The sequence below is a fragment of the Amphiura filiformis genome, unplaced genomic scaffold (genome assembly GCF_039555335.1).
Source record: "Amphiura filiformis unplaced genomic scaffold, Afil_fr2py scaffold_48, whole genome shotgun sequence".
Classification (NCBI taxonomy): domain Eukaryota; kingdom Metazoa; phylum Echinodermata; class Ophiuroidea; order Amphilepidida; family Amphiuridae; genus Amphiura; species Amphiura filiformis.
The window spans coordinates 465,310-736,070 of record NW_027305512.1 but is presented as its reverse complement, the minus strand read 5'-3'; the positions used below and the strand labels follow the sequence as shown (position 1 = coordinate 736,070).

Here is a 270,761-nt window from a genome sequence, read left to right as displayed (position 1 = left end):
AGCGGGAGGGGACGTGAAACATGTTTTATTTTTTATTTGGCCTTACATGATGATGTTGGTAAAACCATGGACGTCCATGGTAAAACCGAACTCATTTTATTTGATTCGCCGATCTGATTTCCACATCTCATATACAATGGTCATACAAATAATAATCCTGTCCCGTCCATAAAATACCTTGGTGTCACACTAGACCAACATCTATCTGATGAAGTTATGGTTGATTCTCTATTGGCAGGCTCAGTGGCGGGACGTTCGGAAATTTTACCCCCCGGCCGGGGCTCATAATTCATTTGCACGGGGCCCTTATGAGTGTAGGCCCCTGGGGTCACTCCCATTGTGGCCTGTACACCATCCGCGATAATGAAAACGCGTAAAAAGGGTAGTTTTTCGTGGGTAAGCACGATACGCGCGTAACACGTTGGTATCAAAAACATGACATATTGAAAAAAAGGGTAGCAAAATTGCAATTGCTAATACGCGTACGCGGAAATGAAATTTGATGCAAGGAATAAAATCCCTGTTTAGGGTGTGAAAACACCCGTTTAGGGTATTGTTTTAGCCAAGGGTTAAATCCTTTGTAGCTCTTTGTTTAGGGTGCTTTTCAAAAGTTGATTATCGCGGATGGTGTACAGGCCACAATGGGAGTGCCCCCCCCCCCCCCGGTGTAAGCCTAGGCCTATTAACATGCTGAAGGGTGAGTTAATAAATTATATTTCACCTACCCCTTATTTTTTGTCCTATTTTCTTGATTTTACGCCATTATTAATCAACACTTATATGGCGCTTTAAAGAATATACAGGCAAAAATGAAGCAAGAAATAAATACAACCAACATTAATACAAATGTGTTTTAAGCAAACGCTTGAAAGCAGGCACAGACACCGCCTCCCTCAACTGGATAGGCAACTCATTCCAGAGCCGTGGAGAGGCAACAGCAAACGAATGATCACCAGCTCTCTTATTTGATCGTGGAACCAAGAGCCTTGTTGTATCTGAAGAGGAGCGGAGTCTGAGTCTGGGCCTATTTTCGTGCGTTACCGTGTCGCTGAGCAAGGTAAGCAGGTCACATAAATATGGTGGAGCGACATTCATCAAACACTTAGACATACAACAACTGGTTCCATTCATCTTGAGGTGCTCGAGCTCAAGTGGGCAAGTGATTGAGTTATCAGTTGAGGAAGTTATTGATCCCTCCACTTGAGAGTGTATCCAGTCAGGGATCGATACAAAGGGATGGGCATCCTAGTATTACGTAACAAACCGGAAGATGTAGTTTAAGTCTAGAAAATAGGCGGATTAGCGGCATTTTGTCTTCGACATGATTTTATTCACGTGTCCTTATACTTTAGTACACAAATATATAAGTTAACATGTTTACAATATTAAAATTATATTTTGAATAATCAATTATATTCTGTAGTAAATCGATCAAATGACGGGGATTGTTTAGGTAATTATTATATGCTTGATAAAATTAAACTGTCTGACCAGCTAGTATTCTCCTCCGCCGTCAGTGTGATTCCAGACATTCCACGTACCATGTTGAGAAGGTGGAGGAGACTAAAGCTGTATTAACGAACACGCATGCGTTAAAAATGATGTAGTTTAAGTCGAACAATAGAGTGACGTATAGTTTCCGGCATTGTTCCTATGCACTTTCACCCTCCTGATCCAGCTACAAAAAATCCTTTTAAAAGTCAGTCAGGTTTGTCACTACCCTTAGCTCTAGTAGTTTGTAGAAATTCATGAAGATCTGGCAACAAATATCCATTTAAACACAACAAATTGAGAGAGACATTTAGCAGTGGCAGCAGCTCAAGACAGCGCCCAATTAAATATGTTTAAATTTTTGACATTGCACATGTTTAAATTTTTGACATTGAAGGAGCGTCACACACCGACATCGCCTGGCTAATAATTACTTCAAGTGGTAGGCCTACATGTACACCAGAGATACTAAAATCAATACCCGGGATCGATACACGGGAATGTGCTATGCACGATTGTGATATTCAGACGAAAATCTTTGGATACCGGGATAGGAAATGATGAATATCTCCCGTAAATGATTTCGTCTAAAGAAACCAGATGTGGTTCCTTGCACTTGAATATATGTGTTGAACAGATATGATAGTCGTTAGCTTGCGTCTTGAGAAAGAAGCTTGCATCTTGAACTCAAAAACTGACAATAATTCTGATTTTATATGTGCCGAATTATATAGGGCAGTGTATAGGCCAATCGTGGGTAGTCTAAAAACAGTGACCTATGGCGTACCATGCTCGGCACACAGCGAGGTCAGTCACCGGGTAATTGTCACTAGCCCGTTAGTCAGATGTCCTTTAATTGGCCCATTATGCGTCTCAGAACTATTAAACACGGTCGGGGCTTGCAAAATGGCCATGCGTGGCGGTGGATTCAACCTACCAGGGCGATTTCTGCTATGAAGATAATATTAATTAATTAATAAAAATATATATAATGAATAAAAATCCCTTTAAAAAGGGATGCGTCTGGTCCAGAGAGAAGATTGGGTGCGTTGTGGGCATGGAAACAGACTTGAAGAATCAGGAATCAAATACTAGTATAATTATGTACTCTCATGGCGTTTTATTAGTCGACATATAAAAATAAATGTAGTTGGTGGTAATTAAATATAAAAATGATAAGAAAGTTTTGACATCTTGACAATTATAGTGGTATTAGAGATATAAGATGCACTTGAGTTATGGGCAGGCTGAACAATTATGAAATGTGCAAATTGTATTGTCTAACTGATATACTGTTTGAATAGTAATATGCTAGTGGAGCAGCGACAGGTGTTTTCTCTAATTTGATTGATACTTTTTGACACCATTGACCCCATATGACCTTTGACCAAGAATGACATCTGATTGATGACCTCTGACCTTGGATTACAATTAATTCATTCAGTCATTCGTTAATTGATTAATTAATTAATTAATTAATTAATTAATTAATTAATTAATTAATTAATTAATTAATTAATTAATTAATTAATTAATTAATTAATTAATTAATTAAATTTCTTTGAAAGACTAGGCCTAGTCTTAAATTGATTATCTAACATGTCTAACAAGTATCCAGAAGTCAAAATTGACAAAATGTCCCCTAATTGAAGAAGCATCATTATTTAATATTTGAGGGGACTTTTAAAAACTGAAGCTTAAAAAAAAAAGAAATCGGCCGACCGACACAACTTTCCCATTTTTCCCACTTGAGGGCAACTGACACAATAATATATTTTCCAATCAAACACATTTCTCTTGCATTTGATCATCTTCTGATCTTCTTCTCTTCCCTAGCAAAATCATTATAATACCAAATCTACACACCATGGAATTCACCATATCGCGTTACTCCAAGCTCACATTGGGTGCCCCATTCCTTTCATATCACCTGTCATATATGCATGTGGATGGACATGGGATGGAGAAAGTTCACTGACATCGACCTAGGGCAGGTACGATGCTGCAAACTCATCTCTGCCGTCTCTGTCTCAGTATGTCAATGATCACTCTATGTATATCTTCAGCTGAGTTATAACAGATAACTTCTAGAATGTGTCACTGGAACTCACTGGGGATTTAATTCCAACACTATATTCCCCTCTCAGAAGTGAGAGGGACATACACAAGCGCACGATACTTACCTCCCACGACCTGATCTATGCACAAAACGAAGTTTGGGACCACAAGAAACCCCTGTACCACAGAAAAGGTTTTGGCACCCCGGAAGAACGGGGATGACAACGCCCAGGTGTTGGTGTCGCCCAACACTAACGAGATATCGCCCTCACCCACACACGTTTCTTGCGACCCTCTACGTGTGAGAACGTATGACTTTCTTGGGGGTGGAACGCATAAAACGCGGGAAGGGCTCAGGTCGTGGGAGGTAAGTATCATGCGCTTGTGTATGTCCCTCTCACTTCTGAGAGGGAATACACTGCGCACCCTCTACTTACCTCCCACGACCTGATCTATGCACAGAATACCACTGAGAGCAAGGAGGTGGAAGAAAGTCGTGAGAGGTAAGGAGGGCACACAGGGCAAACTCCGCTCAACCACAACAAAAACCACCCAACCCAAGACTCACCTAACGTCCTCGATCCGATCCCTGGCGGCCTGCAAGCAGTGCTGAAGTACCTACAGCTGAATGACTTGCGAGGACGTCCTTGAGGTAGGTCGACTGGAAGGTGGTGGGGCTCTTCCAGCCTGCTGCGTCGAGCACCTCCCTCAGGGACACCCCAGAGTGGAAAGCCCAAGATGCTACTTGGGATCGAATGTCGTGACACCTGACCTGTGACTGTGACTGTGTCTGAGGACCCGTCATCCGTTCGTGATGTTTTTGGTGGGCGCAACGGATGACGGAGGCAACCCAGTGGCTGATAGTGCTCCTAGCGGCCGGCCTAAATGGCCTGGCCGATGTAATGAAAAGCTGCCTGATGTCCCCCCTGATCTGCTCGGTACGCTTTAAGTACGATCTAAGGGCCCTAACGGGACATGACGGTTTCTCCGCCTGTCCTGCGACCAGGACCAGATCAGGGAGGAGCACCGGGGAAGGAGTAAATGACATGGTCTGGTTCTTGGCCAAGAAACCGGTCCTAGGCAGGATGGAGACACCCCGGTTGGTAAAGCGTAGATGGTGCTCGTCGATCGACAGAGCATGAATATCAGAACAACGCCGACCGCAGGCCACTGCCACTAAGAACACTGTCTTTAGTGTCAGGTCCTGCAGCGAGAGGTCCTCCATGGGCTCGAAGGATTCGGCTAGATATCGCAACACCAACGGGAGGTCCCACTCCGGAACCAGGGAACGGACTGGGGCCTCTCCGAGAACATGCCCTTAATGAGGGCGGAGAGGGCTGGACTAGAGGAGACAGTCATGCTCCCCCAAAGCCATGATGGACCGCTGCTATGGCCGTCCTGTACGCTTGGGCGGTCCGAGGCATACAGCCGCCGTGGAAAACTTCTGTAAGGAAGTCCGCGACTTCGCCTACAGGGGCAAAATGGGGGTCGATTTCTCGACCGGCACACCACCTGTAGAACCGGCGAAGTCGCGAATCGTAAGTCTGTCGAGTCGACTGTCGCCTTGCCTTTGCAGCGAGTGCGGCAGCCGACTCAGAAAGTCCCGCCGCCTGGTAGGACTGGCGGAAATACGCCAAACAGTCAGATGGAGGTTGTTGATCACTCCCATCTGAACCTGCTGGCGTGACGGAACGGACAGAAGATCCCCACGGCGAGGAAGGCTGACTGGCTCCCCACTAGGAGGTCCAGGAGGCGGGGAACCACCACTGCTTGGGCCAGAGAGGAGCGACTAGAAGGAGAATACAGCCTGGAGAGCGGGCTACCTTCTCCAGCACCCGAGGGATCAGAGCAATGGGAGGAAGGCGTAACCGAATACGCCCTCCCAGCTCTCCCGCATGGCGTCTCTGCCTATCGCCTGGGGGTCTAGGCCCCAGGAGAAGTAGGTCGGAAGTTGGTGGTTCCGATGAGACGCGAACAGGTCGACATGCGGGCGATCTAACCTCTGGAAGATGGAACGGCAGACTGCTGGATGAAGATGCCACTCCACTGACGCTCCCCTCTGGGCCAGGCGCGTGGATGACTGAAGCCCCCCTCGGGACAGTGAATCGGCCAGGGTGTTGTCTACCCCGGCCAGATGCTCCGCACGGAGGGAAATATCCCTCCGTAGACACCACAGGAGGAGGGACACCGTCTCCTTGCAAAGGCTGGGACTTCTGGTGCCCCCTCCCTGTTGATGTAGGACACAACTGTCATGCTGTCGCATCTGACCAGGATGAACAGGTCGTGAATCCAGAGACCCAACTGGCGGAGGGCGAGGAAAATGGCCCATAGCTCGAGGAGATTGATGTGTCTCCGAGCTTGAGTCCTCGACCAACGCCCGGAGAGCCTGACGCCCTGAAAGTGGGCTCCCCACCCTGACTTGGATGCATCCGTGGTAAGGACGTGGGAAGGGCGGGGTTTCGGGAATGGAACGCCTATCTGAACACTCGGCTGACCTATCCACCAGGAGAGGCAGGGAGGAGATGCCGAGGACCGGAATCCTGAGGCTCAAAGGATGGCGCCACGCCGATACCGTCCGAGGAAGTACAACTGTATCTTCCTCGTGCGTAGCCGGCAGCCTGGAACCAGATCTATGAGGCTGGCCATCAGCCCTAGAAGGCGAAGCCACGACCGAGCCTGGACCGATGCTGCCTGCCTGATCTGCAGAGCGCAGAGCCGAACGTCGGCGATCCTCGAGTCTATAGGAGAAACCCGGCCCCTGGCGAAGTCTATAGTCGCCCCTAGGAACTGAGGCGACTGAGATGGGGAGAGAAAAGACTTCTGGTGGTTTATGATAAACCCCAGGGACTCTACCAGCCTGCACACCCCCTGAACATCCTGGCGCAGACACTGCGGAGAGGGGGCTACCAACAACCAGTCGTCTAGGTAGACGAAGATCGTGATCCCTTCCTCCGGAGAAACTCTGCCACCGACTTGACTAGTCGAGTGAATGTCCGGGGGGCCGTGGAGAGGCCAAACGACCCGGAACTGAAAGGCGGTACCGTCGAACACGAAGCGAAGCCATTTCTGGTCTGACTCGCAGATTGGTACGTGGAGGTATGCATCTTTCAGATCTAGGGTGACTCCCCACCAGCCTGGCTGAAGGACAGATAACACCGCCCGCAGCGTCTCCATCCGGAAACGTGGGGCCTTGATGTAGGCATTCAGGGGCTTCAAGTTGAGGATTGGGCGCCACTCCCCGGATTTCTTTGTGGTAAGGAAGAACGTGGAGTAATGGCCTGTACGGAAGGCCCTGGGGAGAGGTGTGATGGCTCTCTTTGTTAGGAGAGCTTCGATCTCCCCACCAAGGCCTCCCTCTGTAAGGGATCCAGCGGTGACGGGGTGACTCGAACCCCGGAACCGAGGAGGACGGGAGGTGAACTCGATCTGGTAGCCTAGAGACACTGTCTCTAGGACCCATCGGTCTGAGGTCACCCCCCCGCCAAGCCCTGGCAAATGCCAGGAGACGACCACCCACTGGGAGCGGGCGGTCGGGTCCCGGAAGGGAGTCAGAACGGCGTCCCCTCGACCGCGTCCGCCATAGGCGGACGGGTCGTACGACCGCACCGTCACTCTTGCCTCGCCCTCCCTTGCGACTGCGATTGCGGTTGTGATTCCGCCTGCCGCCTCTTGCACCTCGCACGGGGCCAGAGGGGGCATGGGTGGCTGGCGGAAATAACGGTTGCCAGAGGGAAGGATACTGCTGCTGCTGCTGCTGAAATTGCTGAGCAACCAGCTGCTGCTGCTGGGGCACCTGGATATAGGTCGGGTTGGCTGTCTGACCTTTGGACCGAAACCGCTTGGGCGCTGATGTGGCCGGTGCCTTTGGTTGGCTGGCCTCCTTAGCCGCCTTCCGTCTGGTACGTTCATCTTCGGTCAGCCTGGGAAAGGCCCCGCCGAATAGATCAGTACCAAACGGAGCAGACCTCAACTCTCTTTTGTCCGAGAAGTTGAGCGCCTGGGCGACCAAGGCTCGGCGCGCCAGGACAGACCGAGTTGAAATCCGAGCGAAATGCTCCGCTGAGAGATGATTGAGGTCAGCCAGCACATGTACCGCCCTCAGTGTCGCCTCAGGAGACAAGGACCTTTCCTTGTCCAGCAAGCTCCGTGCTAGGTGAGCGCTGACGAGCTGTTGGACATTGGAAATGCGGAGCCCGTCTCTGGCGAGAGACTCCAGGGACCGTAGCTCCTCATCCCGGGCTTTATCCCAGGGAGGCACCTTGTGGGGCGCCTTTGGTCCAGCCTGCCTGGGGCTCCTCAACTCCTGAGGGAGGGAGCTCTCCAGGCGACACTTGGTCCCCTTATCCCGCTCCATCTGGCGATAGGCCGCCTCCGGACAGCGGGGGGTTTCTAAGAACGCCACATCCTCTGTAACGTGGGGGAACGCCCGTGCCAGCCACGGGAGGCGGTCTACCTCACCCTTATCCTGTACGGCCGTGGTGAGTGCCTTGATGTCACGCGATAAGGGGATGAAGGGCATTGACTTGGGGGGCTTAGCTGGCTTTGCCGCATATCCTAAGTCGGAAGCCAGTTGCGGAGGTGTCTCGAACTCCAGTCGCATCTTAGCGTCCGATAGGACGGCTGCGAAAAAAGGGAGCCGAGACCTTAGGAGTAAGGAGCCTCTCCCGCAACTGGTCCTCCTCGGAGCCTTAAGTCGGTGCTGGGAATGAATAAGGGTCCCCCCAGCCTCGACACTGATCATAACTCCACTGGTATCGTCCAGGTGGAGCCGGGTCGGGCTGAGGAACCCCTCCCCACCGAGATCGCTCCTGATTGGGGCCACGCTCTGGACCGAGGCGGCCCGACCGCTCTGCGGTCGAATGTAAGGAGAAACCTTGAGTTTCTGCAGCGAACGTCGAGCCAGCTAAGCTCGGGGGAAGGTGTGGAATCTGAGCCTGTGAGCCTGACGGAAGGAAGGACTGGGTCATACTCACTGGCGGAGGAAACGACGATGGGCCTGGGACCAAACGCGAGAGAGAGTAGGATCGACCCTGTTGGTCGGCCACGGTGAACGTGTCTGGCCAAAGTGCTTGGCTCTGCAAGGGAATACCGACCGAAGAGGGTTGTTGGGAAGCTCCGAGGGAGACCGAGAAAGGCGCTGAATGACTGACGGGTCGCGATGAACCCCAAGCGGGGATATCAGAGCCCTCTCTGTCAGCCCTGGGGAGTCGAAAAATCCGAAAAGACTCTACCTCCGTCTGACTCTGAGAGCCATCTGAAAGCTCATCATAGCTAGCCTCTATGCTAATCGCATCGGACTGCGGATCCGGACCTGTTGAAGGCAAACCTGGACCCACTGGTCGGGTTACCGCCGAGGGCACCTGACCGGGATCTTTGCCTAACAAACCAATGAGTTGGTTCATGCGGTCCCTAACGCCGACGGGTCCGAAAGTGATGAGGTGAGCGTTGACAGTGCCTCAGCCTGAGATGCCGAGCATTGACTGCTCTGGGATCTCGGATGCTCAACCATCGAGGGAGCAGCTAGGGCAGAGGAGGGATCCCGAAACACGCTCTGGCCAGGGGCCGAGCGGAAGGGATCCGAGCGGTTGACCGGTGGACCATGGCTGCCGCCGGGGGTCGCTCTACCGTCCTGGACGGACGGGAGGCCTTCCGACGGTCGAGCCGTGGAACCATTGAGGTCGACCGCACACGGGGAGGACGCCTGAGCAGCGCCTACGCCCGGGGCACTCAACCCGACCGCAACTGGTGCCGTCGAGGAGTGGCCGCTCGGGCGCGAGCCAGCCCATTGCTCAGAGGATGCCGGGGCCGCATACCCACCTACGGCACTCGACCCGGACGCCGTAGCGCTCAGGGAGCCGCCGTGAGGGTACGAGCCTCCTAGCATAAGGGCAGGCGGAGCCAAAAGGCTTAGGGACTGCCCGATCGAGGGACAGATAGAGAGATTGACTCTCTCATACCTGGTCTCCTGGAGCTAGAGGACCCAGGGGACGGAGGACAAACTCCCTGGCTGGCGGGGGCTAGGGACACTTTCTTCGCCGAGCCAGACGACTCTTGCGAAGAAGAACGGCGTTTGCGGTTCCTGTCCCTAAGCCCCTCCACCTTACGTTGGTGAGACTTCTGTAGTTTCACCTTATGGGCCAGGGACCTAGCCCAGGCCTCCTTGGACCAGTCACGGTCAATGGTGCACGGTTGGTCCGGTGAGCACGACCTACAAAGCAGGCATGCCTCATGCGCATCGTCTTTCCCAAGGAATGCCTTGCACGCAACACACTGCCGAGGTTTGCTTCTGGTCCCCAACGCCTTGGAGGAGTACTCTCTTTAGACATTTTGATAACTACCTGTAATGGCGAACGGGTAAGAAAACATGTAAACTCCCTCTCGTCTCCGAAGGGACTGGAGGAGGGACCCCGGCGTAAGAGGAGGGGGATAAGCAAGAGTGACAACCTGTAAGGGGTCACAGACTCCCCCAAGGGGAGAACCCCCTCCTCTACCGCCAGAGAACCCAAAACATGAAAAGGCGCACGGGATCCAAAAAAGTGAACACGAGATCCCCTACTACTGAGAGGTGCGCATGGGAACAGTTTTGACATAGGCCCCCGCACTATTAAGCGAAAAACCGCGAATTTTAAGCTTACCACATGTGCGAGGGAAAAATGAATCAAAACACCGACTACGAAAGCCAAAGTAGCCGGGACAGAAGGGGAGATCGCCAAGAAAAAATCCCGGCGACCTCCCAGTGGAATTACCAGGGGGGAGCCGAGTGAAAACCTATGAATATTTTAATTGGGCGGTCTCACTTCGACCACAGAGACTACGAGAAACTAGCAAGAAAAAAACATCACAAATGGAAAAAAAAATCTTGCTAAAGTTACAGAAAATATCACCGAAGTGATTACTGATACTTGTGTAACCGTTACTCGGAAATAAGCCTCACGCTGTACGATATTTCTCAACAGAAATTGGAGCTCTTCAGTAAACACGTCCTTGTTGGTCGCAAGAAACGAATTGGTGAGGGCGATATCTCGTTAGTGTTGGGCGACACCAACACCTGGGCGTTGTCATCCCCGTTCTTCCGGGGTGCAAAACCTTTTCTGTGGTACAGGGGTTTCTTGTGGTCCCAAACTTCGTTTTGTGCATAGATCAGGTCGTGGGAGGTAAGTAGAGGGTGCGCAGTGTATCAGTGTCAGGTCCCGTGGCCCGGGGGGGCACTCAACTTTAGAAGTGAGCGGGTATGTGCGGTTCGCGAAGTAAGGGCCTACTCGGTACAAAGCGTTATTTTAAAAGGGGGGTCATTGGGTACAAGCAAAATAAAAAAGGGGTCATTGGGTATAATATTTTTGAAAAAAGGGGTCATTGAGTATAAGATTTCAAAAAAAGGGTCATCGGATAGACAATATTGAAAAAATGGAGCAAAATTTAGAAAGTTTCGGCATAATTTTGAAAAAATTGATGAAAATTTGAAAGTTTGCGGCAATGACCCCCTTTTTTTGGTTTTGATGATGCTTTTTTTCTAGAAAATCTCTAAAGAGCATCATCAAATGCAAAAAAAACCGAAAGGGGTCAAATTGGGTAGCTCCAACTAAAAAAAGGTTGGTCATCAATTATGACATTTTTTCCAAAATTTTCATCGATGACAGTCGACTTTGAAATCTTATACAGGCAATGACCGTTTTTTCAAAGTATTATACCCAATGACCCCTTTTTTATTGGGACCAGACCCAATGACCTCAATTTTAAAATAACGCTTTGTTACCGATAGGCCCCTTTACTTGTGACACCGGTAGGCACATACCCGTCACTTCTAAAAGTCCCCCCGGGGACCAGACGCGAAAAAGTGCTCAGGTGAAAGTATAGGGGAGTGAAAGTTGGTGGGGGTAAAAGTGTCCTGGGGGACACGTCGAATGAACTTATACTCCATCGCGCGCTGAGCGACGAGCGATTTCCTAGCCAATGAGGTTACTCACTTTGTTTTGCGTTGGGAAAAGCGTGCAACCTCATTGGTCAAATATCAATCACTCAGAGCGCGCGATGGAGTATGATTTCAACTTTACATGCAACGATCCAACGAACGATACAGAAGTTCGGGAGCTGAGAAAACTAATCAAAATGTTTATCATTTGTCGCACTTGTATACCATTTAGGGCTGTTAGACAATTAAGCAGGTAAGGCAATTGTATGTCAGGTAAAGCTCATGCCCATGCCCACATGCTAAATGATGTGAAATGTAGGAAATCAAAATCGTTTTACCCCCGGGGTTTTACCCGTACATGCATGCATGCGTATAACCGGCATGACCGGTGCCGAATTCAACAGTCATGACAATGACATCCAATCAGCCGTCTACACTTCGCATGTACTGTCATGCTTCGTAGTGAGGACTGATTTATCTTACAGCCCAAATCATGACGGACTTCTGAAAACTATTCAATGCGACTTTGGTTATGCGCCGTAGCGCGACTGACTAGCAGGGACGGATTTAAGCAGTGGCCCGGTGGCCCGGGGCCAGTGGATTTTAAGCGTCGGGCCAGTAAACTTCAACAATGCTGGCCGGCGGAATACTAGATTTTTGAGCCTGATATAACACTTACGAGACAAGATATCAGTGATGGTCATATTTACACAGTTTTCTGCTCTGCCTGTCACTTGAAATTTCGTCGGTCGCAACACATAGTGGCGTACGTGAAGGACAAAATACGTCTCCGAGCAAAACGTTTTTGAAGGATATGCTACTAGTAACAGAGTCGATACTCCTCCACTGCTATCTCTCAGTGGCCCGATTCCATTAAAAATTAAAGTTTAAGGTTCAAACTATTAAACTGTATCTTTAATAGTTAACAAGAAATAACTATTATAGGATATTAGCTAGCTCAAAACCTATACGCCACTATGTGAAACGGAAAATTTGGAAAATGGCTATACGCCACTATGTGTTGCGACCGACGATTTATATCTTTATTCAATGCGGATTTTTTTTGTATAATATTTATATTCTTATTCTTGCGTTGCTAGCAAGTTGGAAATATACGGCCGCTTTTTACGATGATAGTAGGCCTATGTACTACTTAGCTCTTCCATGCGCTACATAATTATATCTGATGATGATAGTGATACCACAAATACCACCTAGTTTGAAACTTTTGGAACTAAAAAAGGCAGGACTTCTGACTGAACTTGTGTTAGTGACTACACTCTCTACATTGAGTAGGCCTACATTCAGTACAAAACAAATTAAAATGTTAAGGTTTGCTTGACTTTAAGGTTTCGGATAGTGATGTTTCCACATATTTTTTTGTGGGACCTGAGAGCACATCAGACATATCGAATTGCATTTTGAAAACGAGGAATATCAAATAATTTAGATTTTTTGATATTTGCGATATGATACACATTGTATGATGACAAATGATTAAAAATTGATATAGATTTTTCCCCAAAAGCACCGACAAAAAAATTGGGGTTTTTTTTGCAGTAGAACATATTGAAAAAGCTGGGCCAGTAAATTTATTGCAGGGCCACTAGATTTGTTATTTCACTGGCCGGAGGGCCAGTAGAAAACTGAAACCTAAGTCTGTCCCTGCTGACTAGCGGCGCCCGTGTACCGCGTCGCTGTACCGCGCCGCTGTGACAAGATTGCGCTCTGAACTTCTAAAACAACAAACTCGGTCAAAAGGTCAATTTGGACACAACTGCGCACGCTCTATGCCACAGGAATCCTGTTGCAAAATCCGTCACTTTTTTTCCACATAGTTTTCTCAGTCGTCAATCCAGACGGTTGATGACTGAGGGCAGCAGTCTAGTCCACATACATGTACATGTAGTAGGTATGACAGGGAAACCTCAGTTAACACATAAATTTGCTAGTCAGCCAAAATGGCCTAAACCGGCAATACAAATTTACATTGAAATTTAAAAGAACCGCTTGCTCAAGGAAACCTTGTTGTCTATACTTCACTTGACCCAAATATATATGATTTTTTTTGGTGATGATTGAGAGACTCGCACATGGAATTTCAGAGAGAGAGGGATTTTGATAGCAGTTCCATTAAAAAAAGCTGCTATCGTCATGAGACTAAGATCTAGAAATCTAGAAATCTAGAAATTTTGCTAGGAGAATCTTTTTGATGTATTGAGTCAATCTTTGACTAGTAGATGTAACTTTGCTACGGAAAGTGCTATGACAAAAAGGTTTTCAGTGTTGGCTTTCTTTACTCAAGGGCTTTAATTTGATATATAAAATGATGCAGTTTGATGGCAAATTTTAATTCACCTGGCATACCTACACATATAGACATGAATAGACAGAGCAGAGAGTCCGGGAGGCAATTATTCATTGAGGCAATTTCATAATCAAACACCGAATAAAGCAAAACTCACTGAAAAAAATAATGTTTTCTGAAAAATCAACTGATTTTTATCATTTTACACGACACGTGTCGTACTATGATTATCGTATGTGTTACAAATCATATGATGTACGAAAAAAATAATTGCGCCCGGGAGACAGAGGCTATTTATCTTCTTGTTCTTGTTCTTGTTGAATACTGCTCAATCCTCCTTTTAGGGAAGCTGACGAGCAGGGATAAGTGTGCATGCATGTGAAGATAAATTCCCAAATCCTTTAAAGTCTGGAAATGGGTGTGTAGCGCTTGCTTGAATTGATCTGGTTCAATAATTGATGTTATGTCCGATGGCAGATCGTTCCAATCTTTGATTGTTCTTGGAACGTAGCCTGAGTACTTGAAATTGTCTGTGCGAGCTTGTGGCTGAATGAAGGTGTCTTGTCTAGATCGACGAGTGCGTCTTTGAGTCGGTTGCACTTACAAAATGTACAGATTTGACCGACCGGTTTTGTTTTATTTTTACTGTAACTTTGTAACCCAACAAGGTATTGAGATGGATTAGGTACATGTACCATTGTTTTGGCATTGATGTCTAGTTTACAATGTGACCAGTTTTACTCCAAGCTAGGTTGATTTGTTGCAAGTGTGCTGCAATCTATGTCATGGGTTCTAGGTTTTTCCTATACGTTACTGTACTATTAGTATGCATTTATGCTCCGAAATGTTCTGAACGTCATATTTCTCAAAGTAGTTGCCCTACTTCGATAAATGTTAACATTTTTTTGAAGGAAATTTGATGAGGAATTCAGATTTGCCATTGGTTTTTGGGTGTAGGGCATGAAGGAAAAAAGTTTTGACTGATTATGTCATAAAAATCATACAAATTTGTACGACTTTTGAACACTCTGGCAACATAACTCATCATTACAAGTTTGCTTTTTATGAAAGATTACAATGTTATTAGCACATCTAAAAAGGTTTTAGCAGAACAGGTTTTTTTCTAGTAAATAAGAGAGGAACAAAAATTTATACTCTTTGGACCAAAATATAACTTCTCTTAATTACAATGATATAAAATTTATAAACAAAGTACAAAAAAAAAAAAAAAAAAATTCAATGAAAATGCAATAACATGCCTTTAATTTCTTAATATGTTATTTTGAATTACAAAATCTGGCCTTGTTACACTCCGGAAAATAATTTTTTTAATTTAATAATTCATTTTGAGATCAAAATCTGAACTTTAAATCACTTTTTTAGTTTTTGCCGGCAAAAACTGGCAAAAAACTGTTTTTGCCAAGCGGTTAAAACTGTGGTTAAAACCGCGTTTTTTTTCCACCTGCGGCAAAAACCTGCGAACCCTGTCAGGCTGTCGCAACCATTTCCATTAATCAGGGACTTTTAAATTAATTAACAGCAGTCACTTAATTACTCCTAATTAGTCGGAGAATGGAAGAAGCTATGTTTTTGCATTTCTTTTACATTGTACATTGTATAGAGTATGTTTGAAAGTATTAAGAATTCCAATAAGCCTACTTGCTCCAGGACTACATAGTATTACAGAAAAGTGCTGAATCTTAAAAGATTTATTGCAAAATCATTTATTTACTACTAATTACTACAATTTTTGCTAATTTCTAATTTTGTTTTGATTAAGGGGGTACTACACCCCTGTCCAATTTTGTGCCTATGTTTGCATTTTTCTCAAAAATTATAGCACATTGGTGACAAGTAAGATATGTGTATTATAGGGCAAGGACTACAACTACTGTACTGAAAATTCAGCAACTCAAAGCAAGTAGTTATTGATTTATTGATCAAAATTGGTTTTCCTCATTTTTGACTGTAACTCCACAACTGTTGTCTGTGCTGAAATAAAATTTCCAGTGCAGTAGTTGTAGTCCTTGCCCTTTAAGAGGGTACTACACCCATTGATTTTTTTTTTTTTGCACTTTTTTGCATTTTGTGAAGAAATTACAAAAAAATTGGACAAAGTGGTATGCAAAATGAAGGGCAAATCTTCTCGTTTTATTGGTGGCATCGGTATCAACGTAGCTTACATGCTTTTAAAAGTAGAAGCCAAAAGGTGGTACATCACTGATGATTTAAATTCACTTCATTTTGGAAAGCTTACTATCAACGGATTTCGTTAAAATTTTGGATATGTGTTGCTAACACGTTAGGGAAATAAAGTTGATATGTAAAATGGGAATAAGTGGTTCCTGATTTCTTTTATGACTTCATGAACTTGGTGCTCCACAACTATCAAAAAGGAACTGGTTAAAATGCTTCTATTTTCAATGTTGAGCTATATTTTGTATTTTTAACTAGTGACATTATTTCACTGAAACTTAATTAAGCCACAGGTAACATACTAACAGGTTACCACAACCATACTACAGCAATGTTGAAAAAAATTGTATTTCTTGTCACCCATACCACCATATTGGGTAGTTTTCCGTAAGCTTAACTTTTGTGATTTTGGTAACTATTTTATATTTATTGTTGAAATCCATCTCAACTAGGCATTCTAAATTGTACTCACCATTTACATCCCAAGGTATATTAGTATATCGACCTTGCACTTCTCGATATATCCAGTTAAAGACAGAATATCAAAATTATTCCTCATTATGATATCACAGACTCTTACATGTGTATTCAATTTGATGCTTAAATTTGACCTGAACCAATTGACCTATAACCTGACATACGGTGACCTAATAGCCTTTTCTTCTCCTAACAACACATTATAGTATTAAATTGACTAATGACTATACATCCATTGTGTAATTTAATTTATTCAGTGTTATATATTTTGCATGTACCACTAGATTTTCTAGAGTATAACAAAGGATTTAATGTATTCTAGTCATGTACCCTACTTGAACATGTTGAAAAGAATAAATTATGGTTTGTTATGAAACATGCATCTAGATTACAGTAAACAAAAAATATATAGGGCTAAAAGGACTTGCTATACAATGGTTTAAAAGCACCTTTTTTACATTTTTTTATATTTTTTTTACTTCACATGATCCGTGCATATATCGCCTAGCTATAAATGAAAAAATATTTTTTAGACCAATCAAACCAATATATGGGTGTAGTACGTCCTTAATATACATATCTTAGTACTTGTCCCCAATGCGCTATAATTTTTGAGAAAAATGCAAAAATGGGCACAGAATTGGGCAGGGGTGTAGTACCCCTTAATAATGAGGAATGTGCTCAAGTTGCTGATTGTTTGCTTTTACAGATTTGTAGCATTGTTATTTAGATGCTGAAAATGATTCAACAATTGAATATGTAGTACCGTATGTACATCATGTATTCATTCTTGATTGTCTTCTTGTCTGTAGGTAAAGTGTACCTGCTTGAATATCAACATGCTTTTTACATGTAGGCCCTATCATGCATGCTATATTATCTATAATAAATTACTGAGTTTGGCGAATTGGTAAGGCTAAAAACTTCTACGTTTTACATTATTTCGGAAAACGGATTTTTTCGTTGCGTAGAGTAAAGTTGTCCGCACCCCAATAAAGCGTCCAATTTTGTTTTTGTTTACGTTAAGGGTGTCAAATTATGTTAATTAGTTTCAAAGGCAGGGCAAAGGCAGTGGCAGCGCACCTGCATGCTACAACTTTTCACACCAACACAATACATGTTGACATAGCCTGAATTAGGCCTTCTATCCTGTCATCGGTGTGAGGATATTATGCCTGTAGTCTCAACTATTACATGACACAGTAGAAGCAACTAATCACTATTACATGACACAGTAGAAACTCAATTAACATCTATTGTTTATTCAACTAATTGATCAACATTAGCATGTATTCTGTGTTTTTATGGAGAACCTATAGTTAAAAGTAAAACTTTTGAAGGACAAATTAATCAGGGTTGCCAAACCACACCATGAATAGGCCTACTCTGCTTTGTGGTAGTGCTATGTTTAATGTTATCAGCATAATGTATGATCAGGTATGATCATAACTATATGAAATAGAGTGTAAGGAAATGTGAATAAAATTGTTTCAGCTGCACAGTGGTGTAGCCAGGACTTTTTCAGAAGAGAGAGGGGGGGGGGGCTGAGGCAAATTTCATGGGGGGGGGGGATTGTCACAAATGGGCTAAAGAGTACGACAAATTTACCGTATCCAAAATGGGCTAATAAAAAGTACAACAAATGCATAGAAATCTAAAATATCAGATCAGCCAGCAGGCCACAGGGGCCAAGAGGGATGTGAATAAAATTGTGTTCATCTGCTCAGTGATGTAGCCAGGACTTTTGCAGGAGGCGGGGGCAGCAAGGTACATTTCAAGGTGGGGGACAAACTTGGATGAAATTGATAAAAAAATGAGCTAAAAGGTACAACAAATTTGTCCAAAATGGGCTAAAAAGTACTGTAGAAACAAATGCATAAAAATCTTAAATATCAGAGCGACCAGCATCCCACAGGGCAAGACATGATCTAATTGCAATTTCAAGCCATTGATTTATATGGAAAAGATACTAAATATTATACTTCTAAAGTTCTAAATGATCATCTCCTCTCATACCATTAATCACATTAAATAAAACATTTACATGTACACAAAATGTACAAAATTTACCAACTGCGAAAGACCCTGACCGCGAAAGTCGGGTGACCGTTAGTAGTCAGTAAATGTATAATTTGGACACACCCTATAATGTTCTATTCATTTGTAATACACATGAAATCTGTGGAATTGAAAACGCAATGCAATCAGCCCTCGAATTAACCCACGGCACCCATGGCATTTTGCCGTGGGTGCCCATCCCCACTGCCGTACCCCGTAATGCCCTCAAAATATGTCCTTTACCCAAGTATTAAAAGTAAACATACTTATGAGACCATTTTTGCACCATAGTGTACATTGTACATAAGGACCAGTGATTGCACTGACAAAATTTGTATTACCGCGATGCGCTAAATATGAAAACCTTTATATGGGCTGGATTTTTTATTAATTTTTTGATTTCTGCAAGACGATATTTTTAAAAATCAGATATTTTAAAATGAATCAAGAATAAGGAATGTCACAAACAAGTATTTAATTTGTTATTCGATCATGTTTATTCAGTCCATACTCCATGACATGAATGGTATAATATGGTAGCAGCAAGCATTTGCGCATGGAATTGATCCCAGCGCGAAATTCAAACTCAATTACCCAATTATACCCATCCAGTTATGACTGATTTTGTCAAAAATTTACGGAAAATGTATGCGTTGACAATAATTCTATTATTTCTAATATATAGAAGGAACCAGCAACTTGAAGATTCCTCTAATTTCAAGCTTTATTATGAAAATCAGACTTGTCGGGCAGCTTGCAAAGTACAGGAAGCAAGTCTTGTTTACATGTTTCCGAGTAGGATCACATGACTGCGAACCCTGAGCTTACGTCACGAGCATTCACAAGGTCATAGACGATTGATTTGGGTGCTTTTTGGGTGCCTTAAAAAAGACCAAAAATTCATTTTATTTTTTTATTTTTCAGCTTTATTGGCCATCAAAAAAATCGGGAAAAATAATTTTTAGTATCCTGACATCATAAGCTTTTCCATTGATATATATAACTTTATTTTCAATGAGGTTCACCTTCAAGCACTACGATGACTCAATGTTTTATTGATAATTGGTCTGAATTTAAAGATCCTCTGTTTGCTCCTGATGAGTTTCCTTCTGATGTCAACAGAGTATCATTCTTTTTAGAGGAAATCTTGAAGGGTATGTGCTTATCCATTGCTTGGAAGATAGTCCCAGAAGATAGTATCACTTTTGTTTTTGTCTTCATGTTTTATTAAACTTTTCAATGTAAACAACAAAAAAACAGGACAAAGGAAAACATACAAAGAGAACAAAGATCAAACAAACAATCTACTCCCTATTCCAGAAAAATACAGACCTAATTTTTGGAATTAAAAAAAATATGATCTTGTTTTGCCAAATGAAACATAAAAATCCTAATTAATCCTTTAGTAAGTCCTAACTGGAGACAAAAGAAAAAGTTGACTATTTTACCAATTTCTTGTAAAAAGAGCCCAAAACATGCATTTTTGGCATGTTTTTTGACAATAGAGTCACAATATTCAAAGACTTGGAACAAGTCTAAGCATTCAAAATCTTGAGTATATGCTGAAATTTTGCTCTAATTTTCACTTTTTTGTGTTACTTAAAATTAAATGGTTGGTTATAAAAATGAAACATGTCTTTTCCAAAAATTTGAAAGCATAAATTGAAATTAGTCTTAGTACAAGTCTTTGGTCTTGATTGTCACAGCATACGAAAAACACCTTAAAAACGCATGTTTTTGGCTCTTATTTCCAAAAATTGGCCAAATATTGCTAGTTAGGACTAACTTATTTGAACCAGAGACCCCTCGTATGCCAAGCACTAGGTTGGCGACACTTAGCCACACGTCTTTCACTGGCCAGGCCAATGAAAGCTTATCCATAATATATCACTTGTGACATTTGTGACATCATGTCAGATGCATGCAGGCGCAGTGCATATAATGTAATTTTTTGTAGTACTCGGGCATGATAGGGTTAATGAAGCCTATATTGAGTTTTGATAGTGGTTAATTAACCCTAACACCCGAGGGGCTCTTTGGCGACTGGAAGGGAAAGAAGGACGGAATAAAGAGAGAAACCAAACAAAGATGTTACTTGCTCCTCCCCTTCTACGTGCCAACGACCTATGGTCAAGACTGTTTTGATCAGCCAATCAGTGTGATTGTTTATCACTTCTGCATTTATGCTTGTGTATGCTCGGTGCACAGCACAGGCCACAGAAGTTACAAAAAATTAATTGTAACAGGCAATCCCATGGCAGTGCCAAATGTTTGTTTGTAGATGGTTTGCAGAAGGTGAAGTACCAATTTCATTAAAACCATGATGTCTTCCACCTTCAAGAGTGTATGGTTTTTCAAATCCTGATTCTGTTTGGTCAGCTTCTGTGGTTGCAGCTGGTTTAATTTCTCTAGACAATATTATACTAAGAACACATGAGATGATAATATACTGAATGTTTTGCTTTATAATCTTTGTGTAGATGTTGCATCTATCAGCAGTCTCTATCTCACACAAGACAACAAATGCCAGTTATCTCATCAGTAAGACATTGTAGTGTAGCTAGTGAAGCATTATCACCACCAGGCAGAGATGGAGAAGAAAAGCAATACCCACAGAAAATTCAGCAAGTAGTTGATCAAATTTCAGGGCTGACATTACTAGAAGTGGCAGATCTTAATGAATTATTAAAGGTAAGCTACATGTACATGTAAGCCAATCAGGAAATGTGTATATCCAATTGTATAACAAAAGTTGGACATATCTGCACCAAGCTTCATTCAATGGTGGTGTTCAAGATCATATATTGTTAAGCACAATATTTTTGTATTGTTCATTAACACTATGTGTTTCTGTAAGGGATTTTATGCTCATTGTGTTTAGGGCTCATTGAAATACCCTACCACGCTTTCACACAGAAAGAAGGCAGGATTCCCCTCACTAAGCGCGCGCCTCAGGAAAGCTCGGTCATAAAACGGATGGATTGTATGCATCAGTGATACACCCTGCCTTTTGAAGTGGTGACAAGGATTATAATAAAAGTTTATCAAAGACTGGCAATTTTATTGATTGTTAAACTAATTGAACTAATCGGCTCATCGCACAACCCAGGAAAGCGCGCTCCTAATTTAAGTGGCTAATTGCAGTGTTATAATCAAACAGGATTTTAACAAAAGAAGGCTAGCACAGGAAAGCTGCAGGATGGCGGACACCTTCCTGTGTAAGGGAATTTCAATATGAGCCCTTAAAATGTGAAGAAATGGCTTGATCTGGCAATTAAATATAATACATGTACCTCTTTGTGCAAGCGGCCACTTTGCCAAGCCAGTTACTTTTGGAGCAATTAAAAAAAAAGGCAAACACAAAGCAAATTATTTCAGGTAATATCATATTGTAGACCTGAAGGGAACCAGTTGTAACAAGTGGAATTTGAGTGACAACTTGCATTCACAAAACTGGAAGTATTTCATCCAATTGGCAATGTTGAAATGTACTGATGTAGGTGGCCTATGAAATGTTTGAGAGGACAATATACGTATACCCACTATTTTACAACATTAAGATATGTGATGCGATCAAGCAAAATCAGTCGGAACTCGGAAATATTGATTTTGAGATATAGCCAAACAAAGGAGATATTTCCTTTTGTTTCCTCTTGTTTTGGAAACTCTTTAATTGCTCATATCTTTAGAACTGGTTGTTCAATTTCAGTGGGGTTTTCTGCAAAATCCAGCTTTGTAAATGCTTTTTACAATCCCACAGGAAACTGAAAATGTATTATTGCCGAGTTCCGACTGATTTTGCTTGATCGCATCACATATAAAGAATTTTAAAATCAACTTTATTTCCATGAAAGTAGGTTCGCGGTTATCTCAAAACCATGACTACATGTATGCCCCTGGGCGAATTATAGGCCCAAGGTGGTCTCAAAACCATCACAGCGGGCCTATAATTTTAACCATGTCCCGAATATAAAGCACTAAATATTTGTTTTATATACTGAATCAAATAGATTCTTGTCATGTGATTGGTTCAAGGCCAGGCTGCATGCTTTCACCTTGGCTTCAGGCCCATTTTGTCAGAGAGTGATGACTAGGCCCCACATAGACCAAGACAAGGCCTATGATGTCGAACTATAATCACTGTGTTGATTGGTGAATTTAGTGGAAGCATTTGTTTTTCCTTACCAACTCTTTTCATCCAGATGATCGTGTTAAATAATCCTCATATTTGCAATATTATCAATATCATAGGCATGCTTTCTGCAAAGACCATGTTGATGATTTTGAAGTTTAATAGCCCTAAGCTACGCCTAGTTTTGGGGTCAACTGAGTCATCTGGGGTCAAATCGCCATAGACTGCTGCAGGTTCATGAAATTTGGTGGGAACAGCCACCTTAGTGAGACAAAGAATGTGAAGGTAATTTTGGGGTCAAGTGAAATTGCACCGGTTAGAACCGCGCAGGTCGAGAACCGCGAAATTCTAGTTTCTTATTAGCTTGCTTGTTTTGTCATAACAGGCTAGGTAGGCCTACAGTGTCGACTTGATCGGTGTGTGTTGACGTTGCCTAAACAAAATCAGTCTCTTCCACAATCGTACTGTCACACTTGGCCATGACACATTGTAAACAGAAATTATTCAATTGAAAAGAAGAGATATTTGGACCTGCAGCACCTGCCTATCTTCAATGACACTACATGTTTATACTAAACACATGCATCATTCCTATATTTTATTCTTTAATTACATGTTAGCAGATGAACCTATTTCAACCCAAGTTTCCTTATTTATTTTCATCAACAGAAAACATTGAATATTCAAGATGCTCCTGTAATGGCTGCAGGGATGGCAATGGCACCAGCACAAGCAAAACAGGCAAGTCAGTCATTAAGACTATGAGTGTATAATTAAATAATACAAATTCACAGTGTTATGATCCAATGTCCATGCCGCCTATAACTATTTTGGAAAATATTGGTAACATTTGAGCAATCAATTTGATAGTCACGTGCACTGGTTGTTATGGGGCCAAACCTGCCAAAACCTTTTTAGCCAGACAGACACCCTTTTTGAGGAATTGACCCCCATGGCCAGACAGACACCCTTTTTATGAGGAATTGAACCCCATGCACCCTTTTTAGCCAGACAGACACCCTTTTTATGAGGAATTGACCTTTTTATGCACCCATTTTTAGCCAGACAGACACCCTTTTATGAGGAATTGACCCCCCATGCACCCTTTTTAGCCAGACAGACACCCTTTTTATGAGGAATTGAACCCCCATGCACCCTTTTTAGCCAGACAGACACCCTTTTTATGAGGAATTGAACCCCATGCACCCTTTTTAGCCAGACAGACACCCTTTTTATGAGGAATTGAACCCCCATGCACCCTTTTTAGCCAGACAGACACCCTTTTTATGAGGAATTGACCCCAATGCACCCTTTTTAGCCAGACAGACACCCTTTTTATGAGGAATTGACCCCCATGCACCCTTTTTAGCCAGACAGACACCCTTTTTATGAGGAATTGACCCCCATGCACCCTTTTTAGCCAGACAGACACCCTTTTTATGAGGAATTGACCCCCATGCACCCTTTTTAGCCAGACAGACACCCTTTTATGAGGAATTGACCCCCATGCACCCTTTTTAGCCAGACAGACACCCTTTTTATGAGGAATTGACCCCCATGCACCCTTTTTAGCCAGACAGACACCCTTTTTATGAGGAATTGACCCCCATGCACCATTTTTAGCCAGACAGACACCCTTTTTATGAGGAATTGAACCCCATGCACCCTTTTTAGCCAGACAGACACCCTTTTTATGAGGAATTGACCCCCATGCACCCTTTTTAGCCAGACAGACACCCTTTTTATGAGGAATTGACCCCCATGCACCCTTTTTACCCAGACAGACACCCTTTTTATGAGGAATTGAACTCCCATGCACCCTTTTTAGCCAGACAGACACCCTTTTTATGAGGAATTGACCCCCATGCACCCTTTTTAGCCAGACAGACACCCTTTTTATGAGGAATTGAACTCCCATGCACCCTTTTTAGCCAGACAGACACCCTTTTTATGAGGAATTGACCCCATGCACCCTTTTTAGCCAGACAGACACCCTTTTTATGAGGAATTGACCCCATGCACCCTTTTTAGCCAGACAGACACCCTTTTTATGAGGAATTGACCCCCATGCACCATTTTTAGCCAGACAGACACCCTTTTATGAGGAATTGAACCCCATGCACCCTTTTTAGCCAGACAGACACCCTTTTTATGAGGAATTGACCCCCATGCACCCTTTTTTTGAGGAATTGACCCCATGACAGACACACCCTTTTTATGAGGAATTGACCCCATGCACCCTTTTTAGCCAGACAGACACCCTTTTTATGAGGAATTGAACCCCCATGCACCCTTTTTAGCCAGACAGACACCCTTTTTATGAGGAATTGACCCCCATGCACCCTTTTTAGCCAGACAGACACCCTTTTATGAGGAATTGACCCCATGCACCCTTTTTAGCCAGACAGACACCCTTTTTATGAGGAATTGACCCCATGCACCCTTTTTAGCCAGACAGACACCCTTTTTATGAGGAATTGACCCCATGCACCCTTTTTAGCCAGACAGACACCCTTTTTATGAGGAATTGACCCCATGCACCCTTTTTAGCCAGACAGACACCCTTTTTATGAGGAATTGACCCCATGCACCCTTTTTAGCCAGACAGACACCCTTTTTATGAGAATTGACCCCCATGCACCCTTTTTAGCCAGACACACCCTTTTTGAGCCAGACAGACACCCTTTTTATGAGGAATTGACCCCCATGCACCCTTTTTAGCCAGACAGACACCCTTTTTATGAGGAATTGACCCCCATGCACCCTTTTTAGCCAGACAGACACCCTTTTTATGAGGAATTGACCCCCCATGCACCCTTTTTAGCCAGACAGACACCCTTTTTATGAGGAATTGACCCCATGCACCCTTTTTAGCCAGACAGACACCCCTTTTTATGAGGAATTGACCCCCATGCACCCTTTTTAGCCAGACAGACACCCTTTTTATGAGGAATTGACCCCATGCACCCTTTTTAGCCAGACAGACACCCTTTTTTATGAGGAATTGACCCCCATGCACCCTTTTTTAGCCAGACAGACACCCTTTTTATGAGGAATTGACCCCATGCACCCTTTTTAGCCAGACAGACACCCCTTTTTTAGCCAGACAGACACCCTTTTTATGAGGAATTGACCCCCATGCAACCTTTTTAGCCAGACAGACACCCTTTTTATGAGGAATTGACCCCCATGCACCCTTTTTAGCCAGACAGACACCCTTTTATGAGGAATTGACCCCATGCACCCTTTTTAGCCAGACGCTCCATGCACCCTTTTTAGCCAGACAGACACCCTTTTTATGAGGAATTGACCCCCATGCACCCTTTTTAGCCAGACAGACACCCTTTTTTATGAGGAATTGACCCCATGCACCCTTTTTAGCCAGACAGACACCCTTTTTATGAGGAATTGACACCCCATGCACCCTTTTTAGCCAGACAGACACCCTTTTTTATGAGGAATTGACCCCCCATGCACCCTTTTTAGCCAGACAGACACCCTTTTTATGAGGAATTGACCCCCATGCACCCTTTTGTGCCAAAGATTCTTAGTTGTTGAATTCCAAAGACTGAACATAGTCGCTAATGCAAATGTCATGGTATATTATTACTATCTCTACCATCATTGTCCATTTCAGAGTCTGAATTGATGCAGAAATTATCCTCATCTGACAAACACTCATGATTTTATTCTTCATCTGAATCATTTGCAATGTTATTGGCACAATTACTTGCCCAACCCTGGTCCCTGTCAACGAACTCATGTGCATCGCCAATTCAGCAAATGGGCCATTTCCATCATTTTGCGGACAACAACACACTGATTCACATTCAGAATCGATTGCGATACATGCAATGTTTATGGAATCATTGATTCTATTTTAAATAGGCAACTTTGAACGAAACTTCGAATGGATTGCAAACCTCATCAAATTTATTTCTCAAGTTTTCATTGGAAATTTTTCATGAAAATATTTTAAACGTTTTTGAAAAAATCATCAAATTGCTTTATTTACACATGGAAAAAAATGAATGCTCAACTCCAAGCGGTTTAGGCGATATGGCTTGTCCAAATTTTACCCAGACCCCCACTTTTTGCTCTCTCGAGTCGCACCGTTGAATTAGTCACGTTTTGGGACACTCATATTTTGACTTTGCAAAAAAAAAATCAAGCTGAAAAGTACTACCTAGGGTGACTTTCACCCAGAGAAGCAGAATCTTGCCTCAGAAACAGATTTTGTTTTAGTATGAAACTCAAATTTTCAGGATTTTACTTCCTCATCAATATCTACCACCACACAGAAAAATAAAAATTGAAGAGTTGCTGCGGTGCACATCCCTGGAGTTGACATGGATTGGCTCTATATTCTTCTGACAATTTGTTGGAAGTCTGGGTTACAAAAATCAGGAATGTAAATCTTCAGGAAATTTCCTGATTTCAGGAAAATTTGCTTGGATCTTCCCTGTACAAAGTATATATTAATTATTATACATTTTCAGGAAATGTTACAGCAGTTTCAGGAAATTATATCAGTGCATGTTTTGATCCCTGAAAAAAACACATCTGTCAATGTACATTTTAGTGGAAACAGAGTAGATAAAGGCCTGGTACCTAAAAAAAGTGAGTTTAGATACAGTCTAGCTAAAGAGTTTAGGTTACAGCTCCATAAACTTGTTGAAGAGCAAATAACCCATCTACAGTAGTGAATGTTGAATTTGAGGTGAGGCTGTGTGACTTGCGAGTATTAATTAATTGATATTATGTTGTATTTGACTACAGGAAGATGAGGATGCTGAGGAAGATGAATCAGCTGCAAAACAAGTCCAGACCTCATTTACTATCAAACTCCTCAAATTTGATGAGAAAAACAAAGTGAAATTAATCAAGGAAATTAAAGCTTTATCAGCGAATATGAATCTTGTACAGGTAGGTAGATCTTCTTAGATTAGTTCAGAGTCTGATCCCAATAATGAGAGAAATACATTGGTATTGTTTTTACCCAGATATGTATTCAAATTATGATGGGGGTAGGCTTGGGGAAACATTCCCCCCCCCCCCCCGGTGAAAATTTTGAAGTATATTTTAATGTCTGCCTGTGATATTGATAATATGCAAATGAAATCCATAGTGATGAATAACTTTGGCAATCTTTTACATATATGTGAGAGATGTACGATCATATGGAAACATTTATACAGTTTTGTCTCATAATCTAAAAAGCCTCATCATCATAATATACATTGCAAAGTTCTATGTACACATTTCACACAAAAAGTTAAAACCTGACTCAGTGGGATTATAATTCCTGGATGACGTGAGCATATGTGATGCGATCAAGCAAAATCAGTTGAAATCAAGCGAAATACTGATTTTGAGATAAAGCCAAACAAAGGAACTATTTCCTTTTGTTTCCTGTTGTTTTGGAAACTCATTAAGGGATTTAAAATGAGCGTTTATTGCGTTTTGACAGTATTTTTTGTGGGACATGAGAGCACCTCAGACCTATCGAATTGCATTCTGAATCTGAAGCATGTCTTTCTGATATCAAATAATTTTCATTTTTGAAAATCACAATATAATACAAATTTTATGACAAATTATAAAAATTTGATATTTTTCAAATTTTTGATATATAACAGTCCTCAAGTAAATTATATAAATCTAATGATATATTCTTAAAGTGTATGTAGCAGGGAGGAAAAGCTGACGGTCAATTGAAAATTGTGACCTTTCATATTGAAGATATGGATTTTTTCCCAAAAAGACCTAATTTTTTTTTTGTGTTTTGGGGAAAAATCCATATCTTCAATACTGAAAAGGTCAAAATTTTCAATTGATCGTCGGCTTTTCATCGCACCTACATACACTTTAAGTATAAATCATCAGATTTATAAAGTTTACTTCAAGTACTGTTAAATATCAAAAATATCAATTTTAATGATTTGCCATAAAATGTGTATTAAATTGCGAATTTCAAAAATCAAAATTATTTGATATCAGAATGACATTCTTCGTATGCAGAATGCAATTCGATATGTCTGTGCTCTAATGTCCCAAAATAAATACTGTCCAAACGTTCATACCCCAGCCCTTAATTGCTCATACATGTATTTTGATTGATTGTTCAATTTCAATGGGGTTTTCTGCAAAATTCAGCTTTGTAATTTATGCTTTTTACTATCCTATAAGAAACTGAAAATGTAATATTTCGGAGTTCTGACTGATTTTGCTTGCTCACATCACATACGTTGATACATTGTAACCACTTGACCTGCTTTTAATAATAGCTAGCAATTAATCGTCTCTGTCAATATCATGTTCATTATAAATAGGCACTAAATAATAATAATATTTAAAGAAATAAATATATATTTAGTGTTGGGCAACATGCACTTTTCTGGAGTCGACTAGTCAAGAAGCCTGAAAGTTGCGACTTCAACTGAGTCTGCGACTTTGGCAGACCATAAATTTTGCTGGAAATGCAGATGAAAACGATGCCTATGTAACCTACATGTAGCAGTGACCCAACTTATTTAAAAATAATGGTTAAGCTTATGCATCAAGTTCTATTGTAGTTTGATGATTCTGTCTATTTTTATTTGTTATTTTTCAAGGCAGTGGAGATTTTTACGGCATTAAATAGGCATTTTATTATAAGCTGGTGAAGAGTCGACTTTAGTCGACCGACGCCCAACACTAATTGATACAGAGATAAATAAGAAAGAAATGAAAGACTATATTACAAAGAGTAAATATCTTATATGAGTGGATATTCATACATAGTGGTAGTGGAAGATAAAATGATTAAAGAGTTTACCTTCAACACTACACTATTGTTCGCTCACATGGAATGTTTTCACTAGTTCCACTACCGTCTTCAGCAGATGGTGATGCTGTCATAAATCAGTAAATATCTTTTTGTGACAAAATAAAAATATGAAACCTATTAGCTCGTAATCGGCAGGAATTGTTAGGCTTTTGCCACTACGCCAAAAGGTAGACCCATGTTATTAAGAGTGATAGTTGACCTGTCTGGTCTATTGTGTATGTTAAAGAAAGTAGACAAAGTATAGGATTTGAATTCATAAATTGTGATGCTTCTGGCAAGATGTAATAAAATATGTGACCTGCTCTGACAAAACCAGGAACAAGTTGCATTTCATGATTTGAATAAAAATGTAACCACTAGACAATAAACTTTAAAATGATACCAAAATTATATAAATATCATCAATACGTTTCAAAATATGGAAAACTTTGTAAATGATACCTTGATATTTTTGCCAAATTGCTATTCTGAGTATTGGGCCAATTAGTTTCCTGCATTACACAGGATTGAATAGGGATTACCATAGTTCAACTGTTATTTATTAAATAAACCTGTTAGGAAAAGGTATTTTTAAGGATTTGAAAGTCCAATTATGAAATTAAGAATTCCAAAATTTTCATCTTTAAAGGCCTATAACTCAAAAACATGTCTGGCGACTTGTTCCGGGTTTTGTTGGAGCTGGTCACATATATTGACTTTAATCCGCGAAGTTACAAGGCCCGCCCTTTACTATAATGTTAATGTCTTTTTTTTTTAGAGCAAATGGGCATTAATGTCATGACTGAAGCAGTGGCGTAACTAGGGTTGGTAGCGCCCAGGGTTAGAAACAAAATTGGCACCCCTACCCCCCACCCGAGAATATCTTAGACGCGGGCAGGGGCGTAGCTAGGGCTAAGGATACATAATGTCCTCCTCCCCTAATTCTTGAAACAATTGCGTGTTCTTAATATGTTCTTTCAATTGATTTTGTGCTGAAATGCACGCAAAAATTTTCACTTTCATCAATTGGAGGGGCGCAGAATCGATGCTGAATTGGTCAATTTGACGCCCCCCCTAAGGGTGGCGCCCGGGGCATGTTGCCCCCCCCCCTCCCCCTAGTTACACCACTGGACTGAAGAGGTTCATTAGGTCTGTTGATTAAACAGCTATTTAAAGTTCTTTGTTGAGAACAAACCACTGAGAACATACTACAGAAACTAGAGCGATAACCGCACCATAGCTGAACCATGTGGCTTTGGCAGTATATTGTGGTAGGCCTATACCACTGTCACCCGGAGTCTGTAATGGACATTCTCGAAATGTTACAAAGGTATGACCACTCCAGTGGTGTTAATGAAAGAGGAAAAGTAAAGAATATAAAATAAACTGGAGCAACTGTGCCCTTTGCAAGGGCACAAGGTAAGTTAGGCGGATGACTGTGACGATCTGATCAAGCAGCAATACTGTGCAGGATAGTATTAATTTTAATAAGACTTTTTCATTAATTGCCGTTTATACCTTGATCGTGAGAAGCTGTCATTTTGAAAACTTGACTTTTGACCTCTGTATGACCCCCTTAATGACCTTAAATGAATTTTAAAATATTTTCAACATGTTTAGAATGTCATAAGGATCATTGCGTCTAAATTTCAGCTCAATCGGAGCATTTGGGAAAACTTGACCTTGACCCCTTTATAACCCCTAATGACCTTAAATGAATCTTAAAATATTTTTTAAATGTTTAGAATGTCATAAGGATCATTGCATTTAAATTTCAGCTCAATCGGAGCATTTTCAGTTAAAATGACCTTTTTTTGACCCCTGTGACCCCTGGATGACCTCCGACGTTTGGAAATATTTTTATTATATTCTTTATGTTTTCCTCTTTCATATGACACCACTCATGGGGTCATACCTTTGTGGCATTTAGAGATATGTCCATTTCAGACCAAATGGTTAGTTAGTAAGCTAGTAAGTAAGATAGTAAGTAAGCTAGTAAGTAAGCTAGTAACATTCACTCTTATAGGCTGATACCATTTCATGGTTCAGCAAAAATTTGGGTAAAAGAAACCTCATTATTTTTTTATTTTCGCCAAAACTGAGCATTTTTTTGCCTACATATTAACTCGCAGATGAATTTGTCAAGTCTTTGCCATTCTAAATATGTATAGGTTTATATACTTTAGACTACCAATTTAGCAGTTACGAGGCCAAAAGTTTCCATAATTCCATGATTCAGATCACCTATGCATTGAAAGCAACCATCTAAGTGGTTCAGATGTGACTTAATGATAAAGAGGAATCGAAGAGTTCAGATGCAAAAGGCAGTGTACACCATTTTCATCAGGCCACCAACATATGCCATTTTAATGCTAGCTTCTGACACCCTACTTTAAAAATCCAATGAATATTTTTGAAACTACACTGTACATGTATATGATCAAAAACAACACATTATATTTTCATATGTTCTTTATATTTGATGAGTTATATTTGCCTATAGATATCTATAACTGAGGAAAATATCGCTTTTTGCATGAGAACTCTTCAATTTTGCTTGATCTATGTTCCCAGCAAACACAAAAATGTTCTTGAAAGGTTTATTCAAAACATTTTAATAACATTTAAATGGCGGGTTATATAAAGGTCAAGAATACGTTTGTAAAACATTGTTGTAAAATATTTTTGACAAATATTTTGTCAACAGTTCAATAACTGTCTTTTAAAATTGAGGTCCTGGGTTTGATTCCTGGGCAGGATCACTTATTCTGCTTGTCTGTTTAGAATGTTTTGCATCATGTTTTCAATTATGTTTTATGAATGTTATTAAAATGTGCTTATAGTATACCCTTTATATAACCCAACATTCGAACGTCTAGTATTAAATGTTGTGTGTTTACCATTAGGGTTGTTGTCTCCAATGTAAAAAGAAACCTCTGAAGCTTACTCAGTTTATTTATTTATTTTTTTTTACAGGCAAAAAAATTTGTAGAGTCCATCCCTGCAGTGGTCAAAGCAGACATTGGTAAAGATGAAGCTGAGAAGATTAAAGAACAAGTGGAGAAAGCAGGAGGAGAATGTGTCATTGAATAAGCAGCCAAACTTATCATCAAACTGTATTTCAGAGGTTTATAGTGCCTGGCCTTGGATGAGACAAGCACCATGAGGAAATCATCTTCTGCCCCTCAATGATGGGCTTGCCCCCTTCTCACCCAAAATTAGACATTTCAAAAATTAAAATTTTAGGTCATAAGTGATGAATTTTAGGCGAAGTTTTTTGCTCCCTCTAAATTTTTTAAACCCAGGTGCTTCCACTGGACATTGCAATTTCTGTACTTTCTGTGTGTGGATTTTGTCAGTGGAGAAAAACTTCCAACATTATTTTAGACAGCATGTTAGTTTTCACTTATGAACACACTGATTGTCAATTAAAGCGAGTCAGACGGCAAGGGCTATATATTTTGTCTAGTTTTAGACTAATAATGTGTACTTCATCAATCTTTATTAATATGGGAAGTGAGTTGAAGAAGCCATGAATTGCATTTATATTTCCATAGGCCATGCATGCAGTTCATGATTTAAAGCCAATAATATATCAAAACAAAAGTATTGGCCATTATTTTTCCCCCTTCAAAGAAGGATCATGCACATGGGGCGGAAATGACTATCGCTAATAGCTACGACTACGACTATTTTCAGCTTAAACTATGATCAGCTCGTAATAGGTGAGAATTCGGTTTTTGTTACTGCGCGAGTCAATAAAGTTGCGACTTGCGCCCACGTAAATTCACAAAAGCGTGTGTCAGTCAGGCAACACACAATGCGCATTTCGCGTAGGGTCTGCGCCAAGCTGTGTACACTATTCTATATCAATGCACGGTGTTACGAGTCCCATCTAGTATGAGCTGATCAGAGTATATTTGTGCAACTCTATTGTATATACAATAGGGATACAAGTCATGTATGAACTGAGAAACACTTTGCAATGATTTAACCTGATTATGGTAAATAAATCTAGAGACTATTAATTATTCCACACCTGTGACGTTTCTGAAAAATAAATGTTACTTTTCTAAGAGTCTACTTGGTTTAGTTAGATTTAGTCACATTTTAGTCCAGCACTAAACTTAATCTGTGTGTGGGGGGCTGGTGGTGTCTTAAGTGCCAGGGTGTGATTTTGTAACACCATGCCCACTTTTAGATGGTAAGAATATGAAGCGTGTGTCGCTATCTACGTTTGCCAGCAGGTTTACATGTGGAGATTTGTTTGTTTTCACCATACCGTGGAAACATGGCATGTTGCCTCAGGGGATCGACGCTAAGTCAGGTACCGCGTGAGCAAACTCAAAAATAGCGCAAACAGCGCGAGTGCACACAAAAGAAACTGCGCGCGATGTCGCCAGGTCTGTACGCTGTACCGGCGTCAGCTGAATTCGAGTACGCTTAGAGGGCACAGGCATGGAAAATTCCAATCTGTGTATTAATAATCTAAGGTTTTCACCGACAAACTATGACATTTTATTCATAAAGTGCGGACCCAGAGTAACTATGGATGTCGATGCTCGTAAGAGAACAGCACACTCCTTATGGGTATAGGTTCCCCATCGGTGAAAAGGTGTAGCGGGTTTGCGTATGTTTGTGTAGGATAAACTGTTGAAGTTGATCCGTGGTAAAATGAATGTTTTAAACAGTTCTCTCAACATAATAGTGACTTTTATATTTCATCACCACATCCGTGTGACTTAAGACAGGAGCATTTTGACAAATACCAAAACACATTTATAACACTTTGCTGGGACCAGGGAGAGTATCAAGGGTGAAAATAAGAGAGCTTGAACCAGAGGCCACTTTGGCAAAAAAAAAAAAAATAGTGGCCCCTTGTTCACCAAGATTTGGAGTGAACCAGGGGCCACTTTGGATGAACCAGGGATCACAGACCTTGGGTGAAAATAAAGAGTGATGGATCAGGGGCTACACTTACATACAAATGGCCCCTTCATCGAATTTAACTAGGAATTGGGGGCCATTTCCAATCAAGGGGCCAATAAAAATACAGATGTGCTGGTGAGTTAAATAAGCACTAGTTGCTTCGAATTTGGTATTTTTGGATGACTATCCAGGGTGCAAGTTTGTGAGAAAAGTGTCCCCTGGTCAACTAAGATGGAACCAGGGGCCATTTCGGAGTTTCTGGGGGCCAAACGGCTCCTGTCTTCCATTTATGTTCACCCTTTGAAAGTATACATAACCTTGACAGTTCAGACTCTGTAGATAAAGCAAACTCGCGAAACTATATTTCTTTGTTCGGATAATTTGAGAATTGGAACATGGCTACATACTATCATCAAACTTGAAGACATCATGAGAACAGCTTTAGAGGGGTTTGAAAGTGGAGTGAAGCTTATTTGTAAGGGTTTGAAGGTGGAGAGAAGTTTGATGGTACAACAATCACTAACTCCACTTCATGTTTGCTGTCTTATTTGTAGCAGCCGAGGCAGCTGATTGATCTTTTGAAGCATGTCAAAGAGGCCAGTGAAGATATTAGGTAAATGTCTCATTTAAGATGGACCATAAGACGCTTACATCTACATGCAATCATGTTTGCCATTGCCAGTTATGGATGTGAGTGTTCAGTCTTATGACATGCTTCTGAGATGTGGTGCTACACAAGAGGCTTCTGCCAGTGACATGGAAAGACAGGAAAACAAATATCTAGATCTTAGACAAAATAGGTACATATTAACCATCAGAAATGGCATTTAATATGGAGAGAAAGCTAAAATACTTCAGCCATATTGTCAGGAAACATGGAGTAGAAAAACAGAATTGTTTCACATACTAACTATAACTTAAGTTTAATACCATGTTACTCAAAAGACTGACATGTAAATTTCACCAAAATTAAGTGTCTTCTTCATAAAAAATACCCCCTGTTGAGGAAATTTAATTTAGCAATATCTTTGGAGTAAACATTGTTTAACTTGAAAGTTGAACTTTCATACCTATGTGACTGTGTATTTATTATAAATATGCAGTTCTTATGCCTTCCCGATAGGAATGCGATTAACGTCATTCGAACTAATGCCTATAGATTAATATCTCCCGCTCTTTTCCAGCGTGTGTCGTGCTAGTATTACGAAGGTCACCGGTTCGATTCTGGCCAGATGCCTGTTGGTTTTTTTAAACGTTTATGTGCACATGGCTACTCTGGGGAAAGATTAAAAAAATTTCATTGTTTAACATGGTATTGAACTTGTTCCTCTGTCTTGCATTAAAAAGATCAGTTCAATTTGCCCGAGGTTCTTGGCTTACAGAGGATTCGGAATTTATATACATAAGATCCCTGGTTGTTACTAAAAAGTTTTTTAAAAATTACATTAAGTTCCCAACTTCCTTTGACTAGTGTTTCCAGATTTATACGAGTACATGTAGTACAGCACAAAATTAGTGAATCAATTGATCATGAGGTGGTACAAGTAACATAAATGGCATTATACAACCCGTGTGTGTCACTTTTTAGGGAAAAATATGTTGCCCATTTGTGTAATCCCAGAATTCCAAGGTCAAAGATGCTCAAATTTTGTTACAACTAATTCCAAAATTTTCCTCTGGTCATAAGCAACCAGAAAATGTATAGTTTGACCAGCTTAAAACTGGTGCTGGACTAGAAATATTTGACTTGACTCAAGAGTATAGTGTCTGCACAATGGTTTTTTTTTGTTTTCTGTATCTCGAAGACCTACCGATTCCAAATCTTTTACAAATTTTTGACACAAAGATATAGGGATGATAATGCTGTGCACCATTGGGTATTTGATCCTATTTTATTTTTACTTATTTTCACTTCATAAAGTTTCCTTGTGTGAATATATGAAACTAATTTATGCTGTTGTTTTTAGTGCAAAGAAACAATTCATTGCAAAGCGATATGGAGAAAACCCAGCGTTATTATATTACAATAGATACAATAGAGTCCCTGATCATCACTGATTTCTGCCTTTGGTGAATAATAGCCTATTATTAGAATGTTTGAATCTCGCGCGTATAGGCATAGGTCTATACAACAGGAAATGAGAAGAAATTGAAATTTAGCAAAACAAATGTTCTAGCCCCTGACACACGGCCACAACACGTTCCGAGAATTCTATAAATATACTCAGGTCAAGGAGTTTATGTAGATCGATGTTTAGAGAACGCAACTGTTATAAAATATTCAAAAAGTTAAAAAATCGAAAAATAAAAATAAAACTGATTATTACTGAAAACAAAATACTCTTTAATTTCATAATCATATTCAAAATTTTCAAAAGTACTCAAATTGCTTTTTTCAAAATCTGAAAAAAATGTAGGCCTAATAATTTATGTAATAATTGCATAATCGCCCCCCCCCCTGATCCGAATAGGAAAAAAAGAAAAAAGTTGACGGTATTCTCCAATTAAATATACAAACCAAAAAAAAAGGAACATTTTTTGTATGAATTTGACCAGTTCTATATGATTCAAAAACACAAGCTGGGAAAATGTAAAAAAGAAGAAGAAAAAAAAAAATCATTTGATGAGAAGGCTTGGGTGGGGTTCGAACCCGGGATATACGCGTGATATGAAAAAAATACGTTAATGCGCGCTAACCGATTGCGCCATGCAGCCAAAGATAAATAATTGAGGTAAAACGACAAACTTAATGAAACTTTTTAGGGGGGGGTACGGAAAAACATGCCGCCGCGAGGCGTTCAGAAATACATTTGTTATTGAAACAATGCGCCAAGTTTATGCACGCTATATCATGTCCGACTGCCTTAGAATATTTCAACTTTTATATATATTTTCCTAAAATGATGTAATACAAATATTTGTGTGGAAATACACGAATATTATGCTCATATTTAAGCTTTTTAAGGAACTATAATGATGTTGCACTTCCGGGACGTTGCACTTCCGGTCCGTTGGAAGTGATTTGCCTCCATGTGATTTGAAACGATATCAGAGGGTGTCTGACTTGATTTAAATTAATTTGTCTGGTGTGATTTTCTATTTTTTAAAAGCAAGTTTCTTGGGGGGTGAATGACTTTAACTCAAGAGACAATTTAGTTAGTGTCTATTTTCTGTGATTCTTCAAAATTTATTAAATCATCACAGCAACATACGGAGGGAATTTAACTTCAATAGGCCTATATCAACAAGGGAACAAAGGCCTATATCAACAAAATGACTATTGGACCCCTATCTACATGTGGGTCGCTCATTATAGAGATAAATAACACTTGGCTTTTTCCAATATGATTTTCTAATGTTTAAAATAACAACAGCAACAGATAAACATGATAACCAGAGTCTAGGGTTTCTAGATAATAGTAAAACTTGTAGTGAACATATGCTTGCTGTGAAAATTATATACTGATATAATAATTTGCTTAAAAAGTTACCTTTTTCAGAGTCATCATTGAGCAGCGACGTAGCTTGCGACACCATCACGGCGTCTTCATTCAGCGTAGTGATGTATTGTTTACAATCCTCCGGTCACATGACCACCCGATGGGTGGTCAAGTGTCAGCAGATCATTGTAGATGGCTGGCAGGTCGTATCCGGCATCCCTGTTGAGCGTGGGCTTTTGTGTCTTTATCTCTATGGCTTCCCTGATCTACCTAAAAAAAAAATGGTCTTCCCTGCCGATAACTTCCACATCTTCCATACTGATATCATGTTTATGATCAGCTTTGTGGTCACCGACTGCTGTTCGGGGTGGTGGTTCTAGTATGTTCTTTGAAACGGGTGCCAAGAGATCTACTTGTCTCACCAACATAAGTGTTCTCACAATCGGGGGCAACTGATTTTGTAGATTACACCACATTTGTTTGGTTTTGGGGTTTTGTCCTTCGGATGTACTAGGAAAGATCTGATGGTATTGACCGGTTTGTGGTAAGCGTTGACCCCGTGGTCACGGAAAACATAGATATAATAATGTTTTCACTGCAGGAGAAATGTACCCGAGGTCATAAATTCTAGCTGTCAACCTTTGCATTAGGTACATGAAATGTTTGGGCCTAGATAAATAATTTGATGTACTTTGAACTGATCATATTGAATACTTCCAATTTTTGGCCCCAGCATAATCCTTCAGGTTAATTTATTTAAAAATGCCCAAGGGTGCCACAGTCCACGGTGGCACCCGCTCATTCTTTCATTTCAAAATGGTGGAAAATATAAGATATGAGATGAATTACCAAAAATCATCAAATTTAGGGGCTGTGTGCAATAATTATCAGCTAGGATCCTAATTTGCAAACCTCAGAGAGATAGATATTGCGAATTCAGCAAGCAGGAAAACTTGCATATATGGGGGGAACATTGCAATGGAAAGTTAAATTTGACACTTTTCTCAAAAACTCATTTCCTTTATGAAAATGTTTAATTTTATGTACTTATCTAACACAAAACAATGTCGAAAATTTCCCACTTTGAGTCAAAGTGGGAAATTTTGAGTGATCCTGTGTGCCTGCTTTAACATTTCCTTACTGTTTTCCTAAGCCTTCTTAGAGTGTTTTATTTAAGGGTAGACGAGGTATTGTTGGTCGAAGCAACCTAAAAATCAATTTTCATTATCTAGATCAATATGTGACTCCTCGCCACAACTGAGCCCGGTGTCGCCAATCATCATTTTTGAGATATTCAACCAAAATATTCTGCTTGAAATTAGCTTTAAAATGATGTATATCATGTCTATAGTACTTGACATTTAAGTAGTGAAAATCAATAAAACAGTCAATAAATCCTTTCTTTCCTATTGTTTATTGTTAAGTTCGATGGAGCATATCTCAATAGTGGCACTGGCGACATCCGGGCTCAGTTGTGGCGAGGAGTCACATATATTATTGAAAAATAACACCTTGATGTTTTGCAAAAGTTCATTCTACAAATCGTATACTTCGCAAACTTGCTTAATTTATTGTTGTTAACAAGTTATGTACGTTTTACAAAAGTGTTGTTGTTTCAACCCTCTTTACAACGTAACTCAAGAACCGCAGCACCTATAAAAGTATATCTGTGATATTTTAATTCTTCTACACGCTCGCTATGAATTGAGCAATGCAGTGTTTGCCAAAGCTCACTACCATTTGTAAGATGCTGTGAACTACCAAATCACAACAGTTTAAAATAGTTAATAACCTTAAAAGGTGCCCCATGAATGTGTGCCAAAAATTGCTGCCCCTTTCAGCTGGCCAAAAATCCTTGCCCCCCCAATTTTACCTTTCCTTGGACACATAATTATTGCACAGCCCCTTAGATGTTATCTAGAAAATCGCTATAATAATTGGGATATCATCTAAAATATCCAATATATCTCACAAGTTAATTTCATTCAAATCTGATACATGTACATTATATATCAGTTATTTTAGTTCTCTGATAAATTTGAGTCCGAATTATCCAAATATCAAATAATTTAGATCACCTAACTTTTTTTATCTGAATTGTGCAAAATATAAGGAAAATGATCCAAATTAACACAATAGATATCCTAAATATCCCGATATTATAGATGAGTCAAATTCTAAATATTTCTGATATCTAAATTTAATAATGCGATATTTATCCAAATTCAGATCATTTAGAATTCAGATATCCAAATAAATTATATTTAGGATAATTTTGGTATTATCTAAATTATAACTGTTTTACTTTGAAAATGGTGAAAATATTGGATATTCCAAATTATTTAAAATATGATGAATTAAATAGCGTAAACGTTCGCTTCATGGGCTCCTTTGCCTTTGGGTAAATTTCATGTACAAATAGAGATCTTCCTCCTCTAAAAATCCGAACAAGAATTGAGAGTACATTGTATGTGCCCTTATTTGCGGGTGGGATTTTTATGGGAGGGCCATTATAGGTGAACGTTTACGGTATGTAATTATCTAAAATATTAGATCCATTAGATTATTTCTGAAAAGGGCAAAATCGTGAGGGAACATTCCTGGGAACATTTAATAACTTTTTGGGAAAACAGACAGACAGTTCTAGACAACAGGTAGGTTCATTTCTTTCTTGTTTAAGCATGTTTATTCTTTCATTTCTTAATTAATGGTCACTCTTTCATAACTATAGTTGAAAATTTGGAAAATCATCTTTTGTGTAAATCATGTTTATCAATAGTTTATGGCATTTAAACAAAAAGCAACGAACCCGTTTTATGTACTTACGAGCACGCGTCCCACACGTGCAGTTATAATGAGCTACAATAGTATACATGTAACTTGCACAAAGAGTACAATGTATTTACCCACATTACATTTGGAAACTGAAATAGCAAAAAGACATCCTGAAATAGCAAAAAGACATCCAATTTTATTCTGCAAATTTGAATGCGTTGTTTATCTTGGACTCAAAATCATGCATCAGGAAGTGGCAGTGACAAGCGCAGAAACTTCCACTGATAGTAAAGACTTGCTTTTGATGTGGGTTCAACTTAGATGAGCCCAGGGGGCTATAGTCTGTCCACATAGAAGTACAAAGTAAATAGACCTCGGAAACTGGAGGTATGAGAATAATTATTTCAGCACAATGCTTCTTTGGCGCGCCAACTGCTGCGCGATTTGTACACTACGCTCTTTACGCGTCGCGTCGCGCTGGCGTGTGACGCAAACCATCGACCCCAGATGCCACAGATTTGGTTTGTACTTCTAAGTGGACAGACTATAGTAAAGTCCAGGGATGCAAGTTTTTCTGCTTTTGCAGGAATTCCTGCTTTCCTGAAGTCCAAATTCTCACACTTTTCTTTATTTTCAGCCCGTTTGGGAGGCTTTTGGCCCAGATTCACAGACTTTTCGGGTTTTTCCCTTCAGGTCAGCTTGCATCCCTGAAAGCCCCGACTAATCCTATTTCTCTAATATGTTAACAATGCATATCCAAACAAAATCTGTTAATAGTAAGCTTTCCAAAATGAATTGAGTTTGTCACAAAAGAGCGATGTGATAGCCAAGGTTTCCTTTGGCTCAGAATAAAACTCACTAAAATAAGACTCCTTTAAAGACCTTTATACCTCCTACATGCATTGTGAATTTTCTGCAGAATTGTCAGAAAAAGGTGGGTGCATCATATTTGATCCTGTGGCCTTAACAGTGTTTTTCATTTATAGATTCCATGTTATATTGGACCATTGGGAAAAGGATCTCAATCAAATGAAAAAAAAACCCTTGAAATATTGCTCATAAATTTTTACGTGAATTGTGTCTGTAATTGAAATTCTTGGTCAGAGATCTCCTTTGACTTCTTACCGACAAACAATTTTACTCAGCTTGTTACCCTGGTTTATAGCCAAGATCATTGGAGACATTAAAAGGATAGCCATTTGCTTTAGGTTAGTCCCACCAATAGGACCTTATTTTTCTTAGCAGACTATAGCAACATGCAAGACTATGATCACTATATCTCACATGGCGCACGAAAGACAAATTGTGAAAGCCAAGTGACTGCCACCGAGACAACCTTATTTTTGTTAATTACCAGAATATACTCGGTCAAGACTCCCGGTCAAGACTATGATCACTATCTCACATGGCGCAACAAAGACGTACCGTAAGATGAATGGTAAAAGTCCAGTGACCGCACTGCACAATTTTGGGCATGGTTATTAGTGGACTTTGGCCATAGGCGTAGATTCCACTTTTGCACCATATTTCATCATTTTAGCTTCAATATGGCAAAAATTTTCGCACGCATTTGTACCATAAACATATTTGGTCGCCAAAAGGTGCTGGATTCACTATACTTAAAGAAGTTTTTTCCAACCCCATCCCCCCTAATATCAAAAAGAAATCTATGTCACTGACTCTCGAAAAAGCCATATTGTAACATTTGCTGAGGTAGACTAAACGCCCTCAATATTTTTCAAAATACTTCTTCACACGATTGTACTTTATTAAACTAACATACCCTGCAAAAATCAAGACTTCTTGAGATTTTGAAAAAAGTGCAGGAACCATCGTTTAATTATTACAATAGAAATATTAGTTGAATTTGTACGCGATATTCATAACACAGTACGTACATGGGTGCAGGATGGTCATACACACACCAAAGGACCATACCGTAGCATGACCGACAGAGTGACATGAATTGGGGACTGGTAATAAAGTTACATTTTCTTTGCTTTACCCGAGTTGTTCCGCTCAAAATTAAAAGGAGACATATCTGACAGTAAAAGGTAACATTTTTTGGAAAAGAAATACTAATCTATTTGTATTGAAGTGTTACAATATGGCTTTAATCTCAGCAATCCGAGTATTGTTTGGTAACTAAGACAAAAACAGGTCCTACTCACCACACTACTTTAAAAGGGCATTTCGTGATCCACAGCCTCATCCCCCACTTTTCTCAAAAAAAGTTGAGATTTTTATATCACTGGAAACCTCTGGCTACATGTTTATGTACAAAATATTTCTTGCAGATTAATTCGTTTAGCAAAGATATCGTGAAATTAGAATTTCGTTCTGATGCACCAGAACGAAATTACAACGCATTGTCTATGGAGCAGTGTAATACACATAATCATGCATAACTCGCGAACACAAAATCGGAATCAACTGAAATTTTGGGAATAGGTTTTTTTCGTGGATATCTAATGAAAAATGACATACATAGAGGATGCTAGGATCACGAAATACTCCTTAAAGTGGCATAACGAAAGCAAGCCTAATTTGGAGCACATGTTATTTATCTAGCTCCACATTTCCCCAACAGTAGGTAGTTTTTAGTATACCATCTTGCATGTTCCTTCCATCTGTGCCGGGTGACTGACCTGCGGTAACCTGCTGCATGCAATTCCTGTTGTGAACTGGAGCTTACCTGCTTGGTCACTTGCTTTATAGACGAATCCAACGAGCCAAGTCATGGTCAGGATTTGGTCGGCCATCTTTGGTTTCCCGCTAGCACCAACCTGGGGTTTTGAGCGCCCGATTGTGCAAATAAAAGCCACCTAACACCTGGAAAGACGAGGAGGGTTAATAGAATAATATATACAATAGAGGTAATCCTGTCGCATCTATGCATACATAGTCCTTTTGTTCATCCATTAATTTTGTACATCTATGAATAGATGCGACGGGATTACCTGCGGAATTATCTCTATTGTATTATTCTATTAACCCTCCTCGACCTTCTCTAGGTGTAAGGCGGCTTTTATTTGCACAACTGTTGGAACTGTATTGTGTTGTAAACATTCTTTTGTCTACCTGTGTTTTCGCGGAAGGTGTAAAACGGGTGATGGGATGCAGTTTAAAATTTCCGCCAAGGCCGAATCATTACACATTTTGGATGCATTGTAGCCGGCGGGGACCCAACTAAAGGCTGCTAGTCAGGTGTAGGAAGGCGTGAATTTGGATTCCTCTATAGTCTATTAGTTTTTATCTGCTAATTGTGACTCTTTTACATGTACATTTTGTAGTTGTACAGTACAATGTACTACTACATGTATTTGTTTCAATTTTAATTAGCTTGATGCTCCTCAAAAAGGACGGATTTCAAAAGGATGACAAACCAAATCAAACCATCATCAGCCTCAGGTGATTTTGCTTTTATGTGGTAAGTGCATATCCCATAGCAACACAAGAACACCTGAAATCGTAGCTGCAAACGTCACAATGGAGATTATCACTGTGTGATTTTGCTGACCTACAGGAACTTGGAACTGAAGTTGCTTCCCATTATTCTGAAAAAATAAAAATAAAACAAAAGTATATAATTAGTTATTAGAGAGCTTGCGAAATGACGTTACGTTAACTTTAACTTCTAGAGGATTATAGAGGATTATGTATTCAAAACCAAGATGGGTTTGAATACATAATCCTCTATAATCCTCTAGAAGTTAAAGTTAAAGTTAACGTAACGTCATTTCGCAAGCTCTCTATTACCTCCTAGGCCGATTCACAATTAATGAACTCAAGTCTGAAGAATTGTACATTGGGACAATTTGTTTTTTAAACTGACCATCGGGGGGGGCACTTCAATATGACACTTTCACAGTAAGGGGCATTCGGTGAGAGCAAAATGTAAACAAATATGGGGCCATTGGGCGAGAGCATGATTTTTGGCATTCGGTGAGAGCAAAATGTAAAAAATATGGGGTCACCGGGTGAGAGCATGATTTTTGGTATTCGGTGAGAGCAAAATGTAAAAAATATGGGGTCATTGGGTGAGAACATGACCTTTCTTTAAATGGAACCTTTGGGTGAGAGCCGAAATAGTGCCACAGAAACCTCGAACATTGAATTTCTAGTTCTAAATGGCTTCGAATTTAACAAAGTATCGAAGTAATCCGTGATAAATGAAAGTTGCTGTTCAAATTAAAAAATAAGGGTCTTTAGCTGATAGATCAAATGGAAATATAAGGGGTCTTTGGTGACAGTGTATATGTTTGTAAACAAATATGGGGTCTTTGGGTGACAGCGATGCTGAAAAGGGGGGGTCTAAACAGCCTCCAAAGTGGGAGTAACCCTCCCCCCTCCCCCGGCCGGGCTGACCATATCTCGTGAAGTAGAGCACTGTAAATCCAAGGGTCGGGGGTTCGAATCCGAGGTCCGCCTGAGCTCGGCTGGCTCTTTGTGTCCTTGAGCAAGACACTTCACTCTACTTGCTTAGTGCTTCGGAGGGCACTTTAAGCTGTCGGTCCCGTGTACATGTATTTCTGACATTAATGCAGTGTGCATGTTAAAGAACATCACAGGCTATTCAAAAAGAGCAGGGGATCATCCTGGTACTGTTGACTGTACTTCAAAAATACACTCATCTACTCTAGGTTCTAGGTTTACTAGGAGTAAAAAATAAGCTGTACGCAAAAGTGCGATAATACTCATAAGTAGCAGCTAAATACATGAAATAAATGGTAGTTTGAAGCCAAGTTACTGTAATATCAGATTTTAACATAAAGTAAATAGCAGTTTGCATGGTGGGAATATTTTTGTTCTTTGTTACTTCTCTTTAAACAATCTGTACATCATACACTGTACACAGACATTGGAGCTTGTTTGGTAGCGACAATAAAGTTAAATAAGCTACTGTATTCATTCCAGTAACCGGCGCCGCCCATGCCCCTATTAGTGCCTACCCAGCGACTTGACAACAAGCAAAATATGATATTATTAACCGCCCATCTAATACTGTCAAAACACTTCCTTTCAGCTTACCTATTGGGTGACTATACAAGCATGCATGTGGGAAATTGATATTGAAAATAAGTAAAAGTAAATTATGACGCAATTTCATAGTGGGCAGATGTATAGATACAGTGGAAACTCATTATAACGAAGTTGACAGGGACAGAGAAATTGGTTCTTTATATCCAAATGACGTTATAGGGTTGTAAAAACAATAAATAACAAAAGAATTTTGTATCTTGGTTCTGGAAAAATACTTCTTTATAACAGGGTTTTTCTTATATCTGATTTCGTTATAATGAGGTTTTACTGTATTAAAAATATGTATCAATAACCACCTGCAAATGCCTTAAAAATGCCAAGTTTGATGTAATTCTGACATCAAAATCGTATTTTATTTGCATGCGGTCACAATTTGATGCCATTAAAAGTAAACAAACCTGGACATTAATTTCTGGACACCATTTTTTGAGGGCACACTAACTGTGAGTAACTAGATACTATCAGATGGTGATTGATGATTATTTAACAATGTAAAAAATAAGCGCCCACCCAAAATGACTTTCTTAAGCACCCTGGGTGGTTAATGGAACAAATACAGTACACTAATTTGACTTTATTATTCAAAGTTGGCTAGACCACATTTGAAATACGGTTCACTAACTAGTCCAAATAAAAACTATCAACAAGAGCATGTGAATAGTATGGTCTAGCACCCCCTAATCATTTGACATGCAATTGTTAGCATTTCAAAATTGCTTCCCAAGCATTGTAGCATACAACTCTAGCTCATGATGTAGGCCTATACCAAATATACATTAGAGATGACCAAGTCATATTACCCCCTCCCTCGATGCTCTATATATCTTTCCTTCTTCTAGGACCAAAAACACCTAAGGTCATTAACCAGTGTTAATCGATCAATTATAAAATTTCCTGAGCATTAGGAAACTTAAAAAAAGTGTGCCATGCACTGATCCTGGGCAGGCAGGCAGGCAGGCAGGCACACAAGTCTGGTAGCTATGGATACTAACCATGCGATATTTGAGATCTTGCCATGCACACATGCTTGTATTGAGGCTATCACATGGAGCCTGGTACAGATCCTTTAGATCAAATTCATTTCCTGATGCTGAGCCTGAAAATGAAATAACAAAATCACTGCAATAGTAAATTTTGGTAGAATCTTGCAAAACATATTTTTTCCATTTAGTACATCATAAAATGTGACCGTTCACGGCGAATGAGCCGTAAATTCCTCCCCGGTCAATTTTGTTTTATTTCGTGTTTAAAAATAAACATCATAAACTTAAAAATGGTATATCATTTGACTTCAAAGCGATATCCAGAAGCGGGGTTATGGTTTGTTAAACTTTGCTCCTTCAACAAAATTACAGCTTTTTACGTTTTACATGTGTCTCTTTTTCCACATTGCTGGCAATAAATATCAAACAGTCATAATTGGCGGTCATTTCAAATCATCCCCAAGTCAACGAGGTTTATGATAGTTCTGTCATTGTTAATTGTTGGTTATGCATACCTGTACTAAATACAATGCCTGGTAACCCACCACTTGAACAGGATTTAGCAAAAGCAAACAAAGACCAGAGCTATTAAGTTCTATAGCCATCTAAGGTAGAAGCTTATTATCCACTTCAACAATAGGATTATTGATTAGTTTTTGACTATCAAAATGAGACAGATGTCGGACCAGCTTAAGTTACCGATGAATACGACCTTCGTACACATTTTACACCGTAACTCAGAATACAATTTAGGGAATTTACGGCTCATTTGTGCTGCCGGGTCACAAATTATAAATATCTTGGTAGATGGCAGCCATCTTGAAATCATGCATGGGTAAAAATTTAAAATTTCTGCACTCTTGTTAAATGATATACCAAATTATTTGTCTGATCACAAGGATTTCAAAACTGTATGTAGTTTGTGCTACCTACAACCATCGAGATCATTTTTTATCTCGATGCTACAACCTATTGTTATAGTTATGTAACTAGCTGTAACTATGTGTATAGTTATTCTACAATAAACAGATCAGATCAGAAACAACTTTTGACACAGTATACAAAATGTATTTAAATCTAATTTCCACAAATAAATTCACTGATTGACACTCTACCAGAAACTAATTACCTTGGCATCTAATCATGACATTAGGATGCTGTAGCTCTACCAATGCTGATGTTACATCTGTGTCCCTGGACGGCCTATGATATCTGAGGTGTATTGGCATATCAACATGGATAGTACCATAGTGTTTAGAGTCTGTCATTAAGTGGGGACTGTAGACAAGGATTGTGTGCTCTGGTGATAGATAGGCAGGCTGTTCAACATCAATTTCTTCGTAAGATAATACCTATAATGGAAAGAGCATTCATTAAGTTCAGCCAATGCAGTAGCGCAGCCACAATTTGTTTTTTTCAAAAGGGCGCCAGGGTGCCTTTGAGGCATGGGTGGGGGTGGAATTGTCAAACATTTTTGCAACCAAATTATTGCTCCTCTGAAGATGGTTTCTAACCAAGAAATGCAAGGTGCAAAGCACTTGGCATCAGATCAAATGAGATGGTCATCAGTGGCAAGGAACAGAGAAATAGATGGAAAATACTGGAGGAGTTAGGACCAGTGTGTGAAACAGCCTGATGAGTGCATGACTGAGAAAAAAGAAAATGTGGTTCAAGATAACCCCACCCTAGTATCCACGGAAAGATTTGTAGTACTCAATACTCATGTCATCATTACTTAAGCATCACATGTAAGAAATGTAAAGTGTGTGTAAATGTACTGTTATCTTGTTACTTTTGTAACCAAGATATTTAAATATAAACTATATTTTTAATTATCAAGAAGCAGTAGCGTAGCCAACGGGGTGGCAAGGGGGGCAGAGTGCCCCCCCTGACAAAAAATGAAAGAAAAAAGTGCCCCTCTGACAAAAATTGAAAGAGAAAATTTGGAGGGCAAAGGAAAAGAAAATGGGCAAGGAGCCCCTTTGCCACCCAAATCCCCCCGATCATGGGCCAAAATAGTGTAAAATAAAATATTTTTTGCGCGCTGTGCACTATAAAGCCCCTTTTATCCCGATCATGGGCAAAAATAGTGTAAAATACAATTTTTTGAGCGCTACGCGCGCACATCGTCACAGTAAAACCTAATTTGGAAGCTCGAACACATGTACAAAACAAAACTGGTATTATATGTATTGTATGATGCAACTGCAATTTTTTTCGTCTGTGCCCCTACAAATTTATTTTGCCCCCTCTGACCAAGAAAGCTGGCTACGCCCCTGTCAAGAAGTACAGTTAACCAACAAATGAAATTAAAAAGTAGTGGGCCAAAGTAACCCCTAGAATTACAGTGTATATTCAATACCTTTGGAGCTCCAAATGATTCAACTGCTTTGATTTGATCTAAATCAACATACATGCCACGGGGGACAGCTTCAACCAGCATAAACCAACATGTGTTGCATGGTGTATGGTCTTCAAATGTGATCTCAATAACACTCACCAAATCCCTGCAAAAAAACAAAACAAAATTAATTGCTTGCTAGTGATTTGAAGGAGGGTGGTCCAATTCCATGCAGTGAATGAATTTGACCCCATCTCCAGTTGCAGCAATATAACCACCCTTTTCATTTTGCATATGATTTAAACCTATCTAAAACTGAGGACACACAAACCCGATTTCAATCGACACACTGACAACTTCCTATCCAACCGTGACCTATCCTGACCCCCCCCAATTAAAGATGGACCGCTTTTTAAATGCATTTTTATGTTATTTGTGTTGTCCTGCTTTTATTAGTATATCCACGGTTGCAGGTGTACATCAATGGTTGCAGGCTTGTCCACGGTTGCAATGTGTGTCATCCTACTGTAGGTCCATGTTTGCAGGTAATTACAAATGCACCCACCCCCACACACACCGACACACCCAGACGGTGCAGTGTCGTCAACCTATATGATAAATATCTTTTCCCTGAAATGAATCACATCTTAATACTCCGTTAGTGAGCGACGGGCGATTGGTATTTCACCGAACGCAAGAAAAGGAGTCCTCTCTGATTGGCTAGAAACCGATCGCTAGATCGCTCAGTGATGAAGTACATTTTTTATGTACAAACTAAGAGATGTATTCAATTACATTTAAATCAATATTCTATTATTGACGCAGATAAAGAAAGTTGTATAGTTGTTCAATGTGCAGTATTATATTATAGACTTGTGATTTAATATTCTAACCCAGTGTAATAGCACCGTGGTCTGGGCTATGCTTGTTGTTTCCATAATAATAATAATTCTCAAACAGTTGAATATACAGGCCTGATTGTGGTCCTAAAAGAAAATCTGTTTTTGTTTAAGTTGGCGAACGGAGGTAGCGGAGCGACTGTAGTATCGCCCCTCACGGCGGGGGTTCCAGTGGCAGTGTTATAGTGGGACCCTCACATTTTTTCTCCCTATTTTGGGTCAAAATCACCCTATTTGGGGCTAAAATCGCCCAACTGTAGGAAAATTTGTCCAACTTTTGCTCCCTCCCACGACCCACATGTCACTCCCCACCCCAAAAAAAATTCCTGGTGCCACCACTGGTTGCTCATCAGTAGAGGTTCCTGGTGCCACCACTGGTTTCTCATCAGTAGAGGTTCCTGGTGCCACCACTGTACTGGTTGCTCATCAGTAGAGGTTCCTGGTGCCACCACTGGTTGCTCATCAGTAGAGGTTCCTGGTGCCACCACTGGTTGCTCATCAGTAGAGGTAAGAGAATTTTAAATACTGTATCCATTTACCTTTGAAAACCCTGATTTGTAATATTCCTTGTCAAAATCACATCTTTTAAATTTAGGTTGCAGAACTGGCTATTACTTCCTTTGTCAGCTTCTGAAAAATAATTTCAATACATAGTATTTAAAAACTCGATATATCTGTGTTTGTGAGTTCTTGACTTTAAGTCAAGAAGTAAGGAACTTAAGCGTGGCGCGAGTTCGTGAGTTCCCGACTTTAAGTCACAAAAATAGGATCTTGATATAACAAAAGTGGATGGGCTTACAATTAAAATACTGATGCTGTGAAAATTGAACAGATTTCATGAGTTCTTGACATCCTGAGATGTCTTAACTATTTCTTTATTTTTATATCTTTACTATTTCTTTATTTCAAACTAGCTAAGTCAGGAACACAAGAAGTCAGGATTTGTGATCACAAGATCCTGTCTTCTTGAGAACCACATGGCCCTTAGTTACTTCTGTATTGGGTCAATTTGGCTGACTAGCAAATGTGTTAACCAAAGTAGATTTGTTAGTACTTCTGCATTGATTGACAAATCTATCTACTATTCACGAGCCTCAGCCCTCATGGCCCGAGTTGATACACTGATATCCCTAGGGGCACTCTACATGTGGATAGTGATAGAGCATGGAACTATATAACTACTTCAGTCACTCAATCATTGCCAAGTTTCAAACGCATTAAGCAATTGAATACCTGAGTGGAAGAAGGGCCCAACTCCATTTTTTTACAAAAATGAGTTGGACCCGGTATTTTATTGCCAGCAGACTGTTCTTCCTTGTGTCTGAAAGATGAGCCAAAATCCACTCTCTAAATAGTCTTTCACGTACACTTTATCACGGTCTTCATGGAAGAAAGGCCCAACTCCATGGAGTTGGGCCCTTCTTCCACAAATATAGGATTAAAGAGGAATTTTGTTCATCCATGAAATCTGCTTTTCACAACAATAAATTTTCTTGCTAACATATTTCATGAGTTCTACTTGTGCAATTAATGGTGATTACCTAATTTCTGTAGCTATTTATAACACAGAACTGGCACTTGCAGTATATTAGTGGAAGAAGGGCCCAACTCCAGCTCGTATTAAGACCTGTACCGTTGCCATAGAAACACCATAAATAATTTCGAATGTATGTACTATTGTATGTTCATGTATTAAAGGTCTCCTGAAGATAAAAACGTTCTGTCTATAAAACTTTTCCAAATATTAAGTTTTTTCTTAATATCTCAAAAACAGTTTTGATGGAGTTGGGCCCTTCTTCCACTCAGGTATTCAATTCTTTGTGAAGTTTAATGTTACCAAATTTTATTTTGATAACTTATCTTCAGAGCAAAGTTTGCAAATTTGTAAGAAATTATAATCATGCTAACAATTCGCCGATGTCTCATTTGAGCAACTTTTTCAGGTGCTATACCCCTCGAGATTGGCGTTGTTTACTTCTGAATTTTTATTGCTTTATATGGTGTCATACTTCACTGATTCTGACATGATTTGAGATAGCTCCAAGTTCAATCCTCACATCCATCACAGGTTATCAGTGGCCTGGATGAAGATAAACTTCTTGATCAACTTCCGGGGTCCGAGTACACGCTGGTGGTCAGTGATTGCATAGAAATGGCAAAGTCTACTCCCCTTCTACGTGCTAATGACCAATGGGTCAACAACTGCCTTATTTTCAAGACTGTTGACCTAATGTGCACAGGGTTTGACTCTTCCTGTACATGGGACCAATGGCTTTACATGACTCCCAAACCATGAGACATTGCACACACACTACATGTACAGTCTATATCTGCATGTGCTAAGCAGTGTATAGGGGTGAGAAGAAATTCTACAATTTTATTCTATAATGTAACTGAATACAATTGTAGGATTTCGTTCGGCAGGCAGCGCAAGGCCTTAACCACTCAGCCATCTCACCCTCCTGATACATCCAGCCGCTGTTCATAAGATACATGGGGAGTGGAAAACACCAAATTGGTATTTTATGACCGCTGACATTCTTTTGACACAAGTGACAAGTCTTTCAATACGTGCAAGTGTCCTTGAGTATGCTTCAGTGGTTGTGAAAGGATTCAAAAGATAACCTCTGCCCCAATAATCCCAAGCTATTGTCTGAAACTGCTCCCTGGAGGATGTATCATGAAAACTCAGTCTTCAAATGATAGATAACTTGACCAAAACAATGTGAGCGATACAGGTATCATTGTGACCGAGTTCCATGAGTCTATGATACAAGGGTCATTCAAAAAGTTCTACCTCCATCATCACATCTCTATTATCATACATGCCAGGATATTGAAATTACCCATGTTTATACTCGTAAATCTATATCTAGGCAAAAAAATAAAAGTTATTTGATGAAAATGTGATTTCCGGTTGTTCACAATGTAGATATGTTCGTTAAAGCAAATACCAGGGGTGTGATTCATAGCTTGTGAAATATCCTGAAAGTAGTAGAAAATCCTCAAAAACAGTGTGAAATTCTGCTAAAATACCCCCAAAAAAAAAAAAAAGGGCTGAAAATCAATCAAATTTATTATGAAAAAGTGATAGCCTCATCCCCAATTGTGTTACACCATACATACCATTCTATGGACCATTGTGAAACATTTTATTTCTACATGTAATATCAAAACGGCTAGTGCAATTTACAACAAATTATTCATGACTATGCGTGAGATTTTACTCATTTTTAATCCTTTTGCGTGAGATTTACTACCTAGGCCTTACTACCTTGGCGTGAGACCGTGAGAAAGTGACCCAATGCGTGAGACTCACGGCCAATGCGTGAGAGTTGACAGCCCTGGTCATGATAGTTACCTGAGACTAGTATATTACTGTGTGCATAAGATAGAGTTAGAACTTTTCGAACAATGAACAACGGCCATGCATGCCCATGACTCATGGCATACATACCGTATTTCGTCAAATAAACGCCCCCGGGGGCGTTACATTTTCCCAAGGGGGGAGGGGGCGTTTACTAGGTCATTTTTAGCACGATAATTCCCGTTAAAATCATTAGGTAAGCTTAAAAGTCACGCTAAAATGACGAACTATGAACTTTTGACACTTGGTTCACTTCCGGGTTGCCGATCACCCGATGCTAGGCTAGCTCACATCATACACTATAGGTGGCGCTATTCGTCCATAGGGAAGTGGAATGTGCATGTACGGTCCAAAAATGGCTTTACTGTGGGGCTCAATTAGACGTTCGCCTTTCGTATCTCTTTCCTTGTTGGAAAGGTATAACGTTGAGGAGATAGGAACATGTACCGTCATCCGGGACCTACTCTGCCATGTTTGGCTGAGTAACGGTACATGAACACGGTCTTTTGTGCCTATGTAAATTAGTCATTGTGTAAAGCTGTGTTTATACCCATGGGTTGCTCCAGACAGGGTCTAATTCTGCATAAAACCGGGCAATGTTATTTCTATAGATCTGCTGCGCATTCAAATTGCATTGTATTGCATCGTAATTTCATTTGTGTCTATGCTAATTATGTTTACACAACATGAACTCACGTGTTTTCAAGCAAATTCGCCGATAATAGGTGATCAAAAGCGATCGGAATGTTACAAAAGTACAGATCGCATTCAGCTTACTTCATATGAGATGATCTTTGGAAAAATACGGCATAATTTGTCTTGATGTTTGCGGAATGCCATGCAGTAAAATATTAATACGTTGCGGCAATTCATGATTGACAACTAACAATCGGCGTGTCCTTCGTATCCTCCACTGCCAATTTCTTATCCACTCACTAATCCTCACAAAAGCTTTGTGTTGATTACGTAATGTGTGGAGGCAAATTGCAATAACTACAATGAAATAATGAGTAGGGCGGGCTCCGAGGCGGGTTTCTTCTTCATCTTACGTAACAGTATTGTTCTCCAAAAAAACCGGAAGCTTGTCGTTTGGAGCTCTAGCTGAAATACAGCAAGATAATGTAAGATAGTAAATGTAAACCTGTATTTTAGCTAGAGTATCTCGAGCTAGGTTGCTCATCATCAGACTGAATCCTTGACCGACAGAGGGTGTCAATATAGGCCTACGTGTCGCTTTTGAAAAACAGCGATTCATGCGCATGCTCAGCAGGCAAACACGACGGCGATTTAGTACACTGATCATGCGTGCGATTCAGATTTCTGCAAAAGCGATTGAGTATAAATGAGTCTTTAGAAATGACTGGCGATTGTTTGTTCTCAAGTGGGTTTTATCATGTTAATTAGTGACCTGACAGACATTTGTATTGATTCGATTAAGCATTGATTTTTTGTACTGGATCGTTCAAGCATCTCCAACAAATTTTTCAATGTAAGTGCCTCTGGCCCTAGTGGAAGTAAAAACGGATACTATGGCCAGAGTTCTAGGGCTAGGCTCAATGGAGAAAATCACTAAAAATTAATTTTGACAACCAAAACCTAAGTGATGTTGACTTAAATGTTGGTACTGGCATGATATTGGATTCATAAACTATCACATAGTGCAATCCATGTTCCACCAAGTCGACACTCGATTTAGCTCAAAAGCAATTTGTGTGTAAATCAAGACCATCCAAAACAGCTTTCTTACAGTAAAGAATAGGAGGTCATCTGGGGTCACATACAGAAGTGTGCATTGTACATGTGCCTGCTGTCACAATTTCACACACAAAATTTTGGGCAATTTGATGACACTATTTTTGTCTGTAACTTCAAAAGTATATGCACTAGAAACATGATTGACCCCTTATTGTTTAGGTAATTTAATTATCTTTCAATTGAAAGAACTTTCAGCTAAAAATATTGAACTTCAAAATTTTATGAACATCCCTACCGATGCAGATTTTCGCCAATTTATTGCTGCTATAGTATGATAATTATCAACCATGTGAGCAACTTGGTAAGCTTGCTACACAAGATAGCATGGAAATATCGGAATTTTGAAACATCTTGGTTGAAAAAAAAGTGGTGGGGGGGCGTTTATTTGAGGGGGCGACTATTTGACGAAATACGGTACATATTACATGTGAGTGACGGCTGGGTCTGGCTCTGGGTCGGAGCCAGGCACAGTTTAAACATAAGCTTACCTATATATTCACCTAGGAAAAGAAAAATAGTACAGAGTAAGTTTCGTTGCATTATTATATGCGGTTTGTTATTGACACTACATGTATTTCCAAGCCGAATCGAGTAGTCGGGTAAAAAAAACAGGTTTTCAAGCATCAAAATCAGTCCCGACTCTTTTTTTTTCTGCGATTATCTGCTACTTGCAGCTCGTGACCATTTAATTGTTATGGGCGAACACCACTAAAAGCATGCAAGAAAACACTCCCATTGAAATGCACGTAAAAAGCCGGGGGGGTCCACAAAGGCGCACACTACCAAGAAGTAAACACTTCTGTGGGGGGGGGTTCAGGGCAAAAATTGGCACTTTTCAAAAATGTGTATATTAATTATGAGCCCCCGGGGGGTAAAATTTGCAAATGGCTCACCAAAATCTCTTGCCCCCCCCTGGGCCGCCAAAAATCGCCTCCCCCCCTCTCGGTCCGCCAAAAATTCTTTGCCCAACTCATGAGCGAAAAATCGGAATCAACTGAAATTTTGGGGATAGGTTTTTTTCGTGGATATATAATGAAAAATGACATAAATAGAGGATGCTAGGATCACGAAATACTCCTTTAAGCGTTTCCGTACCTATTCATAAGCCTTTTTAGCATGTTTTATTTGAAAGGGGCCCCATGAATGTGTGCCAAAAATCGCTTGCCCCCCCTCTCGGCTTGCCAAAATTGCTTGCCCCCCCTCTTAGCTTGCCAAAAATGTCTTGCCCCCCCCCCATTTTACCCTCAGGGCTCATAATTATTGCACAGCCCCTAAAGCCCTGAAGCCATTATAATATTTGCTGAGGAGAACGCCCTCAATATTTTTTTAAATTCTGTTTTTTTACATAATTTGGCCTATATTGTACTTGATTAAACTAACATACCCTGCAAAAATCAAGACTATTATGTGCTGTTTGTCAAAATCCGAGATTTTGAATTAAACGCAGGAACCATTGTGTTATTATAGCTTATTATTACAATGGAAAGGTTAGTCAAACGCGTACACGATGTTCATGAACACAGTATGTAGGGAGAGATCGTTATTTTTTCGGACTGGGGGATGGGCATTTTGAGGGGAACCCTTTTTGGGGGGGGGGGGGTCTTGGGGGGTAACGCGAATTTTTTTGTTGAACTAGGAAAGGGGTTTTAAATGGAGAAATTCGGGAAAACAAGGGGGAATCCGAAAATTTTAAGCGGACGCGAGGGGGGAACACAAATTTTGTTTGTTGATATTTTTTCCAAAACGCCCATTCCCCCCTGCCGTAAATAACGATCGGTCCCTAAATTCCAATTTCCAATACCTCGATCAGTTGTTTGGCTCAAAATTAAAAGGGGACATATCTGATAATAAAAGCTATAAATATATTATCTATTTTGTGTCATGGAAATGTTATAATATGGCTAAGAGAGTGCCCAGCTTTGGGCTGTGCAATAATTATGAGCCCTGGGGAGGGTAAAATTGGGGGAGGAGAAATTTTGGCCAGCCAAGAGGGGGGTAGAAGCAATTTTGGCGCTGGCACACATTCATGGGGCACCTTTTAAACGAATCGCTCTTGCGCTTGCAATATATATCTACAACCATTTTAGGTTTCAAAAAGGGGGGGAGCAATTTTTGGCAAGCCGGGGGCAATTTTTGGCACACATTCATGGGACACCTTTTTAATTAAACGCTCTAAAAGGCTTGAGAAAACAGTACAGAAACGCTTTAATATGCAAAAATATCTAGATATCTATTTTTTGCAATTTTGGCTTAGTAAACGACCCAAAAGTTCGATGAAATCCTATAAGCGAATTAACGAAAGTCCTTTAGTTAGAGAGGAGGGGGTCAAAAAAGTCCGATTACGTTTGTAAAAAGTAGTTAAAAGTAGGTCAAAGACTCAAAGTTAGGGATTTAATATATCATTTTCAAATTTTAGTATTTTCCGAAGTACGATATTGACATTTTACAGTGGTTGCTTCAAAATGATTTCAAATCAATGTAGTGCAGTATTCACAACCTGCAACTTGTAAGTTCATTTTTAAATTAAAAGCAGCTTTACCACACTTTTTTATTTGAAAATCCAGCAAGGCCAAAAAAGGTATGAAGAAAAAATATTTTAAAATAAAATACAATATTTGTTTCTTCCATAAGGCGCGTGAGTCGATTCCGAGTTTATCGTCCCCCGCCAGCGTCACTTTTGGAAACCAAAAACACCGCGTCAAATTTTCAAAAATGCCAAAGTAATTCATTATTTTCAAAGTATCGGTGTTTTCACCAGTTTAAGCAATTGCAAACATATATTTTTGTTTGTAAAACATATCATAACTTGGAATCAAAACCAGGCTCTTTTCTAACTTTTCTAGTCCCTACCCATATAAAAACCTGTTTATAAATAACATGTATGAGTGTGGCTTAAATCAACACGCATTTTAGGTCAATACCGGGGGTCACTCCCATTGTGGCCTGCACACCATCCGCGATAATCAACTTTTGAAAAGCACCCTAAACCAGGATTTAACCCTTGGCTAAAACGACACCCTAAACAGGGATTTCATTCCTGACATCAAATTTCATACACTAAATTTCATTTCCGCGTATTTAGAAATTGCAATTTTGCTACCCTTTTTCCATGTTTTTGACACCCTAACGCATGTCTGGCAGTATCGTGCCTACCCAACGACCCTTTTACGCGTTTTCATTATCGCGGATGGTGTACAGGCCACAATGGGAGTGACCCCGGAGATGGAACCATAACTGTGGGACATTCTAGGGCAAGGGTTCCTCAGATGTAGGCTTCAGATTTTGGGTCAAAGGTTATCTAGGAGTTATTTGGAGGTCATTGTAAAATGTTGGTCATGGCTCTAAATTGGGTTTCATTTCCAAAGTTTAAGGCCTCTTGTCAAAAACTACATTCCATGTACCAACAGGCAAAGGTCCAGGGGTAGGAGTGGGCATAAATTGAAGTATCTTTGTTGCAGAATGTGATCATAAATTTACTAGTAGTATACAACAAAAGAATAATTTTGCCATTTTGAAAATAATCCAATCAGCTTTTACTTGGTTTGCAGTTTTAAAATCTATTGCAAATAATCATAAATCATTTTTGCATTTTTGTACAAACAAGCCTTGGCCTATAGCCGGCTAAAGCAACCTAATAATATAATATTTCACATTTTAGCTAACTTTGGCAGTTTTTGTCCACACACACACTCCCAACAACAAACAAACAATGCAATTGTCGCTTCACATTTTTTCTGTATTGCTGTCAGTTTTATTCCCCGGGTTTTATTCCTTTCCATGGATGTCTTGGTTGTCAATAACTAGGGTAGCAAGAAAGATTAATACAGAGCCTTTAATCAATATCTGTGCTTTAATAGATCAACCTGTTGACAGCAGTTATGTGATAAAATTGGGATAAACCATGACAACCAAGATGGCTATATTTACATCAGAGGTAGTTGACAGGACATACAGAGATCAGAATAAAAATTAATTGAGAAGCAAAGAAGAAAAAAACAAAGAAAAGAAAAGAAAAAAAGAGAAGTAAAGGAAAAGAAAAAGAAATGAAAGAAACAAGGATTTTTTTAAATTGTTAATTTCTAGGATGCTTTATAAGGCAGGCATTAATTGTGGCACAAATCTATACACCCATAAACAACCCAATGTTTGTCACTCTGGGTGTGAGGTGGAGGGAACCCATTCAAGTTCAAATCATGTGATATTACAGGATTTGCCCCATCAATAAGCCCAGGCATTCCTCCAACATTAAGCTTTCCCCAGCCTGAACCCAAAATCATAAAAAAACCCACACTTTTTGAAAAAATTCCCCCTTCAGATTTCATAATATGTGTCCCCCCCCCCAAATCTGGTGTTGCCACAATTCAATATTAGAAGTTACAAGATTTCCAACAAATGAATGCAGTTCAATATTTTGCTGTATCCCAATCATTTACAGTAGCTTACAGTTGATGACAGCTGCTTAGCTTTCTATAATAGTTGATAGTTGTGTGTGACTATTTCTTGGAAACTCTGTTTTGTGACTGTCCATATGGACATATCTGTCTGTTGATACATTCAGAGCATTTGGGTCCAACAGGAAGGCAGGTCTGCTGTCCAAATCCAACTAATAGAACATTAACTTCACTCCATAGGTCTCTGTAATAAAGATATTTTAAAAATCTGATTAATATAAAATATTGCTGAAGATTCCCTCAGTATTTTTCAAAATTCTGTTTTTACATGATTGTAAGGTACTTTTTAAAACTAACATACCCTGCTAAAATCAAGACTTTAGGTGTTGTAGTTTTGTCAAAATCCGAGATTTTGAATAAAGTGCAGGAACAGTTGTTTAATTATTAAAATGGAAAGTTTTATGGAAATGTTACAATATGGCTTTAAGAAGCTTTGTGATGATATTTCCTGACCACAGATGGTGGTTGGCAACACGTTCCACTGCAGTTGAAAATGCACAATAATCGCGAGCTTGTGTTTTGTAAGTTTTGTGGGTTCCAGGTTAAAATGAGTATGAATGAGAGTATGGAAGGCTTTGAACAGGGGCAGATTTAGGGGGGGGGGGGGCACCAAGCTGCTGTGGCAGTGGTTCAGCCCCCCCCCCATTGAAAATTCCTGGATCCGCCCTTGTTGAATATCTGCACAAGGTTACATATTGGTGTGTGTGTGTCTGCAGTTGTTGTATGATAATAACTCAACAGGGCGGATTGATGTCCTCGGTTGTCTGAGGTTACATATTGGTGTGTGTGTGTCTGCAGTTGTATGGTAATAACTCAACAGGGCGGATTGATGTCCTCGGTTGTCTAAGGTTACATATTGGTGTGTGTGTGTCTGCAGTTGTATGGTAATAACTCAACAGGGTGGATTGATGTCCTCGGTTGTCTAAGGTTACATATTGGTGTGTGTGTGTCTGCAGTTGTATGGTAATAACTCAACAGGGTGGGTTGATGTCCTCGGTTGTCTGAGGTTACATAGTGGTGTGTGTGTGTCTGCAGTTGTATGGTAATAACTCAACAGGGCAGATTGATGTCCTCGGTTGTCTGAGGTTTATTGGTGTGTGTGTGTCTGCAGTTGTATGGTAATAACTCAACAGGGTTGGTTGAAGTCCTCTGTTGTCAGAGGTTACATATTGGTGTGTGTGTGTCTGCAGTTGTATGGTAATAACTCAACAGGGTGGATTGATGTCCTCGGTTGTCTGAGGTTACATATTGGTGTGTGTGTGTCTGCAGTTGTATGGTAATAACTCAACAGGGCGGGTTGATGTCCTCGGTTGTCAGAGGATACATAGTGGTGTGTGTGTGTGTCTGCAGTTGTATGGTAATAACTCAACAGGGTTGGTTGATGTCCTCGGTTGTCTGAGGTTACATAGTGGTGTGTGTGTGTCTGTAGTTGTATGGTAATAACTCAACAGAGTGGGTTGATGTCCTCGGTTGTCTGAGGTTACATAGTGGTGTGTGTGTGTCTGCAGTTGTATGGTAATAACTCAACAGGGTTGGTTGATGTCCTCGGTTGTCTAAGGTTACATATTGGTGTGTGTGTGTCTGCAGTTGTATGATAATAACTCAACAGGGTGGGTTGATGTCCTCGGTTGTCTAAGGTTACATATTGGTGTGTGTGTGTCTGCAGTTGTATGATAATAACTCAACAGGGTGGGTTGATGTCCTCTGTTGTCAGAGGTTACATAGTGGTGTGTGTGTGTGTCTGCAGTTGTATGGTAATAACTCAACAGGGCGGATTGATGTCCTCGGTTGTCTGAGGTTACATATTGGTGTGTGTGTGTCTGCAGTTGTATGGTAATAACTCAACAGGGCGGATTGATGTCCTCGGTTGTCTGAGGTTACATATTGGTGTGTGTGTGTCTGCAGTTGTATGATAATAACTCAACAGGGTGGATTGATGTCCTCGGTTGTCTAAGGTTACATATTGGTGTGTGTGTGTCTGCAGTTGTATGGTAATAACTCAACAGGGCGGATTGATGTCCTCGGTTGTCTAAGGTTACATATTGGTGTGTGTGTCTGCAGTTGTATGGTAATAATTCAACAGGGTGGATTGATGTCCTCGGTTGTCTAAGGTTACATATTGGTGTGTGTGTGTCTGCAGTTGTATGATAATAACTCAACAGGGCGGATTGATGTCCTCGGTTGTCTGAGGTTACATATTGGTGTGTGTGTGTCTGCAGTTGTATGGTAATAACTCAACAGGGCGGATTGATGTCCTCGGTTGTCTAAGGTTACATATTGGTGTGTGTGTGTCTGCAGTTGTATGATAATAACTCAACAGGGTGGATTGATGTCCTCGGTTGTCTAAGGTTACATGTTGGTGTGTGTGTGTGTCGACTGCAATTGTATGGTAATAATTCAACAGGGTGGGTTGATGTCCTCGGTTGTCTGAGGTTACATATGGGATGTGTGTGTCTGCAGTTGTATGGTAATATTAACTCAACAGGGTTGGTTGATGTCCTCGGTTGTCTGAGGTTACATATGGGATGTGTGTGTGTGTCTGCAGTTGTATGGTAATAACTCAACAGGGTTGGTTGATGTCCTCGGTTGTCTGAGGTTACATAGTGGTGTGTGTGTGTCTGCAGTTGTATGGTAATAACTCAACAGGGTTGGTTGATGTCCTCGGTTGTCTGAGGTTACATATTGGTGTGGGGGTGTCTCTGCAGTTGTATGGTAATAATTCAACAGGGTTGGTTGATATCCTCAGTTGTCAGTGTTTACATTGGTGTGTGGGTCTGCATTTGGATGGTAATAACTCAACAGGGGCTAACAGTGTGGGTCAATGTCCTTGCATTGGTATATTTATGTTTACATTGGTATGTGGGGGTGTGTCTGCACTTGTTTACACATATGGGGTGTGTTTGGGAGCATATATTCCATTACCTTGGTAACCAAGATTCTAAAGCTACTCTTGTATCTTCTGGATTGGTAGTTGTTTTCTTCACCCATTTCAGTCGGTTGGATATGCGATGTACATGTGTATCCACACCAATGCCTGCATAAATTATTACAATAAAACAGTTATAGACAAAATGACAATATACAGTAAGCCAAAGAATTAAGGTACCAGTTACGTTCACCCCCTGTATATCCTAAACAAAAGCAGATATGTCATAATTGGAACCAACAACCAATAGCTGCATTTTTTAGCGTGAATTTAAGACCTCATTCATTGAAATTGTTTAAGAAATAAAGACACAACGATTCAAAAACCCAAGGAAGATGCTAATTTAAAAGTTGCTGTTTGCCTCATTGCATGCCCTATTGATTTGTACACAAAGCGTTCGCGAACAAGAGAACTAGCACCGTGCTTTCATTGATTGGCACGAAAAACTAGCGTCGTGCTGTAATTGATTAGAACACAGAAGTGCAACTTTTTATTTCGTACCTTCATTACATTTTAGATCACTGTTTCTTTCATTTTCAACCAATTTCAACAAATAATGTCTTAAATTAGAGCTAAAGAGTGCATGCATTGGTTGCTTGCTTTAACTTGACACATTCGTCTTTATTTAGGATATAGGGGTGCACACAGTTGGTACCTTAATTATTTGGCTTACTGTATAGCACATCAGGCTACCATCAGGGGCGTAGCCAGCTTTTTTGGTCAGGGGGGGCAAACTAAAATTTTGGGGGCACAGACGAAAAAAATTACAGTTGCATCATACAATACCGTAAACACAAAAGGCTTTATTGGGACGATGTATTTTTTTTTTACACTATTTTCGCCCATTATCAGGATGGAAAGGGCTTAATCCTTGCAATATGCGCGCGTAGCGTGGAAAAATTGTGTATTTTCGGGCTGAATTTCGGTGAAAAGGGCTCCTTGCCCTTTTCTTTTCCTTTGCCCTCGTAATTTTCCTTTTATTTTTTGTCAGAGGGCACTTTTTCTTTCATTTTTGTGCCCCCCGCTGGCTCGCTACTGGCTACCATATACTAGCACCCTACCAAGTTTGAAGTTGATCGATTATTGCGTTGAAGCTGCAGAGTGGATTAATGGTTTTGCTTCTACCCAGACAGATGGACACTATTCTTGTTAAACAGTATATAATAACACAGTAGCGATTTTAACCAGACAATGCCCAAGCAAAGCCTAAATACCAAAGATTGTTAATTTCATTATGAAGTTGATGACAGGTGATACAGCATGCAGATATGCAATGGCGGCACCAGGAATTTTTTCAGGGGGGGCATTGAGGGGGCAAGTGAATTTCAGGGGGAAAATCAACAAGTTTTTGCCAAAAAGCCATAAAAAGCAGAAATGTTTGTAATTTGGGGTTTTTACTGGGGAAAAGCGAGGGGGGGGCAAGAGAAGAGAAGTCAGAAGACTGGGGGTCCTTCCCCCCTGTGGCATAATTAAGTAGGCCTAATAAAGAAAAAAAAAATTAAAACAAAGGTGTGCTTGTGTTGTGCAGTATTTTAATGGTTAGCCACTCTTGTCACCTCTGTCATCTTGCGCTCACAAGTTAAGTTGATTTTAAGATACAGAGTTGAAACTTAGCAGACAATATCCCAAGAAGGAAATATTATCTGAAAAAAATGACATTGTTTTGTTGTACCATTACAAACTGTGGTTCATTTTCTACATGTAACCTTTTTATGGGACACCTTGTATGAACTCTCTGCAAGACTGGAAACTGCTGAATTGATATACGACATTCTCATTATTATGGCAAGTCATTACTTTGCTACATAACATAACTTCAGAAGTTTTGGAACTCAAAATATTATATTTATTTATTTATTTTATTATTAGAACAAACGCTTTTATATCAGCGGCACACGTCTACCCGGCGGTGCGTTCACAAGATTACAAAATAATACAAGAACACACAATAAATCAACAAAAATAAAACATGACAAAATCTTAATGAGTACAATATTATTGATCCACTAGGCACAATTCCATTTACATGATCACGAGCAGGAAGAGATAGTGGTGCAATGGCTAAAGCGGGAACCTACATCGTAGGTGGAGGGCGCACATTTGACAAACACACCAGAGCACGAGCATTCAAATATGGCTGAAGAATAAAGTGTGATTGTGACTTGTGGAACAACAAATTTACTCCAATACAAAACAGAATTTACACAGCAATTACGCAAAATGTATAATGTATATACATATAAAAAATTAAATTACTTGCATGGCTATCTTAAAAACTTAATTTGTGAGTTCATTACGAAGTTGCCACGCCTTTTTTAGGAATGATTTACAAACAAAGTCAAAAATATTCAGAGCACAATCAATATCAATACCACCTATGTCAAGAAAAAAGGTGTTAGATAAGCCTAATAAGAAGCATGTCTTAACATTTAAATCACCGTTTTAAACAAGTACCATAAAGCATCTAAACGATTAATTTTCAAATCATTTTCAAGACTTTGATATTCGGCGGCTCTAATACTTTGAAGTGATTTACAAACAAACAAGAAGTGCTTCAGATCCTTAGTCCCATTCTTACAGAGTGGACAAATACTGTTACCATCTTTGTTCCATAAATAAGTGCGACCATTTAGAGGCAAATTATTTGACCTTGCCTTGAATTTAAGAGATGCCGCGTAAAAATCTACATTAGAAAGGAGATATTCTTCAAGGTGTGGCGTGTCTTTTAACAACGCATATCTTAACAGAGACGATTTAGATCTGACACCGTTTCTCCATTTATAATTATTTACATCCATTGCAATATTGTTAAATAATTATATACCGGGTATCCCAAAAAAAGGTTACATGTAGATTTTTGAAGTTAATGTTAACAAATATAAATATCCTTTTCATAACATAATCTATGTACCCTCTACTAGTACTCCTGTGAATGTCAAGTTCACACCCTACGTACTTAGCCCGCATTCCAGGCATTCCTGACTAAGCTGTTTACGTGACATAATGCAACATGAGGTTCATATACCACCGTCACAGCCACCGTGCATTTGGCGGGGCACTTGAGTATAAAGCCCAGCCATAGCATGGCAGATGCAGAACTTTATTCTGATAAACAAAGAATAAAACTTGTCCAGTTTTATTTCAAGAGTTCAGTCAGAAATGTAAAACAAATAGCAGCGATTTCAAGTGAACAAAACCCAAGCATGGCCTAAATGCAAAATATTGTTAATATTCAGAACTGCTTTCACCAAAAACGTGTTCTTCGTTAAAGACCATCTTCCTTTATTTGTTACCACCTTGGACTGATTTATTTTCAGTGCAGTGTACAATATTTATTTTTTTTCAATATGTTTCTTTTGTGCAATAAGTTCAACCATGAAAATAAGAGAAACATAAAAGTAATAAAGAAAAATCTGAAAACAAAGTTGTGCTTGTGTTCAACTTTAGTTATGCGATATTTTGATGGTTAGCCACTCTCGACACCCCTGTCATCTTAGCTCGTAAGTTAAGTTGCTTTTAAGATAAGGATTTGAAACTTAGTAAACAGTTACAAGAAGGATGAATAAATAATATCTGAAAAAATTACATTGTTTTGTTGTACCGTCACAAAATGCGGTTCATTTTCTACATGTAACCTTTTTATGGGACACCTTGTATATGTCCTTTATGTTACTGAATTAGCTTTATTTTTAAACCTGTTGTCGTCTACAGGTGAGGCACAGTCCATTTAGAGGTTCCACTCTGGAGATACTCAATTTGGTTTGGATGTGCCTTATTTTTATTTCCATACGTACTTGCAAAAAAATGGGACCCATTTCTAGACCTGAGGCACAGATTTGTGTTCAAATTAACAAAAAAATTTTGGACTCAAGATTAATGCAAAACTAAAACTTTGAAAAAAAGACCCATCTATATACCAATTTTTACACACAAAAAAGGGACATTAATTCCCATAGTGCAGCTTATCTCAAGCAAAGTATTCTAGCCATGGCTAGAATACTTTGTCTCAAGTTTGGTTGCAAATGGATGTGAACTGTCGTTTGTCACTTTCAGGTCACTTTCAAGTCACATGAAAGCGCCTACACTTGCGAGAGGTACCCTTTGTTCCCATACATCACAAGGGTGTAATTGAGTAGCCGTATAAGCACAAAAGGCACACATTAGCTGTGGGTGTACAGTTCGTTATCAGCCACTAACTTTAGGTGCTTCATTTAAATCGATTGCACATCAGAATTAAGGCTGCCAAGTCCACATGTATTTAGTACATGATAAATTGGTAATACTAGCTACGTGTAACATATAATATGTACTGGTGTAGGCCTATATAAAAGTTGTTTCTCAAATTGACATTTCATTTTATTTTAAGAAGGAGATTGGCATACCCAGTGGCGTACCGAAGGGGAGGGGGACAGCTCTTCTGTGAGAGGTCTTGGGAGGGGATGAGGGAGGAAGAGGTGGAGGAGGGATATGGAGAATGAGAGGGAACTGGAGGAGAGAGAAGAGGAAGAAATGAAGAAAAAAATAAATAGAAGTAAATAAAATAATAGAAAGATAAGGAAAATGATAGGAATGAGAGGGGACAAAAAGCAAGAGGGGATGGAGAAGGGAAGGGAGAAAAGGAGAGGAGGTGATACTATAGCAAGGAAAGAAAAAGTACAGAGAAAGGAAAAGAAAGGGATAAATAAATGTAGGCCTAATAATAAATATTATAGCCCCCCCCCATATAGGCCTATCACTAACAGCACAACAGGCAGCCATTCGATGATGTCAATGCTATTATGTGTTACGTAATTAAAATGCCCAGTCAGATGTACTTCACACCTACCAAGCACAAGTCACCCAATTTCGAAAATTGGACGTTGAATGTACACTCTCATGAATATTGATTGGCAACATGTTCCAATATGTCAGCGCTCAAATCGGACACACCTAGAACAATATACCTTTCAGTGCGTTGCCTACAAGCTATATCCGGAAATGTGATTATATATAGTTCTCTTCTAATGGCCTTGTCTCGCCTGAAAGAAGAGAACTATATAATCACATTTCCGGATATAGCTATGTATGTATGGCTGGAGGAGTGTGTGTGTGTATGTATGTAGGGGGGGGGGGGGGGGGTGTGTGTATGTATGTGAGAGTTCATAGGAGCAATGCCAGGTCAGTGGGTTACAACAATGCTGGACCTAGGCTACATCATTTTTAACACATGCGTGTTCGTCAATACAGCTTAGTCTCCTCCGCATTCGCAACATGGTATGGGGAATGACTGGAATCACACTGATGGTGGAGGAGAATACTAGCTGGTCAGATCGATGGTTTAATTCCATCAAGCATATAATACCTGAACAATCACAGTCATTTGATCAATTTACTACAGAATATATTTTAATATATTTAAGTACTTAAAAGTACTTAAAAGGGCATTTTGTGATCCACAGCCTCATCCCCCCACTTTTCTCAAAAAAAGTTGAGATTTTTACATCACTGGAAACCTCTGGCTACATAATGTTTATGTACAAAATATTTCTTGCAGAATTCGTTTAGCAAAGATATCGTGAAATTTGAATTTCGTTCTGGTGCACCAGAAATTACAACGCATTGTCTATGGAGCAGTGTATACACATAATCATGCATAACTCGCAAACGCAAAATCGGAATCAACTGAAATTTTGGGAATAGGTTTTTTTCGTGGATATCTAATGAAAAATGACATAAATAGAGGATGCTAGGATCACGAAATACTCCTTTAAGTATAACAACACATGAATAACATCATGTAGGAAACAAAATGGCCGCTAATGGCCGCCTATTGTCTAGACCTAGGGTACATCATTTGGATTGTGACATAATTTCAGTCGCCTATCCCATCGTCCATTATTCCTGATAAGACCCATTTTAGCAACATGACATGTGTCATGTGTCATATTGCCATTTGTACTGATACAATAATGTACTTATAAATACTTTAAATCAATAAAATATGAAAAGCCCGTGCACCAACTACATGCAAAAGTGATATCATGGCTACGTTTAGTTAAAGGTCATCTGGGAAAGTGATACAAAAGGTGTTTAATATAAGGCAGCTATTACATTGCACGGTACTTATGATGGTCTCTACCCACATACCTGTAACTTGTTTCCATGCGACATCCATTATAATGTGTGCCATCTTAGGTCCAATACCAGGAAGCTTTATAAGCTCCTTCAATGTTGGTGGTATATCACTGTCATACTTATCCTTCAGAATCCGAGTTGTTTTCTTGATGTATTCTGCTTTCCTCTGAAATATCAAATAGTATGGCAATTATGAAAAACATGTGCGACCGAGGGGGTATGAAGGGACTGTGCCCACCCCCTCATAAGTTGGAAAAGTTTTCAAAAATGAAGGCCCAATTTTTGCAATATTAAAATCCACACTACCCCTGTGAAGATTTTGGTAATATGTTTGACAGGGGAGCATGAATTTCAAATGGAATGAACACATTAGGCACCTCCATTTGAATTCCATACACCCTCTGAGAAAGGCACAACCCCACCCGCACCCTGCAAAGAAACAAATCCCTGCACCTTGCAAAAACCCACCCAGCATCCTGCAATTTAGCTCCTTTTGTTCCATGAACGATCACATGACTGTTACAAAATCCCTTCTGTGAGCTAGCTTCTGTGGATTCTAAGGCTGGCATTTTCGGGCGGGCTAATGGGTACCCGCCCGAGATTACATTACCCGGGTAGGAATTTTTTTTATTTTTTCTGTTTTGTAGTGTCCCTGGACCTAGACCTAAATGCTAGGATCATTCATGGTTGACCTAAAAAAAAACAAGAAAAAAAAAAAAATTTCAAGATGTTTTGTATTTTTAATATGAAAATTGATAACTTGTATTCATGTCATAGTCTATTAATGATTTCACAATGCATTTGAAATGAAATTTTTTTTTTTTGCAATTTTGGGTACCCGGTTACCCGCCCGAAAAATGCGCCGGGTACCCGGGTACAAAATTACCCGAAAATGCCAGGCCTAGTGGATTCTTACCTTGAAAAATCCAACTGGATAGATGAGTTGCTCAATCTTGTTCTGTGGTGTCTTCAAGATATTATCAACTGTACATCCATGTGCTTTGAGCTTGGTCATAGCGGCTGACGTCACTTGGTCTTTGGTTTGACTAGATAGAAGTAGGGAAAGAAGTACTTGGTATCGGAATATCTGCAACGAGCAAAGAAACCATATATTCATAAGATCCAAGTGTACACTGTAGTTACATTTTCTCTTTTCTTCCAACTAAGAGTTACATAGTACTTGAGGTAAATGGTATGCACATAATTATTCTCTCCCTTGAATAGGGTGAGGTATTAGGGGTTCATTCATATGATGGAGGGCATGATCGCTGTTTATGCCCGAGGCGTGAGCCGAGGGCATAAATCAACGATCATGCCCAAAATCTATGAATGAACCCGTTCCTCATACCAACATTCTGAACATTGTTTGCAATTCAATACAAGTGAAAATAATAAGGGTTTACACGTTTAAATACTGAACATTTCCATACTGTTTTCCTTCAAAAATTGGGAGAAAATGAGTAGGCCTACTTGCAGTTCATCTTTTGTTCATGACATGCGCGTGTACGCACACTAGCAAATCGTTGATCACGTTAATTGGGTTCCAACACTGCGTGACGCAGCTTGTTTATGCCCTGCGTACTGGTCATAAACGGAATTTACGACCAGCAAAAAAGGGCCCAAATCCAATCAGAAACTTTGTTATATCGTGAGTATGTATGAAGAAAAATTCATCCTTTATCAAGATTTGAACCAAACACCTGGGTATAGACAATCACTTTTACTAACTGAGCTATATACCTCAACTTCCATCCATGTCATTGCCAAAATGTGACCCACTCCAACAAAATCCAGAACAAGTTGCCAGACATGTTTTAGTTATAGGTTTCTAAAAGGTGATATACCATAAAGAAATTCAAATTTTGAAATTCAAATGGAGTTTCAAAATCCTTGACAGTACTTATTAATAAAAATTCCTTTAAAAAAGGAATGGGGCGCCCAATGGAGCTTTCATGTAATGTGCTGCAATGTAACCGTTTGGATACTTTTTTTCTTTAAAACAATAATGTAATATTAGCACAGAAAGCAAAGAAAGATTTGGAAATGTAAAGCTATTTATTGCAGTGGGAGAGGTGTAAAATCGTTTGCATGGGATGTAAGAGGATTGGTTTCAAATAAAAAGGAATAAAGCTCAGGTTACCATTTCGGTTACTATTGTTAGGAAATGGTAAATCATGTGGGGGAGTGATTGTTGGAGGAAAATTATTTTATTCAGAATATAGGTTTACATATTTTATCCTTATGGATTGTTGTAAAACAGCTTTTATTTCTTATGATTGACTGCATCAGGATATCATTTGTTAGGAAATGGTTTAATTGTAATTGTTGGAGCAGAATTATTTTATTCAGAATATAGGTTTGCATATTTAATTCGTATGGCTTGTTTTCCAAACAGGGGTTATAAATATAAATTTCTTATGATTGACTGCATCAGTAAAGAAGACAAGGACAAACAATCTGAAGAAGTGTTATTTAGTAATTTAAACAAACAAATCAATACGGAAAGATATATAAATATTAACATTTAGATAACAATGCTTTAGGCCTGTACAAGACATACTAGTCCTAGATAGATAATAAGAACTATAAGTTGTTACTAAGGTGATTTATAAACATTTAATTTATTTTTCACAAAATATTTAATACTAAATACAAAATAACCCTTCGTGATAGTATATATGCATACATAAATAATAATCATTGCTATTAAGCCAGCCATGTTCAGGGCCTACGTGATAGTATGTACATGCATACATAAATAATAATCATTGCTATTAAGCCAGAATTTATTTTTGAATAAAGCCAATTCATATCTCAATATGTGCTTAACAACACTGAGAACTAAATGCCAAAACTAGGCATACAATATCGATTTTGTTCAAGCTTCTCCCTCTCTAGCTCTGCAGGGCTTCCATCACCTTTAGTCAGGTAGTTTGACAAATTATCTTTTGTCTCAACACCGATAATATTACATTTCCCCATGTGGAAATACACCTAAAAATATTTTTATATGACAAAATATGTGTCATACGAGTGAGCGGTTTTGCCGTGTCGCACATTACCTGGAACATACTCTGTGTTAGTATAGCGCCATCTCTTGAAATCTCTTTGCTAAGATCTTAGCAGCAATGAAGAGATTTCAAGAGATGGCGCTAAGAGATTGTAAACTGGTTTAAGGCATACAAAGGTCGCGGTTTATTTGGTGTTTTTATAAGTCCAGTAATTTTGTATTTTAAACAAAGAATATACGCACAACATTTTATCAGTGCATATCAGAAAACAATAATAAAATAAAATCCAAGCAAATTGTGGTTTTGTGTCTAAGCTGGGCATACTTTTAGCATTTGAAACAATCGCAAAGTAAATCTAGCAAGAGTGAAATTAGAAGCTTTTCACAAAGTCATGCCAATAAGGTGCCCCCACTGCTGCGGGCGCCCCAAAAAGAAGATTATTTAAAATCAATAATGAACAGTTGAACTAGGATTAGGGGTGGTGCAATAATTATGTGTACCCCTGGGGTGGTGAATTATAGGGGGTGGTGCAATAATTGTGTGTACCCCCGGGGTGGTGAATTCTCAAAATGGTCTGCCAAAAAAACACCCCCCCCCTTTGGCCGTGCCAAAAATCTTTATCCCCCTTTCGACGTGCCAAAAGACCTTTGCCCTCACTTTTGATGTGCCAAAAAATCTTTGCCCCCCCTTACACATGCAAGATTTTGGGGAACCCGAATTTAAAACCTTAAATTGTCTTATCATATAATGCGAGCGCAGCGAGCAGGAAATTTTGCATATTTGAACGTGTTCCTAACGTTTTCCTACGCCTTCCTACGTAATATAAAATGGTACCCAAAATATCGGTGCCAAAATTGCTTGCCCCCTCCCTTTCGACCTGCCAAAAATCGCTTGACCCCCCCTTTTGAACTGCCAAAAAATGCTTGCCCCCCTTTTGTTGATTCCAAAATGTTTTTAATGTCACCAATGCACAGTGTCATCGCCCCGATATCTCCATGGTAGAAATCTCCATGGTAGGGTGAATCCACAGCCACGAAGGTCATTTTATTCCGACTTTATGAGACGCATATAATTAGCCAAGTGACCTGACTAAGGCTACTGACAATAGCCGGGGTAATTGATTTCTCGCTGTGTGAGTAAGCTTGTATACGACATTGCGGTTAATGGTCATACTGCTATTAGCCTGCGCGCTGAGTCCATACAGGACCAACGCAATATAAAATTAGCAATTTTGGTCAGATTTTGAGTTCAAGACTCACGTCCGTTTCTCAAAGCGCAAACTAACGACTATCATATGTTCAACACATATTTTCAAGTGTATGAGACCAAATCTGGTTTCTTGAGACGAAATCATTTACGGGAGATATTCATCATTTTCTAACCCGGTATCCGAAGATTTTCGTCTGTTATCATACACCGTCTATACACCGACATCACCATTTTTCCCTTCTCTGCTCTCAAAATCCGTTCCTGGCCATTTTTCAATCCATGAGGCCTGCTTTATCGATATCTAAAAATTGTGTTTTGCAACTTTTTGGGCGATCCAATTTCATATAGGTCTCAATTTTTTATTTAAGCTATAACGTGCTTCTCTTTTTCCTTACAAATCCACAGAAAGGCCCAAAATACCTCTAATAAGATTTCAATTTTATTGGAACTCATCCACATTACATCACGTGCAAAGTGATTTGGTAGTGTGCACCTTTAAGACCGCATTTTTCACTATCATTGTCACCCAGAAAGACCACATATTTTCTGTCAACCACATGCTCTGTCACCAAAGACCCCTTATTTTTCCTTTCAATCTGTCACCTAAAGACCCTTACTTTTCAATTTGAACAGCAAGTTTCATTTATTACTTCTTTTGAAATAACAAAGCCATTTGAAGCCATTTGGAACTAGATATTCAATTTTCGAGGCTTCTTTTGGCTCTCACCCAAAGACCCCATTAAAAAGAAAAGTCATACTCTCACCCAATGCTCCCTAAATTTAGATTCAAATGGTCCGTCTCTCACCCAGTGACCCCATGTTTTGTCAATTTTGCTCTCACCGAATGCCAAAAATCAGCTCTCACCCATATTGACCCCGTATTTTTTTGTGGAAGTGCCAGCCCTACACCTATATCCATTTCATATGAATTGTCCCCCGGATTTATTTAAAACGTGCACCAAAAATTGTTTGGGAAAAGATAAACCAATATGATGGGAGATTTAAGCTGTAAGCATTATGCATGGGGTTGTACTCTGTGGGTCTAATTTGTCACATACTACCTTTGGTGGTGCCTCCTCATCACAGATCTTCTCGGCTCCCATGCTATCAACTGGTGCATCGTTATGTTTTCTCATCTCCCTGATGTTATCAAGCATCTCATGCCATTGACAAGGCTCCCAACCATCTCCAGATGAATGAGATGATGATGACATAGTTTTCTTGTCTATCACATCAGTAAATCCTTTCTTATTTTTCTCTCCTTTTGCTACTCTTGGTATCACTTTATCATATTGTTTCTTATCTGTTTCATCAATCTCATATTGAATAGAAACATGTTGCCTCTTTCTAATTCTTTTCTTTGAAGTAAGTGTGGATGGTCCTTTCACAGCATTACTGTCACCTGATGATGAGGTGGATGCTTTGTTGTGGGATCGTGTTAGCCGTCCTCCAAAGTAGGGAGATGTTGTCGCAGCCATTCTACTCATGCCATAGGCTATGTTCCCAGGATAGATTAGCCGCATCAATATTTCTAGTAAGCAAATAAAAATATGAGATTTATATATCCACTGCATATAGACCTGTTACTAATATTGAATTTAAGTTACTGACAATGACAGACTACCACAATATTCTATGTTATACTTTGTATTAAAACAATAATGATAAATACTATTTTTTTTTAAGTTGGAGAATCATAATATGGTTTGGTTTTAGCATTTTTAAAAGTGTGAATGAAAATAGATAAATATCAAAATTAAACATTGTTGACATTACACTCATTCCTCTCATTGTGCCACATCAGATTGTGCCCTATCTGTGGAATTTCATGATTAATTTTAAAATTGTCTTTTAAAAAACAAGGAGATGAGATGGTTATGTGGTGAGTAAAATATGCCCCCCCCCTGGAATCAGGGGCTGCATGTGCAATAATTATGTGTAGGCCTATGATGTGTATCCGTGGGAGGGGGTAGTGGGAGGGAATTAAGGTGGATTCTAAAAATTGTCGGGCAAAATCACTAGATCCCCCCGTTTCAACATGCCAAAAAGAACTTTACCCCCTCCCCCGATTTAAAAATGATGCCGTAAGTTGAGGTGTATTTTTTTAAATTTATCATGTAACTCTCATTCTACCATCTGTCATTTTTTTCAGTTGCATGAATTGAAAATTTGAACTGAAACAAAATTTAACCTTTGATCTGTTTTATCTCTATAAACCAACAAGATCCAACAAATTTTTGCATTTGTTTTACTTTTAGGTCAGATTGTGTTGCAAAAAATGTCATGCTGATCTACATGTAGCAAAAAACCATACCTTCGGACTCAAGCCTTGAATGTGTAGTTATATATCATCTGCAAATTTGAAGCTAGAGTTAGCTCAAGTATAAACTAGAGTTTGCTAAGCTCTTTCGCACTGCTGCTGACTGATTGCATGTAGTGGAGTAGCATCATAGGGGCACGGGGGAGGGGGGCACATGCACCCCAATCAATCTGAAATTTTTAAAAATTCCCCCAATGTGATGTCCCACGCTACGCCACTGATTGATCAATAAATCAATAACTACTTGCTGAATTTTCAGTACAGTAGTTGTAGTCCTTGCCCCTATAGGGAGGTTTCATGTTGGAGCACATGAAAATGAAATATCACCTACAGAGTGCTAATATTCCTTACAAAGCATGGGTTTGAATAACGCGCCAAAGATTCACAGAGGATGATAATAGTTTAAATTGTTTGTCCTCCACCCCTGATAACACACAAGCGTAGGCCCAAAGTCGGATATTGGCAGGGACAGACGGCAACACAATGGGGTTGAGTCGGAGTAGTTTTTTGTTCCTCGGCCAGACATAGACTTATTTACATTGGCATCAAGACGTCCAAAACACTTCCAAGTGACGTCGGACAAATAACTAAAGTATGGGTCTATTTGCGACTTCAAACCACCGTCGATTCGGAGCAGGCCTCGAAATAAGCCAGAATTTCTGAGAGCCATTTGGGCCCTTGATCTTGATCTTGACGGACGATCTTTGACAAGCCAGAAGTAGAAAACGCAAGTGAATTAGAATTTTTCCTTTCGGACTTATCTTAGTTAAACTTGAATGCACCTTTATACCAAATTTGAGCAAAATCTAAGAGGTATGGTGTCAAAATTATTGAACTGGGCTGGAATGACTCATAATTGCTTCGGAATCTGAGCACTATTTGCGTCACGTAGGCCTATTGAGCTCTACTGGTGGAAGTTGGGGGGGGGGGGGAGGCAAGAGTTCCACCCCCCACACACACACACCCTGGCCGCTACTGATCACATGGAATTAAGAAGATGAACATATGGCCCGGGAACATTTATGGCATATTCAAAAATAAATATTATTAATAGTATTATATTCTCGATCTCAGAGTTATAGCCCTAATGATGACCCAGCCATTACCATTACAAGTAGCTAGTATACCACGGTGTTTGGTATCGCGCGGGAGATGAGACTGCGAAAAACCGTTCAAGTATGAACTGTTGACCGCACGGAATGTGGCCAATGGCCTTGTTGACGATGCATTGGCCCCAGTGCACGGTACACAGAAAATAATGTATAGTACATTTTGTACATGTTGCGGGCACTGACTGCATTCGTTATTCAAATGACAAGTACTACGTAACAGAATGCAGCGTTAATATTTTTGTGGATAATATACTAGCATTCTGAGATTTTGTGCAGATGCACAATAGGCCTACATCTACAATTTTGAGTTTGTCCTTCAGCATTGAGCGATCTAGGCTAGCCATGGTCACATTTTAACATGTGAGGGCGGGCTTCATTAAGCTTCATGTGCACCAAGATCCTGCCTTAACTGTGTATTATCCAATAGGAAAATGAAGAAAATTTGGATTTTGACCCTCAAAACTCCAACCTAGCATGATTTTTAGAAAAAATGCATCTGTGGAATACTACTTACTATCAAGTAGTGAAAGCCACATTTCATGAAACATTAGCAAATTTTTGTAAAATGGCCCTGCGTGCTCAAAAATTTGGCCCTAAAATACATACACACATGTTAAGAGATAGGAAGCCATTGATAATGCTGGGACACACAATTTGGGAATTTCAGGCGAGCTACTTTTCCTCATAACATTGCCAATTGTAGGCCTACATACATGATTGACCCCTCATTTTTTAAGTTAAATGATTCTCTTTTTAATGAAAGCAATTTTAGATGAATTTATTAAATTTCAAAATTTTATGAACATGCCTATCTAGGCCAGGGATCGATTCCTACTAGCCAATCGGATATTACTAGTCTAGGAGTAGGACTCCTTTTTTCTTGCGTTCGGTGTAATACCAATCGCCCGTCGCTCACCAATGGAGTATTAATTGCAGGGAAAAATCACAGTATTTATGTCACATACACCCTAAACCAGGACATTTTAATATGACAAAATAATAATGAAAAATGCAACGCCAACTCACCGAACTCACCTCATATCAGGGAATAAATTTCATTTGTATGGTGACGGGCTGACAATAGCAGGTCATGACCTCCAAAAGTTTCTAAAAAATTATAGGCGCATGATATAAATTTAAAAGTGGCCCATTGAAATACACATAAAAATACGGGTTCTTCTTTTCCATCACTGTTATGAACTTCAAAAATGTGCACTAAAGCGATATTTTAGCATCCTCTTTTAGTGGTATGGATATAAATATCCATAAAAAAGCAAATATCCTAGAAAAAATATTCATCGGACTTATTTCAAATTATGACATCACTTCATGCATATTAATTACGTGCTCTTTTTGGCAGTGTATTGTTAACAGAGAGCACGCAATCACAGATTTCCGAGAATTGGATGCAAAGTTGATAAAAAATTCCACTTCCAGGCGTCAAAAGACCGGCGAATAACGCCGCCTTCGACATGAATAAGAAGAATGCTATGGCACGAGGGGGGTTGTTGGTATTTTCCGGCAACTCCCACCCAGAATTAGCCAATCTTGTTACGTCGTAAGTAAAAAATCAAAACAACACATGAACAAAAAAAATATCGAGACCACTCATAGTCGGGCTCTCATTCACGCGCGGATGGGAAATAGTGTTCACTTTATGTTTGATACGGTTCCTAGACAAGCGGCTAGGGGACGCAGGGGTAACCTTGTCAATCAAATACTTTATCTATTGTGTCCAATACTTAATCTGATAAGTGATCAATGTGAATACTGCAAACTGGACACTTCATCCCCTGGACACTTCATCCCCTGGACATTTCATCCCCTGGACATTTCATCCCCTCGTGTTAAAACGCTATTGTAGCGTTCTTTGAGCGTGACAGTGAATCAAGAATGCATATGAATAATAATTGTTTTAGAATCTTGAACTTAGAAGGAACTAATATAAGGAAATTAATAATCTTATTTATCCAATGTATGCACCGTGTTCTGTATGAGCTAGACTCGATCACATACATCGCCGCTGTTGGCGCTGTATCGATATCGCCCACGAGTGACCCTGGCGAGTGCAAGGTCGTGCAGCCGGCATCTCAAACCCTACCGCGGGAATATGCATTGCAAAGACGCCGCAGTAAAATCAAGGTAAATCACTCTCTTTATTATTATTTTCATACCACATGCTTATATTTTATTGATAAAAGAATAACGGAACTAAGAATATAAACGTTGCTTGTAATTTTCAAGTCGATCGTGTAGAATTTGGTCTCAAACTTGCATGTCGATAGCGTGTCAACACTAGTTTAAAATCAATGTCATACGGCATTTTAAACATATGCAAACTTACCTATTTGGTGTCTATAATTCTCATTTGACATTTTGCAAAAATTCTATGATGTCTAAATATCCTTAGAATCGAAATAGTTTAGCTCTAAATGTCTGCGATTATGAATGAAATGATCCGCCGTGAACGTACTCTGATAGAAAATACGGCTAATTCATGTTTGGGTGCATGTACAAATGTCAATGGGCTTGCTTGCATAGCGTCTTCTGGCAACCCCGGTTGGAGGTTGGGCTTTTTTATTAGCCACCAGGGGGTGACCGACGCGTCTTTTACATTGGGGAAAAATCTTTTCTTTTCAGTTTAGGTAATTATTATTATTGTTAGGCCTAATTATGATTAACATTGTCTTTTATAATTATTATCATTATTATTATTAACATTATCAATGTTTTTGAATATTTTTTGATTAATTAATTTTTATTGATTTTTGGGGGGTGTGATTTATTTTTTGGGGGGAGGGGGATTTTCCCTGGGCTTTTTATTTGCCAGGGAGGTCAGAGAGTGGGAAAGTGTTTGTTTGTTTTTTATTTATTTATTTATTTATTTATTTATTTTATTTATTTATTATTATTATTTTTTTTTCCTTGGGGGGAGGGGATTTTCTCCGGGCTATTTATTTGCCAGGGAGGTCAGAGAGTGGAAAAGTGTTTGTTTGTTTTTATTTTTTCATTTTTTTTTTTTTTTGGGGGATTTTCATCGGGCTATTTTTTTTGCCAGGGAGGTCAGAGAGTGGGAAAGTGTTTGTTTGTTTATTTATTTATTTATTTTAATTTTATTTTTGATGGGGGGGGGGAGGGGGATTTTCCCTGGGCTTTTTATTTGTCAGGGAGGTCAGAGAGTGGGAAAGTGTTTATTTATTTATTTATTTATTTATTTATTTATTTATTTATTTATTTATTTATTTATTTATTTATTTATTTATTTATTTATTTATTTTCTTATTTTTTATTTTTTGTAAATTTTTTTTTTTTGGGGGAGGGGATTTTCCCAGGCTATTTATTTGCCAGGGAGGTCAGAGAGTGGAAAAGTGTTTGTTTGTTTTTCATTTTTTTATTTTTTATTTTTTTTTGGGGGAGGGGGATTTTCCCCGGGCTATTTTTTTGCCAGGGAGGTCAGAGAGTGGGAAAGTGTTTGTTTGTTTATTTATTTATTTATATTTTTTTTTGGGGTGGGGAGGGGGATTTTCCCCTAGCTATTTATTTGCCAGGGAGGTCAGAGAGTGGAAAAGTGTTTGTTTATTTGGGGAATTTTCCCCTGGATATTTATTTGCCAGGGAGGTCAAAAAGGTAAAAATTGGGTTCATGCTTCTAATTACAAATTTATGAAGTCATTGAAGTTGAGAAATTACTACGGTGAATTAGCCATGGTTGGTCACTAATAATCCTCCATGTACTATTAGTGATCTGTAGCCCAAGAAATTAATAAATTTAGATTAAAAAATATGCTGCACAGGCCCTTCTTTTGAAATAAAATTCAAATTACATGTACAATGTGTTTACTTATTATATTTATCATTTTCTTTTTAGAGATTTTTAAACCTTTTTTATGCTTCTGGGCCACTGGAAGTGATTTCCACTTGAGATGAAAGTACCATCCACTTTTGTCAGTGCTTGAGCTACTCTTAATCTACCACTCTACCACCAATAAGTAAGTCAGATTATTTATTTCTTGTTCTTGATGTTGCTTCTTTGCAGACTAGAATACTGCTTGCTGTGAGTTTTTAGACCTGGTTTTAGACTAGAAGTAGAAGTAGAAGCTAGTAGTAGATAGTTGTAGGCTTGTAGTTGTAGACTTGTAGTTGTAGTTTTAATAGTGTTTACTATTTACAAAGTGACAGGGAAAACAAAACCATGGCGGAGAGTGGAGAAAACATCCAGAAAGGTGTAATAGGACCAGAAGCAAACAAGGTAGGCATGGATACTGGGAACTTCATTGAAAGACTCATGGAATTAGAAACCACCCAAATAACAAACGGGCTCATGTTGGAAATATATGCATATGTGATGAAGAAAAAGGCCAAAAGTGACAAAAACAAATACTTCAAAGCATTTCATGACGCTATATGCACCAAGTTTGAAGATGATGGCCTATTGGATGCAACTCTGAGGAGATCAATACAAGTGTTAGCTGAAAGTGTAAGAAAATTAAAGAAAAACACAAAGACAGAAGAACAAAGAAGGAAGCCCGGACTTTTGTTAAACAGCCCATATAAACTGCCAAAATCATCAGGCACAAAACGAAGACAGGAAAGCTTTATAGATCATCATGGACTCAAACTGAGGAAAGTAGACTTACCAGAAAGTCCCACAAAAGAACAATTGAAGGTTGAAAATGACTTGTTGCATAAAGAAAACACACGGTTAAAAAACCAAAACCAAAACCTAAAAATCAAACTGCAGAACAGTAACAAAAAACTGAGGGAGATGTATGGCTCCATTAGGAGGGGTCAGCAGCCTAAGAGATTCTTTCAAGCATACAAAAGGAAATCTTCTGCTGCTGAGCGATGGAGGAAGAAGTGCGCTAAAGAGCAAGCAGAAAGGAAAAAAATACAGAGGATGAAGGAAAAACAACCCATTACTGTAGAGAGAGTGCAGTGCGGTGTCAGCACACGGGTGCATCAAATTACATCTGAAGCCCTCACAAGTACAATAACAATGCTAAAACAAAAAGATGAAGAAAACAAACATCTGGAAAACAGGGTTGAAGAACTTAAAGAGAGACTAACTGAGCAACCAGAAATAGACACAAAAATGGATGGCAAAAGATGTAATCCTAAAATAATACAAGCGTCAATGGAATTAATAAGTGCCGGTTTGGCAGAACATAAAATCTCGCATGCAATAAAGGTTAGTGTAGAGGCGGTGACAGGGCAGTCCTTCAAAGGAAATTTGCCTTCAAGGTCAACCCAATCAAGACTTCCTTCAGCAATGAAAGCCCTTGCTATGCGCAAGGTGGCTGAAGTGACAAAAGATACAACCGACTTGACGCTGAAGTACGACGGAACGACGGACAAAGACGGCAGACACGTGACGGAAATCGAAGTGGCGACACCAGAGCACACCTACTTGGTTGGACTTAGACACCAAGTAGGTGGAACTGCTGACTCTTATGTAAATACCATCAAGGACGCACTTCATGACGTTGATGATGCTGCTGAAAGGGTAGAGGGCAATCTCCTACAGAACGTTACTAATACAATGACTGACCGCCATGTGGTAAATAGTGCCATTGATGTACAGTTAGAAGACGCCAAGGGGGGAGAGATCAACAAGTTTCGTTGTTTCATGCACCCACTAGACTCTTTCCAAAAAGAATGCGATAAAGCATTGTTGAAATCAGAGGACCAAAATCTGCAAAAGAAGTATACCCATGTACCCTATCCACACAGAGGAGAGTCTATGACTCAAGCATTAATCCGATGCATTGACAAATTGTTTCATGACCAATCCATTGCCATCGGGCGCAGACCTCAGAAACTTCATCAGGAGCTGTGGGCAGGAATGTACTTTTCTTCGTTGGGTGGGAAACAAATTTAATATATTATTTAATAATGCATATTCATCATTTTTGTATAAAGAACACATTATCACATTCCTGACCAAGGTCAACCAATCCCAGAATAGGGCATCACTGGCAGTTGTTAATATGCTCAGAGGGCAGGAGTGCGATGCAGAACTACGGTGCCTAGGAATTCTAAGTAAATACCTCACCGGTCCTTGGCAAGCTGCAGCCATGAAGGATTGTAATATTTTGGATACTAACCAACTTATACAGCATGCAGACATTAAACTGAAAGAATGGATTGAAGATCCAACACCCCTACTCACAGGATGTGCAACTAACTGCTTCGGCGAAGAAGTCAACGAATGCAAGATCTGCCTCAAAGAGGGTGAAGTTGACGAACGCATCACAGAAATAATGCGGACGCTTTTAGATTCCATATCGGCAGTGATCCAGCGGCAACTGTCTGACCACTTGCTGGGAGGGAAATTTGCAGAACCATCTGATGTGCTGATCAAAGAGGCGAAATCATGCAGTAGCACCAATATTTCTGGGGAAAGGCAGTTCGCAAAAATGAAGAGAGTACAATCAAATGCCCCATCAACAATGATGACTAAAATCGAGAGCAAATCGATGTATGCAGCTAACAGGGTAGGACAGGATATGGCAAGGATGACAGAAGAGGAGAGGGAAAGGAATATCATATGGGCGGTGAAACAGGGAGCGAAGATACGAGTGACAGATCGGGAGAAGAATAGACAATACCAGGAAAAGATGCGTGAGAGGCTGAGAGAAAGGAGGATGGAGCAGGTGCAGAAGGAAGAAAAGGGAAGAGAACAGCTGGAAGGAGTGGTAGAAGGAGTTTATAGATACGGAGGATTATGGTTAACAGAGGAGGACATGTATCATCAGGTATCATCATTAAGCGAAACTCGTAAAAAGGAAGCGATCAAATCTCAAATTAAATTTAGGACTCAAGTACTTCATTGTGATGCTGTCAAAATAGCACTTTCTAAATTATCTTCACTACAACTCCAGGACCAATTCACACAGATTTTAAGATCACCCATTCCACAGGACAGTCAAATAATTCAGGATATATTTGAACAACCAGAAAAACTTATTGAGCGCAAGATTCGTCAGAAATTTGAGGATCAAAATACAGCCTTTGAGACGCTCTACACTGGAACGATTGTAGCTATAGAAGAAAATCAACATGCACAAAAAGAATTCAAAATTGTATACGATGAAAATCCAGAAGCTCCCTGTTACCAAACTATACAGGAAGTTGTGGTGGACATTGCAGCAGGAGACATCATTGTTTAAATTGTTCAGTGGTAAAGTACAATTTAAACTCAAAATGTATTCAACAATTTAATCTCAAAATGTATTCAACAATTTGTTTAAACTCAAAATGTATTCAACAATTTAAACTCAAAATGTATTCAACAATTTAATCTCAAAATGTATTCAACAATTTGTTTAAACTCAAAATGTATTCAACAATTTAAACTCAAAATGTATTCAACAATTTAAACTCAAAATGTATTCAATTCTATTGAAATCAATATTCTATTGTTGACACAGATAAAGAAAGTTTAAGTCCAGAGTCCTTTTTATGGACTCCTTATTCAACTTGTGACTTTTTATAATTAAAGCCTATGGGACTCAAAGCCAGCTCGATTTTGACATGCCAATTATGTCATGCCTATTTTGTCAACCAACTTATGACTTTACTTCCAAATTTTGTCCTGAGTCTATGGAACTCTTTTGCCAATCTGTGTCTTCTATTGCCAATGGGACTCTGCGCTAGCCTGATTTTGACTCGCCAATCATGTCTCGCCAACTTGACTCGCCAATTATGACTCGCCAATTATGACTCGCCAATTATGACTCGCCAATTTTGTCTTCACAACTATGTCATTTCAAACTTGCCTGTGCTGCCCTTATGGACGATACTATTACTATTGTTTTTAAAATTGTTTATTTAGTTTGCTGTACAATATATGCACCTTCACACAGCTGTGACAGGGAACTTGAAGGGGTGTGCTTGTTTATAATAGGCGGGATATCCTTGATGATTCTGATTCTGATTACATATGCATTGTGATATAGATGTGTGATTGAATTTTCTATACAAGCACCTGGATCTTAGGTGAATGGGCTAAATGTGTTCCTTTATAATTGTAATTCTCAAAATTAAATATATCACAAATTCAACTTACGATTTAAAAATCGTTACGCATAAAATGCAGTAAAAATATATCCAGAGCAAACAGCAATGGCCGCTAATTAGTGTATTGAAAACGAGAGGAATCGCCGTACTATCACAGCTATTTTTGACACGAAGATATAGGGATGATGACGCTGTGCACTAGTCCAGCCTGCTGCCTTACATCACCCCGGGTCGACCGTTGCAACGGTGTGGCACTTGCTAGTGTAACAAGCTGATTTTGTTCGTTTGTTATACCAATGAATTACTTCTCTGCTTAGTACATGGAATGGATTATAAACTTTGATGAACTGTAGAATTGGCCAAATGTTTTCTTGACCTGTCACTTGTAAAGTAAATACAAACAATATTAGCTAGCTAATAAAATTGCTAACTTGCAAGTCTACACTATGTGCAAGGTATAATCATGGTACAACAGATCATCCTGTACATCCATTCCATCATCCTGCACTTCATTTCATCTCATATACATCCACCATCCTGCAGTTCATTTTGGCACCAAATACCAGTCTCATCAGTCACCATCACCATATCATCCTGTACACCAATCATGCTGCATTCCATTTCATACTCACCTGAACCATGCAATCTCCATGTCAAATATGTATACATGTAAGTTTTAGCTTTGCTTTGGTTGAATGTTATAAATAAATAAATAAATAAATAAGTAAGTAAACTGTGTGCTGTACCCTCTTTACATCCTAATCATGCAAAAGCTTTCTCTTTCTTTCTTCTTTTTTCCAGAAACAGAATATAAAAAAAGAAGTCCTTAAAGAGTTTACTAACATTTCTCCTTTTTTCAGAATCTTTCTTATGCAGCTGAGTACTTGTGAAAGAGAAGTCCTAAAATTCAATTGCTGGTACATCATGACTAACATTTTCACCTCTTTTTTTTCCTTCTTTTTTCCAGAAACAGAATTTAGTAAAAGAGAAGTCCTTAAAGATTTGACTAACATTTCTCTTTTTTTCAGAATCTTTCTTTCGCAGCTGAGTATTTGTGAAAGAGTAATACTAAAATTTAATTGTTGCAATATCATGACTAACATTTTTTTTTTTTTTTTTTTTTTTTTCAGAAAATTGTTAATTGAAGGAGCACAGTTCTATGGAACTACTTTGACCTGATTGACACATTAATTGTGATAGTATGAAGAGACTTTTTGCTGGAAAGATAATTAAAAAGGTTTGTATAGTGTAAAAAAAGAATAATTCAAAAACACATTTTCATATTTTTAAATGAGACATTAGCCATTGTACTTTAGACTTATTATAAACACACATTACACTCTATATTTAAATTTTGCAGGAGCTAAGTTCTCTGAAATATCTGAAGAACCTCTGAAGGAGCACAGTTCTATGGAGCTACTTTGACCTGATTGACACATTTATTGTGATAGTATGAAGAGACCTTTACCTGGAAAGATAATTAAAAGGTTTGTATAGTATAAAAAAAAAAGAATAATTAAAAAAACACATTTTCATATTTTTAAACGAGACATTAGTCATTGTACTTTGACTTATTATAAACAAACATTACACTCTATATTTTAATTTTGCAGGAGCTAAGTTCTCTGAAATATCTGAAGAACCTCTGAAGGAGCACAGTTCTATGGAGCTACTTTGACCTGATTGACACATTAATTGTGATAGTATGAAGAGACTTTTAGCTGGAAAGATAATTAAAAAGGTTTGTATAGTATAAAAAAAGAATTATTAAAAAAACACATTTTCATATTTTTAAATGAAACATTCGTCATTGTACTTTGACTCATTATAAACAAACATTACACTCTATAATTATTTTAATTTTGCAGGAGCTAAGTTCTCTGAAGTATCTGAATAACCTCTGAGGCTGAAATGAAAGATAAAAAAAGGTTAGTTAATAGTTAGTACCCACATTTGTAAAAGTGATTAGTTTGACCAGCTTACAAATACATTGAAATTGTTGATACTTCATGACATAACTGCGAATAAATTACTGCTCAATATTAATTTTTTTTCTCCTTTTTTTCTCAGGAATTGTGGAACACCCAAACAGATGTAGCATCAATACTAAATAGTGCTAGAAAGAGTGCAACAATAAATACTACATGAATGGTGGATGTTGATAAATCTCTACCTGTGAATGACAGACAACATTCAAGTTTTAAAGAGGTCAAAATTTAGAATCGAAATGATTTTGCATGAAAATCAAGGTAAACCAATGCATAAATCAGCATTCTGTGTTTAACAGCAAGTGAGACATGGCAACATGGAAATAGTTGGGCATGATGTAGGCTATATTGCAGCTAAAATAGAGAGAAAAACACTGATTTGCTTGTTATCCAACTTGACATGCAAAATTCTTCATAATTTTCTTTTAAATCATGAAAACCCGAATTTGAGCTCATTTTATAACAATTTGTAAGATTGGGCGGAATTTCATACAAATTTGGGTGTTTTTGGGTGCTAAATGTACTTATTTGGCAAAGTAACACATTTTTAACCATTTTTGGCATATTAGGTGGCAAATTTTTACATGTTTTTCTTTGTTTTTACTTTCTTTCAGTTAGTTGGGTACATTCTATATAATACCATTATTGAAAAGTGAGGTAAACTTAATTTTTATGGCCCATTTCGTATGTTTTGGGCGGAAAATGGTCCAATTTTGGGTGCTAAATTAGTATTTCTGACAAAATACGCCATTTTGATGCCCAGAAAGTATAATATTGTATTAAAAGTCAATTAAAATCCATGACATACTTATTTTACTTGAATTGGTGTACATTTTCCTTATTTATAAGTACTGAACTTGGTTCAAAATGGATTTTATCACCCCAAATACCACAAAACCACCAATTCTCAACTTATCGGACCAAAAAGGGGCGTGGCTTACATGGGTGTGGTAAGCATGCGGTCATGGTATAGCTCTCCATTAACTTGTTGATAGTGGTATTGATCAAATAAAATCTGTTTCAATTCATTTTATATCATTTTAAGTGTAAAATTAATACAATTTTAGCTAGTACAAACAGTGTTTTTTCCATGAATTCCATGAATTTCTCATACTATGGGGATTTATGGACACACTTTTCAGTACCAAGCCTGTATTGTAGAATAGGGCCATTTCACGGCACTTAAATTGCCATATCTCCATTATTCCTGACCCCAGTGAGCTGGTTGACCCCTCATTTTAAAGGGAATTTTAAGACCTTTCCAGCTGAATCATTTTTGTCCTGATTTGAATAGTTTGAAATTTTTGTGAACATGCCTATATGAGCTATCACCAGCTGATCACACGTATAATAATCGATCAATGTTGAATGGCAGCAGGGCCTATAGACTAATAGTTAATAATAGTTTATACATTCAATGAATTTACCTAAATTGAATAGTGCATACGCATATCTTTTGTTATTACTGTGAGTATTGTTATCATTATATTATTACTATTCTTGTTAATATTATTAGGCATATTATTATTATTATTATCATTATTATTATTATTATTATTATTAAAAAAACTGTGGGGTTTTTTGTTCATAGCTCAGACTATTTATTATTGTTATGTTAAGTGTATTCTCTTTTTTCCTGCTATTTATGTATTTATTATGTAAATTCATTCATAATTAAAAGAAAAAACGGGCCCATGGTCAGAACCTGAATCCAGTCCAAAATCAAAACCACAAAAGGGTATAAATATAAAAGAAAATATCCGAAATATGTCTCACCTTGTGAAACTTATAAAAACCTGAGAAAGCGAAACATTTTATGATACATATATTATATATATCAAAACACTACTTTCTTCAACGTGTCTAAGGAAACTATACGTGTTTCCCAAAATATACTACTCTTTTCTTCTGAATTAGAATAGTAGTATAGCTTTATATGGTCATGTTGAAGAAATCTAATACTACTCATATCTCTCAAACTTAGTAGTATTACTTCAGACATGCATATAAAATTGTCTTTATTTAAATAAACCATCTAAATATCACAGGCTTTAAAGCCTATTTTGTTTCAAATCCTTCAAAACATTCAAATTCTTTCCAAATTTCCAAAACAATCTTCTACTCAACCAATTGAACACTTCGCTGTCTTTTAGTAAAAATGTCTGCGTCAGCAGAACTAAAATTGTAAATTAACACTAAAAACAACAAGGTCACTTGAGGGTCGGCAGGCCGAGGCAGCGACTCCATACGACAACTAAACACTCCAAGTGAGTTTGTTTTATATAGGCCCCTTCAGAGGGCTAGAAAGATCGGTAAACCGCTAAAGCCCTAATGCAATCTCTAGCCTCTAGAGCTGTTACAAAGTTCCCACTCATAACGGTAATCAACTTGATTTGATCCAATTTAGGACATTCTGAAAACCGTTGCTAGAAAGCATACAGCTAGCAAGACGTGTTTTGCCAGCTGTATGCAGGCTGTTAAGCAATAACACGTTTCTGGAATCTTTTCCTTCGTCAGTTGCCTGTATATGTAGGTCTAGATTTTTCTTATGACCCATGCTTAGAATTCAACATAAATAAATTCGACATGTCGAATCTATGTACCTTTTCTGTACATTAATAAAAGACCAAGTATAGCAGTACAAATATCCATCTCGGATCTCTCGTAGGTGCGAAAGCTATTGTAAGCTCATATATACGACTACCATCTCTGGTTTTTCGTACCATATTACTAAAAAGCCTACATGCATAAAACTTGGCCTATAAACACTTTAGTTTGATTCCGTGAAATCAAACCGCACGAATATCCTCTCGGATCTCTCATGCAAGTGTGCATACATTAATATACAACATAGAATCGAACTCGGATCCATGTCTCGTTATCCAAATTAAGAAAACCGGTGGGCTCTTATTGAGTACAAAAACCATTTCTGGACTTTTGTATGATTTTAATGGATAACAACATCCAATCTTGTTGAATTCATTTTATCTGAAGCTCGAATTAAAGCTTTCTTTATATTTTAAAAAATCACATTCCAACTGAAACTAAAATCAAGCCCATGTTACTTCAATGAAGTCAGAATGTGATGTGCAACTCTCTCTTGTGTAGTGCGACCATGGCCTATGTGTAAACACTTCAGCCAATCCAAATATCGACCACACCATGCACGCACAAGTCACGTGCAAAGCACAAATATCCATTACGGATCTCTCATGCTATTCAGACTATTGTATTGTTACTATACAATAGTATAATAAATGGAAATAAACAACCACCATCTTAATTAGGCATATTGTCTGGCGTTTTTTATGACTTGATAGAAAGACAGTCACCGCCTTAAATATCGTGGGAATGATAAACTTTTTGAGAAAATTCAAAATTTGGCTTTCCATTTAACTTAATGGTGCCATTTAAAAATTTAAATTTCTTAGCATAGACTCAAAATTCGTGCCTATACCTCGGTCAGCTAACTTGCCTCCCGGTAATATAGTTATAAAGCCCAGGTGCACTAAAAGTGCTCTCTGTGCCTCGACTATACCTTAAAATAGGCCAGTCGGGTTTAACATGCACTTCCAAGTTCAAAAAGGATGTGATGACTTCATGACTGTCAAGTTCACAAAGTATATTTTTGTTCTACGAAACTATGTGTTTGGTTGGAAAAAGAACCGCATTGAATAGACGGCAGAAGATCTAAAGAAACTACCAATCATTTATTTCAATGCTAAGTACCCACGCTATCGTGGTCGGCAGAAATAGTCAATCTCTTATCGATTGGACTTTTCAATGGCGACTTAATATGCAAATTAGGTACGCCTTCTTACAAAGGATGGTTCATAAAGACACAATTCGTTTTTTAGAAATATTTTTTTCAAATTTAAAAGTTGTTAAATTAAATATTAATACAAATTGGTACATAATAGGACATGTAAAGGCCTCGTATGAACCTTCAAATCACAAAATATCCAAAATAACTAAACACAACCCTTTATGGAATATCATTTGAAACTTTCAACGAGGATAGACTATCCACAGACCTGAAAAAGGTCCGTGTGCCCATACTATCTGTCCCTCCCGTTGACCCTCAAGTATGGCTGCGTACCACAGAGAGATACCGCTACAAACCGGGGTAAAATATACAAAATTAAAAGAAAAAACGGGCCCATGGTCAGAACCTGAATCCAGTCCAAAATCAATTAACCCAGAGCCATGGAACGACATGTAGTTATGTTATTTTTAATAAACCCAAGCAAACCTACATGAAAAGAGAAACTTGGCCCCCCGCTTGGCACTTTTGTCGTCTTAAGCAACTTGTGAGAATTGATATGGGAATATTCTAAGGATAATCCTGGGGATTAAGCCCTTATATCAGTTATCTTCCTGCGCGTGTATCGACTTTAATTTGTTTCCCATTGTCATACCTGGATGCACACTGACCACAGAATGTTCAGTTTCTTTTTATTTGAATTCGTTGTTTGGAGGTTTTGTTTTGAAGGACCATTGACTATGAGAATATCCAATTTAACAATTTTGAAGTCAACTTTTCAAAAATCGCCCAATATTTAATGGATTTCACGGGTGAGATTTTCAAAGTAGCCATAATGTCGCGAAATCGCGGGAGCACTTTTTTTGTCGCGGGACGGAAGTCAAAAGTCGCCCAATTGGACGACTAAAACTGGCTATAAAGTTATATGTATATAGATTCCACTGATTGAAAGAGTTCAACTTCCTGTAACCATTCGCCTAACGGCTATTGTTCCTACTGTATAACATGACATTGCACTAAATCTAATTACCTCATCAAGTGGACAATACAAAAATATTGCCATGATCCTTCCCTAGTGCCTATATGCAGACATATTTGATGCTATTATCTTTTATCTCTATCTTATAAATAATATAACATACTATCCACATAACAGATACATGGTTCCCATAAAAATGTACTAATTTTGTTAGATGAACAACTAAGTAAATAATAATAAATAAATAAACAAACAAAATAAATAATAAATACATAAATTATAATAATTATAAATAAATAAACAGCCTATAGATACATAAACAATACACAATAAATACAATAACAGGAAGAAAGAGAAGAAATACACTTTAGCTTAATGGTCCAGGCTAATATCAACAACAACAAAAAACAAAGTAAACTCCTCAACAAAAGTTTGGAAAGTTTTTTCAAGTACCTGTATCTCCAATTATTGGTGACATATTCATATCTTGTTGCATATCAATGGATAGCTACAATACTCCCCTTTACAATGACAACCCATTTGAAATATTGCCATGATCCTTCCCTAGTGCCTATATGCAGACATATTTGATGCTATTATCTTTTATGTCTATCTTATAAATAATATAACATACTATCCACATAACAGATACATGGTTCCCATAAAAATGTACTAATTTTGTTAGATGAACAACTAAGTAAACAAAATAAATAATAAATACATAAATTATAATAATTATAAATAAATAAACAGCCTATAGATACATAAACAATACACAATAAATACAATAACAGGAAGAAAGAGAAGAAATACACTTTAGCTTAATAGTCCAGGCTAATATCAACAACAACAAAAAACAAAGTATAATAATATAAATAATAATAATAAAAATATTAATAATAATATAATGATAACGATAGGGCTACCCCGGTAAAATAACAAAATAATAATACTTTTAATAATAATACCAGGCGTAATACTGATTACTGAATTAGAATCATCCGTGTAGGGGGCCTACACGCACTGTTCAATCATCAATAGGTAAATTCATTGCACTATTGCCATTCAACATCGATCGATTTTTATACGCGTGATCAGCTGGTGATACTGATACATGTAGCTCATACAGAACACGGTGCATACATTGGATAAATAAGACTAATTTTAAATAAAGATTAATTTCCTTATATTATTTCCTTCTAAAGATCCTAAACAATTATTATATTCATATGCAATCTTTTTACTGTCACGCTCAAAGAACGCTACAATAGCGTTTTAACATTAGGGGATGAAATGTCAGGGGATGAAAATGCGAGGGGATGAAATGTCCAGGGGATGAAAATGCGAGGGGATGAAATGTCCAGTTACCATCAATGTATATCGATAAAAATAGGATCAAGATCGTGGATGAGCTATGGCGGCACCCTTTAATACTTTACGATTCAGCCAGGTTCCTGGATTCAGCAGCAGGATCTCATGTCTCTCGAAATAATAATAATAATAATAATAATAAAATGATGATAATATTATATACTATAATAATACAGGACTTTTTTTAATTAAAGAAATTATAAACATTTTAAAAATATACATTTATATATATTTCGTAACATATATAGGCCTAGTAATATCCCGCACAAACAGCATGAATATTATAAACTTGTCATACAACTTGAAAACCTGCATGAGACGAACATCTCAGTTGAAAACGTTTATGTGGTTAAAAAAAAAAGCAGGATATTAAATCTTAAGTGTTTTCAAATTTATAGAAATAGTAAGATTTCTTCTTAATTTAGTAATACGTATTTTATTTATTTTCATATATTTAGTGTAGCAATATTATTATTGTTATTACTTTATATATGGTCGCATGTCATAAGTTGGGTATGCAAAAAGGGTGGAGGGATTACACTTTTCTGAAAATTGTGATACAAAATTGATTGGCTTTCCGTAACCCCATATCCTACAGCAGTGGTTGATACCTCATTTTAAGCCTAATTTTATACTCTTTCAGTCTACTGAAGCATATAATTATACATCATTCAGTAAAAAAATCACATCAGTTGAAATGAAAAATGCCAGGGGTGGAGGAGCAGGCGGATGTGGAGCAGGCGGATGCGGGAGTGTGTGCATAGGGCCTATGTGAAAATTCACATGTCAGCATGTCAAAACTACTGGTTACTTTTTTTATTTTTTTGGGAATGATGTATTGACATCTTTGAATGTTGAATTTATACAACTAAAACAATTATCGACTACTTATAGGAGCACTACACCCCATGATATATTTTAAGACTAATTTTGCATTTTCTCAAAAATAACTACACACTGGTAAAAAAAGTTATGTATATTATAGGGGCCAGGAATCCAATTACCTCACTGAAATTTCAGTGATTCAAGACAAGTGATTGATCTAAATATGTTAAGAAATGAGGTACATTTTATCGGTACCTCTTTTCTTATCATAAATAACATACTGCTTGTATTGAGTCACTGAAATTCCAGTGCAGTAACTGGATTCCTTGCCCCTATAATATACATAACTTTTGTTACCAGTGTGCTGGTATTTTTTGAGAAAAATGCAAAAATAGACACAAATTTATCAAGGGGTGTAGTACCACCTTAAAGGGTATTATGTTCCATTTTTTTCATTTTTATTTTCATTTTTAATGAAATCCTAGTTGAATTTCAGTATTTTAGCAACATGATAATGTACGTTTCTCTTCTTGATATTCATTTCCTCAATAATTGAATAACCGTCTCGCTATTTACTCGTAAAAAGGTCATTGACCTTCACAATGTAATTAACAAACGTACAATTATTTCAAATAGTTCATTTGAAGCATTGATGTATTGAGAACATATCCTCCAAATCTGATGACATTCTTGTATAAAATAAAAATTTTAGAGTCATTTTTATAATTGAGGTCCGATGTGTGAAAAATGCATTTGAAAATTGAGATTTACATAGACACCTGTGTATTAATTAATTAGTAATTAAGCATTATCTCAAAAATTAAGTATGTGTTAAGGTTAAAAATTGTGTTAATTATTAGAGGTTGTCAATATATACAACATATCAAAAAATAAATTTTTTGTCATTTTTGACCATGTAATGGAAATTGTACCCAACTTATGACATGCGACCATATTGTTTTATTCCATTTTGAATTATGTTCAGCTATATGGTCTTTCACATTAAAATATAGATTATGTGGTCTATACTAATTACTATAGGCTATAAATAAATGGCCAACTTTATAACATAAAGTTTGTAAGACAAGTTATATAAAAGTTAAGTATATATTTTATATTATTGATGATGATGATGATGATGATGCTTGTAGCCAATATTATTTATTTTTTATTTATGTAGGTCTATATTTTGTGGTAGGCCTAATGAAATAAAACATGAATGAATTGTTTTAACATTGTGATAACTTTTTATTGTTATAATTATTAATTTTTATTTCATTTCAAATTGTAATATTTTTATATTTTAATATTTAACTTTTATTCCATGCAAGTTTATGCGCACGAGTTAAACTTGGTCAATTTCGCACAGTGGTGCTCTGCCATGCTGATCGATTTGCCGTTGGTGGGATAATTGCATATCGATTGGATTGATCATGGATAAACGTATTGGTGATGTCACTGGCTTTAAACTTTGGCGGACAATAGAATAACCATTGATTGACAAGGTTACCCCTGCGTCCCCTAGCCGCTTGTGTTCCTAGACTGAAATTTTGCGTAGAACACGCTCCCGTAGTCCACTTTAATTAAAAATGTGCCCAAAGTGCTCTTTCCGGGGGGTGCTCCTACAGTGGGGGTCAAAATTACTAAAAATGTATTCTAAGGCCAATGGTGGTGATTTTGGTGTCTAAATATATGTTTATGGACATGAGAAAGTCATTTAGACAGTTTACGAAATCCAAAATGGCTTCCTTATGTTCCAAAATTCAAAATGGCGGCCAAAATGGTGAATTTTTGCCAAACTTATTTGAACGGCTTTATCAGACCGATGGTGGTGATTTGAGTGTCTATGAATATGTCTGTGGACATGAAAAAGTTATTTACATAGTTTTTCAAAATTCAAAATGGCTGCCTTATACAAAAAATTCAAAATGGCCGCCAAAATGCCGAAAACTTATTTGAACGCCGCTCTCGGCCCGATGGTCGTGATTTGGGTGTAGGTATATGTTTGCAGACATGAAACAGTCATTTATATTGCTTATAAAAATCCAAAATGGCTGCCCTATGCCCAAAAATTCAAAATGGCGGTCAAAATGTCGAATATTAGTCTATATCATTTGAACGGCATTTTCAGGCCGCTGGTGGTGATTTTGGTGTCCAGTTATATGGTTGGGGACATGACAAAGTCATTCAGCTAGTTTACAAAATCCAAAAATGTTGCCCTATGGTTCAAAATTCAAAATGGCGGCTAAAATAGTGAATTTTAGTAAAAATGACTTGAAAGATATTCTTAGGCTGATGGTAGCGATATTGGTGTCTAGGTATGTTTCTGACATATGGGCTATAGTGTACATGACCAAGTCATTTAGATAGTTGATGAAATCTAGAATGGCTGTCCTATGCTAAAAATCAAATGGTGGCCAAAATTGCAAATTTTATATTGATTTTATCTAATTATCATATAGACACCCCAGCTCTTGGGTTTAAATTTTTGTTTTAAATCTAAAGTCGCCGTGTTACAATATAATCACTTATAAATGGAACATAGATGCCCAAAATATTCAAAATGGCGTCATTAAACCAATTGTTAATACTAATACTAACTAACACTATAAGGATCACATTTGATGTCCATTGATCTATTATGATTTAAAAAGGTAGTCCAAAGACGATTGAAAATGTTGTATATCCCGTAAAATGTAAACTAGTTCTATCTCTAAACCTGGGCACTTGAAGACCTTGGCGGTCATAATATGAAACATCATATTATGGAAATCATTATAACTCAATAAGTAAAGTGATAAGCCCTAGAACTAAGCAGGGAGTTGTACCACCCCAAAGGTTTTTCATCCACCATAAAAAAATTTTTTTTAAATAACCACACACGCGTATTTACGTCCAAACGACTTCAGCTAATCGTAGATCCATCAATTGCGCTCATTTTACTGATAAAATGTTTGCCCAAGCATCTTACCCGGGGGGTAGGACCGACCATCAAAGATGGCCATGGGGTGGTGAGGAGGTGAGGCCCATCATGATTTTCATTTCACTCTTGTAAAATTATTCCAAGATATATTGACTTTTTACTTGTTAATTAGGTTGAAATATTCATTTCCTTTTATATTTATGAGAAAATTCGGTGAAAATCGCACTTTAGATTTCAAATCGTAGATTTTTTTGGCCGAATCTATTTTGCCTATACTTTTGTAGATAGCCAAAATTTCCCAATTTTACAAGGGTGTGCTCACATTATGACGTCATAGCGATATTATGACTGAGGAATGTAGACTTGTTTTGGAATTACTGGAGAGAGTAGACCTATAGCTATACTTTGGTACCAAATATAACGGCATATAACGTTTGTAATTGAAAGTCCGTGTTACAAAATATGGCTCAGTAGTTCTAGGGTTAAACTTACACACGTTTCCACTTTTGATCTGTTATGAGTGAAATTAATGTGCTAAAAGTGGTAACTATTGTTTATCATCTATCCTTGCTCAATGGATACTCACCTTTATCAGAAGGATATCAGGTCTTGGTCAATATTATTACCAAACAAGCGAATGTGATGGCTTTCTTACAGCTTCTAACAAACGGCGGCCTTCGCAGCTTCATACTAACTCCAAGGAACAGTCGCTATATACCATCATGGTGATAGCGGCATGAGGAAGAAACGCCTAAAAGTTCACTCCCTAGCAAAGGCTCCTTGACCATGCAGAAAATCCACGAAATGTCATATCCTGCGAGTAATATTCGTCGCAAATGGCATTGTTAACTGCTTTTATGATTTGTATAAACAGATATATCCCCTCAACTACGGCTGGTTGCTTGAAAACGGCATCCCTGGACTCATTTTAACTCATAACAAATCAAAAGTGGAAACATGTGTACGTTTTACACTAGAACTGGGAACCTGGGAGCCAAGGGAGAACAGTGCCAGTGCATTGATTGGTCACCCCAGGTTAAATATATGCCCCTAATTTTAAATTGTATTGGGTACCAATGTATAGCTATGGGTCTCGTCTATCCAGTGATACCAAAAGAAGTACAAACATTCCCCACATAATATCGCTATGACGTCATAATGTGAGCACATCCTTGCAAAATTGAATATATGAATGCATAATGCTTATACATAGGCCTATCATATGTATAAAAGTTGAACCCAAATCAACCCTCTACGTGGGTCTATTAGCATGTGATATCCAAAATGGCCTATACCCGGCATATATGATATACATTTGTTTTTTAGTTTTCTCAAAATCACTTTCGATGGACTTGGGTGGGTTTTGTATTCATGTATTCAATTCTGGTTATTTACAAAAGTATAGGCAAAATTGATCTTAGGTTACCACTATCGAAACTCAGTATAGGCTTCCTTAACCCTAACCCTCCTGAATACTACAAAATACTACTTGATATATGCGCTGTTCGTGCATGCATCCCACGTGATGCGATGACGCAATCGCCCTAAGTGATAAATAGGCACGGTTTCGCTGGCCAGCGAAGCCCAAGACCCGTGGCAAAGTGTCGCCGACCGAGTGCTTGGCATACGAGGGGTCTCGGTTCGAATCCCACCCAGAGCAAACAACTTCTTTCCTTCTTTTCTCTCTTTATTCTTTCCTTCTTTCCCTTCCGTCGCCAAATAGCCCTTAGAGCGCACATGATGGATCTACGATTAGTTTAAGTCGTTTGGGCGTAAAGACGCGTGTTTTTTTTTATTGTGGCGGATGGAAAACCTTAGGGGTGGTACAACTTCCTACGTAGTTCTAGGGTTAATCACTTTCCTATTGCGTTATAATGATTATTATGTTTCTTATTATGGCCGATCTTCAAATACCCCAGTTTAAAGATAGAAATCGCTTACCTTTTACGGGATATACAATAGTTAGCCACCTTTTTAAATCATAATAGATCAATGGACATCAAATGTTATTATTTGGTTAATGGCGCCATTTTGAATAATTTGGACATCTATGTACCAATTACAAGTGATTATATTGTGACACGACGATCTTAGATTTAAAACAAAAATTAAGCCCAAGAGCTGGGGTGTCTATATGATAATTATGTGAAATCAATATAAAATTTGCAATTTTGACCACCACTTGAATTTTTTAGCATAGGGCAGCCATTTAAGATTTCATCAACTAAATGACTTGGTCATTTACACTATAGGGGCCTATAATATCAGAAACATATACCTAGACACCAATATCGCTACCATCGGCCTAAGAATATCTTTCAAGCAATTTTGACTAAAATTCACTATTTTAGCCGCCATTCTGAATTCTGGACCATAGGGCAACTTTTTTGGATTTTGTAAACTAGCTGAATGACTTTGTAATGTCCCCTAACATATAACTGGACACCAAAATCACCACCATCGGCCTGAGAATGCCGTTCAAATGATATAGACTAATATTCGACATTTTGACCGCCATTTTGAATTTTTGGACATATGGCAGCCATTTTGGATTTTAATAAGCAATATAAATGACTGTTTCATGTCCGCAAACATATACCTACACCCAAATCACGACCATCGGGCCGAGAGCGCCGTTCAAATAAGTTAGAATAATTTTCGGCATTTTGGCGGCCATTTTGAATTTTTTTGTATAAGGCAGCCATTTTGGATTTTGATAAACTATGTAAATAACTTCTTCATGTCCACAGACATATTCATAGACACTCAAATTACCACCATCGGCCTGATAAAGCCGTTCAAATAAGTTTGGCTAAAATTCACAATTTGGCCGCCATTTTGAATTTTGGAACATAAGGAAGCCATTTTGGATTTCGAAAACTGTCTAAATGACTTTCTCATGTCCATAAACATATATTTAGACACCAAAATCACCACCATTGGTCAGTCTAGAAACCGTATCAAACATAAAGTGAACACTATTTCCCATCCGCGCGTGAATGAGAGCCCGACTATCATGTCATGGCATGCTGCTAGTACAAGGAACTTATACGATGTCCTCATTCACAAACTGAGAATGGTCCGAATTTTGAGCCATACAAGTTTACGTGGTGAACTAGCATGCTGCCATGCACTTATAGTGGGAATTCCAATTGAATGAACGCAGCTTTCAATACTAGCGTGACGAATTTTTGCGTACACTGCGCGATGTACGCCAGCGTGTATACGTCGAACAACTGAATACATGCACAACGTACGGACCAATATATTTTTGTAAACATTTTAGGCCTATAACAAAATGTATATTTTCGTACAATTGTACGACTATCGTTTCTACCATAGGCTATGACCTATAAAAGTTACCTGTTATCAAAGAGTCCGCAAAAAAACTGGTCATCGCAAGTATCTTTGATGCTGAAAAGTCACGATATTCACGCAGGGACAGGCCGAAAACCTTACCTCGATCGTAAAATCCAGCCCATGCATGTCATAAATAATTCATTATTGTATTGTGTAAATGTCACTGCACTGATTGTGTCGACGTATTGTTAGGGAGCGATCGTTATTTATGGCAGGGGGGAATGGGTAAATTTAGGGGGAACACGACATTTTTTGTGGTCTTGAGGGGGAACCTGAAATTTTAGTTGAACCTGGAGGGGGGATTGTTAAATTTTAAATGAAGCAAATTGGGAAAACAAGGGGGAACGCGAAAATTTTGAGCGGACGCGAGGGGGAACGCGAAATTTTTGTCGATATTTTTGCCAAAACCCCCATTCCCCCCCCCCTGCCGTAAATAACGATCGGTCCCTTATTGCACCTGTTACAGCAGAAGTCATGCTGAATTTATACTCGATCGCTGGATCACCATGTGAATTCGCTAAATTAAAAAAAAAAAAACCTCTACGACCAGGTTGTTAAGCATCGAGCACGCTGACTGGCTTAGCAAATATCCAATTATTTTTGTAAACCAATCAGGTTAGACGTACTATACTGGCGGGTCACATTAATTCATACCGTAAAAGGCCGTCGCTTTCATTGATTGGCTAACGATTGCGATGAATGGTGTTTGCAACCAATCACAAAACGGGTTACAAATAAATAAGGCGCCCATCGGAAATTTTGTGTGACGTCATGCCACAAGGTAGCCGGAGGCTTCGCTTTTCTGCTAGCTTTAAAAGCGAGCGAGTGGTATAAAGTCAGTTTCACAGCTGTGATTTATGGAGCATATCATAAAATCTCTGAGCACATACACAGCGGATTTGACAGATAAGGCCGTGTAAAATTAATATTTTGGTTCTCGTCCCCTCCCGCCTCAATTTCTGGGATTTGTCAGATTTTTTTTTTTTTTTAGATTTTTCAATTTTTTAAGACTTTGGAATGATTTATGAAATCTTCATACATATAAATAAGTTTATTAGAGAACAAGCATCACTTCCAAGTCTTTTTGTTTTACTCTAGGGGGATAATCCCTCAGAATCTCACATTTGAAAAAAAAAAAAAAAAAGGGCCTCATCGTTTCCTCGAGCAGTCGAGCACTGTTGGAGAAGACCGAAAACTAACAATGCTAATTTTAATTGAAAAAAAAAAAAAAAAAAATAACACCTCCCTCCCTCATCAATTCATGAAAATCCTCTGGACGAGAACCAAAACATTAATTTTATACGGCCTAAAAATGACATTTGCAATTCTGAGCAACAGGATTCCATGAAATTGAAGATTATGTAAGTTATTCTACAGGATCGGTAATAATTAACAGCTGGTCTGCAGTATTTGAAGTGCATATTGAAGTTTGTAAGTTTGTGACTTCGTACGTATGTGCAATAGATATTACAGGAAGCTTAAATTGGCACGCTTTCCTGCAATTTGTCTGTCGCTTACGAAAGTTATTGGGAGTTCAGGGCACGTCACACCGAGTGTGACGTGACCTCGCTGGGCATAGCCAGCGTGTGCGACTGTGCGTGAGTTACGCGGAAGTGAATCCAACCATGCCAACGCACTCGTGATTGGATAGCATGCCATTGTTAGGGACAGGCACATTTGAGCGAGGGCGCTATTTATTTTACTTGATAATAAAGCCCTATGTAAATCTGCCATTTTGTGCCACTGAAAACACCATTTTTGGAGAAAATGATGAATAAAACCAAAATGAATCGTTTTCAGATGCTCTAGTTTGCATTGACAACAGTTGAACAGATTCAATGCTTTAGGAAGTATAATGCAACATTGACTTTGACACTTTTGAATATTTTTTTCTGTGAGATATGCTTTGGTGAAAATCACCGTTTTGGTCAAAAAAGGGGCATTTTTGGGAAAAAATGATATTTTGATCCAAAATTCATCTTCTGACAAAACATGTATGTACGTCATCCACCAGTGGAGCTCCTGCGCCCCTCCGCAGAACTTCCGGTAGTGGATGTTCTGCGCTCGGGGGCGCAGAGAATCCACTGTCGGAGTTGCTGCGCCCGGCGCAGTCCCTTATATGTAACGGTGGATCATTGTTGCGCTCGGCGCAGAACATCCACTGTCGGAGTTGCTGCGCCGGAAGCAAAATAATTGATTTTCTTATTATAATAACGGTGGATAATTTCTGTGCTCGGGCGCAGAACATCCACTGTCGGAGTTGATGCGCTCGGAAGCAAAATAATACACATTCTTATTAGGCCTATATTAATAAAATACTAGCGGGAGACCCGCGCTTCGCGCGGGTCCCCGCTAGTTGAGCAAACGGGAGCGGTTAGTAAACGGGAGTGGTTGGTAAACATGGTAAACGGTGATGATAATCATGGTGTCTTGGTGTAGATTATTCATCCAGTAAAGACATGATCATGTTAGCTTGATAAATATAATTATCCAGACCTGTGATAATGTTGTTAGGCCTACTCACTCAATCCCTCAGATTACTTTTGAAACAGCTCGTGACAGAATGATTGATTTTAACTTTATCCCAACAAACATAAAACATTAAGGTTAGAAGAGGTTGCTAGAAAACGTTTCAATTCCGGGTTATAATAGTATAAAATATGTAAGAAACATGTTTAAAAGTTGCAGCAAAACATTTCCGTATTTTTGGACTTTCAGCCACCCCCTAACATTTAACCTTTCGAGCTAATACTGAACAGTTAACGACTTATTCGGTCCCTGTTGGCTACATTTTAACATTCCCTCTGAAAAGTGGACTTTTTTGCAAATCTGTCACCCAATGACCCCCTTTTTCATCAGCTTCCTTACACCCAATGATCCCCCCGAAATGGCTTCAAGGCCTTTACTTTGACCAAGTTTCCAATTCTGAGTATAAAACATGTAAGAAACATGTTTAAAAGTTGTAGCAAAACATTATTTTGTGGACTTTCACCCAAACCCTAACATTTAACCTTTTCGAGCTAATACGGAACAGTTAACGACTAATTCGGTCCCTTTGGCTACATTTTAACATTCCCTCTGAAAAGTGGACTTTTTTGCAAATCTGTCACCCAATGACCCCCTTTTTCATCAGCTTACACCCAATGATCCCCCCGAAATGGCTTCAAGGCCTTTACTTTGACCAAGTTTCTAATTCTGAGGGGACACAACCCCCTGCACGGCGCGCGACACAATGGGGCTTCGTGGCCATAGAAGGTGGCGGCAAAAACTTCCGAGTGTGCCCCCCCCTTCCCAAATTTCTGGATCCGCCACTCACAGAAGAAGTCAGTCACATATCGCGCGTACACATAGTTAAGCCTCTACGCGGTAAGCCAACATTAAGTGCGTCCATACCATGCGCGGTAAAGCGCGTGAAACCATGGTGCCGCAGTGCGGCGCAGGTGCGTGACTCGCCACTTGACGCGCTTTGCTGTCATGACCTGACACATAAGGTTATTGACCTCAACGGCCTAGCAACAGACCATTTTTTTTTGTTATTTCCATAGTGATTGAATAGTTTTGCAAAAATGAACGTCAGATGGTTTAATGGCAATATGTACCCGATCAATGTACGAATAAATCAGAGCTGAAAGTCAAATCATCTCGGAGCCTGCTTCTGGACAAGATTTAGCGACTTCCTTTTATTTATATAGATACATGCGTATAATAACTAGTATTAGGCCTATTAAAATAGGCATGCATATAATAACTATAAATGGATCATTACTGCGCTCGGTCGCAGAACATCCACTGTCGGAGTTGCTGCGCTCGGAAACAAAATAATAGATTTTCTTATTATAATACTGGTGGATCATTTCTGCGCTCGAGCGCAGAGAATCCACTGTCGGAGTTGATGCGCTCGGAAGCTAAATAAATTATTTTCTTATTATATTAATACTATATTTTTTATTGTAATAGCTCTACGGGCCCCGACAGTGGATTTTCTGCGCCCGAGTGCAGAAATGATCCACCGTTATTATAATAAGAAAATCTATTATTTTACTTCCGAGCGTTAGTTACTCCAACAGTGGATGTTCTGCGCCGAGCGCAGCAATGATCCACCGTTACATATAAGGGACTGCGCCCGGGCGCATCAACTCCGACAATGGATTCTCTGCGCCCGGGCGCAGCAATGATCCACCGTTACATATAAGGGACTCGTCAACTCCGACAGTGGATGTTCTGCGCCCGAGCGCAGAAATGATCCACCGTTATTATAATAAGAAAATCTATTATTTTACTTCCGAGCGCAGTTACTCCAAAAGTGGATGTTCTGCGCCCGAGCGCAGCAATGATCCACCGTTACATATAAGGGACTGCGCCCGGGCGCATCAACTCCGACAGTGGATTCTCTGCGCCCGAGCGCAGAAATGATCCACCGTTATTATAATAAGAAAACATATTATTTTGCTTCCGAGCGCAGCAACTCCGACAGTGGATTCTCTGCGCCCCCGAGCGCAGAACATCCACTACTGGAAGTTCTGCGGAGGGGCGCAGGAGCTCCACTGGTGGATGACGTACATAACTCGACAAAAGGGAAACATGGTTTGACAAAAACTTTCATCCTTTTCACATAACAATTCCAGTTTACTTATTTGCTGGGAGTAAGCACTTTTTTGTTTTCGCTTGGGAAAAATCACTGTTTTTGCCTAAAATGGCCGAAAAATGGCAAAATTTGACCAAATTTAGCACAAAAATCACATTTTTACCACCTTAAAAATTTTCATACAAAATTTCACAGATGTGTTGGAAATGATAACATACATAATATTCAACAAAAATTTGATAAAATTACAATGAAAACAAAAAAGTGACAGGGGGGCACAAAAATTATCAAGTCCCCCCATGCACTCCTATGGTAAGTCTTATCAGAGAAATGGCCCAATGTTCCGACAGTAATTTCGTCATAACTTCACTTTGCAATACAGTAGAAGATTGGTTTTGGTGTCAAATTGTTTCTGAGAAGTTCTCTCTTCCAATAAACAACAATTCATGTTTAGAATTAATTTGAAATTTTTATGCCTGTCCCTAGCATTGTATCCAACTTCCAAGGTCGTGCGTTCGCGTTGTAGTTTGAAATACGCAATATACGATCGCGGTTGGATAGTGCAGCTGTTAAAAGCTGCGTTCATTCAATTGGAATTCTTACTATAGTATCCCAGGCAAACCTTAGTTAAAGCCATATTATAACATTTCTTTAAAAATAGATTAGTATTAATTTTCAATAAAATATTATCATTTACTGTCAGATATGTCCCCTTTTAATTTTTGAGCCGAACAAGTGAGGTAAAGCAAAGAAAATCGGAATTTACAACTAGCGCCAATGCATGTCACGCCGGCGGTTGTAATATGGTACTACCCTCTGGCATGTGTGTGTGTCCCGCACGCCGTGTACGTAGTACTGTGTTGACATCGCATGCGCGTTCGACTAATATTTCTATCGTAATAATAAAACGCTGATTCAGGCGGTTTATTCAAAATCTCTGATTTTGACAAAACTACAGTACAGCACCTAAAGTCTTGATTTTTGCAGAGAATCTTTGTTTACTAAAGTACATTACAATCGTGTAAAAACCTGAATTTAAAATTTTTTTGAGGGCGTTCTCCTCAGCAAATGTTATAATATGGCTTTAACACATTTGCTAGTCAGCGAAATTCGCTGAAACCGGGGCTCAAACACAATGCATATTTACATAGAATAGGTCGGTGAAGGAAACCTACATAAATAAATATTAGTGCCGTACTATTACGCTGACTTTCGTATTCGGCGAGGAGGAGGATTTCGACCTCCTGGTTTGTTTTAAAACAACAGAGAAGTAGACAAAAAACCGTTTCGCTTGTCCAAACACTCAAGTATCAGAAGGATGGTCCACAATAGCGTGATTCACGTACCGTAACATGAATAGGGATTAAAAAGCTGTCACGTAGAACCATGTGCTTCTATTGTCCAATTTGCCATCAAGATTTCATATGGAAACAGTTCAGACCCAGAACAGGATCATGTCAGAAATTAATACTTTGTTCTGGGTCTGATTATTCGGACTACATAAATATGTTTTCTATACTTCACTTGACCCAAATATATGATTTTTTATGGTGATAATCAAGTCGCACATCAATTTTAGAGGATTTTGATAGCAGTTCCATAAAAAAAAGCTGCTATCGCCATGAGACTAAGATCTAGAAACACCCCTAAATGCCGTTTTGGGGAATTTTGCTAGCAGAATCTTTTTGATGATAGCCAATCTTTGACAAGATGTAACTTTGTTACGGAAAATGCTACATGACTAAAATGTTTTCAGTTTTGGCTTTCTTTACTAAAGGGCTTTAATTTGATATGTAAAATGATGCAGTTTGATGGCAAATTTGAATTCACCTAGCATACCTACTTAGTCCGAATGATCAGACCCAGAACAAAATATTAATTTCTGACATGATCCTGTTCTGGGTCTGAACTGTTTGAGTGTTTCCATATGAAATCTTGATGGCAAATTGGACAATAGAAGCACATGGTTCTACGTGACAGCTTTTTAATCCCTATTCATGTTACGTGAATCACGTTCGAAAATTTCTAACTTTCGTAAGAACAACCAATAGCTTGTGATTCCACATTCTACAGGATTTTATGGGTAGACAACCTATACTGTACAGTTGTATCGCGCCCATCTTGTCCTCTTGAACCTAGAGGGTTGAGTGCAGATATCAGAACCGGGGATGATCCCCCTTTTCTTTTCGAATATAGCTCTGACACTTTAACGTGCACAGGGATGAATCCTCCTGAACTCTGGACCAACGGCTTATACGTGACTTCCGAATCACGGACGTCGCACATACACTACCTATATCTGCACGTGCTAAGCAGTGTATGGGGGCGAGAAGAAATTCTTCAATTAAATTCTGAAATTAAATTACTGAACTCAATTGAAGGATTCCCGACCATATAGGAACCTTTTGGGAGGGAAGAGAATTTTCACCCAGGCTAAGGCAAGCCCAAGGCTCGAACCCTCGTCGATCGTATCTCCCGGCTGGCAGCGCAACGCCTTAACCGCTTGGCCATCTCGCCCTTTCGTGATACGAAAGTTAGAACGTGGAAGGATTTGCTCTCATGTAACATACCTTGTTTGGTACATACACGGTTGGCATGCAGGTCCCAATATCATGCATATGAATAAAAACTTCTTCCTCAAGTTAATTATTGTCTCAAAAGCACTTGACTTTTGAGCAATGAAAATGCATGCCTTCTTAATATGTTACTTATAATTACAAAATCAGGCCTTGTGACACTCAGGAAATGATTTTTGTAACTTTGCTGGCAAAAACTGGCAAAAATTGTTTTTGCCAAGCTGTTAAAACCGTGGTTAAAACCGCGTTTTTTTCCACCTGCGGCAAAAACCTGTGAACCCTGCTCAATAATATCAACAACATAAAAATCAATTTTACTCGCATATATCTTCTACATTTGTACATTCATCCATGATAACGATATTCATCCCTTGTTTTTTTTTCATTCATTGCTGGCATTGAAAAGACTTTTTCCTTGGGACCCCAGAAGAACGATGTGACCATCCACCGCGATGTGGTAGTAAAGTCGGCGCTAGATCTTTTTCTGTTTATTGCAGATTTTGAAAGAATGCACTTTCGGCTTCAAAATGACACCTCAACCAGCTTCATCGGACATCTGGAAGTGAAATTATGTAGTTCAACAAAGGTCAAATTCCTAATTACTTTACATAGAAATCCATACTGTTTTTGATTGTATCTCAAAATGGAAAATCACGACTTTACGACCAGTTTGTGGTGGATTGGCACATACATTGTATCATCACATGACCTAGGGCAACAATTTTAGTCCTTTTTCACTGATTTTGCGATACATTTTTTTCATTATCGGCAACTCATTATCGGCAACTTAGATATATTGATATCTTTTTATATATTTATAGGTCAATGTAGATAGTTGAAAATGAACATAGTAATAATCCCATTATCACAGTTACAGTTAAAAGTGGTCATATTTTACACTTCAATTGAAGCTCACAGTCTTGTTTTTCTCCTCAAATCCAGAGCTCCTTGAGAATTTTGATCAATAACTTGATATTAAAATTGGATGAATTTGGAAGAAAAAAAAAACATTTTGTAAGCTAAAGCCACTTCAATGCAATCATGTGGGTTGTGCAGAGTTTCTTTACCCAACTTTGTGTTTGAAGTTTGATATATTTACACATTTTTTTCAATTCTCCCCTACAGGCGTCTAGGTGTGGACCTTGGCAAAGTAGAGGTGCATTTACAGGATAACAAAGGCAAGTGTTCTTTTCCATTTTAAAACTAATGAAGTAAAACTCACTTACTATCTTAGCCGCTTAAAGCCATAATGTACGATCTGATAATATGAAATTAGTTCATTTTTTGGCATTTTTGTTTATGTTTACACATATATATGTCCCAACTTATACCTCAGTGGAATCGGCCAAATTTGTTGTGTTTGTAGCTCAACAGAGCAGTTTTGATAAAGTATATTTGACATTATTATGTCTGCCATAGAACTCCATGTTTATGACCAAAATTATGGCTTTTAATGCATGGAGAGAGTCTCCTGTGAAAGGGTTTGAATTGAAGAATTATTGACAATATGGGCTGAAAGGTAAGCCAGGCATGAGAGTTCCTTGTTTGCGTGATTTTCCGCGTATTTAATGTACGGAATTGGTGTTTCAACAACTCTTCCTATACCTTTGTACAGGAGCCAACCGTTGTTAATCCGTGATGAATCCACACTTTTACTGTAGCGTACGCGAGAACAAGTTCAGTATTTTTCATGTAATGGCTAAACATTGCCGTTTTATTCTGTAGTTTTATTGCTGATATCAACAGAGAAATCATCGAAGTTTTTGTAAGGCTGAGTGGCAATGATTAACTGACATTCCTCGTAAAATAATCGTGAATTATACGATCTTAAGCCTCTTTTGGATACAAACTTTTTTTTTTTTTTTTGGTGACTTTTTTTTCAAATTTTTTTAAACAACCATGAATGATCCTAGCAATTGGCTATACATCCAGGGACTCTCCAAATGTGAGGTTGCAACCCAAATGTGCGATTTGGACCCTGAAAAGCGCAATTGCGGTTTTTGCCGGACCATAGCAATTATGTAACATTTTCAGTGTTCTTAACTTGTTACTTTACAATGTTATGCATTTTTTATGTCAAAAATTGCCTCTTTTGGGGTGCTAAATCTGCTAAAATCGACTGGGCTTCGAGGGGCGCTGCCCCTCAACATCCACGGGAGCCCCCTCGACCCCCATGGATATATTTTGAGAGTTTTTTTTATCAAAATCCCCTCTCATGCCTGGTAAGCACATGTTGACTGCTCAGTGCCAGAAATGGGTAAGTGCAATAGCTGCCATCTGTAGTTGCCATGCATAGATGAGTACGATGTGCTGTGGGTAAATTGCCAAATGTTCACAGAGCAGCTATTGTACTTTTTAAGTAAAATTCAAATTATTAAAATACCCATTTACACTACGCCACTGAATGCTATATCAATTGATATATCCGATGGACGGTCTATTAATTTGTCACCATTAGGTTTTTTCATTTAAATCTAAGAATCAAGTTGGTGTTTAATGTATTGGGTTCACAAGAATCAAAATTGTACATGTGATATATGGAAGCATACAATATGTTGGAAAATAACCTCCGACTGTCTGGGCTCGATAATTTGTCTAGTGATTCAGTGCAGGATTCAATCACACTGGATGTGAACCTTTGTAATATATTTTCATTTATGTGTAATTTGTTTTTAGAGACCAAAGTACAAGTAGGTGAATCTGTGCGAGGCAAGGATGTGTTTATCATTCAGACTGGGACAAAGTAAGTCTTAATTATATTTGCAGAGGTGCAATGCATGCCACTAGCGAACAATGACAATAATGCACACTGTATTGTCTGTAATAAATGCCCCATTTTTCCAAAAGGGGGGTGTTTATTAGAAGTGAATTTTCAGTGAAAAAACTTTCTTAATTTCTCGATGGTGCTCTTGTAGAAAGGAGGGATTTACGACTGTACTAACAGAATCGTGTGGAAAATGACATTTTCATGGTAAATATAACAAAAGTACACCTGTAAGTGCATCATCAAGCAAGAATCTGATGAAATTAGTGAAATTCTACCATAATTAGGCAATGAAATGGATTTAACAGTGAATGGATGTAACAGATGTTATTTAATCTAGTCCCATTCTATTTCCAGTAATGTTAAAGTTGTAACGAATGTTTGATGACGAAAAATCGATAATATATTTCTACCAGATATTATACGTAACATATTATCGATTTTACATCATCAAACATTTGTTAGAACTTAAACATTACTGGAAATAGAATGGGACTAGATTAAATAACGAGATATGTTACATCAAATATACATTGAATACTCAGAGTCTGCAGCGGCCCTAATAGTAGGGTAGTGTGGGTTAAATTGTGCAGAGAAGAAAGTGGTTCAGATAGTGCTACATTTAGAATGTTTTTAATTCAACCGAATGATCAGTGTTGGACGTTTTTTTTGTTTTTTAAAATTTTGATGGACTTCACCAAAAATATTTGAAATTTGTGCGAAAGTCGGTCTTTTTTATGATTGTTTTGCAAAATTGAGCATTTTCAACCATTTTTGGTGAAATTTCTCAAAGTTTGGTCAAAATTCAAAAATATAAAAAAAGTTTTTAAAAACTGATATTTGTTTTTACTCAAGAAATTTTTTTTTACATTGTCTGAAAACATTTGGGGGAAAAAAAAGAGGTTTGGGGGATTTTCTCCCAAACTGAGCATTTTTGCCCAAAATTTTTCCTCACAGATGGGTTCATCAAGTCTTTGCCATTCTAAATATGTATACTTTTCTATACTTTAAACCAACAAGATATATGTGAGTGGACGCGGCGAAACAGCCGTAAACTCGGCAAATTGTATTCTGAGTTAGTGTAAAATGTATGTGAAGGTCATATTCATAGGTGTATCAATTCGTTGCGACAAGTATTGTATCAAACGCTGTTTAAATCAATCAATAATACTACTGCTGAAGAGGATAATAAGCTTCTACCTATTTCTATAGAATAGTTCTTGTCTTTGTTTGCTTTGGCTAAATCAGAATCAGAATCATGAAGGATATCCCGCCTATTATATTCAGGCGCACCCCTTCAAGTTCGCTGTCACAGCTGTGTTGAAGGGTCCGTTGAGCGAAGCTTTATTTTTCCTTAAAATCTTTAGTCCATCGAGGTCTGTATAATGACGAATCCAATACAAATGGCGAAGAAAGCTCATTAAAAACACATCAAAATCCACAACAAAAACTAAATGCTCACAGGGTCTACTCTAATCTAAGCTCTACTATAAAGTGTAAGTTCGTGCAAAGTAAAAAAATGTACATGCAGAGAGTTCATCGAGGCATAATACTGAGTATCGATGACAGATGTGTTAGATAGCCCATGTAATACAGCTTTGTTAGTGAGAGCATATACGCAATATATAATGTAATGTAATCATGCAAAAGGTTTAACCATGCCATGTGTGAGTTCATGTAATAGGAGTTAAGATGCAATTATTCAAAAGCACAGATCTACACAGTATCATGGTTGATGCATATTAAGGTGCATATATTGTACAGCAATCTAAATAAACAATTATAAGAGCAATAGTAATAGTATGCGTCCATAAGGGCAGTTTTCCCAACTTGTTGGAAGAGCAAGAATCTTCTGAATTTTCTCATGAGAACAGTCCATAATGAACTGCACCAGCAGTTCGTCATCTGCAGTGACTTTTGCAACCTCTGTTTTATCACAATACTGAAGGAGGGCCCTTTCAAGTGAAGCACGATGGTAATTGCATTGAACTGCAAGAGCAGGGCACTTAACCAGAAAGTGTGTGATGTCTTCAGTTGATGTCTTACAGAGGATGCATGTAGGGTCATTATCATGCTGGTTGTACTTGGCGTGATTATATTGCAGAATATACGTGCCAGTGATCAGTCTTGCCTTAATTGCAGCTTTCTCCACTTCTCGACAATCAGGCGGCAATGTACTCCAGATATGATGTGGAGCTCCGATCTTACATGCTTTGATGTTGAGATGCTTTAAGCTGGTTTTCTCAGAATAATCATCGTGCCAATTTGTCTGCCAGTAGGTGTTAACAGCTGATGCTATTAGGCTCTTCCAGGCAGCTTTAGTGGGTGGGCTCATGAGTAGTTCATATGGAGATGGCAGGCCATACTTTATCAGGAGCTCCTTCACATTGATAAACCAGCTTTTGCTGTGGTTGTTCTTTACAGCAAACTGCCTTTGGGCAATTTGGTGTTCAATGCTGCTTGGCTGTCTTGCAATATTGCCAAAGAGAGTGAGTCTTGCAGTATCCAAATGAGCTTCGAGAGGCTTTGCCCCGATCAGAGCATAGATTGCAGTATTTGCTGGGGGTGGCTTGTTTGGAAGGAACTGGATTTGCCGAAGTAGTTTACGGTAAAATCGCTCAAGCTCGGCTATATTTGTTGCTGTAATATTAAGAACTTCGGCTCCATATAGCATCCTTGGTAGCACATAAATTGTAATGAGGTGGTGAGCAATACCAGGTGACATTCCATCTTTTCCATGAAGACCTGCTCCCATCATAGCATAGGATACTCTCCTTCCCATCTTCATCATGCCATCAATGCTTGGCTTGTTGGTACTAGTTCTTTCAATACCAAGATGTGTAGCATTTTGTACTGTTGGAATGGACTCTCCGTTGCTATTATAGCTAAAGTTATCCTTGGCTTGGTACTTGACTGTAGCACTTTTAGAAGGGTTGATGGTGTACCGATGCGAGCTGCTGTATTGATGCACTTGATTAAGAAGTATTTGGCCTTCAAGTGGGTCATTGGTAATAATTGCTATATCATCAGCGCATGTGGGTGCTGGAATCTGTGTAGTACCAATGGCACATCCAATCATTTGCGACTGGAGCTGGTCGAGAAGATTGTTGGTATAGATCTTATATCCTGGTGCGGAGGTAACACTTCCCTGTCTCACACCTTGTTTCACTGAAAAATCTGAAGAGAGGGTGCCTTTCCATTTCACAGATGATGTTGTATTGTGGTACATGGATTGAAAGGTTAACCATAACTTCCCTTTCACACCAACATGATAGAGTTCATTGAGGAGTATGTCATGGTCCACCACATCAAAGGCTTTTGATGCATCCAGAAGAGTAACATGAACTGGAGTCTTATTATCATGTGCTTCATTCAGGGCTTCTGATACAAGCAGAGCAGCATTAATAGATGAGGAAGACTGGGTAAATCCACGTTGCATAGGGTTTTGCTGTTTCTTCAGGGTAGGAGCAACTCGAAGCAGCCATGCTTTCTCAATCACTTTCATGATGATGGAGGTAACTGTGATTCCTCGATAGTTGGAGGTATTTGTTGGGTCCTTCCCTTTCTTCAGAACTGGAGTCAGGATCCCAGCCTTGACGAGGTCAGGTATGCAACCCGTCTTGAAGATGTAGTTTACTATGTTAGCAAGATATTCAGCAACCACTGGGCCTCTATGCTTTAGATGTTCTGCTGTCAACTCATGGGTATCAGCAGCCTTTCCACTGGAGAGTGAATTGATGATGTCATACATCTCTTTATACGTGATACACTCAATGTTGTCCTCGTCAACTGAGCAGATGTCATCAATCAGCACTCTGTAAAACATTGCATCGTTCTTATAGCTTTGTAGAAAACCAGGACTGTAAGTAGGATTGGCTAAGTTTTGGAAGTGTTCTCTGAAGGCTTCAGAGATCTGCTGAGGAGAGCTAAGCATCTTATCTTCAACAAGTAGTTCTTCAGTAACTTCTTGAGACTTTCCACGCTGTTGGTTGATAAGCTTGAAGAATAATTTTGAGTCATCAGATTTGGCAGCCGCAATTTTATTATACTGCTCAACCCGTTGGTTCCTGGTGTGGGATCTTATAGTTGAGCGAAGATTGGCTTTTGCAGACTTGCGCTTAATTGATGATATGTCATGTGGGTCACGTGAGGAGCCAGCTTGTTTCCACTCCCAGTGTGCCTTTTTGCATTCAGCAACGGCTTTGCTAATTTCAGGAGTCCAAGTTTTAAGCCCATCTTTAGATGCCTTTCCCTTCCGACTTCCTTTGGAATAGGGTTCAGAGGCTTTCTTCAGGGAATGAATAAGCTCTTGAATGCTAGAATGTAGGGCTTCCTCAGAGGTTATGTCACAGGTTGGTTTGATGATGTCATAAACTGCGTTTCTGTAATCATCTTTGTTGACTTTCTCCCACTTCACTTTAGCAGGACAGGTGGCCATCAGATTGCGATTTGTTGACTTGTGGGTATTGTTCAGTTTCAATGAGGCTACCACTGGAATATGGTCAGAAGTATTACTAGCCAAATCATCGTAGGAGATCACATCATATGAAGTAAGAAGCCTTTGGTCACAATCTCTCAACAGGATGTAGTCAATTTGACTGCAGTCAACTCCATTTACATGATGGAAGGTTGGATCACTCTTGATATCTGTGTTGATTTCATGTTTACTACAGAAGTTGATAAGGTGATTGTCACGGGATGTTGGAGACTCACGATTGAGGGAGGCATTTAGATCACCCATAATGACTAGACGGTGGGTCATGCCGTACTTCTGAATAATCTCAGAGACCTCATCGAGGGCTTCAATATAATCAGCTTCAATGCCACTGCCTCTGCATGGTAGATAACAGTTAATGATACATAATAAACCGTCGCACGTTTTAACTTCAATGCAGATGATCCGGAGTCCTCCGTCAGGTAGCTTCCTGATGCAGTGATTCAAGGTTTTCTTCCACATGATTGCCACACCAGAGAAAATGGAGAAATTGGGTTGTCATCATCAACCGATTTAATGTGGACATTGAAGCTAGGGTTCAGTGGTAGATAACAAAGCATTGTATTTTGTCTAGGTATGTATAATCAACAATGAACAATGAGAGGATATTTCTGAACCTCGTTGACTTGGGGATGATTTGAAATGACCGCCAATTATGACTGTTGGATATTTATTACCAGAAATGTAGAAAAAGAGACACATGTAGAACCGATAAAAAATACAATTTTGTCAAAGGAACAGAGTTTAACAAATCATAACCCCGCTTTTGGATATCGTTTGAAGTCAAATGATATACCATTTTAAAGCTTATGGTATATATTTTCTAAACACGAAATAAAACAAAATTGACCGGGGCCGATTTTTACGGCTGATTCAAGCAGCGCCCAGTCACATATGAGGTCCAAAAGTTTCCATAATTCCAGGGTTAAGGCCAGAGTAATGGAAGACACATTCGTCCACGACCGAATTTGAGATTTTTTGATATTTATCAACACTAAGATGTATTCTATCACTTGAAACTGATAAAATACAACTTGCTAATATTTATACGTATTTTTGCTTGATTTATTTCACTCTTTTTAACTCTAAAAAGTCACATGGCTCAAGACAGCTTAGTAAATTGGCAGGAAAAAGCGAAGTCAGAAATGCGCTGAATGCGAAATATTTTGATTTAAGCGATTCGCGTCTCGTGACCGGCGCAACTCTCTGCGCGTATGTCCAACGCAGTCGAGACGCATTCGGTATGTTGTTAACGCCAGCAAATGTGGTGTAAACAAAACAAAAATTTGCAGTCAAAATGCCACTTAGATTTTTTAATTATTTTTGGCGCACTGAAAGCAGACATTATAGATTCATTGGTGCAAAAAGATGCATATTAAGACCATGCACCAGATACAGCTTTTACAAGTGTGAAAGTCTTACCGTGTTAAAATTTAAGGACTTTTTTTGCATAATTTTGACATTTTTTTACTAAAACGTCGATTTCTCAGAGTTCACTTTTGACAATATTGCGCGATTTTTGTGACAAGATAACTCGAAAAATATGCAAGCAAATGGTAAACTTTTTGCACTATCCTTTAGAGTACATCAAAGTCTAGGGAAGGTTTTTTTCATTTTTTCAAAATATTTGTTTTAAACAAAAATATACACCATTATGTGCAATTTTTAGCTTAATAGAGAGACAAAATGGTTTTTTTCACATGTTTTTTTTCAATATTTCAAAAAAAGAGACGAATTTCAAAAAAATAAAAAAACCTTCCCTAAGTTCATGTCTCTTCTTCATGAAAAGCTAACTGAATTTTTTTTACTCTGAACGGATTTTTTTCTAAGTTGTCACAAAAAAATTGGGGTAAAAAAGTAATTTTTTGTGATTTTTTCAAAAACTTGATATTTTTGAACAAATCTGACGTCTCCATGGGATTCCTTGACTCATTTCCTTTCCAAAAATGTATAGTTTTATATACTTTGGACATACAACTCAGAAATAATGAACCTCAAAAAGGTCCATGTTCTCTCCCATTACTCTGCCCTTAAGATCACCCTTAATTAGTATGCATGGTGCCTGTTACTTTTTTTTCTTTGTTCCCTCTTTTCTCTCCTACTCAGAGATGTAAATAATGCTATCATGGAGTTGTTGATCATGTCATATGCTTGCAAAACATCATCAGCGAGGTCAATAGTTGGTGTTATTCCATACTTGCCATATTGCAAACAAAGTCAGATGAGGAAAAGAGGGTCTATTGTGGCTAAATTATTTGCAACTATGCTTTGCAAAGCAGGTAAGCCAATCTTTCTTCTCATCTTGTCTGGATTGACATAGGTATGCATCTCAGCAAACACAAAAGATTGTATAGAAAATGTTTGAATGTCAGCCTATATAAAGATTAAGATCTGCAGACACTACACGCTTCATCATGCGGAGAATTCACAACCAGACACTCAAGTCAGCAGCTGACAAGGCTTTCTCTACAGTGCTCCGAAACTCTGGAATGGTTTACTGTTTCAAAAATGCCATTTGAAATCTACACCCACTGTGTGGGAGATTATGATCATGTCTCCCCTAGGGGTTGTTTGAATTTCATTCTGTGCAAGATATCTTCCCTTCGTAGTACTTGTACCCTTGATGTTTTTCTCAACATAATTATTGACTTTATCTTGCACCTATTTTGCACACATACAGGTATAGACCATGTCATCACAATGGATCTACATCACAAAGAAATCCAAGGATTCTTTGATGTTCCTGTAGATAACCTTAGAGCATCACCATTTCTCCTCCAGTATATTCAAGAAAATGTAAGTAGGTGACATAACTCAATGTTTTTGCTTAAAAGCCCATGACCCGATCGACAGCTTCACCCCCCCATTGACCTCATTGTTGGTTTTGGTATCACATAATAGATCATATTTTTCTCATTACCGTCCTGAAAAGTGACATTCCAAATTGATGTAGTTCTGAAGAAATTATGAAAAAACTGTTGATTTGTGGTTGCCACGATAGCAAAATTTCACACACCCCTGGGAATTGTGGGTAGCGGCACAGCACAAAATTTCACACACCCCTGGGAATTGTGGGTAGCGGCAGAGCACAAATTTCACACACCCCTGGGAATTGTGGGTAGCGGCACAGCACAAAATTTCACACGCCCCTGGGAATTGTGGGTAGCGGCACAGCACAAAATTTCACACGCCCCTGGGAATTGTGGGTAGCGGCACAGCACAAAATTTCACACACCCCTGGGAATTGTGGGTAGCGGCACAGCACAAAATTTCACACACCCCTGGGAATTGTGGGTAGCGGCACAGCACAAAATTTCACACACCCCTGGGAATTGTGGGTAGCGGCAGAGCACAAATTTCACACACCCCTGGGAATTGTGGGGTAGCGGCACAGCACAAAATTTCACACGCCCCTGGGAATTGTGGGTAGTGCACAGCACAAAATTTCACACGCCCCTGGGAATTGTGGGTAGCGGCACAGCACAAAATTTCACACACCCCTGGGAATTGTGGGTAGCGGCACAGCACAAAATTTCACACACCCCTGGGAATTGTGGGTAGCGGCACAGCACAAAATTTCACACACCCCTGGGAATTGTGGGTAGGGTCACAGCACAAAATTTCACACACCCCTGGGAATTGGGGGTAGCGGCACAGCACAAAATTTCACACACCCCTGGGAATTGTGGGTAGTGGCACAGCACAAAATTTCACACACCCCTTGGAATTGTGGGTAGCGGCACAGCACAAAAAAAGCTTCCTAACAGCTTCAACTTCAAACTTGGTATTATATGGTGGACTGGACTAGCTTGCTTTCTGGTGTGTATTGAAGTTCAAAGTCATAGTCATACACAGTGTTTGATTTACCTGGATTTAGCATAGCAAAATGCTACTCACAATTTTGGAATTGCTACTCAAATCTGAAAGTGAGTAGCAGTTTTTGGTACACAAAAAATATACAAAAATCAATCACAGGCCACTGGATTTGTCTACAAACTTGCAAGGGAGAAAAAAGACGATAGATACAGTTATGGCCGGAATTCCCCTGAAAGTAGGAATGTTTTGGCAATGGTAAAAGGTGTACAAAATATGGTGAAAGTATTGTAAGTGATAGTAAGGCTGCACCTAGACATGTTGCTGATGCGTCAACTTGCAAAGTTACAACTATCTTAGTAGCGAAGAACAGGATGATCTGTCATGGCTTTCTTGATCCAGTTTACAGCCTTGGTGTGGTGATCTATCCACATCTATAATATATTCTACACAATGAGTTTTCTTAAGGGTACTTGGTCATCAATTTAATTGATGGACATTGTTTGAAATAAACTTGTATGACTCACATGGCATTAGCTAGGATTCTGGAAGAGTGCCGCCAATGGCCGAAATGAACATATGCAAACAATAGTTTTCAAGAGATGGCGCTATTACCAAACCCAGCAGTAAAGAAGCTTAAACAAAATGGCGCCCTTCCCCTTCGAAGTTTGTACTTGGCGAAAACGCATCATAAAGTGCCTTTTTATAGACATTTAGAAGCTCCTAACAGTGGGTTGTAACCTTTTTATAGACATTTAGAGGCTCCTAACAGTGGTGTGTAACCTTTTTATAGACATTTAGAGGCTCCTAACAAGGGTTGTAACATCGCAAAAGGCTTTTTTTTTTTTTTTTGGCTTTGCGGACGCCTTCAGCATTTTTAGGGCGTCCATTTTCGTGACAGGGTGTCCAAATAACAGCCGGATGCCTCTCTAGCTAAAGCCTTGATGACTCATATGATTCATACTAAATACCTTTTCAAATAATCAAAATCTGGATAGTGAAAGGGACCTACCATATTTCAATGACGTGTCAATAATATCTCAAGTCAGACAACACAATACACAAGAATGGTCTGAATAGCGTGTCCTGGTAGTAACATGCTTAGTAGCTCTTAGCGGCTCACAGAGATCTCTCAGGTGTGACAGGAACTTATAGATGAGATAGTTAACAAATCCCAGTACCCTAGTAAAAATTTGTCCGAAATACCGGCGTATCATGCGCAAGAAACTTAATTTTGCTTGCAAATGCTTGTATTCACATGCAAGTACTGTTTTTATGTTGCATGTTTCTTGCAAGTTTCTTTTCAAATCAAATGCAAGTACAGTCAAGTGATTAAAAGTTAATGAGTGTTTGTATAAATAGTTTTGCTCCACCCACAAAACAGTGTTGTTCCGCCCACTTTTTTGCAGTACATTGTAACTATTCTAAAAAGGTTTGGGTCAAAACATCTAAGTGAAGTTTTGCTCCACCCACAAAACAGTGTTGTTCCACCCACTTATTTGCAGTAACTATTCTAAAAGGTTTTGGCCAAAACTCTAAATTACATGTACTCACTAAGTGATAATTGCCTATCCTGATCAGATTCACAACTTGAGTAATCTCTAGCACATTGTTACAATAAATCAAAATGTTCTGCAGCCTTGTATGTCAAATAGGAAATGTTATTTGGCAATAGCCTTATATGGGGTGCTTGAGGATTTGTGGTCACGGCATGCACAACAGGATTTTCACCATTAAGTCAAAGCCTACACATTGTATCTCTTGTTATGCTATAGGACAGGGCTATGTGTGTACACACAGATTCAGATTGTTTAATTTTCACATAGATTCAAAACTTCACATACAAAAATATTTATATTAATTTTACAATGGTAGCATCTTACTATAAATAGTAAAATGTTGTGGATGTGTATATTTGTGAACGAACCAGCTCCGTCAGTTTTGATCCAAATGTCGCCAAATTCACATGGGAAATCGAGGAATAGGCGACAATGTGTTTAAAGTTTATTTGGTTGAAAACGGTCAAGTATTGGCCTCAAAATCAGTGAAAATGTGGTCCGTTGCTATCCTAGATAAACAAAAAATTTTGAATAAAAAAGCTATTAAACTGAGGTCAGAATTAAATAAATAACATAAAAACGGGAAATGACAAGCTAAGCAGCAAAATAAAAAAAAGCTAAAAGGGAAAAAAAAAGAAAGGACAGATTTAGAAAATAACGGGAACGGGATTGAATAAATAAAAAAAAAATTGAAACGGAAATTTGCAAGCTTTTTTTTTTAAATGGAACAAAATTGGCCCATGTAGAAGAAACTAAAAAGAAAGAAAGAAGCTAAAATAGAAACGTAGGCCTAAGGAGGGTCCGACCCGACTCGGATAAATAAAATTTACCTTTTCGGTAATTCTTCCTGTTTTAGTGAACGCTCCCATTTACTCATCTTGCGGGGACCCGCGTGAAGCCGGGTGTCCCGCTAGTATATATAAATAATACAATTGATGCACAAATCACCATAATAATATCAATGACAATGGTTACACTTGTTATTAGTTAGAATAACTGTTAGCAGTCTTATGCAAATAAAAGCCATTGACACTGCAGCTATAGGGAGAGGCAGTGACATAAAAATTACAGGATAAAATTGCTTTCATGCTCAACTATACAATGTACTTGATTCCAGATAACCACGGGCTATTAAACTATTCAATTGAGGGACAGGTGAATAATAATTCACTCCGTGGAAGCTCTTAATTCTCAGCAATTATCAATGTTACTGGAATCTGCTTTTTATAGACCAGATTATGCTGTTTGCTATTATACCACATGATTTTATTATCAAGCGCCCCCTATTGTATAAAGCTGTTTTCTCTGATAGTGCTACATGCAGTGTGTTGTATACTGATAGCAGGGTCAGAAGCTCCATTTTTGTTAAAAGGGCCACAGATTCTAACATCTTTTTAACACTGTGACATGATTCTGCAGAGACTCATACAAAAAGTGTGTGCGAGAAATTTTCTGAGCTTGCATTTGAAAGTTATGAGTTATTATAAGCAATTGGCATGCACTTGACAATTTTCAGCAAATGCTCTATAAATATGGACGGACTGATCGATGATGTCAAAACCTTGACAATGCTCTCATCATGCACTGCTCTGTTTCTGGAATAGTCATGAATTGTGCTTATAATTTTAAATGTGATGTGATCAAGCTAAATCAGGCATTTGTCGGCAATATTGATTTTGAGATATAAGCCATCAAATGTAATAACTCCTTTTGTTTTTCAAAACCTTCATTTGCTCATATCTCTGGAACTAAATGTCCAATTTTGATTTGGTTTTCAGCAAAATGTAGCTTATTTGATTAAGATCACTGATATAGGAAGATAAAATTGAATGTCACCAACTTAAGAATGATTTTGCTTTATCATATCACAAATGTGCCCCGAATAAAAAGCAGTCAATATACCAAATGATATAGATTCTTCTCATCTGATTGGTTAAAAGATTTCCTGAACTGACAAAGTTTGACAAAAACATGGCTGAAGGTGAAAACTTGTTACAACTGAAGCTAGGAGGTTTGGGGATTGTTGACTTTAATGACTTAGCCTAATTAACTTTGTTTGTATCAAACAAAATTATCAGCCAGCAAAACTTTTGTTTGACTATAGGAGTAGCCTACGTATAACACGTTGGAATAACAAGCTCAGTACAGTGCATGCTTCCCTGACTAGTAATTTTACACAATGTCCAGATAGAGTTGTGTATCTGAGGCAATTGGATAAGAAGAAGAGTTTTAACAAGCACTTTAATGGATCATTTGGAGCACTTTTAAGTTCCCTAGTCTGCATTGTCTCAAGATGCATGGCATGTGGAAATGAAACTCATGGATCAATTGCTTTGTCATCTGCAGTAGATTATGTGTGCTACAGTTTCAAGGTATTTTGGGACCCATTTTAGATATGTGCTAGATAGATCCCTGTAAATTGCTTGAAATGAAAAACATGGATCAAAAATACTCGTGTCATCTGCATTAAAATTTTCATGTTAGTAAACCGATTCAAATGCGCAAGTGTAGGCCTATGCTTGCATTTGCTGAAAATTGTCAAGTGCACCTTGCCAGAAACTGGCATGTCATGCAAGTTTCTTACATGTTACTCGCAGTGTGTTGGCATTTTCTTGCAAGCATTGTATTCTAATGCAAGTACATGTCGTAACAGTGTGTAGTCACTAAGCGGATACCTACTTCCCTGTCCAATATTCGAAAAGGAACATATGGATCACAGTCAAAGGCTTGCATGTGCTATCTTAAGTAGATAGCAATACTGGAATGATCATTATTTTGATGATGTCATTACAACACAACCCATACAGGTGTCACTGCTGGTCATCTCTTGCATCTGCACGATCATTCTTACAAAATAAATCACAACAATATCATATCGAAAGCAGGACTTTAGAGTTGCAGAATTTTCATGGAGTTGCAGATTTCAGCATAACCTTTTCTCCTAAATTTAGGTATTGCCGGTATCACAAAACTGAAGATATATCACAGGCTTGCTATAACTGGATATGGGACAAGAAGATATGTGCTAGATAGATCCCTGTAAATCACTTGACTTGAAACCCATGGATCAAATGCATATGTCATCTGCAGTAAAATTTCATGTTTGTAAACAGATTTAAATGTGCAAGTGTAGGCCTATGCTTGCATTTGCTGAAAATTGTCAAGTGCTCCTTGCCAGAAACTGGTATGTCATGCACGTTTCTTGCATGTTACTTGCAGTGTGCTGGCATTTGCTCGTAAGCATTGGTATTCTAATGCAAGTACATGTCGAATAGTGTCTATAGTCACTGAGCAGATACCTACTTCCCTGTCCAATATTCGAAATGGAACAAAGGGATCACAGTCAAAGGCTTGCATCTTCAGTAGATAGCAATACCGGAATGATCATTATTTTGGTGATGTCATAACCCATACAGGTGTCACTGCTGGTCATCTCTTGCATCTGCACGATCATTCTTACAAAATAAATCACAACAATATCATATCGAAAGCAGGATTTTAGAGTTGCAGAATTTTCACGGAGTTGCAGATTTCAGCATAACCTTTTCTCCTAAATTCAGGTATTACCAGTATCATAAAACTGAAGATATCACAGGCTTGCTATAACTGTTATTTGATCAAAATGTCACAGGTCACCATTGAGTCAATGGTCAATAACCTTTGTTTTCTCCTATCTCAGCAACTTGACATTGTAGATAGTGCAAACTATTATTTTTCTGAATCTCCTCTGGCAGATGAACAATTTGCTGCCATTTTCAAGAAAATCGAGCATCTTTATTTTTTTCACCCCTGTACAAATAGAATAGTTACCTCTGACCTTTTAAGCCACTTAAAGTGAGAATCATAGGTCGGATTGAAAAAGCAAATATATTTTTGAAATCCATGAGCCAAAACGAATAATTTGGTATATTTTGAAGTGAAATGTGAGCACTTTTAATTTTAGCCCCCCCTCCTCCCCCCCCAGCAATTTTGGGGTCATTTATCTCAAAATGCTCATGATGCCAAAGTGGTATCAGCCGGATTCCTTGTCAGGGGATGCCAAAGAAACAAAATCAGCAAAGAAAAAGGCATATGTACCATTTTTCAAGGTTACTGTATTGGTCCATTGTTTATCATTTGGACTAACATGTCTGTGTTCTTCTGAAATAGCGTAGAGGCAATAATAGAAAGCATAACTATGTGTTGACTTGAGTGTGTTATTATGTCACAAGTCTACATGTACTATCTTCAGTGGATAGTAGTGCCGGAAAGCATCCTCAGGGTCCGGGATTACCTGCATCCACCCTATAGCTCGAGAGGATGTAAGTTTAGCTACGATTTGGCTATCTTGTGTAGAGGCAACGGATAGCCAAACCAGAGTTTACGCTGCAATGCTATATCTTCAGTAGATAGCAATACCAGAGTGCACAATGCTCTCTATTTTAATAAAGAGCTACTGCTACTGTCTACTGCTGCTATACACACTTAAAAGTGTGTATAGCAGCAGTAGACAGTAATACCTGAGTGTATGTTAGAATTACGTAGGCCTATTATACACACACTTAAAAGTGTGTAGAGCAGCAGTAGACAGTAATACCTAAGTGTATGTTAGAATTACGTAGGCCTATTATCAGTAGAGAGTAATTATAACAGAGTGTCTGCTATTGTGTGTGCTATCGTCAGTATGATACAGATATGAATAATTAAATTCAGTATTCAGTGCTGGTAGACAATTCAACTATGCATAGTCAATGATTGTCAAGTATCCTTGCTAAATACTTGCGTCTTATGCAAGTTTCTTTACTATTACCGGCAGCGTGCTTGCAAAGTACTTGCAAGTAAGTGTGTTGTCATTTTTAAGCGTCCACCGCGAGGCATACTGTTTTTGCAATGTCCGAGCTTCCGTGCTTCCGAGCTTCCGAGCTTCTGTGCTTCCGTCCGTCCGGATGCTGTATCTCGGGCATGGATGGGCAGATTTACTTCAGATTTTCAGGATAGGTGGGTCATGGTCAAAAACTCTGGATACTTTTTTTTGGGTGAGGTTCAAGGTCATATACTGAGGTCAAAGGTCATTTGAGGTCAAATTACTAAAAACTGTCGTATGGGCATGAAACTTGGTGGATACAGTCAACATTTAGAGCCAAATTTTTGGAAGGTCATTTCGGGGTCATCCGGGGTCACCCTAGGGTCATATAAGGTCAAATTACTAAATATTGTCTTATGCGCATGAAACTTGGTGGGTACAGTCAACATTTAGAGTCAATTTTTTGGAAGGTCATTTTGGGGTTACCCAGGGGTCATCTAAGGTCAAATTGATAAAATTGGTCGTATGGGCATGAAACTTGGTAGGTACAGTCAACATTTAGAGCCAAAGTTTTGGAAGGTCATTTCGGGGTCATCTGAGGTCACCCAGGGGTCATCTACGGTCAAATAAATAAAATTGATCGTATGGGCATGAAACTTGGTGGGTACAGTCAACATTTGGAGCCAAATTTTTGGAAGGTCATTTCAGGGTCATCCAAGGTCACCCAGGGGTCATCTGACTTCAAATTACTAAAAATTGTCATATGGGCATGAAACTTGATAGGTACAGTCAACATTTAGAGCCAAATTTTTGGATGGTCATTTCGGGGTCACCCAGGGGTCATCTAAGGTCAAATTAATAAAATTGGTCGTATGGGCATGAAACTTGGTGGGTACAGTCAACATTTAGAGCCAAATTTTTGGCATGTCATTTTGGGGTCATCCAGGGTCACCCAAGGGTCATCTGAGGTCAAATTACTAAAATGGATTTGTACACATGGGCATGAAACTTGGTAGGTACAGTCAACATTTAGAGCCAAATTTTGGAAGGTCATTCGGGGTCATCTGAGGTCACCCAGGGGCATCTACGGTCAAATAAATAAAATTGATCGTATGGGCATGAAACTTGGTGGGTACAGTCAACATTTGGAGCCAAATTTTTGGAAGGTCATTTCAGGGTCATCCAAGGTCACCCAGGGGTCATCTGAGTTCAAATTACTAAAAATTGTCATATGGGCATGAAACTTGATAGGTACAGTCAACATTTAGAGCCAAATTTTTGGATGGTCATTTTGGGGTCACCCAGGGGTCATCTAAGGTCAAATTAATAAAATTGGTCGTATGGGCATGAAACTTGGTGGGTACAGTCAACATTTAGAGCCAATTTTTTGGCATGTCATTTTGGGGTCATCCAGGGTCACCCAAGGGTCATCTGAGGTCAAATTACTAAAAATGGATTTGTACACATTTAAATCGCCCCATGGTGGAGGCATCCCATTCGACGCCTTGCGTCGAAAACCGTGTGGAGGGGTCACAGTATTTTTTTAAAACAAAGAATGGGGGGGTATAGATTTTCTACACCAAAAATAGGGGGTCATAAAATTATTGAGGGTCTTGTGAGTATTACCAGCAACATTTTTCCAATAAGCTACTACGGTAACAAATACTCAAAAATTTCATTTGCTTACCCAAGCGGTCATAGGTCTACATGTACTATCTTCAGTGGATAGTAGTGACAGAAAGCATCCTCAGGGGTCCGGGTTTACCTGCATCCACCCTATAGCTCAAGGATGTAAGTTTAGCTACGATTTGGCTACCTTCAGTAGAGGCAACGGATAGCCAAACCAGAGTTTACGCTGCAATGCTATCTTCAGTAGATAGCAATACCAGAGTGTACAATGCTCTCTATTAAGTGTGTATAGCAGCAGTAGACAGTAATACCTGAGTGTATGTTAGAATTACGTAGGCCTATTATCAGTAGATAGTAATTTTAACAGAGTGTCTGCTAATGTGTGTGCTATCGTCAGTAGATAGCAATACAGATATGAATAATTAAATTCAGTATTCAGTGCTGGTAGACAATTCAACTATGCGTAGTCAATGATTGTCAAGTATCCCTTGCTAAATACTTGCGTCTTATGCAAGTTTCTTTACTGTTACCGACAGCGTGCTTATGCGTGTGCTTGCAAAGTACTTGCAAGTAACTGTGTTTTCATTTTTTGAAGTGGTGGGTGTCATAAAAATACTGGAGGGTCACAGTATTTTTAAACAAAGAATAAGGGGGGTGTTATAGATTTTCTACACCAAAAAGAGTGGGGTCATAAAATTATTTAGTTCACATGTTATTTGATCAAAATGTCACAGGTCACCATTAAGTCCATGGATAATAACCTTTGTTTTCTTGTATATCTGCAACTTGACATTGATTGTAGATAGAGCAAACTATTATTTATTTGAATCTCCTCTAGCATATGAATAATTTCCTGCCATTTTCAAGAAAATCGGAGCATCTTTATTTTTTACCCCTGTGCAAATAGAATAGTTACCTCTGACCTTTTAAGCCACTTAACGTGAGAATCATAGGTCGGATTGAAAAAGCAAATATATTTTTGAAAACCGTAAGCCAAAACGAATAATTTGGTATATTTTGAAGCAAAATTTGAGCACTTTTAATTTTAGCCCCCTCCCCCAGCAATTTTGGGGTCATTTACCTCCAAATGCTCAATGATGCCAATTTAAAGTGGTATCAGCCGGATTCCTTGTCAGGGGATGCCAAAGAAACGAAATCAGCAAAGAAAATGGCATATGTACCATTTTTCAAGGTTACTGTATTGGTCTATTGTTTATCATTTGGACTAACATGTCTTCTGTGTTCTACTGAAATAGAAATAGAGGCAATAATAGAAAGCATAACTATGTATTGACTTGAGTGTGTTATTATGTCATAGGTCTACATGTACTATCTTCAGTGGATAGTAGTGACTCATCCTCAGGGGTCCGGGATTACCTGCATCCACCCTATAGCTCAAGGATGTAAGTTTAGCTACGATTTGGCTATCTTCAGTAGAGGCAACGGATAGCCAAACCAGAGTTTACGCTGCAATGCTATCTTCAGTAGATAGCAATACCAGAGTGTACAATGCTCTCTATTAAGTGTGTATAGCAGCAGTAGACAGTAATACCTGAGTGTGTGTTAGAATTACATAGGCCTATTATCAGTAGTTAGTAATTATAACAGAGTGTCTGCTAATGTGTGTGCTATCGTCAGTAGATAGCAATACAGATATGAATAATTAAATTCAGTATTCAGTGCTGGTACACAATTCAACTATGCATTGTCAATGATTGTCAAGTATCCCTTGCTAAATACTTGCGTCTTATGCAAGTTTCTTTACTGTTACCGGCAGCGTGCTTGCCTGTGCTTGAAAAGTACTTGCAAGTAACTGTGTTTTTTTTTTATTGAAGTGGGGTGGGTGCCATGAAAATACTGGAAGGGTCACAGTATTTTTTAAACAAAGAATAACGGGGGTGTTATAGATTTTCTACACCAAAAAGAGTGGGGTCATACAATTATTTAGTTCACATGTACAGTTATTTGATCAAAATGTCACAGGTCACCATTGAGTCCATGGTTAATAACCTTTGTTTTCTCGTATCTCTGCAACTTGACATTGATTGTAGATAGAGCAAACTATTATTTATTTGAATCTCCTCTAGCAGATGAATAATTTCCTGCCATTTTCAAGAAAATCGGAGCATCTTTATTTTTTTACCCCTGTACAAATAGAATAGTTACCTCTGACCTTTTAAGCCACTTAACGTGAGAACCATAGGTCGGATTGAAAAAGCAAATATATTTTTGAAATCCGTAAGCCAAAACGAATAATTTGGTATATTTTGAAGCGAAATTTGAGCACTTTTAATTTTAGCCCCCCAGCAATTTTGGGGTCATTTATCTCAAAATGCTCAATGATGCCAAAGTGGTATAAGCTGGATTCCTTGTCAGGGGGTGCCAAAGAAACAAAATCAGCAAAGAAAATGGCATATGTACCATTTTTCAAGGTTACTGTATTGGTCTATTGTTTATCATTTGGACTAACATGTCTTCTGTGTTCTACTGAAATAGAAATAGAGGCAATAATAGAAAGCATAACTATGTGTTGACTTGAGTGTGTTATTATGTCATAGGTCTACATGTACTATCTTCAGTGGATAGTAGTGACTCATCCTCAGGGGTCCGGGATTACCTGCATCCACCCTATAGCTCAAGGATGTAAGTTTAGCTACGATTTGGCTATCTTCAGTAGAGGCAACGGATAGCCAAACCAGAGTTTACGCTGCAATGCTATCTTCAGTAGATAGCAATACCAGAGTGTACAATGCTCTCTATTTTAATAAAGAGCTACTGCTACTGTCTACTGCTGCTATACACACTTAAAAGTGTGTATAGCAGCAGTAGACAGTAATACCTGAGTGTGTGTTAGAATTACGTAGGCCTATTATCAGTAGATAGTAATTATAACAGAGTGTCTGTTAATGTGTGTGCTATCGTCAGTAGATAGCAATACAGATATGAATAATTAAATTCAGTATTCAGTGCTGGTACACAATTCAACTATGCATTGTCAATGATTGTCAAGTATCCCTTGCTAAATACTTGCGTCTTATGCAAGTTTCTTTACTGTTACCCGCAGCGTGCTTGCCTGTGCTTGCAAAGTACTTGCAAGTAACTGTGTTTTTTTTTATTGAAGTGGGGTGGGTGTCATGAAAATACTGGAAGGGTCACAGTATTTTTTTAAACAAAGAATAACGGGGGGGGGTTATAGATTTTCTACACCAAAAAGAGTGGGGTCATACAATTATTTAGTTCACATGTACAGTTATTTGATCAAAATGTCACAGGTCACCATTGAGTCCATGGTTAATAACCTTTGTTTTTCTCGTATCTCTGCAACTTGACATTGATTGTAGATAGAGCAAACTATTATTTATTTGAATCTCCTCTAGCAGATGAATAATTTCCTGCCATTTTCAAGAAAATCGGAGCATCTTTATTTTTTACCCTGTACAAATAGAATAGTTACCTCTGACCTTTTAAGCCACTTAACGTGAGAACCATAGGTCGGATTGAAAAAGCAAATATATTTTTGAAATCCGTAAGCCAAAACGAATAATTTGGTATATTTTGAAGCGTTTAAATTTGAGCACTTTTAATTTTAGCCCCCCCCCCCCCAGCAATTTTGGGGTCATTTATCTCAAAATGCTCAATGATGCCAAAGTGGTATAAGCTGGATTCCTTGTCAGGGGGTGCCAAAGAAACAAAATCAGCAAAGAAAATGGCATATGTACCATTTTTCAAGGTTACTGTATTGGTCTATTGTTTATCATTTGGACTAACATGTCTTCTGTGTTCTACTGAAATAGAAATAGAGGCAATAATAGAAAGCATAACTATGTGTTGACTTGAGTGTGTTATTATGTCATAGGTCTACATGTACTATCTTCAGTGGATAGTAGTGACTCATCCTCAGGGGTCCGGGATTACCTGCATCCACCCTATAGCTCAAGGATGTAAGTTTAGCTACGATTTGGCTATCTTCAGTAGAGGCAACGGAGAGCCAAACCAGAGTTTACGCTGCAATGCTATCTTCAGTAGATAGCAATACCAGAGTGTACAATGCTCTCTATTTTAATAAAGAGCTACTGCTACTGTCTACTGCTGCTATACACACTTAAAAGTGTGTATAGCAGCAGTAGACAGTAATACCTGAGTGTGTGTTAGAATTACGTAGGCCTATTATCAGTAGATAGTAATTATAACAGAGTGTCTGCTAATGTGTGTGCTATCGTCAGTAGATAACAATACAGATATGAATAATTAAATTCAGTATTCAGTGCTGGTACACAATTCAACTATGCATAGTCAATGATTGTCAAGTATCCTTGCTAAATACTTTGCGTCTTATGCAAGTTTCTTTACTGTTACCGGCAGCGTGCTTGCGTGTGCTTGCAAAGTACTTGCAAGTAACTGTGTTTTTCTTTTTTTGAAGTGGGGTGGGTGTCATGAAAATACTGGAAGGGTCACAGTATTTTTCTAAACAAAGAATAACGGGGTTATAGATTTTCTACATAGGTTAATAACCTATGAATAATTAAATTCATTATTCAGTGCTGGTAGACAATTCAACTATGCGTAGTCAATGATTGTCAAGTATCCCTTGCTAAATACTTGCGTCTTATGCAAGTTTCTTTACTGTTACCGGCAGCGTGCTTGCGTGTGCTTGCAAAGTACTTGCAAGTAACTGTGTTTTCATTTTATTGAAGTGGGGTGGGTGTCATAAAAATACTGAAGGGGTCACAGTATTTTTTTAAACAAAGAATAAGGGGGGGGGTGTTATAGATTTTCTACACCAAAAAGAGTGGGGTCATAAAATTATTTAGTTCACATGTTATTTGATCAAAATGTCACAGGTCACCATTAAGTCCATGGTTAATAACCTTTGTTTTCTCGTATCTCTGCAACTTGACATTGATTGTAGATAGAGCAAACTATTATTTATTTGAATCTCCTCTAGCAGATGAATAATTTCCTGCCATTTTCAAGAAAATCGGAGCATCTTTATTTTTTACCCCTGTACAAATAGAATAGTTACCTCTGACCTTTTAAGCCACTTAACGTGAGAACCATAGGTCGGATTGAAAAAGCAAATATATTTTTGAAACCGTAAGCCAAAACGAATAATTTGGTATATTTTGAAGCGAAATTTGAGCACTTTTAATTTTAGCCCCCCCAGCAATTTTGGGGTCATTTATCTCAAAATGCTCAATGATGCCAAAGTGGTATAAGCTGGATTCCTTGTCAGGGGTGCCAAAGAAACAAAATCAGCAAAGAAAATGGCATATGTACCATTTTTCAAGGTTACTGTATTGGTCTATTGTTTATCATTTGGACTAACATGTCTTCTGTGTTCTACTGAAATAGAAATAGAGGCAATAATAGAAAGCATAACTATGTGTTGACTTGAGTGTGTTATTATGTCATAGGTCTACATGTACTATCTTCAGTGGATAGTAGTGACTCATCCTCAGGGGTCCGGGATTACCTGCATCCACCCTATAGCTCAAGGATGTAAGTTTAGCTACGATTTGGCTATCTTCAGTAGAGGCAACGGATAGCCAAACCAGAGTTTACGCTGCAATGCTATCTTCAGTAGATAGCAATACCAGAGTGTACAATGCTCTCTATTTTAATAAAGAGCTACTGCTACTGTCTACTGCTGCTATACACACTTAAAAGTGTGTATAGCAGCAGTAGACAGTAATACCTGAGTGTGTGTTAGAATTACGTAGGCCTATTATCAGTAGATAGTAATTATAACAGAGTGTCTGCTAATGTGTGTGCTATCGTCAGTAGATAGCAATACAGATATGAATAATTAAATTCAGTATTCAGTGCTGGTACACAATTCAACTATGCATTGTCAATGATTGTCAAGTATCCCTTGCTAAATACTTGCGTCTTATGCAAGTTTCTTTACTGTTACCGGCAGCGTGCTTGCCTGTGCTTGCAAAGTACTTGCAAGTAACTGTGTTTTTTTTTATTGAAGTGGGGTGGGTGTCATGAAAATACTGGAAGGGTCACAGTATTTTTTAAACAAAGAATAAGGGTGTTATAGATTTTCTACACCAAAAAGAGTGGGGTCATACAATTATTTAGTTCACATGTACAGTTATTTGATCAAAATGTCACAGGTCACCATTGAGTCCATGGTTAATAACCTTTGTTTTCAAGTATCTCTGCAACTTGACATTGATTGTAGATAGAGCAAACTATTATTTATTTGAATCTCCTCTAGCAGATGAATAATTTCCTGCCATTTTCAAGAAAATCGGAGCATCTTTATTTTTTTACCCCTGTACAAATAGAATAGTTACCTCTGACCTTTTAAGCCACTTAACGTGAGAACCATAGGTCGGATTGAAAAAGCAAATATATTTTTGTAATCCATATGCCCAAACGAATAATTTGGTATATTTTGAAGCGAAATTTGAGCACTTTTAATTTTAGCCCCCCCCCCCCCAGCAATTTTGGGGTCATTTATCTCAAAATGCTCAATGATGCCAAAGTGGTATAAGCTGGATTCCTTGTCAGGGGGTGCCAAAGAAACAAAATCAGCAAAGAAAATGGCATATGTACCATTTTTCAAGGTTACTGTATTGGTCTATTGTTTATCATTTGGACTAACATGTCTTCTGTGTTCTACTGAAATAGAAATAGAGGCAATAATAGAAAGCATAACTATGTGTTGACTTGAGTGTGTTATTATGTCATAGGTCTACATGTACTATCTTCAGTGGATAGTAGTGACTCATCCTCAGGGGTCCGGGATTACCTGCATCCACCCTATAGCTCAAGGATGTAAGTTTAGCTACGATTTGGCTATCTTCAGTAGAGGCAACGGAGAGCCAAACCAGAGTTTACGCTGCAATGCTATCTTCAGTAGATAGCAATACCAGAGTGTACAATGCTCTCTATTTTAATAAAGAGCTACTGCTACTGTCTACTGCTGCTATACACACTTAAAAGTGTGTATAGCAGCAGTAGACAGTAATACCTGAGTGTGTGTTAGAATTACGTAGGCCTATTATCAGTAGATAGTAATTATAACAGAGTGTCTGCTAATGTGTGTGCTATCGTCAGTAGATAACAATACAGATATGAATAATTAAATTCAGTATTCAGTGCTGGTACACAATTCAACTATGCATAGTCAATGATTGTCAAGTATCCCTTGCTAAATACTTGCGTCTTATGCAAGTTTCTTTACTGTTACCGCCAGCGTGCTTGCGTGTGCTTGCAAAAGTACTTGCAAGTAACTGTGTTTTTTTTTTTTTTGAAGTGGGTGGGTGTCATGAAAATACTGGAGGGGTCACAGTATTTTTTTTTTTTTTGTTTAAGGGGGGGGGGGGGTTATAGATTTTCTACATAGGTTAATGTGCTGGTACACAATTCAACTATGCATAGTCAATGATTGTCAAGTATCCCTTGCTAAATACTTGCGTCTTATGCAAGTTTCTTTACTGTTACCGCAGCGTGCTTATGCGTGTGCTTGCAAAGTACTTGCAAGTAACTGTGTTTTCATTTTATTGAAGTGGGGTGGGTGTCATAAAAATACTGAAGGGGTCACAGTATTTTTTAAACAAAGAATAAGGGGGGTGTTATAGATTTTCTACACCAAAAGAGTGGGGTCATAAAATTATTTAGTTCACATGTTATTTGATCAAAATGTCACAGGTCACCATTAAGTCCATGGTTAATAACCTTTGTTTTCTCGTATCTCTGCAACTTGACATTGATTGTAGATAAAGCAAACTATTATTTATTTGAATCTCTTCTGGCAGATGAATAATTTCCTGCCATTTTCAAGAAAATCAGAGCATCTTTATTTTTTTCTTTTTTACAAATAGAATAGTTACCTCTGACCTTTTAAGCCACGTAACGTGAGAACCATAGGTCGGATTGAAAAAGCAAATATATTTTTGAAATCCGTAAGCCAAAACGAATAATTTGGTATATTTTGAAGCGAAATTTGAGCACTTTTAATTTTAGCCCCCCCAGCAATTTTGGGGTCATTTATCTCAAAATGCTCAATGATGCCAAAGTGGTATAAGCTGGATTCCTTGTCAGGGGTGCCAAAGAAACAAAATCAGCAAAGAAAATGGCATATGTACCATTTTTCAAGGTTACTGTATTGGTCTATTGTTTATCATTTGGACTAACATGTCTTCTGTGTTCTACTGAAATAGAAATAGAGGCAATAATAGAAAGCATAACTATGTGTTGACTTGAGTGTGTTATTATGTCATAGGTCTACATGTACTATCTTCAGTGGATAGTAGTGACTCATCCTCAGGGGTCCGGGATTACCTGCATCCACCCTATAGCTCAAGGATGTAAGTTTAGCTACGATTTGGCTATCTTCAGTAGAGGCAACGGAGAGCCAAACCAGAGTTTACGCTGCAATGCTATCTTCAGTAGATAGCAATACCAGAGTGTACAATGCTCTCTATTTTAATAAAGAGCTACTGCTACTGTCTACTGCTGCTATACACACTTAAAAGTGTGTATAGCAGCAGTACTACCTGAGTGTGTGTTAGAATTACGTAGGCCTATTATCAGTAGATAGTAATTATAACAGAGTGTCTGCTAATGTGTGTGCTATCGTCAGTAGATAACAATACAGATATGAATAATTAAATTCAGTATTCAGTGCTGGTACACAATTCAACTATGCATAGTCAATGATTGTCAAGTATCCCTTGCTAAATACTTGCGTCTTATGCAAGTTTCTTTACTGTTACCGCAGCGTGCGTTATGCGTGTGCTTGCAAAGTACTTGCAAGTAACTGTGTTTTTCTTCTTTTGAAGTGGGGTGGGTGTCATGAAAATACTGGAAGGGTCACAGTATTTTTCTAAACAAAGAATAACGGGGGGTTATAGATTTTCTACATAGGTTAATAACCTATGAATAATTAAATTCATTATTCAGTGCTGGTAGACAATTCAACTATGCGTAGTCAATGATTGTCAAGTATCCCTTGCTAAATACTTGCGTCTTATGCAAGTTTCTTTACTGTTACCGGCAGCGTGCTTGCGTGTGCTTGCAAAGTACTTGCAAGTAACTGTGTTTTCATTTTTTTGAAGTGGGGTGGGTGTCATAAAAATACTGGAGGGGTCACAGTATTTTTTAAACAAAGAATAAGGGGGGTGTTATAGATTTTCTACACCAAAAGAGTGGGGTCATAAAATTATTTAGTTCACATGTTATTTGATCAAAATGTCACAGGTCACCATTAAGTCCATGGTTAATAACCTTTGTTTTCTCGTATCTCTGCAACTTGACATTGATTGTAGATAAAGCAAACTATTATTTATTTGAATCTCTTCTGGCAGATGCATAATTTCCTGCCAGTTTCAAGAAAATCAGAGCATCTTTATTTTTTACCCTGTACAAATAGAATAGTTACCTCTGACCTTTTAAGCCACGTGAACGTGAGAACCATAGGTCGGATTGAAAAAGCAAATATATTTTTGAAACCGTAAGCCAAAACGAATAATTTGGTATATTTTGAAGCGAAATTTGAGCACTTTTGTTTATCATTTGGACTAACATGTCTACTGTGTTCTACTGAAATAGCGTAGAGGCAATAATAGAAAGCATAACTATGTGTTGACTTGAGTATCTTATTATGTCATAGGTCTACATGTACTATCTTCAGTGGATAGTAGTGACTCATCCTCAGGGGTCCGGGATTACCTGCATCCACCCTATAGCTCAAGGATGTAAGTTTAGCTACGATTTGGCTATCTTCAGTAGAGACAACGGATAGCCAAACCAGAGTTTACGCTGCAATGCTATCTTCAGTAGATAGCAATACCAGAGTGTACAATGCTCTCTATTAAGTGTGTATAGCAGCAGTAGACAGTAATACCTGAGTGTATGTTAGAATTACGTAGGCCTATTATCAGTAGATAGTACCGTAATTATAACAGAGTGTCTGCTAATGTGTGTGCTATCGTCAGCAGATAGCAATACAGATATGAATAATTAAATTCAGTATTCAGTGCTGGTACACAATTCAACTATGCGTAGTCAATGATTGTCAAGTATCCCTTGCTAAATACTTGCGTCTTATGCAAGTTTCTTTACTGTTACCGGCCGCGTGCTTGCGTGTGCTTGCAAAGTACTTGCAAGTAAGTGTGTTGTCATTTTTTTTAAGGGGGGAGGGTGTCATGAAAATACTGGAGGGGTCACAGTATTTTTTTTAACAAAGAATAAGGGGGGGGGTTATAGATTTTTTACACAAAAAATAGTGGGGTCATAAAATTATTGAGGGTCTTGTGAGTATTACCAGGAACATTATTCCAATAAGCTACTACGGTAATAAATATATAGGGCACATTTTGTTTGCCTACCCAAGCAGACAAAGAAAAAGACTACTTTGCACTACCTCTGATGTTTCGTTCATGTGTCATTTGATCAAAATGTCACAGGTCACCATTGAGTCAATGGTTAATAACCTTTGCTTTCTCCTATCTCTGCAACTTGACATTGTAGATAGTGCAAACTATTATTTTCTGAATCTCCTCTGGCAGATGAACAATTTGCTGCCATTTTCAAGAAAATCAGAGCAATTTTATTTTTTTTACCCTTGTACAAATAGAATAGTTTCCTCTGACCTTATAAGCCACTTAACGTGAAAACCATAGGTCGGATTGAAAAAGCAAATACATTTTTAGAATCCATGAGCCAAAACGAATAATTTGGTATATTTTGAAGTGAAATGTGAGCACTCTTAATTTTTCTGAATCTCCTCTGGCAGATGAACAATTTGCTGCCATTTTCAAAAAAATTGGAGCAACTTTTTTTTACCCCTGTACAAATGTGGTTTTTACCCCTTATAATAAATGGCCCTATAGGGGCAATTTTGGGGTCTTTGATCTCAAAATGCTCAATAATTCCAAAGTGGTATCAGCGGATTCCTTGTCATGGGATGCCAGAGAAACAAAATCAGCAAAAAATCGCATATGTACCCTTTTTCAAGGTTACTGTGTTGATCTATTGGGCTGTTCCAGATAAAACATGCACCCCCTATAGAGGGCAAATAAAATTTATTCTAAAATGTCTGGAATTCCAAAGCGTACTTGAGAAAGAAACCTGGATTTCCGACACCCTTTTGTGCATAAAAAAATCTGGAATTCCATGGAGGGGTATAGAGGGTTTTCCCAATTATCCACAACAAAGTTGGACTTTTCAATTGACTAACCAAAAAAATCTGGAAATCCAGAGAGGGGTATAAAGGGTTTTAAAAAATACCCTAATAAAAAGTTGGAATTTTTCAATGACTAACAAAAAAAAGTCTGGAATTTCATGGAGGGGTATAGAGGGTTTCTAAAATTACACCAATAAAAAGATGGAATTTTTTAATTGACTACCGAAAAAGTCTGGAATTCCATGGAGGGTATAGAAGGTTTCTAAAATTACAAATAAAAGTTGGAATTTTTCAGTTCACTACCAAAAGAATCTGGAATTCCATGTTAGGGTATATAGAGTTATTTTATTTTCTCAGGTCTTTTCTGCTTCTATTTTGGAGATTGATAATAAAAGACATAGGCCTAATGTATTATTTTGGTACAATTTTAATTTTGTTCTTTTTTTTTCAGAGATGTCACAAGCTGACCCAAAAAATCCTGAACTTGCGAAAGCGTGAAGCAGCAGTGAGCAGCTCTCGCAAGAAGACGGCCGGGGCCTGGGGTCGAGGGGTGAAGCCCCCAAAGCCAGATGGTTTCTGCACATTTAGCACCACAGTAAAGGCCATTTCAGAGGGTAAAAGAACAGTTCAAAGCTCCTGGCTTGTTCTACACTTTTAATATAAAGTGCTTCCTTCTTCCAGAAAACATGCTTTAAAGTTTTCAGTTTCCTATACTTTTATGTACAAGAGAAGAGACACTCTTAAAAAAAGTTTTTTGGCTTTATTACATGAACAATATGGCTGATGTTGATATATGTGAAGCAGAAAGATAAGACAATAGTGCCACTCCAAAAGCGAAACAAAAAAAAGTCGCTAAAAACTTTGGAAAAAAAAAGAAAAAATGGATTTAAAAAAAAAAATTTTACCTTTGTATTGTGCATCATATCAGAATACGTCTAGTGGTTCTCCAAAGTCAACAAAAACTTTGACTTTTTTTTTTTAATGGATTTTTTTTTCTGAATTTAAAACTTTGTATTGTGCATCATATGTCCTATCAGTCATGTAGGCCTTGTTATAAAGCCAAAAAATCGCTTCAATGAATGTTCCTTATATACAAAAGTATAGGAAACTACATTTTTGCTGAACCATGAAATGGTATCAGCCTATAGGAGTGAATGTTACTTACTAGCTTACTTACTAGCTTACTAACTGACTAACCATTTGGTCTGAAATGGACATATCTCTAATTGCCACGAAGGTATGATCCCATGAGGGGTGTCATATGAAAGAGAAAAACATAAAGAATATAATAAAAATATTTCCAAACGTCGAAGGTCATCCAGGGGTCACGGGGGTCAAAAAAGGTCTTACTAACTGACTAACCATTTGGTCTGAAATGGACATATCTCTAAATGCCACGAAGGTATGACCCCATGAGTGGTGTCATATGAAAGAGGAAAACATAAAGAATATAATAAAAATATTTCCAAACGTCGAAGGTCATCCAGGGGTCACGGGGTCAAAAAGGTCATTTTAACCGAAAATGGTCCGATTGAGCTTAAATTTAAATGCAATGATCCTTATGACATTCTAAACATTTAAAAAATATTTTAAAATTCATTTAAGGTCATTAAAGGGTCATAAAGGGGTCAAAGGTCAAGTTTTTCAAAATGCTCCAATTGAGCTGAAATTTATATGCAATGATCCTTATGATATTCTAAACATTTTAAAAACATTTTAAGATTCATTAAGGGGTCATAAAGGGGTCAAAGTTCAAGTTTTCCAAAATCCTCCGATTGAGCTGAAATTGAAACACAATGATCCTTGTGACATTCTCAACATGTTGAAAATATTTTAAAATTCATTGAAGGTCATTAAGGGGCAATAAAGGGGTCAAAGGTCAAGTTTTCAAAATGCTTCAATTCAGCTGAAATTTAAATGCAATGATCCTTAAATGACATTCTTAACATGTTTTAAATATTTTAAAATTCCTTTAAGGTCATTAAGGGGTCATACAGAGGTCAAAAGTCAAGTTTTCAAAATGCCAGCTTCTCACGATCAAGGTATATTAAAACGGCAAATAATGAAACAGTCTTATTAAAATTAATACTATCCTGCACAGTATTGCTGCTTGATCAGATCGTCACAGTCATCCGCCTAACTTACCTCGTGCCCTTGCAAAGGGCACAGTTGCTCTAGTTTATTTTATATTCTTTACTTTTCCTCTTTCATTAACACCACTCGGGCGTTCATACCTTCGTAGCATTTCGAGATTATGTCCATTACAGACTCAGGGTGACAGTGGTATAGGCCTACCACAATATACTGCCGAAGCCACATGGTTCAGCTATGGTGCGGTTATCGCTCTAGTTAAAAGCACATCCTCAAAGTGTATAAAAGCCTAGGGCTTCATTTTCACCTTGTTATGTATTTTTGTTTTTCTATAAAATGTGTCTTCTGTGAAGGTGCTTATTAGGGCTGGGAGCCTTTGCACTCTCAACCCCCACCAGTGCTTGACCCCTTGTACCCCTACTGTCAGGGGCGATACTACGGGCGCTTTGTGCCCTACGTTCGCCATGGACTCTGTTTTCTAGGTTTTCAATGTTGGCAGGTATGCTCGTTTTGAGGTCTTGTTGGTGGACCGCGAAGGGAACACCTTAATAATATTAGTGTATGTTATAGTTTGCTTACTTTACCAGCTTAACTGACTACCCATTTGGTCTTAAATGGGCATATCGGGGGGGGGGGGGGCACTCCCATATATTGACGGTCATGTGCTTATGAAAAGACCCCGGTATATTGGGCAAATCCTACACTCAATGACCCCGTTTTTTTCAGTAGCATACACTGAATGACCCCTTTCTTGAACAATTAGTCCTCAAAATTAAGATTTCGGCATGCTTCGTGCACATTATGAGCAAAATAAATGAGTTTTTTCTATTTTGTACTGTAAAATTGGGTAAAAAGCTATTTTTGATTGTCAATGATGTGAAATTTTGGGCGCTCTCATAGAAAATCACCCCATTTTTGACATTGCCAACACTGAATGACCCCCTTTTTCAGAAAATTTGGTGGGCACAGGTACGTCACTTTCATATCTCGAAATGCAACAAAGATATCGTGAGGCCTATTCCAATGAATTTTTCCGCTTTGTGACCAGACAATATTCGCATGTACTTGCATTATAACACCAATGCTTGCGAACAAATGCCAGCACACTGCAAGTAAAATGCAAATCAAGGGTATTGATTTTAGTATCTCTGCTGTACCAAGTAATTATTAGCCAGGTGATGTTGGTGTGTCCCGGGGACCATGTTGGCCGTCTCCAAACAGGGATTTTCCTTTTAACAAAGGAGCACCAGCGCAGTACAACGCAATGCCGTGTGTAGAATAGGCCTATATATATCGGCATATTCAAAATAACTGTCAATCATCAGAATAGTTAGATTGTGCCCTTTTTCATACATGTACATGATTAATATTACAATAAATATAGGTGTGGTGTTTGCTAGACATCAGTGATTTGCAAAGAAGAAAAAAAGACAATCAGGAGGTTAATTTAATTCAATTAATTTAATGCAAGATTGATCATTAATGGCTAAGTTGAACTTCACGCTTTCGGCTTGTGGCTAATCACGGCTTATTATGCAATTGTATGAATTACCGACATATGTTAATAGGCCCTTTAATCAACATTGATTTGACAATGATTGACAGACGAGATACAGATTAATTATACAGCATAATTATAAATCATATCTGTCAATCATTTTCGTATCGTGATTAGGGTTTTACTTTTTTATTGGCCTCGTGAAAGAAATAAAGAAAGAAAGATCATTATAAATATTTGAACTTGTCAATCTTTTCAATTGTGCTTTGACACTAATCATATAAATGATCATGATAATTAGGCCTACATGCATTTTAAATAGAAAAAGGAAAAAAAAAATCTTCCAAATCTGAGTGTGTGTGAAATAGGTTTTGCAAAGGCCAGAAAGAACCATTTTGGGGTTCTTGCAATTTCTCATAACATACACACTATTCTCTTTAGCTGTCCTGTAATACCCTTTTCTGACTGAAATACAGAAATAGAAAGAAGGGGCTCTTTTCTTCCCGTTGGAAAGGTCTAATGGCGTCGGCAGGGGGGTCGTGCCTGCCCCGCCTTTGGCTATGACACTGATACCCCTATTAAATAGTAGGCCTAAGTGCTAAAAACAGGAGCGTGCTTTTTATAGGCCCGTCTAATAGTTGATGAGGCGTTTGTGATGCTATTATAATATAGTGAGCTCAAAAGGTACTTTTCCGCATAATGCGCTCAAAATCTACCATCTATGCGCACAACACCAAAATACCTGACTTAAGAAATAATAAGGACAATCGTAGGAAAGAATCAGAGGATTTTTTGAATTCCTCATCAAATTTCCATCCAAAAAATTTAAACTTTTACAGCAGTGGGATAATTCCTTCAAGAAATATGGCCTTCAGAATATTTCGGAGCATAAATGAATACTTAACACAGTAACATATAGGAAAAGCCTCGAACACATGACACAGAATGCAGCACACTTGCAACAAATTAACTTAGCTTGGAGTAAAACTGGTTACATTTCAAACTAGACATAAATACCAAAGCAATGCTACATAATCCATCTCAATACCTTGCTAGTTACAGTAAAAATATATTTGTGAGGCACTGAAAATCAACATTCCCTATACTATGACACATGCCTTAACTGTAGGATCCTCTGTCAAGTTGCGAGATACGAGAAAACAAAGGGTTTTTTTTGTTGGTTTTTTTTGTATTTTTTTGTTTGTTTTTATTCCCTGTGCTTGGAACTGATGGAGGAGAAAAGACATACATAATGAGCCATCAGTTCTAAACGAACATGAACAATAATTACATAATCAAAATATTCTATTTGAGCAACAGGTACAAAGAGAGACAGACAAGGCAAAGACTATGGACGAAGACAACGAACACTCACACTCATACAAACATACAAAAGGACAGAAGACAACCACACTTTAAAAAATCTAGCCATGATATGTACATAATATACATAATATACATAATATAAAAGTTACTTGAAAAAAACCCCACACAATCAAATTTTATCGATGTCGAAAGAAAACTTTTTAAAGTGCTTGCCAAGATTGCCATTTTTCTCAGCAATTTTGTACTCAGTGTTGAATTTAAGCTTAACAAAATTGCGGAAATTCTGACGAGTAGGAGCCACCTGTTGAAATTTGCATCTATGAATATAAAATTTAAGAAAGAGAAATAAAAAGTTTATGCCAGTACTATGAGGAGAGACATCCTTAGTAACTCCAAATAATCTCTCAAATGTGGAAAAGGTTTGATTCTCCTTAGTGATATCATTGATGAAAACCAAGAGATTATCCCAAAGAGGAGTGATAATAGTACATTCACAAAATAAATGCACAAGGGTTTCGTGGACCTGTCACAAAAGAAGCAATTGGGGATGTAATTCTGCCTATCTTATGCAGGAATTCATTTGTACAAATAGCCCTATGGAATATTTTGAAGTAAAAAGATTTGATTTTAGTATCCATAGAACATTTGAAATTGTTGGCATGAATATCGGACCAATTAATGTCGTCCTCAGCTACATCACAGGATTCTGTCCAAAATTTTTCAGCATGATCAGCTTTACTATATGATTTTAGAACAGAGTAGCAATGACGAGTTGCCTTGTCAGCTTTGATCAGGCCCTCAACAATTTCATCAAATATATTCACATCAACATTAGGAGGATTGTAGAACCAGTCAAGAAGGATACCATTCATAAGGGAATTATACTTTCTCCTATGTTTGATGGGAATATTAAACTCGATCACAAGATCCTCAAATGTCTTAACAAAATTATAGCCCCGATCCAGATCAGCAACCGTATAAATACCCTCGTCAATCCATTCAGGATAACAAAAGAAGCTCCCTGCGTTTTAGACGAATATCTTTATTCCACCACAGCAGATCCTGTAAGTGATAATCACCAAGGCCCATATTGTGCTTAATTTTATCCCTGTAAATATACCAAGTCCTGATGGTTTCAGAGAGCTGGCAGTTTTTCAAAGAGGAAAGAACGGCCTTAGGGGCATTTGCTCTCCACAAGAGAGATGTGTTTCCATGGAATTTACTGAGAATGCTTAGTTCAATACATTTCCAAGCAGAGACATAACCAGGATCAAGCAATAGTTTTGCCCAAAAAGTTTTTGAGCTTGTGAAAAAGCTTCAATGTCCACCATTTTCAAACCAGCTTCCTCATAGTCATTATAAAACAAGTTACGCTTGACACGATCATTCCCTCCTTTCCAGATGAATTTTAAAAATAAAGTGTTGACTTTCTTAAAGAATAGTTTGGGAATGGAAATACATAAAACAGAAAATAAGTAAAGTAGTTGGGGAAGCAAGAGTGTTTTAATAACAGTTACTTTACCAATCAAAGACAAATTTCTCATTCTCCAGCAATTCAAAATTAGTTCGAGTTGGTGAAGCTTGGGAACAAAGTTGAGCTCATAAAGTGCATTTGTATTCAGAGAAAAGTTAATACCAAGACTTTTAAAAGTGTTTGACTTCCAGAGCAAACCAATGTCCTTAAAGGGTTTAAAATCACTGCCTTTAAGAGTACCAACATGAATAACCTCAGATTTAGTCAAATTAATTTTGCATCCCGAGATGGTAGCAAAGCTTTTCAAAGTATCAAACAGGGTCTCAAAGGAAAGCAGGTCACCCTGAAGAAAATAAGTTGTATCATCAGCCACCATACTGACTTTTTTCTCAAACAAAACAAAGGTTATTAACCATGGACTCAATGGTGACCTGTGACATTTTGATCAAATTACATGTGAACTAAATAATTTTATGACCCCCACTCTTTTTGGTGTAGAAAATCTATAACCCCCCCTTATTCTTTGCTTAAAAAAATACTGTGACCCCTCCAGTATTTTCATGACACCCACCCTCCTTAAAAAAAATGACAACACACTTACTTGCAAGTACTTTGCAAGCACACGCAAGAACGCTGCCAGTAACAGTAAAGAAACTTGCATAAGACGCAAGTATTTAGCAAGGGATACTTGACAATCATTGACTACACAATACATGATAGTTGAATTGTCTACCAGCACTGAATACTGAATTTAAATATTCATATCTGTATTGCTATCTACTGACGATAGCACACACATTAGCACAACACTCCGTTATAATTACTATCTACTGATAATAGGCCTCACGTAATTCTAACATACACTCAGGTATTACTGTCTACTGCTGCTATACACACTTAATAGAGAGCATTGTACACTCTGGTATTGCTATCTACTGAAGATAGCATTGCAGCGTAAACTCCTGTTTGGCTATCAGTTGCCTCTGCAGAAGATAGCCAAATCAGTAGCTAAACTTACATCCTCGAGCTATAGGGTGGATGCAGGTAATCCCGGACCCCTGAGGATGCTTTTCAATCCGACCTGTGGTTCTAACGTTAAGTGGCTTAAAAGGTCAGAGGTAACTCTTTTATTTGTACAGGGGTAAAAAATAAAGATGCTCCGATTTTCTTGAAAATGGCAGCAAATTGTTCATCTGCCAGAGGAGATTCAGAAAGAAAATAGTTTGCACTATCTACAATGTCAAGTTGCCGAGATAGGAGAAAACAAATGTTATTAACCATTGACTCAATGGTGACCTGTGACATTTTGATCAAATAACGCGTGAACGAGACATCAGAGGTAGTGCAAAGTAGTCTTTTTCTTTGTCCGCTTGGGTAGGCAAATGAAATTTTTGAGTGTGCTATATATTTATTACCGTAGTAGCTTATTGGAAAAATATTGCTGGTAATATTCACAAGACCCTCAATAATTTTATGACCCTCTATTTTTGGTGTAGAAAATCTATACCCCCCCCCCTTATTCTTTGTTTAACAAAATACTGTGACCCCTCCAGTATTTTCATGACACCCATCCCCCTTAAAACAAAAATGACAACAAACTGACTTGCAAGTACTTTGCAAGCACACGCAAGCACCCTGCCAGTAACAGTAAAGAAACTTGCATAAGACGCAAGTATTTAGCAAGGGATACTTGACAATCATTGACTACATAATACATGATAGTTTAATTGTCTACCAGCACTGAATACTGAATTTAAATATCTGTATTGCTATCTACTGACGATAGCACACACATAAGCAGACACTGTTATAATTACTATCTACTGATAATAGGCCTCACGTAATTCTAACATACACTCAGGTATTACTGTCTACTGCTGCTATACACACTTAATAGAGAGCACTGTACACTCTGGTATTGCTATCTACTGAAGATAGCATTGCAGCGTAAACTCTGGTTTCGCTATCCGTTGCCTCTACAGAAGATAGCCAAATCGTAGCTTAACTTACATCCTTGAGCTATAGGGTGGATGCAGGTAATCCCAGACCCCTGAGGATGGTTTCTGGCACTACTATCCACTGAAGATAGTACATGTAGACCTATGACATAATACCACACTCAAGTCAACACATAGTTATGCTTTCTATTATTGCCTCTACGCTATTTCAGTAGACCACATTAGACATGTTAGTCCAAATGATAAACAATAGACCAATACAGTAACCTTGAAAAATGGTACATATGCCATTTTCTTTGCTGATTTCGTTTCTTTGGCATCCCCTGACAAGGAATCCGGCTGATACCACTTTGGCCTCATTGAGCATTTTGAGATAAATGACCCCAAAATTGCGGGGGGGGGGGGGCTAAAATTAAAAGTGCTCAAATTTCGCTTCAAACTATACCAAATTATTCGTTTTGGCTTATGGATTTCAAAAATGTATTTGATTTTTCAATCCGATCTATGGTTCTCACGTTCAGTGGCTTAAATGGTCAGAGGTAACCCAAAATTGCTGGGGGGGCTAAAATTAAAAGTGCTCAATTATTCGTTTTGGCTTATGGATTTCAAAAATGTATTTGCTTTTTCAATCCGATCTATGGTTCTCACGTTAAGTGGCTTAAAAGGTCAGAGGTAACTAAAAATAAAGATGCTCCGATTTTCTTGAAAATGGCAGGAAATTATTCATCTGCCAGAGGCGATTCAAATAAACAATAGTTTGATCTATCTACAATCAATGTCCAGTTGCCGAGATACGAGAAAACACAGGTTATTAACCATGGACTCAATGGTGACCTGTGACATTTTGATCAAATAACATGTGAACTAAATAATTTTATGACCCCCACTCTCTTTGGTGCAGAAAATCTATAACACCCCCCTTATTCTTTGCTTTAAAAAAAAAAAAACTAAATAATTTTATGACCCCCACTCTCTTTGGTGTAGAAAATCTATAACACCCCTCCCCCCCTTATTCTTTGCTTAAAAAAATACCGTGACCCCTCCAGTATTTTCATGACACCCACCCTCCTTCAAAAAAAATGACAACACACTTACTTGCAACACGCAAGCACGCTGCCGGTAACAGTAAAGAAACTTGCATAAGACGCAAGTATTTAGCAAGGGATACTTGACAATCATTGACTAAGCAATACATGATAGTTGAATTGTCTACCAGCACTGAATACTGAATTTCATTATTCATTATCTGTATTGCTATCTACTGACGATAGCTTACATATTAGCAGACACTCTGTTATAATTACTATCTACTGATAATAGGCCTACGTAATTCTAACATACACTCAGGTATTACTGTCTACTGCTGCTATACACACTTTATAGAGAGCATTGTACACTCTGGTATTGCTATCTACTGAAGCTCGCATTGAAGCGTAAACTCCCGTTTGGCTATCAGTTGCCTCTGCAGAAGATAGCCAAATCGTAGCTAAACTTACATCCTCAAGCTATAAGGTGGATGCAGGTAATCCCGGACCCCTGATGATGCTTTTCAATCCAACCTGTGGTTCTAACGTTAAGTGGCTTAAAAGGTCAGAGGTAACTCTTCTATTTGTACAGGGGTAAAAAAATAAAGATGCTCTGATTTTCTTGAAAATGGCAGCAAATTGTTCATCTGCCAGAGGAGATTCAGAAAAATAATAGTTTGCACTATCTACAATGTCAAGTTGCCGAGTGTTTGTGTGTGCTTGCAAAGTACTTGCAAGTAAGTGTGTTGTCATTTTCTTGAAGGGGATGGTTGTCATGAAAATACTGAAGATAGCATTAGAAGCGTAAACTCCCATTTGGCTATCAGTTGCCTCTGCAGAAGATAGCCAAATCGTAGCTAAACTTACATCCTCAAGCGAGGACACTTGACAATCATTGACTATTTAATACCTGATAGTTGCACTGAATACCCGCATTTATTCATTTATGTATTGCTATCTACTGACGATAACACATAAATTAGCAGACACACTGAACTTTCAGAACAAAAACCTTGGAGTAAAAACCTTTCGCAAAAATAACCTTTCGGAACAAATTCTTCGGATTAAAAACCTTTTGGAGTTAAAACCTTTCAGAACAATTAACTTTGGATCAAAAACCTTTCGGATCAAAAGACATTCGGAGCAAAAAACTTCCACTCAAATTGCACTTCAGAATAAAAAACCCTTCGGATACGATTAATATCAGAAATAGCAAATAGAAGTCATTGAAAGTTATTTTACAGGAGAAAAACTAAAATAAAAATAATAAAATTCCTTACAAAAAGGAACAGGCGCCCAATGGAAGCTTTGATGTGATGTGTCGATGTGTTGTGTAACAGTTTGGATAATAAAATTTAGTATGCAACGAAAAATTAGAAAATGTAAAGCATATTTATTGCAGTAGGAGAGGTGTAAAATCATACAGCATTGGATGTGAGAGGATTGGTTTAAAATAAAAGGAATAAAGCTCAGGTTATCATTTCGGTTACTAAATATAGTATATAATGTACGGGGGATTGTTGGAGTAGAATGATTGCATAATTCTTGGATTCCTTTTCAAACAGGAGTATTTAGTTCTTATGAATGACTCCATCGATAAAGAAGACAAGAACAAACAATCTGAAAAGTGTTATTTAGTGATTTAAACTGAAAGAGATAAGAATACAAACATTTAGATAACAATGCTTTATACAAGACATACTAATCCTAGATAGAAATAGATCATATTTTAGAACTATGAGATTTTATGAAAGTTATTAATATAAAAGTTTTTCACAAAATATTCAATACAGAATGGCTTATGTTCAGGGTATACATGTATGCCACATGCTTGTTATAGGCTTTTCAGCCTGGCTCAAGTTATAGGCCTATAATTTTCAATTTTGGACGAGTATGGTTAACAGTGAACTTGGGCCTATCGCATGCAAACATGAGCTCACCCCAGCAAAGATCAAGTACCTTGCATGAAACTTGAGTGCCTGCTCATCAGCTGCCCATGGACGCTTGGCAGTGTTAATTGGCTGACACTGAGCCTCAATGTTTGTGAAAGAAAAATTTGGCTAATCAGAGTCCACACCCCTTGTCTGGCGATAAAGGGGAGTATAATGACAGTAAGGCTGGTGCAGATCACACTTATGACGCTGTTGAAAAAAAAACCCACTATGCCATTTTAAGTTAGTATGCAGGCAGCATTACAGATCAGTGGAAGCAGGGTCCGAAGCAGGGCTATGCACAGTCGATGTTTTCGATATTCCAGAGATGTTGAGAGGGACAGAAGAACTTTAAAGGTGAACCTCATTGAAAATAAAGTTATATATCAATGGAAAGCTTATGATGTCAGGGTATTAAAATTGTTTTTCCGATTTTTTGATTGCTAATAAAGCTGAAAAATTAAAAAATGATTGAATTTTTGGTCTTTTTAAGGCGCCCAAAAGCACCCAAATCAATCGTCTATGACCTTGGGAATGCTCGTGGACGTAAGCTCAGGGTTCGTGATCACGTGATCTTACTCGGAAACATGTAAACAAGACTTGCTTCCTGTACTTTGCAAGCTGCCCGGCAAGTCTGATTTTCACAATAAAGCTTGAAATTAGAGGAATCTTCAAATTGCTGGTTCCTTCTATATATATTAGAAATAATAGAATTATTGTCAACACATAAATTTTCCGTACATTTTTGACAAAATCAGTCATAACTGGCTGGGTATAACTGGGTAATTGAGTTTGAATTTCGCGCTGGGATCAATCCCCTGCGCAAATGCTGCTACCATTCATGTCATGGACTGAATAAACATGATCGAATAACAAATTAAATAGTTGTTTGTGACATTCCCTATATATTCTTGATTCATTTTAAAATGTCTGATTAAAAAAAATATCGTCTTGCAGTAATTAAAAAATTAATAAAAAACCGCCGATTTCATCAAATCCAGCCCATAAAAGGTTTTCATATTTAGCGTATTGCGGTAATTCATTCTTTCCACACAATCGCGATTGAAAGAAACAGAAACTCGGGCAGATACTTTATTATAAAATAAATACAATTTAGGCTTAGTATGCCGTTATTTGATGGAATTCTGAAATCTGAATAAAATTAAAATATTGTCACTTGTGTCATGATTCTTTAATGATAGTACAATCAGTGTACGGTACTGAAAAAGTGAAACATTCATGTTTTATGGATTACCGAACACGATGCGTAAATTGCTGCTGAATTGCAGGGACGGATATGCACAAACACAGCGACTCGCCGGGCTTCATCCTCCGTGTTTCATGGGGTGTTTCAGCAGATTTGATCAATCGTTCCTTATATTTGGAACATTTACAGGAATAAATTTTGCTGATGAAGTAGCAATAAGTTGGAAATATCAGAATGTGAATATCAAATCGGTCATTTTGTCTGCAAGTTCAGTACAGTCGCGGATACTGAACACTCGGCGTAGTGAGACTCAGTCAGTCACTGAGCTAATCCCGTATGTATCTATACGAGTTCGCCTATCATACATGACCGGCCATGACTGGTTGTAAAGCTAAGAAATAATTAAAAAATCCTGTACATGTACCTTATTCTATTCCTTCATTTTCTCATTGTGATAAGTTCATCTCAACTTGGTGTGACGATCTGTACTGGTAGCACTAGCAGTTATTTTTTTGTAATCTGTTTTCATTCCGGTTCTTCGGCGGATCTTCGCTCTTCGTGCTTTACTGTACTATCCCTATGCATATCGTGGATGGCTTGGCCTATCCCAAATCACCCCGGCCAGCACTTTCCCATTTTTAAATCCACACACTTTATTCAGGAACTTCATTCTTAATTTGATCATGATATTTCCTTCATGTTATTCTTATTTTATTGAAGATATTTTTCATGTAAAGTAAGTTGACAATGACTGAATTCGTGCATTGGCCCGATGCATGCCACAGTAATACACGGACATTGTGTTTACAATCAAACCCGGAAGTAACTGTGTGTCCCTGGGCTGACGTCATCAACGAAAAGCGCCCAATTTGAACGATTTGATTTTGTAATTTAGGGGGGGGGGTGCCAATATCCAATCTTTGCATGGAGATTATGTCTAGCCTGGTACGCTATGCAAATAAAAAATATTCTTTTCTGATTCCTGACATCATAAGCTTTCCATTGATATATAACTTTATTTTCAATGAGGTTCACCTTTAATAATGTAGTAAAATAGTAAATTTCATCACAGATTTTGATTATTTAAACTCCCGATCTCTGTTTGGAATATCAAAATTCAGAACTTTTTTATGCACTGGTGTCATTGCAGTGGGCCCGGGTCACTGCACACAAAATCACAGTAGCACTGTAAGAAGATTGATTGAAACTGAGATTATTTCCAGGGTAAAATCTTGTTTCAGGTCAGCGTCAGCGGGTCTTGCGATTAGGGCGTTTGTCAGGTTGAGTTTTGATTTTCCCAACCATAATTATGCAATGGTTATAGATTTCTAAGTTCTAGTCTCAAAAAAATCCATGACTCTCAATCTTCTTAATGGATGTGTACATAATTCAGTTACTTGAGGTCACATAAATGAAGTCCTCTGATCCATTTATGTATATAGCCATAGGTATAGACATTTAACATACATCATGCAGCTTAGGCAGAACAGAGCTCTGAACAGGGGTAGATGACCAAATTACGAATTAGCATATAACAGGGCAAGAACAATAATTGACAGGTGCCAATTATGAAACCTTGCATATATTTGCATAAAATTGCATAAAAAGTCAAGTAAAATGCAAGTTGGTTACACTCCTCATGATCGTGGTCACTCAAGATTCACTCAAGAAACTTGCAGATTAAAGAAAAAGTGTCCGAAATACTAGCATTTGGATGCAAGCATTTGCAAGTATTTGCAACTTTCCTTTGTTTTGAGGGTCAAGAACTTGCGCAAGAACTGATACTTGCATCCTCATTTTTACTAGGGTAGAAGCTCTATTCCTTTTGCCATCATTTGGTAGAGGCATCTGCCCTGATCTTCTCAGGAACTGGTTTCAATCCAACTGTGAATACTATATGGTCAATTTTAAGGTACTTCTTCCATTCCAAGCATGGCTTTGTCTTTGTTGATCGTCAGATCAAATTCTTTGCATCTCTTCATGAGTTTTGTGAGATTCTCATTGTGATTTTTACTGCTTCTGTTGTTTCTCCAGCTCCAAATATCAGCATATTATCTGCTACGGACTCTAATTCCCTGTATATAGCACATTTTATATGTTTAGGGAAACTTGTGTACCCAATAACAAATTCAGTTTGTAATGCTTCATTGAATATTTCACTAACAGATACCAGACTGGAGAAATGCAGTGATAGTGGCCAAGAACCCCGGGTCAGCTACTAGAGCCACATCGTTTGCTGAGAGGCTAAGGCTTGGCTTAGCAGTCATCCATGGTGAAGAGAAAGAATCAGAGTCTGAAAAATTAGATGGAAGACATTCCCCTCCTCCGTCACATGCCAGGACTTATCCCGGCCACAGCTTAGAAATGTTGCCATGTAAGTAGATACAACATACAGTAATCAAAGGCTCTTTTCCTCGTTTTTATTTGAATTGTTGTTTTTACTCTCTACATGTAGTATCGCGGCCGAGGGCCTGCCATATTTCTTGCGCTGCATAATAATAATAATTAATAATAATTAAATCTTATATAGCGCATTATATCAAAGACCACAAGGCGCTTTACAATTTAAAACATTAGTATGAAAAAACAAAATGCCAATTGAATTATATATATATATCATTAAGAAATAACAAAAATAATATAGGCACACAATGAACATTGCATAAAAGGAACTGCACAGAAAAAATACATGCAAAATGAGCAAAGAAACAACTAAGTGAAATGTTCAAAGTGACAGTAAAAGCAAAATAAGTTTAACCAGACTAACAATTTTGGATAAACAACGGCAATATATTGCAAACAAATATCAAACAAAAGATGAAATTAGAATCATAATACACAATTTTTAAAAAGCCAAGCTGTACACCACATAGATAACACGTGAGTAGAAAACAAAAAAAGAAAAATGAAGTATACAGTGAAGCAATTAAACACATGATCAATCAATGCAATATCAAATATTGATTGATTGATTGATTGATTGATTGATATTATTTTATTGCAACTTCGTGGCCAAAACATGTTATCAAATTAAATATGAAAAATTCCAAACACGGATACTTTTAACACAAACAATATCAAAGTGGTGAAGCAAAAATGTCTACACCAGGTATAATACTGTAATGAAAAGAGCAAGACACATCACAAGAGCAAACCAAGAAAATAACTTGAGTTATATGAGGTGTAGACAAAATATTATGAAAAACATGTAGTACACATATTACACACGACACATATAACCCACTATGACGTGCCACTAGGAAGAGGAATGATGGTTACCAATTTGGTAAACTATTTCTCCTACGAAATCAACATTCTTTTCTATGCACTTCAGAGGTCTGTCATTGAAACGTCAAATCCCCAATGTGTTTTAAGTGATATGAATATACTAGCAATATATTTGGGTTTTTGTAGCTTCTAATTTTTAGCACAACATGATATGAATAATCCAAAAGGCAGACATTTTCTCTTTACACATGATAATGAGTGAGATGTACAAATGACGTTTTGATCTGATTCTCCATTACAGTGTTCACACCAAAGGAGAAGCCTCCCATCAATGTTGTAGGTGATGTGGGTGGCAGGATAGCTATCATTGTGGTAAGTCTTCCCTAATGCCGATACTGCTATGGGATCTTTGAATTGGTAATGATCAAATCTAAGAGTGGCTTCACCACAAGATGGAAATTTAACTAGGTGCTTGAGGTTACAGTTACACCCTTTACTTGGCTGCGAGATTTTGAAGAAAAAAATTGTAGCCATCAATTGATAGTATGGTGTCAGGAAGGTTTTTGTTCTTCAGTGTTGAAACACCATTGAAAGAATATCCAGTTTAACTATTTTGAAGATGGCTGTTTCAAAAATCGACTAATATTTAATGGATTTCGCAGGTGAGTTTTTTCAAAGAAACCGAAATGTCGCGAAATTGTGTTATCACTTTGTTTGTCACATAATTGGTAAATTAAAGAGGGATAAATGGGTGCTAGTTGAGACAAGTAGTAAACTCTCTCCTTTCTAATAATAATTGGTAAATTAAAGAGGGATAAATGGGTGCTAGTTGAGACAAGTAGTAAACTCTCTCCTTTCTAATAATAATTGGTAAATTAAAGAGGGATAAATGGGTGCTAGTTGAGACAAGTAGTAAACTCTCTCCTTTCTAATAATAATTGGTAAATTAAAGAGGGATAAATGGGTGCTAGTTGAGACAAGTAGTAAACTCTCTCCTTTCTAATAATAATTGGTAAATTAAAGAGGGATAAATGGGTGCTAGTTATAAACTCTCTCCTTTCTAATATATCTTTGCAGATGTAAGTTATCATCAATATAGTTATTTAAAGGTGAAATAAACTGAAACTGAAACAATATTTATCTCACAATTTGAAGGTTATTTCAAGGTAATGTCAAGCCAGCTCAGGTCAAATTAGGAAAATTATTGAATTTTTACATCAATTTAACTTTTTTTACAAATGTGCGCGAGTTTGTTTAAACGGTTTCTTTACACTGTTTAAAATCTGAATGAAGAAGTAACACAGTATATATCGATATTCCAATTCCGACCTATTTGAGCATTTTATTAAGTTAATTTATAGGCCCATGTTCCCTTGGAGGGGATCTATGGCCAGGAATTTTGTTAAATATTGTTTGATTGTTGATGATGAAACATTGTATATTTTGAACCCTATTTAAAGGATGACATGATAGATGAAGCAGAATCATTTGTTGCTGCAGCTGATGTACTCAAAGGAAGAGGGGCATATAAAATCTATGTCCTAGCCACGCATGGTTTGCTTTCTGCTGATGCACCAAAGAAAATTGAGGAATCCTGCATTGATGAGGTATGTAAATTGTTGTTGTTTTGTGTGTGTGTGATATTTATGATTGAAATTGGGGATGATATACATCGGTAGGATGCGTAGAAGAATGCTAACTGAAATTATATTTGAACTTGAAATGTCTAAATTGAATTCGAAAGAATAGTATAATTTATTTGATTCCTTGAATATGAGAAATGGTTATATGCACAGTGAGAGATATTTGTAGCAAATACTTTCTGGTTAATCAAAACCATTTCATGCAATTTTTCAAACTGTCCAAGCAGTCTTTTGAACATTTAGCACTATTTGCAGCTTTTTGGCAGGCATTCATGTAGACATTTCCCATTGGTGACTCAACTTAAATGAATCTGCAAACTGGCAAAGTAAGTTTTGAGGAAGGAAGAATATGCGGTGAAATAAAAAAACAATTTAACCCAACACTACTTTTAAGGGTACTTTACATAAAATGAAGTCAAAATTCTTAAATTTTGCATGCTCATTACCCCCTGACGTCTTTTCAAAGTAAGATCAATTATATTTTGCGTTGGGATTGTTTTTGGAGCTTCCAGAGAATAAGCAGGGATGTAAATTTTCAGGAAATTTCCTGATTTCATTTTGCTTGGATCTTCCCTGTACAAAGTATAGGGAAATACACATTTCCAGGAAATTATGTTATTTAAAGCAGTTTCAGGAAATTATGTCAGTGCTTGTTTTCATTCCTGAACAGAAGATTCAATTAATTGTTGAGCTATCATTCAACCAAGTGCTTATCCTTGCAGTACAGATTTAGAAGCATGCATTATATTAATTACTATTTGTGGTGTGATCAAGCAAAATCAGTCTGAAGTCGGGTCATATTCAATTTTCAGTTTCTTATTGGATTGTAACAAGCATTTGCAAAGCTGCATTTTGCAGTAAACCCCATTGAAATTCAACTACCAGTTCAAAAGATACATGTATCATCAGTATGAGCTGATAAAGAGTTTCCAAAACAATAGGAAACAAATGGAAATATTTCCTTTGTTTGGCTATATCTTGAAATTAGTATTTACGACTTCCAACTGATTTTGCTTGATCGCATCACATTTGTTTGTTTTCTGTATATTTGAATATTCAGCATGTTGATTACTTGAATGTTAAAATTTGGTTCATGTACATGCATGTGTGTCATTTTCCAGTTTGTTTTACAATGCATTTGTAAATACAAGGCATAAGAAAAGTTCTAATTTAATGTATCCATGAAAGTTTGAAAGTTAATTATGTGTCTCCTTGCATGAAAGTCCAGTATTTACAGTTAGCATGACCAGGCATGACATTATGCCTGGTGAGCATTGATAAACCCAATATAATTTTGTAATGGTTAAAATGCATCATGCGTTTTTTATTTATTTTTCGTGTTTTTGCCGAGTATTTTTTCCTACTTTCTAATAATTTTTGATGACAATGGCTTCAGATTCATCAATAATACCAGTGAAGGTGTTGTATGAAAGAGAAAGCATACCAGGGTGGGTATTACACCAAACATTGTCATCAGCTACGTTCGCTGCAATTTTGCAAGAAATTTTAGATGTAAAAAACCCTTGTGTCACTGAATTCACTAGACTGAACTTGAAAGTATGTAATTTGGATCCAAGATGCACTGTTAAAGATAAAGATCAGGGGATCATGTGGGTTTCTAAGCCATTGTGTTTTCCACTTGATGAAGTTAGCCCTGGCCGAGTAGCCCTTGTAAAGTACAAGGTCCATTTTATTATTGAAGTCAGAAGTGACGTGAGACAAAGAATTTTTTTTTAATTAAAAAAAAGCCTCATTCCGCATTACATTTTTGAAGTCAGAAGTGATGTGAGTCAAAGAATCAATTTTGATTGGCCTAAGTAAAGATGGGTGGATTTTCATGACATTGAGTGTGTTTAGACTGTAGCCTACTTTTGAAAGTACATGTACTTACCCAGCAATTAAGTTACACTACTTGCAAGTGTACTTACTTGTAGGCCAACTCACAAGTAAGCATGTCCTTCACTGGTAAATTATGCACAATCACAATAGGATTGGATCATCCAGTGTTATTATGGTCAACATAAGGTCATGCTTATCAGCAAGTGACTTGCAAATCTTGTTCACACAGGCCTTACTTTTGAAAGTAGCTTGTGTAAAATGATAGAAAATAACGTGCAAGTAGCTACTTGTAAGTGCGTTTACACAGGCACTACTGTTTAGCTTACTTTTAAATGTAGTTACTGTTGACAGTAAGTTGACTTGCGACTGTCTGAACAAGCCTACTGAAAGCCAGTATTTTGCAAGGTACTGTATTAGTTCCAATAAGCGCCCATGCCCCAATAAGCGCCCACTCAGGGTATTTTCAAGTCCTGCTTAAACTTGCAATACATTTTCTGCATCAGAAAAGCTACTAGAACGTCTCAGGACCCTTTTATAACATACGTAAATTTGTCTCTAATAAACACCCCTTACGTAAAAATTAGGTAAACGAGGTAAAAACTAAGCGCCCACCCAAAATTACTTTGTATAAAAGCGCCCTGGGCGCTTATTGGAATGAATACAGTATATGTAATTTCAAGGTCATTGGAGGCCATATATAATATCTAAAATATTTAATTCTTTCACAATTCATGAAAAGTCATTTGCCTGTTTTCTATTTTGTGATGGACTGAGCCTGATATTGATCTACCAAATAGAAACATGTTAAAGAACATAAAAGAAGCCCCAAAGCAGATGTACATATAGTGTTTACAATCCTCTGGTCACTTGACGACCACTGATGGGTTGTCAGGTGACATTTTATAGATGGGGACAGGTCATATCCAGTATCCCTGTCGAGAGGTTTTTGTGTCTTGATCTCTATGGTAGAGAAGGTCATTTGGGGTCATTGCTAAAATGTTGGTAACAATTTCTAAAATTACACCCATTTCCTAAGTTACCCTTTTTCAATGTAACTTGGACACAAGCGTCCATGAGTAGTAAGGTATTATACAAGCTATGTTGTGGTTGACAGGTCAAAGATCAATGAATTCAGCATCAACAAATTAACTAAAAATTAAGTGGTTGCCAGCTTTTATGCTTAACATCTCAAAGAAGCATATTTTTTCATATACATGTATATTTGATTTAGCCTATTAAAAAAATTGGGTTGTAATTTAACAATCTTTTTAACAGCCAAATATTGCCCATTTTTGGTGTGTTTTTTAATTGCTAACTGGTATATTGTTTCCTAGGTGGTTGTCACTAACACAGTCCAGCATGACCTTCAGAAATTGCAGTGCGGAAAAATCAGGACGGTTGATATCAGCCCGGCCCTTGGGGAGGCTGTTCGGCGTATCTTCTACGGTGAATCGATGTCCTATCTGTTCCACAATATTTCCCAGGACGACTAGGTACATGGTCTAGTCTGTGCCGGTTGTAGTTGGATTGGTGAATCTTTATGAGACTTATCTTGTAAATTTTGGTAACAAGTTAACTGGGAAACTCATATAGTTTGAAGAAGTACCAAGAATACTAATGTTAATGTATTTGTGAAATAAAACCCAAAAAAGATCAACCTGACCTGATTAATTGCATCAAAGTTAAGCAAAATAAATTGTTTGCTTGTCCTTGTCTGATGGTATAAGCCATGATCTGCAACATGTGGCATCCTCAAGGGTAGTAATATATGACTTCCCCTCTAGTATGGTACAAAGGAAGGTCTCCAATGCATCCTGCTGACAGGAGGTATGAGTTGGTTCATATCAAGGCTGTATATCACAAATTGTCTCTTCATCCTGGGCTCCCTTCCACTTAATAAATTAAAATGATTAAGAATAATATGCAGAATTGAGTTTTTATTAACAATTCACAAATACCAAAAAAATGGCAATTGACCCATTTTCTGGCAATGTATGCGCTTCAAATTCCATCCAATTATATACTTAAAAAATTAAACAAATTAATACATTCAGTTCTTCACAAAATTGAGTAATTTACCAATTTCGTTCAAAGGTATGAATATCCTGGATTGAATTTGCCCTTTTGTGGTTGAATAGATCTGTTGATTGACTTCTGGGGGTCTGATACATGTGGGTTGTAGGACTTTATGTAAATTTGTATATTTTACCAAATAAGGAAAAATTCCATTCAGTTTGAATGGAAAGGTATGTGAATGGAATTGTTGATAGACTTCAAACCTTTGGTGTTTGGTGTGCATGTGTATCTTTTATACCAAATGTGGAAATTAACACTTCAAGGTGGATGGGAGTGCAGTATTGATTGTGATTATGCATTGCTTTGAGAATCAGGTTTTGGCTATCATGGAATGCTTCCCTATCTCTACACTTGCGTGCATTAATTAAGACAAGAGTTTGTAGAAACAAAATAGCACATCTAATTGGATTTGCTTGTGTACAAATAGCAGAGTCAAATCAATTGAAAAAAGTTAGATGTAAAATAGAATACATACCATTGCACAGATAATACCTCCAGTCCTTGGTGAGTTGCAGACCTATTAGGATTGCCACAGATAATACCTCCAGTCCTTGGTGAGTTGCAGACCTATTAGGATTGCCACAGATAATACCTCCAGTCCTTGGTGAGTTGCAGACCTATTAGGATTGCCACTTATAATACCTCCAGTCCTTGGTGAGTTGCAGACCTATTAGGATTGCCACAGATAATACCTCTAGTCCTTGGTGAGTTGCAGACCTATTAGGATTGCCATTGTTGGTGAGATGTCACTTTCTGACACACAAAAAAAAATGTTGACTGACCTATCTCTCAAAATTTGTCTTTGGACAAGCAAAACAATTGGGGGGGGGGGGTTATTGAATTTCTGCCTGTCTTTTCACCTGTATGGCATGTTTTGAGTTAATTTTAATCAAGATCTCAGGAAATAGTCTCATCAAAGTTTCACCAAGGTTTAAATGAAGTAGGATCAGTCTTGTGTGAACATTCCTTGAAATGTCTTCTTGAAAGCCACTGTCAGTGATCTTGTCAGAATCCTAATGTAGATTTCAGATTTATTTCGTACATAACATAGATTTAAATGCGTTAGAAATGGCATTAATGTGAATGGTTACAGAAAATCTTATATTTTGTTTTTCCAATTCCATGTCTAATCATGACTTGGAACATAAGCCTATAGTGCATCTCGTCTCAAGTAACGCCACATGCATTATTTCGCAGTGGCAGTATTAACCCTTGTGTGCTCTAAACCTCATCCTGTGCTGTATATACAATGTACACACATGAAGAGCTTTGTTTCAAAACCCCTTACATCCACTTCAGAAATTTTGAGAAAACATTAATAAATCATCAAAAAAATTGCTTTTGTTGCAAACCCCTTATATCAGTGATTTTTTTGATGATTTTTTGACGTTTTCTCAAAATTGCTCAAGTGGATGTAAGGGGTTTTGAAACAAAGCTCTTCACATGTGGAAGTGCGGTTTGTCCACACGCTGGGGATACAACTGCAAATACACTGACACACTCTGATAAAAAAGAAAAAGATAAGGTAGAACAGAACAAGGATATCAACAAACAAACCCCAATCAACCAGTTGTATGTTGTTCACTATTCACAAAATCACTGATTGTGACAGCATCAAGGGATAGCACATTTCGGTAAGTTGGCAAGTATGATATAACAAACCAACTTGGATAGAGGCAAGCCATTATTTGCTAATTGTGTGAGTAATGGATTTCCACTGAAATTAATACATAACTGACAATATGTTTTCACCTTTTTTTGTTATCATTTTCATTCAGCATACTCAAATTGCATACTTTAACTGGGAAATGTTGCAAAAATGAATTCAAATCAACCAGAAAATTGCAAATATTTGGTCTTCAACCAGAAAGTTGCAAATCTTTGGTCTTCAACCAGAAAGTTGCAAATCTTTGGTCTTCAACCAGAAAGTTGTAAATCTTTGGTCTTCAACCAGAAAGTTGCAAATCTTTGGTCTCCAGCAAAGTGAAAGAGGATATTTCTACTGGGAGAACTTCATACACTACCAGATCCCTATTGAGGCTGCCTGCACAGATAAATCGTCGCCAAGGTACTTGGCTGGCACTGTGCAGTACCAGTGTAGTACCAGTGCAGTACTACTGCTGGTGGATCATGTGTAGTAGTAGCAGCATTGTTACTGTGTAGGTACTCTGTGTGTACCAGCCCGGTACGTTGGCGACGGTGTACCTGTGCAGGCGGCTCAATAAGAATCTTGTAGTGTACATGTATACCTACATGCCACCATATTGTATTTCCATTATGCATAGTTCCATCCATAGTTGAATTCAATGAAGAGGACACAAGGGTCAGATCCATTCATTGTGGTTGATCAGAATTTTTATGTCATCTTTTGTCCAGCAAATGTGCAGGTCAGAGTATCATGCCTCCAACCACAGTGGGCCAGCTGAGTGGCGGCCCCAAATAGGATGTTTTGGTCATAAAAGCCAGGGGTTTCTAAGCCCCCCCCCCCCAGTGAACACGTACCTCCATGCTAAAGATAATAATGAAGATAAATGTGGAACATCATCATTTTTTTAAATTGACATGTTTCGGCATATGAAATTTGTTTAACGGATATTCAGAGATCCGTCAACCCCAAAATATACTCCCCTACACATGACATTGTTTTTGCACTTTTATAGAATACTTACTAATGTAGTAACTACTGTCTGTTCAATTAGCTTAGATTCTTGAATTTTTAAGATATTTGAAAAAATACAAAATTGTTGTCAAAGTCATCAAAGAAAAGTGTTAGCACAGCCTTAGACCCAACGTGATTTATACTTTTCAAATTCTAAAGTTCAAAATAAAACTCCATTTCTTTTCAATTTTGGTCTTCACCTGCGATATTTTTATAAAAAGCTGAAGAACGTCGGGTACCATAAACTTTTTTGAATCAATCCATTTAGAGCAATGGGGATGAATGTCACAATGCACAGAGATAGTATTTATTCGACCATCCACATCAGGAAGTATTGTCCAGCAAAATATTTGCCAGTATGCCTAATTTGTGTTGAAACCCTACTGTTGAAAAATTACGTTATTATTTATGAACTAAGGTTTTCTGAAATAGGCCCAGCTTATATGAATACATTCCTTGCGTATTATTTATTTATTTATTTATTTATTTATTTATTTATTTATTTTGCGAATGGGTCTGAGGTGTATGCCTATAGGCCTATTATAAAACTACATATTTATTTTCAATTTGTTATTTCGTTTTGTTTGGTGAATACAAACTATGAGAAGGACATTTGGAAACAAAAGAATTTTTGTACAAGAAAATATTATTCAAGCGAATGCTGATATTCTTGGGAATTGGTATTAAACAAAACTCAATAATACATTGTAAACCAGTTGACATATAAGAACGAAATCCATAATTTTAATGTCATGTATGTCATTGTTTAGGGAAAAAATAATGCTCAGAATAGTGTAATGCATAAAACGTAATCGTGCTATATATGCCCTAATTTCGTGTAACAAAAACCGGTGGACCATCATCACCTATAGAACCTACCCAATAACCGGAACGGTATAATAATTGAAATGGCAGGACAGATTGGTGGACAGATAGTTTTGCTAAATTGGATAGGGTCTATGCCCTAAGTTGAGAATGGATCGTCCCACTCGATTTGTAAAAAGGTCGCGAACCCTTTTGGTGGACCCAAGTAACTGCCTAAAGGGCGTAAACCACCAAATAACTTCTCCATTGAAAAGCACGTAAAAATCACCTTTTTTAAACGGCGTTTTCTACCAGGCGTGACAATATTTTTCACTTGTTAACGTCATCCCTGTATTAATTAAGGACTGAAATTTCATTTAAGCTTCAATTTTGGGGAACTTAACAGGTTCAGTTTTTTATTAAAAAATTTTGAAAAGCGACGCCGCTATTTCAACGCCAAAACTAGCATTAAAATTTGTTGCGTTAGCAGTAATTCGGACAGGGCCTACATTTCTTGTGAAATCGATTTGTATAATTTCATATCTATTTTAGTCATTAATAGGTTAGCATCTTTCATTTAAATCAGAACATGCCAACCTCACGAAGAACATGGTCCCTAAGGACACCACATTGTCTCATGTAGCCATATACGTTTAACCGGAACTCATCACCATTGTACCTTTCGCGCAGTAATTTAGTGTAATACGCCCTAAAATGAGACAAAATTGAAACGAAATGGGGTTTTAAATTGAACTTTGGAATTTGAAAAGTATAAATCACGTTAGGTCTAAGGCTGTACTAACACTTTACTTTGATGACTTTGGCCACTATTTTTTATTTTTTCAAATATCTTAAAAATTCAAGAATTTAAGCTAATTGAACAGATAGTAGCCCTGCAATGATTAAGTTTTTCTGTGTTTCCTTATCAAGTGAGACTAATCTTAAATCTCTAGATGCCAGGGCATAAGGAACCATGTAGACTTAATACCAGTAGACAATGTAAAGCACAACACAAATTTGTGGTATTTAACATCATAGGTGTTGGAAACTGCTTGGAATCTATATTACATGTACCAAATTTGGTTCTTGCAACACAGGTCCTGTCTGAATATGGATACTTGTTCCAATGTGTTTCTAAGAAAATTTGTAGGCCTGTTCATGGCTCCTATAGTTTGGATGACAGCTAATGACTATTGCTGACTAGTTTTGGACCCAACATTTGTGAATTGCCCTAGATTTACACCCTATAAAAGTGACTTGTATGCACTTGTTCAGATTAAATAACTCAAGCAAGATTTGGACCCTAGTTTTGACTTGACTTCATTAAGTTTTTGAATTGATTTGGTTTCACAATGTCTGATTTGACTGAAGCTAAATATTAATTGACTTGTGACTTGATCAAGCACCCATTATCTTAACCCAACATTGACTCATTGCAAGACTGGCAAAAAGCAAATAAAATAGCAATGACAACAAAAATAGGAAGCAATTTAAGACTTCTACTTCTACTTTCACCGGGTCAACCGGCATCTTCAGCGGATGTTATTGCTCCGATGATGTCACAGATGTAGATGACATCAAACTTGAAGATGTGGTGGCACCCCCTTTGTTCCGGGGGTCAGGAGGTTGTCCCAAACAGGGTCGATGTCTAACCCTTTGTCACGGTTCAGTCTGGGTCTTTTGGTTCTGATATGGATGGCTTCCAAGACCGTACGAGGGAAGTCCTTAGACTCCCTTTCCCAGTCAATCTGGTGCCCTTTGACGTCATCTACATCTGTGACGTCATCAGAGGTGTTCCAATAACATCACTAGCAATAACAAATCTTCAGAGCAATAACATCCGCTGAAGACGCCGGTTGACCTGGTGAAAGCGCTCCGGTGAGTGAAATTTGAGTAGCGTAGAAGTCTTAAATTGCTTCCTATTTACGTTTACCGCTACGTATGAATATACATCATTGTAAACAACAAAAATGAATGAAGGGTATATGTCTGCTCAGTGGTAAAGCCAATGAAACTCAAACTTGTGTGTAAGATGAAAAAACTCCAATGTATTTGTATCTGGGGTTAGCAGTGTTTACATGTAGGGGTGTTTGTGATTTCATGTATGCCTGTTGGTTGTGTGGGTGTAACATGTTAGTCATTATGGATAGACATCATTACATTGAAGACCTAGTATAACTGTGAAGTTGCATATCATTTAATATATGCTTCAAGTATTAGCAGAGAGTATGTAGATTCAGAATTTGCCGGTGCCCAATCCTTAAGCAGATTGAGTTATTTTGAACATTTGACCCCCATACAATTTTTATTTTACCCTTTTTGACCTATACCTAATTAGTTAGGCATTGTAGAAAGATGACTATCTACCTTTTTTTACACTTTTTACTCCTTGGAAGAACATAACAATTTTAAAATGTAATCCCCATGTGTGACCTTTGACTTCAATAACTGAATTTTCTCAATTGGCAACTTTACAGCCAAACAGTCATTTTTCTCAACCATGTGGAAAACTGTACATTTTGTAATTGAAGACTGGTGGAAGGAGGACTGAAGTTACAAAATATTAGTTTTTAGAAAATTAGGCTTTATCTGAGAAGTGTGTAACTTTGAACTAACACTATTTTGCTTATCATTTTACTGCTGTAAAATTAACATTTCATCACTTGATTGTGCATTCATTTACACTTTAGTCCTTGTACTACAACTATTGTTGAAACCTTCTCAACCTTGATTCATTAATTTCCTTTATCTGTAAAGCAGGTGACTACTAAGTTTCTCCATGCAAAACGATTTGAAGCAGTAATGGCATCTGGCTGGAAAAAGTTGTCAAAGTCCCCCAACAGTTTTTGTACACAAGACAAGTAGGATGTTCTTTGCCATGCAAGGGAGTGTAGAGAGCATATCTCCTGCTCTCATCTTCTTGCAACATTAAATGTCAATCTAAGAAGTAAAAATATTTGGAATGCCATATTGAGAGGAACAATTTGATGCATAATATTTAACTTGGATGAATTTGAAATTAGAATTTTGACAAAATATTGAGGGATCCTCAGCAAGTGTCACAATATTGCTTTAACATGATGTGATATATGTACCAGCTTTTCGCCACCCCACCACCACCATCACCCACCACCACCACACCCCACCCACCACCATCACCTACCACCAATAACATCACTTTTGTATGTTTTCCGCATCTGTAATATTTATACTAATCACCTCAACACCACATTTTACATTTTATCATAGTGCAGATTCATGTGGCTGTGGTGTTTACACATAACTTTGATTGCATTAACCCTAACTCTGCTGAGGCTTTTGGCGGAGGGGAAGGAAGGAAGAAGATGAAGAGAATTTTCATTTTCTCGGGTGCTAAACCCGCTCACGGCCATACCTTGCCATGGGGGATTGCCTTGGCCGGCAAAGCTTTCCGTCACCATATGTGCTTTCGCATGATGCAATCGCATCACATGGAATACTTAGGGTTAGACCCTAATCATGTCTTCGAGTGCATGCATCCATCCCATGTGGTGTGATGACACAAATCACCCTAAATGATATATGCACAATTTTGATGGCCGGGCCAGTGAAGACCTGTGGCTACCAGTCGCCGACCTAGTGCTTGGCACATAGGGGTCTCGGGTTTGTAACCCGGCCAAAGCAAACAATTTTGTTTTCTCTTGGTATTCCTTCATTCTTTTCCTTCCAGTCACCAAAAAGCCCTAGTGCGGTACGGTTAGGTAAAGGCACATGTATGCTACAAACATAAACTCCTGGTCATTGTCCTCTGATCCTCTTGGTTAAATATAATAGGTAATATATAAGGCGACGAGGAGAAAAACCCTATTTTACGGGCCCGCCTGATCCCTGGAGTGTACTGAGGATAAAGAAGTCTTGTCTGTAATTAATATATGAATTGATGACTCCATTTGAAATTTACACTCCCTTTGTGGGAGGTTTTGTCTTCCATGTGGGGGGGGGGTATAGATTTCAAATGGATCAGCGCATTCTTAGCTTCACAACCACTTGATATCATTGATTCTCCAGTTATGCAGCAATGAGGGTTTGTTTTGTGTGACCAGGAATTTAAGAAATACATGAGTAATTAATGACAAATGCAAGTTGCATTGATTCCTAAATGTTTGTTATCTTTTTGCTTCTCCACACAGGTGGTAGTGACAAATACTATCCCACATCATCTTCAGAAACTTCAATGCACAAAGATTAACACAGTGGATATCAGTCTGGTCATGTCGGAATCTATCAGAAGGATTTATCATGGAGAGTCCATGTCCTACCTGTACAGGAACATACCTTCTGAAGACTAGTTGCTGCAAGTTGTTGGCTTAATTGTGAAGTCACAATGGTGCTAGAGGTAGAGCTGTGGTTCTTTAAATGTGCAAATCTATATCAAAAGGATGCACTTGTCAGCTGCTAGATATGTGTCTCTGTTAACATAATAGTTAGGAATAAAATAACAGACTTATCTGAAGTGGAGGTCACTTCAAATCATCTCCAAGGTTTAATACAGAGAACATTCCTGAACTAAGTGACTTGGAGATGATTTGCAGTGACCACCACTTGAGAGGAATCTGGTATTTATTCTTAACTATTATGTAAAAAGAGAAACATGTAGCAGCTGGCAAGTGCACCGTTTTGATATGGATGTACACAAATATGGAGATATTTAACAATGCACTAATTGCATTAGCTACCAGGCATACTTTGTTGTACATTTTTATGCTGCAGTATGTGTGTAAGGTTTGCTGACTTTTGCTATCTGCCAAAGAAGGTTATTGATTGTTTATGAAATATTATTACACCTCTTACATATTCATGCGGTAAGCTAATGCTGCCAATTATTGATGGTCAATTGTGCACAACAAAAATAGATACAGCTGCCACCAGCTGATCTATATAAACAGACTATTAACCAGTTAAATTTGTTTTTGCTATTTTACTACCTCAATCCCAGCATCAAAGTTTGGAGCCAGAATTAAATATAGCACATCAGCCCCGATCAGATCTCTATTGAAAGAAATATTTTCACAGCAGTGCTACTTGAAACTTGATTATAGAATGTTGGATTGATAAAGAAATGTAAGTTACCATGTATTTATTTTAATTAAATGAATAATAGGCACCATTAGCTCTTAAATATGTAATACAGGTTGTATCTAAATGATTGCTACCTATCAGTTTCCAGTAATTATGGACAAGGCTATACCACATCAACGTGCAACATATGAGTTACCTTATATCTTATGTGAGGTCATAAAACTGTAAATCCTGATCGTTTCAAAGAGGATCCAATGCTATGTATTGCAAAAGCAAGCTTGTCAGTAAACACCAAAAGCTGATGGGTACTAATCATTTTGATACCTGTGGGTGTAATAAAACAAATACTACATGGTTTATATCGGGGAAATAGGTCAAACTATTTTTTCCTTGCTACAGGCCTCGGGCCTATCACCTTAAACCCTCTGGGATTGGGGCGATACATATGTAAGCCTGTAGCCAGTATCTCTGAAAATAATATTGAGCCATTCAGAGATATGGTTAATGGCATAGTGCTGAAGGCGATTAAGCTAACAGATCCCAAAATCCCATTTTTATTGTTTACTCAACAGATTACTGTAAAAGTCAATATTTTCGCGAGAAGATATTTTCGCGATTTTGAATATTTTGTCAATTGCGCGAGAATTAAATTTCGCGGTTTTGATATTGATACAACAAAAACCTAATGCAAAAGGTTATTTTCGTGAGTTTTTATTTTCGCGATTTTATGTCCACTTGCGAAATTCGCGAAAATAAAAACCTCGCGAAAATTTCTACTTTTACAGTATATCATGTAATTAACCTTAATCAGATGCACTCTAAGAACTCCAAGGTGGTAGTGCCCATTAAAACTTATAGCATTGTGGCAACCTGTCAGGTTGGCAGAGTCTACATTGGTTTATCAGAAAAGTGGCCAATGTATATAGCATGTGTAGTGCGTAGTAAACAAGGAAGTGGTTTCTGATTTGCTCATTGAATCACATCACAAAGTATGGGCGCCTCGTGTGAGTCGGTTCTTTTTATGCGATAAACATGGCAAGAGCACCTGCCAGTACCGAACTTTCCTGGTGGAAACTTTTAGAAACTAGTGACAAATCGGTGTGAATTACCACAGCCTTACAATAGCACAGATTATTTCTAGGTATCCCATTATGCAGTAGAAATAGTCATGGTCAAAAACAATTGCTGTTGTTGCTAGAATAAGGCTTTCTATAGACTTTGTATTATACACCTAAGTATAAAGATTTAAATTCAGTCCAATTTTTGCACTGACCTTTTCTTACGTTCACATGTATTCACCTTTATTCTTCTTAGGCTATGAAGAAGTTGATTGAAAATTGTCTACATAAAGATTGAGTATGTTCATTTCTATAGGAACAATACCAAAATTAAGCTGTTAATATAAATAAACTGTTCTTGGATCAAGGTACTGTACCTGAAAGTGTGACAGTCAAATTGGACATAGGGCTCCTAAGATACCAGTATTTTTATGATATCAGTATTTTTATACATTGTAGGATACAAAAGAAAAAGGAAGTAACACAGTCATCTCATTTACATGGCAATGTTACATTTCACTCAGGGCCGTAGCAAGGTTGAAAAATGTGGGGTGGCCATCACAAATGTGGGGCGGCCAAATTACAAATATATGCCCAAATTAAAATAAAGATATAAAGAAAAACATAACAAATATCTCAAAAAGTGGGGCGGCCATAGCATCCCCGACCGCCCCGCTTGCTACGGCCCTGATTTCACTGTTTAAAGTTTCATGCTTCTATTCAACCAAAGTATAGAGGTAGTCATTATGACGTCAACGCCGCCATCTTGTGGGTATGGAATATGGAGTGCCTTGTTACTAAGATCACCATGTTGACACCTTGTCACGCAATGCAAATTCCGCGTAATCGGGGGCGTAATGCCAGGTGGGGTCACTCAACTTGCAATACTGACCGCATGATTGTTACCAAAATCGCGGAAAAGGGGTAATTTTTCGGGCTTGTCCACAGACAAAATTGTCCATGAAATTGGAAAAATAGGGGTGTTTTATCGCACAAATGTCCACGAAATTGAAAAAAAAAGGGTTCTTATTATTTTCTCCCGATCCCGTGGATAGCTGGCCAGATAAATAAGGAATAAATTTGGTATCCTAGGCCTACTTCGTAAGCATCCCATGATCAATATTGTTCTCGGTTCAGTTCTATTTCGTGCGTAGCCTTAGCATAGATACACAGAAATTTTGCACTAGCCAATTTATATGTAAGGGTAATGTACTTGAATTCTGTGATGCCCCGTTAATTACTGCACTGAAAAAAACCTTCATAAAAGCCTTGTCCTCGAAATGTTGAAATAGGGTGAAAATAGCAAATGTGTCCTCGGAATCTAAAAAATAGGGGTGTTTCCGAGTACCATTTTGTCCTTGTTTTGGAGTAAAAAAAAGAGGGTAAAATTTCATGATTTGTCCTTGAAATCGACTGCGAAAGGGGGTAATTTGTACTTGTGGCAACGGTCCTACATGTCCCCCCTGCCAGGGAGTGACCCCACTGGGGCGTAATGTCTAACGCATGACATGCAGAACGGCAGTACCCACAAGATGGCGAATACTGCGGAAAGGGCTAACGGCCTGTATTGGTAGAAATAATGTGAAAATTATAACCAGCATATTGTACATATAAGACCTAATTAGCACCCTCCCCTAATTAGCGTTCCCTGTCAATTTTTGTAACTTGCATCTCGCGGGTTGAGAGCCAGGAAGCCGCAGTGGCGTAACTAGGGTTGGTAGCGCCCGGGCCAAGAAACAAAATTGGCGCCCCTACCCCCACCCGAGAATATCTTAGACGTGGGCAGTGGCGTAGCTAGGGGTTGTGGCTAGGGCTAAGGATACATATTAACCCCCCCCAATTTTGAAACAATTGAGCGCTGAGTGTGCGAAATTTTTGACAAATAAGGCCTACCACTAATTAATTTTGGTTACTAGAAGTTAAATATCGGTCTTAAAATGTTCTTCTAATTGATTTTGTGCTGAAATGTGCACAAAGCACACAAAAATTTTGACTTTCATCGCTTGGAGGGGGGCAGAATCGATATTGAATTGGTCAATTTGGCACATTGCCCCCCCCTCCCGCCCCCTATTTACCCCACTGGGAAGCCGTAACAAATCTTTTGTGAGTTAAGGCTTTCTGGCTCTCAACCCTCGATTTGTTCCATGGTTATTATTTTTATTTTTATGAAACACAAAGTTGTTTTGTTTAAAACATTCCTAGTTACAACTTTCAAAATATATTTAGAGGTTAGAACTGTGCATCAGTTGTTGGTGGGCATTATGAAAAATCTAACAATTTTGCCTTTGGAACCTCAGAATATCCCTCAGGACGCCCCTCAGGATATTCCTTGGTCTAAAGCAAAATGTTTAGATCATACCACGGAATGTGGGCATATTGCCTATGGGGGTAGATGCTAGGTAAGGGGTGTGTGAATGGACTCAAAAATAGTGCAAATAACGCGAGCGAACACCAAAGCGACTTCCAGTGTAAAAAGAGCAAAGTCGCCAGGTCTGAATGCTGTACTCGCATTGTATTGTGGTAGCATATTCTAATGAATGAAAATGAAATTGTACTGTAAGAGTGGTAACTTGCCGCGGGTGTAATTTTTCTTGCCTTATCGATTTTGGACTACTTCACTCATTTTTAAATTTGCAAGTTAGCGGTTTCTTACATAGACCTGTACGGAAAAGAACATTGCGCATTTTTAGTTTTGAGGGAAGTGCAAAGATTAATATTTCTTGAAAATTTGCACTTTTAAAGTATCATAGTCAAATATAAACATTTGAATTGAATCTTGGAACTTGTTTAAGAAATAGAAGTGCAACGGTTTGTGTGACTTTTCTGGTTTATACATGTACATTTTCCAGTTTATCTGTTCATGTAGTCACTAAATTGATACTGTTACTCCTTGATTTGCACATTTCTTCTTAGGAATATACTGATGCGTATCAGAGAGATATTGGTATGATTTTGTTGAACAGAGTTTAGCATTTGGCCACAATGGTTGGTAACTGTGGCACATGCAGGACCTACATCTATTCAATTTTTAAGTTGTCTTTGTGTTCTGGATGAAATTTTTTGACTCTTGGAAAACAAAGACAATTACGAATAATGCAAGTAATATTATTATTTATGAATATTCTGTAATGTTTTATTTATTTTGTAATCCAACCCTTGGATTTGAAGAACAAAAACAGATTTGAAGAAAACATTAAGAAGTTAATAGATATTACCATTTATGAGACATTTTTAACACATCAAAATATTTCTGTCATTTGATAGGCAATTTTTAATATTTCCCCGATATTTCACGGCTGGGAAAAGGGTCCCATGAAAAAGAACTATTTACCGGCAATGACATCATCTCCAGTCAACAGTACTTTTGTATGGAAATTTTTTCCCTGTATTGCAAAATATCGGCATCTTGCATCGGCATTATCATACCGCATGTCGATTCAAGCCAGCATGTCTTCAATATAGTAACTTGTCTGTAATTTATATTTGAAGGAGGTCGCAATTTTAGTTTTGAAATTAGTCCAGGAAAGCCTTCAGAGATTCAGTTGAGTCAATACTTCTATTTTACCGAGCTCTGTAACAACATGGGCCAGGGCTGTAAGCTTAGCTATAAGCTTATTAAATTGTAATCCTACATGTAGGTTTATTATGACAGGATATATGACAGGAATTATTCTTTGTGTTACTTTAGTACATAAAACAAATATCAATATATTTATGAAATGGTGCAATATACTACAGTCTGTCCACATAGAAGTATAAAGTAAACAGACCTCGGAAACTGGAGGTATGAGAATAATTATTTCGGTGCAATGCGTGCGTGAATGCTTCTTTGGCGTGCCAACTGCTGCGCGATTTGTACTTGCCAAGCACCCCCGATGACACAGATTTGGTTTGTACAAGTTTTCTATGTGGACAGACTGCAAGCTTCATTGACTGGGGAATGTGGGCCAACTTTTTCCTTTGAGATTAGCTCGAGGAAAATAGTCGGCCCTTGTGTAGGTATTTTGCACCATTTCCCTCATGAGCAGTCACTGATTGTAGCTTGAAGGTATCAGGTCCTGAAAATGCTCATCTATTAAAATGATGAACCAGATACTGTCATGTAACAATGTACATTACATAGTTAAGTATTGGTTGATGTTGAATCTGTCATGTGTTTATTGAAATAAACCTACTTTTTGTTAACTAATTATGTGTATTGCTGTTTGATTTTTAAGGTGTGTGCTTCATTAGTACATGCAGGTGTGGTACATTTATGATGTTACTCCTATGTCAGCATTAGGCGGGTGAAGCCTAGCCTAGTGGTGGTTGCACTAAAATTGAGACCAATCAAGCAGACTTATTAGAATGTTATGGGTTCAATAAAGGAGATCCCAGGGCGTTATTTCATCCCCACGATTCCCCATGATTTTTACAGAGAGGGAGAAAATTCCCGAAACTTTTTGTTTTGATATAATATTATTGGCCTTAACTCAAGATCTATGGAAATATCAATGCAATTGTTGGCTTTCATGACTTATATTTAAGATCTGTGTATTGATATTAAGTAAAACTTGGAAAAATAGGGTCCTGCTATTCCACTTGCCTAAGCCATAAGTGATTTGCTCCACATCAACAACGCCCTCAATTTTGCTTGAATTTCTTCTTTTGGCATGATTGTAATGTCGAATGGTGTAATAAAATACCACATGAAAGACTAAGCAGTAAAATTTTAGTTTTTACATTAAATCCGGAGATCTCCCATTTTACTCCGAGCTCACCGATCAAGTGCTGGTGAAACACCTGGAGTGCATGTGCATCATTGAAGCAGTGCTCTATAAACTGCATATCGCTATTCGTCTTATGTCTTGACGCATTGCAGGCACTGGAATGAACTGGCAATTTTCTTTGTTTTACCTCATTTGTTTGGCTCGAAATTAAAAGGGGACAATGTGATCAGTAGCTATCAGTGAAATCTAACATAGGAATCTTATTCTTTATGCAAATCTATTCTTCATGCAAATTGCTTATTGCTTTACTGGCCACTCCAAATATCTAGAAAATACATTTACTTGAGTGTTACAGGTTAGTGGGAGAGGTGAATACCGGGGGTGAATACATGTATCTATAGGCTTGATGATGACATTTGAGGATGCATGCAAGGACAAACACTATACTGGGTTGGAGTTTTGATGGTGCGTTAACATAATCGTCATGCTAGTAAGGTCATGTTTTTGTGACCATGAGAGCAGAGGAATAATTGAGGCCTGATATTGGTTCTTTCAGATAATTAGAATAAAATAAGATCCTATGTACCTCCCAAAAGTGTGTGTGGGCTAACTCCAGGACTAAGGGGGTCACTTGGATTACTGTAAAATGCATTGAACAAGAGACCTATCACCTATCCATCTTGTCACAAGGATTTAAAAAAGTTAGTTTCGACTATCTACGACTTAAGGGATCTGGAATGAGCGTTTCGACAGTATTTTTTGTGGGACATGAGAGCACATCAGATGATCAGACATATCGAATTGCATTCTGAATACGAAGAATGTCTTTCTGATATCAAATAATTTTCATTTTTTGAAATTCACAATATAATACAAATTTTATGACAATTTATTAAAATTTGATATTTTTCACATTTTTGATATATACATGTAACAGTCCTCGAAGTAAATTTTATAAATCTGATGATATATTCTTAAAGTGTATGTAGCTGGGAGGAAAAGCCGACGATCAATTGAAAATTTTGACCTTTCATATTGAAGATATGGATTTTTTTCCCAAAAAGAGCTAATTTTTTTGGTGTTTTGGGAAAAAAATCCATATCTTCAATACGAAAGGTCATAATTTTCAATTGATCGTCGGCATTTCATCCCACCTACATACATATACAGTATAAATCATCAGATTTGTAAAGTTTACTGAGTACTGTTAAATATCAAAAATATCAATTTTTAATCATTTGCCATAAAATGTGTATTACATTGCGAATTTCAAAAAATCAAAATTATTTGATATCAGAAAGACATTCTTCGTATTCAGAATGCAATTCGATATGTCTGATGTGCTCTAATGTCCCACAATAAATACTGTCCAAACGCTCATACCCCACCCCTTAAGGCTACGGATCGAGATACAAGACAAAACATGTCAACAGTCAATCAGACCGCCAAATAGTTAAAATACTGGTACTTCCTTTAAAAATATGGTGAAATTGTTCGCCAGGCCAAAAGGATTTAAAAAAGTATAGTTTGCACTGCCCAGTTGGCCAGATGGGCCCAGGGCCCCAAAATCCCCCCTTAACACTGCTACTGACCCCCAGAAAGGTAAATCTGGCCCTGGTACTGCCTACCATGTTTCATTTACCAATTAAGTTAAACAGAACAAAAGGTCAACAGAGTTAAATTATGTGGTGTACATTCAAAATTGTATATGGAATTAAGTTAATATCAATTACCATCAGATCATGATAGTATATATGCTTGGTGTGACTTTCACTAGTTTTTGAACATGCAAAATAACAACCCCAAACAGCATTTAAATTATCCCACAGCAAAATCATACACATCAAATACTTCACACTACAATCTGAGTCACAAAACTCATTGGTAATATTCAAATTTCACACAATCCACTTCCTGTAACAACACGGGTATAAACCCAGCTTCAGCTATAAGCCCACCCCCTATTTTTCAAAACATTCTGGAAACAAAGGTGCATTTTAGTAAGCCCAGTAGTAACCCAACATTTTCTGGCAAACTTTGTGCAGCTTTTACAAAAATGTTATAAAAATAATGTGTTTGCTGTCCCCAGGGATCAAGTCAATGTGGAGTGCAAAATTTGCACATATATTTTTAATGGTCTACAAACAGTTGTGAGTGGAGCAGGCAGCATTACCTAAATTTCATAATAAAAATTTGGCGCGACCCACAGCATAATACAAATGATGTTACTTTCCAAAATTTATCAGTATTGTACAGGCCAAAATTTATCAGTATTGTACAGGCCAAAATTTATCATTATTATGTTTTCAGGGTTATTACATGTAGGAGTTACGAAAACCTAATATTGATAATATTGGATGGCTTATTTCGCATTATACCATAACATATCGGATTCGGTCATACAAATATCGAACTCGCCGTTGGCTCGTCAGATATTTTTATGACTCATCCGATATGTTATGGTATCATGCTCAGCCATCCAATATTATATCAGTATTGTACAGGCCAAAATTTATCAGTATTGTACAGGCCAAAATTTATCAGTATTGTACAGGCCAAAATTTATCAGTATTGTGCAGGGCAAAATTTATCAGTATTGTACAGGGCAAAATTTATCAGTAGGGCCTATTGTACAGGGCAAAATTTATCAGTATTGTGCAGGGCAAAATTTATCAGTATTGTACAGGGCAAAATTTACCAGTATTGTGCAGGGCAAAATTTATCAGTATTGTACAGGGCAAAATTTATCAGTATTGTACAGGGCAAAATTTCCAAGGAGGGCACAATTTCGAAGTCATCCCATAAACCGGCTGCCAGAATAATAATAATGTGCTCAAAAATGTGTAATTGCTAAAATGGGTCAAAATGGGATTACATGACCAATACAATGGTACCCTGTACTTAAATGCATGGATTGGATTTTTTTATTTTCCCTGGAAGTCTCACACCCCTTTTGGAAAGTTTGAGAACTGCTGGTGCAGCGAATGTGGTCATTTTCACAGTAAGGGGTGTAAGTTTGGAATTTAAACATTTTGATCTGTAGTGGTCTAAGAAAACTAAAGAATTCCAAGATTTTGGGCCATAAGTCATCTAGTTAACAGTTTTAATGTAAACTGGCCGCGCCAGGGCCTTGTAAAAATGTCCTTCGGGTATCAAGCAGCTGGTTTTTGGGGCGCCCGCTACGGTGGGGCCCTTATATTTGGCATGACTTTGTAAAAAGCTTCTAATTTCGGTCTTGCTAGATTTACTTCGCAACTGTTTTGCTTAAAAGTATGCCCAGCTTAGAAATAAGAACACAACTTGCTTGGTTTTGATTTTGATTTTATTACTGTTTACTAATATGCATTGAATGCAAGTAAAGTAGTTCTATATACAGCGGGAATTAACGCTTGAAATACAAAATTAATAGAAATGCCTTTATGTCTTTTAAAAACGCTTTTGAAGAAATGGCGCTATTACGAACGCAGAGTAGGCCTTAAAGCTTATGATCCAGGTGAAGAGCGACATGATTTGATTTGATGCAGCATTGACCCAAAAAGCTGCTTTGTTGATTAAGGAACCAGGAACCTCATCGATAAATATGGTTTCTTATTTTTAAAAAAATCCCTGGAAAATCTAGCGCGGTAGTTGCAATTGACATTTGTAAGTGTTATTTAAAACATTTACCTTTACAAAAATCCTTAAAATCCTGTGCGTATAGGCTTGCCATCTTTGTTTGAAATACAAAATTATCCACAAAACAAGTTTGAATGCTCTTAAAATTTCCGCGGCGACTTTCTGTTTAATCAATAACCAGGCATGCAATATTGTCATGTATTACAACCGACAGTTATATCATAATATGTGACACGATCAAGGAAATGAGTCGGATGTCGCTAATATTGATTTTGAGATATTGGCAAAGAAAGTGTTAAAATTCTTTTGTTTTATACTGTTTTCAGCGATTGATAAATCAACGTAACTTTACAAAGAAAAGACGTATCAACATGGGGTTTTCAGTTTCTGAAAGCTCTAAATGTCCTCTTTCGAAACATGTGTAAAACTCATTTTTGACCAGGGCTGACATGCGACTCATTCCCCTTGATTATGTCACATATGGAAAACAATCCTTAACAAGCAAACCTATATATATATTCTAAATAAAATAATTCTGCTCCAACAACCCTCCACAACATGATTTCCTAACAATAGTAACCGAAATGATCTTTATTCCTTTTTATTTGAAACCAACCCTCTTCCATCCCATGCAGTACGATTTTACACCTCTCTCACTGCAATAAATATGCTTTACTCTGCGTTTGGTTGGCTCTGTTTACTCCAATTTAGCGGAGCAGAAAACTGAAAGCGAGGCCATTGGATTTAATTACATACCGGTACTCCCAATTATGCAAAGTTGATTTGCTAAGTAACTATCAGGAATATCTAGCTAAGACTTGGTACATATGTAGTACAAGTAAAATAGAAGTATATTACGTTTAGCATTTTTCTAATTTTAATCTAATTTTTCTAATTTTAATCTAATTTTTCTAATTTTAATCTAATTTTTCTAATTTTAATCTGCATAATTATTATCATTTTTATTTTTTCAAGAAATTAACCCTAATTGATTATATGCAGATTAAAATTAGCAAAATGATAAACGTAATATACTTCTATTTTACTTGTACTACATATGTACCAAGTCTCAGCTAGATAGTCCTTATAGTTACTAAGCAAATTAACTTTGCATAATTGGGAGTATGTAATTAAATCTAGTGGCCTCACTTGCAGTTTTCTGCTCCGCTAAATTGGAGTTAGCAGAGCCAAACGCCGCCGAAGTGGTCAATTACGAAAATTGTCTATAGGACCTCTTATCTATGGATGGGCTAATGCCCAATTTGTTTTCCAATAACTTCATACCAATTCCTACAAGATGGAGCAAACAAGGAAATTGGTTTACATTAAAGGAAGATAAGCCAAATTTCCTGCATATTTCCTTATCTCTGAGGAAACAGTCCCTCCAAAAGCTAAATTTCATGAGAGGTACTTGAAATGCTGAATTCCACATTTTTTTAGTGGTCTGGTCTGTTCCTGGACAAATTAAAATACTTTGTCCAGGAAATTACCGGGGAAATTACCAGAGTCAAGAGAAAATATGTAATCCATGAAGCTCATTCCAGGCAAATTTTGGTATTTGGAGGAAAATTTTGGAATTGGAAGGTAATTTTGCTTCTCCATGTCAGAAAAACATAAAAGTTATGGGAAATTTGATATCTTGGCTTCTCTCTCCAGAAATGAACATTGTTTCCTGTCTGATTAATTAACATTTATTTTGTTGAATTATTGATGAGTTCACAGAATATCAAGTGCACATTTATTTTGTTGAATTATTGATGCGTTCACAGAATATCAAGTGCACATTTTGTTGAATTATTGATGCATTCACAGAATATCAAGTGCACATTTGAATGCACTTTGTGCTTCACAAGCTTTGAGCCATTTTTGCACATTGCTAGGTGTTCCACTGGTCATCTGTACCTGATGAAGCATACTCCATACTACCACATCTGCAATTGACATCTCCCCTGAGGGTGCTAACCATGTATTCTTGCCAAGCAATGAATTAAGACTACGTAAGGCTGCTGCTCGCTCTTTTGATGAACCACCTAAAATGGTGAAGCTGGCCAGGTCGAGGAGGTCATCAACTGCACATACATGTTGGATGGTTCCCGCGTCGTATCTCGGAGTGATGAGGCGTGCTAAGTACCGTGCAACATTGGCCTCACCCTGAATTGGGGTCTGTGAATGAGCACTCACTTTGAGCTCAGGACCATGTAACACTGTGGAAAAATTAAATTGACATAAATGTGAGGCCCTTTGCATGTATATGTCAACAGATCTATAAAAAAATAAAAGTAAAGGTTTATTATAGACATTACGGTGAAATGTTACAAATAACTAAGACCAAAAAATAGATTGTTTGCTTGTCCTCCACAACTTTTTCACAATTGGGTCGGTTTGTCAGGATTTAAAAAAAAAAATTTTTTAAAAGGTCATGTGTAGAAACTGTTAAAAATACTTTTCAGGATGTCAAAAATGTTGAAAGAAAAAAAAACTTTTTCTGGAATTTCCAAATTTAGGGTCGGTATTCATTTGTACAGTAAAACAAAAAAACAAACTTTTTTCCATATTTTCCAGATTAGGGTTGGTCGGTGGAGGACAAGCAAACAATTTTTTTTTTTTTTTTTTTTTGCCCAATGATTGATTATTTTTTTCGGGGGGGGGCATGAGGGGCAAAGTGAATTTCAGGGGCAAAAGCGACAAATTTTGTGCAAAATTTCCGCAAAATGTGGAAATGTACGTAATTTTTGGGGTTTTGCCTCAAAAGTGGGGGCGGTGGAAAACTGGGGGCAAGAAAATATTTGCCCCTCCCCCCCCCTCCGAAAGCACCGCCACTGCCAATGTATGTATTTACAGTCAATATAGGTATGTTATAAGGTTAACTATTGCACCTACCATCTTTCCATATAAGGGTAATTCCAATTTGTGCTTCACCTCTGCCAACCTCCACCCCATTGGCAAGGCTCTGTAGCAGTTTTTCAGGCACATTTTTAACAGATGAGTGGATGTGAACTGCCGTCCTGCAGCGATACTGGCTACTTAATGTGTGGTAGAGTACAAAGAGTGATAGTGGTGGAGAGTTGGGATTAGCGTAGATTACTATGTCATGAATCACATTGCCCTGAAATGAAAATTGCACAATAAACAGTATAAAAATGATCTAACACACATCTAGTATTATTTGCATTCTTATCATTCAACTCAACTTCAAATTTAATTCTTATTATACTATTAGTTACGATAATTTTTATTTTTATTCAATTTCATCCTCCGAAATTGGGGAAAAATAAACAGCTTGACATTTTGAGTCTTAAATAATGGTATTACCAATTGACCTCAAATGACATTTGACCTCGGTATATAACATTACGGTACCACAAATAGTTGAAGGTTCCCATAGTGCAGACTATGACTCAAGCTTGGTTGCAATAGGATTTGAACTGTTCACATTTGACCTCAAATATCCTTTGACCTCAGTATATGACCTTGAATACCACCCAAAAGAAGTAGCCAGTCAGAGTTTCTGACCATGGCCTGAAAATCTGAAGTCAATCTGCCTATCCATTCCCGAGACACTGCATCCAAAGGTACGTACAGACGGAAGGACAGACAGACAGACGGACAGTGCAAAAACAGTATGCCATGCGGTGGAGGCATAAAAATCAGATTACTGAAGCAATGAGTCAACGAAAGTTTCTACCAATGCATATCTACTTACTAATTCAGCTATTGGTACAGACTTGGATGTTGCTAATTTTGCGCCACCTTTTTTATGACCGGATTGAGTCTTTGTAGATGACTGCAGTGTCTTATGCGTAACAGGAACACCATCGTCCTGTGACTTTAATTTGACTGCTAACGTTGTAACCTCACTCTCCAGTGCTTTCAGTTCTTGTAGGATGCTTTCTTGGCGACATTCTAAGGCAGCAAGTTCTGCATCTTCCTATAAATTTGGACAGAAAGCCAACAAAACTTGTCATTCATGACTTGGTTGGAAAGCAAAGTCATCAAGACCCCAAGCCACTCAGAAATGTTGTCCAAGAACATATTTTCAACATACCTGAAGTTGATGGTGGGGCAAAATGTCTGACATTGGTTTTCAGGTGGGTCAAAATGTACAAAAAATGTACAATTGGGACTTTTGCATGGGTAATATCTCAGCTAAAAGTATTCTAATAGGCTCAATATGGGATAAGAATAATGTCCTACCAAAGGGCTCTGATTGGCAAAATAATGGACAATAAAATTATTTTTACTATTGGAGTTCTGACCCCCCGAAGTTGGTCCTGGATGGACGAAGTTGCATTTTGAGGACCCTATATCTTTTTAAGTGAAGGAGTTACAAGTTTTCTGATGCCAGATTTGAATTCTACACAAAAAAGTACACCATGATACGTAATTGTAGGGCTTCCCTTTATACATTTATAGACCTCCAAACATCGTCTTTCGTGTTGCGACACATTTTTTATGCTGACCCCCCTAAATTTCAAATTAATGCCACAGGAAAACGAAATGGAGTATGAAGCTCAAATTTTCCGGATTTTACTTGAAGAGGTGCTGCAGTGCACATCACTGGAGTTGATGTGGATTGGCTCTATAGAGGAGCTGAACAATAAGTGCATTATTTCAAATGAATAGCGGTAGTCTTAAACATTTTTCAATATTTTAAGGTCAGCACATTTTATCTTCAAAAATGATTATATTTCATCATGATATAAGTTTGGTACCCGGCCCCCCAACTCAACACAAAAGTTGACAACCATGAGAGACTGAGAGTTACCAAATCTTTCAAGGGCCCCTTTGCAATGATTTTTCATCAAATTTACCCCCCTTTTTCGTGCAAAATCAAGGACAAAATTGGCCAAAAACAACCCTTTTTTGTGGTTTTCAGTGACTAGAATTTCAAACACCCCTTATCAATGACACTAAATATTGACACAAAACTCGGATTTTTTTCAAGTACCGTATTCATTCCAATAAGCGCCCATGCCCCAATAAGCGCCCACCCAGGGTATTTTCAATTTGCTAAAGGATACCATTAATGTTGAAGTGACAGAGAGACATCGATACAGTGAAATTGCTGGAGGACTACAATCCTGTGTAAACTTGCAATACATTTTCTGCATCACAAAAGCTATTAGAACATCTCAGAGCCCTTTTATAACATATGGTCATTTTCACGGTAAAGGGTGTAACTTTTGATTTTTAGGGTCAAAATTTCAAACCACTTATGTTTCTGTTTACTGAAATCATGCATAGAAACAACTTAAATTCCAGTAAAATAATGTTTCAAGGCTTAAACCTTTTGGTTTATAATAAAAATTTTGACATTTCCATAACATTTTGGTTAAAATGTGTTTTACATAAGCTCAGAAAATTATGACATGAAAGCTGGAATACATGTGAAATTCCATTCCAAAGTAAGCCAACAGATAAAAGTTAAATTTTATACCATGTTTTGCTATGTTTGTAATTGCAGTTTTGAAAATCTTTAACATCAAGTGTCATTTACAATGGAAATTTCCCAATCTTATACATATTTTTACACAGCCGTGACGTTAGTCAAAAATATTTATTAGCTAAGTAAAACATAGCACAGTAACGGTATGTTCACATATGATCTGCAGTCACCCAATGTATATGTGGTATTTTTTTTTTTGGGGTCAAAGCTCATTAAGGGGTCACTTCCGGTATAAAAAGAAATACCTTTAAAATGCATCTTCTTCCACAAATTATGTGGGACAGAGATGCCACTTGCACACATGCATTGTTATTACCCAGTGTCTATGGGGTGTACACAGATTTGGGGTCAAAGGTCATTAAGGGGTCACTTCCGGTAAAAATGAAATACCTTCAAACAATTTTATTAGCTAAGGAAAACATAGCACAGTAGCGGTATGTTCACACATGAATTGTGGTTAGCCAGTGTATATGTGATATTTTTTTCATTTGGGGTCAAAGATCATAAAGGGGTCACTTCCGGTCTGAGACGAAAAACCTTCAAAATGCCCCTTCTGCCACAAATAACATGTCAAAGTGATGCCACATGCACACAGGCATTGACATTAGCCAATGCCTATGGGGTTTTCATATAATTTGGGGTCAAAGGTCATTAGGGGTCACAGCACGGCTGTGTTCGTGGTCTTAGACCACAGCTAAGTCTAGTGTAAGTTTTAATTGGGTTTCTAAAATAATTTGAATGTCTAACTTCATGTACAAATACTACTTGATAAAAGGAACCTCCCAGCCAAGTTTCATAGAAATTGGAGTTATTTTTTAGAATATTGGTGATCATAAAAATAAAATATTTGGCAAACAACTACAAGTTGACATGAAAAAATTGGTAAAAAATATCACAATTACCAATTTTCATGCTTTGCTTCTAAGTATTGAATTTCAGTTGTGACAAAAAGTAAATTAACACAGCAAGTCATGATTTTTTGTTTCGGAGGCTTCATGTTAACAATTGAAAACATTGCAGAAGTAGTTTTTTTGAAAAGAACACTGTATCATCTAAGCTGTTATTTTCTTGTGTATTGAATCAATAAATCTATGCCGAAGCTATTGTAGATTTATCACACTTAAATTTTTTCACCCATTTGTTAAGTATGGTGTTAACTTGCATACTGTGAAGCCTCCGAAACAGGCTTTCTTGGGTACCCCGGTAAGGTATCAGTATATTTTTCAAACATTAACCATAATATCAAACTTTTTTTTAATTTATGACATTCTGCACATATCAAGTAACAATTACAATGCAGATATCAATATGGAACACACCAATTTAGATTTGCAAAGATGATAATTAATCTTATTGTTGTTTCGGAGGCTTCATTTGTTTCGGAGGCTCAAGTGTTAACGGAAAGTTTGTATTGGGTCCCATTTTCAAACGGTGATGTATATCTCCACTGTTCAAAAACAAGTGACTTGAGGATCTACTTTGCTACATTTTGATAAATAGATTGGATGAGCTCTTTTATTTATATTTGCACAAGCTAGCTGAACAGTTTGTTTCGGAGGCTTCAAAATTGTTAACGGGAAATCACCTCTATGAAGTCAAGATTTTATAAAAAATTTAAAAGCTTGCAAGTCGGCTAATTTTTGTTACCTAAGTAATCAACTGTTATGAATCAAGAAGAAATAAAGAAATAACAAAGTATTATAAACCAAAGCTATACCCACAAAGTTTGTTTATTTAAAAACAATTGTTTATATCAGAAAATGAAGCCTCCGAAACGACAAATATTGAAATCTGGTTCTCAATACAGGGCTGTTCACAATTAAAACTAATGTGGCAGTTTTTACTGAGCATATGACTACACTTTCAGCATAAGAAAAATTATCCATGAACAAACTAAAGAAAACACAGGGCTTTACAAAAATGTTACTATTTTATTTTTTCAGTAAATCAAAAAGGCCATATTTATGGACATTTTAGCCTGCCAAAACTGAACGCAGTAACTTCCTAAGATGATTATGCTACCCAAGGTAGCTGCTAACTAGATGACTTATGTGGCCAAAAATTGTGGAATTCTGTAGCTTTATTAGGCCACTACACTCCAAGGTTACACCCTTGACCGTGAAAATGACCATATGTAAATTATATTTGTCTCTAATAAACGCCCCTTACGAAAAAATTACGTAAACCAGGTATAAAATAAGCACCCACCCAAAATTTAAAATGTTAAGCACCCTGTGCGCTTATTGGAATGAATACGCCGCCGGTACCCCTTTTATCCAAATTTCGCAGACAGCACTAAATACGGTTTGCTGATTTCAGTCAAATTTCACGGATAGTGCAAATCAAATACCCCTTATTTTGCCAATTTCGCGGTCCTTGCTACTGATAAAAAAAATTACCTGTTTTCCGCGCAATTTGGTAACTCTCATGGTTGTCAACTTTTTTGAGTTGGGGGGCCGGGGTTTGGTGTTAATCACTACCAATTTTGAGAAATTTGCTCCAAATAAAAGGTTATCTTTACTACATTGAGCAATATACTGTGTGTGCATGGAAGCCCATCTAAAATGGACATGGTGGTCAGAAGTGCATAATTTGAGATGGGTTTTGGAAGGCTTAAACATTGAATTTCTTAACATCCTGTACAATATCAATGTCATTTTTGGCAGAGCAGTAAATTATAGTGTCATCAGCATACATACTGATTTGAGAAAAGTGAAGACAATTAGGCAAGTCATTTATAATAAATAAAATGAAAAGGAGTGGTCCTAAGATTGAACCCTGAGGAACACCATAATAGAATCAAAGTTAGAAAGTGTACCATTTACAAAAGTAGCTTGAGTACGATTAGAGAGATAACTTTTGGAAATAACATATATCATCATTCATGATCAAATAGATCATGGCTCATGCGCATATAAATGGAATTGGAATAGTTCTAGTAACTAGAACTCAGCATACTGATCCATAGATGTCATTATTATGTTTATGATCATGATAAAGACTGAAGTCTTGCTGGCAAGACTAATAATAAATGGATTAGCCACGTAACATTGCTTTTTTGGATTGCATGATTGAACGAGAATCCATGAACATGCTCTCTAGTCTCTACTAGTCCGAATAATCAGACCCAGAACAAAATATTAATTTCTGACATGATCGTGTTCTCTACATACATGTACAATATATGTACAAATGTATGCATGGTATGTCCCCGTCTACATCAGACATGCAGGTACCCGATGTAAAAACACAACAAAATTTACCTCTTCACTGTCATTCTTTGAGTCATGTACATTCTTCATTTTAAACATACACGTAGGAAGCTCAATCTGAGCTTTAGAATAATCGTAGTAAGGCTTTACTTTGAACATTCCAGGACCATTCATCGCGACTCGACTGTCTCCAAGCTTTGGCTTTACAGAGTATAGTACTCGAGAATCCTTGATGGAGTTTACATTCCAATGAAGTATAAACACAGACCGGACCATGTGGCTAGTCTCTTTTACCGGCTCATAGGAAGTACTTAATAATATTGCATTGTTGCATTCAATTCAGCTGCGAATTCAGCGCGCTGCATCTGCTATAGAGACAGGCCGTTGCAACTCGTATACTAGCGCAATACAAAAAGGTGGCGACACCGTCGGCTTCCCCTGTGTATTACCCTGCACTAACAGGGCGTCCAATGGCGTCTCCCGGGCGGGGCCATTTTGGAAAAGTAAAGAAAAATGCTGCTGCCACCTACGGCCTACTGCGTAGTGCTGTGGAGACTTACGTTAACATGACGTCACGAATATGCTAATTAAAGAAAAATGCTGCTGCCATCTACGTCCACATGTTGCAAGCGTGACGATCGCTGTTTCGCTGACCTCACATCGATGATCGGAGTTGCGAGTCCATCGCACTACGTGCTCTATAATACGTCCATGATAGAGATTAATCTTGTGGCCCTATTAGCGTTTCTAGACTTTGTCCGCTCTGACTTGGCGAAACTTTATGGCTGGCCACTGTGGTCAAAATGGTCTAGAAAATCAGGACTAGTATGGTAGGCCGCAACCGCCACAACGTGGAGCTGCTACGCGTAACTGACTTTTTGCTCCGTGGAGCCAAATTGACCAATCATGATCATGTTAGAGTTTTTCATTACTCGGAGGTAAAACTGACTAATTAAGTACGACTTACTCATTACGTGAAGCGAATTTATTCATTAAGAATTTGCCAGACGAGCGTCACGTAGTTGCAAGATATCCTCGGTCACGAAAGTTAAAAAAAAAAAAGTAGTTTATGAAAAGTACGAACTGACTTATTATTAAGATGGACATGCACTCATAAGAAACTCATACAGTATTGTACATAACTATATAGCTAGGCAGAGTGGTGGTAAACTATGCACACAGTTCTGCGATCTGCAGTGTATCGCCGGGAGCTAATTTGTATAACTTGCGCGGTGTCCCTGCGGAATTCGACCTTCAGCAAACTGCAAACCAGTTCGGATTTACTTTATATACTAGTAGTAGGCCATACATACTGTAGTTACTGTCCGTTTTCCTATACACAATACTCAGTGCGCTCACCATTGACGCGTGACCTTTACAAATAGTGTATGTTAGAAGTACAGGCCATTGCCTAGTTGACGTCACTACTGTGTAAAAAATAACCGGCCAATATTTAAAGTATTCTCTGAAATTCTAGAAAATATAGTTTTGCAACATGTCCTAAATTTTTAGCTAATTTAGGTGTTTGAAAATATTGGTACTTTTGTACCAAAAATATGAAGAAATTATTTCTAAACCGTGTTAAGTCATTAAGCTTCTCATTTTCAAGAACGCTGGTTAACAATAAGCAGACTATTGTCTCATTTCGTAAACAAAAGCCCACAGTATTGTTACCTTGCGTTCGCTTTATAATCGTTCACCCAACTGAAACTATAATACCAGCTCATTGCTCATTGCACAGGTAAAACAGACACAAGTGCAGTGTGTATTTAACCAGAGAAGATCTGATGTAACATAGTTGAGCCGTTTTCATTGAGTGTTATCTTGGTTTAATAGCTTTTAATAGGGTTTAAGTCCTTCAAAGGTCGTGGTGAGTTCTACTGTAGACATGACTGCATCATGATTATTTTTAAGTCAACAACATTCAACAATATGATCACCGTGATATGATAGTATGAGAGTATCAGTACCGTGGGTGTCAGTGATCCTGGCCTGACACAGTAGACAAACAAACAAACAAACACGCCACACACATGACACATGCATGCAAGGTAACATTGACTATATACACTAATCAAACAATGGTATTGATCCTGTACAACTGGTCGTGGTTTATTTACAATCGATTCATTTAAAATCCCCATAGTAAACATTAATTTTGGCAAGAGTTTTTCTCTCTGGAACGAGGATGCATCCACTGGCTCCGCGTAATGAAAAGATCTAACATGATTGGTCAATTTAGCTCCGCGAAGCGAAAAGGAAGCTACGCGGAGCAGCACCACGTTGTGGCGGTTACGGCCAGCCATAAACTAGGGCAAAGGAAAAGAAAAGTGGCCCTTTTCTACCAAATTTCAGACTTTCTGAGTACGTAACACTTTTCACCCCCAAGAGCCATGTTTTTTTAAAATTTTTAAAGCTCCTCCCATCCCCGGGCTCTCATCTTTCAAAACTGGTACTGTAGGCCTAAAATGGGGTAACTTTGGGCACTTTTGAGAGTTTTTAATGTTTTTAAACCACTGCTTCCAAACAAACCCAATTATATTTAAAATTATCTCTTTTTTGTGACATTAGGGTTCACCTTGAAGTTGAAAAAGGGTGCCCTAGGGGTTAAAAATAGCCTGACCAAAGTTACCCCGCATTTGGGGCAACTTTGGACAGAGTATTACTATTAGGCCTAGGGCCTACATTTAATTTATAAAGAAAAAAAATTAAAAAAATTGATCTTCGCTGTATATGGGCAAGTTGTTGTTTTTTGTGACATTTGACCCCTTGCAAAATTAATCAAGCATCCTTGCTCACAAATATCGATTTTTATTTTTTCTGAAAAAAATGTAAAAAAAATGCTCATTTTGGCCAAATATCCTGATTTTTTCGTAAAATTGGACATGAGTGAGTATAATTTCTTCCAAATATATTTCTTAACAAATTGACACCAAATATGACTATTAAAAACAATATTGCTGTACGAGTGACCATTTAAAAAAAATATATTTGACCGCAAAGTTACCCCGCTGACCGAAGTTATCCCAGTTTACGGTACATTACAAGTGCATTTCAGTTCTGACCAAAGTGTGTTTAAGTTCAGTAAATATCACCTCAAACCTTAATTAATCAGAACTATGTAGGCCTACCCCAGAAATTGTACCCCAACAAAACCATTCACTCAGTCTGCTTAAGGTTACACCATCTTATCTCGATGGTTACACGAAGAAACGTATAAAAAACGTATAAAAGATAAAGTTGTTCTATAAACCGCGTTTTCTCAGCAATCAAATATCGCAGTGAGTCCAATGTTGGTGCATGGATGTATCTTTACATTTTGTCTGTTTATACAAATTTTTAGAATCCGTTTGAAAATCCTTCGTTTAAATCATTTTTACGCACCATGTTCAGAAGATCAAAAACGCGTTCCATGCAGTTTTTTTCAAATGTTCGCTCCGTATAAAACCACGCCGAGTGATTGTTTTCTCCTTTTTTGTATCGTATACTACAAATCGACCAAAAGAAATAATGTTGCCATGGGGAAGAACCAAATACAATACCGATTAAATTTTATTAGCCCGTTTTTGGGAACAATTTTCGAGAATCTTGTACCACAAAACACTGGTTTGTTACTTTATCGATATCTGGATTGGGCTATTCCAGAAAATAGATGCACACCCCCAGGAGTTCGGATATCCGGACTTTTTGTCCAGTCGTGACTGTTGGAAATCCAGACTTTTTAAGTGCCCAAAGACAAAAAAATCCAGCAGAAAAATAGTTTAAAATCAGAAATCCTCAAATTGAGAGCTCATTTTCAACATTCTGGTTCTGGTTCTGGTTCAATACTCCAACAAAGCGGGTTCCCGCATCACGTCAGAGGTGGATGACCTGCAGTTAACTTGTAATGTCGGTGTCGTCAAAAAGGTCGCGGAGCCTTGATTTAAATATTTTTGAGTTCGGAGCGTCTAATGTGTGATGGGGTAAATTATTCCAATGCTTAACAGTCCAGGGGAAAAAGCTGTCTGAGTAGATGGTCGTTCTGGTTCTTGGTTGTAGAAAAGAAAATGGATGAGTGCGTTTCAGTTGTCGTGTTGGTCGGGTCAGGTATGGTTCCCAGTCGACGTCCACTAAGCCACAGTTGATTTTGTACATCATGGCGAGTCTTACTAATATCCGTCTAGTCTCCAAATCCGTCCATTGAAGGGAAGAAATCATGGATGTCACACTGGAGTCTCTTGAGTAGTCGTTAAGGCACATTCTTGCGGCCGACCGTTGAACCATGTCGAGCTGGTATTTAGCTTTTTTGGTGCTAGGGTACCACGCAGTGGTGCCGTACTCCAATTTAGGTTGAACAAGGGACAAGTAAAGTCTTGATTTTACGTCGGGGGTACATGATTTGAAATTACGTCGGATAACACCCAAAGCCTTTTTGCATCCTTTTGTGACTTTACTGATGTGTGAGTTCCATTTTAAGTCACTACTAAAGGTGACACCAAGATAACATTTCCGTGATTTTTCCTACAATTGGATTTCCAAGCTTTTTCCAGTAATATTGGCAACTGGAAATCCAGTAGTTTTCAGAAAGCAGACTTGGAAATCCGGATATTTCTTTGATTGAAAATTTACTCCTCTATAGGGGGTGTGCACTTATTTTCTGGAATAGCCCATTGTGGGACGTTAATCTTGATATCTAACTGCCTACATTATTTCTCAAATGTCTGTCGCTTACTTTACCATTTGAATTTCACTCCAAATTTAAGCTACTTTTGCACAAAAAAAGAGGTTTTTCGCCATCGACACCTCCGACATTTACAGCGGTAATGAGCTTGTTTATCATAAAAGCCTGTTATGCACTATTCCATAATAGTCAGTTTGAGATCGATCAATTTCATATGTCCCCAAGTGGCTCAATCGGTTAGCGCGCCGGACTCACGTTAGACTATATGATACTATAGTTTTGAGCTGGAAAACTTTGGTACGTGTTCGAGTCCCCGTGTTGTCCATTCCGGGTGTCCATTCCATTTATGTTATTTTATTTTTCTCTCACCTTTTTTTTTTTTCATTTTTCTTGTTCGTTTCTTTCTTTCTGACTGCAGCGATTGATTGTTTTTGCCCGTTTTTTTCATTATATAATTCAGGAATTTTAGGCTATATCGCGGCCTATGAATATATTTTTACAAATTAGATTAACAAAATATTGGTTGTTGGTTTTGTTATTGTTGTTGTAGTTATTGTTGTAGGCCTATATATTGCATAATCAGGGTATAATTAGGCCTACTAGGCCTATTATAGTCTATAGAAGCATTGACTTATTTCACGACAGATCATCCAGGATAATTTTAAAAATTGAAAATTTAGAAAATCCAAAGGAAAACTGCCGAAACCGGCTGCCCACAATCACCCCCCCATCAGCCCATATGGTCCTATCATGGTCGCCCCCTACCTATCCCTGCAACATAGGCCGGATGACTTACGTTTTAGTTCAGATTGATTCACTATTGTACATGTACGCGTGAGTTCATTCTTTTCTGCATGGCTGTTTCCATTATTAACTTACGCCCCATGGAATCAAGCCTTGAAAATCAATTGTATTTAACCTTAAAATCCGCCATTAGGCTAGCGCTATAGTTCACTTTACATTATTACACAATGAAAACACATTTTCTATCAATTTGACAAAATCTCCCGACACATCCCATTAGCCCGTGCGGTGTAGGCCTACACGTGACGGTACGTGTAGGGGTGTGTATGCACTATGCAGACCCATTCAGATTAATCTTGGCACTCATTCGTGGAGAAATATTCCATAATTATACTTGTCTGAACAGATATTCAAAGTACATTCCCACGTGACATCGTGAAATATTATTAGTTTTATAAAAGTTATTATATTTAGGGTCGTTTTATCTTTTCAGTTTCGGTTCCTGTTTCAGTTTTCGGTTTCGGATCTCATTGTTATTTTGAAGTGTTAGCATCAATGTACGTGTGAACAATCCCCGGGGAACAATCCTTTTATTCTATAGTCTTTTGTTGATGATCACCCGGGGGTACTCGGTGCAAATGACCATACGGGGACGGACGTGCCGCAATGGGTAGCATTTTCGGCCTTCTGGTATATCAGAGAAGTTATCTTCTCTGGGTATATCAATGACTCCTTTTTCCAAGCCTATTTTGGTATATGAATGGGTCCTTTTTTCAAAATGTTCTCAATTTTTTCGAAAAACAGCCCATTTTTTCCTAAATCTAGCAAAAATTTTGGGAAAATTTGTAAAAAACAAGACAATTTTGGTTAAATTCGGCCGAAAATTTTGACTTTTGGTATATGGGTCCACTTCCAAAATCTCAGCGGCACGTCCCTACCAAAACCAAACTTGAGTACCCCCCCCCCCGGGGTTGTGATCACTGAGAAGTTCAACGAAGACAATTTCTGTTTTCTGTTTTTTGAGTTATGTTCAGTGGCGTAGATAAAAGTTTCTTTAAGTATAGTCAATCCAGCACCTTTTGGCGACAGAATAAATTTATGGTACAAATGGGCGCTAGGCGCGTGGAAAATTTTAAATATGGTGTAAAAGTAGAATAAATGCGCGAGAAGCACGCGAAAATTTGCACTTTGGGGCTAAAATGGGCAAATATGAGGTTAATTTGGTCAGAAACCCATCAGGCGCCAACATTGAGGGGGCACACCGACATCGCCTGCGGGCTAATAATTACTTGGTACAGCAGAGATAATAAAATAAATACCCGGGATCGATACACGTGAATGTGCTATGCACGATGTTGATATTCAGACGAAAATCTTTGGATACCGGGATAGAAAATGATGAATATCTCTCGTAAATGATTTCGTATAAAGAAGCCAGATGTGGTTCCTTGCACTTGAATATACATGTTGAACAGATATGATAGTCGTTATAGCTAGCGTCTTGAGGAAGAAGCTTGCGTCTTGAACTCAAAAAACTGACAATAATTCTGATTTTATATGTGCCGAATTATATAGCGCAGTGTATAGGCCTAGGTCAATCGTGGAGGTAGTCTAAAAGCAGTGACCTATGTCGTACCATGCTAACTCACACCATAGATTTTTCATGCTCACACACAGCGAGGTCAATAGCCTTAGTCAGATGTCCTTCGACCCATTATGCGTCTAAAAACTATTAAATCGGTCGGAACAAAATGGCCCGCGTGGCGGTGGATTCACTACCATGGCGATTTCTGCCATGAAGATATCGGGGCGATGACACTGTGGGAGGGGAGTGATTGTATAGACCATGATCCCTTACAAAATTGGGGGATTTACCCCCCCCCCACCCATCCCCCGGGATCTACGTCTATGGTTATGTTAATTTCTGACATAAAAACGTGAGATGAGAGGGTAGGTGCCAATCTAGACGAAAGAAGTTCGCGATATGTTACGGCTTTGGTGTATAGGTATGGCAAGCCACATCGGTCATAAGTTTTGCCCGATATAATAAACACAAGCGAGCACCCCCACCCCGGGCAAGGGGGGACGTGACCGGGCGCTACAGGCACTAGGGGCATTGATCAGGCATTGATCAAAATTTCACAAAAAGGGAGCTGGGAGATACTTGAAACTCATATAGCGTTGATCCCGGGGGATAGGGGATCCCCCCAATATTTTGTCAGGGAGGGTGGTCCATACTCATCCCCCCCCCCCAATGTTGACGCCTGTTTCTAACCAATATTTGGTCATTTAAGCCCCAAAAGTGCCAAATGTTGCGCGCTTCGCGCGAATTTATTTCACTTTTGAATGTTTCACCACTTTTGCTTCAATATGGCAAATTTTTTCGCGCGCTTCGTGCGCATTTATACCATAGACTTATTTTGTCACCAAAAGGTGCTGGATTGACATTACTACTTAGAAAATGTTCCTTTTGTCACCACTGAGCTATGAGCTCACACAGCTCATCGGTGCTATGCACTCAATGTATAATCATAGACTATGTAGAGACAATTCACTGCTTGCTGGGAAGCGCTTGGATGAAATTGTGTGCTGGGTGCTAGGTGTATTGAGGTGGAAATTAAAACTGTGCATATACCGTAAAACCTCGTCTACAAGCATATAGAGTGCCTCTCATATCAAAACCTTTCTATGTGAAAAGTAACATGTTTTTACCCAAAATAATATTCACTGCGCAATGAAAAACGAAAGTGACCTTCATGAACGCGAGCTATGTGGAGTCATGCTAAAATAGATCGTATAGTCTACGCAAAGTCTACGCTTGGTCGCATTTCACTGTAATGCGAATTATGCTGTGCCATATAGACTGTGACTAAGACTAGCAGACCCAGCGAGTTATCGAAGGGACTAGAACTGACTTCTGATTAGGGGGTACCCATAGTTTTTTGTATGCGGCGAGACTAAATTCAGGTCTATCATAACCATTTTTAGATGACCATTAGGGAAAATGTCTATACAGTCGATTAACCCGAGGACATTTTTAATAGCGTAGCGCTATTTCGTAGAGTGACTGTTGGAACAGGGCAGGTTTGACAGGAAAACCCAGAAAAACTTTATTCCACGCAGGGAAAGGAACACAATTTAGTGAAAACATGGAATAAATAAAAATTCAGACGGGTTCATGGAAGCACCTACAGCTTTAAAAAAAATTATTTTAGGCTTAAGGAATATCTCGAGGTAATATAAACGTGGGAATATAATTCTGAGTTCACTAGTTCGAAATTGACGGCGATTTAAAGAAAAATTTGGCCATTTTTAGCCAGTTTTCTGTTGCGTTTTGAATGGCCAAGTCTGTCGTGGATTCACTGATTCTGAAATGTTACTAAAGGTTTTGATATGCAGTGATGAAAGTTGAATTAATCCAGGCGCCATTTTGGAATTTGAGCAAATAAATTACAGATCCATGCATATTCAAACAATTACGGTATTATTGTAAGACCAATCTATTGCCTTGGCATATTTACGCATGTATCGTATTAATTTAGCTTTCATCAAAACACTATATATGCTTGTAGACGAGGTTTTACGTCTGTATACCTTATCAGTTTTATTGTATCTCTAAATGTAATGATGAGAAGTATAAGTATATACAAACAGAAAGGAAATGATACAAGGAATGGAATCCAACTAGCATAACCAATTCCTGCCAAAATTAACAATTTTTGAGAAAATCTCAAAATTTGATTTTACTTAACTTTACTGACTCGAGGACTATACAGACTAAGAGAATCGTTTTGTAGCCAAACATATGTATGTGCACTGGCTGCTCTAGGGAAAGATTAACATTTATTCATGCTATATCAACCCAGAGAACTGCAGTAAAATAACTTTCATACCTAGCATGCCTAGTGTGACTTGTATATATATGCAACTTACCGGCTTCTTTATAGACCATGCATTTTGACCGTATTGGCCGCCCATAAAACTTCTGCAGCTACGCGCAAACTCAGGCGGCGGATGACATGATCGAGCAGGCAACTTGTGAAACCGCCCGGCCGTATGGCAGTTCCAATATACTCGGTTAGTTTTGTGGGGTTCATTATCGAACCCCAACGGTTTTAGCTTGTATTTATATTATTTATCAATTAGGCCTATTTGTTTGTGATATTTCAAGCGTTTTAAAATTTCAAAATAATCCCATTCAATTACACGGTTGACGATGAAAATTTACTGACTTTCGTTTACGTTTACGGCAGGCGGTGTCGATGGTGCGGTGTCAAATTCGTGATCCACAGCCTCATCCCCCCACTTTTCTCAAAAAAAGTTGAGATTTTCATACCACTGGATACCGGTACCTCTGGCTACATAATGTTTATGTACCAAAAATTTCTTGCAGATTAATTCGTTTAGCATGGAGCTGGTAATAGTAGGCCTAGGGCCTATACACTAAATCATGCATAACTCGCAAACGCAAAATCGGAATCAACTGAAATTTTGGGAATACGTTTTTTCGTGGATAGGCCTATATCTACTGAAAAATGTCATAAAAAGAGGATGCTAGGATCAGGAGTGGGAGGGGGGATTCAAAAATTCGTTTCACGTGGTAAGTTTTTGGAAAAGTGAGGCCTATGTTTTGTTTGTTTTTGTTAGTAAATTAATGACATTGATTTCCAGTGGCGTAACTAGGGTTGGTAGCGCCTGGGGCAAAAACAACCCCCCGCGAATATCTTAGACGCGGGCAGTGGTGTATAGCTAGGGGTTGTGGCGCCCAGGGCTAAGGATACATAATGCCCCCCCCGTGAAAATTTTGCGCTTGAGGGGCGCAGAATCGATGCTGAAGTTGGTCAATTTGGGAAAAGGGGTATAATCCTTTTTGTCTTCCATGAGCAACCGCGTCACATCGGGTATAATCTTCCTTCCAGGAGCAACCACTGTGCATGATTGACGGGCTATTCCATTGCTCGTAATAGGGTAGTGTATTTTAGCGGGACAATGCTGGATGGTGCACGCGCGCGTGCACGATGTGCAAGGTAGACTTTCGCCAAGACTTGGCATGTGGTTGTTGATGTGGGGGTGTGCGTGTTGGTGGGGGGGGGCGTGTTGTCCGAGATGTTAGGAACTATTTAATAATAGTTATTAATATTGGAAGAACGTTTTAAACTTTAATTTAAGGCATCATATACGATTTTATACTATTTTAGATTTTCAATTAATAACAAAATAATAAAATAGCATTTAAAAATTATATTAATAGGCCTATTTATTATCGCACGCCATGGTAACAATAAAAAAAATGGCACTCCGATAAATATTTGGGAAACATTTTAATTAAAAAAAAAAAAATCTTTCTTAAACCAAATTTTCATGAAATTGAGGGCCATCAATAAACCAAAATGCACCCCGAATCTGTCGCACATCCCCGTAGTAGGCCTACCCTCCTTTCCACCCCTGTTGCCCTAAACTAGACGTGTAATATAAACCGCCACAAGTATTTTGTTTTACCTGTAGGCAAGCTCACCCCTACAGTCGCAATAGTTCTAGCCCAGATAGCTTTTAACTCACGCCTACTAATAACGTACTTTCATCAAGTGATGGCGCTATAAGGTTTACCACGGAAGCTGTTTGGTTTACCGTGGAAGAAGATTATACCCTATATGCAATTTGGCGCCCCGTAGCGCCCGGGGACGTTGCCCCCCTGCCCCCTAGTTACGCTACTGTTGATTTCAGCATTTTCGGTCGCCGAGGTAAACGATGAGGCCTGGCTTTAGTTTACTTCCATGGTAAAGAAAGAGTGAGGGTAGACTCCCGCGGTAGACTCCTGCGGACTAATAAACTTTTTAACAGTGATTAAGGGCTGGGGTATGAACGTTTGGACAGTATTTATTTTGGGACATTAGAGCACATCAGGCATATCGAATTGCATTCTGAATACGAAGAATGTCATTCTGATATCAAATAATTTTGATTTTTGAAATTCGCAATTTAATACACATTTTATGGCAAATCATTAAAAATTGATATTTTTGATATTTAACAGTACTTGAAGTAAACTTTATAAATCTGATGACTTATACTTAAAGTGTATGTAGGTGGGATGAAAAGCCGACGATCAATTGAAAATTTTGACCTTTCGTATTGAAGATATGGATTTTTTTCCCAAAACACCAAAAAAAAATTAGGTCTTTTGGGAAAAAAATCCATATCTTCAATATATGAAAGGTCAAAATTTTCAATTGACCGTCGGCTTTTCCTCCCTGCTACATACACTTTAAGAATATATCATTAGATTTATATAATTTACTTCGAGGACTGTTATATATCAACAATTTGAAAAATATCAAATTTTTATAATTTGTCATAAAATTTGTATTATATTGTGATTTTTAAAAAATGAAAATTATTTGATATCAGAAAGACATGCTTCGTATTCAGAATGCAATTCGATAGGTCTGAGGTGCTCTCATGTCCCACAAAAATACTGTCGAAACGCAATAAACGCTCATTTTGGATCCCTAAGGCTGCGTTCACATAGAAGTATACTATTCGGGTATAGGCCTACGGTGCACGTTTTGCAGGTGCACGCGTATAGCTTAAAATCGAGCAAGACAATTTCATAGTACGGCGGGTCACATAAGGCTACGATCACATAGAAGTATATACTATTCGGGTATACGGTGCACGTTTTGCAGGTGTAGGCCTACACGTATAGCTTAAATCGAGCAAGGTAATTTCATAGTACCGGGTCACATAAGAGGGCACCGTATTCGAAAAGGCCGTATACCTGCGTGTATAGTAGTAGCCTATAGTGGGAATTAGTGAGAATCGTGCGTGTTTGATCTTAGTGCAGCGTATGCCGTCCTAATTTTAAAACTAAACCATATGTGGGTAAATTCATTTTGTTTTAAATAGATGCACTATCTAATTCTGCACATTATGACACCTCATTGAATGCAATGTGACCTCAAGAAGTAAACTTACAAGCATTTGATTAGACGAAGAAAATTGGTAAACTGACCTATCATGCCTAGACTCGCTAATCGCTATACGAAATACGCTCATTCGATCAGGCTGAGTTCACATAGTATACTCCTATATGAACTCAGCGCTCAGCCTGATCGAATGAGCGTATTTCGTATAGCGAATACCGTATACCGTATACTTCTATGTGAACTCAGCCTTAAGGTTATTAATTATTTTAAACTGTTGTGATTTGGTAGTTCACACTTCACAGCATCATACGAATGGTAGTGAGCTTTGGCAAAAACTGCATATTCATAACGAGCGTGTAGAAGATTTAAAATATCACAGATAGGCCTATACTTTTAATAGGTGCTGCGGTTCTTGAGTTACCGGTACGACGTAGGCCTACATAACTCATTAACAACAATAAATCATCAAAGCAAGTTTGCAAAGTATACGATTTGTGGAATGAACTTTCGCAAACTATCAAGGTGTTAATTTTCAATAATATATTGATCTCTATAGATAATGAAAATCGATTTTTAGGTTGCTTCGACTAACAATACCAGCTAATAATAATAATAATAATAATTCAAGGAAATCCCGCCTATTTTTCAGGCGCACCACTGCAACGGCAGTGTATTTCGACAATTCACGCGTCACTGCAACGGCAGTGTAATTTTCAATTTCGATTTTTACATGTATAATCTATATCACCATTTCACACACACAACTAATCTATTACTGTACAGACAACTACTACTGCCCTGGAACCTAGGGGGGGGGGTACAGATACCAGAACCGGGGGTGATCCCCTACTCTTTCCGAATAGCTCTGACACTTTTACGTGCACAGGGATGATCAGGCCCGTACGCAGGATTTCATTTGGGGGGGGTGCTGATTTTGAAAAAGTGGACCTTTTTCCAAGGGGGGGGGGGCGATTTTGTGAAAAGTGGACCAAATGTGGACCTTTTTTGTCCAAAAAAGCGTAAAAAACACCATTTTTTTGCTCGCTACGCTCGCAAATTCTGAAATTTTGGGACTTTTTGTACACTTTGCCAGATTTGGGGGGGGTGCTCCGCACCCCCCGCACCCCCCCTGCGTACGGGCCTGGGGATGATCGAGAGCCCTCCTGTACACGGGACCAACGGCTTTACGTGACTTCCGAACCACGGACGAAGCACATACACTACCTATATCTGCACGTGATAAGCAGTGTATGGGGGCGAGAAGAAATTCTTCAATTAAATTCTGAGATTAAATTTCTGAACTGAATTGAAGGATTCCTGACCATATAGGAACTTTTTGGGAGGGAAGAGAATTTTCACCTAAGGCAAGCCCAAGGCTCGAACCCTCGTCGATCGTATCTCCCGGCCGGCAGCGCAATGCCTTAAAACCACTCGGCCATCTCGCCCCTAATACTTCGTCTACCCTTAACATACTAACGGTATTGAAAACTTTTTGAAAAGATTTTCCAAGTAATCAATACTAATCATGACATTGATCAAAGGAGGGAGACATACGGTCACTTGGTGCATGGGGTTGGAAAGTGGCCTATGGGGCAAAAAAATTCATCATTCAAGGCCAAACTGACGGGGGACAAAGTTTCCGCATTATTTATAATGGCATGCATTTTGGTGATAAAATTCTAAAAAAACTGGGGTCATTGCAGCTGAATTTAAAGGGGATCATTGGGTAGGCCCTACTAGTAGGCCTATTGGTGAAAGTTGAGGGCCCTGCTGCGGTCACCATTCGAGAGAGTAAGTGAGTGACATAAAATAGAGTTAGGCCTAATTACAAATTTAATTGGTTTTGTTTGGAAGCAGTGGTTTAAAAACTCTAAGTTACCCCATTTACGGTATAAAATCAAACATAGTTGTAAAATAAATAAATGCATGTTCCTTGACAAAACGGTTGATGTAGGTCCCCCCCGTGCCCCTAGTATGACGCAACGCCACTTTCCGGCCCTCCTGTCGTAGTGCACGTTAGTCGGGACGTTAGTAACCATTGGTTACTGCTCCAAGCCTGGGCTCATACACCTGTTCCGAATTTTGATATGCCATAGGCTTTGTGTTGTGATCATTTCGATCAGTGGTTCGTATTAAGGGATCCAAAATGAGCGTTTATTGCGTTTCGACAGTATTTTTGTGGGACATGAGAGCACCTCAGACCTATCGAATTGCATTCTGAATACGAAGCATGTCTTTCTGATATCAAATAATTTTCATTTTTAAAAATCACAATATAATACAAATTTTATGACAAATTATAAAAATTTGATATTTTTCAAATTTTGATATATAACAGTCCTCGAAGTAAATTATATAAATCTAATGATATATTCTTAAAGTGTATGTAGCAGGGAGGAAAATCCGACGGTCAATTGAAAATTTTGACCTTTCATATTGAAGATATGGATTTTTTCCCAAAAAGACCTAATTTTTTTTGGTGTTTTGGGGAAAAAATCCATATCTTCAATACGAAAGGTCAAAATTTTCAATTGATCGTCGGCTTTTCATCCCACCTACATACACTTTAAGTATAAATCATCAGATTTATAAAGTTTACCTCAAGTACTGTTAAATATCAAAATATCGATTTTAATGATTTGCCATAAAATGTGTATTAAATTGCGAATTTCAAAAATCAAAATTATTTGATATCAGAATGACATTCTTCGTATTCAGAATGCAATTCGATATGTCTGATGTGCTCTAATATCCCAAAATAAATACTGTCCAAACGTTCATACCCCAGCCCTTAAGACCCGGAACAAGAAAGCGTGATCCAGTTGGCCTAGCACTATATGTAACGTGCACTACGACAGCGATAAATCGCACACCACCATGCATAAATGAGGCTCAGACCCAACCATCATGCGTATCGCCATTTCAGACATCCTAAATTTAGGCTTATAATTATATTTTCTTAAAGTAGCAACAGGTCGAGAAACGTTGATTGATCGCAAATTACGCGAAGCGCAGTGTGTGAGCGTTTCAAACAACCATGATATGAAAGACGATCTGTGATTGGTTGTAGTGAAAAAGGCATACACCTTGGTAACATCTTTTGCAGCTTTTCGTGACAAAAAGAAAAGTTTATATATTAATAATTTACATGTTTTAAATAATTGCAAACCATTTATAGGCAGTCTTGCTTAAAATACTTCGATTTTGATGATACAATCAACGTTTAGCTACTTAGTTAAACAACCAATCACAGTGAAAGATATATGTATGTAGGCTGATTTCGTCTTTGATCATATTTTGCGGCTTTTCCGAACATGACCCGGGCTCCAGATAGAGCTGTCACAATACCTGTATGAGCAGTATCACAGTCATGAGGGGAAACCCCCACGATCTAGATGTTTTCTAGGCGAAATCGAGCAAAAATAGGATTCCGACAAGGTCACGTGGTCATTTGATTCGGAAAATGGCGGACAGCTGCTGTATTCAGCGTGTAGTTTATAAATAGAAGACCAAAATACAACGTACTCGCTCTACATCCCGTCCCGGAATCCCGTTCACAATAACATTAGGACCAGTCTCTCTCTATTGATGTGAAAGAGGTCGGGTAAAACATGAAAAGAGGAAGGGGAAGACCTCGCGGATCTGCCAATGCTTCTCGTGAGTCTACTCCATCAAGTGAAACAAAACGCAAGAAGGTCGGCCGCGGCCGTGGCGGTCGAGCTGCACCGAGCGATGCCAGCAACAGCCGGGAAGCATCGGCGGCACCAAGTCCATCCAGTTCTCGGTCAAGCACTCCAGTATCCGTGAGTAGATCTTCGACACCGTCATTAACTCCTGCTGCACGCCGGAGTACACGGGCAGCAGCCCAAAAGAGCAAGCAGCTCATTCAAGAAGTTATTTCTGCCCAAAAATCACTGTCAGTATCAGCAACAACAACATCAACACCAAAACAACCAAAGAAACCTGTCAAAAAATATAAACCAGCAGACAGTTCTGATGAAAGTGAACCAGATGAATATTATGATGAAAGTGATGTGGAAGAAGACGAGGAAGAGAGTTCGTCACATTCTTCAGCCTCAGAAGCAGAAGCTGAAAGTGATGTATCAGAGGAAAGTGAAGCTAGCGTTGAAAGTGGTGCAAGCAGCACGCCAGGTCGGAAGCGTGTCCCGCCAAGAACTTTCAGACCCCCAACGCCAGTTTGGTTAGAAAAAGAAGATGTCCCCACATTAGATCTGCCAAAATCTTCAAATGATCTTCTTATTGAGAACAAGGACCTTCTGGATGCAATTGCTGTGTATGAAGTTCTCAGACATTTCCATCAGCAGTTGAGATTATCCCCTTGCCGATTTGAAGATTTTTGTGCAGCGCTTGTCAGTGAAGAGCAATGCAACATGCTAGCAGAAATACATATTTCACTAATGAGAGCATTATTACGTGAGGAAGATGGTAACAGTACAACCTTCGGGCCTCATGATTGCCGAGACAGCGTCAACATTCAGCTATTCCTTCTTGATGGTATGACTTGGCCAGAAGTTGTTAGATCATATATCGAATGTGACAAAGAATACCATGAATATCTCCCCTACGTTGAAGCAGAAAATTATCCATTTTTAACCGTAACTGACAAGGTCAAAGTTCTTTTATTTTTGACTGACCAATTTCTTGCTTCCAACAAAGTACGAGAAGAAATCTTAGGCGAGGGTGCAATTACGTATGATGATCATTGTCGCAACTGTCACAGACTGGGAGACTTGTTGTGTTGTGAGACATGTTCAGCAGTGTACCATTTAGAGTGTGTAGATCCTCCTTTGTATGAAGTTCCAGAAGATGATTGGTTATGTGCAGTTTGTTTGGAACATCAGGTTCCAGGAGTTGTGGATTGCATCTCAGAAGTTGAAAAAAGTGGAATGTTGATTCGGCACGAGCCACTTGGTTATGACCGCCATGGGAGGAAATACTATCATGTCAGCAGACGGATTGTTGTGTAAGTGCCAATTTTAAAATTTACTACATACATACGTAACTCTACAGCAGGCCTTCTCAACTAGTTTATTTGAAGTGCCAACTGGAAAATTTTAGTGATCATGAAGTGCCAACAAGTCAAGGGAGAACTCTGCGAGGTAGTGCGTATGCATAGCGGTTAAGGTGCAATGGTGCTTTATCGGGGGTCCAGGATATTAATGTATATTATTGGGGCAAGGAATCCAATTACTGCACTGAAATTTCAGTGACTCAAGACAAGCGGTTCAATATATGATAGGAAACGAGGTACATCCTAGCGGTACCTTATTTCTGATCATAAATATCAACCCGCTTGTCTTGGGTCACTGAAATTCCAGTGTAGTAATTGGATTCCTTGCCCCTACAGACTGTATACATAACTTTTGTTACCACTGTGTTATTAGTTTTTGAGAAAAATGCAAAAATAGACACAAATTTATCGAGGGGTGTAGTACCCCCTTAAGTGGTGTCATAACAGCATATTTTTCAAGAAATTAAAAAAACACAATTATAACAAGTTAAAACTGCAGTAAGTGTTAAAATGGCCCAAAAACCTTACTTTCAGACCCAAAACTAACAATTATGTTAATTTATGCAAATTAGGGTGTTTGGCGATTAATTTTTCATGAAAATTACAGTTCTTAAAACTTTGAACTGTACTTGTCACAAAAAAGTTTTAAAATAAATGATACCTGGTCGCATGTCATAAGTTGGGTACAATTTCCATTACATGGTAAAAAATGACAAAAAATGTATTCTTTGATATGTTGTATATATTGACAATCTCTAATAATTAACACCATTTTTAACCTTAACACCTGCTTCATTTTGGAGATAATGCTTAATTACTAATTGATTTTACACAGGCGTCTATGTAAATCTCAATTTTAAAATGCATTTTTCTCAAATCGGACCTCAATTACAAAAAATGACTGTAAAATTTTTATTTTATGCAAGAATGTCATCAGATTTGGAGGATATGTTCTCAAAACATTAATGCTTCAAATGAACTATTTAAAATAATTGTATGTATGTTAATTACATTGTAAAGGTCAATGACCTTTTTATGAGTAATTAGCAAGATGCTTATTCTATTATTGAGGAAATGAATATCAAGAAGAGAATTATACATTAGCATATTGGTAAAAATACTGAAATTCAACTAGGATTTCATTAAAAATGAAAAAAATGAAATCACCCTTTAAGGTGGTACTACACACCTTGATAAAATAATATCACACTGGTAACAAAAGTCATGCATATTATAGGGGTACGGAATCCAGTTACTACACTGAATTTCAGTGACTCAATCCAAGCGGTACGTTATTTATGATAAGAAAAGAGGTACCGCTAGAATGTACCTCACTTCTTAACATATATAATGAACCCCTTGTCTTGAATCACTGAAATTTCAGTGAAGTAATTGGATTCCTTGCCCATATAATATACATGTAACTTTTGTTACCAGTGTGTAGTTACTTTTTGAGAAAAATGCAAAATTTGTCACAAAATTTATCAGAGGGTGTAGTGCCACCTTAAGTAGTCAGTAATTACCCCAAGACAGAGAAACCAAATAAAACACATCCAAAGTGTTATATTCCTTGCCACACTACTCAGCCATTGAACACGGTCGAGATTTATTTTGTATATTCATCAAAAAACATGCATACACAATTCACAATTTAATTAATATGAATAGCAAAGGCTAAAGGCTTCAATTCAGCAAAAAACAATCATAAAAAATATTTGGCATTTACGCAAAAAACAAAAGCCGAAAAGCTGGATGTGAAATACCCCTTATATCTGAAAGCGAGATACTTTAAGCAAAAGCTGAAAAGCTGGATGTGAAATACCCCTTATATCTGAAAGCGAGATACTTTAAGCAAAAGCTGAAAAGCTGGATGTGAAATACCCTTATATCTGAAAGCGAGATACTTTAAGCAAAAGCTGGATGTGAAATACCCTTATATCTGAAAGCGAGATACTTTAAGCAAAAGCTGAAAAGCTGGATGTGAGTTACACCGTATAGCTGAAAGAGAGATACTTTGGAAGCAAATGAGAAGATTATAGCTGAAGCCTTTAGCATATTTTAATTATCATATTTAATATTTTACTGCTGTTGATTGGAGCCTCAAGAGAGATTCCCAAGCTTCCAAGTTCCTTAAGAAAATTTCAAATCAAAAGAATTATTACATTTTTCTTTGACATTGTACATATAAAGCCATTATTTTATATAATTAATATCAAATTGCACTCCCACCAACAATCCACCTCTAATCTGGAACACTTTGCAACTTATGCGAATCCTGCAAAGTAAGAAAAGAGCACAAAAAAAAAACACCAGATTTTTTGGGGGATGGTGGGTGGGTAAATAAAATTATTTATGACCGTCCTCAATGATGGCTGATTGTGTTGTGATTCGGCTATGGCTCCCAACGCAACCGGATAAACAAACGAGCCTGCCCTGATTGGCCAAACTCCCACAAGAACACAATGGATGCTTTATGCAAACGAAACACGTGATGACCCGCGGTCATTCTAACATGCCTTTCACGAACGCCCCTGGATGCAGGCATGGAAGCACCCATTTTCTCTGCAGGGGCAAATTTTGATTCTTCATGATTGATCACATTCAGAATCTTTATTACCCCAAGACAGAGAAACCAAATAAAACACATCCAAAGTGTTATATTCCTTGCCACACTACTCAGCCATTGAACACGGTCGAGATTTATTTTGTATATTCATCAAAAAACATGCATACACAATTCACAATTTAATTAATATGAATAGCAAAGGCTAAAGGCTTCAATTCAGCAAAAAACAATCATAAAAAATATTTGGCATTTACGCAAAAAAAACAAAAGCGAAAAGCTGGATGTGAAATACCCTTATATCTGAAAGCGAGATACTTTAAGCAAAAGCTGAAAAGCTGGATGTGAAATACCCTTATATCTGAAAGCGAGATACTTTAAGCAAAAGCTGAAAAGCTGGATGAAATACCCCTTATATCTGAAAGCGAGATACTTTAAGCAAAAGCTGGATGTGAAATACCCCTTATATCTGAAAGCGAGATACTTTAAGCAAAAGCTGAAAAGCTGGATGTGAGTTACACCGTATAGCTGAAAGAGAGATACTTTGGAAGCAAATGAGAAGATTATAGCTGAAGCCTTTAGCATATTTTAATTATCATATTTAATATTTTACTGCTGTTGATTGGAGCCTGCGAGAGATTCCCAAGCTTCCAAGTTCCTTAAGAAAATTTCAAATCAAAAGAATTATTACATTTTTCTTTGACATTGTACATATAAAGCCATTATTTTATATAATTAATATCAAATTGCACTCCCAACGTGTTCCTGGCATTAAAAATGCCAGGAACACGCCACCCCCCCCCCCCCTTTGTTTTTTGTTTGCTAAACATATATTCTTATTCATCCCATTCATCGGACCCTGGAGGATATGCCAAAATCTCCGGATAACGGTTAAAAAACCCCAAGGCATTGGCCATCTGTTGGCGCATGATCATAAGCCCCCTTTCAGTAGGGTGCGTACAATCCCACATATAAATTGGGCCTTGGTCATCCACGTTGTTTATACTTGGATGGATGACGTCATTGTAACGTATCACGTGGGCATTACCCCCCAACATTTCCCTGCAGACTTTATGTGCAAACTTATTTAAGTTTTTTGTGCATCTTACCCCTGCTCCCCTTCTCTTTTCCATTGAATAACCTAGTCGAAATAGGATATCCGACCAGATAATCCTAGAGAAGGGGAGAAACTGCCTTAAAGCCCTCAAGTGCTCTTCTATGTTGGCCCTTATCACCCCCAGATTTGCCCCAAAAATATCATTTGTGCCCATATGAATTATTATCGTAGTTGGAAATGGACATTCCTGTAAAAGCTTTGCAACTCTCCATTTTAAATCGAAGAGTTTTCCTCCAGGCTTCCCATTCCAAAAACATTCACCTCCCCCATGCAACTGTGTATTTGGTTTTCCCGCGCGATTGATTATCGAGTCCCCGATTATCCATGTACGCATGGGTCGTTCTGTAATGGGAGAGAACAAAAAACTAAGTAAAACTGCAATGATATCGAGGCTAAGGCCCCAACCTTACACAACTTATTAGTAAGAACAACCGTCGAGAGAGTTTCTCTTCCCTGTCTCCTGGTGAAGTACCTTAATAAAAAAGGAAATTTATTAATCATTAATTTCAACTTTTCTTCAAAATTTTCCTCCTTGGGTAGCACCTAATTTAGAAATGAAAATTATCACAGTTAATGCAAAACATTCCAATCCCTCTTGACATGAGAGATTTTCTCGATGCAAACAAGTGAAGTACCTGAAATGAATTGAAATTGTTAATTAGTCAGCAATTACTTTAGAAAGACTCTTGTTGTGTTTAACAGTGACTGTGGTCTAATGTACGCATGAAAAGCACCTGACTTCCATCTACCCATTTCCTTAATTTGGTCATCCGAAGCCCCACCTAATGATGCTACTGTAGCCGCTCCAATTCTGAAACTATGGGCACTAAAATGACTCGGAGATATTCCCAAAAGTTTAATGCCTTTTTTCATGATACAAGTAAATTGATATGAAGTTAGCGGATCGCCTGCAAAATGTATAAACAGAGGCCCTTGCTGGACAGGTCTTACCCTTAGGTAATCTTCAATGGCTTTTACCGGGCATAACTGACTATGAGAAGAGCTCTCAATTTTCAATTTTGATGATAGCCCTTTTGGTCCGTCTTGAGTATCTGATTGTCATATCTATGATTTTCTGAGATTCTTTAGAAATAGATACATCCTCTACAGCCAAAATTCTTGAAAAATCACCTGACTTTTTCACACATGTAAACTCCCCAATTCTTAAAAATCCAAAAAATGCCAAAAGAAATGCTGCCTTGAATAAAAAACATTCAAACTGTGATTTGCAAATGGATGGTAATTTTTGATCAAATTATCCAGTATAACAGGTGTAATAGGTAGTCTTGCATCACAACGAGGATTTTGCCTCCTGCAACCTTCCTTCAGTTTTTTGATTATAAAACTACAGGTTGGATCTGGCCACCCATTAATTTTATGGACAAATGCGAGGGCTGAAATATATGAATTCACAAAGGATGGTGCTTTCCCCTCTAATGTTAAATATGCAATGAAATTGACTATATGCTCCTGAGGTGCCGGCCAAATCTGATGCAGATCAAACTGATTTCTGAATCTTAAAAACATTTCTACACCTGCACTATATGATGTCCAAGTTGATGCTGCCATTGATGCTCTCAACAATCTCTGAGTTTGATTAGCTAAATCCCCAAACAAATTGCGGCACCGACCTGCCTTCTGCTTCCGCCTCTGGCACCAGATTCCGAAAACGTTCTACCTGGAATCGTGAAAGTGCATCAGCAATGTCATTTTGTTTACCGGGTATGTATTTAGCTGAAAATGCAATATTTAACTTTAGACATTGCAAAACAAAGAAACGCATTAAATTCATGATTTTTGGACATCTCGACGTTTGCTTGTTGACGATAGCTACAACTGACTGATTATCTGACCTAAGTAAAATTCTCTTTCCTGTCCACTGATCTCCCCATAAGACTAATGCTACTACTATGGGAAAAAATTCAAAGCATGCAATAGAATGACTTTTCACTTGATTTGGCCATTTACCTTGAAACCATTGGCCCTTTAAAAACCTCCAAACCCAATACTTGCGCCGCATCCGTGAACAGCTGTAAATCCTCGTCACTAGACCACATTTGATCTGGGATTATAGTAGTTCCATTGAAATGCTCAAGAAATAAAACCCACATTTTCAAATCTTTCTGAGCCCCCTCGGACAGTGCAATTTTTTGGCTAGACTTTTTCGCCCAACATGTAAGATCTATCAATCGGCGTAAAAATGCTCTTCCTGGGGCTACTGCTTTGCAAACAAACGAAAGTGACCCGATAACTGATTGCAGCTCTTTCAGGGAAACCTTCGTATTTTTGGCTATTTTACTGAACTTTTTCCAAAATGCTGGCTAGTTTGTCTTGTGGAACCGAAATCATTTGTTTGATCGAATCAATTTCCAAGCCTAAATATGTAATTTTTGTACTTGGTCCCATAGATTTTTCTGGTGCTAATGGGACTCCCAAATGTTCGCACACATCTTGAAACATTTTACAAGGCGATTGCATGACATAAAACATTCGTTTTGTGGCCCCCAGTAAAATAGAAATCATCCATATAATGGGTTACCCTGTCAGTCCCGCTTTTTGTTTTACTACCCATTCAATGAAGGTTGAAAACCTTTCAAATAGAGCTGGTGAACATGAAGCCCCATTGGCAAAGCCTTATCCACATAATATTTACCCAAAACTTTCATGCCAAGTAATTGAAAATCTGCTGGGTGTATTGGCAGTAGCCTAAAGGCTGATTTAATGTCTGCTTTTGCCATGAGTGCCCCTTTTCCTACCCCCACAACTAATTGAACTGCCACATCAAAGCTCGCATATTTCACCTTACAAAATTCTGGTTCAATGTCGTCATTAATCGAACCCCTTCCGGGAATGAGAGGTGCTGAATAAGCCTGAAACTGCCTGGTTCTGATTTTGGCACCAAGCCAATCGGCGAGACTATAAGGTTAGTAATGGGTTTTTGAATGAATGGGCCTGCAATTACCGCTTAGCGCTTATTTCTTTCTTCAATTTCTCCACTGCTCTATCTGGGTATTGTCTAACAGATGGCAAGTTCTGTGCTTCCCTTGCTACCCGATCACCTAAATAATGTAACTTAAAACCTACAGAAAACCCATCCTTAAGGATTTGTGCAGATGCCGAGTCAGGATATTTGTCTAACAACGGAATAAGATTCCCAACTTTTATCGGAGATGGATATTTACAGCAAATGCAAATAGAATCTGCACATTTGGTATTGCTACTATTATTCAATATCCTAGTATTTGCCCCTTTTCTACAACTAGATGCCCCATGAGTTTGCTCCCGCATTGCATACATTTGTGTGGGTAGGTACAAATTGGTCGCATGCATCCCTTCCCATTGAATCTGAAGCACACAGTCCGACTTGCTGCTCTACTACCGAACCCTCGTTGTGTTGCGCCTTGAAATTGTTGGCGAAACCCCCCTTGGGCTGAATTTGGGATTGCATAACTTTGACCTTGTTGGCGAAACCCGCCTGAATTGCTCCCTCGGTCGAAACCGATTATTGAACCTTGCTGGACTAGCATATGAGCTATTGTAATTGCCAGTGTACGAGCCAGCGTAGGAACTTGGATACGGGTAACCAGTAGGTGCGGTGATATACATTGCCCATAATTCCCCATCTATGGCAGCCCATGACCTTTGTGGTTGATTCTGCTGCCTCAACCTAAATTGTTGGTCATAAGCACGCTAACAACCCCACCCCCGAAACGTGATGCAGCTGTCCTGATTAAATGTGCGTATTTCAGCAGCTCTTGTGCACGATTAGGATGTGCTTCCAAATAGATTGCGCTAAAAATAAGGAAGGCATTGGTCCAAGCATGAATTGTTGTGATAATTTTCTTGGGTTTATCATTTTTCCACACTATCTTGCCTCCATCTTTTATTGACAGAGACAATGCATGATCCTCTTCAACCTGCTTATTAGGGTCACTTTTTTCCAACAGCAATGCAAAATTCACAAATTCCCCATTTATTATTTTTGTCCTCATTGACTGAGGAATTCCAGTGCCCAGGGGACTGCATACTGACACCAACGGATTGAAACCATATTGCATTTGATCATTTAACATCATATTCATATCAACATTGCTTGATGAACCCAAGTTTTGGATGACATTAGTACTTGCCGTTGCATTACTATTTGTATTACCATTGGCATTGCAAGGCCCAAAATTATTTATGACCGTCCTCAATGATGGCTGATTGTGTTGTGATTCGGCTATGGCTCCCAACGCAACCGGATAAACAAACGAGCCTGCCCTGATTGGCCAAACTCCCACAAGAACACAATGGATGCTTTATGCAAACGAAACACGTGATGACCCGCGGTCATTCTAACATGCCTTTCACGAACGCCCCTGGATGCAGGCATGGAAGCACCCATTTTCTCTGCAGGGGCAAATTTTGATTCTTCATGATTGATCACATTCAGAATCTTTATTATTTTAGTTGTACAAATTCAACATTCAAAGCTGTCAATACATCATACCCTCCCTAGATTTGAAAAAGCAACCAGTAGTTTTGACATGCTGACATGTGAATTTTCACATATGCCCTATTGCACACTCCCGCATCCGCCTGCTCCACATCCGCCTGCTCCTCCACCCCTGGCATTTTTTATTTCAACTGTTGTGATTTTTTTACTGAATAATTTATAATTATATGCTTCAGTAGACTGAAATAGTATAATATTAGGCTTAAAATGAGGTATCAACCACTGCTGTAGGATATTGGGTTGCGGAAAGCCAATCAAATTTGTATCGCAATTTTCAGAAAAGTGTAATCCCTCCACCCTTTTAGCATACCCAACTTATGACATGCGACCACCTACAATTTGATTTTTTTCAAATTAGTTTCATTTTCTGAAGAATGGCCCCAATACAGATTTCAAACAGATAAAACTTATCTGAGTTTTTACCTCATATCAGTTTTAGTTGCCCTATGGAGTATTTCATGATCCTAGCATCCTCTTTTTATGACATTTTTCAGTACCGGTAGATATTCGGTCATGCGTCATGAATTGGGTGCCAAAAAAATTTATGTGTTACATGCTCAAAATTAGAAAAATAATCATGCTTTCACACAAAAATTGTAATTCATCTCATGTTTGTTAGAAACCTACAATTTTTTATATAATCAAAGCTGAAAGTGTAAGGAAGACAATTTTATAGGGTACAATATGTACAGGGTGCCACAAATAGGATGGAAAAGTTATATTTTGGTTCAAAAAGTATAAAATTTTGTTCCTCTCTTACTAACATAAACACCGGTTCTGCTAAAACCTTTTTAAATGTGCTAACATTGTAGGCTCTCAAAAAGTAAACTTGTAAGGATGAGTTATGTTGCCTAAGGTCATGCGCCATGAATTGGGGTGTATAGGAAAAGGGGCGGTGTTACATTTTTTATTTTTTTTCCCAAACATTTTGTCACAGATCTCAAGAAATGGATCTAGGGTTACTGAACTGGTTTTGGTCTTATTTTCTTGCTAATTTATCTGGCTAAAATTGTGGAAGGTAAAACTTTCATACTATTTGTACTTTGTGAGATATTGCCAATCAAAGGATGTCAAGTCAGGAGTGGCGGAGCCTACGGATGAGGAGCCTTACGGATGAGGCATGTGTTTAAGTATAGGGAATATTGTTTTTTGGTGACTCTCAAATATATTTTTTACTGCAACTTCATAACCCAACAAGGTATTGAGATGGATTATGTAGGTACCATTGTTTTGGTATGTCTGTCTAGTTTGAAGTGTGACTAGTTTTACTCCAAGTAGAAGTTAATTAATTTGTTGCAAGTGTGCTGCATTCTGTGTCATGGTTTCTAGACTTTTCCTATACATGTACGTTACTCATTACTGTACATGTACTAGGTATTTAGCTCACAAAATGTTCTGACTATCATATTTCTTGAAGGAGTTACCCTACTGCTGTGAAAGTTAGCATTTTCTCGATGGAAATTTGATGAGAAATTCAAATATGCCACTGGTTTTTGTGTAGGGCCTGGAGAAAAAAAGTTTTGAACACCCTGTATCTCAGTAAGGCAACATTCATCATTACATGTTTGCATTTTTTGAAAGCCTATGTCTACAATGTTATTAGCACATCGAAAAAGGTTTTAGCAGAAAAAGTTTTTACGTTAGTAAATATGAGAGGAACAAAATTTTATACTTTTTGAACCAAAATTTAACTTTTCCACCCTACATGTACGGTATGACATTTGCGGCACCCTGTATATTGATCAATTGTTTGTATGTGTGTATTCCTGGTACTCTAAGCTTGACAGTGATATAGTTTTGTAGGGTTTTGATGAACAGTTTTTAAAGTACATTGTACTAAATTAAAGAGGTAATAAGGAAAAAAATAACCAGAGTTTCTGACCATGACCCACCTATCCTGAAAATCTGAAGTCAATCCGTCCATCCAAGCCCGAGATATGTAGCATCCGGACGGAAGCACGGACATTGCAAAAACAGTATGCCTCGCGGTGGAGGCATAAAAATTGAACAATTTACATGTGTGTGTACAATGTACTTAAACTGTTCATCAAAACCCTATAAAACTATATCACTGTCAAGCTTAGAGTACTAGGAATACACACATACAAACAATTGGTCAATATACAGGGTGCCGCAAATGTCATATAGGGTGGAAAAGTTAAATTTTGGTTCAAAAAGTATAAAATTTTGTTCCTCTCATATTTACTAACGTAAAAACTTCTGCTAAAACCATTTCAGATGTGCTAATAACATTGTAGGCTTTCAAAAAAAGCAAACATGTAATGATGAGTTATGTTGCCTTACTGAGATACAGGGTGTTTAAAAGTCGTACATAATTTTTATGATTTTTATAACATTATCAATCAAAACTTTTTCCCTCCAGGTCCTACACAAAAACCAGTGACATATTTGAATTCCTCATCAAATTTCCATCAAGAAAATGCTAACTTTCACAGCAGTAGGGTAACTCCTTCAAGAAATATGATAGTCAGAACATTTCGGAGCATTTGTAAATAAAATATAAATACTTACAATGTAGTACAGTAACATATAGGAAAAGTCTAGAAACCATGACACAAAATACAGCACACTTGCAACAAATTAACTTTACTTGGAGTAAAATTAGTCACACTTCAAACTAGACAGAAATACCAAAACAATGGTACATAATCCATCTCAATACCTTGCTGGGTTATGAAGTTACAGTAAAAAATATATTTGAAAGTCACCAAAAAACAATATTCCCTATACTTAGGCTTAGAGAGAAGACGCAATCTCGCTTTTCTCGCCGTGAAGCTCGCTTTTTAGTGCTTTTCTCGCTTTTAAAAGATTCATTCCTACCACAAAAATCTATTTCTGTGGCGAAAGGTTGCAGAATTCGACAACCATTGCAACTAAAAAAGCTTGACCTGATTTTCCAGCATGTACAAAAATGGTCCATTTTCTGGCACATTCAAGCAACAACACAAGTAATATTCTTTATTTACTACTCAAACCTTGCAGTATATTGACCTTTTATTTAAGGTAGCTGCCTCGGATACAACACCCTTGCAGAAAAATAGCTCCTGTGTCTGATCAATCAGGTCTATTCATTTAAATAACAAAGAAAAGTATTTTCCCCACCTATTTTAAGAGTCTTATAAGAATTGTAACAATTCTTATGTTTTTCTTTATTTTTTGCAGAGAGAATTTAGATATTAATCTTATTTACCATCCCTGAAAGTTTGGTAACCATAGCACCTTTCCCTGTTGGCTAAAAAAATCCTAGAATTTAGGTAATTTAGTGTTTCTAGAAAAACTCAAAAAATCATAAAAAAGTACCAACATTCCTGTTAAATATATACTTAGGTAACACTAAGTTAGAAAATAAACTTGGTTTGTATTATTCTGTGATATATTGGCAGCAAAATGAAACTTAAAACTTAAATATACAACTGCTATAAAGGAGAAAAATCAGTTTTAATAAAATCTTTGTTTTCAAAAATGTTGCTATTTTGAGAAATTGGCAAAGTGCCAAAAGCCCTTCCCTGTAGTAATTCAATGGGATTTTGAGATGACAAAAAATTGCGTAACTCAAAAACGCTTTGTTGGAAAAAATTAAAACTTGGCAAGTAAGGTTTTCTCATCAATACACACATCATATATCATTTTCAAGGAGTTCTGAGCATGACACCGTAGCCGATACAGCCACCTTAAGCTGATTTATGAGGACAAAATTTGAGTATTTTTGATAGTCCGGTCGGCAATTTCCATGCTTTGTTTTGGTATCACTCAGGTATGGAGTCAATAAAATACTACCCTCACTCAATTTTTTTACCTTTTTTTGATTTTCACCAATTTTTGGGCATAAATCTCGCTTTTTTCCTCGCATTTTGAAGTTGCCATCTTGCATTTTTGGTTTAAAAAAATAAGCCTACATGTACACTTTAACACATGTACATGCCTCATCCGTAGTCTCCGCCACCCCTGACTTAATTAACATCAGGACTTTGATTGGCAATATCTCACAAAGTACAAATAGTATGAAAGTTTTACCTTCCACAATTTTAGCCAGATAAATTATTTAGCAAGAAAATAAGACCAAAACCAGTTCAGTACCCCTATCCATTCTTGAGATCTGTGACAAAATGTTTGGGAAAAAATAAAAAAATGTAACACCGCCACCTTTTCCTATACCCCAATTCATGGTGCATGACCATATTAAATACTGTAAAACACTTAAATTTCGAACTTAAAATTAGAAATTGCCAACTCAGTCACGTACATGTTGTCATTCACTGCAATAAACTCATCAGTGATTCTAGACAATATCGCAATCTGTGTAATTACACTGGCGGTGTGTATGTTATTTTTATTTTTAAATGATGTTACAATGCTACTGCGACTTCACTTCAACATTTATGTTATTGCATTTTATGTTACATAATTTCTGGACGGGTCGTAAATATTGGATATCGAAACTTGTATTTTTCTTTCACATATTTTCATTTTTCGATCGGAGCTTTGTAAGCATGGTATAAATGACAGGGTCGCTGATGTCTTGTGGCTATTTTTTAGACGAAGTTGACATCGTAAAATCAGGTGCGCGATAAATCACGCTCCTCGTGCAATTTTAGGCGAGCCTCAAAAGACAAGGCCTGAATATTCAAGATTTAATTTGAGTTAGGGTTGCCGAATTTGGCACCAGTTATTACAAGCGTATTTCACAAATGTAATTTCGCGGCAATTTAATTTCGCGAATCTGAGGTCCTCGGGAAATTAACTTGTTTTACAGTAGTTTGATAACTGAGCTGCATGAATTGTTGAAAGTGCGTGTACAGGGGATACTCAACAAAATCAAAATCTAACAAGCAAAATAAAGCAAAAAGTTCAAAAACAAAACTATTATACCTTTTTGGAAAGCTTGTTCCAAAATGTGAATCATATGCAATATTATTTGAAATGTAGAATAATCAAGCTATATCGCCACACATTTATCAAAAAAATAATACCATATAAATGTAAACAATATTTTTTCACAAAGATAAATAAAAATTCATGGTTAAGGGGCTAAAAGGTGCTAACAAAAGATGCAACTTGCAGAAAGAAACCAATGTCATAAAAATAAAATAAAATCCAATGTATCAAAAAGTGGCCCGAATAGCCCTGGTTTAACCCTAACTCAACCAGGTCTCACTAAAGCTCACTGTTAAAACCGCTCTGCGTGCATGCATTCCAGGTGACTTGATGACGCAATCAGCCAAAGTCATATATACCCAGGGAATCGTTGGCTGGGCCAACGTCACCTGTGTGGCTACATGGTGGCGATCTCCTGCGTGGCATGTGAGGGGTCCCATGCTCGAATCCCGGGGGTGCCAAGAAACTTTTCTCCTCATCGTCTCTCCTTTTTCGTTTCTTCTTTCCCTTCCGATAGCAAAAAAACCAAGGGTAGGGTTAGGGTTAATATGCATGTTTTTCCTAGACTTAGGCCTCCTTAACCCTAACCCAACTAGGTCTCACTAAAGCTCACTGTTAAAACCGCTCTGCGTGCATGCATTCCACGTGACTTGATGACTTAATCAGCCCAAGTCATATATACCCAGGGAATCGCTGGCTGGGCCAACGTCACCTGTGTGGCTACATTTTTTCATTTCTTCTTTCCCTTCCGATAGCAAAAAAAACCACGGGTAGGGTTAGGGTTAAATGTTAATTCAGGAAGTTTTTCCTGTCCATTTTAAACCAAAATAATGAGGTAAAATGAAAGAAACCCTGTAGATTAAAACATGAACATGTGCTATCTTAGCTGCATATTAAACTGTGCTCATTTTTCCTCTCCATTCATTTCCAAGTGAGAGTGATGATAATGATGTGCGGTACTACAGCAGCAGGCGGCAGTTTGAGGAGCTGCTACATACATTGGACCCAATCCACTGGGAACGAGATCTATTCCAGGCTTTGCTAGAATCCAAGACTGAGATTCTAGCGCATATGGATAAAACAGAAGAGCTTACAAACAGTACCAGAGGCAATCAGAAGTCGGCACTTCAAAGGAGCAATGGTAAGATGTGCCAATTTAGATTTTCATTGTATCTTTGTGTTTTTATCAATAATCAATAAAGTTTTAAATGAGCTAAAATGACAGAAAAGGCTCAACATATAAATTTTATGTTCAGGGTACTTTTATTTTGCGCACTTTTGCCTTGAATATATTTGAATAATTAATTAGCATTTAAATACAAATTAGCTCATTCATTAATTATGGAGAGGGTGGGTAGACAATATAATAGGCCTACATTAGAACATATTAGAAATAGGGTCAGTCCATGTCAAATCAACCAATTTTCTGAAAAGTTCTCAACTGACCCTCTCAAATTTTGATGAAATTCCATCAGAATAATCTTTTGTGGCCACAATGAAACCATACAAAAATTTGGCCTCATACATGTAGGCCATGTCGTTTTTGAGAAATGAAGTTTGGCCCGGACCCAACCCCCCTTTTTGGCACTCATGATCATTAGTGTCATTGGTGATTTTTACCAACTTTGGTCGCTCATAACTTCTTGTTCTAAACAGATAAGCTGCAATGTTGCATTCTAGCTAATCTTACGTTAAATTTTCAGAATCTGGCTCTAAATTTCAGATATCTGCTTTCCTTAAGTTATGAGCACCCAAAGTTGGTCATTTATTCAACCGCAAGTGTGATTTTGTCATTTTGGGGCCTGGGGGTCCCCTGGTGCCAAAAATATGACTCGAATGTCATACATTGTCTATGGGTACATTTATTTTTACATCAATTTCAATAATAGTTTAATACAGTACCCGTGTGTCTTCTATGGAAAACTTACGTTACTAAGGGAAACATATACATGTTACCATTAGATTGAAGGAGTACTGCAAGCTCTTTAGTTTAAAACAATTCAAAAACTAATTGTTTTGGCATAAAACAAATACAATGTTGTGTAACCTTTTAGTTCAAAAAGAAACTTTTGGAAAAGGGGAATTGATTTCCTGAAAAAAGAATTGAAAATTTAGCTTTTCATTGAGGTTATTTTCTGTAATTTTCTTTCCTAAGTACTTATATGCATGGTAGCGTTATAAGAAAACAATACACAGGTACATGTAATCGGGCACAGTTTTAGTACATTTTAATAGGGTTTTAAAATTACCGTAACCACTCTGGTATAAGCCCACCCCCCAGATGGACAATTTCACTTCAAAAATGGGGGTGGGCTTATAACCGAGGAGGGGCTAGTAGTTGAATTTAAAACTAAGAAAAATCTTCCCCATTTGTATACAAAATGTATGTCCAATGTATCAGTAATTTCTATCATCTTTCAGTCAATGAATTTTGAAAAAAGCAGGTGTGCTACAAATCGCACTCCTGGAAATAGTCAGGCGAGCTACATGTGTGCTGTTAATTGCGAAGAAAAAGTGACCAAAATTTGACCTTGAATTATGCTTTATAGCCAAAATATTACAGTAATTCGATAAATAAATGATATTTGGCCTAAACTTGAACCCATTTGAAATGAAATGTCAGTTTTTATTGAGTAAAGTATGACTTTTCCACTCGTCCATTAAAGCCTGCAATGCTGCTGAATTCTGCACTTTGGTGAAGTTGGACGAACTTTTATGGCATAAAGCAACATTTTTACAGTAAGTGCACTGCTTGGAAACAAGGTGCGCTATAAATCGCACTCGGTAAAGTGATTTAAGGTGAGCTCTATGCGCGCGATCACACTCGCGCGCCTTAAAATGCATTGACTGATCTTTTTCAATTTAAAAAAAAATTGTAAGTATGGAATGTTAATTTTTAACTGATATTTTTTAAATATTTGTTCTTAAATGTGAAAGAAAAGCATTGATGATTTAAAAACTTAGCCAAAATGACTAATGCCGTGTTGTGACCATAAATCCCTCGAACAACCTGCCGTGGTTTATAAAAGGAATTAAAGCGAGATTATAAAACATTACCATTTTTCTGAGTGTAGTCTGGTTGTTTGATTATAATATACAAAAGAAATTAACAATGGAAGTTAAAGCATCGTGAAAATAATAATTCAATGTGCAACACAATTTTTCGATTGATCGGTTTTGACCCCCTAGGGGCAATAAGTAATTTTTAATTACTTACAACCATAGGCGAGATCCGGGGGGATGGGGGGATAAATCCCCAATATTTTGCAAGGGGGATGGTCCATACAATCATCCCCCCAATGTTGACGGCTGATAGTAGGTTTCTGACCAAATTAACCTCATATTTGCTCATTTTAGCCCCCAAAATACAAATTTTGGCGCTTGGCCAACATTTATTCTACTTTTACACCATATTTAATCAGTTTAGCTTCAAAATAGCAACATTTGTCGCCCGCGAAGCGCGCATTTGTAACATAAACTTATTATGTAGCTAGCTAAAAGGTGCTGGATTGACTATACTTCGAGAATTTTTTTCAAACTCCATCCCCCCCAATGTCAAAAAGAAATCTACGCCACTGCTTACAACTATTACTTACCACTTACTTACTTTCTATTTTAGTATTAAAATCCTTGCTATTTTACTATTAAAATACTTGGATGTGAGAAATACCAACATATTGATTGTTCTGAAGTGGGCATCTCATCATCATGTTTAGATAATTGCTTCATTTATTAATATTTGTTTTTATAATTTCTTCAACTCCTATACAGATGAGCTGCTTGCTATCATTAAAGAGCGTGAAGAAGCAGAGGCTGAGAAGAGACAAAAGGAAGAAGACGAAGCTAAAAAGAAACAGGATGAAGAGGAGGCAAGGAAGGCCATGGAAGTAGGCAAAACAACTGGGGAAGAGATAAAAACAGACTCTCAGGAATCAAATGGTGATAAAAAGACCGCTAATGAGTCTAGTAAAGCTGATGATGGAACCAATGTGGAAGTTGACCAATCTGGGGAAGAAATTACCAAAAATAAGGAGGAGGATGCATCAAAAGGCAGTGAACCAGTAGGAGAAGCCACTGCGAGTGTTAGTAGTGCACCATCAACATCGGAAAACAAAATGGACACTGAGACTAAAATGGATGCTGATAAAGGTGATGCTAGTATAGATCATTCTAGTGAGGATAAGACAACAGACAAGGTTACCAATGGTGAGGGAGAAAGTAGTAATAAGGAGTGTGTTAAAGATGATGATGCTAAGGCTGATGATATGGAGAAGAATGCAGATGCCATGGAGACAAAAACAGAAGGTAATTGTATTCTGTAGGTTTTGGCCAGGGCTCGAAAAAATGTTAATTCTGTTTGTCCGAAGCATCATTAGTCTGAAGAGTGCTATAAGTTAGGGTTTACGTAATTACAAATTTACATTATTTGCACCGAAAATGGGCTTCTTTGTTTAGAGGTTAATAATAACTGTGCATCAGATATTTGGAAGTCACTGAGAAAAATCTAAACATTTTTTCCTTTGGAGCTGAGGAATATCCTGATGCCCCAAGGGATATACACTTATCCATAAACTTAAGCACTAGAGTACTAGTCTACTGCTTGTGATTTCCACATGGCAGGAATTTTCCACATGGCTGTGTTTATACCAAAAATTGATGCCAACTTCTTTTTGAGATGGTCAGAACAGTGCTGCAGCTAGCAACAGTGTTACTAATTGCTGACCCTGTATTTTCGGAGATGTACAATTAGATCTAAAAAGGGATTAGCTGATCTGTCAATTTTGTGAAGAGATCTGCAGTGCCGATCTTGGGCTGGATCAAACCTGCACTAGAGAGCCCCTGATTGGTTAATTACAATCAAAATAGAGCTTAATCTCTTAGCAATTTTAAGCTTAATCCCTTTGAGCTGTACTGACTATTACCATATCTGATGGGATAATATGATATTTGTAACCAATCAGAATAGTGTATATTTAGAAGCTGGTAATGTGACTGAATAAATTAAATATGTGTGCTTGTGAATATCAAATTTTGCAGAAAATAAAGACGAGGGAGAATCTCATGGTGTGATGACACGTTCTCGCAATCCCAACTACAAGCCTCCTCCACCTAAGAGCTCTCCATTTGTGAACTACTCCACCTCAACTCCTGTTAGGAAGGCTGTGGATTCGGATGATTCTGTCTTGGTTATCAATGCGAAGGGGGAGATCAAGAGAGTTGAGAGTAAGTTTGTATGTGTTTTTTAGGGTTTTTGTTGTTGTTTTGTTTTTGGTTTTTTTGGTTGATACATGTGTATGGTGAATAAAACCTGTTCATATTACACAGAGAGGAATCCAGACTCCAGTTGAATAAATTTCATGGGTCGAGGAGCTGCCATTCCCCATGGCCACAAATATGTTTTTATAACTGTATTTAATGATACAATGTAAGTAGACCAACAAAACTGGTAAAAGAAACAATTCAAAAGGTCTACACTGATTCTCAAACAAAGTTCCAAACAACACATCCCGATTAATATAAATCCAGATGGAAATTTACTGAATTTAGAGAATGCACGGTGCCCACCACCTGAAAGCAACCAAATGTTGTAAGCAACATCAACTTGTCACATGCATATTATAATGTAATGTAGTGCTGGTATCGGCAAGCATTTTCATTGTCGACAATTAACAAAATTAAAAAAGGCCTAATTAATAACACCCACAATCGTCCCACAAACCTGGGTTCAAAATTCAGCAACGTACACGACGGCACAACAGGCTGCGGGAATACCATGAAAGCGATACGAACTGACAATATAATGAACAGACATGAGATTTCTCCTAAAATATGACCGTAATGTTGCCGTACAATTATGATTGGCATTTCGCAACCCCTTGTCTTAGTACTGGACTGGTTGATGCATCATTTTAAGCCTAATTGTATAATTCTTTAAGGGGGTACTACACCCATTGCATTTTTTTTGCATTTTTTTGCATTTTCTGAAGAAATGAGAAAAAGAAATTGGACAAAGTGGTATGCAAAATGAAGGGGCAAATCTTCTCGTTCAATTGGTGGCATCAGTATCAATGACGCATACATGCTTCTAATGGTATAAGCCAAAAAGTGGTACATCATTGATGTTTTAAATTCACTTCATTTTGGAAAGCTTACTATCAACGGATTTCGTTACAATTTTGGATATGTGTTGCTAACACATTAGGGAAATAATGTTGATAGATGTAAAATGGGAATAAGTGGTCCCTGATTTCTTTTATGACTTCATGAACTTGGTGCTCCACAACTATCAAAAAACGAACCGCTTAAAATGCTTCTATTTTCAATGTTGAGCTATATTTTGTATTTTGAACTTAATGTTGATAGATGTAAAATGGGAATAAGTGGTCCCTGATTTCTTTTATGACTTCATGAACTTGGTGCTCCACAACTATCAAAAAACGAACCGCTTAAAATGCTTCTATTTTCAATGTTGAGCTATATTTTGTATTTTGAACTTGTTACCACAACCACACTACAGCAATGTTGAAAAAGATTGTATTTTTTGTCACCTATACCACCATATTAGGTATTTTTATGCTGTACTTTGGTTTTTAGTTTGTTAAGCGCCTTGAGACCCTCTGGGTTAAGGTGGTTCTGGACCCATTTTGGAAGTGCTCTATTTATGTTTTAAACATATTAATTGAGTAGGGCAGAGAACACTGATCCATATGCCTTTTGTTTGAAGCTAATCGGACATACGGTTTTCATAATACATACATTTTAAATGTCTTTGTATTGTATTGTTTTTATCAATAATCAATACAGTTAATGAGCTAATATGACTTGAAAGTGCTCATTAATATGTAATTTTTGCCAATATTTTGCTAAAATCCAATGCATAAATGTTCATAACATTTTTATTTAACAGAATATTGGTTTCAAACTTGGTCAAAGTGTTCCTAATGACTTCCAGATAATTTATGCATAATTAATGAGCTAGCCGCCCTAATTTGCATAATTAATTAGCATTTATGCAAATTAGCTCATTAATTATGCAAATATGCAAATGAGGGGGCTGACTTCACTATATAATACATTAGAACATATTAGAAACACTTTGACCAAGTTTCAGGGCAAAAGTATGCAAAATAAAAGTACCATGAACATTTATGCATTGATTTTTAGCAAAATATTGGCAAAATTACATATTAATGAGCCTTTACAGTCCTTTTAGCTCATTAACTATATTGATTATTGATAAAAACAATAAGATACAAAGAAAATATAATTTGATGTAGTATAGAAACCGTATGTCCGATTTGCTTCAAACAAAAGGCATATTGATCAGTGTACTTTACCCTACTCAATTAATCTGTTTAAAACATGCTCAAAGCATTTCCTTATTTCTAGAAAATGCATCCAATACCACCTTAAGGGCGCTATATAGGAGCCTGTTATTATTATTATTATTATTATTATTATTTCCGTAAGCTTCATTTTTGTGATTTTGGTAACTATTTTATATTTATTTGCCCAATCCATCTCAACTAGGCAATCTAAATTGTACTCACCATTTACATCCCAAGGTATTTTAGTATATCCACCTCACACATTTCCATTATATATCCAGTAACAGACAAAATATCAAAATGGATGCCTCATTATGACATGTATGATATCACAGACTATCACATGTATTCAGAATTGATGCCTGAATTTGACCTGAACCAATTGACCTATAACCTGACCTTTGATGACCTTATAGCCTTTTTTAATCTCTTTTCCTAACAACACATTATAGAAGATACATACATGTATGTAGTATTAAATTGTCTATGTGGAAGAGATTAGGCCTATTTAATTTAGCCAGTGTTATAATCAGTGAGTACATTTCTATAGATAGTATAACAAAGGATTTAATGTATTCTATTCATGTATTCTACTTGGACATGTTCAATAGAATAAATTATGGTTTGTTATGAAACACACATCTCAGTTACCAGGATACAGTAAACAAAAAAAATATATAGGGCTAAAATGATTTTCTAAAATGGTTTAAAACCACTTTGTATGTAGAGATATTTTATAAGTTCAGGACATGAGATGATGAACATATTTATATACTTTATAAAAAGAAGATGGGTACTGATGAAAATCAGGGTATTATATCGCCTTAAGTGTGCTAAAACTTGGAACAATGCAGCTTTCAATATAAAAACCACATTAATGTAGGTGAAAAATGTCAGGTGTGGAGGAACAGGCGGATGCAGTAATGGTGGTTTTTGGCAAAGTTTTTAAGCGTATCTTCATAACTATATGGCATTGGGCTGGTTAATGTATAATATTGTCAATATTATACCTGGGTATAATTACATGTAGGGAACAAAAAAACAATTTACAACATGGTATGGTCATGTCTTTTGGCATCGGGTGTACACTTTTTCTTATGTATCTTATTGTATTTTGAGCTAAAGTTACAATATAAAATGTTAAAACGTTAAATAATGTATTTTTATATAAAAGTGGAGACAGACTGGAGGAATTTTGTGAAGCTAATAACCTAGTCATTGGGAACACGTTATTTCAGCATCATCCACGGAGACTGTGGACTTGGATGAGCCCAGGAGATAGAACAAGAAACCAGATCGATTACATCATGGTCAGGAAGAGGTGGAGAACATCACTCCAAAATGTCAGGACACGACCAGGCGCTGACTGTGGTAGTGACCATCAGCTACTTGTAGCCAAAGTAAAACTAAAACTGAGAGCTAAGAGAGACAATGCACCACCTACCAGGTATGATGTTGACAACATTCCCACTCAATATTCAGTAGATGTGAAGAACAGGTTTGATAAGTTACTGAAAGTTAATGAAGAGGAGCAGATCCCAAATGAATTGTGGGAAGACATGAAAGAAGCAGTCCAGAGCACAGCAAAGAAGTACATCCCTAGAAAGATGAAACGGAAACAGCCGTGGATCTCTCAGCAGACCTTAAACCTAGCTGATGACAGGAAGAGAGCAAAGGCAGATGGAGGAAAGGAAGAATGGGCACGCTTAAACAAAGAGGTCTCCAAAAGTGTTAAGGAGGACAAAAGAAACTACATCGAAAGGAAGTGTGTGGAAATGGAAAGATGTAAGGGTGACTCAAAAAAAATAGCTTTTGGTATTGCCAAAGAACTTACCAAGAAGTGGACCCCAGGATGGATGTTATAAATGATGAGAAAGGTAACACTCTTACCGAAAGTGTAGACATCAAAAGGCGATGGGTTCAGTATAGTTCCCAGCTGTTTGAGGCACAAGATGACAAGGTGTATGTACAGTGTGAAACGCGTGAGGAAGAACCTCCACCATTGAGATCTGAAGTTGAGCTTGCCATGGAACAAATGAAAAATGCTAAGTCACCTGGCATTGATAATGTAGCTTCTGAGTTGTGGAAGGCAACTGGGAAAGAACGGATAGACCTAATGTGGCGTCTATGTGGTATCATCTGGAAAAAGAAGAAATGGCCGAGATACTGGTGCAGGGCAGTATTTATTCCACTGCCAAAGAAGGGAAATTTGAAAGAGTGTGCCAATCACCGGACCATCAGCCTGATTTGTCATGCAAGTAAAGTGCTTCTGAAGATCATCATCAAGAGAATGAAGAACAAAATGGAGCAGGAAATATCTGATGAGCAGGCAGGATTTCGTGAAGGAAGGGGTACTAGGGACCAAATTGTCAATATCAGGAATGTGATTGAGAAATGCAGAGAGCATAGACTTCCTCTTTACATGTGCTTCATAGATTACAGTAAAGCTTTTGACTGTGTTAGCCACCCTCAGATGTGGGAAACTATGAAAAAGATGGGTTTTCCAAGTCATCTTGTGGATCTGATCAGCTGCTTATATGAAGACCAAGAATCGGCAGTCAGAACAAGTAGTGGAGACACAGATTGGTTCAAGATTGGAAGAGGCTTACGACAGGGCTGTGTGCTATCACCAAACCTATTTAACATCTACTCTGAAGACATAATGAGAACAGCTTTGGAGGGGTTTGAAGGTGGAGTGAAGTTTGGCGGTACAAGAATTACTAACCTGAGGTACGCCGATGATACCACTCTTATTTGTAGCAGCAGAGTAGAGCTGATTGATCTTTTGAAGCGCATCAAAGAGGCCAGTGAAGAAAAACACCTTCTCCTGAACACAAAGAAGACAAAAATAATGGTTGTAGACAGAGAGAGAAAAAGTGATGAGTTTGTGATAGATGGACAACAGATTGAGGAGGTGAAGCGATTTGAATATCTGGGTTCAATGATTAACAACAGTGGTGACAGCACAACTGAAATTAAGAGAAGACTGGCTATTGCAAGGACAACTGTGCAGGGCATGTCAAGCATATGGAAAAGCAGAGGCCTATCCATTGACCTCAAGGTACGCCTACTTGCAGTGCAACTGTGTTTTCCATTGCCACTTATGGATGCGAGTCTTGGGCTATGACCAAGAATGATAGGAAAAGAGTAGATGCTTTTGAGATGTGGTGTTACAGGAGGCTTCTACGAGTGACATGGAAAGACAGGAGAACAAATTCCTGGATCCTTGACAAGATTGGTACAAGTCTAACCATCAGAAGCGGCATAATGGAGAGAAAGCTGAAGTACTTTGGCCATATTGTCAGGAAACATGGAGGTGTAGAAAAACAGATTTTGCAAGGGGCCATGGAAGGCAAGCGAGGAAGAGGGACGTCCACCAACATCTTGGACTAATGACGTGAAGCTGGTTTCTAACCAGGGAATGCAAGGTGCAACACACTTGGCATCGGATCGAGTGAGATGGCGTACTCTTGTGAAGACCACAGCAGCGCAGGAGATAGAACAAGAAACCAGATCGATTACATCATGGTCAGGAAGAGGTGGAGAACATCACTCCAAAATGTCAGGACACGACCAGGCGCTGACTGTGGTAGTGACCATCAGCTACTTGTAGCCAAAGTAAAACTAAAACTGAGAGCTAAGAGAGACAATGCACCACCTACCAGGTATGATGTTGACAACATTCCCACTCAATATTCAGTAGATGTGAAGAACAGGTTTGATAAGTTACTGAAAGTTGATGAAGAGGAGCAGATCCCAAATGAATTGTGGGAAGACATGAAAGAAGCAGTCCAGAGCACAGCAAAGAAGTACATCCCTAGAAAGATGAAACGGAAACAGCCGTGGATCTCTCAGCAGACCTTAAACCTAGCTGATGACAGGAAGAGAGCAAAGGCAGATGGAGGAAAGGAAGAAATGGGCACGCTTAAACAAAGAGGTCTCCAAAAGTGTTAAGGAGGACAAAAGAAACTACATCGAAAGGAAGTGTGTGGAAATGGAAAGATGTAAGGGTGACTCAAAAATAGCTTTTGGTATTGCCAAAGAACTTACCAAGAAGTGGACCCCAGGATGGATGTTATAAATGATGAGAAAGGTAACACTCTTACCAAAGTGTAGACATCAAAAGGCGATGGGTTCAGTATAGTTCCCAGCTGTTTGAGGCACAAGATGACAAGGTGTATGTACAGTGTGAAACGAGTGAGGAAGAACCTCCACCATTGAGATCTGAAGTTGAGCTTGCCATGGAACAAATGAAAAATGCTAAGTCACCTGGCATTGATAATGTAGCTTCTGAGTTGTGGAAGGCAACTGGGAAAGAACGGATAGACCTAATGTGGCGTCTATGTGGTATCATCTGGAAAAAGAAGAAATGGCCGAGAGACTGGTGCAGGGCAGTATTTATTCCACTGCCAAAGAAGGGAAATTTGAAAGAGTGTGCCAATCACCGGACCATCAGCCTGATTTGTCATGCAAGTAAAGTGCTTCTGAAGATCATCATCAAGAGAATGAAGAACAAAATGGAGCAGGAAATATCTGATGAGCAGGCAGGATTTCGTGAAGGAAGGGGTACTAGGGACCAAATTGTCAATATCAGGAATGTGATTGAGAAATGCAGAGAGCATAGACTTCCTCTTTACATGTGCTTCATAGATTACAGTAAAGCTTTTGACTGTGTTAGCCACCCTCAGATGTGGGAAACTATGAAAAAGATGGGTTTTCCAAGTCATCTTGTGGATCTGATCAGCTGCTTATATGAAGACCAAGAATCGGCAGTGAGAACAAGTAGTGGAGACACAGATTGGTTCAAGATTGGAAGAGGCTTACGACAGGGCTGTGTGCTATCACCAAACCTATTTAACATCTACTCTGAAGACATAATGAGAACAGCTTTGGAGGGGTTTGAAGGTGGAGTGAAGTTTGGCGGTACAAGAATTACTAACCTGAGGTACGCCGATGATACCACTCTTATTTGTAGCAGCAGAGTAGAGCTGATTGATCTTTTGAAGCGCATCAAAGAGGCCAGTGAAGAAAAACACCTTCTCCTGAACACAAAGAAGACAAAAATAATGGTTGTAGACAGAGAGAGAAAAAGTGATGAGTTTGTGATAGATGGACAACAGATTGAGGAGGTGAAGCGATTTGAATATCTGGGTTCAATGATTAACAACAGTGGTGACAGCACAACTGAAATTAAGAGAAGACTGGCTATTGCAAGGACAACTGTGCAGGGCATGTCAAGCATATGGAAAAGCAGAGGCCTATCCATTGACCTCAAGGTACGCCTACTTACGTGCAACTGTGTTTTCCATTGCCACTTATGGATGCGAGTCTTGGGCTATGACCAAGAATGATAGGAAAAGAGTAGATGCTTTTGAGATGTGGTGTTACAGGAGGCTTCTACGAGTGACATGGAAAGACAGGAGAACAAATTCCTGGATCCTTGACAAGATTGGTACAAGTCTAACCATCAGAAGCGGCATAATGGAGAGAAAGCTGAAGTACTTTGGCCATATTGTCAGGAAACATGGAGGTGTAGAAAAACAGATTTTGCAAGGGGCCATGGAAGGCAAGCGAGGAAGAGGACGCCCACCAACACCTTGGACTAATGACGTGAAGCTGGTTTCTAACCAGGGAATGCAAGGTGCAACACACTTGGCATCGGATCGAGTGAGATGGCGTACTCTTGTGAAGACCACAGCAGCGCTACACAGCGCCACCTGACACAGAGAGATATAAAAGTATTTTTCATACATGTTCTGAAAGGAAATTGCATGAGGAATCTGAATATTCCATTCAAAAAATTATTGGAGATAAAAAGAAAACATTTATAGCCAAAAGTTGCCAAAAATTATTTTTGAACTAACTTATTTTTGTGCACCCTGTATTATCACATGTTTACAAATGGCCATGTTGGGCACCAGTTATGTTGCATATGTGTATTTGTCAAACAAATCACATGCTTTTACAGGTTTGGTACTATAACTTCAAAGTTTACATTAGAACCCAATAAAAGTATATATTCTGAGAGCTTATACTCAGACGATTTCAGAAACCATACAATGGGAGTAATTATACAGGGTGACCCATATAATATACAGGGTGTAACAAGCAAAATAAGAATGAAAATATTAATTCAGTTAGGGGTGTCACCCTCGGCGTACATTGATAATGTAAAGTTTTGACACATGTTTAATATAGGTAACTTAATTGCCCACCTAGCCATATGGAACTTTTAGCGGTCAAGTACTTCAATTATGTAGATACAGGGTGGTCAAAAATCTGTCAATATTTATATAAATTTCTTTAAAACACCCCTTATCTGGCACTGGAGATGCAAATTTGCATGATTGAGGCATGTAACTAGATGTATACAATAAGCTCAACAATCCAGTTTTGAAAGTTAAAAGAGAATTCGACAAAGCGTTTTTGTAAAAAGGGACTTTTTGGATCAAAATTGAGCATGAGGGCGCTCTTTCAGATTTGTCGCAAACTTTCTATGTTTTACTAGTTTTTAGTTTTCTGAAGTAAAGAGGATCACAACCCAGGTCTGCTTAAGAAATTTGAGCCTTTTATCATGTTTTGTTTGTCAGTAGCATCCTTTTGAATGTTGCCTACATTAAATCACTATTAAATACATAGAGGTCAACGAACTTTATTAATGTAGCAACAAGTAATTAGTAATTTTTAATTGTCTAATTAACAAATACTGAGGCAATGAATGCTAAACATGATATCACTTGACTGAGATCAAGTACAGAAACAAGTAGAAATCCATCAATAATGTTTATTGAAGATCATGTGGCGGAGGTTCACCATTGTACAGCATTGTGATCCTCCGCCACATGAGCCACCCCTGACTAATTAGACTTAACGAGTTACAGTAATTAGTACAAATGAAAATCATTAATTTTGTTTCAGAAATTGAAAGACCAAAAAAAAAGAAAAAAAATAGTACTAAACAAGCTCATAATAAATATCAAATAAACAAGCTACATGCATGTAAACACGTCTTGATGAGTAAGAATGAAACAGAGTCGCCCTTTTTATGTGCCCAGTATAAAAAACATGACCTAATATACAATTTATTCGAGTTGCTGAACGTAAGCAAAATTAAACTGAAAACATATCCTCCAAATTTTATACATAAGGTGCAAACAATAAATAAAAGGACAAAATACAAATCTATGGTCAGCCTGTCAAAAAGTAAACAAAAGAGCAAATATAAAATAAGGGAAAATTTTGAAAAGCCACAGGCCTAACAAAAAGGATGAACCACAGTCAGTACCACCATCTAACCACCAGTACCCAAAACATTTACTTTACTTTATATTTAAACCTTTGTTGCCAATTTCTAGTGGTACAAAGTTGGCAACTTGTGGTGTACCACCATGCTGACTACAACTTCAGAGGTGACCAAAATCATCATTCTTCATTATGACGATTTGTGATTTCATCTCCCAATGATTTTTCGCGTTACAATTTTCTTTTAAAAAATGTATAAATGATCCATCCTGCCCATCATGCTGGAACGTAACCAGGCATGTAACCAGAAAGAGGATATGATACTTAAAATCTGGAAAATAATATGCGCTTAAAAAACGGACCAAAGTAATTAGAGTTGGGCGACTAAGTCGCCAATAGTCATTAGTCGCGACTATTACTGATAGTCGCGACTACGACTTTTGAAAACCAAAAGTCAACTAATGCAAGTATATTTTTGTGTTAAAAAATTGCCAGTTATTCACACCAAAACCAACCAAATACTAACATATAAACTGCGAAAAATGTGAAAAAATGTTAGTCATTGTCTTACCAATAGTAACACTAACCAACAAGTAATCATAAAGTCCATAAATCATCATTAAATTGGTGTTATTGACTTGTTGTCAAACTACTTTCCCACAAGATAAAAGCCGTCAAAAAACTCAAATTACTTAGAACTGTCGAACATCTCATTATGATTATAATTTATGCAGCGATAACAGGTGTAGCAGCGTCATAGCGTGCATGTACAGACCCAGGTTGGGTGTTTGTACCAACTAATGAAGGTATGAGATTATTTTAACTTTGGAGAAGTGTTTTCCAAAAGGGAAAATTTAGGAAAATATTATAAGATTAGAAGTACTTTTCACGTAATTTCAAAAAGCTATGCTTATTGTGGTAACAGAATATTTAGAAAGCAACAGGAAAATAAACAAATTAGCTGACAAACAGTCGTAATGTTGCAATGCCACCCCTGTAGCGACAAATGCAGTAGTCTAGATGAGATCAGGTGACGAGGTCGGAGGTGAAAGTTAATCGTACATGCACGATGCAACACGTTCATGAGCATACCATGGAAAATATGCACTGCCGCATCGGCATGTTTACATATTTTCATGCACAGCAAAACATGGAAACGAACGAAGATCGCTATTGGAATATTGAAGGTTTGAGAAATTATATGAAGTTTCTTGTGCTGTTGCTGGAAAGTGGCAAGTGAATTTAATTGAACAGAAAAGTTAGGCCTATATTACAGCATTTTACAGTCAAATATTTGCATCGCAAACGTGGGATACAGTGTAGCAATTTGTATCGCAACAGTGCTGGTTTGTGTAGCAAACTGTGATGCGATGCCGGCAATCACGGGTCCTGTAATCATGCATTATAAAATAATACTAAATTGCCACCAATCTTTCACCCGATTTTTCAGTCCAATTTTAACCATTATTATGTTTTGATGGATCCAAGTTGTGATAATATTGGATCCAAAACATAATAATGATAAAATTGATGCTTTTACGTAATATTTATTGGTCTCGCTATGAGTTTTAAAATATTGGACTCGACTACGCCTCGTCCAATATTTTAAAACTCATAGCTCGACTCAATAAATATGGGCTCAACCGATCCAATTTTATATCACAGATAGTCGCGACTATAGTCGTAGTCGCGACTATTTGCTGTCGACTAGGAAAAAAGTGATAGTCGCCCAACTCTAGAAGTAATGGAAAGTTGGAAACATCTGTTAAATCTGTTTTTGGGTGCTCATACCCCACTATAATGGGGAGCAAATTCTCACTGCCCAGACTCTTATCCCCTTGGAATGCTGAGGCTGGTTCCTATTGCCTGCGCTGGCATTAGTCAAATTATTCAAGTTGAATTTTGTCTTAATACAGGTAGAAAGGCAGAAAACCAATCCCTGGGATTGACAAACATCTCTATCAACGTTGGTGACTCTGATTTCCGTCTTGGAATGGAAGGTAACTACAAACTGTACAAGAATCAGTACAGCTGCAGTAGACTTGGTCTCAACAAACCGCAGCATGCTGAGCTACGGGACAAAACCAGATACCTCTCACACAAATTTAGTCTCACTCAGCTGTCGGAATTCAAGTGGAATGGAACGGTTTATGGCAATAAGATTCTCACAATATCTACGTTGCGCCTGAGCATCACCCAATTGGAGACAAATATCACCAAGCCGTTTATGCATACCAACTGGGCTGTACATAGAAATAACTGGATCAAAGCTGTACATATGTGTAACAAGCCACATGTAAGTAGAATTTATACCATTATGGTTTGAGTTCTGAAAATACAAGGCGTGCTACAAATCACACTCCTTGAAATGTTTAGGCGAGCTGTCAGGTGTGCTATAATTTGCACTTGTGGAAAAGCTAAGCTCTGGCCGATTTGTAAAGTGAACTATAAAACGCCCCGGGTGGGCGATTTTAAGGTGTGCCCTGCGGGAGCGTTGCACTCACTCACCTTAGAACTCAAAACCTGTACCATAATAATTAAATGAAAAGGATCTACAAGCTAGTGAAGATACTCAACATTAATTAGGATGTATTATCCCATGTATTTTCTGCTACCGATCATGGTCCCCAGGGGCACAAAATGTAAGTGTCATTATGGTGCTTCTCAGCATCTAAAGCAGCAATAGCCTTAGGACCAACAGGACCAGAACTTGGCATACTGATATCATTTGGTCCTCATACATGTATATTCTCATGGACGAGGGGTCAAAATAAATTTGTTATGAGGGGGCTATTTCCTTTTTTTAGCCAAAAAAGCCCTCTAATATTTTGTTTAGGGGCGATTTTTAGGTTCCAAGGGGCTACTTTCGTTTTACTTTGGAATATGAATTATAAGTTTGTCTTTTACTTACATTGTACCCGCAAAAGTAGATGAGAACCCATGATTTTCATACAGGTCTCCAGGGCCTGCATTGAGCTAACATTGTGTTGTTAAAGCTTCCAAATATGGTATCCTCTGATCTCAGAGGTCTCATTGAGGAAGCTTGACATAAAGGTTGACAAAACTTGGTGAAGGAGGTGATAGTGAATGTGAAGCTAATTGTAGTGCCTTAACAGAGCTGCATCCATTATTGAAGCTAATGGTTTGTGGTGTAAGAGTTGTAAAACGAACTTGATCGCTTCAGCTGAAAAAGTGAATGAGGAGGAAAGGAAAAAAACCTGCGAAAAAAAACAGACACTCGCTAACAAGAGATCAGGTTGGTCCGAGCAGCCTGGCAAAGTTGTAAGGCAGCCAATCAAGAATGCTGAGGGGAAACAAGCCCCGCCGCAGTTACTACCTCACAAGGGTGACATTGCTGATATGGCTGGAGCTGAGGTAATTAATACTAACTGCCTTACTCCCCCGAACAGCAAGAAAAAAATCCAGCCAAACCTAAACCAAACAGGGAGACCCCATGAGACCCAAAAATGCTTTTGAATAGACAAGTTATTAAAAACCGCACTTAATGTAGGTTTGGTTCACCCAGCACTATAATCATTCTGTTTTTATATTTTGCACTATATAGGAGTTTGCCCTAGCATTGTCTATCTTAGAATGTGCAATCAAGCCAGTCATCTTCAACCCTGTATGGTCAGAGACCCTTGGTCACACCACCTTGATGAGAACCACCGCCATGGAGAGGGAAGAGAAAAAAAAAGCAGACAGGAAGAGGAAAGATTATGATCCATATGATGATATTTATGCAGACAGAAGCACATGGGTCAAATGTAGCTTCCCTCTTAAACATTCGGTAAGGAAGCCACACTAGTTTACTGTGGAAGGGGATTTGTTTGGCTTATAATTGGTGAAAAAATGAGTCTCTTATAGACTCTTAACATCATGTATTGATATAGAAAGACATGCATGCAGTTGGGCCAGCATATTACACTAATTGCCTGTTGCATAATGCGTACCTTTTGCGCACTTATGTAAATTTACGGTAGCGTAACTTTGGACTTTATTGATGTACGAAGTAACGAAATCCGAATAATGTTCGCCAATTATAAGCCAAACTACTGCATTTGAGAGATTGTGATGTTTTCTGCATACACTGTACACCAGTTCATTGATTTACCTTGAGTATGTGTAGAAGTATATGGAGCCAATATATGCGATAAGTATCCAAGCCTAAGAACTAAATTAAATAAAACAAACAGATAAATGCAACCAAAGCAAAATGCAACGTATACAATGATGAATAGCTTACATGTACAAGAAGGTTTTTGTGTCGCCTGAATAATTCAGGAAGACACTAAAGTTTGTTCGGCTTATAAAAGTCATAGCTGCAATATCGGAACTAAAAATGTAATGGTGGAATTCAAGGTCTCATACTAAGGTCACATTTTTTACCAAGAAATGAATAAAATGGTCTTGCATGAACAATTGCAACCCAGTTGCAAGCTGACTTCAATCATAGCTGCACTATGGCAACTTTGATGTAGTGGTGGTTTCATGATCACATAGTGAGCTCAAGGTCATTTGAAGACAACTTGTAAAATAGGCTGAAAATGGCTTCACATTAATGTAGTTCAAGGTCACATGTTGAGGTAAAAGGGCATTTGAAGTCAACTTGTAGGGTTATCGTAAAAGCAGGCGACACTTGTGGTTTGAGAATCCCTTGTTCTGTAAAGTTTTTGGTATGGCATTCTATATTTTTAGTACGATCTGAAAACTCTTTACTGGTCTCTTCTGCAAGAGATCTTATTCTGCAGTATTGCCATAACAAATCGCAATTGAGCCATTCTTCTGGAACGTTTATGACCAAAAAGCTTTAAAATTTGAAATTATTTCGCTCTAGTTTTTTACATACTGTACTAACCTGGGGTTTATTGATCGATGTAACATTAGTTTAGTTTTGGAGCAGTGGTCAAATAAAGATAGGTAATGTTGTTACATTGTAATATGGAATATAGTTTGTAGGATAGATGCTTTGAAGCTCCTGTATTTTGTTTTGTTACCTCTGGTAACTTGTATGACATTTTGTATTTGCTTGTACATGTATGCTAATTTATGTGTGAAAAGTGTGGCTTGTGAAAGTGTTTCTGTAGTTACTAATAATGCTATGAATGTTCTTGTGAACAAACTTATGTTTATATAGCCACTTAAAAAGTTTTTCCAGGAACTGTTTGCAGCGACTCAAGTGGCCCAATTGCATTTGTTGTGACAGTTTTGTGCTTGCTTGCTGTTTGGTATCATTTCCCATTCATGTATGGGTTAATCCTGATGCGGTCCAATGGTAGCAGGTGCAACATAATATTTGATTTTCAATATTTGACAAAACTTCTGAAAATCATATTTTAACTGGGTTAGTAAATCTACATTACATAGATGTTCATATCACCATGCTTGATTACCTTATGTATTCAACATAATTGTCCGATACCAGTGGTAATGGATGAAATTTAGTTAAGTGGATGCAAATCCTTACATTATGTATTCATATAAAAATCTCAAAAAAAGTAACTAACCCCCCTTAAATAATGGCAATTATTCTAAAACGGGCGATTGTATTTTTAAGGCAGTGATTCAAGCTGTTCAATAGAAGTAAAAGTATTTAAAATGTATATTTAAAAGCTTTACATAAATACATACATTAAATTCTTATAAGGCGCAATATCCAGTATGATCAAGGCGCCATACAAAATACAACAAATAATGCCACATGAAATATAATACAAAGCAAAAATACAAATTCAGATTAAAACAAATGAGTTTTCAAGAGTTTTTTGAAAACTGCAATTGAGCCGGCATTTCTTACATGCTGCGGAAGTGAGTTCCAAAGTGATGGGCCTGCAACAGAGAAGGCTTGTTCACCTATACATTTCTTTGAATAAAAACCTCGAACTTTTAGGTTTTTCAATAGCAGTTTTTCTCTGGTTCCAACCTTGAATAACAAGAAAGTAAAGTTAGGATCTAAAACTTTGTTAATTACAGTATTACAAATAAAAAAATTTAAAACGTTTATTACAGGTATCGGGTTACCCGCCCGAAATTCTATTGATTTGTATTCAGTATAATGGAAGGAAATATGTGTAATGATATCTGAGTGTTTTTGTTCAGTATTGTTGCAAGTGCAACTTTCAAATCTGGACCTCACTACATTATTTGACCGGTGTTTTATTGTTTTCTAGGCTATCGTAACAAATAAGGTGTCAAAATGTGCAGAAATATATTCTGCTTCCAACGCATTTTACAGATTTGTAATACAATAGCCTGTTTTTGAATATTTATATTGGCCATTATTTAAAAGTGAATAGTTAGTTTTTTTAGATGTTTACTTCCAATTCTTTGGTTCTTAGTGGATTCTGTAATGAAAGCATCCAAACATGTTATTTGTTTTTGTTGTTGTAGATTTGGAAATGGAAAGGAGAAGAGTACCGTATCACAAGTGGTGATGGCTGGATGTGGATTAGTAAAACAAGGAGACGGCGACAGTTGCCTGCACCTAGTCCAGCTAAATTGTGTGTGGATGCAAGCACTAAGAAAGCTATTGAAGGTAGGAGAATGAGTGTCATGTTTGGAAAGCTTGTTTTGGTTGTAACTAGTTTGATTGCTGCTGTGATGTGGCTGACTAACCCTTGTACCAAACTCTGTTGAAACCTGCTTATCTATATTGTATTTTAGAAAGGATATTATACAGTGTAGGGTATATTATCATGTGTGAGGCAAGAAAGATGGGTGTTATGCATAGATTAAAGAGGTACAGATAGTGCACCAACAGCTCCCGTGAAGAATATCGCATATTCATGAGGGCTGATCTGAGGGTATATACATCTGTGGAATTATGTACACAGTGTTGCGTGCCTACCATAGTTTCTTTATAAAGGTATGTTTATAGTTCTATGATGCCTATAAATGCTTTTATGAGAAAGATGTCAAAGACTGCGCTTTGAAAAATATGCCACAAAGGTGCAGAGTGGACTTGCATAGCATTTTATGCATACACTTGATGGAATGATTGACCCTGGTAAGCAGATGATGCCGTCCAAACTTTGCCATGTGGTGAATCGTCTGTTAGACTATGGTTGTGTATACTCATTTGTCTTACACACGTTTTATTGAGGTCATTGATTTGCCAAATACAAGCTATACTGCTTGTATTTCTAGTACCTTCCTTGGGTAAATCATGAGCATTCCCTCAGAGTACTGACCTACACATTCAGATACTCTTTCCTGTACTTCTACATGATAATATGCCAAGATGTTGCTTATATGTTTATTCTATGCCATTGCTTAACATGTTTTCTTATGCACTTGTTTCCACCAAATTTATAACAATCAATTCCTTAAAATGGTTTTGTTGAGTGTAACTGTCCATATTGATCATTGATGATACTTGCAACTTAACTTCCACCTTAATGGAGACCTTTGTTTTAGGTCAAAATGATCTGAAAGGGATGTTTTTCAATCAAAAACTATTACTGTAAATACTCTAATACCATACAGATTCAATTATATAGTTTGGAAATTTGTCTTCATTTTTTCGAAAAAAATTGTCAAACAAAACAGCACATGAAAAAGGCAATTTTGTTTCGATATCCAGTAAGAATTGCACGTCATAATTGTGTATTTGTTTAAAAATTATATTTTGAAAAAATGAGAAAACCTCCCCTAGATTTTGATGTGCTCTAAATGATAGTGCAAAAAGTTTTCCATTTGCTTGCGCATTTTTCAAGTTATCTTGTCACAAAAAATTGTGCAATGTTGTCAAAAGTGAACTGAGATATCAATGTTTCGGTAAAAAAACTGTCAAAATTATGCACAAAATGCCCTTATATTTTAAAACGGAAATTTGTTATTATTTATTTTTTTTACTTTATATTTTCTGCAGTTTTTAAAGAATTCTAGCAAATTACTGGGCATAGGGTTAAACTAGGTCAGTATGGTATTAGTAATGGTTTCAAGTCCATGTTCGATATTAATTGATTGGATTAAATTTGTCTTTGCACTCAACAAGAATGATCAATTTTGTGAGATAAAATAATTATGAATATATATAAAACACAGTGAAAGATAATTGGTGCACCAATATCGTTTCACTCTGTTACTGTATTTTAAAAATACAAACCCAAAAAATTTTACCAGAAGACCATGAAAGAAAACTTGTTGTTGCTTAAATGCATATATATTGGCTGCTTTTGTGGGGATTTTTGTGGCAAAAGGGATGCAATTGTATGCAATGTGCATGTTTAAACAGTGTGAGCCAGCTTACCTTGTGTTTTGATGTGCTGATTGCTAATTAATGTGCATGTAAGTTGGTATTTGTAATCTCTTTCAGCTGGTTACAACCTTGTGTTGAATGGTATTGCTGTGCCAAAGCATGTCTTACATGGTGAGCTCTCTCTCTCTCTCCTTTTCCCCTGTGTATTCTTTGTGTACTTGTAATTTATGCATTTATTTCTGTCTACCCTTGCAAACACATGGGTCTTGTAGGGCATACATTGGTGCCATTCTGTTGGCTTGACAGCATGGTGTCACTCGCATTAGCTTGCTTTATCAATTGGCTATTTTTAGCTGTTCCATGTCACACCCTCTGACATAAAGGGATGCTTACTATTGCACTCTATGTGGGAAATCACAAAACGTGCTATATCATAAATGACACAATTCCAAAGGTTTTTAAACAGATTTTTTTTATCAGGGGACTCAACTCCCTAAAGAATGCAAATTATTAGTTTCTATGCTGAGATAATTGACTGAATCTGTACCGGGCCCTGTACAAAACCAGTAGGGATTTTGAGAGATGACATAGATGTGCAACGAGTAAGTGTGATAGATGGAACAACCCTGACCAAGAGAATATTACATGTGTTTGCTTGTGAAACTGAAAGATGTACAAACAACACCTATTAGTATTGCGTTTCTACCACACACTCAGAGGCCTATTATGTTGCACATATAAAGTATTAGGCTGATGTTATGGAAACTTGATTCATTATATTGATTTCTGGATATAGGAGGACACATTCTGAAGTTGCTGAGCTGAGGGCTGCGAAACAAGTTTTTCAGTTTCATCCACTTTTTAAAAATTTACCTGCCCGACATTACATCACATGCCACTGGCATTTGGGTGTGTGTTAAAGTAGATCCCTGAATGTCAAGTGATACAACAGTTCACTATGTTGCATGTACAGGAGGTGTCTCACACACACAAGTTTGTCATATCTGCCTTATTTGTTTAAAGAGGAAGCCCCCCTGCCAGAGCAGTTCTGGGGTGAACCAAACCTGTTTGGTTATCAAATTAATCAGTGACAAGGTTATCTCTGAATTTGACAGGTGTTAATTGATGCAATAACATTAAAACATTAATTAGCACCTGTTAAATTCAGAGATAACCTTGTCACTGATTTAATTTGATAACCATACAGGTTTGGTTCACCCCAGAAGAACTGCTCCGGCGGGGCTTCCTCTTTAAGAACACAAACAATTTCCTTCTTTACTCTAAACTAACATTTTGCATGGCTGTACATGCACCAATTTCACAATAAATTATTCTCTGCTTTTCTGTGCTTTTTTTTGCATACTAACATGCATGATTATTTAATAGGCTGGTGAGATGTCACCAAATAACAATAATGGTATTAATCTGCCTATTTTAGTACTGTTCAAACTATAGTCCCAGAGGCTTATTCTATCTGCTGGTATCTAATCAAGCTGTGGAATATCATAATATAGCTGTTTTAAGGTAAACTGGTGCATCCTTGAACATGGTAAAACTTAATTGGAATAAGTATCACTACTTGAGATGATTTGGGATTAGCACAGCAACTTTCAATTTTATGTTAATTTGTCATATATACTACCACTGGATGCACAATGTTCAAAGCTTAGCATAATATATATTTAATTGCAGTCAGATTAAGTTATTTAAAAATACATAAAAACTTTCTCATTATGATTGCAACTTTGCTTTTCTTGTAGATGGAACAAACCAGATTCCAGACACACCACTGCCAGCAAAACCAGACAAGAAGCCAAAAATGCGTCCAAGACGAGGACCTCCAAGGTCCAGAGGCCATGTGAAGCATTCAGGAACAGATGTGGGTTCTGTTCTATATCAACAATATCCAATGTCAGGAGAAGGTGATGCACCATCTGCAGTACAGGGTGTAGGTGAGGCTGCAGATGAGAAAGTATCAGTGGAGACTGAAGATGCAAAAATGGATGTAGAAGATGCTTCATTGGGTGAGATACATGAGTTGGTGGACAAGAAGGATGAAAAGAAGACTGAGGAAAAGGTAGACGACAAGGAGGAAGTAATGGATACGTCTGAAAGTAAAAGCAAGGAATCGGATGATGTCAAGTCTTCGGATAACAAAGTTGAGGATGTCAAAGACAATTCTAGTTGCAAAGAGGGATCAGTGCAGATATCAGAGAAGGCGATGGAAACAAGTGATGTAGCCATGACAGATGAAACTGATGAGAAAGTGTTACCTCAGAAAGAAACCTTATTACCTTCAAATAAGGAATCATCAACTGATACTAAAGTAGTGCCAAAGACGGAAGATGGTGATCAGACAAAAATAGAATCTTCAGATGCAGATAAGATAGTGGTGTCAGAAGATGTTTCTGAAGATAAGTCACAAACAGAAACAGTGAAGAAACCAAAGATTGATGCTCCAACAACCTGGGATGAGATAGATATCAGCATTGCTCTCAAGACTCACACTCTATACAAAAAGATTCCATATCGATCCAAACTAGAAGGATTTCTGGACCGGCGCATGAAGCAGCAACAAGCTGAGCAACAAGAATTTCAGAATCAATTGAAACGCTATGAAACATATCAAAAGGCACTCAAAGATAAAGAACAGTTGGAGAAGTTGCTTGCACAGGCTAAGAGTATACTCTCAAAGAAGAAGACTGAGTTGAGTGGAGTTAAATTGATCACAAGTGCACAGGATAAAAGTTCAGTAGCTCCTCTAACCAGTACAAAACTTGTCAAGAATGAAGAAAAACCAATAACTTCAACACTGGCCACTGGAGCTGTTGCGGCTACAGTGGCAAAGCAGCAACAGGAAGTCAGAAAAGGGCTTTCCCCAACTAAATTTCATTCATCTAGTCTTGGCTTGGTGAATACTACTCCGGTGAGCCCAGTTGCCAAAGTTGTTGGAAGTGGTGGGTTAACTAAGTTGCCACAAGTAGGTGGACAATCTAGTATTGTGCAAACTGTCAAACCTGCAATAGAAACTATCAAAGCTCAAGGGGAAAATCAAATTCAGACAGTTCAAAGTACTGTTAAATTGTCACCAGCTGTGAAAGGTGTAGAGGAGACGAGCCCTGTTAAGCCAGCTAAAGTGGTAGTACAAGTCTCACAAGCCTCATCAAGTGATGTGAATCAAACCTCACCAAGTGATGTGAAATCAAAAGAGGAAGCATTAACAAGCAACCAATCAGCAGAACGTGCTGGAATATTTGCTGTGTTGAAAAGTCCTACAAAACCTGAGGCTGGAGCTGAATCTGTAGGAGAAACTGCTTCAACACCAGCAGCTGTGCCATCTTCAGACACAACAAATCCAAGAATAGTTTCCAGTAGATCAACTGAATTCCACAAACCAACTTCTACAAAAGTGCCTACATCATTCCAAGCTGCCTATTTGAGCATGCTGGCTAGTGTGAGTAGTTTACCAGGGATAAAAGCTAAAAGTGGTGAGAGCAAGGATAGTAAAGAGACACCTGTGAAAGAAAGAGTGGTGTCCACTCAGCCCAAACCTGATGAAGCTAAGACATTGCCAGAAATGCAGGGAAGAGAAGCAGGTAATCTCATCCAAGAAGCAAGTGGTCTTTCTGAGAGGGGAGTGTCTGCACTAGTAGATACTGCAGATCACACCACAGAAAATCTGCATGAGAAATCTGTAACTAAACTTGAGTCTGCACAAGATAGTGATGAGACTACAGTGTCGGTTCCGCAAGAACAAACTCCTAAATACAGTGTTGATTTACCATTATTAAAGGAAGAAATAAGAACTGTTTCAGAAAGTATGCCAGTAGATGAACAGTCTGTGTGTATGAAGCCATTTGAAACAGAAAGTGAAAAAGTGGTTTCCAAAACACTAGCCATGGAGTCTTCACATGTGGAAGATATCAAGGCTGAGACAGCAATGGGAACAAGCACAGCTGCTGATGTAAAGAGTTCAGAACGTGGTGTTGATGAGAAAGTATTGGAACAAGGCACTAATGGTGCAAAGTTGGACGAGTTGACAGCAGGTGAAAATAATCAGGGTACGTCACAGTCTTTGGTCACGACAAAGGGAGAAAAATCTGCCACAAGTGATGTCACAAGTGACGTCAGTGACGTCACTGTGCTCTCAACGGGTGAAGAATCTAAAAAAGCCATAGAAATTTCCAGTGCAAAAGTGAGCGGTGGTTTTACAACTGTAACAATTCGGAGGACTGCAGGAGCAGGTTCCCTAATAGACATAGCTCGCTCCAAGTTAGTTGATACACCTTCAACATCGTCCCAAAATGCTGATTGCAACCATCAAAGTGCCGTAACGGATGACAGTAAAATTGACTCTGCAGCCAAGGAAAGTAATGCTGCCTCTGATGCTGTACCAGAAAATGCTAATTCAAATTCTTGTGGAACAAGCCATGGATGTAATCCAGAGTCCCCAGCTGTGAGTCAGACTCATACTACAGGTACAGTTATAACAGAAGCATCCAGTGTAGATACAATAGCAGCTACTTCGTCATCCTCGTCATCTTCCACTTCTGCAACATCTACCTCCACACCGTGTGGAACAAGCATGGGTTGCGGCACTCCTCCACAAAGTCCCACAAGGGTTGGTCCTTGCGGGACCAGCCTAGGGTGCAATACACCGCCACAGAGTCCAACTACAACAACTACTGCACAGAGTACAGGAGAGATTGAAACGCCACAAAGCACAAATTGCAATCATACACAGAACAATGTAATATCATCCGGTCCTGAGGATGCCAGCAAGACTACTACTGTCACCTCATCATCTGAGTGCAACCATAAGGACACGACTCCTGAGACATCAACTGCATCAAATTTACTGGCTAATGTAGGTAGTGCCACTACTAGTGCACCATGTGAAGCCCCTGCTGCAACGTCTACTTCACGAACAAGCGCATCAGAAACAGAAAGAACTTTGCATTGTATTGAAGAAAAAAGTCAAACTATATCAAGTTCAGAGAGTGTAATTAATATTTCATCTTCCAGTGTGGATGATAAGAATTCTGTTTCTAGAACTGATATAAATAGCACCAAAGAAGCAGCAAACTCAAGTGTGGATGATAAATTGGTAGCAACATCATCAAATCCTCAGTTATCAGAGTCAACAAAGACAGAGGACAGGGGTAATGATGGACTGTCAGCCCTTTTACCACCCCTTGCTCCTATCACCAATAGGGATGCAGCTAAAGCAACTAGTGCAGATGCTCCTTCAATTGCCAAATCCATTGCCCCAATTGATTTGCCATCCTCAAACAATGCTTCCTCAACTGGTGCTTCAGGAAAAGCTAACTCCAATATTACCCAATCTGAGACGATAGCAGATGATACCAAGACAGAACAGGAGACCAGCACTACTAGTACTACCATTGTGACTACAACAGTGGTAACGACTACCATTGCAGCACAAAAAGTGGTGACAACAACCACTACAACAACTGGAGGTAAAGGGAAAGCATTGAAGGTAGAGAAGACGATATCAGCATCGGAGGCATTAACAAAAATGGTTCATGCATCCAAGATGGCTGCCACCACACAAGGGGGTAAAACCACAATGGTTCAGTTTTCACAGACAGCACTTGAGACACAGATAAAAAAGCTTGAGGAAGGGGTACTTCTTGAGTCTGTAGCGTATCCGAAAAGAAAAACTTCAACAACAGGAGGCATATATTTGGCTTGTAAATACTCAAAGAAGAAAGCAATAAAGAAAATCGCAAAACCTTTGCCACTATGCCGTAAATTTGCAACACGGAGCAAGCAAAAAAGTATACTGGTGTTACCGCCTCAAGAAATAATGAAACTGGGCCGACGTGCAGGCCACTATGAAGTTGAGGGTTTCAATTACAATGCTAAAAATGTGGGCAACTATTGGCCATATCCTGCACCCAGACCAACTTTCAGGATATGTTGGAGATACCGAGTGCAAAAGCTTAAATCCTTCGCAGAGCGTTGGAGTAATGCTGCGCATTTTGTATGGGCGTGTATACGATGGGATGACCTGTCTATAAAGCCACCACATGGTAGTGTGAACACAACATCAACGGAGACGGAGGTGATCAAGACAGAATTGGTTGATAAGCGAGATGTGATGCCTAGTGGACTGAAATCAGAGTACCTGATGAGGAAGATCATAACACCTATCAGAACTGAAAATGAAGACAGGGGTGAGTATTGTACTACAATCATGTTTATTATAATCTAAATTGAAAAGCTAAAGATGGATTTCAATTTTCATTCTAAGGCTAGGATTTTGTGGGCAAATTTGTGAGCAGGTACCATTTATGTAATTTACGGGCAAGTATCACCAGGGATCAAATTATAAATTGGCACTTAATTTTTGTTTAAATTTTCTCCAAACAGTTGTGTGTGTGTGTACTACATATGTAGCAATGCTATTTATTGCAAATATATACATGCAAAATAATGTAAACAAGTTAAACAACAGCTTTGTTTGACATTTAACTAGATGGCCTCTTATAATTGGATTTGGTGGCTAGGGGCCTCACCAAGTTATGGTGCCATTGAACTTGTCAGTCAAACTTTTTATTCAAACTAAGCCAGAGCAAGGCTTGTAAATATAATAAATGATGACCTTCAGGTAACCTGCACCAAAAATTCCAACTGGGAATCCAATACACGGACCCTTCCAATCTGTAGGCAATATGCCTTCCAGTTCCCAGTACTTTGTGGGAATTCACTTTTACCGATCCTGGGTCACGCGATCTTTCTATATACCACGTCCATGTTCTCTCAGCTTGGCAGCGCGGGGATATTTGAAGAGGCTTCCCTAGATAAATAAGTCCGAGTCGATTGCTTGTCTTTTATTATTGCGCGTACCATGGGTCTATCAGACGCGTGCCAGTTGAGCTCAATACCTCTCAGTTGTTGACAAGTGTCCCATCCGATCTTGCGTCACATCCCGCGACATAGCTTTGTGCTACCATATTTGAATTGAAACTGGGGCAGGGCTTTCGTAATTGACATCGGAATCCCCGGGCTTTGTTGAACGATTATTTGGAAGGGAGATTTCAAACAGATTGGTCCAGTCGAGGAATCAGCGCTCAATGGACTTTCGCGTTCACTAATAATATGAGTATGTTATATTACGTGTGTGTAATCAGTGGCGTCGATTTGTGGATGTAGAGTAATGGGCCTTTGGCATTGAGAAAACTAAGGGGGGGGGGGGCTTACAGGACTTTGGCATTTTTTCATAGGGCATTATGTAATTATTTATTGTTACATTATCCAGAGATTGAACCGAACCGAGACTGGGCCAGTCTAGATTGTTTATAACTTTATGACATAGCAGTGCAGTTAGCTCTATTGGTTAAGGTGCTAGACTCATGTCATGTGTGACAGTACAGTTTGAGCCCCTGCAAGGTCATTTTTTACTGTCATTGAAATTTTGGCTAGCTTGTGATTCCGCAGAACAAGGAACTTGCTGCAAATTATCCTGGTCTACCCATACAAAACCGAGGGAGGGAGTTGATCATGGCCAAAATGGTTATTCCATATTGGCTGCATCATTTTAGCTGCATCTCTCAATAATGATGTAATGTGTGTCTAGGGCTAAAGTGGTTAGTCAGTGGCTTTATATAAAGTGTAGTGATCCTATGTAACTGACATAGAAATCTGCGGCTTTTCACTCAAAGTCATTCATTTTTTGTGTTTTTATCCATTTTTTGCACTCTGTCACCGAATAGATAGCCATTAGCCCTTTCGAGATATGGCGGACACAATAAGATGGTGCTGCATGAAGTGGGTAAAGTCTCTTGAATTTGCCGGGTTTTACCCAGATTGAAGACTGGCCTCCTTTTGTGTACTGTACGCCATACTTCGAAAAGGCTAATGATAGCCCAGATCACAAAAATAATATAAAACTCAACTTAAGTACTAATACTTGTAAATGTTAGTTGTTAGAATTAACATTGTTACATTATTGTTTATTACGTTATCCAACAAAAAGGTTGTGCATAGATGCCCTGTATTATTGTATTATATTCATATGATCGGTATGTGTGTATATGAATCAAAATTGAATCAATGGATTTAAATTTTTTATAATATAATAAACCCTATATTTGGGGTGTAGTTATTGTTTTTGAAACTTAAGAATATGCAATAACAGAACTGTGGGACGTTTAATTCAACAGAGGTGCATAAACCACAGAGATCAGGTTTACGATCCAGCTCTCAACCAACCCGACCCATTGAAGCAGAGAAACTGATAGGGCCAAGGACAGAGGAAGTATGGATACCAGAAGAGACTCTTGAAATGTGGGAGATTGTGCAGTTTAGTGAAAAGTGAGTAGAATACATGGTTATGTGTTATGTTTTGGAAGAAAAGCCTGCTACCTTTACTGTTTATTTAAAGTGGATGCATATTTTACAAAAATAGCTTGTGTAAGGCCAAAAAAAACACCAAGTTTGTATACTGTAGTGCGCACATTTCATTTTTGACGGCTTTTTTGCGCATTTAGATTTTTTTTTTCAGTTTTGAAAAAAAAGAAGAAAAACCTGGAAAAGAATCGCAAAAAATAACATAAAACATTACTGGAGTAAACATTTACACATCACACAACAAACGAGCTTAGTGAAAAAATACTGGAGAAAACATCACACGTTTTTGTAATACTTTTTTAATCTGCAGGTTGGAAGGGGAGCATAAATATTCTTGAATATGAAGATATATGATTTTGTTTGTGTCGGAGAGACCCACTGTAAATTTCCATTCCAATTTGCAGCATAAAAGGGTTATTTTTTTTTTATTTTAAGTCATGGATTATAAAAAAAAAAATTGACTTTTTTTAGCTGCTACAGGAAACAAACAGACATGTTTTTTTTTTGCCTAATCTATTGTAATTTAAAAGCTAGCTCATTCAGGAATTACTGGTTATTTGCCAAACCTCTTTTTAACCTCAGAAATGTGATGTCGCCAATTAAAATTTGGCGACATTTTTTATTATTTTATATTCCTCATATTCAGAATGCAATTTGTGCTCTCATGTCCCACAAAAAATAGTGTGCAAACGTTGCTATCCAATTCCTTAAACCCAACTTATTTTTGTGTGTCAACAGGAAGCAAAAAGAGCAAGCTATACGAGACAGAGAAGCCAAAGAGGCAGCCGCAAAGGAGGCCAAGCAGCAGGCACGCATTAAGGCTACAAATCAAAGCAATGAAGCAACCACTAAGGCACCGCAGACTTCATTGAAGATACAACTGGAGGACCAACTGAAACAACAGCGTGCAGTAGGCCAGCAGGTGAGAAGTCCAGCTGTTTAAGATGTTGCTATTATAATCCTCATTACTTTATCACTATGATATCATTTTACTCTCCTTTTGGATCTTAAAGATGCAATTTCCATAATGAATAGATTCTTATTTGTTTTCCTCTTCGTTCAAATAGGTTCCTATGCTTTCCAAAGCATTCCATTTAGGTGTCATTCTTGACCATCAGCTGACTTTGTCCTCTCATGTGATCTCTGTTTGCCAGTCGGCAATTTTGGCTCTCCGGAAGATCGGACATATTCGCAAATTTCTCAATCTCCATACAGCATAGAAATTAGTTCATGCTTTTGTTAGTTCCAGGCTGGACTACTGCAATAGCGTACTGTTTGGATCCCGGGTTTATTTTACTCTTAATAAGCACTTCAGGGTCGGTCTTTCACATGGTATTTTAGTACACCGTTGGGCATTATAATCTTGCAAAAAGAAGAAATTCAAAAAAAAATTGAGGTCATCACTGTGGAGCAAATCACACATGGCTTATTGTCTTCGAGGCAATTGCACCTTTTCGTTCCAGCATTATCGCTGGTTTATATGATGTTTATGTCCTATTCTTGTGCTAATTTTGCTGTAGATATTGTGTGCAATGCAAGCCTGATGTAGTTTAATACCAGTGATGGAAGTCTTTATGAAATGTAATGAGAAGTTACAAAATGAGCTTTCTTCTGATACTAAAATCTCAGTTTTGATAAAGAAAAATGAGAAATGAGGAGGTCACACCCCTTTAAGGGATATTTTCATGATACTTTGCATCAAACCATTTTGTCATACCAAATCGTCATACCATGGATCAAAGTTATGAATAGTTTTCTGTATTGACTTACGATAATGTTTTTCTATTTTACTGATGCAAAATGATATTGCAGGAATTCAAACCATATCATGGAACTATAAGAACAAATAGCAGTAGGTTTTCTGCAAGGTTTTCCAGTAAATGGGTAATTGTTACATTACTGAAACAAAATGGACCTGGTGAAGATGCTTTGTGTTGGTGTGTGTGAGGACCTGTGTTATGTGTTTTGGGATTATGTTTATCTCAAAGTTGAGGTGTTTTTGGCTTTTTCTCCAGATTACAAACCTTTACATACCATATATCTTTACATATGTAGTTCATGTATATGGTGGTATAGTAACTTTGGAACATCATTTTTAAAATTTGGGTTTTTTTTACATGTTTTTTAAATTTTGCGAAATATCGACCCCACAGCTGTAAGTACTGACTTTACAAATTCACCCAATGTGTACTTTGATACTTTATTATGTCCTTACTACTGAGATAAAATATCAAAACCCTCAGTCTGTAGATTTGTACCCTCACAGCCTAGTGAAGTGTTGGGGTTACTTTGCCACCCTAATTCATATGTTAGGTCGACAGTTTCGAATATATATATTGATTAATTCTGGAATACCCTTCAAACCAGAATGAAATCTACAAGTTAGATGGTTCAAAAATTGTTCCAGAATCACCCATACTAATAGTTCTTATTATTTCAGAGCAGATCAGATCAGTACCATGGGGCTACTTTGCCACCCAATGTATTGACTTCTAGATTGTTCAGAGGTGTTTTATCATTGCTGTTATTTAAAAAAAAACAAAGGGTGGCAAAGAAGCTACAATCATAGGTAGCACTTGCTTCAAAATAGGCCTGGCAAAGTAGCCCCGACCCACGGGCTACTTTGCCACCCAATGTTTTTAAAAAAATGGGGCACAGAGTGGCCCAGTGGTTTTCATACTACATATGCAAAATACACTGGCATATAGCTTTCCTAATAACCCCTATATGTAACAATTCATGCAAACATAAAAAGAGGGCGCACCACAACATCAAAAAAATGTGGCAAAGTAGCCCCGGTTTACGGTACTTATTCTTTTCTTGGACACATTTAAAAAAAAAAGTCAAGTGTATCTAGGCATTAACAGCTGAAATCTAGGTGATAATGCTGATAAAATGTAGTTTGAAAAACTGAGCTGTGAATATGATGTTTAACTGATTGTGATTATGCAATTGCTATTTTTTGTTAACAGAAAAGGCTATCATACCAGCCTCTGGCGACCACAAAGGTAGTGACCATTACTCAACCAGTGACCACTCCTACTTTAGCCCCAATCACCATATCAGCAGCAACCATAGGAAGAGGTAGAGGTCAAGTAATACAGACCAAACCTGGCATTGTTACATTGACACCACAGAGTCTCAAAGCTATACCACAAATAATCAGGCCACAGACTACAGGTAAGTGGATGCAGAATTGAAACTTGATTTTAAACATGATCAAAAAAAGAAATGTTTGCATCATACAAGGGAGGGAAAATGTTGTCACCATGCAGCTGGATAACTGGCTACATCTGTGTGCAATGCAATTTTACAAATGATTGATGTATTTGAGACATGTGTAGGATCTTTGTAATACTCAATTCTTTTTAAGGGCTCATTCACCCACCTTTGCACAGTATTTTTTGTGGGACCTGAGAGCAGATCAGACATACCAAATTGTATTCTGAATACAAGGAATATCCTGATGATATCAAATAATGTTGATTTGTTTTAAATTTGCGATATAAAAATTGTGTGACAGATTATTAAAAATTGACATTTTTGCAATTTAATGCGGCCCATACACCATCAATTTGATTGATCAATATTGGGGACCCTAGATGCATGATTGGATACAAAATAATACTTCTCTTCAATATTATTGAAGAGATTTTATTTTATTGACGGTTGGACAATAAAATCACTAGATTGATGTTCGTGTGTACAGTGCACAATGGCAGATTTTATATCCACTCTTGTATCTAGGTGCTTTGATATTGATCAATCGATCGTTTATAGAACGCATAACAGACCTCAAAGTAAACTTTATAAATCTAATGATGTGTATGTAGTTTCCCAAAAGACATCAATTATGATACTTGTGTACATCTTCAATACAAAAGGTCAAAATTTTCACATGATGGTCGGCTTTTCCTCCCAGCTACATACACTTTAAGTACATATTAGGTTTATAAAGTTTTTTCTTTCGAGGATTGTTAAATGTTAATTTTTAATTATTTGTCATAAAATGTATTATATTGCAAATTTAAAAAAATCTAAATTATTTGGTATCAGAAGGACATTCCTTGTATTCAGAATGCAATTCGATATGTCTGATGTGCACTCAGGTCCCATAAAAATACTATGCAAAGGTGGGTGACCAAGCCCTTAAGCTGCTGATAATTATTATTAATTTATTGCATTTGTCATAAGATGAAAGATGGATCAGAAGAGGGTTGTGTTTAGCGTTCCGCATTGTTGAACTATAAGGAGACTGCCTTCTCTTTATTGAATTCATTTGCAGATCCAACCAAATAATCAGGGCTGTGTCATTGGCAAAAGAATTCTGCAGCCAAGGTGATCATTTGAAATGAGCCCTGGCTGAAAAGGCATCTTATTAAAATTGTCACACAGCATTCCCTTTAGTACATGGACATCGTGTCAACTGGGTGGGATTTGTTGTGGACTGTCCCATATTGAATGAGCAGTCAATCAGTAATGTCACACAGTTACGATACCTAAAGTATGCAAACCTTGCAAACACAATTCTGCTATCTATTTTACATTACCATCTACTTGTGATTGATTTTGTAACTGAACACTGATTTTCATCAACAGTTGTTGGTGCTTCACCTGGGTTCACTACCTTCACTCCTGGAATCCGTCAAGTTACCAGATTCCCAGCATATACAACGGCCAAGGCAACCAACTCCCTAGCAGCCACCATCCCTTCCATAAATACCCCAGGAGCTCGTACAGTCATTATACGGACACCAGCAGGGGCTACCATTCAACAGCAACGTCCTCAAATACAGATAGCAGGGACTACAGTACAAGCAGCTGCACCTGGAGTCGTGACTGGACAACCAGCTGTGCGCATCGCAGGGCCAGCTGGACAGACAGCCCAGACTCAGCTCTCTGGACAAGCACATGTGTACACAGCACAGGCACAAGCAGTCATTGTTGGTGGACAAAAGTTTGTGATTACACCAGCTCAGGTGCAGGTGCAAGGAACAGGGCAGATGATACCGGCACAGCTAATTCAAACCACAACATCACAGGGTACAACTCTACAGAGGCTGGTGTTAACACCCGGAGGAGCTGCTGCACAGCAAGGTATGCACAGCACAATAATGAGGATATGACATAAAAAATTATATCTGAAGTTAGATGTTAATGGCTGCAGTGATGAATTCTCCTTATATAAGTAAGGGAGGTTGACTTATACCCAACTGACTAGATCCACAAAGAACTCCCTCTCATCACATGACATCCGCACACTGTTAGGTTTTATTCAGCACCAACTTTGTGATATTGACCTTAATTTGCTGGGTTTGATTTTATTCAAATTCAGTCGAAACATTTTGTAGAGAGTCTGCAGCGGATTTGGTATCATTACATGTAATTAAACTCATTGAATAGCTTTGAAAGTTTGTTCAAGGATGAAGTTTACTCTTTTGAAATGATAATTTTTCCTGCAATTACTGACATATACTTGTGACCAAAATGGTGCAATACCAAGGAAACTCTAGCTCTCTTGAGTTTTGTTTAATAGTAATATTGTGTCTGAATTAGAAAATATCCAATGTGTTTTTATGCAGGTGCCACAATTCAAGGAGGTACCACAGGAACTTCCATCAATCTACAGGCCACTCTACAAGCCCTCCAAGCCCAAGCACAGGGCCAAAACCAGGCTGCTACTACCCCTGCAGCTACCGCAGGAGCAAAAACAACCTTTGCAGCTGCTACCCCTGCAGCTACTGTGATCCCTAAACCAGTGATATCTCCAACAGTAGTTGTGAAGACAGGGCCATTAGTGTCACCTTCTGCCCCTCAAGTGAGGATGTCTTCCCCTCCAGGTGTGAAGAGAGGAGTTGTGCAGGTTACAAAGCCATCTCCAGATCTACTGGTAAGTATTACACACACTTATTGGTTGAAGCTTGCTCAATCAGAATTGGTGAATATATGAAATGGTAAGTAAGCCAACTCTAAGACAAGAGAAACAATCCTTAAACAAAATAAAACTTACAATTCTAACCACTTATGTTGATTACACATAGATAGTCATAACTCTATTCCTAGCTCTTAAATGTGAAATGAGACGCATGTTGTAGCAGCCGACAAGTGCATCGTTTTGATATGGATGTACACATATTTGGCTGGTTATGGGTTACAGTTTTAGATTGCAGTGTCATTTTAAATTGTAAATGTTTATCTCATGAGGCTGGTACCTTGTAGAATAACCCTTGGTTGGCATGTGTCAAAAGAAGCCAAGATGCATCCCTGAGAAAAATAGAAAAATAAATACAATGGAATACTACTGCTTTTTGGTCACTTATTACCCGTTACTTATGAAGTCAAGAATCAAGACTCAAACGCTGCAATATTGGAATTTGTGAAAAGATTCCCTTGAAGATGAGCAGGTTTTTAAAAAGCTCTTTACGTAAAGGCCCAAGTTTATTTTCTAGGAGTTTTTAACATAATATCATGTCAGTAAGATCAAGCTTGACTATTATAATTAGATACATTTTTTGTACTTTATCCATTGTCCTGTTTGTTTCATATAGTCTGCCCAGACATTAGAGCAGCAGTTGGTGCTCCAGATGAATGCCTTACAGCAAAGAATTGCCACAGAGTTGCATATACTACCACCACAACAATTGGAGCAATTAAAACAGCAGCTTGAACAGATCAAAGCACAGGTCAATGAACAGAAGAGGGTAAGAAAGTAGTTGGAATGACACATTTGAAATAAAAATACAAGATTCAACATAAATTAGATTTCTGAACAAAATGAATGGTAAGTTATTGGAATAATAGTACCAACCCATGGCTTTCAGATAAGGGTTAAAAGCAGGTTAAAACTATAGGTTGTGTGCTTCAAAAACAAGCTCAAAATCAGGTGGTGGATGACTTATGTGACTGATTGATTGTACAGTGTCAGTGATTTCTTTAAGCACATAAGCTTTAGTTGTTGACCATATTAGCCAATTAGATGCAAAGAAGTAAAGAAGTCACTGTACTTTATACACATTTTAAAACATGTCTCCAACAGTATAATAATGTTAAGCAGCTTACACATGGTCTGCTTTGTAAAATACCATCCAACAATTCGTTGGGTGCAGGCTGGCGGTACTCTGTACAAACTGCCAAATTTGGTTGAAATCAGGGTAAGTGTCTGTTGGCAAAAGATACTTTGGACATGAAGAAGTTACAATTTTTGTCATCATTTTTTGCTTGGAAATAAAAATTCTGGATTTCTCAAAGGGGTAAAATATCCTCAAAACGAAATGTGTGCGGTAGGCCTATGGGAAACAAACTTGGAGGTTTTTTTGTTGTTTTAAGCCTAAGTAACAGGATATTTTGTTGCAATGTTTTTATGCTTGCATCATGTTCATATGAAAACCATGCTTGATCTCAATAGGCTGCTCGTCTGCTCAAAGCAAGGGAACGTCGGCGTCAGCAGACACTTCTGAAGCAACAACAGAGGGAAGCAGAGAAGCAGAAAGCAGAGAAGGAGCAGCAGCAACTGGACCAGCAGCATCAACAACAGCAGCTTCAACAAATTACATCCATGCAGGTATGTGCTAGTAACTCTCACAGCACAAATTTCAAGTGCAACTTTTTGGACAAGATTTTGGCCATTTGGTACTTGCACAATAACATGTTCACTTTACAGAGAATACAATGAAAGGGATATTTAGGCCAAAAAAATTGTATTGCTGTAATGGGCCATTGCAAAATATGGTAGGGTGGGCAGATTTTTCTCTTTTCTTTTCTTTTTTTTCCCACTGCTTGTACTATATATTGAATATATAATGTACTAACTAGACTTGACCTTGCAGTCAAATATATCACAAAATGACAAAACTACTTTTGTTAACTCTGAAAAGTGCTTTATTTTGTACCTCTGTTTCTTCTACAAAGTGTTAGTGTCAGGGTATTAAACCTAGTATGTATGTCCAAAAAGAATTTGAAAGACAAAAATTTGATTTTGTTTTGAAATTGTTAATTTTTGTCTTTAAATAGTTTGTGGATCTGCTCAAGGTACAGTAGGCTTTAAGTCTCCAATAGCGGAAATCAAATCAACCCTTGTGAGCATGTCAAAATAGACTTTTCCCTGCCTTTCCCTTCACAGCTATGCTGCTGTGGGGTACATAATTCAATTGGTAGGTCTGATTATGACCAGTAACAACTTGGTTACTTCAGATTTGTTGCCACCATTTTGTATGAAGAATTGCCAGAGCTTGTGATAATATTTGGTCAAAAATATTACTGTATTCTCTCTTATTAACGCTGTAACCTTTTTTCAAAGAGTTGGCGTTTGGTAAAAGTGAATTTTCAATGAGAAAACTTGCAAAATATGACTTCCGGTTTGAAATACAACATAATGATGCTGGACATTATTAGAAAATACTATGAAATTAGATCCATTGCAAGAATCCAACTTATTTAGTTGAATATATGAACATTCTGCTGGATGGAAATTGAAGTTAAAATAGGGGTTGTCCATGCAATTTCACAATCATAACATACCAGTTTTAAGCTTATTTGCAATGCTTACATGCTATGGCATGGACATTTCTGCATTTGCATAATTTTTCTTTGTAAGAAAGTGAAGGGCATTAATTAGAAAAAAATACGGTCTGTGTTATTTCAGGGTCAGGACAAACAACTACAGATGCAATTCCAGCAGCAACTACAGCAGCAAGAAGTCAAAATCCAAGCAGCAAGAGATATTGAGACCCAACGTGTCAAACAACGCCTAATGACACCAGCAGAAAAACAAGACAGTCACAGGTAGGTATACTGTGTGTGTGTCAGGACTGCAGGCAGAGTCATTGCAATAGTCAGCTCATACTCCTTTTCACGCACCTTCGTATCACAGGATGTGACTATGCTGATTGCTGAGCTGTATTTTCATCAAAATACCAATGAAACTTTGAACAACATGTTTATTATGACAATTGTTTCTTCAACTATTTTTTGTCTGTGATAGGGTTTGGGCAATTTGTTAGTCTTGATACAAGCCTGTATCCACCTGAAGCTATATACTGTATATTACTGCATAGTGCTGTGCACAAGTATATGGCGGTAACAGCCTTCCATAGGTGTGAGTCCTAGATCAGTATTGATAAATCTGTAAAAATTGTTGTGAATCCGACAATCTTCGCAGGGGGTTAAGAATATCAAATATAGGAAGTAATGGCATGTAGATAGATAAACATGAATATTCATGAGTAGTCATCCAATCATGCACAGCGATAACAAAACTCACATGTTGGTCAGTTTGTTGTACGTGTTTACCCAATCCATGTATTGTCTCATTCATACTGTGAGTGTGGTTCAATGAAAACCAGGGATATGAGACATTATCCTTTAGTTGTTAAGAATTCTGCAATCTCATTGGTCATGCACCATTTGGATTAAAATTTGTATTACTAGAGTACTTCTCATTGATATGCAGGCAGATAATATTTCCCATATTACCTGCATAGTCATAACACGTGCGCGTCTGTGTAACATGACTTGCGCGATATCATAAGCCTCACACGCATATTTCGCGCAAGGCATGGCTGCACTTTTCAAGCAAGGAAGAAACTGGCCTTCTTTTCAATAAGTTTATCAAACTAAATTTCTTCAACAAAGTTTATGAACAAGTCGGAAGATAATAGAATTCATGTTGACTAAAGAATAAAATTGTTACCCCCTGTTTGTTCTCACAAAATACAGGAAAATATGTCTAGTGCTGTTTCCATTCAACCATATATATTTTCCTGTATTTTGTTAACAAACAAGGGGTAACTAGTAATATCCCTGGTAAAACTGACCCAGCAAAACTGACAGTGCCAATCAGGGCAGATCATCCTTTGCCTCACGATTGTGACTTGTAGCTTTGCCACGTCGCTCACCCTTCCGCTTTGATCAGGAGTTGTCTTTGATAATATAGGATGGGGAGATCCCATAGCAGCTGAAAGGACTAGCCATCATGCATTACTGTGTAACTGTTTGCTCCATAACAAACAAATACAAACAATAAGTAAGAGCTGCTTAAATAATGAGTCCTATTGACAGTTTCACAATACTTCAGGGGTCATTTTTTTTCTTCAAACAAGTCTTTTAAACACCCCTGTAGTTGAAATGGGGGATTTTGTGTACGTTTTCAATGACATGTGCAACTCCATTATGGTGCCGCAAATGGGGTACTGCTTTCAGCTGCTGTGAGTATAAGGTATATATTTCCAATTCTTGGAAGTCCCTATCAAATCACAACATGTTTCATGCGATGTGTTAAATTGATTTTGTTTTTCAAACTTTTCAAGTGTTTACCACCAGATTATTTGTGCTATAGCCAAAATAACAAATTCTCGATCATGAGAGGATGTACCATCTGCGTCAGCGTACGTTTCATAGAATAACACGATCGCGCGATCTGCATGACCAAACCTTGACCTTGCCTAGCAACGACCGTGTGATTGGTCAATTCTCAAAAGCTGTGTTTGCGCCGTAAGCGCCTGTCTTTGCGTGGTGCGCTCAACGCAAATAACTGTGCGTACCTAAGTTGGCTCTCATGATCGAGAATTTAATATTTTGGCTATACTACAAATTATTACTACCTATATATCTGTGATTTGATTTCATGGCAATTTCATTGTGTTTTGTCTTGTCAGGATGTTTGTGTGTCAGCAGGTGATGAAATCAATGCTGGATAAAATAGAACGAGAAGAGAAGATAAGCCTCAAGCGCAAGCTACGTGAGGAGACACAGGTTGAAAAGCGCCAACGTACAATGGTCAACAGACTAAGCACAATGCTGCATAGGCAGAAGGAGGCTTTGAGACGGGAGATATTGTCAAGACGAGAGCATATGGAACAAGGGCTCAAGAGAGAGATACAGGTTTGTGCTTTGTTGTATCGTAAAGAGGAATATCAAAGCCTAAACACAAACAACTAAACATGACCCAATAAATTAGTTTCACTGCATTTAATTATAACAATTATAACAAGACAGAGTGGAGATAAAACCTTGACCATGTATGAAGCTGGTTACTTGGCTGAATGTTTATACGGATGTGAGCTGAGAGTCTTAACTACCAACGGCTGAAGGAAGGTGAACTCAATTTTTGGGAGGTTTGCACTACTGTTTGTATTTTGAGACAGTTGTACATACCTTTGCCCATGTGCGTTGTGACTGTACTTTGCACAAGCTCCAACCATAGTGACCATCTGCTTAGTAACAACATTGTATATCATGTTTGTTGAATAGATTCATCAGGTTTGTTCAGTAAATAAACATTTTGGATTTTTGCTTTTCGAAACCAAGTGAAATTTTACTCACTGCAATATTTCGTCCTACACGTCGGAGGACTTCATCAGGTATGACTGATTTTGGTCATCTGATCCACTTTCCCCTCTACTTCCCACCTACCTCTTGAGTCATGTCTACGATCCACCTCTGAAGTCTGCAAAAGAGGCTAAGGAATACCGGAAACCACTCACAACTTGTTTGCCGGGAAAGTGGATCAGATGACCGAAATCAGTCATACCTGATGAAGTCCTCCGATGTGTATGACGAAATATTGTAGTGAGTACAATTTCACTTGGTTTCGAAAAGCAAAAATCCAAAATGTTTATTGTATATCATGATTGTTTAATTTTTTTAGGCGTGCATAGTTTACATCGTCATATGCTTGTGGAATACTTGTGGTATGCACTTGTTGCTTTGAAATGTATGTCATGTTAAAGAATTAGATATGGGAAGAGTCAAGTCAAATGTTCATTATTAATATGAAATTTGTGGTACATACAGGCCATGTCCAAATGAATTTCTGTGGTGAAGACAGCTTTAGTTTGAAGGCTGGGTAATTCCATTGCAAATTCTAAATATTGATTGGTTTCCTTTTGATTTGACCCTCTTCATCCATTCCAGGAGGAATACAGGCAAAAGCATAAGAAAGACTCGAAGAAGCGCAAACATTCAGAAGGGCACAGCACTAGCATATCTGCCCCTCCTGTTGCACCAGAAGTTTTTGTTCCTGATACCAGCAAGCAGAAGAAGAAGAAGAAATCCAAGATGATCACAACCACACCTGCCTCAGTAGCAGCAGCTGCAGCTAGCAACACAACAGGCAATGTGGAGATTATGAGTGTTGGCAAAGTTGGCGTGGTTGGTACTCTACCCATAATGCAATCAGATGGCATCAATCAACAGCTGTTTTGTGTCTGTAAAACTCCCTATGATGAGTCACAGTAAGTAGAGTGGTGTACTCAAGACACAACATTGAGAGAATAAAGGTATTGCTTTTTAGCTGCTGTCGTGCATCTATCAGTGAGAACATTATTTTGCCGAGTTGTTTTACGCCAAAAATAATGATGTTGCTTGTGTTATATGAGATGATAGATGCACAACAGTGGCTAAAAACAATACCTTTCTTCTCATTCTTTTAACACTTCAATTCAAATAAAAATATCATTAGTATACCAAATTTTAATCAAAATAAATTTTACATTTTACAAAGAATTACCTAGGGCTTAAAATCGATCAGTCCCGTTGTTGCTATGCTCCTCCAATTGGTTCAAATAGCGAGTATGCGTATCGCGTTGATGCACACACACTGACCCCTGTGATATCGTGTCATATCACACGGGTAAGAACCAATAAGATTGCAGGAACATTCTCAAGTGTTTAAGAATGTTGGTGAAAGGCACTATCAGAGATACTTGTGCAACATATTTAAGATTGTATGATCTTATATTTCGTGTGAAAATTGGCAAAATTGAAGATAACAGCAGTCCCAAAAAATGTGAAGCTCCATTAAATTGTGTGTAGCTATGAGTGTCCATACAGACAAGATCCACCAACATTGACTAACATGGCAAATTGTAATCTTACTTGAATAGATTCCATATTACACTCCTCAAAAGAATGAAAGGATCAGATAAATATATCAGCACTTTTGAAAACACAGGATATGGTGATAATATTATTGATAATTGTGCTTGATCTTTCATTACATCACTTGTTCCCTAAAATTCACTCTCTCTCAAATCCGTATTATTGTAAAATATATTAATGATTGGAGTAAATTTTAGGATTCAGTTGCTTTAAAAATGAAGTGTAGATAAAATTTTTTCTTTTCTTCAGTAACTGCCATGTTTATGCGAATCCACATGGATTTTCCCATCATATTTTGATATCCGATAGATGCTACTATAGTCTTAGTTGTGACTAATTGGTGCCAACTTTGAAAAGAGATCGTGCAAGTCTAATGAAAAGTCAAACTTTTTTTTGTACATTTAAAAGACCAATATATTATTATTTTTTATGAAATATTTTGTGCAAACTTGCATTGTGTAGCATAAATGTTTGTGTTTCTCAACAGGTTCTACATTGGTTGTGATATGTGTCAGAACTGGTTCCATGGGTCATGTGTCAATATTACAGAGGAGGAGGCAGAGCAGCTCAATGAGTATGTGTGTAAGGAGTGTGATCTACATAAACAACAGAATGATGAAGAACTCTACTGTATATGCAGGACACCATATGATGAAGCACAGTAAGTAGAATTGTACACAGTAGCATGGCCACGATTTTATTGTGAGGGGGCAAAGCTAAATTTTCGTCCCCATTTGTCAATTTTTTGTCCCATTTTCAGTAATTTGAAGGACACTTTACTCTTTGCCGTCCCCATTTTAGCCCTGAAAAATTTCAGGGGGGGGGAATTACAAGTGTGCCAAATGCAAATGTGTAGTATCTGCTTGACGTTGTAAAATGTGACCCAACGCCAGTGAATGAGACAAGTGCCGTTTTGATTTGAAAATGTGGAATTAGGTCAAATTTCTAATAATGCACTTAAGCAAACTTAAAAAATTGCACAGAAATGATTAAATGAACTTGTGTGCCTTTCAACAAGTTGTTTCTGAATAATGATATAAGAATAAACAATGCACTAATTTGTGTGCCTCAAAGTTGTTTCACAAGCAACCTTAATGTGTGAATAATAATTTAGATTATGCACATACTAATTTGGGTCCTCAAAGTCTCAGAACAAACTTAGTAACTAAATGCACTTGTGTGGTCTGACAATTTTAGCATGGAGGAAAAATAGTCACTAGGTTCCTACTGGACCTATGTTTAGTTGTAATACATTCTGGTGATGATCATTTTTCTTGTAATGTCACACTTGCAGATTCTACATAGGATGTGATCGCTGCAACGACTGGTACCACGGTCATTGTGTGGGCATTACTCAGACAGAAGCAGAGACAATAGAAAATTACATCTGTCCCAACTGCCAATCTAAGAGTATAAAGGGTACCAAGGAACAGAAACCATTGTCAACCAAAGACTATGAACAGTTGAAGAAGATAGTGAGACAACTAGAGGTGGGTACTCACACAAACCTACAATGTATAGTAGAGTATGGATTGCCTAAAGCACTGTCAACAACCTTTTTGAAGGAGAGTGCCACTGTCAAGGATCTGGTTGAGTTCAGAGGGGCAACCGTAGGGCCTCTGATACCTGGGTAAATTTTGTGACAAAGTTACCGTTGTGATGAGTAAGATGCAAGAAGCTTGCTTCATCTTGCTTTGGGTCATCGGGGAACATCCCCTTAATTTTAGTCTCGGCTGAACTTGTTGAGAAAGAGCCTGTGAAGTCACTATTCCTGTCTCTATACCATGTATGTATATGCTTATTATTAGGTATCATTTCCCTCTTCAACCCATAGACAATTGTTGGATCTGGAATGGGTCCAACTGTTGAATTGAGTTTTTAATTCCAAAATAATGTGTCATGGAGGGTGTGGTTTAGCCCATTTTACCTTGAAATTAATGAATTTTTCTGTTGATGCTTTTGCAGAGTCACAAGATGGCATGGCCATTCCTAGAGCCTGTTAGTGATATAGATGCACCAGATTATTACCAGGTCATCAAAGAACCTATGGGTAAGATACATAGATAGATACTCCTGGCAAAATATGTGACACCGTCAAGAGAAATTAGTCTTTTAATTGTTGAATTTAAAATGTCAACTTTTTTCAATTTTGACTTAAAAAATGCTAAAGAATGGTCCAAACCTTCTTACACTTGTTACAAGGTTATGAGTGATTATGTAACTTTAACAACATTTAAACAGACAGAAAGCAAAATTATACTTCTACGCTACTCAAATTTGGTACACTCATCGGAGCGCTTTCACCAGGTCAACCGGCGTCTTCAGCGGATGTTATTGCCCTGAAGATAGTTGTTGCTAGTGATGTAGTACTAGGACACCTCCGATGACGTCACAGATGTTGATGATGTCAAACTTGAAGATGTTGTGCCGCCCCCTTGGTTCCGGGGGGTCAGGAGGTTGTCCCAGACAGGGTCGATGTCCAACCCTTTGTCACGGTTCAGTCTGGGTCTTTTAGTTCTAATATGGATTGCTTCCAAGACATCTTCAAGTTTGACGTCATCAACATCTGTGACTTCATCAGAGGTGTCCTAGTACTACATCACTAGCAACAACAATCTTCAGAGCAATAACATCCGCTGAAGACGCCAGTTGACCTGGTGAAAGCGCTCCGTGAGTGTACCAAATTTGAGTAGTGTAGAAGTATAATTTTGCTTTCTATTTATGTTTACCGCTACGTATGAATATACATCATTAAATTTAAAGACATTTAATTTATATTGACCTCAACTAAACTTGGCCACAAGGACCACTGGTGTTATTGGTTGAACACAGATATGTAGGGGTTATTAGAAGTAATGTCTTGAAAACCTTCAAATGTTTCCTCAATTCTATGCCACTGTGCCTACCATACCTGGTCAGTACCACTAGCCCAAGATGCATAAGACTTGGTGTCAAAGGACACAACCAAATTCTACTCAATGCCAGGCAGCCAGATTGGAAATTGGTGAGTGGACTTGCTAGCCCAAGTGTGATTGCCTTTTGGGTTGAGTCGTTATATAAATCTACCGGTAGTTATTACTAATTAAGGAATCTTTTTCTTTTCTATAGACCTATCGGTAGTGGAGGAAAAAGTGAAGAAAAAGGACTACAATAAGCTACATGAGTTTATGGCAGACGTAAGCAAAATATTTGACAACTGCCGCTACTACAATCCAAGCGACTCGCCATTCTACCAATGTGCTGGCGTGCTGGAGAAATTCTTTGTGCAAAAAGTAAAAGGTATAAAGAGCTAATGGTTTAACTAGATCTATCAGGGATTTCATGATGTAAAGAACAAAATACTGTTATTATTAAAGTTTGATGAATTGTTTGCTTGTGGTTATTCCTTCATGTAATTATACTCATAATTAGGGTTAGGATTAGCTGACACGAAATAATTACATGAAGGATCAACCAAGCTTGTTTAAAAAATTATATTTGATAAGAAACTTGAGCTGTGAATAATGAGCAAAGAAACTACCTGGCCTGACAATATTCACTCATTAATAGATGAGTTGACCTATGACCTCACATGTTTACATTCAGGTTGTCCTCTGTTGTTCCACACAGGGCAAAATAATACACAGTATCTATGGCACACCACTTGTGCAAAACCATGAGCAGCTATAGGCCATTGTTGATATTATTTGCTTTGAACCATAGTTAATGCCAAAATCAGCTTCTCTCCTGTAGACTATTATGCTCTTTTACCCTGCAGGCAGTTTTTATGTCGGGCCAAAGGGCATACCAAATGTGAGTTGCATGTGTCAACTCATCGATATAGACCCTATGCAATAAACCAATCGCAATGGTAGAAACAATGCCAGCTATGTTGGAGAGGTTTATTGTTCTCTGGAATTGATTGGAGGACAGTGTTTTAATGATGTAGTATTACACAGGGTCTATTAGAATGTTGTAAAACATGGGACTGGACAATGAAGTGTGCATTAAATTCTGCTACAATTCACGTTCTGTATGCCTTCTATTTGCTGCGGCAGTCCGTATTATAGTGTATATAAAAGATATTTGTAGAGAAATCTATGTTTGTCATGTTAACATTAAATCAGATCAAACTCTAGTTGGAAATACTGTCTAGTAAGAAGTTTTTCTAAACAATGTAATGAAAATAACATTTGAATCATATAGGCCTAGTAGGCTCAATTGTATGTGTTGTCAAAACCATTCTGCTATGAAAGTTGGTTGTATGGTTTACTTCCCCTCTCCTTTGTTCTAAAAATGGAACCGAATGGGAATATGTTTATGGAATATATGCGTGTATAGCAATTGGTTAATGTTTTGTGACATAAAAATAAACCTGTAAATCAAATTTTTTTTAAATAATTTTTTTGTATTACTTGTATACAAAGACAAGTGCATGAGTATTTATTTTACATAGTAAAATTTGTATGGACTAACAATGTTGACATTAGCATTGAGCATTAGTGGTCGGTATTGTATGTGGGATTGATGTACAAATGTTAATGGGATTTTTTAACAGTTGTTTGTGCATGTATTTGTAATTTTTCCAAAGAGCACCTGAAGTACGGTAATTGTATGCAAGAAAATGTTTGACAATCATATATTTTGTTGTAGGAAAGTTGTATTTGAATATGAAGACTAAACAGTCAGATTGTTTAATGAGTTAGGTGGCGAGTGATGTTTACCATGGGAAACTGTTTCTGTTATTGGGAGGAGGGGGTAGTTTGGGGACTAAAAGACAATGTACATACAAGACTTATTGCTTGTAGCTGAAATGAGTAATGAGGATGGCCTGATATCCCAATCATCAGTCAACTGTGTGCGACTTGGTAGTACCAACAATTGGGACTGGTTTATATGGCCCTGAACAAGCAGGCCCAATTGAAGCTATCCTTTATGGGATTGGTTAATAAAATGAATGAATAGGGATACAGATTAAATGAAGGAGTACATGTGTCGTCCTTGTACTAGTACAAGTCATGTTTGGGATACCCTTGTTGTATGCCAATTTGTAATATGAAATGACTACAGACATTACCAGTATTTAGACATAGATTTGAACTCTACCCACCTGATTACAAAATTAGCAGGCCTTTAAAGAATGTAGCATGCTTTTCATAAAAAGACATCTACTCCTTTTCATATTTGGGATTTTTGATGTTTGAGCTCCTTTGAATGGAAGTTTGACAGTTCTGTCTAGATATCTGTTTAGATATGGCAAGCAAGGGTTGGCTCCTTCAGTGCACATTTGACAGAAGTTATAAAATAGGGCTGAATTTGAGAGATTATCAGCATTCAACTTAGATATATTATTGGACAAAGTCCTTTGCAGTCTGCCAATCTGGCGCTGTTTACAGCATAAACATGGAAGTGGGGTTCTGATTGGTTAATTGAATCACTTCATTGGCCCCTCATTTGCTAAACAAGCTGTGTAGCATCGCAAGACCTAGTTCTTCTTACGCGATAGGTCAGTAAGGACAGTGCTGAGGGACCTTGCTGAATACAGGAAGGTAGTGCAGTCAGGCAGCAAGTTGACATGATAACCATTGATGGTGTCAGATTCTACATTTCATTTGACATGTGTTGGGCCCAGGGCAAGTTACTGTGATACTTGTATATAGAGATTTATTCTGACCATCAAATCACTGTTGCTGCATTATAACACTCTTGTAAAGTAGGGTGAAAATTTATTTATGTATTTTTCTTGTATATATGTGTACATCAGTAAAATAAATATTGCAAATTAATAGGAACGTTGCAAAGCAACAAATCACAGATTTAAATTTGTGAAAGAATCACACATTTTCATATTGTTACTGCTTTTGTAATGTGTGATATGGGGTTGGGAATGTGGCAACAGTTTATCCCTGTTAAGGCTGGTGTCATCCTGACTAACTAGATTGAAATGATGATATCCAGGATAGGATGTGAAATATTACTACTAAGTAAGTCTAGTAGATCATCTCAAATTCCTCGTTATTACTACCTGGATGAATAATAATCTTCACAATCATAGATGACTAGACACACAAAAAATACTAATTTGTTTATTTCTTTTGTATGTTGTTTTTGTTTTTTTGCTTTTTCAGAAACATGGAAATTATTATAATTTGGAATGCGGCAGACCTATTTGATGTTTTTAAAGCAAATTATAGGCTTTGACATTGGCAAGTAAGGGTAGTGTAAAATAATTGCAATGAATTTGATCTACAGACCTTTTCCTAATTAGACTTTTTTACTTAAGCACATTGTCATTAAGACAATGCTATTTCAAGCTGTATAAGCAGCCAATAATATTGTAATAGATGTGACATGGTCTGATCCAATCAGACCAAAGTGACATGGTCTGATTGGGCAAAGTGACATGGTCTGATCCAATCAGACCAAAGTGACATGGTCTGATTGGGCAAAGTGACATGGTCTGATCCAATCAGACCAAAGTGACATGGTCTGATTGGGCAAAGTGACAATCCAATCAGACCAAAGTGACATGGTCTGATCCAATCAGACCAAAGTGACATGGTCTGATTGGGCAAAGTGACATGGTCTGATCCAATCAGACCAAAGTGACATGGTCTGATTGGGCAAAGTGACATGGTCTGGCAAAGTGACATGGTCTGATCCAATCAGACCAAAGTGACATGGTCTGATTGGGCAAAGTGACATGGTCTGATCCAATCAGACCAAAGTGACATGGTCTGATCCAATCAGACCAAAGTGACATGGTCTGATCCAATCAGACCAAAGTGACATGGTCTGATCCAATCAGACCAAAGTGACATGGTCTGATCCAATCAGACCAAAGTGACATGGTCTGATCCAATCAGACCAAAGTGACATGGTCTGATCCAATCAGACCAAAGTGAACATTACTGAAATTGAAGCAAAAAATATGGACATATAGATTTCAACATGAGTAGCTTAGGTACTGAGTAAGTTAGTATAAATGGTAAGAAGCTAGGAAAACTTGAGCAGATTCCCCCCCTGGATCTGAAACCTCTATTTGTAAGGTCCAATGGAAGGGTATATGTAACTTACTTGATAATACTTTTCACCCTGATGTGGCAGTGACGTCAACGCATTGAGGCAACTGTTTCGTGTGCGTATCTATCTATACGGTGTCTGTAAGCGTGTGCTAATACGCACTGACGTCACTGCCACATTAGGGTGAAAAATTGTATGCTATGCTAGTATGGTAAAACCAAATCAGGAATAAAGCACCTCAAGCATCAGTAACATGTAGAAGCTAGACAAATATAGTAAATACAATTCTTACAACAGACATCAACAAATAGAAGAATTGGGGGGGTAAATTTTCTACCAGTGTTGACAATACTTGGCAGTCTAGTATTATTTCACTCATGTGGTGGGTAAGCTTACGGAATGAACATAACTGTTACAATAGTAGAGAGCTGTATTCTGTGATTGTATGATGTCAAGAGATGTCCTTACACAAGAATTATAGAAATGCTGCTCTCACTGGGAACAAACGGCCAAAGTCCAGAAAGTGCATTTTTGTTTGTCTGTAATTGTGCATTCATGTCCAGAATTCTGGCCATAAGATGTCTCAATAAAAAAAATCAGTCAGGTGAGAAGCAAAACCGTCATGAAGTTTGGATCAAGTTTTGAAAAGTCTGGAAAAACCAACATCTTGTCTTTAATTTTTTCCAGAAAGTACACTGAGCTTGAGTGTGTGCGTTTGTTTTCACCAACAAATGTGGACCCACCTATGACATTTCACTTATAAAGTGCGTACCCATGGTAACTGTTGTAACCGAGGGCGCTAGTCGATAATACCATTTTCCACCCTCAAATGGCAGTGACGTCAATGCGCTGAGACAGCTGTCTATGCGGTGTCATTAAGCGTGTTTGTGTGTACACCAGTGCTTTGAGTGAATACTAGCGATTTGAAACTGCGTCCAATGATATGCGCACTGACATCAATGTCACATGAGGGTGAAAAATGGTATAGATGCCGCAATAATTCATATCGGGTATAGGGCCCTCTGGTGTAATACCAGGTACACAGTTTGGCGGTTAAATATCATATCATAGCCGCAAAAGTCCACGCTTTCAATAGTGAAATGTCAGTACGTAGAGGTCCATGGTTACGCTGTTAACGACATAGGAGGCTCATAGGGTCCATGTTTGTCAGTGATAACGTCTTGATATGTGTGTGCAGAACAATCAACAAGTCTGAACAGATGCTGTTGGGTGCAGGAAGTTGAGCAGTGACTTGGCAGACGATTAGTCAACACAATTTCCAAGACTAACAATCCATTTTTGCTTCTCTTCGGACTAATTTTTTTTTATCAAGATATTTTATGGCCAGAATAATTATTGATGATTGAGGACATAAATATACAATTGCAACTTGTGCCGTTGCAAGTGTCTGTATTCATACATACTAAGTTTACCAAGGTGAATTAGTGTAGCAACTCATCCTCATCCTCATATTCCTCAACTAATAGGACATGAGAATCTGATTGGCTAGACTCATATCTTTTTTGGTTTTATTTGAATTCACTGACTATCAGTTGATTACATCAATCACTTGTAGTTTAGATGTGTGGTAATAGAACATAGGAAAATCACTTTAAGCATGTTTGTAAAATAAATACATGGACAAACCTGTAAGCCAAGTGTACTAAAACAAATGTACATATATTGTTGTTACGATGTAAATTTATAATTGTATTATTACAAGTACAAGGGATCCACACATTGGTTGTAGCTTATAAAGGGAAATAAAACACGCTTTGTTATACAATAAGTCAGGCTCTGTGTTTTTAGTAAGATTATATGAGATCACCAGAAACAAAGATGTTGATATTTACATCTCTATCATCTTTTGTAGGTGTTAAAGTAGACTGTCCCACAGTCTCGGTTCCATCTCTGGGTAAATACTTAGAGCTAAAACCACCTTCCCCTTCACTCCACAGATTAGTACAATGACACCACTAAGCCCCAACTGCCAGCAACAAAATTATAGCAACAAAATTATAGCGCTCCTGGAGCACTGTGTGTTGACGAAAACTCAATTAATCTACAGACCAACTTGTTTATTTTTTATAATAGCTTTCCTAATCCAAGACTGTTACATTTTGAATATAAAAGTTCCTTACAAATAATTATCAAGCTATGTAACATGACTGGCATCAATTATGATAGCCCCGCCCCATTGTAAATTCAAATATGGTAGGCACATAACAAGCATGACCCAGTTCTATTGTCATTTTGCACGCACATTGATTATGATCAATAGACTATCAATGAAAACCACTTCAAAAATCGCCTTGTTTGCTGAGATCTACATTGATTGGTCAGGCTAAGTAGCCGCTTACACAAACAGCAAGACAGTGAGACCACGTACGTGATATATAGAAAACTCGTCTTACCCAGGATCGGTAAAAGTGAATTCCCACAAAATGCTGGGAAGTGGAAGGGAAATTGTCTACAGATTGGGAGGGTCCATGTATGGGGTTTATTTAATGTTATATAATAGAATTCTATTTGTTTTTCCCACAAAATGTTAGTTTTCAGTGTCAGATATTATCCTTTTAATTTTGGCCCAAACTGATATGACAATACAAAAAAATATTATTTAATAACAGTGCATATGTCGCCAATATAAACCACTCTGTCGAATATGGCTGCCCAGCACACCATCTACGTACTGTGTTATGAGCATCACATGCACACGAAAAAATTCAATTTCAGACTATTTTAGCCCCAGATCAACCTGAATTTGGGTATTTGAATGCGCGGGAAATTTTACAATTTTGCCCAAAAACATGCTGTTATTGGGGTTAAAAGAAAGGTGCATAGGGCAATTTTGGGGCCCCAAAATTTTAGGGCCCTGGACCCATCTGGCCATATGGTAAATCCGGCCCATCTTTTCATTATCAGCCCCTCGCTTTTGTGCTCGGGGCCCCTGAACCTTTGGGGCCCATGGACTTCGTCCACCCTGTCCCCCCGCTTGCTACGCCCCTGGATTTGTCATAACTACAACACCTAAAGACTTGATTTTTGCAGGAACCTTGTATTACTAGGCGGTTACCCGTATTTCGCGGTTCTCGGCTGTCAGGTCTGAAGAAAAGGTCACCGTGGAAACTTTTGTTTGTTAGTCTAAGGTCCACCCACCCACCAAGTTTGAGCTCTATAGGGGCAATTTGAAGTTTTTACCTTTCATGACCTATGACCTCTTAACCGTAGGTCTGACGAAAAGGTCACCGTGGAAACTTTTATTTGTTAGTGCAAGGTCCACCCACCCACCAAGTTTGAGATTCATAGGGGCAATTTGAAATTTTTACCTTTTTGACCTATGACCTCTTCACCGTAGGTCTAAAGAAAAGGTCACCGTGGAAACTTTTGTTTGTTAGTCCAAGGTCCACCCACCCACTAAGTTTGAGCTCTATAGGGGCAATTTGAAGTTTTTACCTTTCTTGACCTATGACCTCTTAACCGTGGGTCTGACGAAAAGGTCACCGTGTAAACTTTTATTTGTTAGTCCAAGGTCCACCCACCCACCAAATTTGAGCTCTATAGGGGCAATTTGACATTTTTACCTTTCTTGACCTTTGACCTCTTAACCGTAGGTCTGACAAAAAGGTCACCGTGGAAACTTTTGTTTGAGAGTCCAAGGTCAACACATTGGCATGGCTAGATTTGCCATTTAAAGTGTTTATAATTAGACTTCAATTGAACTTGACCCCGGCCTTGACCTTTGACCTTAAAAAATATAAACTCGTTCTTCCTCATACCAAGCTGCACCCACCCACCAAGTTTGAGGAACATGCGACCCCCAGTCTCCGAGAAAATAGGCGGACAGACACACAGACGGATAGACAGATAGACGATGCGTATTATTATATAGATTACTAAAGTACATAACAATACAAATGTAAAATAGAATTTTGAAAAAAACATTGAGGCCGCCCTCAGCAAATGTTACAATATGGCTTTAACAGAACAGAAATACAAATTTGGCGATATTGTTGCCAAGCGAATGAATCTATTCCACACAAACATTATTTAGTCTAGCGGTTATAGGTGGTATAAAAATCCCAGTTTTTTTAATAGAAAAGTGGGGGATGAAGCTATGGATCACAAAATGCCCCTTAAATACCAAATTACAATACCAAGTACATGTTACAATACATACATGCAGCCATCCATACAATTCATACAGGCACACATACAGGGTGTCCCAGAATGATTTATACCGAGAAAGATGGAATTCTTTAGGTATGAACGGCATTTCTGTCCTGTTCTTACTTCTACTAAATAGTCGATATCTATCGTTTGTTTATGATGTTACGAAGCAATCATTGTATGGAATATAGGATTTGCTACACTTGAGTGACCTTAAACTATTCTTTCTTTGGCGGTAGTTTTGAAGACAATTATTGAGGAGTGTGAGTTTCATCATTTGAAATGCCGGCAGAGATGGATTTTTCATAAAAGTATAGAGAAGGTTCGTCCTTAGTGTCACAGCATGCATTTATGTCCACAGTATATGGGCAAACCCACAGCTACGTAACGAAGAAGATTAAAATTAAAATACTGCGGAGGATCCTTGAGGAAGTTATATCCTCTGTAATAATGACATTTTTGGGTAAAAATTGTGGTAAAAATCCCATAAAAAGTATGTTTTTCAACTTAAATATCTGATGTCATTGAAATGTTTCACTTAATCCCATATGAGGAATTATTTACCATTGTCAGCTCTACATCTGTGCC

General features: G+C 38.1%; 6 protein-coding genes and 2 long non-coding RNA genes across 13 annotated transcripts; 5 read left to right on the top strand and 3 right to left on the bottom strand.

The window, feature by feature from the left end:
- The first annotated feature begins 11,530 nt into the window (after positions 1 to 11,530).
- Positions 11,531 to 33,520, top strand: LOC140144301 (large ribosomal subunit protein bL12m-like). 2 transcript variants are annotated; one of them, XM_072166127.1, is made up of 5 exons: positions 11,531 to 11,711; positions 20,978 to 21,188; positions 23,299 to 23,374; positions 27,413 to 27,555; positions 32,414 to 33,520. In XM_072166127.1, the coding sequence occupies exons 1-5, from the start codon at positions 11,578 to 11,580 to the stop codon at positions 32,528 to 32,530; spliced, it is 681 nt and encodes a 226-aa protein (XP_072022228.1). In that variant the 5' UTR covers positions 11,531 to 11,577; the 3' UTR covers positions 32,531 to 33,520. The 2 variants fall into 2 exon arrangements, with proteins under 2 accessions (XP_072022228.1, XP_072022227.1); XM_072166126.1 differs by having other exon boundaries at positions 11,557 to 11,711; positions 23,299 to 23,370; positions 27,409 to 27,555.
- A 9,902-nt stretch (positions 33,521 to 43,422) lies between these two features.
- LOC140144302 (phosphatidylinositol-glycan biosynthesis class X protein-like) lies at positions 43,423 to 55,641 on the bottom strand. Of its 2 annotated transcripts, none has more exons than XM_072166128.1 (6): positions 55,458 to 55,641; positions 50,387 to 50,477; positions 48,970 to 49,114; positions 47,737 to 47,959; positions 46,617 to 46,720; positions 43,423 to 44,138 (listed from the first exon to the last, which is right to left on the bottom strand). In XM_072166128.1, the coding sequence occupies exons 1-6, from the start codon at positions 55,591 to 55,593 to the stop codon at positions 43,989 to 43,991; spliced, it is 849 nt and encodes a 282-aa protein (XP_072022229.1). In that variant the 5' UTR covers positions 55,594 to 55,641; the 3' UTR covers positions 43,423 to 43,988. The 2 variants fall into 2 exon arrangements, with proteins under 2 accessions (XP_072022229.1, XP_072022230.1); XM_072166129.1 differs by having other exon boundaries at positions 55,470 to 55,641.
- Positions 55,642 to 59,414: 3,773 nt separating this feature from the next.
- LOC140144290 (endonuclease III-like protein 1) lies at positions 59,415 to 77,220 on the bottom strand. 2 transcript variants are annotated; one of them, XM_072166109.1, is made up of 6 exons: positions 77,148 to 77,220; positions 73,742 to 74,211; positions 69,377 to 69,547; positions 68,473 to 68,626; positions 62,343 to 62,454; positions 59,415 to 59,604 (listed from the first exon to the last, which is right to left on the bottom strand). In XM_072166109.1, exons 2-6 carry the CDS (start codon positions 74,201 to 74,203, stop codon positions 59,463 to 59,465), a joined length of 1,041 nt encoding a protein of 346 aa, XP_072022210.1. In that variant the 5' UTR covers positions 74,204 to 74,211; positions 77,148 to 77,220; the 3' UTR covers positions 59,415 to 59,462. The 2 variants fall into 2 exon arrangements, with proteins under 2 accessions (XP_072022210.1, XP_072022211.1); XM_072166110.1 differs by lacking the exon at positions 77,148 to 77,220 and adding an exon at positions 76,107 to 76,206.
- A 257-nt stretch (positions 77,221 to 77,477) lies between these two features.
- LOC140144296 (phosphoribosyl pyrophosphate synthase-associated protein 2-like) lies at positions 77,478 to 168,804 on the top strand. Of its 2 annotated transcripts, XM_072166119.1 has the most exons (10): positions 77,478 to 77,670; positions 107,626 to 107,678; positions 109,177 to 109,243; positions 115,866 to 116,038; positions 116,440 to 116,555; positions 151,363 to 151,570; positions 152,726 to 152,796; positions 153,885 to 154,031; positions 157,241 to 157,399; positions 165,615 to 165,718. In XM_072166119.1, the coding sequence occupies exons 1-9, from the start codon at positions 77,585 to 77,587 to the stop codon at positions 157,397 to 157,399; spliced, it is 1,080 nt and encodes a 359-aa protein (XP_072022220.1). In that variant the 5' UTR covers positions 77,478 to 77,584; the 3' UTR covers positions 165,615 to 165,718. The 2 variants fall into 2 exon arrangements, with proteins under 2 accessions (XP_072022220.1, XP_072022219.1); XM_072166118.1 differs by lacking the exon at positions 157,241 to 157,399 and having other exon boundaries at positions 165,615 to 168,804.
- On the top strand, positions 78,158 to 85,610 carry LOC140144292 (uncharacterized). Its single transcript, XR_011857862.1, has 4 exons — positions 78,158 to 78,254; positions 79,980 to 80,100; positions 85,261 to 85,367; positions 85,491 to 85,610. It is a non-coding gene; the product is annotated as an uncharacterized lncRNA (long non-coding RNA).
- Positions 85,739 to 86,542, top strand: LOC140144294 (uncharacterized). Its single transcript, XR_011857863.1, has 3 exons — positions 85,739 to 85,871; positions 85,999 to 86,058; positions 86,201 to 86,542. It is a non-coding gene; the product is annotated as an uncharacterized lncRNA (long non-coding RNA).
- Positions 168,805 to 175,870: 7,066 nt separating the features above from the next.
- LOC140144295 (aminoacyl tRNA synthase complex-interacting multifunctional protein 2-like) lies at positions 175,871 to 184,834 on the bottom strand. Its single transcript, XM_072166117.1, has 4 exons — positions 184,595 to 184,834; positions 179,589 to 179,813; positions 178,766 to 178,991; positions 175,871 to 178,089 (listed from the first exon to the last, which is right to left on the bottom strand). The coding sequence occupies exons 1-4, from the start codon at positions 184,817 to 184,819 to the stop codon at positions 177,692 to 177,694; spliced, it is 1,074 nt and encodes a 357-aa protein (XP_072022218.1). The 5' UTR covers positions 184,820 to 184,834; the 3' UTR covers positions 175,871 to 177,691.
- A 15,258-nt stretch (positions 184,835 to 200,092) lies between these two features.
- LOC140144300 (nucleosome-remodeling factor subunit BPTF-like) lies at positions 200,093 to 265,482 on the top strand. Of its 2 annotated transcripts, XM_072166124.1 has the most exons (24): positions 200,093 to 201,857; positions 215,912 to 216,120; positions 218,751 to 219,284; positions 220,017 to 220,202; positions 231,466 to 231,845; positions 233,115 to 233,339; positions 235,940 to 236,084; positions 237,867 to 237,920; positions 239,510 to 243,949; positions 245,939 to 246,089; positions 246,864 to 247,047; positions 249,098 to 249,305; positions 250,725 to 251,222; positions 251,708 to 252,015; positions 252,674 to 252,826; positions 253,531 to 253,686; positions 254,767 to 254,906; positions 256,778 to 257,003; positions 258,036 to 258,355; positions 259,489 to 259,662; positions 260,296 to 260,491; positions 260,967 to 261,051; positions 262,110 to 262,280; positions 265,109 to 265,482. In XM_072166124.1, exons 1-24 carry the CDS (start codon positions 200,485 to 200,487, stop codon positions 265,126 to 265,128), a joined length of 10,536 nt encoding a protein of 3,511 aa, XP_072022225.1. In that variant the 5' UTR covers positions 200,093 to 200,484; the 3' UTR covers positions 265,129 to 265,482. The 2 variants fall into 2 exon arrangements, with proteins under 2 accessions (XP_072022225.1, XP_072022226.1); XM_072166125.1 differs by lacking the exon at positions 237,867 to 237,920.
- The last annotated feature ends 5,279 nt before the right edge of the window (positions 265,483 to 270,761 follow it).

What these genes read in the sequence shown, in the direction of transcription:
- LOC140144301 (XM_072166127.1), top strand. Translation starts at nt 11,578, where the DNA reads ATGGAGTATGATTTCAACTTTACATGCAACGATCCAACGAACGATACA. An exon ending in ATCTTAATGAATTATTAAAG is followed by an intron (nt 21,189 to 23,298) that starts GTAAGCTACATG and finishes TTTCATCAACAG; the next exon opens with AAAACATTGAATATTCAAGA. An exon ending in AGCACAAGCAAAACAGGCAA is followed by an intron (nt 23,375 to 27,412) that starts GTCAGTCATTAA and finishes GACTACAGGAAG; the next exon opens with ATGAGGATGCTGAGGAAGAT.
- LOC140144302 (XM_072166128.1), bottom strand. Translation starts at nt 55,593, where the DNA reads ATGCTTGAAAACCTGTTTTTTTTACCCGACTACTCGATTCGGCTTGGA. An exon ending in TTTCCTAGGTGAATATATAG is followed by an intron (nt 50,478 to 55,457) that starts GTAAGCTTATGT and finishes ATTATTTTTCAG; the next exon opens with AAGCTGACAAAGGAAGTAAT. An exon ending in AATCATTTGGAGCTCCAAAG is followed by an intron (nt 47,960 to 48,969) that starts GTATTGAATATA and finishes TTTCCATTATAG; the next exon opens with GTATTATCTTACGAAGAAAT.
- LOC140144290 (XM_072166109.1), bottom strand. Translation starts at nt 74,203, where the DNA reads ATGCGGCTAATCTATCCTGGGAACATAGCCTATGGCATGAGTAGAATG. An exon ending in ATCCAGTTGGATTTTTCAAG is followed by an intron (nt 68,627 to 69,376) that starts GTAAGAATCCAC and finishes TTGATATTTCAG; the next exon opens with AGGAAAGCAGAATACATCAA. An exon ending in CGCATGGAAACAAGTTACAG is followed by an intron (nt 62,455 to 68,472) that starts GTATGTGGGTAG and finishes TAATTTATGCAG; the next exon opens with GCATTGGTGTGGATACACAT.
- LOC140144296 (XM_072166118.1), top strand. Translation starts at nt 77,585, where the DNA reads ATGAATAAGAAGAATGCTATGGCACGAGGGGGGTTGTTGGTATTTTCC. An exon ending in ATCATTCAGACTGGGACAAA is followed by an intron (nt 109,244 to 115,865) that starts GTAAGTCTTAAT and finishes TCTCCTACTCAG; the next exon opens with AGATGTAAATAATGCTATCA. An exon ending in GCAGGATAGCTATCATTGTG is followed by an intron (nt 152,797 to 153,884) that starts GTAAGTCTTCCC and finishes CCCTATTTAAAG; the next exon opens with GATGACATGATAGATGAAGC.
- LOC140144295 (XM_072166117.1), bottom strand. Translation starts at nt 184,819, where the DNA reads ATGGTCCGGTCTGTGTTTATACTTCATTGGAATGTAAACTCCATCAAG. An exon ending in CAAAGAATGACAGTGAAGAG is followed by an intron (nt 179,814 to 184,594) that starts GTAAATTTTGTT and finishes CCAAATTTATAG; the next exon opens with GAAGATGCAGAACTTGCTGC. An exon ending in TACCCTTATATGGAAAGATG is followed by an intron (nt 178,090 to 178,765) that starts GTAGGTGCAATA and finishes ATTTTTCCACAG; the next exon opens with TGTTACATGGTCCTGAGCTC.
- LOC140144300 (XM_072166124.1), top strand. Translation starts at nt 200,485, where the DNA reads ATGAAAAGAGGAAGGGGAAGACCTCGCGGATCTGCCAATGCTTCTCGT. An exon ending in ATTGTGCAGTTTAGTGAAAA is followed by an intron (nt 246,090 to 246,863) that starts GTGAGTAGAATA and finishes GTGTGTCAACAG; the next exon opens with GAAGCAAAAAGAGCAAGCTA. An exon ending in GGCTCAAGAGAGAGATACAG is followed by an intron (nt 257,004 to 258,035) that starts GTTTGTGCTTTG and finishes CATCCATTCCAG; the next exon opens with GAGGAATACAGGCAAAAGCA.